Raw genomic sequence first — 288,358 nt, forward strand, 5'->3', positions numbered from 1 at the left:
CCCCCCCCCCCGCCCTGCAGAAAAAGATTCATAGAGGTGTATAATGGCAAATATTGCTGAAATGGCAAGTATGACTAAGAAGGTAGATAGCTTTGAATGTCAGGCTAAAGAGGATGAGCTTTATCTGATGGGAAATCACTGATGATTTCTGAGTAGGAGACCTACCCTGCCAAACAGATGCTTTAGGAACTGTAATTTGGCAGTGATATGAAGGAATATGGGCTAGAAGTAAGGGAAGGATTATTTGGAGGTCTTGTCAACCATCAAAGGTGGGGTAGATAACAGAGGCTAGGGGGTTGGAAGATATAATTTTGTTGCTGATATTTCAGTTTGTGGAATAAAATATATTGAAACGGAAATGTTAATGTTATGGGATCCTGGTCTGGGAAAAAGGGGGAGCATTCACATTTAAGCTCTAGGTGATATTTATTAGAGCCTTGTCATTTATTTATAAACTAAAAGGGTATATCTAAAAAAACTTTATTCTGGCCTGAAAATGAAAATGGGGTGATCTAACAAACATTAGGCAACATAAACACTTTGCATTAAGAATAGAAAACTGCAACGTACATGTACAACATGCAAGAAAGGTGATAAGGAGCTTCTCCCCTCCCCTATATTTAAACTGCAATTTTTCTCTTAACAAGTGAAATACTGGAAGGGTTGGTGATGGTTTAGTCACCAAGTCGTGTCCAACTTTTGTGACCCCCTTGGACTATAGCCCACCAGCCTCTTGTCCATGGCATTTTCCAGGCAAAAGTACTAGATTGTGTTGCCATTTCCTTCTCCAGGGGACCTTGCCGACCCAGGGATTGAACCCAGGTCTCCTGCACTGCAGGCAGATTCTTTACCGAAATTTTGTCAAATTTGTGACATGTATTTCTTTTGTAAAGAGAAAAATATTTTTTATTTTTGGACATTTAAAAAATTAATACAGCCCTTGTAAACACTTTAGCTCAGTTGAATATACATAGCTCTTTGAAGGAAAGATGCTGGGAATTACAACATTGTTTTGCATGAAGGAACTTTAACTCAGAGGTCCTATGGTAATTTATCCAAAGGCTGCTGGCATTAGAGTAAATGCCCATATCTCTTTCAATGTATTTACTCTGATAAAAATATGTTCCAAGCTGCAATTATTACTAAAGAGTATTCTCTCATACACTCTTACATAGAACATCTGAGTAAATGTAAATGGTTTCCAGAAGAAAAAATCATTTATAATCACATTATAAGGTTTATAATGTTACTATCTATATATCAGGGAATAAAGCTGCTGCATGTGTCCATCACTGAAGGTGAAGCTTGTCGCTCAGAAGATATGTTTCTCCCTCCAGCATGCCCAGCAGTGACAAGCTGCCTGCCGGCCGTGGCATCCTTATGGACCATCATGACGAGCATGATCTCAACATTTTCCCAAGTCTTTCTTCCTTTATTTAGAACTGAATATAATTTTTTTTCCTCCAAGGCTAAAAAGAAATTATTATACTGCTTTTTCCCAGGTGGACCTATATCATACAACAGTTTCTAGAAATATCAACCACAGTTATTTTTCCTGTTGTAACCGTGCCAAAAATTAACCATGAAAAATTGTCACATTAGGAAAAATATTTTTGCACATCCTGAGGATGGATGTGGTCTGTATGACAGTTGAAATATAACACTGGAGTGATTTTTGAATGTTTCTTGATTCTTAATGAGGGATAGTCAAAATGATGGTTATTTTGAAAGTTATGTTGAGTCTTGTGTTTGAGTATAGGAAATGGAGAGGTAGAAGTGGAGAGTTCTGCTGATACAGTTATAATTTGCATTACTGTGGATCTGCTGAGGAATAGATGCCTACATGGGTTTAGATTGCATCCAGGAGATTTATTTACTGGAGGAAGAAACAGGCAAGACACGGAGATCCTTTAGACAGCAATACACATCTAATGGGCTTCCCTCGTGGTTCAGGTGGTAATGAGTCTGCCCGCAATGCAGAGACGCAGGTTTGATCCCTGGGTTGGGAAGATCCGCTGAAGAAGGGAATGGCTACCCACTCCAGTATTCTTGCCTGGAAAATTCGATGGACAGAGGAACCTGTCAGGGTGTAGTCCATGGGATCACAAAGAGTTGAACATGACTGAGTGACTAACACTTTCACTTTCACACATCTAATATTTTGGGAAGTTAAAAAGCAAGGAAGGAGGATTAGGGTGAAAGAATCTTGGACAGTTGCACAATCCCAAGAATGGTTCATCCAGGTCAGTATGGAGTCCTTGAGTCAAAGCAGTAGTCCTACGTGTCAGTAGCTTTGGCTTGCCGTGGCACCTCTGCCAGACTCAGTCATTCACCAGAGCAGTACATGGGAGGCATGACTTCCGTGGACCCAGGACAGCAGCTCAGGTCACCAGTCAACCGTGCTCACAAGCAGCACAGAAGGCCTGAGCAGTGCATGTTCATGGCTGGCCCACAATCATGTTATTCATTCCTCTGAGAGATGTTTCTCTAAAACAGCTTTGGTGTTTAATATCATCAGATGTTCTCAGTTTGATCTGCCATAAGATTCAAGTGACCCTTTGTGAAGTAAAAACTACTGAATGTAATTTAAAGACTGTTTATCCAGAATTATTATATATGTCTTGGTTAAATTTATGTTTTGTTTTGTATATTTATACATGGGTACATAGAGATAGATCTCTATATGAATATAAAATACATTTGTAGCATAATGAATATGTCGTGTATATCTTCTGTTTAAATTTAGACTTACACAAAGAAAGTTATATTGACAAGCCATATTGACATTTCTATAGTAACAGGACTAATTGGTGGCTCTTAGAAGACTCCTGAAGATCAATGGCATAATGATTACTATTTCCTACAGTGTGTGTTAAGAACTTCACAAATGAATCTTAAAAGCAATAGAATATTTTTATTTAATTTTCTACTTGTTTTAACTCTACAGTGGAATTTGTGAGTCTTAATCAAAGAAGGATGCCTGGTCACTTAAAAAAGGACATTAAGTTTTAGGTAAAAGTTGGGCAAGTCAGAAATGTGTGTGTGCTTGTAAATACTTATAGTTACATGAAATTAACACAGTCATTAATAGGTGGGTTTATTGTTAGCAAAAGAATGAAAAAGAACATGTCACAAATATTTAGAAGACCTGAGTTTGGGTGTTCTGGTATGTGCTAACAAGTGGTCTTAGATGAGTGAATTTAACCTTTTTAATCTTCAGTTTTATCATTTAGAAAATAAAGATAATTGCTCATATGCCTTCTTCATGTAGTTTGTAGGAAGGTCAAAATGAGCTGAAATCACACTTGAGTAACTCTGGTTGTTTCTGTGAAAACACTAAAAACTGGAATTGTGGCATGCAAGATAAATTATCTGTAAGAGTTGTTCATAGTTTCGCAGCATTCTTGCTTGCTTCAAAGGCATTGAATAACTTTCCTGATAGTTCCTCTGTAATCCCTTACAGTGAAAAAATACAGAATTCATCCATGTTCATAAACTCTTCTCTGGGAGAAGAGATGACTGTCTTCCCATTCATTTATTTGTTCAATAGAATTAAGCTCCTTTCAGGCCATGTTCTAGACACTGAGGGATGCAGCAGGAAATAAGAGTGAGTCAGACAGACAAAGTCCCTGTTCCCATGGAACTTGCACTTCATGTAAATCCAAGGAGCACAGACTCTGAGGTGGAGATTGGGTACAGGAAGTATATTAGGGATCAACACATGTGGAAGTGAGTGTAGCAAGTTTGGGTGGACAGAAGGACTAAACTGAGACTTAGTTGCAACAAGGGACTCCGGAAAACCCAGAGGCATTTCTGGAGTTGGGATGGCGTTGGCACGGACCACGTACTTGCTGTTTGTTGTTCAGTCGCCAAGCCATGTCCAACTCTGCGATGCCATGGATTGCAGCACACCAGGCCTCCCTGTCCCTCACCATCTCCTGCAGTATTCCCAAGTTCATTTCCATTGAATTGGTGATGCCATCCAGCCATCTCATTCTCTGTCACCCTCTTTTCTTTCTGCCCTCAATCTTTCCCAGCGTCAGAATCTTTTCTAACGAGTCGGCTGATGCATTACCCACATCCTCAGATATGCAGGTGATACCACTCTAATGGCAGAAAGTGAAAAGGAAGTAAAGAGCCTCTTGTTGAGAATAAAAGAGTAGAATGAAAAGCTGCCTTAAAATTCAGCATTAAAAAACTAAGATCACATCCGGTCCCATCACTTCATGACAAATAAAAGAGGAAAAAGTGGAAGAAATGACAGATTTGATTTTCTTGGGCTCCAAAATCATTGTGGATAGTGACTGCAGCCATGAAATGAAAAGATGCTTGCTCCTTGGAAGGAAAATTATGACAAACCTAGACAGGGCATTAAAAAGCAGAGATATCATTTTGCAGACAAATGTCCTTTCTTAGTCAAAGCTATAATTTTTCCAGTAGTCATGTATAGATGTGAGAGTTGGACCATAAAGAAGACTGAGTCCAAAGAATTGATGCCTTTGAATTGTGTTGCTGGAGTTCAAACCTCTCAATTCTAAAGGAAATCAACCCTAAATATTCATTGGAAGGACTAATGCTGAAACTGAAGCTGTAATACTTTGGCTACCTGTTGGGAAGAGCCAACTCATTGAAAAAGACCCTGATGCTGGGAAAGACTGAAAGCAAACGGAGAGGGGGTGACAGAAGATGAGATGGTTAGAGAGCCTCACTGACTCTATGGACGTGAATTTGAGCAAACTCCGGGAAATAATGAAGGACAGGGGAATCTGGCATGCTAAAGTCCATGGGGTCGCACAACAACCCTCTGAGGTTTGTTGGATCTCAGAACCCTGAGAACCCTGAGGCTATGAGGCAGGACACAGTAGTTGATGTACTTTAAGAAGAGCAAAGAAACTATTAGGGCTTTAAGTGGCATGAATAGTGGAGAGATTTGTAAGATGTGAGGTCAGAGAGTTGGTTTAGGGGCATGGGGAATCATATAGAGTCATCAGTTCAATTCAGTTCAGTCGCTCAGTCACGTCCGACTCTTTGTGACCCCGTGAACCACAGCACGCCAGGCCTCCCTGTCCATCACCAACTCCTGGAGTCCACCCAAACCCGTGTCCATGGAGTTGGTGATGCCATCCAACCATCTTATTCTCTGCCATCCCCTTCTCCTCCTGCCCTCAATCTTTCCCAGCATCAGGATCTTTTCAAATGAGTCGCTCTTCACATCAGGTGGCCAAAATATTGCAGTTTCAGCTTCAACATCAGTCCTTCCAGTGAACACCCAGGACTGATCTTTAGGATGTACTGGTTGGATCTCCCTGCAGTGCAAGGAACTCTCAAGAGTCTTCTCCAACATCATAGTTCAAAAGTATCAATTCTTCTGCGCTCAGCTTTCTTTATAGTCCAACTCTCACATCCATACATGACCACTGGAAAAACCATAGCCTTGACCAGATGGACGTTTATTGATGAAGTAATGTCTCTGCTTTTCAATATGCTGTATAGGTTGGTCGTAACTTTCCTTCCAAGGAATAAGCGTCTTTTAATTTCATAGCTACAAGCACCATCTGCAGTGATTTTGGAGGCCAGAAAAATAAAGTCAGCCACTGTTTCCACTGTTTCCCCATCTATTTACCATGAAGTGATGGGACCAGATGCCATGATCTTAGTTTTATGAATGTTGAGCTTTAAGCCAACTTTTTCACTCTCCTCTTTCACTTTCATCAAGAGGCTCTTTAGTTCCTCTTCACTTTCTGCCATAAAGGTGGTGCCATCTGCATATCTGAGGTTATTGATATTTCTCCCGGCAATCTTGATTCCAGCTTGTGCTTCCTCCAGCCCAGCATTTCTCATGATGTACTCTGCATATGTTAGATAAGCAGGGTGAAAATATACAGCCTTGACATACTCCTTTTCCTGTTTGGAACCAGTCTGTTGTTCCATGTCCAGTTCTAACTGTTGCTTCCTGACCTGCATACAGGTTTCTCAAGAGGCAGGTCAGGTGGTCTGGTATTCCCATCTCTTGAAGAATTTTCCACAGTGTATTGTGATCCACCCAGTTAAAGCCTTTGGCATAGTCAATAAAGCAGAAATCGATGTTTTTCTGGAACTCTTGCTTTTTCAATGATGCAGTGGATGTTGTCAATTTGATCTCTGGTTCCTCTGCCCTTTCTAAAACCAGCTTGAACATCTGGAAGTTCACGGTTCACATATTGCTGAAGCCTGGCTTGGAGAATTTTGAGCATTACTTTACTAGCGTGTGAGATGAGTGCAATTGTGCGGTAGTTCGAGCATTCTTTGGCATTGCCTTTCTTTGGGATTGGAATGATAACTGACCTTTTCCAGTCGTGTGGCCACTGCTGAGTTTTCCAAATTTGCTGGCATATTGAGTGCAGCGCTTTCACAGCATCATCTTTCAGGATTTGAAATAGCTCAACTGGAATTCCATCACCTCCACTAGCTTTGTTCATAGTGATGCTTCCTAAGGCCCACTTGACTTCACATTCCATGATGTCTGGCTCTAGGTGAGTGATCACACCATCGTGATTATCTAGGTCATGAAGATCATTTTGTACAGTTCTTCTGTGTATTCTTAGTCACCAAATATTAATTGAGTTTCTACCATAGGCAGGGTTGATGAACAAGATATCAGTGAGTAAGAATGGCTAGGTATGTGCTATTGTGGAGTTTATATTCAGGTAGAGAGTTGGGGAGCATGGATCAGAAGGTGGTAAACAAAAACATAAAATATTATATTCAACAGTGGTCAGCATGAGAAAGATAATTTCTAAAGGATAAAGTGGTAGAAAATGAATGAGATAGAGAGGTATCTTTAAATTGCATGATCAGGAAAGTATCTTTGAAAAAGGTGATGTTAGAGCTGAGACCTGTATCACCTTAAAATGACATCAGAATCAATATGTAAATTAGTGAATAATGTAGAAACTATATACAATTCGTATGCATTCATACTCTTTCCTCTCATTTCATTAGCTTTTGAGAAAATTATATCAGGTGTGATTAATTTTAATTGTGCCAAACTCATTAGCCAGGTACTAGATGCCTCTGGCTTGACTCTTGAGGATAGCTGGGCCACCAAATCCTTGGGTTCTTTGTTTTAGACATGAGACCAGACCATCCCAGATCACTAAAATCACTTCTGAAGTGCAGAGCCAGTGGATGTCCAAGAAACAAAATAGAACTGGTCTAAATAAACCACTGTATGTTAATTGTTTATTACTTTGTTTAGTTAGACCCTGGTAAATGAGACTAAGGCAGTCTTCAGTGTGCATCAGTTAGCCTCAAACAGTTCCATAGTCACTTAGAAAACTTATCTCAACTAACATTTCAGTTCAGTTCACCTAAAAAAATGCTTACTAATAACTTATCATGTACAATGATATCATGTATCAAGCACAACGCTAGATGCAGGATGTATACATAGATAATCAATAAAGGGCCCATGTCCCCAAGAAGGTTACCAGAAAATCGTGCATGCATGCATGCTAAGTTGCTACAGTTGTGCCCGACTCTTTGTGACCCTATAGGATTAGAAAAAGAGATGTTTATGGAAGAATAGAGCACTAAACTGACTGTAATAAGTATTATGGAAGCATAGTGGTTAATCATTAATTATTAAATACTTCTTTTGATCTTGAAACAGATAAGTGAATTTAAAGTAATCCATCAGAACTACTAAAATAAATATTGAAAAGCATGCCTTTGAGCAACATTAACAGCAATAGAAAATATATTGTTTTAATTTATTTATTCAACTGGGGATCTGTTGCTCAGGGGTTATAGCACTGGTCTCATAATTTTTTCATTTTGCTTTGTTATCAAGTGCAATAGATTATATTGTGTCCTTCCAAAATTCATATGTTGAAATCCTCACCGCAGTAACTCAGAATGTGACCTTTTTTAGAAATAGGGTTTTTACAAGTTAAAGTCTTAAGGGTGGACCCTAAATTTGAAGACAGAATTACCAAATTTGGAGAATTCCATTGAACATGAAGACTATGTTTTACAAGCCAAAGAGAGAAGCCTGGAACAGATCCTTTTCTTGAAACTCTCAGAACAAACTAACCCTGCCAACACCTTGATTTCATATTTCTGTCCACCAGAATTTTGAGACAATATTACTTCATTTTTTAAGCCACCATTTGTATTATTTTGTTAAGGTGGTCCTAGCAAACTCACCAGGCTTCTAGCAGTCTAAAAGCAGAAAGTACTAATACTATTAGCTAATGCATTGATTAGAGCATGCATATGTATTTATAGCTCATGTCAAAATAGATTATTTTCAAAATGACTTATTTATTTCTTGTTTAGAAAAGATTTATTTTAAAAATGACTAAAGTTTACTCAATTATTTTCAAAATGGCACGTCAAAATAGATTTATTTTCAAAATGACTAAAGCTTACTCCAAGTGTCATTATTTGTTTTTCTTTATAGAAATTAATCTGCAATGTGTATGAATTTTTCTGTTCTTCTAAGGAGTAGAGTTAACATAATTCAACCTCAAGATCACCAGGATGACTTAAAAGTATTTAGCCAATTTATAATACAGCAAAGGTTATACAGGCAATTGTGGTAAGAAAGGTTGTGTGTTCTTACTCTAGCCCCAAAGAGCTCTATTTCTTGAGATCTCGGAAAGATCTTCTCTTGATTTTCCTGTTTTTTTTTTTCTTTTCACTTTTGCCTGGTTTCTAGTCATTCATTCTTTTTAGTGTCTATATGACCATTCTTTAATTTTTATAATTGGGTGCAATTAACCTTCTATAGATTAAGAAATCAGATAGCAGAGTCTATTAAAGCTCTGTAAGTGTCAGAGAAATTCCCCTACAAACATATACTGTGGTCTTTTTTCAAACATCTATTTTTAAAGCAAAGGAGGTTTCTGTTTGTTTGCTTGGAACATGTAGATATGTTCCAAGTACTGCATCTGATGGGAGTCTGTCTTCTGTCTAAGTGAGTTATTGCTTTATTTCAGTCCTAAAACATAAGGCTACATGGTCTTCTGTTCCCATAGGTATGTTAATCACCTGCATGTCCCTGGGTGCAATCTATGACAGTGGTCGCGTTCTTAGAATGAGTCTGTGATATCTAAACGCTCAACTTTGGAACAACATGTGGGAAAAAGAGCAATAGCAAACTTTGGAAAAGGGAACTGTCCTTCATTCTTGAATTCAGATCATCTAAAGTATGAATTTGTGAAGTAAATCCTCTTACTAAGAACTTATGTGCTGCAACACAAACCTTCTAAAACCTTGATCCCAGACCGTGGTGGAAGGAATCCAGATCTCCTGATATTTGTCCTGATCCAGCTCTCGTTTCAATCCTGCCCCTTCTGCTGCTTCTCTACTTGCTCTGGTAATCTTCCATTAGTGGTGATTGCTTGCCACCCTTTCCCCCCTCTTTCTAAGATCTCTCCCTAGGCATCTCAGCTTGCTCTGGCTTCAATTACCACTTAGGAGCAAATGACTCACAAAGTTATATATCTGGCTTAGACTTTTATTTGAGTTCCAGGTCTGTATTTTCAACTGTCTCTTTATCATCCTGTTTGTCTGAAAAGTTTGTCAAATTTGGTATGTAAACATGAAACCTCCTCAGAGCTTTGTTCTCTTCCTGTGCTTCCGGTTTTAGTCAATGACATCATCATTTAGATTGCAAAGTATCATCTTGAAAACTCCCTCTTCCTCCATCATATTCACTCTTTACCAAATCTCATAAAATTTACCTCGTCAAGACACTTTGAAACTCATCACTTTTCTCTATTCCCATCACAGTGCCCCAATCAACGTTATCATCATCTGTTCATTGATCTTAGGCAACTGCCATATTTACCGATCCACATTTGCTCTTTCTTTCCTCTCATCCATTTTTCCCACTGTGACCTGAATTATTTTTTAAATAATGTTAAATTTTGGTCAATTTTCTTCTTACCCACTTAAATCCTCCAGTGGCTTCCCACTACTTTTATTGTAAAAGCAGTGTTCCCTAACACTACATGCATGGTTTTCTTCCTCCGTGTTTGCCCTACCTGTCTGCTCTCAGGAAATGCATTACACAAGTCTCCTTATTTTACCCATTCTGGATCTTTTTTTTTTTTTTTTTTTTTAGTTTTTTTCTACCTGCAGAGCTCTCTCACCACAAAAGGTTTGAGCTGAAGTTCCCTTTTCCTAGAAAATACTTTCATCCACTCTTCAACTGACTAATTCTTCCTTATCTATAAGATGTAAGCCCAGTCTTCACTTTCTCAGGCAAATCTCTGACCTTCCTGGAAGTTTCAGATCCCCTTATTATGTACTCTCAGAACAATAAGATCTTTATTCCATTGCATTTATCATAGTTGTTATTTTTCATGTAATTTGTGTGATTATGTGCTTAATATTTGTCTCCTCACTACACTGAAAGTTCTATTTTTTTATACTATTTTATCCCAAGTGGTTTGCCCAGAATCTGGCATATTATAGTTTTTTAATAAATATTTATATATAAATAAAAATTAAAAATTATAGCATTGCAGTGACTCAGAGGTTACATGAGTTCCTAAGCATTGCTCCAAGGTTATGAGGAAAATAATGAGAAGAACTTAGGCTAGGGTATAAAGACAGTGGCAAAAGTAGAGACTGCACCTGATTAACATAATTGTACAGATAGGAAAGGTGTTCGGTTCTAAGATATATTTCTAGGTTGGATTTCTAAGAATTAAAGATATTGGTTCAAATATCTACCATTTTTTCAAAATAAATACTAGCATATTAAGAAATAAAATTTATTATGCATGAAGAAAAAAAAAAGCTGGCACTGCCCAGATTTACGACCCATGTCCAAACTTGGTTCAGAGTTGTGCAGCACTTTCTTTAGACTGGCTTGTGCCTACCTCAAAGCCTTTTACACTGGCTACTTCCTCTGTCTGAATGTCAGATTATATTGTGAAGGGAAAGGCAAATATTTGTGGCATAAAAACACAAAGTTTTATTTTACAGCCCACTATATATATATATATATATATATCCACAGTAATTAGTGGAAATCATTCAAGGACCCAGACTATCGGGCTTCTGCCATCTTGAAAACTGCAGTTGCTGTACTAGAGAAAAGGAGAACCCTGGTGGTTCTCACGTTGATAATTAAATGCTCAGCTTTGAGTTGCATCAGTTCCACTCAGATCTTATAACTAGACAGCCAAGTTCCATCTAGTCAAAGCTATGGTTTTCCAAGTAGTAATATATGGATGTGAGACTAGGACTATAAAGAAAGCTGAGTGCTGAAGAATTGATGCTTTTGAACTGTGGTGTTGGAGAAAACTCTTGAGAGTCCCTTGGACTGCAAGAAGATCCAACCAGTCCATCCTAAAGGAGATCAGTCCTGGGTGTTCATTGGAAGGACTGATGCTGAAGCTGAAACTCCAATACTTTGGCCACCTCATGCGAAGAACTGACTCGTTGGAAAAGACCCTGATGCTGGGAAAGATTGAAGATGGTAGGAGAAGGGGATGACAGAGGATGAGATGGTTGGATGACATCACTAACTCGATGGACATCAATTTGAGTAAGCTCCGGGAGTTGGTGATGGACAGGGAAGCCTGGCATGCCTGCAGTCCATGGGGTCGCAAAGAGTTGGACACGAACCGAGCTGAACTGAATCATAGGACCCTGTTCCCCAACCACTGAAGTCTAGACTTGTTTCTATGTGCAGGAAGAACAATAAATATTTGACAAACAACATATAATCTAACCTAGACTTGTCTCTTTACTTGCTTCTGCATTTTATAATGATATTATATCTAGTTATCTGTTTATTGCTTATTCTTACAAGTTACCCATGAAAGTAAAATTTTGTCTTAGTCATCCTATCTCTAGCACATAGAACCATATGTGGCTTATGATAGGCAATAAATAAATACTGTTTATTAAATAAGTGAATGAGTGAATGAATGACACACACTGGATTTTTTTTAACCCATATCATCTTCTATCTAGAAGTGAGCTCAGTTTGCCTGTATTCTAAGGCAAGGGGAATTCTGGACTGTGACGATGGATTATAAACAAGGACTGTGACGTTCAAGTCAGATATTAACATTAGCCCATGGGGTAATGTAGGAAGGAAATTCAGACTGAGAAAGTTCACAGAAACTTCATGTGGTATGCTGCATTGGATCACAGAAAATCTGACATTTTGGCTCCAGTTGGCTTTGCTAAAACTCGGGTGTGGGCATTTGATGATGAGAGGCTGGCACCACAGAATAATCATTTGGGTCTATCTCAATCATCTACTATGAAAGAATGCATCCTGTTCTCTCTCCAAGGTACTGATTCAAAGCTGGTAAAGATGGCTGAACTGTCCTAAGTGCTGAATATTAAGCAGCAATAAAATGCTTCTTCAAAACTTTTGCAGCCCCCACCTCACTCCTACTATGGGAAAGTTATTGTAGCCAGTATATTTGGCTGAGACTTTTGGGCAGAATAGTTGGCACAGATAAATTACCACTAACATAAGAACTCACCTGAAATTTTGGACACCTTAAGTTCATGTTAAGCATACAATACCTTTATCACTTTCCACACAAGTGGAAACTTGGTACAGAGTTTCCCTATGGATGCTGTATCAAAATATCATAAACTTTGTGGCTTGAAACAAACAATGTAAGTTTACTATCTCATAATTCAGTAGTTCAATACAGCTCTCACTGGGTTAAAATCAACATGTCAGCAGGGCTGCATTCCTGTTGGAAACTCTAGGAGACAATCTTTTTTTCTTTTCTTTTTTTTTTTTTTTTCTGTACTTGTTTGTTTGTTTTAATTTTCCAGCTTTTACAGACTGTCTGCATCCCTTGGCTTATGGTTCTTTCCATCTTCAACGTTAGTAATGGCCAGTGAAACTCTTTTCATATCACATTATTCAGATACTGCATCTTCTGTCTTGGTTACCTACTTTTAAGAAGGCTTGTACAATGCTGGACCAAACAGAAAAATTCAGGATATTCTCCCCTTAAAGTCAACTTTATTAGCAGCTTTAATTCCTTTCACCATCTGAATTCTCTCTTTTTTTTGCCATTTATGGTAACATAGTCAGATGTTTCAGAGATTAGAATGTGAACATCTTTGGAAGGGGAGGCATTATTCTGCCTAATAAACTTAGTACATGTTAAAACACTGAAGATTATAAAAATCATCTTAAAATTAGCCAAAGGAGTATTATAAATAACTGGTTTCTCAAAATATAATAAATCTTGAGGTACTAAACTATTTTAAAAATAATCTGGAATTACTTAGGATGAACATACTTCCATTTTGCAGATGAAGACAGTAAATAATGAATGAGATAAATTACGTTTCCAAGGCCATATAATTTGAAAGAGTTGGGATTAGGAATCAGGGCACTTTATACTAAGCCATCACTTTTGCATTACAGTTGGAAGCCAGGTTATATTGAAATACTTTCCAGAACAAATCTATCAAGTAGTTAACATTTGTTTTTAAATTTATGAAGCCTAAAATTAAAAATTTACAATTCAGCAAAGTAGAATGTGTTAATCCTTTGAGTTGGCCACATGATTATTCCTTTATGTGCATGATACATGAGGCTTTCCAGTGCTCAAAGGACCTAGTTATGAGAAGCTGATTGGTGCTCCCAGATGTGGCCATGTGCTTTTTCATCAAATTCATCCCATTGTAATAGGGCAATACCGTGTACAAGGAACATCATATGAGAATGTGAAGCTTGCCATTTGTTGATCTTATGACACAAAAGTGTGCACATAAATAAGTGCTTAACAAATTATTTTTAAGTGAATCAAGATGGTCACTATTAAAGAAAAATGTGAGCATTTGCAATGATGGGAGCAGACTTAGGAGAGTGTGAATGGAGACTTAGGCTTACTCCAAATTAACCACTCATACATCTACAAATTCATGTTCTTTGGAATTGTGTTATGAAGTATTATCTATACTAGACAGTCGCTTTTATTCTTCAGGGCTAAATGAAAGCCAAATAAATGCTCTGCATGTTTATACACACATGGAAACGCTTAGAATGCTGTCTCCCTAGTGCTGCTATGCTTTGTAAAACTGGCGGAGTAGATGCTGTTTATATCTTTAATAAAACATTTAGATTAATTTTTCTGGTTCACAACGGATCTATTTTGAGAAACAGAATGGCAAGCTGGTTTGGGGTACTATGCTCTGACCCTTATCCTTAGCAATTTGATTGCTACATATTCCAAGTTTCTCCTCCACCCTGTCAACACACCTCCAGGCTCTTTTGAGTAAGGTCTCTTTGTCTGCGCCACCAAGTTTTTAAAGCAGTTCACAGAGAAAACTGTCACCACAGAAGGGAGAAAGCAAACAAAAAGAAATAGAAGCTTTTGCAAGACTATTTTTGTTTCTGCTACTTGTTTACCATTAGAGTTCAATGGAATGGATTTTAAGACACATTGGAGGTCCATCTGGTCAAAGCTATTGTTTTTCCAGTAGTCATGTATGGATGTGAGAGTCGGACTATAAAGAAAGCTGAGTGCCGAAGAATTGATGCTTTTGAACTGTGGTGTTGGAGAAAACTCTTGAGAGTCCCTTGGACTGCAAGGAGATCCCACCAGTCCATCCTAAAGGGAATCAGTTCTGAATATGAATATTCATTGGAAGGACTGATGCCGAAGCTGAAACTTGAATACTTTGGCCACCTGATGCAAAGAACCGACTCACTGAAAAAGACCCTGATCTTGGGAAAGATTGAAGGTGGGAGAAGGGAATGACAGAGGATGAGATGGTTGGATGGCATCACTGACTATGGACATGAGTTTGGGAGTTCTGGGAGTTGGTGATGGATAGGGAAGCCTGGCGTGCTGCAGTCTAGGGGATCGCAAAGAGTTGGACACGACTGAGTGGCTAACTGAACTGGAGGAGTTGAGAACTTTCACCTTAGTATAAGAGCCAGGCTGTAGTTTCTAGCAATTTAACAAAGGCGCACAAAACAAGCAATGGCGTGTTGCCTTTTTAGCGCTTGTTTTAGTTTTCCATCTTCCCACGGATGTATTTGGTGTTAGACACCAGTTCTTTCTAGTTGTCTTTTTTAGATCATGAATAATGGCTCCAGTAGGACATCTAATTTTGTTAGCAAACTGAATTCGGTTCTGCTCACTTGCCAACAGCAAAGCCAATGTTTAGAGTGTTAATTTCAGGTTGCCAAGCAAGGAGAATGGGCTGCTGATGCTCAAAAGACCTTTCAGGGAAGGATTTTCAAAGACAACATTCAGGGTGAGGGCTGCAGCTCATGAACTTTCTTCTGATTGGCCGATGGTGAGGTGACAGGGTGATGTTTTAGGAATCTTAATCATCAACCTTCTGGTTCCAACCAGTCTGGGATCTACTGTGTTGGGTCAGCATGCAGACATCTCCACTTGGGTGAGGGTCTCATTTTCTGCAGAACAACTTAAAGATATATGTGTTAGATATATTTGTGATTATATATGTCCCTTGAGGAGGGATGAGGACTGTTTTATTACGGAACTGTTGTTTAAACTGTCATTACTTTTCTTGCTTTGACTGTTTTTCCTTTGTTCTATGTTCTCTCACTTCCGTAATTGGTAACTGCTTGAGTCTGCTTCTTGGGATTTAGTGAAGGCCTAGGAGACTAAAGTCTTTTTTTCTACAAATAAGAAATGAGCGACAGGAAAGGGTTTGTACTTGTGACGGCCACGCAGGGTCCTGCTTAGTTTCAATTCCCCCTTTTCTTTGATATGCCTCAATCCGAGAGGTAACAGGAGCAGGACAAGAAAGGGAATAAAGTTTCAGGTAAAGACTTAACCATTAATTCAGCAAGGAACTCAGATTTATAGGGGCTGGGTTTCAATTTCACTTGGTAAGTGCCTTTTTCACAATGTCTTCCCACATTCCCTCTCCCACCCTAATCTCTTCCCATCTACTGCCATCATTTTTACAATTTATTCCTATTTTTTTGTCTTAATTACTTTGTTAATTCAATGATTTTCTCTTAGTTTACAACTTAACTTCACCAGGAATGTCTCCAGAATAGAAACAGTTACAACAATTAGAAGTTCTGGAAAGGAGAGAAAATAAAATAAGAAACTCTGCCAATCCTAACATTGCAGAATAAGTCGTCACTAAGCAGTCACAGTAAAAATTGTCTAATGTATCAGGATTGTTTTTAATGATACAGAAATAATGTATTTATATTATCAGCATATTAACGTTCTGGCTAAAGGTAATAAGCCAGTGCCAAAGATAACTCATATTTTAATACAAGTTTTAAAATTTTTCCATGAGAATTATCATCATGCTCATATAAAATCATATAATAGTATACTGAGAAATGTTCCCTTTAGGTGTTCAAGTTCTGAGAAATTAACCACTTCAAAATAAATTTGAGATTGAATATACTTAAAGAAAACTGACTTGGTGATTGGGGGAAGATCTACCATGCTTACCGCCCAGCTGCAGTGAGTATATCCTGACTCGTAAGAGATGTTCTTAGATTTAAAAGAGACAGCAGAAACGTGGTTCACACTAGTTTTTTGTTTTTTGTTTTTAAGAACAAAGAGTTCAAATCTAAACTTACACAGAATCTCTAGGAATTAGAGAGTTGGGGTTAAAATTATCTGGTGAATCCCAAGCCAATCAGTAGGATGCATAAGAACAGGGTAGCAACTGAGAAAATGTTCAAGGGCAAAAAGATATAAGAGAACCTTTGTGAATTTAGGTGGTCAGAAAAAAGCCCTTGAACAAAACCTTAGATTTAAAAGGAGTTGTTATTTAGTCTCTAGATTGTGGCTGACTCTTTTGTGACCCCATGGACCATAGCCCACCAGATTCCTTTACCCACGGGATTTCCCAGGCAAGATTGCTGGAGCGAGTTTCCATTTCCTTCTCCAGGGGATCTTCCCAATCCAGGAATTGAACGTGAGTCTCCTGCAATGTCTGGCAGATTCTCTACCACTGAGCCACCAGGGAAGCCCCATAAAGAGTTAGTTTACAATCTTTTGGCTGTCAGAAGGTACTTATGGTCCAAAGAATTAGAAACTAGTTCCTATAGCCAACAGATATGACTACTCATGGTTTTAGAAGCTAGAGCAAAGCAACCGTGGGAAGTTCTGTGTTTGACACAGGGCAGACAGGCAGCTTTGTTTTGAAGCAGAAATTTTGTTTCTTCGTTAGGATATATATAAGGACAGGGGTTCCTTGATTTGACATTCCATACCAGGAGTTGATAAGTGATATCAGTAATATCAGTAAATAAGGGAAAGGAGAAACCAGTGATTGCTTCACCTTTCTAGTAAGGTTACACATGGATTCTTTCTTCACATAACATGAATGAATAACACCCTGCCCCAAATCTCCCCTGCCCCCCAGCCACATAATAGGTAATATTCTCCTAAGTGGACATTATTTTTAATTAAGAAGGAAACACCTGCCTGGGAGAACTTAGAATGGGCAAGGAGAAAAGAAAGCAGTCACTCACATCACAATTTAGTTACATGTGTGTGCTCAGCTGCTTCAGTCGTTTCTGACTCTTTGTGACCCTATGGACTGTAGCCCACCAGGCTCCTCTGTCCATGGGATTCTCATCCCAACCCAGGAATCGAACCCACATCTCTTACATCTCCTGCATTGACAGGCAGATTCTTTACCACTGGCACCACCATAGTCAATAATAGTTCACATTTTACAAAATACTTTTCACAAATACAATTTCATTTAATCAACATGACGACTCTGGGGAAGATTCTACACGTTGCTTACATGTGAGGGAACTGAGGTATGTTGAAAAATAATCAGTATTGAGATTACAAGGGACAAAGAACTTTATTTGAGAGTCTTAAAAACTGCAATTCGGGAAACACAGATTTGAGTAAAACCAGAGAAGAAATGTATCAGGGGCTTATAAAGACAAAAGCCGTTAGGTTCATAAGTTGTCTGGTGGGAGTTGGGATTGACTCAGATGCAGGAAAGCAAATACTTGTCTTTGAAGAATAGGCTGTCATGAGTTATATTAGGGTAAGGGTTTGATAAGTGGATAGACTATCATGAGTTATTTTAGGGTAAGGGTCTGATAACTATCTTGCGTTTCTGGTAGACGTTCTAGATGCCTGCTAAGACAATAAGCAGTCAAAAGGTCAGGTTCTATCTGGGTTGAGACATGCACGAGTCACACTTTCTCAGTGGCCTTCTGGCTCCTTTTTAGAGAGCTCTCTTCATGTTATCAGCTCCACTTTGACTTTCTTTCACAGGTGTAAAGGATTTGAGCATTTTGTCCAAGGTCACATCTAATAAGTAAAGAAGTTTAAACCTGAGCCCCGCTTTGTTCTGTGGAGAGTTTTGGATGCCATCTTTCCCATGTTTTGGCCTTAAAAGCAAGTCTACTGTTTATAATTTAGCAATTTTTCATCTTCTTCATTTTCCTAGTATTGTTCAGGTAATCCCTACTTCTGAGATGATGAAAAAAAAATTTCTACATACCATTGCTCTTCTTAGATTGTTGTTGTTTAGTCGCTAAGTTGTGTCCAACTCTTTTGTGACCACATGGACTATAGCCCACCAGGCTTCTCAGTCCATGGGATTTCCAGGCAGGAACACTGGAGTAGGTTGTCATTTACTTCTCCAGGGGAGCTTTCCATCCCAGAGATCAAACCTGTGTCTCCTGCATTGGCAGGTGGATGCTTTACCACTGAGCCTCCAGGGAAGCCCCACTCTTCTTAGACACTGGGTGGCATATTCCCACTTTCACCTTGAAAGTTTATCTTTGTGCCTCATTTTAATTCTCTCCTTCATTCCTGCCCCAACACTAGGGCAAGACATACAGAAACCGAAGAGAACATTCCCAGGGATAAGCCTAGTATTATTCTGCAAACTGAAAGTATAAACTATGACTCAAAAATATTTCCATTGCTTTAAGTTTATTCCATAAACAAGGACTGCATTCCAGCTCTTAGTAACATTACCCTCATCCCCAATGCCATTATATAATTAGAATAAGCTTAACAGCCGTGCCCAAGAGTTTTCTTCTCAAGAAATTACACAAATGTCCATGTGCCAGAGACACTCACTGCTAAGTAACTTCACAATCACCTTATTACTTCCAAAACACAGAACAAGACAGAATTAGCATAATGAAAGATACAGTGAACTTCGACCCTCAAGCATAGTGCCCTGGACAAAAAGTATGTAGGGGTGCCCCTGTCTTTCTCCATTAACTTACGCTGCAAATTAAATGTTAGTTACATTTGTCTTCCCTGGATACGAGAAAAGCATAAGCCCAAGTTTTGGTAGGTGGCGTTGGGGAGGAAAAATAATTTCCCCTCTGTCCTTCTAGGTTTTGAGCTGAGATCCCTCTAAAATAAAAGATTAATATGAGAATAACAAAATTTTAATAACATGTATGTGTTGTGTGTGTGTTCAGTCACTCAGTTGTTTCTGACTCTTTGTGACCCTGTGGACTGTGGCCCACCAAGCTCCTCTGTCCATGGGATTTTTCAGGTAAGAATACTGGAGAGGGCTGCCATTTACTTCTCCAGGACATCTTCCTGACCCAGGGATTGAACCTAGGTCTCCGGTGTCTCCTGCACTGCAGGTGAATTCTTTACTGCTGAGCCACTGGTACATTCAGTACACAGAAGAGAGACCCAGGAAAACTGGGTAACTCTCTGAACTGGCCTAAGCCGCCATCTTAAATAACATCTGCAGGTAAAGGCAAAAGAAGGTGTTGGGTGTGGTGAGAGGCCAGTTGTGGGAGGTTACCAGAAAAAAAAGCACAGTAAATAATGATAAAGTTGTTATACCAATTTAAGCTTTCACCTTCACCTTTGATGGGCTTCCCTGGTGGATCAGTTGGTAAAGAATCCGCTTGCAATGCAAGAGACTGCCTGCAATACAGGAGACCTGAGTTTGATCCCCTGGGTCAGGAAGCTCCCCTGGAGAAAGAAATAGCAACCCACTCCAATATTCTTGCCTAGGAAATCCCATGGACTAAGGAGCCTGGTGGGCTACAGTGCATGGGTTGCAAAAAGCTGGACATGACTGAGTACAACATTCTTCTTCTGTCTTTCACCTTGAAGTGAAGTTGCTCAGTCATGTCGGACTCTTTGCGACCCCATGGACTGTGGCCTACCAGGATCCTCAGTCCATGGGATTTTCTAGGCAAGAATACTGGAATGGGTTGCCATTTCCTTCTCCAGGGGAGCTTCCTGACCCAGGGATCAAACCTGGATGTCCCGAATGGTAGGCAGACGCTTTACAGTCTGAGCTACCAGGGAAGCGTCTTTCACCTTAGATAAGACTTATTTCTAGAGCTTTAGAGTCATCCTTCTCTTGGAGAGGGAGTGTTAAATCACTCAGTCCTGTCTTGAGATACCCTTACAAATGGAGATTTCCCTTACAAATGTAAAAAGGTCTCTTACAAAAGAGTAACTTCTACTCAGTTTTCAGAACTTCTCCCATGTCTGCCTTTTCTCAAAAATAACCAGCTCAAAATAATCAAAAGAGGCATATTTTGGGGTGGAATATAAATAGCAACCACTCCAGTATTCTTGCCTGGAAAATCCCATGGACAGAGGAGCCTGGTGGGCTACAGTTCACAGGGTCACAAAGAATCAGACACGACTGAGCGACTGAACAAAAATTCTGTTTATTAATAATGGTCATTAATATACATCTTCAGTTTTAACAGCATCTTCCTGGTAATGGTTTTAAGTATATTAAGTATTGTTCCATCATCCATCATCTCTCCCAAGATCCATCTTGTCATAGCTTCCCAATCCCAGGTAGAGTATACCTTATGTAAAGTCCACCTCTGAAATCAGCTCTCTGATAGGAAAGTGTCAGGCCCTTTCCCAATCCCCGATGGATTATGACATCAAAAGTTTTATCACAAGTGTCTAAGAGCACTATTTCTGTTTCTCTTGTTCTTTCCAAAGGTTAGCTTTCAGAAGGGCAGGAATCTTTTCTTATTTATTTTTGTTGTCCTAATATTTAAGAGAATATTGCATGATATACTAATTTTGTTGAGCCAATTTCAATACCTCATGTTTAGTTTATGATAGGCTTCTGAGAAACACTCGACTCTCAGAAGTGTCTCGTGCGATTCACAATGCTGTAGAAGGAAGGAAAGCAATGGCAGCTTGTTTACAGGAGACTTGCTCAAGAAATATTTCCATGGGATTACAGTCATGCAAGGGAATCTGTCTGCTCCATATCCTGGCATCAACAACAGGAGAGCACATTGTGTCAGCTGTGGAGCTTTACGGGTAGGTTTTGAGTGGTGGTTATTGAAAATGTTCAGTGATTACCAGTGCATGTTTATTGGGCATCCTTTTAAAATGAGCTTGCTTTCTAAGAAAATGTTTGTCAATAAAAGCTTTGTAGGAATGTAGCATATACATTGACTTTGTCTGAGGCCTTGCCTCATTGCTTTTTGCAGGGATGTATAGAATACAGCTCATGAGATTTTCTAAATGAGGCCCTTAAACTGGAAGCCAGTGACCTTGGTGAGTAAATGAGGAAGAAAGGATGAAAGGTTCAGGGTCTGTCTTATTAGGCACGGTAAATCAGGGAATGCTTTAGGGAACTCTTCTTTGGGAACACTAGTAGGAGAAGGCTTGTTTTTAAAGTGAAAAGGTCTATATCAGGGGATATTATCAGATACATTCAGCTGAGTCTTGCTTGGTACAAGGCAACTTTGTGCATCACAACTATCTCAGTCACTCTCAAGAAAGAGAGTAAGTCAAATAGTGAGGATGCTGTCCTCTGTGATGCTGCCTCCAGGATATCTTTGAAAGGTTTTCAATTCCACCTGTCCCTCGAAGGACCGTTTTATTTAGCTTAAGAACCAAGTGACTATGTAACCTGAGGAATTATGTGAATTCCCATGAGTATGTGATTTTTGTTGTTGTTCAGTCACTGAGTTGTGTCTGACTCTTTGCGACCCTATGGACCTCAGCACACCAGGCTTCCCGTCCTTCACCATCTCCCAGAGTTTGCTCAAACTCATGTCCATTGAGTCCATGATGCTGTCCAACCATCTCATCCTCTGTCACCCCCTTCTCCTTTGTCACCTCCTTCTCTTCTTGCCCTGAATCTTTCCCAGCATCAGGGTCTTTTCCAGCGAGTTGGCTCTTCACATCAGGTGGCCAAAGTATTGGAGCTTCAGCATCAGTCCTTCCAATGAATATTCAGGGCTGATTTCCTTTAGGATTGAATGGTTTGATCTCCTTGCTCTCCAAGGGATTCTCGAGAGTCTTCTCCAGTCCCACAATTCCAAAGTATTAGTCCTTTGGTGCTTAGCCTTCTTTATGGTCCAACTCTTACATAGGTACATTACTACTGAAAAAATCATAGCTTTGACAATACAGACCTTTGTCTCTGCTATTTAATATGCTGTGTCGGTTTGTCATAGATTTTCTTCCAAGTAGCAAGCATCTTTTAATTTCGTGGCTGCAGTCACTGTCCACAGTGATGTGATTGGTTGATTCTAAACTTTAAGAAATTAAGTTTCCCTACAGACTAAAAAGATTTTGAGAATTCCTAGCCTACTCTTTGGACTTCCCTTGTGGCTCAGCTGGTCAAGAATCCGCCTGCAGTGTGGGAGACCTGGGTTCGATCCCTGGGTTGGAAAGATCCCCTGGAGAAGGGAAAGGCTACCCACTCCAGTATTCTTCCCTAGAGAATTCCATGGACTGTATAGACCATGGGGTTGCAAAGAGTCAGACACGACTGAGCGACTTTCACATACACACAGCCTACTCTCTACCATGCAGTCATTGATTCAAATAACTCAGGACTCCCCACACAGAGAAGAGTCTGATAAGACTTTCACTTTGAACGTGCTAGAATCTTATCTCCATCTGAGATTCTGGCATCTCACTCAGGCTGTGAAAAGGGGAAATTTAAGCTATTTGTCACAGTCTCCCATGAGGTTGATGTGGTTGAAATGTTTCAGTTCTCCATCTTAGAGGTTTACCTCCAAAGAGGAAGTGGGCACTATGTCTTGGAAGGAGGAACGCCCAGACACTAATAGCTTCTCTAGGAAACACATGTCCCATGTGGCCTTTTCCTCCTGCATTCTTAACACTGATTTATTGCCATTGCGACTGCTTAACATCTTGCAAGGTAGTATTTCATTTTGTCCCCCTTGTTCATATTCCCTGTTTGAAAATGAGCTCTGTATTTTAAATATTTTAGACTCAGCAGCAGTAAATGTTTTCAGGCTTTGGATAACACCAACACTGCTAGGAAAGGAAGAGTTTAAAACAGCTGTGACGCCAAACTTCAAGAAAAAGAAGAAGAAGAAAATAGCAAAGCATTGTTTGTTAAACTGTCACCAAGCATCGTCACTCAGAATCAGTCTCGTTTGTATATGGAAGCTCCTATTGCAGGGACTGAAAAAGAAAAGCTTAGGATTTTCTAGGAGAGAAAGAGATAATCTTTTCTAGCTAAAGAATAGGAGCATTTAAAATTACTCTCTGGAAGATTTGTAGGGAAAATAACTACAAATAACAAATAACTCTAAGAAGAATAGTGTGTCTATTATCAGACTGTTATTAAGATTTCACAACAATGAGGGCAATTGTAGCACCCGTTTTAAGTGATGATTGTCATCTAGTGGAGGTTCACTTTTAATCCAGGATTGTTATATTTCAAACTGAGGTCAAGGAAAACATAGGTTTCTTTGGCAAACATCAGAAAAATCAGCCTACCTTTCCCAAACCGCCTGCTGATAAATGCTGTACTTTCCTAGTTCAAATCCTGAACAGTTTATGTGAGTGGGAGATGAAGACATGGCAAAGTCTCCTTGCCCTCCACTCATTTTCCCTATATAGTCAAAGCTCTCACCTTCCTTTTCTTGGTTCTTTGAAAGCAGAGAATCAAGAAAATGTTATGGCCACTATACCTGGTAGGAAACCACTTGAGCTGAACTCGTCACCCTCTTAATGTACTTATGATGACAGAGTGCTGATTTGTGCATCTAATTACTGAAGCCTAATTATTGCCACATTGAAATCAGCACAGCACAATAAAATATGCACCACATTTCCAGGCCTGAGATTCTTCATCCCCCTTTTCCTCATGTTGGTGGTAATCTTATTTACAGTCATATTCAAAAAGGAGCTTTGTCAAATATTCTAAGTCATCTCTTTTGAGCACATGCTTGAAAATAAGTTTTTGAGGTCACAGTAATAAGGTTGCCCTCACAAGTGGAAATTACTAATTTATTAGTGTTCGTTGAGGTGGAAAATAGGCATGTAGATAAGGGAAACCCATAGATATGTGTTCTATAGTCTTTAGAAAGCACTTTTGAAAGTGTCCCACACTGTGGGTTACTAATAAATGTAAAAGCTGTATTCCTGGGAGGGGAGAGTACTCTTTTATTTCAGAATGTGAACTGGCTTATGAAATAAAAATAAAATGCTCTGAGTATACTTAATCTTTTCTTTTATAGAAAGAGAAACTAGAAGGGAGGAGCCAAGATGGCGGAGGAGTAGGACGGGGAGACCACTTTCTCTCCTACAAATTCATCAAAAGAATAACTGAACGCAGAGCAAACTCCGCAAAACAACTTCGGATCGCTAGCTGAGGTCATCAGGTGCCCAGAAAAGCAGCCCATTGTCTTTGAAAGGAGGTAGGACAAAATATAAAAGATAAAAAGTGAGACAAAAGAGCTAAGGACGGAGATCCGTCCCGGGAGCTCTTAGGCGGCATTGCTTGGGGTAGGGTCCGGGCCGAGTGCCCTGAGGACAATCGGAGGGAACTTCTGTGAGTTTCCAACTTGAACTGTGGGAGACCAAAAGAGAGAGAGTAAATTAACCGGCCCGAACACACTGCCGGCCGTTCGCAGAACAAAGAGACCGAGAGGGTCCAGAGACGAGCTCGCAGGCTGCGGACCGGCCCAGCCCCGCCGGAGGCAGGGGGGAGGGGAAGGTCGCGGCGAGACACAGGCCGCAGGCACCCGACCTGCGCGGGCGGGGACTGGGGCTGGGGACGCGGAGGGCGGAAGGCGCGCACTGCCGACTGGCGCCAGCGGAAACTGAGTCTGGGTCCGCGGAAGGGAGGGGGCGCGCCACACCTGGGTAGAGTGCGCCCACCAAGCCCCTGGCTGCCTGGACCGCTCTGACGGGGAAGGCACAGAGAGGGGGCGCAGCTTTTCCTTCCGCGCTTTTGTGGAACACCCGAGGGCTGGAACCTCGCGCAGCGCGGGGTGCGCTCCATATAGACCGGCCGGGAGCCTGAGCAGCACAGACGGAGAAAGCAGCGTCAGCCCCTCCCGGCAGCCCCAGCCCATCCCCGCGGCGCAAGCCTGTCCCCACAGCGCAAGGCCCTCCCTGCCCCGCAGAGCGACGGAACTAGCTACCTGAGTAAGAGTCCACTTCCGCCCGCCTGTGTCAGGGCGGAAATGAGGCTCTGAAGAGACCGGCAAACAGAAGCCAAATAAACAAAGGGAACCGCTTCAGAAGGGACTGGTGCAACAGATTAAAATCCCTCTAGGAAACGCTGAGTACACCGGAGGGGCCTGTAGATATCGAGAAGCGTAAGCTGGAACGAGGAGCTATCTGAAACTGAGCCGAACCCACACTGACCGCAACAGCTCCAGAGAAACTCCTAGATATAATTTTACTTTTTTCTCTTTTTTTAAATTTTTTTTATTTTTTTTATTTTTTTCTTTTTTTTCTTTTTTCTTTCTTCTCTTTTATTTTCCTTTAAAATCCCCTATTACTCCCCCATTACTCCTTAACTTTCATTTCCACAGACTTTTATGATTTTTTAATTAGGGGGAAAAAAAAAATTTTTTTTTTCTTTTTTTTTTTCTTTTTCTTTCTTTTTTTTTCCTTTTTTTCTTTCCTTTTTCTCTTCTATTTTCTATTTTTCTTTTTCTCTTATTTCTTTTAAAGTCCTCTAGTACTCCTCTACTACTCCTTAATTTTCCTTTTCAATACACTATAACCTTACAAAAAAAAAAAAAAAAGAAGAGAAGCCCTATTTTTAAACCGAAGATAATTCTCTCCCAATCTTGACTCTCTGTTTTCTACCTCAGAACACCTCTATTTCCTCCTTTCCCCTTCTCTTCCCAATCCAATTCTGTGAATCCTTGTAGGTGACTGGGCTACGGAGAACACTCTGGGAACAGACAGCTGCGTAGATCTGTCTCTAGCTGGAAGGTCCCCCTTTTTCTCCTCCTGTTCATCTCTATCTCCCTCCTCCCTCTCCTCTTCTTCATGTAACTCTGTGAACCTCTCTGGGTGTCCCTAACGGGGGAGAATCTTTTAGCCATTAACCTAGAAGTTTTCTTATCAGGGCTGTATAGTTGGAGAAGTCCTGAGACTACAGGAAGAAGAAAACTGAAATCCAGAGGCAGGAGACTTAAGCCCAAAACCTGAGAACACCAGAAAACTCCTGACTACATGGAACTTTAAGTAATAAGTGACCGTCCAAAAGCCTCCATACCTACACTGAAACCAACCACCACCCAAGAGCCAATAAGTTTTAGAGCAAGACATACCATGCAAATTCTCCAGCAACGCAGGAACATAGCCCTGAACATCAACATACAGGCTGCCCAAGGACACACCTAACACATAGACCCATCTCAAAACTCATTACTGGGCACTCCATTGCTCTCCAAAGAGAAGAAATCAAGTTCCACGCACCAGAACACTGACACAAGCTCCCCTAACCAGGAAATCTTGACAAGCCAATCATCTAACCTCACCCACTGGGTTAATCCTCCACAATAAAAAGGAACCACAGACCTCCAGAATACAGAAAGCCCACTCCAGATACAGCAATCTAAACAAGATGAAAAGGCAAAGAAATACCCAACAGGTAAAGGAACATGAAAAATGCCCACCAAGTCAAACAAAAGAGGAGGAGATAGGGAATCTACCTGAAAAAGAATTTAGAATAATGATAATAAAAATGATCCAAAATCTTGAAAACAAAATGGAGTTACAGATAAATAGCCTGGAAACAAAGATTGAAAAGATTCAAGAACTGTTTAATAAAGACCTAGAAGAAATAAAAAAGAGTCAATTAAAAATGAACAATGCAATGAATGAGATCAAAAAGACTTTGGAGGGAACCAAGAGTAGAATAACGGAGGCAGAAGATAGGATAAGTGAGGTAGAAGATAAAATGGTGGAAATAAATGAAGCAGAGAGGAAAAAAGAAAAAAGGATCAAAAGAAATGAGGACAACCTCAGGGACCTCTGGGACACTGTGAAACGCCCCAACATTCGAATCATAGGAGTTCCAGAAGAAGAAGACAAAAAGAAAGGCCATGAGAAAATACTCGAGGCGATAATAGCTGAAAACTTCCCTAAAATGGGGAAGGAAATAGCCACCCAAGTCCAAGAAACCCAGAGAGTCCCAAACAGGATAAACCCAAGGCGAAACACCCCAAGACACATATTAATCAAATTCACAAAGATCAAACACAAAGAACAAATATTAAAAGCAGCAAGGGAAAAACAACAAATAACACACAAAGGGATTCCCATAAGGATAACAGCTGATCTATCAATAGAAACCCTCCAGGCCAGAAGGGAATGGCAGGACGTACTGAAAGTAATGAAAGAGAATAACCTACAACCTAGATTACTGTACCCAGCAAGGATCTCATTCAGATATGAAGGAGAATTCAAAAGCTTTACAGATAAGCAAAAGCTGAGAGAATTCAGCACCACCAAACCAGCTCTTCAACAAATGCTAAAGGATCTTCTCTAGACAGGAAATACAGAAAGGTTGTATAAACGTGAACCCAAAACAACAAAGTAAATGGCAACGGGACCACACCTATCAATAATTACCCTAAATGTAAATGGGTTGAATGCCCCAACCAAAAGACAAAGATTGGCTGAATGGATACAAAAACAAGACCCCTATATATGCTGTCTACAAGAGACCCACCTCAAAACAAGAGACACATACAGACTAAAAGTGAAGGGCTGGAAAAAAATATTTCATGCAAACGGAGACCAAAAGAAAGCAGGAGTCGCAATACTCATATCAGATAAAATAGACTTTCAAATAAAGGATGTGAAAAGAGACAAAGAAGGACACTACATAAGGATCAAAGGATCAATCAAAGAAGAAGATATAACAATTATAAATATATATGCACCCAACATAGGAGCACCGCAATATGTACGGCAAACGCTAACGAGTATGAAAGAGGAAATTAATAGTAACACAATAATAGTGGGAGACTTTAATACCCCACTCACAACTATGGATAGATCAACCAAACAGAAAATTAACAAGGAAACACAAACCTTAAATGACACAATGGACCAGCTAGACCTAATTGATATCTATAGGACATTTCACCCCAAAACAATCAACTTCACCTTTTTCTCAAGTGCACACGGAACATTCTCCAGAATAGATCACATCCTGGGCCATAAATCTAGTCTTGGAAAATTCAAAAAAATTGAAATCATTCCAGTCATCTTTTCTGACCACAGTGCAGTAAGATTAGATCTCAATTACAGGAAAAAAATTGTTAAAACTTCAAACATATGGAGGCTAAATAACACGCTTCTGAATAACCAACAAATCATAGAAGAAATCAAAAAAGAAATCAAAATATGTATAGAAATGAATGAAAATGAAAACACAACAACCCAAAACCTATGGGACACTGTAAAAGCAGTGCTAAGGGGAAGGTTCATAGCATTACAGGCTCACATCAAGAAACAAGAAAAAAACCAAATAAATAACCTAACTCTACACCTAAAGCAATTAGAGAAGGAAGAAATGAAGAACCCCAGAGTTAGCAGAAGGAAAGAAATCTTAAAAATCAGGGCAGAAATAAATGCAAAAGAAACTAAAGAGACCATAGCAAAAATCAACAAAGCTAAAAGCTGGTTTTTTGAAAAAATAAACAAAATTGACAAACCATTAGCAAGACTCATTAAGAAACAAAGAGAGAAAAACCAAATTAACAAAATTAGAAATGAAAATGGAGAGATCACAACAGACAACACTGAAATACAAAGGATCATGAGACTACTACCAGCAGCTCTATGCCAATAAAATGGACAACTTGGATGAAATGGACAAATTCTTAGAAAAGTATAACTTTCCAAAACTGAACCAGGAAGAAATAGAAGATCTTAACAGACCCATCACAAGCAAGGAAATCGAAACTGTCATCAAAAATCTTCCAGCAAACAAAAGCCCAGGACCAGATGGCTTCACAGCTGAATTCTACCAAAAATTTAGAGAGGAGCTAACACCTATCTTACTCAAACTCTTCCAGAAAATTGCAGATGAAGGTAAGCTTCCAAACTCATTCTATGAGGCCACCATCACCCTAATTCCAAAACCCGACAAAGATGCCACAAAAAAAGAAAACTACAGGCCAATATCACTGATGAACATAGATGCAAAAATCCTTAACAAAATTCTAGCAAACAGAATCCAACAACATATTAAAAAAATCATACACCACGACCAAGTGGGCTTTATCCCAGGAATGCAAGGATTCTTTAATATCCGCAAATCAATCAATGTAATACACCACATTAACAAATTGAAAGATAAAAACCATATGATTATCTCAATAGATGCAGAGAAAGCCTTTGACAAAATTCAACACTCATTTATGATTAAAACTCTCCAAAAAGCAGGAATAGAAGGAACATACCTCAACATAATAAAAGCTATATATGACAAACCCACAGCAAGCATCACCCTCAATGGTGAAAAATTGAAGGCATTTCCCCTGAAATCAGGAACAAGACAAGGGTGCCCACTCTCACCACTATTATTCAACATAGTGTTGGAAGTTCTGGCCACAGCAATCAGAGCAGAAAAAGAAGTAAAAGGAATCCAGATAGGAAAAGAAGAAGTAAAACTCTCACTGTTTGCAGATGACATGATCCTCTATATAGAAAACCCTAAAGACTCTACCAGAAAATTACTAGAGCTAATCAACGAATATAGTAAAGTTGCAGGATATAAAATTAACACACAGAAATCCCTTGCATTCCTATATACTAACAATGAAAAAACAGAAAGAGAAATTAAGGAAACAATACCATTCACCATTGCAACAAAAAGAATAAAATACTTAGGAGTATATCTACCTAAAGAAACAAAGGACCTATACATAGAAAACTATAAAACACTGATGAAAGAAATCAAAGAGGACACAAACAGATGGAGAAACATACCGTGTTCATGGATTGGAAGAATCAATATTGTCAAAATGGCTATTCTACCCAAAGCAGTCTATAGATTCAATGCAATCCCTATCAAGCTACCAACGGTATTTTTCACAGAACTAGACCAAAGAATTTCACAATTTGTATGGAAATACAAAAAACCTCGAATAGCCAAAATAATCTTGAGAAAGAAGAATGGAACTGGAGGAATCAACCTGCCTGACTTCAGACTCTACTACAAAGCCACAGTCATCAAGACAGTATGGTACTGGCACAAAGACAGAAATATAGATCAATGGAACAGAATAGAAAGCCCAGAGATAAATCCACGCACCTATGGACACCTTATCTTTGACAAAGGAGGCAAGGATATACAATGGAAAAAAGACAACCTCTTTAACAAGTGGTGCTGGGAAAACTGGTCAACCACTTGTAAAAGAATGAAACTAGAACACTTTCTAACACCATACACAAAAATAAACTCAAAATGGATTAAGGATCTAAATGTAAGACCAGAAACTATAAAACTCCTAGAGGAGAACATAGGAAAAACACTCTCCGACATAAATCACAGCAAGATCCTCTATGACCCACCTCCTAGAATATTGGAAATAAAAGCAAAACTAAACAAATGGGACCTAATGAAACTTAAAAGCTTTTGCACTACAAAGGAAACTATAAGCAAGGTGAAAAGACAGCCCTCAGATTGGGAGAAAATAATAGCAAATGAAGAAACAGACAAAGGATTAATCTCAAAAATATACAAGCAACTCCTGCAGCTCAATTCCAGAAAAATAAATGACCCAATCAAAAAATGGGCCAAAGAACTAAACAGACATTTCTCCAAAGAAGACATACAGATGGCTAACAAACACATGAAAAGATGCTCAACATCACTCATTATTAGAGAAATGCAAATCAAAACCACAATGAGGTACCATTACACGCCAGTCAGGATGGCTGCTATCCAAAAGTCTACAAGCAATAAATGCTGGAGAGGGTGTGGAGAAAAGGGAACCCTCTTACACTGTTGGTGGGAATGCAAACTAGTACAACCGCTATGGAAAACAGTGTGGAGATTTCTTAAAAAACTGGAAATAGAACTGCCATATGACCCAGCAATCCCACTTCTGGGCATACACACTGAGGAAACCAGATCTGAAAGAGACACATGCACCCCAATGTTCATCGCAGCACTGTTTATAATAGCCAGGACATGGAAGCAACCTAGATGCCCATCAGCAGATGAATGGATAAGGAAGCTGTGGTACATATACACCATGGAATATTACTCAGCCATTAAAAAGAATTCATTTGAACCAGTCCTAATGAGATGGATGAAGCTGGAGCCCATTATACAGAGTGAAGTAAGCCAGAAAGATAAAGAACATTACAGCATACTAACACATATATATGGAATTTAGAAAGGTGATAACGATAACCCTATATGCAAAACAGAAAAAGAGACACAGAAGTACAGAACAGACTTTTGAACTTTGTGGGAGAATGTGAGGGTGGGATATTTCAAAAGAACAGCATGTATACTATCTATGGTGAAACAGATCACCAGCCCAGGTGGGATGCATGAGACAAGTGCTCCGGCCTGGTGCACTGGGAAGACCCAGAGGAATCGGGTGGAGAGGGAGGTGGGAGGGGGGATCGGGATTGGGAATACGTGTAAATCCATGGCTGATTCATATCAATGTATGACAAAACCCACTGGAAAAAAAAATAAAAAAAATAATAATAAAATTAAAAAAAAAAAAAAGAAAGAGAAACTAAAAAGGGGAAAATGGTGTTTCTTCTGGTCCGTGTTTTGATGGATTATGTTTAACATGCTTGTTGCATGAAATTGAGGAGCAGTATGGTTTCCAATGGCAAGACTCACTCTTAAATAGTCTGATTTAGTAGGTCAGAGACATGACCCAAGAATCTGTTTTTAAATCCTTACTGACAGTCTTATAACTAATTTGCTGTATGTCAGACCTTCTTTCGAAAACTTCACCTGAATGACTCATTATTCCATATAAAAACTCATTATTCCTTATAAAAATAGGAATGTTACTATTACTATATCCCTGTTACAGATTAAGAAAATGAGGCACATAACAGTTAAATAATTTTTCAGAAGCACACAATAACTGGCACAGATACAAGTATATGTTTTTAAAAAGTGTTTTCAGTTATGACCTAGAAGAAAAAAATGGACATTTTTGTTGATTGTTTGATAAAAATACTGTTTCCATTTGCAGCTCTTCTCGGAAAGGCCATAACTATCAGGACTTCTATTAAACATGATTGTTCAGTGATTCATGGGCTCTGTTTTATTCAAGTCTAAGAAAATATTCATTAGATTTCATTGGCTTTTTGCTTTATTGCTCTGTTTGGAATGTGTAGTCCCAATTGTGGGCCTCTCTGGTAGCTCAACAGTAAAGAATCTGCCTGCCATTGCAGAAGATGTGGGTTCAATCCTTTGTTGGGAAGATCCCCTGGAGAAGAAAATAGCGACCTATTCCAGTACTCTTGCCTGTGAAATCCTGTGGACAGAGGAGCCTGGTGGGCTACAGTCCATAGGATCACAAGAGGCATGACTTAGTGACTAAACAGCAACAAAACCCCATTTGTAAGAAAACATTAATGATTTGAAAGAACAGAATAACAACAGATCACTGGGTCTTCTTCTTTTCTTTTGCTGGCTAGGAATTATTTCCCCTTTACTTCTCTGCTTTGGGATGTGTAAGTGGTTTTGTTTTGTTTTAAACATCCAAGCCAACTCCCTGGGCTCATAGAGGCTTAATAGTCAGAAATAATGAAGAGAGAAAGGAAAAGGTGAATTCATTTTCAAAAGATAACCTAAGAGAGAAGAAATGACAAAATCAGGTGTTTAATGTAGTGGGTCAAATGCTGGGGGAAGCTGAGGTCAAGACTGGACAGAACTGTCTTGATTTTCTAACAAGTATCTTATACTGTCCCAGTGATGGTGGGATGTGAGGGTATGGAGGCTGAAGGTAGAGCCACGGTATGTAATGCATTATTTCAGGATGACTTACATCAAACCACATAGTTTGTGCCATGTCCTACTTGGTGATGGGTATGAGTTAACAGAAAGGCAGACCTTTTCATATACACAATTTGTATTTATTGATGAATTTATATTGCTGTGTATTTATTCATCTTGATTGTCATCTGAATGTCTTTCCCTGCCAATAAGATGCATGCATGCATGCTAAGTCGCTTTAGTCCTGTCTGACTCTTTGCGACACCATGGACTGTAACCCACCAGGCTCATCTGTCCATGGGATTCTCCAGACAAGAATACTGGAGTGGGTTGCCATTTCCTCCTCAGGGGATCTTCCCAACCCAGAAATCGAACCTGCATCTCCTGTGGCTCCTGCATTGCAAGCAAATTCTTTACCACTGAGCCACCAGGGAAGTCAATAAAATGGGGAGCTTATAAAAGACAGGGGCAACGACTTTTGCTATTCTGTATTCCTTTTGACAACTAGCAAAGGCCTAGGCATCAAGATTTGAACTGAACTTAATTGGATACATCAATTAAGGTTTCAAGCTGTTTCCATTTGATTGCCAAAGGTAGATGAAAGAAAATGCAGCCTTATAGCATATCATACACTGATGCTATGTTTATATACACATAGTTTCACAAAAGCAAGTCTTGTCCTCAGCTATACTTTAGAATCATATTGTTTATATCATTTTATCTTTATCAATTGGGACTACAGCCTAAAAATAATGAATATTCTTCTTGGAATGGATTTCTCATTAAAATGAAAAAATAAAAAGCTAAGATTGATTTAACAGAGAAAAGTTATATACTGATTTTTTCACGGAGATCCCAAATTTCATAAAGGACCATAAATACTTTGTAATCTAACCTCTTCCTCTTAAACATTTGCCAGTGTCCCAAAGAAATAAACAATCTGTGAATAGTTCAGCACGATTATATGTTTACAAAGCATAGAGGATTTTTCTAATATTTTCCCACCTGGAAAAACTGGGCTTAAGCGTCTTCGGCAATCAGAAAGCAACACCGAGTTCTTCCCAATATGTCATGTCACTTTTATAGCAATCATACTTGCAGGAATGGGACTGGGCAATGGTGGTAACTGTAAACGTTCTGATGTAGAAATTGCAGATGGAGAGCTTGGCTCTGGGGATGGACTTGGAAGGGAGCAGAAAGGAGGCTGGAGAAAAGGCTGTCATATTTCCTCAGAAGAACCGCCAAATCAGAGAGCAGAGAAGATTTCATTGGAGGAGCGCCTTCAACAGCAACTAATCCCGTCATATTGAAAGAAAATTGTAAATGTTTTCTCCAGAAATTGTCTGCACATCGCAGCTAATCGAACACACAGTGACGAATACATACACACTCTCTTTTCATACCAAAGGTGCCCGGACGCAGAGACCCGCTCCAGCGAGTGCGCGTGACACACAGGGGCACGCACACACACACGAACGCACACGCGCCAGCCTGCGGGTTGGCCAGAGCCTTGAAACTGCAGATTCCACTCGGAGATCGCCAGAGCCACGGAACTAATTAGTAATTAGTTGCCCCTACACTAATAACTACTTCCCCAGTCACTTTAGTGAAGAAATGAATCCCGCCCAGCTCGTCAGTCCAGCCAGGTCTCCGTTCGGTCTTGCTCTCCAGACTCATCTTCGTGAAAGCCAGGTTTGAAAGTCCTTTTTGCTTCTTCGCCTTTGGTGTTTGATGTGGCGGGCGGGGGCAGTGTCACTTTAACTCCAGTCTACACCGCCAAGGGCCTCCAGACTCGTAAAGTGCCTGGGACGCGTGTGGGGTGCGCGACTCTGCTAGCGCGCGCCCGAGCCCCACGGCTCCTGCCCGAGCCTTTGGGTCCGCTCTCTCCCCGCCTCCCCCCGCCCCACCCCTCTGAGTGTCGCGGCACCAACTAATCTTTTTCTTTTCGTTTGCAAGATCAAGGGAGAGAGCGAGCCGGCGCCCGGCCTCGGACTCTGAGCCGCGCGCGGGTAGCTCCGCGGCGGGTCAGCCCCGAACCCGCGAAGGGCTCCACGCTCCTGCCAGCCAGCCCACGCCAGGGATACTGCAGCCCGAGGAGGCCACTGGAGCTAATCCGGCGGCAGGTAAGGACAGCCAGCTGCTCAGCCCTACGCTGGCCAGCGCCAGGGACCCTGGCACCTCCCGATTCTCCGGAACGGGCGCGGAGGGGCCTGGGGTGAGGGAATTGGCGAATTCTTCCACAAGTCCAGCTTCTCAAACGGAAACTTTGGTTTCTGGGGCTTGGAGAACTGAGGGCAGCGATGGCGGGTCTGGAAAGCAGGGGCGGAAGAGGCAGAGCGCGGGAAGAGGTGCCATTCCGCGGGCCGCCGAGTCCGGAGGAATGTGGCAAGGCGGCCGGGGGGCCCGAGCCGGCCGGGGCTCGCTCCCTCCTCCAGCCCGCCGCCCCCGCCACTGTCACCAACTCCCCCTCCTTGCGGTGGCCGCAAGACTGGGGAGCTTCGCCCTCTCCTGCCCCTCACGTTTCTTCCAGCCTGGGGTCTGGCCACATCTCCCAGGCGTTTGGGGTGGAGGCCCGGTTCCCCCGGCCCAGCACGATCCCCGGGTTCAACGTTCCTAACAGCTCTTTGGGTGCCCGCGCCAGGTTGCCAGAGGGAGGCTTCGCGCTGTGGTCCAAGGAGCGTGGCCAAGGGCGGGGGGTGGGGGATACGAATGGGGAGAGGGTCCCAGGACAGAGGAGGAGGAAGCCTTCTGCAACCTCGTCCCGTGTCGGCCCGACCACGAGGTCGGCGGTCCGCCTCGGCTAGAGGACAGGGTCTCAGCCCCAAGCCCGCGGGGTCCCGGACCATGCCAGGGCTGCGCCGACAGCCACCTCACAACGAGCTCTGAGCCACGCCGGCGGGCTTCGGGGTTGTAGATTGGGAACAACTGCACCCACAATATCCCCTTGCCGTCCGCACCTGCGGACTCGGGCGATCGCAGATAACTTGTAGCTCTCGGAACCTGCGAGGTTCGGAAGGTCCAAGCCGGCGCAGGGGAGGTCGCGCAGCAATTCCACCTGTGCGCTCTGCCCCCCGCCCCTGGGGCGCCCCCAGCGGGGCCGGACGCTGCTTGCCTGGGAGAGCTCTTAAGAGGTCGAGACCTAAGGTTCCCCGGAATCACTGACTCAGAAAGCAGCGCACACCCACTGCCTCAGCCTCCTGCCAGCGTCCCCATCTTCCTCTAGCCTCCGGCTCGTCGCCGTCCTCCAGGCTGCTCTGAGCCACAAAATCGTAAAAGGGAGGGTCCACTGGGCTCGCCAGACCCACGCCTTGAGACCAGGGTTGCCAGCAAGGAAATATCTCTGGGGAGTCACTCGGGACGGAGGGGAGGGAGGAGAGCGGAGAAACGGAGGTAAACGCCTGAGGCAAGCAGAGCTGTCGACCGACATCTCACCGGAGCCGCCCTCCGGTGTCCTTACTTGGTTCGCGGCCACGGCCCATGCGTGGCTGAGGCCCCCACGGGCTCCAGGTCGGCCCGCCCAGGCGCGGGAGCCGGCAAGAGCACAGAGCCTTCAAGTCCTCGAGCTCCGGGATCCCCCGCATCGACTTTCTATTTCCCTTTCATCTTTCCCTTTTCTGGTTTGTGTTGCTTTTCTTGCTCTTTTTTCTTAGCGCTGGGTGGCAGTGGGTTCGTGTAGTTTGCGCATCCCCTAGTACACACAGCACGCGACACCACACGCATCTCCCTGCTGCAACGCACGCAGCCCCCGCCCCCCCGTTCCACAACCCCGAGGGCCTGCAGCAGGGACCACCTCCTTGGCCAGGATCACCGTCACAGCGGCAATGGCCTTGGCCCGGCGGAGGGCTGGACCAATGCGGAGGGGACCCGGCCCAGATTCCAGAGAGAAACAGTGGGGCAATGGGAAAGGCCTGGGAAAAACTTGAATTTGGGTTGAGGGTGGGGTGGGGGGAGACTCTGAGGGCAAAGGCCCCCAGCACTGGAGCTCGGCTGCAACTGCTCCGAGGGGACCCTGAGGCTCTGGCCCCCTCGGCGCCTGCGTGGAGGAGAGCCCACTCGGGGGAGCAACCTCTCTCTGGAGAAGTTCAGATAGCCAGGTCCTGGAGTGGACCAGCAGCTCTCTTTGCTCCAGGCCTTTCCCGTTTACCTGCCTTGAGAGGGCTCTGGAATGTGGTACCTCCTACACTATAGCTGTTCACCCAGCCTTGGGCCACAGGGTCCCCCTGCTGTATTTTGTTGGCAATCTGTATATATACATTATATATATACAGATTATATATATATATATATATATATATATATATATATATATTATATATAAAATATATAGAAGGATGTATAGAGAGAGTACATTTTCATTGATAAGCAAATAATAAGGATGATGACACAGTTAAGAAACTGCAATTAGGTGTGTGTATGTAGGGTCTTTGGGGGTGATAACCACAAGGGCATAATCATAGAATTAAACCAGTGGATCACACTAAGAACTATATTAGGCTACAATTCAGAAAGTGGACTTTTGAGACTCTTGGCAAATGGATGGAAGAATTTTGTCCCAACAGTGTAGCAGCTTTGCAGGATTTGATGGCTAAGGATTCAAGAAGTAATAAGTTATTATCAGATGAATTTTTATTATTACTATTATTAGTAAATGTGTCTAGCTGTGGCAGTACTATAAGCAACTTCTATTGACTCTACATGCTTTACTAGGCTAAACAATTATGCCAATTAAAGCTGAAAAGTAAAACTTGACCCTAAAAAGGCATGGAAATACCAACCAACTCAGCTTACTGTTTTAAAACTCTGTGAATGAGATGGGGCAGGAGTGGGGTAAAGTTCTTGGATCCAAAAATTCAGGGTGGGCTTCCTGAAAGATGCTTGGTCTTCCTATAAAAGAAAAATGTGACCTATAAAAGAAAAATGTGTTTGCTTATGTAAGGTGTTTGAGGTTGTCTGGGGGGATTGTAGGGAGAAATTAGGTCGATTTGATTATCCCTATCCTAGTTTAAGTTCAAGAGAAGCCACAGAATGTGTCTGTAACTCAGCTGACTTCAGGGCTAAGTGTAGGAGAGTGTGCTTGCGTGCTCAGTCCGTCAGTCGTGTCCGACTCTTTGCGACCACACATTCTGTCGCCTGCCAGGCTCCTCTGTTCGTGGGATTTCCTGGCAAGAATACTGGATGGATTGCCATTTCCTACTCCAGAGGATTTTTCCAACCCAGGGATCGAACCCATGTCTCCCGAGTCTCTTGCATCGGCGGGTGGATTCTTTCTCACTGAGCCACCTGGGAAGCCAGATGCAGGAAAGCCAGCAGGCGAATGTAGGTAAAAGTCTCTTTGGAATGAGCCCCCACAATCTGTCAATCTGTCACATTTAAAAACCGACATTGCTCCAAACACGATCCTATCCCCTTCTTTGCCCAGATAACCCCTAACATCAGGCACTTGTATGTATGTTCAGTGGCAGTGTTACAATTCTAATTTCAGAGTAGCCAACCCTCTGAGCACAGGAGGAGGGAAGGGAAGTCTCAGAGTTTTGGGGAAAACAGCAGACCACAGTCTGCTGGCTCACAGAGAAGGGCGGGGAGGGCAAGGAACCCGCTTTACTGAAGAAGGACGGACAGGAGACACATGTCACTAACCCACAGCAATGAACAAAGGTAAAGCCAGTGCCAGAGAGGAAGAGGAGGCAATTTATTCTAATAAAGGAATTGAAGAGAGAATGGGAGGGAAAAAATGGGGACAAGAATCTGTGAGCATGCCATTAAGAGCCCCATAATAATCTCCATCACTGATGTCAGTCCTTGGGGCATGCCTGTGAGAGAATGCCCATGAGTAACTGCCTAAATATGACCACTCAAACCCCACTCTTATTCTTATCTTAATCTTTCTTCAGTTTACTCAGTAGGATCAAGAAAGACTGACAGAAACATTCTGTCACACAGCTTCCTTGAGGGACCTGGTTTTCTTCTTTTAACTTTGTATTGGAGGTGAGTTGGCATTTTCCTACGTGGGCCTGTATTGTGCCCCTCAGTGAACTTCTCTATATCAAAACCGCCAACATTCTCCTGGTGACTGTTACCACCTGCTTCATTCCCTGTCTCCTGTCCCCATTTTGTCTGCCTTTGGTTCACTCAGCAGACGTGGGGACTGCTTTCCTTACAAGGTGTCGGAGGAAGGGTACTGACCGCGTCCCCCAGAGCTCAGCAGGGCCACTTGGTTGATCATGGTGATAGTAGTCTGTGTTTTGTGTGGAACAAAGGAAGCAGGTCATTTTTCCTTGGAAATGCATTTTCATGTAGTGTGTTCTAAGTCTCTGAAACTGTCCTAAGCACGTCACATCTTTTTCTGTCAGGGGTTTATCCCATGTTTAAAATAGTGTCTGTCACCTTCTAGGACTTTATTAACTATTTGTTGAATGAGTGAATTAATGAATCAGTTTCTTATTGTATCATGGCCACAACCCTATGAAGTAGATGCTATTGTCCCCATTTTACAAATGAGGAAACTGGCTTTCAGAGGGGTCAGGTAATGACCCAAGGTCATATAGCTAGTAAGTCGCGGTCCCTGGATTCAAACAACGGCTGTCTTTGGACTCCTGTTGGACACCAGGCTTTGTCTTACACTGTGGAGATACAGTGCACGTTTTCCCCTATGTCTGGGGAAATCACAACTCTGGTGTTTTGAGTCCAACAGTATTCTCCCCACTCCTTTAGTTAAACTATGTATTCTGGTTGTATTCCCTAAAACCTAAGCAAGAAAGATTCATCGCCAACTAGATTCTTCTGTTGGCATAACCTGCTTGACCCAGTGATTGCCTCTGGCAGAGGAAAGTAAGGGCACAGAAATTACCTGGTATTTTGGCAGACTCTATTTTCACCTATAGTGACACCAAGATTTTCTTTTGCCTGGTGCAGGAGGATGAAAGAGTTTTTGATACTACCCAGTTTAACTCACCTTAAGTGTTGAAGTGGGTAAAGAGGTTTTCCATTGTGATGCAATTAACCAAGAACTGCCTCAGAGTATACACATTCCAACTTCCCTCTAGTTGTCTCTCCACTTGAGTTCCTCTTTCTTTATATTAAGATTGTTGGTGATTAAAGTTCCGAGTTTGAATGGCAGGTTCTGATTTTAGTTAAAACTGATCATCCATCTTTGCTTTGAAAAGCATGGTGTGACTTTGTGAATGTACGATTAGCAAAGTATGTGAGGCTTGTTCTGACTGGTTTGCCTCCTTCTACACTTGATATATTCTTGTCTTTATTTCATTTCCCTTTTTCTGCACACATGTTCAAGCTCCTTCTTTTATACTGTGACCTAAATATACAGTCATCTTAACTGGTGCTGTTACCATGGTAATGTTTCATGGTAGATAAGGGTACACACTAAAAAATCAGTCTCTCATTAGCAATGGAATTCCTTCTTTGTTTTTCGTCCCCCTCTCCCCAATCCAAGCTTTCACTGAATGGCGCCCTCTGGTGTCCAGTAACAGGAAGCACACTACTGTGGATTGGGCAAGAACATTTTTTTAAATTGAGAGAATTTTAGTTTCAATGTTAGTTTGAGGTGGACAGAAGCAAGAAAGACTCTTAATTAGTATGTTTTTAAGTAAATAGATTAGTAGAAAACATTGCCTGCACATATTAAGTACTGTTTGCTGCGTAGAATTCTACAAAGTTATGGGAAATGGATATTTATGACCCTTATGTGTTTAGCATTATTGTGAAAATTTTTCTGTGTGATTTACAAAGAGAGTTTTGTTATAGGAGATACTGAGATATCTCTGGATGAGATATCTAAGCTAGTGGATTGTTTTGTATGTTTAAGTCTTTAAAATTTCAAAATGGAAGTGTTCTGTCTTTAGAATGGGAACACTGTTCTTGCTGGATAGGATATATAATAGTGATGATGATGATAAATAATAATTTGCATGTATAATTTGTTGTTTTGTTATATGAGAAACTTGAAAGTTTGCTCTATATTATTGTGTGAATATCAATATGCATATTATTATTACTCACAAATTACATGACAAATTAGAAGTAAGGTTGATATGCTAGAAATATCTTCTTTCTTCCTCACTCCAATTCTACTGTCACCATCTAACTGAGTCATCAAATCAAACATCTCTTAGATTTGTCTGGACTTCATCGTCTCTTCTCCATCCACACATCTCTTTTAGATCTTTAGCATCTCTTACTTGAACTATCACCAGAGCCTTGTGTTTTTATGGCCTCCCACCTTCAGTCTTTCTCTAGTACAATCTATGCCTCACATTGCCAGAATAACCTTTCTAAAATGCAAATCTGAACATGTCATCCTCTTGTTAAAAATTCTTCACTGTCTCAACTGTCTAGGATAAAATAAAAATCAAATCCACATGAGATTTTCCATAGATGATCAAAGCCTTTATTCCAAGCTCTGTTAGCCATTTCTTCATTCCCCCTCTACACAAGGAAATAATATATATATATATATATATATATATATATATATATATATATATATATATATAGCTTAGTATAATGACTGACAGAGAGTAAATGCAAAGTAAATATTGGTCAAATTTGTTTTCTCTTTATTCTTCTCTTTTTCCTCCTCCTCTTCATTTAATTTACTATTAGTATAAAACTAATAAGCAGTGATAAATATAATACTTATACTAGTCATTCCCCAAACTAATAGGTAAGAAAAGCTATGGTGTGGCAGGTATTTTGCCAAATATTTAGCATCCTATAATTTCATTTAATTTCTCACAATCAGGTACATTGCTCTATGGGGTTGGCAGAATTGTTTTCTTGGATATTAAAATGAGCTGTTTACAAAATGGTTAGCCTGCAAGAGTTCTAGGCAAGTTGAATGATTTTTACCTGGTACTGGTAATGGGGCACTAACCGGAATTTGTTAGTGATGCTGTATTGAGTAATGTCTGTATTGAGAACAGAGAACAGAGGTCATGTTTGCGTACATGACAGGGATATACATTTCAAATGTGTTAGAATCAGAGCTTTACAGAGCTTTATTTTTCCCCAATGTTTTGAGTAAATAATAGGTAACTATTAATATGCCTAGTCCCCCATTCCGTTTTATTGTATCAAGGAAATTATAGGCATATCCATAGGTCAAATAACTAGTTTAAAGTCAAATTTTCAACCCATGGCTTATGTGCAGCAAAAACAAAACTGAAGATCTGTGTTTTTAAGATCAGTGAAAATGAATAGCAAATGTGGTAGCAGAGTATTAGTTTGAAGTTATCTAGATTTACAGGGTTCAGTAGAGCAGGACTTCTTCGTTCTGAAATTGAGGCTCCTAGATCCCCTTGAATGTTGATCTTATGGAAGAAATGGATCTACTTTTTCAGCCATCAACATTCATCATCAACCAGATTCTGAATTATTTGAATCAAATCACCTCTCTCTGCTAGGAAGTCTTTCAAAGAGGTTCATTCACTGGTTGAGTCCTTGAAATACTGTATTCTTCTTACAGAGATTCTGGGTCAGCAGATTTGGGGCCAGACCCAAGAATCTGTGTGTTTAGCACCTCATGTGATACTGAGGTGGGTAAACACAGGACTACATTTTAAAATAAGATCAGATTGAAGAACTGGCATCTAAAGGGCAATGGAGAGGAACAAAGATTGGATAATCAACCCAAATGCTGCTACCAGTATCATCAGGAGTCTTCCTTGTGTGAGCCATTGAGACTGAGAGTTTGGTTGTGGTCAGAGACTATTGGATCTTTCAGTTACATGTGATGAGTAACAATTCAGGAGAATATCCAAAGATAAAGATGCTTCTCTTCTATGTCATATGTCTCTGATACTTATTTGTCTAGATGAAGTATAGTACATACGTATACCTTATGTCCTTAGAATTAAATCAGTCCTGGTTATTGAAGAAATAAGCACTTGATTTCTTTCCATTTTTTCTGTTCAAAATTACTCATTCTCTGCAATACTTCCTTGGGAAGATGTCTTTGTGGTTCCAGAGCTCCTCTGTGCACTCTCCTATCTGGAGTTCTGTCTGGATTTCCACTACTAATCTAGCCAGACCAAGCACCTGGCTCTCTTCCCCTTCCTCTCCCAGCTCTAATGGAGGAGTTCTAGTATGGGAGAGTGGAGAAATTGTCACAAATGTTAATGGGGATACATTTCACTGTTACTGTTGCAAAATGTTGGTGCAGTGATGAAACCAAGTAGCAGACTATAAAACCTCCTCCAGGAAAGGAATGTTATGGTGGTCTTTCCTGATGTTATTGCTCACCCTTGGTCCTGAAGCTGTCTTCCACTTTAATAAAGCAAAGAAGCGCCTTCCCCTACCTCATCAACTATGCCAAGTCAGTAAACAAGATGAAATAATATAGGAAGAAAAGCCTATAATTTCTTGATTATTTAATTAACTACTAAGGAACTCTTTAGGAGTGAGGTGGGAAGCTAAAGAATTACCTAAAGGCTAATTTTTCCTACTCTCTATAAAAGCTAAGCATGGAATAATTTGATTGGCAAGGGAAGAACATAAATTTCATACAATTTCATATTGTTGAATATGATGAAGATTTTCTAATACTCTGTTCTGCTACCATATAGCCAGCATAAAAATAGGAAATGATAGGGAAACTCTACTTAATTGTATTTTTTTGAGAGCGTCAGGACATTTGGTTTCATTTTAGGGAGAAAATAAAGAGCAGCCCCAAAGGCAAAGTGTTTCCCAAATCTGCCTGCTGTTTTCTTGCTTCATCCTCAAAATTACTTTGCTACCAGATTTTATCAGTGGTGTGGGCCGTTTTGTCTTCACATGTAAGCCTAAATATTATAGACTTTTTTCTCCCTTTGTATTGTATCCTGGGAGTACTGAAGGCAGGGAGAACAGTGGATGATGTAGGTTTAACATCTGTTGTCTCTGGCTGATGGGTGTCATTCAAGGGGTCACATTTTTGCATTTACTTTAAAGTGAGCATGACTGGATATTTTTCATGACTGAATGTTTCCATGTTAGGGAAATTTTCAGAATTTTGAATGAGATACTCTTCTGTGACAATAAAGACAATAAAAACAGTGAAATCATAGCCACTCTTTCTTACGTGTCTACCACAGTTTAGACCCTGTGCTTATTTTCTTTATGTATACTATTTCTATAGCTTACACCAATCCGATGTGATAGATGGTTGTTTTTTCTAAGTAAGTGTAGAAATTTTTGCCAGTGGACACAAAATAACTTAAGACCTAAGAGTAAATTCACTGCTTTGGGCATCAGTCTCACATCTAAAGTCAAAGATAAGTATTAATTTTTTTGTTGTTTATTTTGTTTTACTACCATAGGGAGTTTCTTTTAAAAGAATATCCCATTGTATTATTTGCCATCTAATTCTGATAAAGTCAAGGGAGAAGAGGGAAGAAAAGAAATAGGGGCACATCACACTGAGTTAAGAATATGGAAACATGAAAACAGAGTTTATATTTGAGGAATCACTCTCAGGTATATTTAGAATCTACCTTGGCCACTCACCTCCTGGTTTAGTCTGATAGTAGGCTTCCTGTTTGAAGATGCTTTTTCCTTCTTAGCCCCCTGGGAGCTCTCTCTAGGTACAGAGGGGACAAGAGTCTTAAGATAGCTTCTAGGTATGGAATTGCCAAGGCATAAAATATGACTCCGTGAGTATTTATAAAACATATATATGTATATGTAGGAACATTTTTGTTGACTATGAAAACACTATGTGTTGTTAAAATATTATTTGATCTTCTGTTTCCTATTGTGCTACCTATTCCTATTCTCTGCAAGACAATTGCTATGACTTAATGTTAACCTCCACATTGCATATGTAAAAGGCCTAAGGAGCTAATTATTCTGAGGGATGAAGCATCAGTAGATTAATTCTATTCCTGTTTACATGCCCACTGTCAACTCTTAACTATTTGTTTGTATGTCCTAAGTCTCCAAGAATCATTAGTGTCTATTGGTAAATGATAATACCAGCTAATTTTTTTTACAATTAATTGAAATTTCACACTCCTACATTTCAATATCAGTCAATATTTTTACATACTGACACTTTTAATCAAGGAGTATCTTTCACAAGGGAGCAACAGCAAGGCCCTCATTAATTAGAGTAATAATTATTCTTCTCCCTTGCAGTTAGTTAGTTACATAACACATACTTCAAGAAATTCACATCCTTAGCATTCCTCTTTAAACCTCTTCCATTTAAAAGATTCCCTGGCTTCTATCTCTGTAAGAATTTACTAAAAATTCACATTACTTTTATTTTCAAGAAGTGATATAGAAATGAGGTCATATTTATTTTCCAGCGTTTCCATATTCAAACAAAATAAAATGATATCTTTTCTATCATTTAAGTGTTCAGATTGAATCTCAGGAGTTATTTTCAAGGGAGAAAGATGTTGTCAAATGTCTCCCCTTTGATGTTCACTGGTTTATTTTAGCTTCTTTATGGCCATGCAAGTTCCCATGATTCATTTCTCTGGAATCATTCTTTGGTTTCTCAATCCTCAGCTACTTAATTGCTCCTGCCTCTCTTCAGCTTTTTCAGTACACAAAGTTTGTTACATTTCCCCCTCTGATTTAGTCCTATTATTTTAGAAGATATTGAATATAGAGTGTAGGCTCTAATTGGCAGCCTGCTCTCTTCTGCTTTATTAGATATTGCTCCAGTTCTTATATTTTGGCACCTTGTGATGTGAGACGCACTTTTAGAAATATTCGATGGTGACTGTTAGCTGATTTCCCTAATACTTAGGAACTGCGGATCATTGAAATCACTGTGACATATACTGGTCAGAGTTTCTAAAGGTCATTTTCTGCATTTGCTTCCTTTAATTAAATTAGAGTGGGTTATTCATCCCAGTCGCTGCAAATATTTGACTACTTTTAAAAATTATTTTTTCTACCAAACTCCATGTGCTCTTATTTTAACTTCCCAATATAATTGAATATGAAATGATATCAAAAGATCAGTTATCTAAAATTCAAAATGATTTTTCATTACTCTGTATAATTACTGAAAGATAACTTCCTTGCTGCTCATCTTTGTGTGTGTGTGTGTGTGTTTTAAAGAAGTTTTAAGTTCACAGCAAAACTGACTAGAAAGTACAATGAATTCTCATATGCTCCCTGCCCCCATACACAGACGGCTGCTTCCACAGCTCACATCAGCCACTAGAGACGGGCACTGGTTACAATGGATGAACTTACGGTTCCTAGTTTACAGTGGGGTTCACTCTTGGTGGTGTATTTTCCAAGAGTTTTGACAGATGTAAAGATAATAACATGTGTCCACCATTATAGGATCATAAAGGGTAATTTCATTGCCCCACAAAATCCTCTGTGGTTCCCCCTATGTACACCTCTTTCCCTCTTAACCACACTGATCCTTTTACTGTCTCCAGAGTTTTGCATTTTCCAGAATGTTATATAGTTGGAATCATATAGTATGTAGACTCTTCAGATTGGCTTCTTTTACTTAGTAATATGCATTTATGTTTCCTTCATGTTTTTTCTTAGCTTGATGACTCTTTCAATACTTGCCATCTTGTGGTTTTTATTTAACTATTTTTATTTCTCATTATTATATTTTTCACTGTATATATTGCAATCTCACTATATATATAGATAGATAGATAGATATCTATATCTATCTATCTATATATATATAGTAATGCAGACAAAAATATTTAAAATATTTCGCCTCTCTGCAGAGACTTAGTGTGTTTATCCAGTGTAGGCAACTCTTCAGCTCCTTTGAGTCTGTAATTATGAGAAGAGGAAGAATGGACATCGCAAATCTGTTTTTGTTTTTTTTTCTGTTTCTTTTTTCCAAGATCTTCCAAGTCTCAGCAGATCACTTATAATGAAGCTAAGAAGAAAACCTGAGAACTTACCCAAGATACTTTTACTGACCTTTAAATGGAGCGTAAACTTGACTTGTTTTACCAGTAGCAGACAGAGTATTCTTAATTTATTTGAAAAGTAAGACAAATCCTTAGAGGCTTTTCAGTTCAGTTCAGTTCAGTCACTCAGTCGTGTCCGATTCTTTGAGACCCCATGAATCGCAGCACGTCAGGCCTCCCTGTCCATCACCAACTCCCAGAGATTACTCAAACTCATGTCCATCGAGTTGGTGATGCCATCCAGCCATCTCATCCTCTGTCATCCCCTTCTCCTGCTGCCCCAAATCTGTCCCAGCATCAGGGTCTTTTCCAGTGAGTCAACTCTTTGCATGAGGTGGCCATAGTACTGGAGCTTCAGCTTCAGCATCAGTCCTTCCAATGAACACCCAGGACTGATCTCCTTTAGGATGGACTGGTTGGATCTCCTTGCAGTCCAAGGGACTCTCAAGAGTCTTCTCCCAACACCACAGTTGAAAAGCATCAATTTTTTGGCACTCAGCTTTCTTCACAGTCCAACTCTCACATCCATACATGACCACTGGAAAAAGGCTTTTAAAGTTTGACTTTTAGTATCTCTGCTTGGGCTCACTCTTTGGCTTAAACATGTACCTTCTATTCAAGTCCTTTACACAATGAATGAAGTTGTTGCTATTCTCTGGTCTCATAAAAAGAGACACGGTCCATAAAGGGAAGATTTACATTTTGTGGTTTTTAAAGTTTTTCTCAGCATCTTATGCCTGGCTCTATGCTTGGCACGTAGCAGAAGTCAATAAATATTTTTAATGATGATTTTATGCCTTTAGTCTGCTTGCTGTTGTTCACTCACTAAGTTGTGTCCAACTCTTTGCAACCCCATGGACTGTAGCACACTAGGCTTCCCTGTCCTTCACTATCTCCTGGAGTTTGCTCAAACATCATTGAGTCAATGATGCTATCCAACCATCTTTTCCTCTGTTGCCTCTGCTGAACATCCAAAATTTCTTACTACCCTAATCTTCTTCTGTTGGTTTCATAACAAGAAGTCACCATTTTCTGAAATAGCTCAAAGAAATTCTCTTTCTAGGTAAAATTTTCCTTTCAAAATAACCCTTTTGTTCTGACAAGTTTTCCCACTTTTGAAACCAACACTTCATCTAAGCTTGAGCAAAATTTTCTATGGGGTACCTATGTAGGTATATGGTATATGGTACTATAATTACTTTATTTAAGCTGAATGTAATTAATAACTATCACATGAACTTTTAAAGTAACTCACCTTGATTGTTATTATATGTAGGGTATGTTGAAACAAATTTTAGTTAGCACAGATCACATAGGATTTAAATATACACTTTTTTTTCATACTAGGATGGACTTTCAATACATCAAAAAGAATGGACTCCCTTTGTTTCATTCCACCTACAAGATAATATGGAGAATTATCTTAAAAGGTGGAGAATGATTTACATCATGAAATGGAGTGCCATTCTGCATACCTTGCCATACTATGTAGCCTTAGTCTTATGCATAGAATTGGAATAAGAATTTATTTGTTCTTTTATTCATTAATTCAACAAATATTTACTTAGCACTTACTTTATGCAAATCACATTGCTTTGCTATCCCTAGCTATCCCTCCTACTTGACCCCTCTCTCGTCCCACAGAAATATTGCTGGGGAAGTGGAGATACTGTACTCACATGCCCAATTTCACCCCCTTCTTTACTCAGGCTTAGCATTCTGTCATAATAGCACTCTGCAGCCTTGGTGGTTATAGTGGAGCTGTGCTCTTTGGCAGCCAGAAACTTCCACTGGCCTTCACTATTGACTAGAGAGCTTAGAAAGAAAGGGTTTTAAAAAAAAAAAAAAAGAAAGGGTTTTAACATTTCCCCAGACTTGAGGTTCCAGTACCTCACAAAAGGTACACTCCGCTGTCAGGCAGTATAAAATAGTGGTCAAGAATTTGCATTTTGGTTACCATCGTACTCTTGCCAGTTTGTCTCTAGTTCCTTCGACTTCACAGAGTCAAGTCTTTAGTGAAGTGTTCAAAATTATTTAGTCTTGTGCATTTATTTTACAGTTAAGGAAACTGAGCAAGAAATGGAAGTGAGTTGCCTTGTAGGTGACAAGGATTTAAGGTGACAGAGCCAGGATTTGGGGCCTGAACTTCTTGATACCCAATTCAATTTCCATTTGCATTACCCTGTCATGTCTACCCCTATGAAATGCTCTATATGATTATTTTTAATTCCTCAGTTTCTTTCTAAAAAAAAAAAAACCTGAGTTATACAACCCCCTTGCTAGTCTTTTTCACTTCTGTGTGACTTTGGATTCTTTTTTCCATCTCCCCTCTTCTGTTTCCCATCTCCCCTCTTCTGTTTCCCTGATGTTTTCAAAGGGGAGCTTCCCTGGTGGCTCAGATGAAAAGAGCCTGCCTGCAGTGCAGGAGACATGGGTTTAATCCCTGGGTAGGGAAGATCTCCTGGAGAAGGGAAGGGCTATCCACACCAGCATTCTTGCCTAGAGAATTCCACGGACAGAGGATCCTGGCAGGCTACAGTCCATGGGGTCACGAAGAGTTGGACATAACTTTGTGACTAACACTTTCTCATGATTTAGTGGTACCATTTTGTTGGACATGCTGAGGTTTAAGTAAGAGTGAAAATCAAAACTTTAACAACAGGTATGACACAGGGGTCAACCTGTCATAATACAGATTGATCATTATGTCATTCTTCTGGATTCTTGCTGCGGATCAACCCTGATTCAGTGAGATACTACAATCTTGCAAGAATCAACTATTCTGCTTTCCAGAAGCTTTGGAAATTGCATCTATTCATTTTTGCTACTGAAATAGCATATAACTAGAGTTTTCATTAATCCTTTCAGTTATCTATTTGGACCAGTATTGTTTTTTAAATAATGTTTAATGCTCATCAAAAGATATCAACTCAACCTTTTAACTTGACATAGTAAAAGATAATTGAAAACAAGTTCTGCAGTGTTTTTGTTCCCTGGATATATATGACAAATGCTAAAAGCAGAGCAAAATATGATGGATGAAGCCTTTTATAAATATCACCAATTGTGGTAGTTTAGTCACTAAGTTGTGTCCAACTCTTGTGACCCCATGGGCTAAAGCCTGCCAGGCTCCTCTGTCCATGGGATTCTCCAGGCAAGAATACTGGAGTGGGTTGCCATTTCCTTCTCCAAAATGACACCAAAATCTACCTCTTTATTCTGTTTCTCCACTTCATGAGGTCATTAGGAAACTTTGTTGTCATATCTACTGCCAAATTGGCAAAAATTGTCCATCTTTAGCATAAGAAAAGAGACAAATTGGAAAGCTGTAGTTTGATGTCATCTCTCCTAATTCTGTCCATGTACTTTTCTTCCAAATAGCAGATTACTTCATCCTGAAGTCTTGATAACCATAAATGTAATCAACTTGGCCACAAATATTTTCAAAATGAAATGCCCATTTTTTGGTTGTCTTTTTGCTTTGTTTTATATCGAGTAAAATGGAGAGAAGCAGTTGGCGATAAGTTGAAAGTTGGTGTTGTCTGGGACACTGGGTATTTCATGGTCCAGAGAAATTCACAATGAGGTGACAGAATGCTCTCTCAGACCACTGTCACTTACACCGGAACGTGATGTGCTCCTGGGGAATATTGGGAAGGCACTTGCAAAGCTATTTTAAGAGGCGTTTGAAGCTGTGAAAGGACAAGAAAGTTACAGGAGAACATGTCAGAGCCTTGTTTGTAAATACTGTATTCTCTTTATGGGTTACTGAATGGCAAAAATCAAAGGAGTGTTTTTGCCAAGAAATAAAGCTGCTTGTCTTGCCTCACTAGCAGAGAATTCCACATAAATGATGACCTTAAATTAAATGGAACATCTTAACAAAAACCTCAGGAAGTCATTTTGTGTTTTTTTTTTTTTTTCATTTTGTGTTTTATCAATATGTTTCTCCAATGTGAACTCCCAAGTAGTTGGTACTAGTGAGATTAATCACATCAGAAGACAGAGGAGACTTTGTTTTCAGAGAAATTGTATTTGAGGAGACTGAAAGCTAATTTGCCTCCAATTTTAGAAAATGTTTCATTCGTCTTCATAAAGATTCAAAGAAAAAGATTTAGATAGGGATGACAATCCTTCTTTTGGCAGATTGCACCTCTTTAATGATGGAGGAAAGGGAGATTCAGATTGGATTCCAGTGTTTTCTACCTTTGTCTGTGGAACTCCTGTGGATTTCAGAGAGGGCCGGAATACAGCTTGTTCAAAAAGATGAACATGACTGGGAATTCCCTTTGACTCCATCCTTCTCAGGAAAAAAAAGCCCAAATCCAAAGATTTTATGCTTAGTCACTCAGTTGTGTCCAGCTCTTTGTGACCCCAGGAACTGTATTCCACCAGGTTTCTCTGTCCATGGGGATTCTCCAGGCAAGAATACTGCAGTGGGTTGTCATGCCCTCCACCAGAGGATCTTCCCAAACCAGGGATTGAACCTAGGTCTTCCACAGTGCAGGTGGATTCTTTACGGTCTGAGCCACCAGGGAAGCCCGTGTGTGTGTGTGTGTGTGTGTGCATGTGTGTGTGTGTGTCTGTGTGTATATATTTACGTATGTATGTACTCATATAAAGAGAACATTATTCATATTTAAAACTGAGAAGAAAAAAATCCGTTACTCATGTCAGTTTCACTTTCATTCTATATTTAGAGCTTACTTTTCTATCTTCCTTCCATACTATCAGTGATTGCATGGGAAGTACATGTACGTGCTGTGTGAGGGACAGACACTGAAGCAGTGGTGAGCACTGTGTACTTAGTCATGTCCAACGTTTTGCAACCAGTGCTCCTCTCAAAAATGCTGGAGTGGGTTGCCATTTCCTCCTCCAAGGGATCTTCCCAATGCAGTGATCGAACTCATGTCTCTTGCATTGCCTGTATTGGCAGGCAGATTCTTTTACCACTGCACCACCTGGGAAGCCGCTGATACAGTGGTAATACGTGTTTATTCATTTATTCTTCAACATTACTGTGAAATTAGGTACAACCAGGTACTCTGCTGGCCATCTAGGATACAAAGATAAATAACCATAATCCCAGCCCTGACAAATTTTCCTTGGAGATGTGGTGAAGAACACATGATATATGGGTGCTATAATAGGGGTGTTAAGACTCCTGCAACAATAGAGGAGAAGGGTGGGACTAACTCAACTAAAGCTTGGGCTAATAGGGCATTTTAAAAGTAAGAGGTTTTTTCTGGATTGATGAGGCTTGTCTTTGCCAGCTCGGACTCCTGGAACAAACATATGTCATAGACTAGATGGCTTCAACAACAAACATTATTAAAATTGAGCACTTATTGTATATAAAGTATATTGAATATATACATTTATATAAAATGATTCTAAATATGTGTATGTAAGGTATGAAGAGAATATACTTTAGCTTATCAAGCAATGACTATCACAATAGAATAAAGAAAAAGTATCAAAATATATGAAGTACATATTGGGAGGTCAGAAAAAAATAGTGTGGATTTGAGCAAATGATCCCTTTTATTTGCGTGTTGCTTTAGCGTTCCCAAAGCTCGTCATTGCATTGTTTTAGAGCAGGGGTTTGGCGCCAAGTATAGCCTCTATCTGTTTCTGCATGGCCTCTAGCCAAGAATGATTTTTGAATTGTTAAAGCATTGTTTAAAGAAGCAGAAACATGAGCAACAGAAACCAAATGTGGCTTTCCATGTCTATAATACTTAGTGTCTGGCATTTTACAGAAAAGTCCCTTCACAGAAAAGTCCCTTCTTTTAGAAGAAGCTTCACAGACACTTGTATTGCTTCTCAAAGTGTAACTACTATGCTTCCACTTAGTTGGAACTAAGGCATAATGGCTGAAGCATAAGAACCTAATATCATGTAGTTTGCATTAAGGGAACTTGATTTGTGGCAGTGGTTCTAACTGATAAATTCTGTATTCCATTGTCCCATGTATATACACCTAGTGGATCAGATTTCTCAGCTTGTCTTTCAGAACTCATTCCATCTCTTCATCTTTGTGCTTGACTCCTACTCTCTTGAAGTCATATTTGTGGGTTATTTAATGATCATCTAAAATAAACAATACTATGTTTAAAAAAACACTTTTCAATTCACAATGAATTAAATCCTTCACCTCATTCATTTTCCTAAAAACACTAAAAGGGGGATAATTACAATTTGAGAAACTTCAAAATTAGCAATCTCAGATGATTTGTCCAGGGTGATACAGCTTGGATGAGAGTTCAGAAAGCCCAGCTGTTTTCGGGTTGTGTTTTCCATCCTTCCTCACAGAAAACCCACTACATCATTGCCTGAAGTGCCCTTGAGTGTACAAAAGTCAACTGGGAACTGGTTGTGTATAATCCTTTAGATGGATTATGTGATAAATCTTATAGAAATATAAATTAAGAATCATGGGTCCATCCTTTTCTCTTGAATTACCTCACCCTCAAAAAACAGAGAATTTGTTACAGAATTCAGAACCCCTCTAACCCTGCCTCACAGCAAGAATTCTGTCTCCCTCCTGAGGAAACCAAGTATCCACTCAGGGAAGATGAGGAAGAAGTCTCTGATGCTTGATCTCTGTGAAGCTCCTCTTTGTGAGATACTTTGGAATATACCTTTTAGATTTTACCGGGAAACATCTCACTATGACTGTCTCTATGATACATTAGAAGAAATAGATGTAGAGAAAAGTTCTGTGTCCTGAGAGGCACTTGGATGGCCTTTCTTGATTCACAGAGACAATCTTAGCCTGAGTGTCTATGGAAAGGCAATTTGAGGTAAAGATATCTATAGGATTTTTTAATCCTCTGGGGGGAACATAAGGTTTTCCCTGGGAGTCCTAAGGAGCACTCTCCAGGGCTCGTGGATATACTAGTTACCTCAGGGACAGATTAAGAAGACGAACAGTTCTAGCTCTCTTTTTCTTCCTTGGGCTTTCCAGGTGGTGCTAGTGGTAAAGAACCCTCCTGCCAGTGCAGGAGATGCAATAGACTTGGGTTCGATCCCTGGGTCAGGAAGATCCCTGGAGTGGGGAGTGGCAACCCACTCCAGCATTCTTGCCTGGAAAATCCCATGGACAAAGGAGCCTGGCAGGCTACAGTCCAAGGGATCACAAAAGAATCAGAGGAGACTGAGCACTCACTCTTCTTCCTTACCCTGGCTCTGCTGGGTGTGTTGCTTTGCCTTGCTGTATTTAAACCCCCTTCCCATGATGTCTGATAAATGTACACATTCATGCACTGGGGAGAGGAGAGATGTGAGAACCTCTGAGAACCTTCCTGGTTTAATCCTTGCTTCAGCCTAAAGCGAACAGTGGACCTCTGGTGTTGGAAGCTATGGGAATTCAGTGAGAAATATTTTAGCAGGTTTTCAGAAAGAAATTACATAGATGAGTAAGAATAACATTTTTCAAGTCACACCAATCATCGGCCCTCAATCCTCAGGGCAAAAGCTTTCTCTACTAGGGAATGAATTTTGAGAAATGAGGGATTAACTTTTCCTGCTCAGACTGTTTGTTGATGAGCCGCTTGCCTCACAGTTTTCCTTAGTTTAACTTGGGGCTAGGATCTGTTTTATTTCCTCCAATGGGAAAATCATAAGAATAGTTATTCTTGCTAATAAAGTGACTTGGGAGCTTCAAAGAAATGTTGGTGTGATTATTCCAATTTAAAGTGATGACCTATTCAAAAAAGAACTTTTTTGTCTCATGGCCCAATTTGTCTGTCCTCATTTCCCTCAGAAGTATTGATCTTGAATACTGTTAGAATATTCAATGTTAGTGGATGGATGTGTTCTGAGGAGACTAGCTAAGGGTGTGAGGTTGAATGCCCAGCCATCATCGAGTGCTGGTCCTTTGCAGGTAACTTTGAGTGCACAGGGGAACCACTCCTTTTTATGCAGAGATGATGACTTTGGAGCATTTCTAGCTCTTCTAGAGCTAAGGAAGAGAATAAGCATTACATGCCCGTTTAACATGTACTGCCTTCACATTTATTTTTGCTTCTATTGTTACATTTATAATCCTGTGTGTATGCTATGTGCTCAGTCACTCAGTCATATCCTATCTTTGTGACCCCATGTATTGTAGCCCTCAGGGCCCCTCTGTCCTTGGGATTTTCCAGGCAAGAATACTGGAGTGGGTTGCCGTTTCCTCCTCCAGGGGTTCTTTCCAACCCAAGGATCAAACCCGAATCTCCTGGATTGGTAGGCAGATAACCACTGAGCCGCTTGATCCTGTGAGGTAGTGTTATTATTGCTTTCCAGGTGAGGAATATGAGTATTTAAGAGTTTGCTCAATCTCAACTTTAGGTAATGGCGGAATTGGGAAACAAAACAGTTTTTCCAACTCAAGTACAATTTATCTTTTTTTTCCAAAATGTGACTCTCAGGACATCATCCAATTCTGCAGCTTCTTCATTTCTGTAATGGATATTACTAATATCCATACTTCTGACTTCATAATGTTATTCAAGAATCAAAATAAATACATTTGAAAGCCTTTTATGACCACTTAAAATGCTATGCAACTAAAGTGTACTAAAAGTATTATTGTTATCTCCAACTGTATTTATTTTGTTTATCTCTATAGTGCTGTTTCCAGGATGCTATTTTTTCTATGTTGAACATATTTTTAAATTATGTGTTTGTATTGTTAGACTGACTCACTCCTTTTGGACCCAGAGATATTTCACAAACATAAGGCAGACATGAGACCTTTGATATCTTCTCAATTGACTAGGACTACCCAGTGAAGCAAAATGGCCACCCACTCCAGTATTCTTGCCTGGAAAATCCCATGGACAGAGGAGCCTGGTAGGCTACAGTCCATGGGTCGCAAAGAGTCGGACACGACTGAGTGACTTCACTCACTTACCCGGTGTAGAATATGGAAAGTATATAAAGAATTCTCTCTGCCCTAACATACCTTATACATAATCAGCTGTTCCACATTGTTTTCCATCAAAGTTCAGCATGAACCTCACAATTAATTGTCCTGTAGGCCTTTTTTTTTTTTTCAACTGGAAGTCATAGGTTAAACCTGCTAAATTGTTAAAGAAATTCCCTCCAAACTAAAATAATATATTTCTAACCTTGAGGAGAGTTATGAAGTGTCTGTTTTGCACTTAAGAAAAATTTCTGCAAGTGCTGACTTGTATCCTGCTAAGATAGATTGGGAAGGAAGTAAATGAATTGTAATCTAAGGAAAGGTGTGGTCACATGTAATCAGAACCACGATATCAGCTCAATGGCCTTTATGTCACTGCCTCTAGTACAAGGAAGTGAACTGCTGGGACTGCATAGCTAAGAATAGCCAATGATATTGATCATATATTCTGAGAAAAAATAAAGGTTCTGAACTGAGTATTTTTTATGATCATTGGCTTCCTTTCAAATTCAATAATTTTTTTTTTTTTTTGCAGAATCCCAAAAGAATGTCAGTACTCAGTAGAAGATTGCCATGTTCTGCAGTAGTGAGAACTTGTGACTCAGAGGCAGAAAGATCATGAATAGAAACAGTCTGTTTATCGGGGTTGTTCTAGGGAGAAGCCTCAGAAGACTTGCCTTCATCCTGATAGCCAGAAACCATGGGCTCTCCTCTAGTTAGTAATCTTTCCAGCCTGAAGAGAGTGCGGGGTTTGCCATTCTGGCTGTGTCCACTCGAAGTAGACTACAACAGATGTCTCTCTTCAGTTATGCTGTCTGTGTTAAAGCTGTCCTTTGTTGAGTACATCTCAAGATCCAATTGTGTGTGTGTGTGTGTGTGTTTATCATTGCTGTAGTTGTTTAGTTGCTAAGCTGTTTCTGACTCTTTTGAGACCCCCCTGGACTGTAGTCTCCCAGGTTCCTCTGTTCATGGAATTTCCCAGGCAAGAATACTGGAGAGGGTTGCCATTGCCTCCTCCTGGGGATCTTTCCTGGCCCAGGAATTGAACCCTGTATTTATATGTGTGTATATATATACACACACACACTCAGTCTCCACCAAACTTCAGATAAATTTTATCTCCATTTTACAGATAAGGAAAAAGAGGTTTAGAAAAGTTGAATAACACGAACAAGGCCATAACGCCAGTAGGAGCTGGAGCTAGGATTCAAATGCGAACCCGTATCTTTGTCTCTAGGTCACACTATCATCCTAAAGGGGCAATAGTATTTAAAGAAAGGAGGTTCTTGAAAGGACACATAGAAAAAGATGAAGTGACTGAAAGTTATCACTTCAGAGACACTTTCCTTGAACTTCTACCTAGAAAAGATTTTCCTCTCAAAATTCATCCTTCTTTAGAGCACTTTTAGTGTGTAGTTTGGTGTTCTTTATTAAATTTGTAACGTAGAAAGGGATAATGAAATAAGTCCTTATGTTCCTGCCACCCAGAGTAATTTTATTTTTTTAATTGTGACAAAGTATACATTATAAGACTTACCATTTTAATCATTTTAAAGTGTACAGTTCAGTAGCATAAAGTATATTCTCATTGTTATACAATCATTACCATTATCCATCTCTAGAGATTTTTTTGCCATCCCGGACTGAAACTCTGTACCCATTTTTCTATACCTTCAACAAGCTCCTGGAAACCACTATTCTGCTTTCTCTCTTTTTTTTTTTAGGTATCATCTATATACCCATTCTCACCTGCCAACATCTCTCTTTGGATGTTTCACTAACACCTCCAAAATAAAATGTTGCTACCTCCTAAAATGTATTTTCCCTTTCCCCTGTATTTATCCACTTGTCTCCTTGTCTTTTTTACTTCAGGAAATGGCACTGCATCGACTAACTTGATAAATCTAGAAACTCAGTACTCATTGTTTTTAAAATAAACTTCTAAAAATTTAGTATAGTTTCAGAGCTAATAGAAAAGTTACAAAAATTGTACACAGAGTTCTCATATATTACCACCCCCCCCCCACACCCAGTTTTCCCTGTTGTTAAGATTTTAATTGTTGTTCAATCACTAAGTCATGTAAAAGTGGACTCTTTACCACTAAACCGTCTGGGAAGCCCATCCTAGTTGTAAGGCCACCTCTAATCCCACCAGTTATGTTTGAGTAATCTATGTTGGTAATCTGTGTTATAGAGCAATATTTCTCAAACTTTAGTATAATTATAAATCACCTGAGGGAACTTGTTAAAATGGAGGTTATGCTTCAGTAAGTAAGTTTCAGATTTCATCTTTCAAGCAAGCTCCCAGGTAATGCCAAGGCTGGTGGTCTATGCACTAAACTCTGAGCAACAAGATCACAAAAGGCCAAGGGTATCTGCTATCAACATGACTTATTATTGATATTATTAAGACTTCTCATCTGCATGAGGGAATGTCTGTGATACCTCATTTTTTTCTTCCCTCCCTCCCCTCTTTATACTCCTATTACGATCTTCAGTGGATGATCTAGAACTTCACCATCAGCTATTGGCCACACTGGTTTGTCTTTCAGTTTCTTGAACACGATATGCCCATTTCAGCTTGAAAGTTTCTGTTTAGAGATACACCATTTACTGTTTTCTTCATGTAGGACTTGCTCATAAGCATGGGAAGCATCTTCTCATTATTCAGTCTGATTGTCTGCTACTCCTTAGAAAGCCTTTCCCTGTGAATCAGTCTAAAGTAATGGCTTGATTTATAAGCAGTCTTAGTACTCTATTTTCTTCCTAGAGTTTGATGCAGTTGTTTATGTAATTTTATGTCCTTAATATCTTACTAGAAGGCAGGAGCAAGAACACTCTAGTTTACCACTGAATCATCAGGGCCTAAAACGTTATCTGCTATATAGTAGATATTAATGTTTGTTAGACAAATGCCAAGCTTGACTTTGAAAGATGAGAGGAAAGGCACATACATTGGATAATTCTTTTTTATTGCTTATTCCTTTGGGAGAATTTATTATAATTTCTGTTGGGTTTTTTTTTTTATGATTGCTAGTTATGTCATCTTTTCATTCCTGTATCTTTGGACGTTCCAGAATCGTATAGGTTCAGGGGGAAACTTGTTCATCCAGGTTTTTCTGAGGAAGGAATTCTTCATGGAGAAAAGCTTGCTGGGCCAACACACAAGTGTTGAGAGTTGTTGGAAAGGTCCTTAGCACCTCAGCCTTAGGCTTAGGTGGGAGCCTACAGTTAGGCGAGTAACAGCAGTTCTTAGTCTGATGTGTGTTTAAGACACATAATGTAAGTTAAAAAAGAGACTCACAGACTTAGGGAAGGAACTTATGGTTGCTAGGGGGAAGGGATAGTAAGGAGTTTGGGATGTGCATGTACACACTGCTGTATTTGAAATGGATAACCAACAAGGACCTACTGTATAGCACGTGGAACTCCGCTCAATGTTATGTGGCAGCCTAGATGGGAGGGGAGTTTGGGGGAGAATGGATACATGTATATGTATGGCTGAGTCTCTTAGTGCCCCTGAATCTATCACGATATTGTTAATCGGTTATACCCTGATATCAAATAAAAAGGTTCAGATTCAGACTCACCAAACTCAGATTGGGCCGTGACACATATCATTAATAGAAGACGCCAATTAATAAGATGTAATAATATTCTAATGGCAAAACACTGCCTTTAGTGTGCCACATGTTTTTTTTTAATTAATTTATTTTAATTGGAGGATAATTACTTTACAACATTATGATGGTTTTGCCAGACATCAATTGCATTGGGTAATTCTGATGATAATTTATATTTAAAGTTTTAAATTACTGTTTTCTTAAATTACTGATAGTTGGTACATTGTGCTTCATTAAATTTATCTAATGTCAGTTATCTTTCTTGCTTTGATACACGAATTGAGAATATACTTTAAGAAGATTGGACGAACAAGATTTACTTTCTGTGCCAAATAAAGGAAAATTACTGTCTAGCTCTTCAGTGATAAGATATTGATGTTGTAAGACCCCAGCTGCATTCTCATGCTTAGTGGTCCCTGAATATTAAGAATGTGCAAACCAGTAGGGAAAGATCAAGGGCAGGGGGAAGATTCATGGCATGAGCAGAATGGAGAATTAAGGGCTACACTTAAAAACAAATAAGAAAACAGACAAATCAGTGTCAGTGAGTTCATTTGTGTGTAAATCTAATAAGGCTTAAGCACCAAGATGGAGAAAAGTTGTACATATTTGAAGATATCTAAGAGTGATGCCAAGGAAGGAAAAATAATAAGGAATTTTTACCAAAGTTTTTTTTTTTTTTTTTAACATTGGAATTAGATTAGGGGTTTCTATTTCTTCTATCTTCCATCCTATGAAACAAATAAAAATCCATCGTTTGCTCTTCTCTCTTTTTAAAGATGCCAGTCCATTAACTTCCTTGAAAATTATCATTAGACTTCTGGGAAAGGTCTGCTCACCACCATGTTATAATCTTCCCTCTTATCCTCCTCCACTTTACTGACAGTTGCACCCACATTTTCCTTAACCCTGTCATCTTTCTAGCACTGATCCTTTTAGACTGGGGAGAGGTATTGCAAAGAATTGCCCCAAAGACTTTTCTGAGAATAGAGGAAGAAAAATTCCATTATGCCCCAGGGCTTCTGAAACAATCAATTATCTTAATTAAAACAATACTGTTGGTTGATTATAATGGCATTGAGTCAAGATAATGGCACAATTCTCTCTTTCCTTCTACCAGTGGGGTACCATTTAAGGCCCTGGACTTACCTTTAGGGCCCTGGACTTACCTTTAGGGCCCTGGTCTCACCAGTCAGGACAAGCTTACCAGGGTTAACTTCCCCCCTCCAGGTTCCTCCCTGATATGGTTTTAGCTTCTTCAAGAGGTTGTGCCTCACAGTCAAGCTCGTTGAAACCACTGAAGGTCGTAGCTTCTACAGCCAACCTTGAAGCCAAGCGGGTGGATCTCTCCTATCATGCAGTTTTTCATAGAATGAAGTATGGGCATTTCAAAGAAGCCTTTTACTTGCCAATAGGACCACCTCGGCTTAATTTCCAAACTCTGCTCATGCAAATAGACTACATTTTTCCCTAAGAGAAATAGGGAATGGGCTGAGGGGTAGTGTTGACCTGGAAGCTCCATCCTTCCTAAAATGAAGAAAGATGGTAGATAGGGAGGAAAGGAACTCTTGGTAGTACAATGAAGGGATTGTAATTAATGACTGATCTGGAGCACTCTTCTCCATAGATATTCCTATTTTATTCTTCACTTCTGTTGTATTTCTAGTTGTCCGCTAGTATTTTTTTCTGGCTGTGTGCTCTCTGTTCTTGAGTCTTAATTCATTCTATCTTTTCTCTTAGCCTAAAGCTATAGTCTTCCCCATGAAAAAGCCCTCTTGGTCCTTCTTGGTTCTATCATCATTGAACTCTGCTCAGCTTGGGGGTGACATTCCTTCTTGTGAATCCTTATACATAACCATAGGAGATTGCAAATTACTTTTTAATGATAAAAACAAAAGTATCTGATCTCAAAATACCCTCTCTGTTTACTCTTTATATAGGATACTAATGATAACATCATGATCATCATAATAGATATATAACAGTCCCAAAGAGTATACAGAAAATATAATGTTGGTTATCTCTCAGAAAAAAACATAGTGGACTTTCACTTTATATATTTTTGGAATTCTATTTTAATTTGTACAGTGTGTATGCATTTATTTATCAACTGGAAAAATGTTCTTAATGTTTTTAGATTATAAACAATGTGTAAGCTATTATATATTCCATAGTCGTGCAACACTTAGCTGTGACCTTCAACCAACCCCCAAGAATTCTTCAGAAAGGACAAGTATTTCTTCACTAGGGCCCGATGGTCATTGTTGTAGGGACAGAACGAAACTAACAAACTGAAGGCTGTTGAATGGGCTTTACATTTACACTTCAGCTTATTTTAAATGTTTTTTCTCCTGAGTCAGTATTCCATAACTCACAGTGCTTTGGAATATCTAGGTATCTCTCCTTATCCTAGATTGGTAAATTTTTTCTAGGCTAAGCCAAGAAAATTAGGGCAGAATATTTTACTATTATGGATTCAAATATTCCTGGGAACAATATTTTCACAATGTTAAAAAATTATACCAAATATTTTCACAATGGTGTTCTCATTTGATCTTCACAATGTGCCTGTGAGTAGAAATATAAAACTGTGTGCTTCAGATAGCATTTTTTCCAGTTTGATATAGTTTGTATATGTCCTGTAATGCATACTTACGAATATGTATAACAAAAATCTAAGCCCTAACAACTTTGCAGAACCGTCTTAAAATAAAATACAATCTGACAGCTTTCATTTTTTAGCAATTCAGCCCCCCAGTTTTTCTTCCTGGTATACACTTGGAACTACAGCCTTTTGCCTTTCATTCCATTCCCATCTCTCCCATTAGTCAAGAGTTATATGTAAAATGCAGCATTGATGGGTAAGTTCCATGAACATTTTCTGATGTTTCTGCTCTTCTAGCTATACTGTTTCTATCTATGATTCAGTTTGCATTTCTTAGTATGTATTCTCTGAAATTAAAATTAATAACTCTTAGCAAACAATTGGAGTTTTGGTCTTAATTTGCTGATTCCCCGCTGTCTCTCTCCGCTGCAATAGCAAGAGTCACCCAGTTTAAACTTCCCAACTACAATATCCTCCTCAGTCTGCCCCGGCCCCCAAAATAGCATTCCTTAGGTAAATCATTTTTTCCTTTTTTATGACACAGGACTCAAATGCCAAACAGTGTATGATGGATTAATATTCCCTTTCATTAATGCATACTATTACTGCAGTGATTCTGTCTTTGTGTTTAATGAAACACACTTGTAAACCTCATTCACACCTTTAGAAAGGAAAGAACCCAGTGAGATATTCAAGCACCTATACACAATTTATGCAGTATATTTGATGTTCAAATAAAGAATTTAATGGGAAGAAAAACATAGTTGCTATCATATAAAACATGGTTGGGTTCTAGTTGTCTTAGGAACATAAAACTCTGCTTCTGACCATGCAAATCATGAGGCGGTAGACCATCAGTGAGATCAGTTAATTTGATACACATGTCAGGGAGTTGCGGCGCAATATGTGATTTGTGACTAGTTGGAGGGACTTAGGTAGACGGTCTTGAATACAAAATTTCTGTTACTTGTTCCATTTTTCATATAGTCTAGGGCTTCAACAGTATAATAAAGACTCATCTTTCTGTTTCTTCACAGAGAATGCAGGAGGGAAATGAAAATGTATGAGCAGTGGGAAAATTACCTCTAAATCTTTCTAAAAGAAAAAAATCAACAGTAATAGTGTAACTTTTGAGAGAGAGGGTCACAGTCATCTGGGCTTCAGTCTTTTCATTTGAAAGCAAGAGGGCTGGCTGAACTAGGTGACCTTGGAAGACCTGAGATAATATTCACCAGAAAATCAGCTTCAGTTGTCTGTGGTGAAGAAAAGCCCGGCCCCACGATTCTCTGAGACACGGACATGGCTTCTCAGCGGCTATGAGAGGCTAACGCAAGTGCTGCTTTTCTCAAGTCTCATGGCTTCTCTGAATCCCCTAATCTTGCCTAGCGTCGTAATGAAATCTTCCAGTGTATCTAAAGCAACATTAATGTTCTCACTAGGAGGGATTATTTTTCCAATCAGTAGAGTGGCAGAGTGGTACTCTCAGTGAATATTATTCACTCAGTTGTAAGCCCACATAACCCAGAGAGATATAAGGCTCCAGTGCTTTTAGAGATTGTAATTCTGCCTTGCATGTGTGTGTGTTCATGTGTACACTCATATCTGTGTATCCATGGTGGTTCTAGCTAAAAATAAAAAGTACACAAGAACATCTTTAGGGTTGTGGAACCTTAAATGAAGTGGAAGAATCACCAGAGGACAGAAGATGATGCATTTAGTAAAGCAGTCCAGAACAGCTAGACTAAAGAGTGATGGAGAGTGAGTGGTGGAAATGTGGCTGTAAACACTGGTAATGACACACCGCCAAGAGCCTTTAAAATTCCCTTACCAAGGCTGAGTCCAGGGAAGTGAGGCATTATTAAATGACTAACCAAGGAAGAGAAATGATTGATATTTAAGAAAAATGACTGTGATGAAAGTATGCAAAGTGATTTAAACAGAAGAAAGATTGAAAATTTGGAGGACAGGTAAATAACCAAGGTTAAAAAGGGTGATGACACCCAAATCAATACAAAGAGGTGATGGATTGGAAAAATGCTGAAGAGAAAGGGTAGGTTGGACTCAGTGATTGGGTAAGTGGTGGTGGTGGTGGTGGTAGATTGGACAAAAAAAAAAAAAATAAAGCTTGAAGAGCAGTTATGTAAGGTAGGCAATGAGACTGATAGAACTGGGGCCAGTTTCAGTAAGAAGAATGATTTTTTAGTTTGTGGAAAGCAATACATAGAGGAGTGTTAGGATAAGCTATTGGATATACAAGTTGTAGTAGAGAGATCTGAAAACCAAAGGTACATATTTAGGATTTACTGGCATATTCATGGCAAACTGCTATTATATATATGCACCCATATATACAGTTTATTTTTAGCTTATGTTTGTTCCCAAACTCAAAATTTCTCACCCTATATCTCTTTAGGAAGTCAACTTGCCAAGTAGTGATGAACAGAAGCAGATTTATAATAAATGAGCTCCTGAACTGGAAGGCTGTTTTAGGTCATTTTTCTTAATTGAAAGCAGTTTATCTTTTATTCGTTTCTGTCTTTTTGTTTTCTTTGTTTGCCTTTGATATCTAAGTGTAACTCAGAGTATAATTAAAGGATCACGGCCACACAACTGTTAGAGCAATTTATAGCAAACATTAATAGTTGTCATAAAAAGTGAAAACAGACATGGCTTTTGTGGCATTTCACAGGGAAAAGCTCATATTTGTATATCTGCCTGTCTCATTTTTATTTTCATGTAAATGTAATCACTATCTCCCCACTTTATCCTTCATTTTTATCTCCCCTCAATGTGTTTTGTCTAAGTTTTCTTTTCTAATAAGAATGCTGACCAAAAGAAAATAAAATTCTAAATGTCATCTCTAAAATCGACATCCTAATTTTTGTGCCCATTTATGTAGTGGAATCACAAAATGTGGCTTATGCTAGGATATACATTCCTTTCTTAAATACTTCTGGATGCTACTGATGTCAGCAACGGCCACATTGCAAAGACTATTTGAAAATTCTATGTGATCTTATTTCTGGTCATTAGATACTTCACCTGAAGACTTGAAAATGAATTTAATAGAAGAACAGAATGAATTAACATTGAATTAATTTAGAAGATTATGAAATATATTTTCAAAGATTATGTATTTCTCATAGTCCAAACAAATGCTTTTTGGAATACTTGTCTGATAAGCTCATGTTAGCATCATGTACTTGTAGAAATAAAAACAAAAATTTATCAGTTAAATGTTTTCAGTGCAGTGTTAAATCTAGAAAATAATCTTAACTTTAATGACAAGCTATCTCCAATGACAAACATTAAACACAACTAGTAGACGAGATTGTTAGGTCATAAGTGAAGTGAATGTCACTCAGTTGTATCCAACTCTTTGTGACCCCATGGACCATACAGTCCATGGAATTCTCCAGGCCAGAATACTGGAGTGGGTAGCCATTCTCATCTCCAGCAGATCTTCCCGAACCAGGAATCAAACTGGGGTCTCTTGCATTGCAGGCCAATTCTTTACCAGCTGAGCTACCAGGGAAGTCCTGTTAGGTCACATCAATAACCAAGTCTTTGGTACATTGATTTTATCATTCATGCAGCTAATTCTTTCACATTGTTAAATCTGTAAAGCTATTATTGAGTATTCAGTTGTGTGTTAATTATTAGAGATTAATAGATTATGTAGAGGCTTTCCTGTGACCCAGTTAGAGAAAGGATAAGACTGTTCCAGTGACTAATTCACTCTCAAGGTTAGAGAAAGAAGTAGTTGATCAGAAAGGATGAAACATATTTTGACATATATAAATCAAAAGGAGGTTAAGGATTTATTCAATATTTATTGAGTGAAGTAGACCCAAAGGTAGAGAAATTGATGCTGTGACATGTCTATACAGAGTGGTAAATTAAAAGGCTAAAATGAGCACTGTTTTTATTTGTTAAAGAAAGCTAATACTATTAATTACAAGGGCTTCTCTGGTGGCTCAGCTGGTAAAGAATCCACCTGCAATGCCAGAGACCTGGGTTTGATCCCTGGGTTGGGAAGATCCCTTGGAGAAGGGAACAGCTACCCACTCCAGTATTCTGGCCTGGAGAATTCCATGGACTGTATAGTCCATGGGGTCACAAAGAGTCGGGCACGATTGAGCATCATAATTATAAAGATGGACGAAGTAGTAAAATATTTCAAAGAACTTCAAATCTATTTGCTAATATGAGAAGAGAAATAAAATATTTATGGAAGAATAGAAAATTCTAAAAGATTAGTAATCAAGTGATAATTTATATGTTGAGCATACCTTATGCGCTAAAGTGGAGTTGGCTGATTTATGGTTCATGGTAAGTTTGTGCGCTATTTCAAAATATTACAATTTTTATTCTCAGGAAGCTTACCACCAGGGAATAGTATGCAATTCTGAATTTCAATATCTTGAATATATTTCTAGTAATTTCTCAAATTTTATAATCTGTGTAATTTTAACATTAGGCTAGTGGGCGTAGACTATTGCTCTCAAAAATGAACAATTTTATTTTAGGGAGTTCTTATGCACATGTTGCTCTTATTCATTATTTAAAAAGAAAAGCTGCTTCTGTATTGAAATTTCATCATTTAGCAAACTGAAATGACCCCACAATTGGGCATCTGAGAGAACATTTTGTTACAGCATAGACCACAAATGACTACTCATTAACGTTTTTATGCCAACAATTGGCTTCACCCCAAAAGAACCTAAGCTACTGATTTTAAATGCAGTGGGTTTTTGTAGTGAGTTAATCAGTTATTAACCTGCCTGACCTCCATCTACTACCCAATAAGATAAACAATAGGAACACTTTTTCTAAGATATGTCACATCTTGCGTATCTGTTGGTTAAGAAATGTGACATTTAAGCATCTAATTCATGTCACTGAAAGCCAGAATACATGTCCCTCAATCAAATTAAGAAATTAAGGCAGCATTAATATAAGAAGCTTGTGAAATATTCCACTACTCCCTTTAGAAACAAAGCAGCAATTGTATGTCAGTTCAGTTCAGTTCATTCGCTCGTTCGTGTCCAACACTTTGCAACCCCATGGACTGCAGCACACCAGGCTTCCCTGTCCATCACCAACTCCCAGAGCTTACTCAGACTCATGCCCATTGAGTCGATGATGCCATCCAACCATCTCATCCTCTGTCATCCCCTTCTCCTCCCACCTTCGATCTTTTCCAGTAAGTCAGTTCTTTGCATCAGGTGGCCAAAGTATTGGAATTTCAGCTTTGGCATCAGTCCTTCCAATGAATATTCAGGACTGATCTCCTTTAGGATTGACTGGTTGGATCTCCTTGCAGTCCAAGGGACTCTCAAGAGTCTTCTCCAACACCACAGTCTTTGCAGAAGATTGAATTCTGCAAACTCCTCTCTAATGTGCTTATGTGCATTGTAAAATAGAAAATGTAGTAATCCACTCTTGTTTTACAATTCCTTGAACTCAAAGAGCTGTTTTTGAGAACCTCAAAATCTCCAAAGTTAAAATTTGGAAGGAAAGATGCAAAGAGAGTATTATGGATGAGGTAAGAAACAGTAGATATGGGTGCAATTCATAGCCTACTAAAGAGTATTTTCATGCAAATATCTAGCAAACTCCTGAGGGAAGATAAGTACTGAGACGTATTTGATCAAGAAGAATAACCTTTAAACAGGAGTGGTTAGTTTTCATTATTGTCATTATTTTTCCTTTTGTTTTCCAGGAGGTATTAAAAACTGTTTAAATAAATAAAAACAAATACAGAAAGCTAATGATCCATGATTTCATTTGCATGAATTAATAGGGAAAAAGTAATCCCACCAAAATAAAAGCAAGGTTATTTCTGTCATTGTCATTGCCCAAGTGTGGTATCTTCTCTGTCCTTCCACTGAGAACCTGAGAGCAGCCTAGTGTGGACATTAGAGATACCAGTGAAAGGAAAGAGGGGCCCTTAAACAAAGCTGAAGACTACCTAAATGTTTTGAAGCTCCCCCCACCCTTTTTTGGTATTATACCACATTGCAGCTATACCACACCATAGAGAGAAGTAAAACAGAACAGATTTTTGCTCTGTCTGTGATTGTGAGCAAGTTGCCTTGAAAATGGGGCCGTGGTTTGGAGCACTAGCATCTGAATGATTCTGAACAAAGACGGGCTTTAGTTTTGAGTTCTCCCAGAAACGAGACCCTACTTCCGGTTGTGAAGTAAGTGCAAGGAGCTATGGAGGGAAGAGGGAACATGAAACAGGGGAGAAGAAGCAACCAACAAAAAGTTTTCCATTATATTGAGCACTCCAGAGGGTGACTGGAGCTTGAACACATGGAAAATTATATGAAATGGTGCATAATCACTAGCTTTATACTTATCTTGCCTGAGGATTGAGGGAACTGATATATTTACATACCAATGGATGACATAATCATTAGTTGAAGTCTATACCTAGAAGGGATGAATTCCTGGGGCATTTTCAGCTCAGCACAAGGGTTGGGTAAAACAGATTTCCTAGGCTCCTGAAAGAGCTGTTGGACACAGAGAAGCAGACACAGGTATATGGAAGTCAGCAGGAGGACACTGAAAGTCGTGATGACTTTTTATTTATGAATTATAGATAAAGATGGGCTATCATTTGCTTATGTATGTCTCCATGTGTGTGTTAGTCGCTCAGTCATGTCCAACTCTTTGTGACTCCATGGACTGTAGCCCGCCAGGCTCCTCTGTCCATGGAATTCTCCAGGCAAGAATACTGGAGTGGGTTGTCATTCCCTTCTCCAGGGGATCTTCCCAACCAAGGAATCAAACCTGGGTCTCCTGCATTGCAGGCAGATTCTTTACCATCTGAGCCACAGGAGAAGCCCCTGTGTATTATTGTATACATGCACAGTTTTTTAAAAGGCTGAAATAAAAATAAATTCTTCCTGCAAGCCAGTGGATTACCTTGTACAACTCCTGAAGTGTAGGCACCCCTATATGGAGACCACTGCACTGAGAGAGAAAAACATCCTTTCAGGATCCAAACACCTGTGAATCACACAAAATTAAGGACACATAGTGATAACTCCTGGTTCTTGGAAAAGTATAAAGGTACAGTGGATTTGCATCTATAGTTAAGATGGAAATAAATTTGGGCAATTCAGACATATGGGCACTTGAGAGACAAGTTTCGTGTCACTGTGGTTTTACCATCTAGGTAGATTTGAAAACAGACACACTAAATATGACCAAAAGGGGAAAAACAAAAAGTCATGTATTTCTTCAACAGGTATTTATGTAGTATTTGTTAGGCACTAGGCTAAATGGTGGTAGAGTGAATCAAACAGACCAGCAACTGTTCATAGGAGCCTGTAATATAGTAACACAAATATCAGTGCTCTTTGGATCATGATGGTCATTCTCCTCTGTCATTTTCCTCCTTCTTTCCATTATGCTTATTAGAAACATACAGATGGTGTTTGATCCCATTTGTTGGTTGATCCCAAGCCTTTTACCTTCTTGATCAGTTGCAGTTAGTAAAATACCAATATTAAATATTTCTTAAATGTGCAAGCTTTACAACTTACAAAGAACTTGCACACATATTATCTTATTCACATCTCACAAAAACTCATGTTCAAATTTCCAAATTCCACAGAGAGCATGGAATCAAGATTAAGTGGCTTGCTAAGATGCTGCTGGTTACAAATTGTTAGAATCCTGAGATGAGACTGAAATTCAGGTTTTATGACATAAGAGTGTGTATATATGTCTGGTTTTATTAATCCATTACATACCCAGATAGGAAGAATTGTCAGTAGGCTAGATCATTCTCTCATCCTGTAATGAAATGATATTCTTAGTTAAACTTGATTAGATAAATGAAGAACTGTCTATAATACATCAGCCTCCCCTTACCAGATGATGGCTCTTTTCATGGCTTTCAACAAGCTTTATATCATCAAAGGCTGCTGCTGCTGCTGCTAAGTCACTTCAGTCGTGTCCAACTCTGTGCAACCCCATAGACGGCAGCCCACCAGACTCCGCCGTCCCTGGGAGTCTCCAGGCAAGAACACTGGAGTGGGTTGCCATTTCCTTCTCCAATGCATGAAAGTGAAAAGTGAAAGTGAAGTCACTCAGTTGTGTCTGACTCTTCATGACTCCATGGACTGCAGCCTACCAGGCTCCTCCATTCATGGGATTTTCCAGGCAAGAGTACTGGAGTGGGGTGCCATTGCCTTCTCCCATCAAAGGCTGCTCTTAGTTCAAAATATGAAAATCATTTACTACTGACATTTGTACTGTGATCTTTCTTTTCAGTTCAGTTCAGTCACTCAGTCATGTCTGACTCTTTGTGACCCCATGGACTGCAGCATGCCAGAACCCCTGTCCATCACCAACTCCCAGGGCTTACTCAAACTCATGTCAATCGAGACAGTGATGCCATCCAACCATCTCTTCCTCTGTCGTCCCCTTCTCCTCCTGCCTTTGATCTTCCCCAGCATCAGGATCTTTTCTAATGAGTCAGTTCTTCAGCTCAGGTGGCCAAAATATTGGAGCTTCAGCTTCAGCTTCAGCATCAGTCCTTCCAATGAATTTTCAGGATTGATTTCTTTTAGAATTGACTGGTTTGATCTCTTTGCAGTCCAAGGGACTCTCAGGAGTCTTCTCCAACACCACAGTTCAAAAGCATCAATTCTTCAGTGCTCAGCTTTCTTTATGGTCCAACTCTCACATCCATATGTGACTACTGGAAACAACATAGCTTTGACTATGCGAAACTTTGTCAGTAATGTCTCTGCTTTTTAATATGCTGTCTAGGTTGGTCATAGCTTTTCTTCCAAGGAGTAAGTGTCTCTTAATTTCATTGCTGCAGTCACCATCTGCAGTCATTTTGGAGCCCAAGAAAATAAAGTCTGTCACCGTTTCCATTGTTTCCCCATCTATTTGCCATGAAGTGATGGGACCGGATGCCATGATCTTCGTTTACTGAATGTTGAGTTTTAATCCAGCTTTTTCCACTCTCCTCTTTTTCACTTTCATCAAGAGGCTCTTTAGTTCCTCTTTGCTTTCTGCCATAAGGGTGGTGCCATCTGTACATCCGAGGTTATTGATATTTCTCCCAGCAATCTTGATTCCAGCTTGTGCTTTGTTCAGCCCAGCAGTTCACATGATATACTCTGCATACAAATTAAATAAGCAGGGTGACAATATACAGCCTTGATGTACTCCTTTCCTAATTTGGAATCAGTCCATTTTTCCATGTCTGGTTCTAACTGTTGCTTCTTGACCTACATACAGATTTCTCAAGAGGCAGGTCAGTTGGTCTGGTATTCCCATCTCTTGAAGAATTTTCCACAGTTTGTTGTGATCCACACAGTGTCTTTTAACCTCAGCTATCTATCTATCCACCTATCTTTCAATCTATCTATTTTGCAATCAATTGCCGGTAGTTAGAATCATTTTCAGAATTAATAATGCTGATAAATTTCAGAAGAGTTTGGATTTATGTACAACTTCATAAGAAGTTAGAGGTTAACCTATAGTGTCTTCAAAGGATATGAGTGTTTTAATTTTTAACTCCCTATTTGAAATATAAAGGACATAACCTCAATTAAATACTTTTGATTATTGGAAGCAGATGGCATACATGTATTTAAACACAATCCTTCCCTGGTCTAATGAACTCACATCACACATACAGGCACTTTCTTTTCCTACACCTTACTCCAGCCTAGTGAGAAGTAAAAGTGAAAATATTAGTTGCTCAGTCATGTCCGACTCTTTCTGACCCCATGGACTATAGCCAGCCAGGCTCCTCTGTTCATGGAATTCTCCAGGCGAGAATGCTGGAGTGGGTAGCTATTCCCTTCTCCAGGGTATCTTCTCAACCCAGGGATTTCCAGTCCAGCCTAGGGAGAGTGGCAATGTTTGCAGAAGACGCTTGTGGCTATGTTTGGAGATGGGCTTCGGAGCATCTGGTATGCCCATCTGTGAGGAGCTGAGGAGCACAGAAGTAAGCAAGGCAGAAAAGAAAAACATCAAGGCTCCTGTGAAATGCAGCTCCAGGTGCACTTGAAGCAGATTACAGGGAGAGTGGAGCGTCTTAGATTGAGGGGGATGTAGGACAGCACTGCGTGTGAAATAGCACATCATAGACAACCAGGCTCTTAAAAGCCATTTGCAGCTCCAACCCTGTGTCAGACTATAGACATGACTGTTAACTGGACACCCTTCTCCACCGTATTATGCGCTGAGTGTAGATGACAGCTGCAGTCAGAAACACAGCATGGAACTTGGAAATTCCACAGCAAGATGTATGTATATATTTTGCCACCAAATACACTAATATATTTGTTACATGGAAACCACTATTTGGTATTCTCCAGACCTTTTTGATAAGGTAGATACATTTCCTTATTTTTATTGATTAAAGGCAAATGTCCAAGCCCAGGATTAATTTGGAGTCTGGAAGGTATACATCATGGCCAGGAGCTTTAAAATGGGGCCAAAAATGGAACATGGATGGAGCAAATTCTGATATATAAGACAAAGGACAGAAACTAAACTGGGCTAGTGTAGGTGTAGTTCTGTGCTCTGCAACCAACGGTGGTGAAGAGGAGCTCCCCTCACTCTTTGGAGACCTTGCTGCTTTGGAAAGTTCATTGTTCGACACCATGGATCTCCAGGTGGGTCACGTTTAGAGATACACCAACCTGGAGGACTCCATGCTGTTGAGCTGTTCACAAGCAGCGGACACTTCTAAACCCATCTTCCCAGGAGTTAAGTTGGTGTCTTCTGTAACGTACATGCGTATCTTCTTTGAGAAGAAATCTCACTCTTCCCCTTTTCACAGATGGGAACAGGTCTCCCGTCTTTGCATAAAAAAATATGTTACTCTTGTGGATATTATGAAAGCTATGGTGTCAGAATGTACTCTCTTAAGATAGAAATAAGAATAAAAGATACATTTTTATAAAAGCTAGTTAAAAATAACTGGGATATAATGCATTTTTTCTAAAGTTTGCATTTGTTGAACTTAATTGATATTTAAATATGTCACTCATAAATAATGAAAAGTGTTCCTTGCTTTGCAATAAGTACATATCTTCTTTTTATTTTGAATTGGGGAGATATTTTATATTAATGTTATAAAACTGCCAGTATATCTATACTATTGTTACAACACAATATCAATATTGAAATATTCATTCTTGTCTTATTTTAATAAGAATTCTGTTAGTCTTTTACCAGTGACATGATATTGGGGTTTGATTTAAACAATATATTAAAGATTAAGAAATTAACTTTATCAAATGTTTTGTTTTTATGCATTGGTATTATTATTATATATTTATATAAATATACTCTTATTGGGACTACTATATGATGTATCAAATTTTAGTTTTCCTAGTATTAATGCATTTCTAAATTCAGTGGCTTTGTCATGATATGTTGCTCTTTTAATGTACTGTTGAATTACACTTGCTAATATTTTACTAAAGATTTATGCATTTACTTTTAGAAATGAGATTGATTAAGTTTTAAAAACCCTTTTTTAGTTATTTTGACTCATATTTATATTGAAGTCACACTGATTATTGAAATTCATTAGTGTAACATGAAGATTATAAATTCTTCATATGTTCAAATGGCCCACTTGTAAACTTTTAGTAAAAAGTTCAAATTATTTTTTACAAAATTTAAAGTATTAATTATAACATTTTCAAAGATATTTGCCTATTTAAATTTTATATATCTTATTTCATTAATTTTTATAAATTATAGATTCACTATTGAATATATTTAATGAAAATACATATAATTTTAATCAAATAATTGTACATATGATTCTGTTAAACTTTGCCACTCTAAAATCTGTTAGGAGTTTTCATTTTCTTTTCATAACTTTAGTTATATTTTACTCAGCTTTTTTGTTATGGTTTTCTAGAGATTTGTGAATTTTAATTTTCTTAATTCTATTGATTTTGATTTTATGATTTATTTATTTAGTTCTAATTCCATAAGGATTTTTATTTCCTTTCTTTTTATAACTTTTTGACTTTGAACACTTAGGTTCTTTCTTTTAAAATATCCTTCTCAAAAAATAAATAAATAAATAAAATATCATTCTCATTTAGCATAGAGATCGTTTATAATTCATGGATTTGTCTCTAATAATTGCTTTGGTCTCATCTAAAATTTAAAATATAGTCTAGTTAATAAGAACATAATCCTGGAAGGAGACAGGCTTGGGTTTTATTTATGCACATATTGTGAAAGGAATAGTGAAAATACAGCAAGATTAAACAAGATAATACACTTGTATAGTAAAGTGACAGCAAAATTAAATGTTCAATACTACAGGTAGTAGTATGTGTTGAAAACTGTACTTTGTTTTTTCTTTTAACTCAATAATCACTTTAATTTTTAACATCTAAAGGGTTGACTATTTTTGCTTTTGTTGTTCTTAATTAAAACTTTCTTACACATTTCTAATTTTAATGAATTTTGGTCAGAAATGTGGCCTTATAACATCTATTTTATGAAATTTTTCTTGGTTTTTCAGTTTTCAATTATTTGAAATTATTTGAATAATAATTGAAAAGAAGATTGTATTCTTTATAGACAAGGGCCAGTTACACACAACCACATACTCACATGTTTTATATTCTTCCCCACATTCATCATATTTTCATTTTCTTTTGTTTTTGCTTAGAAATTTTTTACCTGATCTATATTTGTATTTGCATTTCTAATACCTACTTTATTTAGACTAAATTCCAATAGATTTTGTTTTATTTTTATATATTTTGAACTTTAATCATAATTATTATTATTTTCTGTTCTGTTTAAAACATTTTTGCTTATAATTCTAATTTATATGAAACCAATATTGCCACCCATTTTTTCTACTTTGTCTGAGACAGACTTATCATAATTTATCTTTGAATTCTCTGTACCATTTTGTTCAGGTCAGTTTTTTATGTGGCATATAATTAGATTTTATTTATTTTTTGATACTTGAGTATTTGCTTTTAAATTGGTAGTTTAATTCTCTCATATTTTCTCTTCTCTCATTTTTTTCTGCTTTCATTTTATACTACCTTTATGTTTCATTTCTTCTCTGTCTTTGGTTTTCTGAACTCTCTCACTCAACATAGTGATTTGGAGAATATGTATCTGTTCAAATTTTAATTTGTTCTTAGTTTTACTTTGAAAAACTATATTTTATTATTATATTTGAGGTAATTATACAAGCTAAAGGTTAAATGTAATACATTTTGAAATAACAGATTTATCTCACTCTTAGTTTCATATCTTTTGTGATATAATGTGAAGATTTAGAATGGAATTATTGCATTAAAATTTGGTATTTTTATTATTTATGCATATACATCTATTTGTTTTCTCTTATTCTAGTATTTTCCATCATTTGCCTTGTACTGTATAACCACTACTTTACTACTCCTTGTTTCACTGGTTTCTGTGATTATTAGTCCTTGTATAGCAGGATCTCTCTATTTCTGAGTTCTTTGTTCAGATTCAGTCTCTTGAAAAATGTTAAATACTTGGTTTTGTATTAATGAACTTACTATTTCTTGAGGCTGTGCATCTCTATTTATATATTCTCTGTTGCTTTCACACATGGATATCTTAGCTGAGTATAAAAATCTGAAATCCAAAACTTTCTATTCTTCAAGATTGAAAGTGCTTCTTAACCAGTCCATAATGTGAAGTCAGGACCAAAAGCCAGTTCACTCCTCTGGGAAAGACCTAGAATGCTGTGTCTTCATAGATCTGAGGAACCTATCACTATCACTTGACTAGAGGGTGTTTGTGTGAAATCTTCTAAGGTCTTCATTTGTTTGATATTCAAATTATTAAGAAACACAAAATCAGTGATGTTCTATCATATTCTAGTTATATTCATATTCCTACTTTTCACCGTAGATCTCCTTTCTTTTGTATCCAGAAGAGTACATTTTTGGACTGTTTTCCATTATGATTTATTATCGAATGTTGAATATAGTTCTGTGATATACAATAGGACCTTGTTGTTTATCTATTTTATGTATAGTAGTATATTTTTGCTAATCCCAAACTCCTAATTTATCCCTCCCCACCTACTTTTTCTTTTAGTAACTATAAGTTTGCTTTCTATGTCCATGAGTCGGTTTCTGTTTTGTAAATAAGTTCATTTGAATCGTTTTTTAAAATTCCACTTATAAATGATATCATATGATATTTGTCTTTCACTGTTTGAGTTAGTATGATAATCTCTATTTTCACCCATGTTGCTGAAAATGGCATTATTTCATTCTTTTTTGTGGCTGAGTAGCATTTCATTGTATATGTACTATGTCTTCTTTATCTTTTCAACTGTTGATGGACATTTAGGTTCCCTCCGTGTTTTGGCTATTGTAAATAGTGCTGCTACGAACATTGGGGAGCATGTATCTTTTGGAATTAGAGTTTTCTCTGGATATAAGCCAAGGAGTGAATTGCTGGATTATATGACAAAGGAGTATATTTTAAAAATGAAATTCAAAGTGCCCTGTTTGACCTCTTTCTTGAGTCTCCAGGACAATCTTGCCACACGCTTGTGTTCTGTACTCTGTTTCATCCAAAAGTACCTATGAAATAGGCATTACCAGGAAAAAAATAAGAGAGGAGACAATCCAAAATTTCCAACAAAAATATCTCAATCCTACATTTTTTTTTAAAGTTTTGTTAACTTCTAGCTTTCCATTTCAAAAATTTCATCTCCTGAGACTATGAAGGTGCTATCAGAGATTCAGGAAAGACAAAAAAAGAGTTCACTAGGCAAGACAGAGTCCCTCCCTTACCCAGTTTTTCTTGTTTCTTCTACTGATACCATTCTGCCTTTCCTTAGTGATGCTTCTGTATTTCTCCACAAGGAGAAATCTGCTTGACTTCCTTGGAGGTGTCACAAAGGGTTTACAAAGGAATAACTTGTGTTTACCTTTGAACATGAATATCAGTTTCTACTTGGGAAATAGGAAAAGAGCATCTTAGACATAGAGAATAGGAAAAATAACATCTACTAAATGCTTGAGGACTTAATGTATGCCTGAAACTCTAAACTCATTATCTCATTTAATTCTCTGAACAACTGTGTGAGATTACAGTTTTAATCATCATCCTTCTTTTAGGGGACAAGATAATTGAGCCTTTAGTAATCTGCTCATGATCAAACATCTAGGAGACGGAAGTGCACAGTTACATGGTGCTGATTCTTAAATATGGTAAAATACTTCTTCAATGCTTTAGCAGTTTTGGATGAAAGGCAAAGGAGCATAGAGCATAAGAAATTGTGTTTATTCATAAATAATTTTCAGATTGCATTGTGATAGCCTTTGTAAATTGGTTTTTTTTTTTTTTAAACAACTGGTGGTAAAGATTTTACAGACCTGTAAATTGGAATACTGAAGCAGTTGGATAACAAAGGTGAAACCCTTTACCCTGATATATTAGGTAGAATCGACTATTCTGACTAATTAATAGTTATTGAAGAATTTTTATCTCATCACTTTGATCATAGCAATATGCTTACGTGTAGTGACTAAATTTTGAATGATCATTATTTTTCCAGAAGGACAAAACTGATCCTGATTTTCAAAGTGAAATTTTTGACAGGATCAATGTTTATCTGCAAATCTAAGTTGCTTGGTTGATGTATATCCTGCAAAGCACAAGCAGGAAATCTATTTTTACTATCTAAAAATCTGCATATGTCAGTGAAAGGAAGAAGCGAAATAAATATGAGTAGACTTGGAGGATAAAAGATAAGCCTGTACCTCTAATATGTAGGTGAGAATGCCTTAATATGCACAGAATTTGAAATGCTAGAACAACTTATACTGGCATTGAACAACAAGGAAGTTTTAAAAGTATTTTGAATTGTGGGTTTTTCGGTTTGTTTTGTCAAAGAGTTGACAAGTCTTTGCCTAGATTTTCCACTTTATTTTTGTAAGTGCTGACTATGTTAATACATTTACTATGCTTATCAGCTGGGATCTGGCTGTGGTGCTAGTAAAGAGCCCACCTGCCAATGCAGGAGACGTAAGAGACATGGGTTTGATCCCTGGTTCAGGAAGATACCCTGGAGAAGGGCATGGCAACCCACTCCAGGATACTTGCCTGGAGAATCCCATGGACAGAGGAGCCTGGCGGGCTATAGTCCGTAGGGTTGTACAGTGTGGGACATGACTGAGGCAACTTAGCACACACCACATGCTTATCAGCCAGGGGCATATGTGATCCTCACTGAACTTTGATTTCATTGACTCGGTGATTACTCTGGGCTCGATAATTGCTTTCAACCATTCTTATTACTACTTATTCTAACGATGAGGAAGGTGTTAACATAAGGTGAGGAAAAGGAGAAAATAATAAATGCACACATAGACAGTGTTGTTCTCCGAGACATACCTGGGAAGCACATTTATATTTATCAGAGCATGTGTCCTTTTTGGGAGGAGAAGAGAGAATAAAAGACAATAATATTTACTGATTACTATGTGTCAGGACTTTGACTTTTAAAAGATACTTTATTTAATCCTCGTTACAACTCCAGGAGGTAGGTAAAATTTTATGCCCACTTTGTAGATGAGAAACTAAGGCAAAGAGAATTCAAATAAAGTAGTCAGGGTTACACAGCATATAAGTATTGGTTCTGAGATTTGAATGCAAAAGATTTAGCTACAGAGTTCAGATTGATAAGTATGCTAAATTGCATTTCAAGATCTTCTCCATGTATATATATGCATGCCCAGCACATATGTAAACATCTACATAGACATGCAGAATAAGCACATTCTTGAAACTCACATTCTTGAAGCATGTCTACCAAAAGTTTTATACACAAACCTACTTGAGTGTGCACCTTTAGATACGCTTTCTTCTTTAATTCACATGCACATTTATACCTATTTCTCATGTAAATGACACACATCTACACAAATATGCATGGATAAACAACCATTTTTGTTAGGAAAGGCTAACTTTAAGATACTGAAATCATCATGTTCTAGATCATTTGCAGAGTATAACCAACAACAGGTGAAAGAAGTGTTATTGGATGAATAAGTTTTACCTTCAAAATAAAAATCACACATACTCCAAGAGTAGTTGGGTAAGTAATGGCATGTGCCAAGTTGAGGAGTTGAGTTGGGACTAGGGCTAGGGGAGCTTGTAAGTAGGAAAAAACAAATTGAACCTTGCATTCCAAATATCTAGGCAATTCAAGCAAAGAGTCCCCCTTCTATTCATTTGTTCTTCGTATTTGAAGTATTGCCCAGTTCTGCATATAGTGTCATAGCTCAATAAATGCTCAGTAAATATTAATTAGCTATGATTTTGACTAGCATAGTAAACATATACGTATTCATTCTTTCAGTAACATTCTAGGTCCACATGACCTACTGCTTCCTTATTTCTTGAGAGTTTGAATTGAAGCCAAGTAATTATATCAAAATAAGACAGGATTTTAATCATCTTTCAGAACTTTAAGGTCCTTATATGAAAGCACCAAATTCTTTATTGGCTTAGTTTACTACACCTGTCAACTCTGTAAGACGTGAAGATGGCAAATTCCTTTTCATCACAGATTCCCAGAATAAAGTCTTTTGTGTTTACTAAAGGAGGACATAGAAAGAAACATGATTGGAGGTGTGTGGGTACTTATGCACAGCTAAACCTGCCTACCTTCAGTCTTTCCTCGCACCTTTCAACAGCATGTTGCCATCTTTGAAAACTTGAACCTGGCTCTTTATTATTGTTTCTGTTTTTCTGTGCTACTGTTGTTTTGTAGTAATGAGTCATTTCTAACTTCTGACTGACTTAGGTTTTGGTGTGGTTAATTAAAGTAAGGGTGTGTGTGTGGGTGTGTGGGTGTGTGTGTGTGTGAATGAGATGGAAAATGCCAAATGAAATCATTCAAATTATAGTCACTTGGTTGTCGATCAGATTGATGTATTTTTAATTTAGATTTTCTTAATAATTTAGTTGTTGCAGTATACAAATTCTATTCCTGAGTAATGGAGCTGACATTTCAAGATTTCTGTCACTTTCAGAGAAAACATCACCTATTTTGATCACTCCCCTCTAAATAGCCTTAGTTTAAGGGTAAGTAACAGAATCAACCACCTTACTGCACAATGATGCTAAATTATTCATTTGGGAAGTGAATTGTTTTTATTCAACAAATGAAATGTTGGATTTTCACAGTGGTATGAATTAAAAATTAATGTTTTGTCACGTCACATAACTAACATCATACTTGAACATATAAAACCTAATAATATATCTTATATAGTATGTTAGATTGATAGTTTATTAAATATAACAGCAGCAAAATCAACGACAAAAATACATAGGTAATATTTGCTACATAAAAATATGTAGTCTTATGATTCAGGTGAATTTAACTTGTTTTTTCTTTTTCTCCTCTATACAGATTATAGTATCTTAGTCAACATAGATTAGAAAAAGTCTTAAGGCAGCTTTTTAGATATTCTGTGGACAAAGGCATCTGCTTTTTCAATAGCTCCCCCTGAATTTTCAAATGGTTACCCATAAAATGCTTCCATTTTGTTCTAATAGTATATATCTATCCCTTTAGACAGTGCTTTCAAAAAATAAAATAAGAATGGGCTAGTGGTGATTTCCCCTTTTATTTAGAATAATTTCTTTGTCTTTGCAATAAAAATGTGATTAAAGCATAAACTTTAATTCTTATTCCTTTGTGTGAAAGGTTCTTTATAGGAAAACACTTTTTTTAATATCAGAAAAGATAATTAAATGTTTCTGACCCCATTCTCCCTTAACATAGTGGGGTTTTTTTATGGTTCAAATATTTTCTCCTTTAATATTGGATGCTATCAAAGAATAAACTAGTTATTGTTTGACTTATTCCCTCCTTCTAAATATATTCAGCTCAATAAATACTTATTGAGCACATTCTACAAGTAGCTTAGACTCCCTGTTGTGCTTCTATCAATTTTTCAGGGGTCCCCAGCCCTTAGGATGTAGACCAGTACTGCCTGTCAGATCAGCAGCAGCATTAGACCAGAAATCAAGTGCACAATAAATGTGATGTGCTTGAATCATCCTGAAACCATCCCTCCCTCACCCCAGCCCATGGAAAATTGCCTTCCGTGAAATAAGCCCCTGGTGCCAAAAAGGTTGGGGAACCACTGAATTTTTGACACGTTTTACAAATATTTTATGGACAATAATTAAAGGATGAAAATCTGTGAATGGTTTCCTGATTTAATAAATGAGAGTAGATCTGTTTTTAATCTTAGACACTTGCAAATTACTCAATTGAGTGCAAAAGATAAGTGAAATTATATTTATAGTTTTCACTTGTTATTTTCTAAATGTGCTCAGGGACATGACCCTTCACTGACCCATGTACACCACAGCAAGGAGAAAATATTGCTTTGAGAGATATAAAGGAAATAAATCCTGCTCCCTATCCTGGAGGAACTCAGACCCACACCCTCTTCCTGTCCTTTCAGTGCAGTCTCTTCGTCACACTTAACAGGACCGTCACTCCACATCGATGGGAACAACTGCCAAGTTCATGCAGGTCTCCTCTTTCTCACCAACAGGTAGCAAAGCTTTTATTTAGCTCATTACTATTAGGTAGAAATAAAAAAGAAAAAACATAGAATGCAAGTGGAAAATTGATTTTATATATTAATTTATAATAAATAAATTTGTAATTTATGTATTTTAATACATTTAACTCCTTATAAAATATCTAACTTAATGAGTATTCAATACCTATCCTAGTACTTTCATAATATTAAAAAAACTATTCTATTAATTTACATGATAAATGTTTTTGAGAACTTTCTTTGTGACTGGCATATTTCTGATTGAAAGATTCAGAATAAAAATAAATTATGGATTAGCCCATTTATTATTTAAGGTGGCAAAATATCAGTTTTCTATTTATGCAAGAAGGAGTTGTTTAAAGGAATCCTTTTCCAAAGCAAAAAAATAAGTAAATAAATCTTTGGAAATCTTGCTGAAGTCATCGCTCAGTTTCTGGAGGAGGTCTCTGGAACACAGTTATCTATTTTTGAAGAGATATTCCTTCTCAGCTTAAAGCTGAGCTGTCTCCACCTTCCAAGACTGGAGACCTATACTGTAACTTTGCTGAAGACTTGGTAACCAACTATTTCCATGTGTGTATTAAGTGCTTTCAGTTTAGTGACATTTAATTTTCAAAACAGTGCTGTGAAGTAGGTGTTACTTTTTAAAGATAATGAAGCTGAAGAGAAATGACAAAACATGTGGATAGCAGATCTGGGAATCAGATTGCATATGCCTTTCTTTTTGAAATATAGCATACTACCCACTTTAGGCTTATTTCCCAAAACTCATGTCAAAATACAGGAACTATTTCTCTCTGGATTGGTAGCGCAGTGTACCAAGAACAAGGCCCTGCTGTCCATTCATTACCTGGTCTTTGGTTCAGTGCCATTTTGATGTATTGAATGAAAAAATGGTGACATTGTGGCAGATCACACAAACAAGTGAAACATGACTTGAACTTCTTTCCTCTTATGCCTAGCTCAATCCCTTATCTGGCACCAGGATTCCAAAAATACACTTGCAATTGCTTACCTCTGCTTCCTTTTATTTCATTTCATTATTGTACCAATTGTTAGTCTCATTCCTGGTTCATGCAATTTTTCTCAACTGATTATGCAATCACTGAAGTGGCAACCTCAGACTCATCTACCTTCCAGCTGATTGCAAAGGATTCGTAAAACAGCATCTAAGAAAAGGTTATATTCGGGGGAAAAACAATTACAGCTTTTATTTGTTACTGGATATTATAGTGGTTAGTAAAAGAATAAACACTGTCAGTCTGCTTGTTTCAGAAAGGCAAAGCAGGGCTCTTTGAAGGGTGCTAGTAGGCTTTTACATTGTGTCCCCACCTGGTAATGACTTCACTTCTTCCATGTCTGAAAGTAAAATCATGTAGGAGCATCATGACCTGCACCTGGAGCAGCTCATGAAAGGAATCAGAATAAACGCCAGTAACATACAGAAAGAAGAGGCAGAGTTATACAGGAGCAGGAACACGGTGTTTGCTGATTCAAGCATTCCCTTGATAATGTGTTAGATGGCTTTAATAAGCAGTGGGCTTTTGAGCCTCAATTTCCTTATTTGTAAAATAGGAATATTAAAACTTACCTTATTTCCTATACAGCACTGTTGTAGGGTAACAGAAGAGATAATGCAAATAACAGGTTTTGAGTAAACTGTAAGTTACAGTTAAACATTTGTTATTGTAATGAAGTAGACTCTGCTGAGTGGAAGATTAAGTCCACGGGTACTTTTAGTTCTTTTTAGAGAACCATCTATTTCTTTTCAGAACAGAAAAAATTAAGCTCCTATGTGATATCTTAGTGGACTAGAGGGAGGGATTGGTTGATACATCCACCAAAATATCCATGGAAAATCCATAGCATGACTTACAGATCTTTTGTGTTAGCAAGATCATTAATTAACTTACAGACTTCTACTACAATGCTCACATCATTCCTCTAAGAAATCCACTTGGAGAGAAAAGAGTCATATTTGGGAAAAGAGATGCGTAGCTATTGCAAGGCTCCTTTTTATAGTTTAGGGAAAGCAGAATACAAGGAGAAATGCCTTCGAAAAGTTACATTACTTGCTTAAAGTCACAAAGTACATCCATGCATTATGAATCTTAGGTTCAATGGGATTACTTAATTAAGGCTATGCATGCACACCGTAAGATTAATTTACTGAATAATTCACTGAGAAAAGTCTGTTCAATTTTCAAGCGCTGAGACTATAATGAATCTTTGACATGACTAATTTACCTTCCCTGAATTGAATGATAGATTTTAAATTGAAGTGATCAGTAATTTGGGTATATTGATTGCATTTGGTGTCACATATGTATATTTTTAAGAAACTCAAAGACTTTTGAAGGACTGGAATATATTTGTTTGTTTGTTTGTTTTTAGTAGGGAGATTGGGAATCTCATAACTGTTAACTGGAATTTCTTCTTTAGATCCACATATGTCAACAAGTTCCAAATGCTGGTCACAATTGACAAATTGAGAGAGAAAATTATGCAAAATTCTCAGGAGCTCAGGGAAGTAGGCCGACAGAGAAATGCCTACTATTATTCTTTGTGACAGAATTCTTGTCCACACTGCCAATGACTAGCCTCAGTGAATTCAGTACAGCATGATACCAAATAATAGAAAATGCAGCAAGCACAATTATGATTTCCAAATCAGGAGATATTTTGGAAAGAAGAAATACCCTTTCTTTTTCAGTCCCATGAGATAATCTGAAACATGTATTGGAAAATCACATTTGCTTACTTAGAAGCTAGGAAGAATTAGCTATATTCTAATGACTATGTCATATTCATCTTTGTATGAGTTCTGTCCATCCTCCAAACCTTCTGTTGTAGGTTCTTTTGCATAGTTGTTGAATTAATTGAATAATGATCTTAAAAAAAATAGGGTAGTGGATGATGTAATCAATGAGGTATAGGCCTTATTTAAGGAAACATTGCTGTATTATTTTCACTATTTAATCTGCAATAGGTGCCTCTAATTAGGAGGAATGTTGTTCTGATTTTCCTCTTAGACCATCTCTATAATTGCCGTCTTAGTTTTCATATCAGAATTATTATTATTGGGAGTGGCGTAAACACATAAATTAAATCTGATTTGCCTTCTTTAGCACTGCAATTGGAGAAACAGCTGCATCACTTTGAAATGAAATTTTAGCTTAGAATAATAAACAAAAATAAGAACACATTTTGTTAGTCTTTTGCTTATGTTTCTTCATCTGTTTTCTAATCCTCATTTTAGACATTCTACAATTCTTTATAGATAAGCATTCATTCATTCTATAGTGGATCTCTCCTGGACTTCATTGAAAGAAGCTTCTTTTCAAATGTTTAAAGAGTATTATCTAAAGATTTGATTTATAGTTATTTCCGTTCTGTCCTTTTCTTTAAGTAGGTATTGTAACATTTTGAGTTCTCATAATATTTTCTTTTATTTTTCTATTTATCCTGTCTCCACACTTTCCACTTTAATTTTTTTCTTTTCCTCACTTTTCCCCCTTGTTGTTTACCTGCTTTTTCCTTAGATGTTCATTTTTTAAAGATTTTCCTCACTTTTAACATTACAGCGTATAATGTGTCTGTGTTTTTGTAAACAACCACTGACGATACCATTTACTTTATTATATTTATTTCATTATGTAAGGATCTTTATATAAAGACATAAAATCTGGATTCCTATTGCAGTTGAGGATTAAGGAAAACTGGAATTTCACTGTATTGTCCCCCTCCACTGCAGTAAATGTGTGCATACTTGTGTGTAGTTCCTTTAGCTCTCATAAACTCAATTTGAGAGATTTCCATTTTAGAAATTTTCTTTATCACAGATTTCCTGGGTATCATTTCTACCTCTGTTTTTATGACCCCTATTCTTTTGATCCTTGTATGGATGGTTCTGTAATATGTCTTTAATTTATTATAAAACCTCACCAAGGCCTTCTCAGAAAGAAGTACATTGTGAATTTTAAAAGAATACTTGATAACTTCTACATACAACTGTATCACACTCACTATTTTTAACTTTTCCTGTTTTCTTTGCTTTCCTTTGTACATTTTATGTGTTTGTCCATTCACCATCAGCTTGTCCCCCTCTTTTCTTGCATCCCTTTTCTCCTCTTTTCCTGCCTTGAGTGTTCAGATCTTTTCTCTATTCAGCATCAGTCACCATATTACTAATTTCCTTATCTTATCCTGTGACCTGGTATGGAAAAATAATTTGTAAATAATCAACTTTATGCATCTCTTTGCCTCCTATAGGTTCATAATAATGTGAGAACATATTAAGTTGGTGCAAACCTAAGTGCAGTTTCAGACTGTGAATTTTAAATCATTATAACTAGGCTCACACACATCTTTACTGATCAAAATAGGAACCCTTACAATCAACACATTTGTGCCAACGAGAAATAAGTTTGTTTATTCCTGTAGTGTAAAATTCCATGCTTCAGGATTTGACAAACTCTTGGGAAGCATTTTCTGCCTCCTGCTGGTTGTGGAAGCATTTACCCTGCAATCAGTTGTTGAGATGCTTGAAGAAGTGGTAGTCAGTTGGCAAGGGGTCAGGTAAATACAGCAGATGAGGCAAATCTTCATAGCCCAATTCATTCAACTTTTGAAGTTTTGGTTGTGTGGTCAGGTGGTGTTGTGGAAAAGAGTTGGGCCCTTTCTGTTGACCAATGCAAGCTGCAAGCATTGCAGTGTTTGGTGCATCTCATCAATTGCTGAGCACACTTCTCAGATATAATGTTTTCACCAGGATTCAGAAAGCTGTAGTGGAACAGGCCAGCAGCAGACCACCGAACAGTGACCATGACCTTTTTTTGGTGCAAGTTTAGCTTTGGAAAATACTTTGGAGCATCTTCTCAGCCCAACCACTGAGCTGTTTGTTGCTAGTTGTTGTATAAAATCCACTTTTTGTCGCATGTCACAATCTGACCGAGAAGTGGTTCACTGTTGTTGCATAGAATAAGAGATGGCACTTCAAAATGATGATTTTTTTAAAAAATTTAGTCAGCTCATGAGCTCTTTCACCTTTCCAGTTGGCTTTAAATGCCAAATGACCATAGAGTGGTCAACGTTGACTTCTTGGGCAACTTCTCATGTAGTTGTAAGAGGATCAGCTTTGATGATCCTCTGAATTGGTCATTGTCAACTTTCAATGGCCAGCCACTGCACTCCTCTTCTTCAAGGCTCTCAGTTCCTTTGCAAAACTTCTTGAACCATCACTGCACTGTACCTCCATTAGCAGTTCCTAGGCCAGTTGTCTCCATTGCTTTATGACCCATTTGGAACTTGAATAAGAAAATTGCTCAGATTTGCTTTTTGTCTAACATCATCTCCCTAGTTTAAAATAAATATAAAATAAACAACAAATAATAAGTCATTTGCAAAACAAAATAAAATCAAATGAGAAACGTGCATTAAAATGATGTTTAACATAACCACATTTAAGAATGTATTTTAATATCAAACAGCAAAGTTCAACAGTGCAAAACTGCAGTTACACTTGCACCAACCTAATATTGCTGCTTGCCCCATTAAAGGAGAGACTGGCTTCTGGCTGTCCACAGGCTCAGACCCATAAAGGATCTTTGGAGATTAGTTGGTTATATCCTCTCTGGTTCTACTCTGCATTATCAAATCCTCAGAGCTTTTTTTGCACAATTTACTACCTTTCACAAGGAGCGTACATGCATGCTAAGTTGCTTCAGTCACGTCTGACTCTGTGTGACCCTACAGACTATACCTGCCAGGCTCCTCTGTCTGTGGGATTCTCCAGGCAAGCACATTGGAGTGGATTGCCATGCCCTCCTCCAAGGGTTCTTCCCAACCCAGAGACTGAACTCATGTCTCTTACATCTTCTGCATTGGCAGGCAGGTTCTTTACCACTAGTGCGACTTGGGAAGCTCTTCACGAGGAGAGTGAGGTAAAGAAGCTTGGGCAGTGAATTGCTGATAGCCTTCACCAGAACCAATGTAAAATCTTAATCATAAATACCAATTGTGAATCAGTGTTACTGTCTTCCTAGAAAATACACAGAGAGCCTAGGAAAAGCTGCAGTATGGGATTAAAATTTGTTTTTCCATCCCATTTTCCCATTTAGAACCTCTCTCCCCTCATAATAGGGCTTCCCGCATAGCTCAGTTAGTAAAAAAGCTGCCTGCAGTGCAGGAGACCCCGGTTCAATTCCTGGGTTGGAAAGATCCCTTGGAGAAGGGATAGGCTACCCACTTCCTATATTCTTGGGCTTCCCTTGTGGCTCAGCTGATACAGAATCCGCCTTCAATGTTGGAGACCTGGGTTTGATCCCTGGGTTGAGAAGATCGTCTGGAGAAGGGAAAGGCTACCCACTCCAGTATCCTGGCCCGGAGAATTCCATGGAGTACAGTCCATGGGGTTGCAAAGAGTCGGACACGACTGAGCAACTTTCACTCACTCACTCCCCTCATAATAACTAAATTAGCCAATAAGATCAGGGTTATTATTCTCAGGGAGTAGGTGAGATCCAGCCGAAAAGAGGCAAGTGGAGTCATTGGATGTGGACATCCTGGATTCTTCTCCTGGAGTCTTCTCCTGGAGTCCTGAATATGTGCATCATCTACCTAGTGCATAACACATCACAGATCAACTTGAAAATTCACTAGAAGTGGACATATAACGTATGAAGTCTTTGTTTTAGAATACCTGTGATTTATACTGAGAAAGTATCAGAACAAGCTTTTGAGAAATGGGGAAAGTGATTGAAGAAAACAGGAAACAGAAAGACCCAACATGTACTTGGGGAATAAAACGCCTTGTCTTCCAGTCTAATTATAAACCACTGAAGCTGGGCACTGTTCACCTTAAAGCTTTATGTCCTTCAGTGTCTTGGAAGGCTTTATGAGCAAATGAATTAAATGATAATTGCTAACACCACAGGAGAGACAGAAAGTTGAAATTCACTACTTCAGCTCATGCATTATGCTCTCTGTGTAATATAGATATTTGATACAATTTTGACCTAAAAACTGCTTCTGACTATGTTTTGTTTCATTTTTTTAAATAATAAAAAGCAATAAAATGTTGTTATTAAGTTTTAAGATTCTACTGAAATTCCAAAATGTATATACTACCTTTTAGAATTTATACTCCCACAGTCATCAATCTCACTGTTGTTGTCTTTAAATTTTCATGCTTATAAAGCTGGGTTTATAATCATGTGATGCATTTCTTCCCCTGAACTGAGTTTTTATTAAAGGTGCTTACTTAAATTGATTTTTTGACTGTGCCACACAGCATCCAAGGAAACTAAGATCCCCAACCAGGGATTGAGCCCACGACCCCTGCAACAGAAGGCAGGAATTCTTAGCCACTGGACCTCCAAGGAAGTCCGTGAGCTGAGTTTTGGCCTTGTCAGTGAGAGGGCTGATTCTCAAGGCTGGTGTTTTAAATTTCCAGCAATCCAGTGATTTACCTTTCTGTGGGAACTTCATGACCCTGTGCTTCACTCCTGTCAGGGGGAAACTCACTACTTAAAGCTGATACCATGGGAAACGCATCTTAGCAACACTCACAGCCCCCTTCATTGCCGCTGCTTCTTCTGTGATGGATAGTGTTTCATTGGTGGTGGTTCCTCTCAGGGAGAGCCACACACTGAGGTCACCTGATGTCATTGCATAATTATATATGAATATGAGAAAATCATGCTGAATGGCTTCTTATGAAGTGGGAATCTGGGTGTATCTGGAGAAATAGCTATTACTGATGGCTCAGATACTTTTCCCATGCAATGAACATTTATAATTTATGTGCAGCTAGCTATTTCTAAAGTGCAATGTGGCATAAAGCAGTTGGCCATTTCCTCCATATTATGTTGAATGGACAACCTTTGAAGACCCCTACGATATGTCGTAACACTTTAGCTTGCCTGTCCTCAGTTCAAAGCACCATATGAAAAGAGTCATTTGTCCAGCATTACTGAGCTAAACAGATGTTTCTGTAAACTGAATTTCCAAACAATGGGAGCATATGCCTTTAGATTTAAAACTTTGAGACAGGATTATTATAGATTCAAGATACTTTGTCTCTTCTTACCACTTCAGTTTGTTCTCTCTCCTTACCCTTAATTTCTGTAACCCTGTGAAACAATACACAGTTCCTTCAATGACCCGTAGAGTTGCCATTGACACTCCACTTTTCCAGAAAGCCCTCTCTGTTTCTAGCCAGTAATCACTCAGCTTTCATGATCCTGTTTTGTTTCATCTCATGTACTAAACTTATCCTGACCCTTTGTCTTCTTCCACTCATTACTTTAGCCCTTTCAGCCGTGTGGTGTCCTGTGTATACTTCAGTCATGGAAGTCATCAATCTTTGAGTTACTTATTGTCTGGATATTAGACTCCTGGTGACTTACTTGTCTTTTTTGTATTCCTCAGTTCCTCAATACCTGGGTTTCCTACTACTTTATATATGCTTATAGGATCAGTAAAATCAATGCAGTGAAGCTTCCAGGGGATTCAGAGATGCAGGGCACTTTGCCCCTAAGTAAATAACCCCAATTATTCTGAGAGCTGTGTATCTTGCGACTGATTTTTTTCATCTTTTCCCATTTTATCCAGCCCTTGTCAGTTCTTGGAAGAGGGTGTTTGTATGACCAGTGCAATCTCTTGGCAAAACTCTGTTAGCCTTTGCCCTGCTTCATTCTGTACTCCAAGGCCAAATTTACCTGTTACTACAGGTGTTTCTTGACTTCCTACTTTTGCATTCCAGTCCCCTATAATGAAAAGGACATCTTTTGGGGATGTTAATTCTAGAAGGTCTTGTAGGTCTTCATAGAACCATTCAGCTTCAGCTTCTTCAGTGTTACTGGTCAGGGCATAGACTTGGATTACTGTGGTATTGAATGGTTTGCCTTGGAAACAATCAGAGATCATTCTGTCATTTTTGAGATTGCATCCAAGTACTGCATTTCAGACTCTTTTGTTGACTATGATGGCTACTGCATTTCTTCTAAGGGCTTCTTGCCCACAGTAGTAGATATAATGGTCATCTGAGTTAAATTCACCCATTCCAGTCCATTTTAGTTAGCTGATTCCTAAAATATCAACATTCACTCTTGCCATCTATCTCCTGTTTGACCACTTCCAATTTGCCTTGATTCATGGACCTAACATTCCAGGTTCCTATGCAATATTGCTCTTTACAGCCTTGGACTTTACTTTCATCACCATTCATATCCACAACTGGGTGTTGTTTTTGCTTTGGCTCCGTCTCTTCATTCTTTCTGGAGTTATTTCTCCACTGATCTCCAGTAGCATATTGGGCACCTAGAGACCTGGAGGGTTCAACTTTCAGAGTCCTATCTTTTTGCCTTTTCATACTGTTCATGGGGTTCTCAAGGCAAGACTACTGAAGTGGTTTGCCATTCCCTTCTCCAGTGGACCACATTTTGTCAGAACTCTCCTCCATGACCTGAACGTCTTGTGTGGCCCTACACAGCATGGCTCACAGTTTCATTGAGTTAGACAAGGCTGTGGTCCATGTGATCAGATTGGTTCATTTTCTGTGATTGTGGTTTTCAGTCTGTCTGCCCTCTGATGGAGAAGGATAAGAGGCTTATGGAAGCTTCCAGATGGGAGAGACTGACTGAGGGGGCAACTGGGTCTTCTTCTGATAGGCGAAGCATGCTCAGTAAATCTTTAATCCAGTTTTCTGTTGATGGGTGGGGCTGTGTTCCCTCCTTGCTATTTACCTGGGGCCAAACTGTGGTGGAGGTAATGAAGATAATGGCGACCTCCTCCAGAAGGTCCCAGGCAGGCACTGCTGCACTCTGTGCCCCCAACCCTGCAGCAGGCCGCCACGACCCACACCTCTGCTGGAGACTCCTGGACGCTCACGGGCAGGTCTGGTCAGTCTCTGTGGGGTCCCTGCTCCTTTCTCCTGGGTCCTGGTGCACAAGGTTCTGTTTGTGCCCTCCAGGGGTCTATTTCCCAGTCCTGTGCAAGTTCTGGCAGCTCTGTGGTGGGGTTAATGGCGACCTCCTCCAAGAGGGCTTGTGCCATGCCCAGGTCTGCTGCACCCAGAGCCCCTGTGCCGTGGCAGTCCACTGCTGACCCGTCCCTCCACAGGAGACGCTCAAACACAGTTCTCTCTCAGTCTCTGTGGGGTCCCTGGGTCCTGGTGTACACAAGGTTTGCTTGAGCCCTCCGAGCGTCTCTGGCGGGAATGGGGTTTGATTCTAAACATGAATTCGCCCCTCCTACCATCTTGCTGGGGCTTCTCCTTTGCCCCTGGAAATGGGATATCTCTTCACAGCTGCTTCAGCACTGTGAAGTTGCCACTCAGGTTTGGTCATAGCAAACACCTTCTTCCAACAACACAAGAGAAGACTACATATAGACATCACCAAATGGTCAATACCGAAATCAGATTGATTATATTCTTTGCAGCCAAAGATGGAGAAACTCTATACAGTCAGAAAAAACAAGACTGGGAGGCGCTGACTGTGGCTCAGATCATGAACTCCTTATTGCCAAATTCAGACTTAAATTGAAGAATCTAGGGAAAACCACTAGACCATTCAGGTATGACCTAAATCAAATCCCTTACGGTTATACAGTGGAAGTGAGAAATAGATTCAAGGGATTACATCTGATAGTCAGAGTGCCTGAAGAACTATGGATGAGGTTCATGACATTGTACAGGAGACAGGGATCAAGACCATCCCCAAGAGAAAGAAATGCAAAAAAGCAAAATGGCTGTCTGAGGAGGCCTTACAAATAGCTGAGTAAAGAAGAGAAGTGAAAAGCAAAGGAGAAAAGGGAAGATGTGCCCATTTGAATGCAAAGTTTCAAAGAATAGCAAGGAGAGATAAGAAAGCTTTCCTCAGTGATCAGTGCAAAGAAATAGAAGAAAACAATAGAATGGGAAAGACTAGGGATCTCTTCAAGAAAATTAGAGATACCAAGGGAACATCTCATGCAAAGATGGGCTCAATAAAGGACAGAAATGGTATGGATATAACAAAAGCAGAAGATATTAAGAAGAAGTGGCAAGAATACACAGAAGAACTGTACAAAAAAGATCTTCACGACCCAAATAATCACAATGGTATGATCACTCACTTAGAGTCAGACATCCTGGAATGCGAAGTCAAGTGGGCCTTAGGAACCATCACTACGAACAAACCTAGTGGAGGTGATGGAATTCCAGTTGAGTTATTTCAGTCCTAAAAGATGATGCTGTGAAAGTGCTGCACTCAATACACCAGCAAATTTGGAAAACTCAGCAGTGGCCACAGGACTGGAAAAGGTCAGTTATCATTCCAATCCCAAAGAAAGGCAATGCCAAAGAATGCTCAAGCTACTACACAATTGCACTCATCTCTCACAAGTGAAGTAATGCTCAAAATTCTCCAAGCCAGGCTTTAGCAGTATATGAACTGTGGACTTCCAGATCTTCAAGCTGGATTTAGAAAAGGCAGAGGAACCAGAGATCAAATTGTCAATATCCATTGGATCATTGAAAAAGTAAGAGAGTTCCAGAAAAACATCGATTTCTGCTTTATTGACTATGCCAAAGCCTTAGACTGTGTAAATCACAACAAACTGGAAAATTCTGAAAGAGATGGGAATACCAGACCACCTGACCTGCCTTTTGAGAAATCTGTATGCAGGTCAGGAAGTGACAGTTATAACTGGACATGGAACAACAGATTGGTTCCAAATCGGGAAAGGAGTACGTCAAGGCTGTATATTGTCACCTTGCTTATTTAACTTATATGCAGAGTATATTCAAGATGCTTTTGAACTTTGGTATTGGAGAAGACTCTTGAGAGTCCCTTGAACAGCAGGGAGATCCAACTGGTCCATCCTAAAGGAAATCAGTCCTGAATATTCATTGGAAGGAGTGATGCTGAAGCTGAAACTCCAATACTTTGGCCCCCTGATGTGAAGAACTGACTCCTTTGAAAAGACTCTGATGGTGGGAAGGATTGAGGACAAGAAGAGAAGGGAACGAAAGGGGTTGAGTTTGTTGGATGGCATCACTGACTCAATGGACATGAATTTGAGTAGACTCTGGGAGTTGGTGATGGACAGGGAAGCCTGGTGTGCTGCAGTCCATGGGGTCACAAAGAGTCAGACGTGACTGAACTGAACTGATCTGTCAGTTCTTGCTGCCATCAATATATACTTTAAGCTAAGTAATTGTGTACCCTTATGTAAGATACTGAAACCTTCTGTGCCTCAGTTTCTTCTTTTTATGTGAGTGCATGCTAAGTCACTTCAGCCATGGAGTCAAACTCTGTGCGACATTATGGGCTGTAGCCTACCAGGCTCCTCTGCCCATGGGAATTCTCCAGGCAAGAATACTGGAGTGGGTTGCCATGCCTTCCTCCAGGGGGTCTTCCCAACCCAGGGATTGAAGCTACATCTCTTAACATCTCCTGCGTTAACAGGCAGTTTCTTTACCACTGGCACCACCTGCAAAGCCCCTTCTTCTTTTTGTAGTTATTAGTAAAATAAATTGGGGGAGAAAGCAAGGTGATTAAATGGTTGACCACCAGTGCTTGCAGGTGACAAAGACTTTGGACTTAAATGAGATTTCACATCCATTTGTAGAACTTGAAGATATAGTGCATTCATAATCACTGTGGTAAGTGGAGCTCATCCTCTCCATATTGTAAATCCATACTGACCACATCTGTAAAGCTCTCCACAGCATTTCAGAACTTCAGCTTAGAACATTTCTGGGGTACACACTGCTCTCCAGAACCTGCTGCCCTCTTGCCTTTTGCCCTCAAATAGACTAGATCACATTCCCATCATACCCTAAACTCTGAACATGCATAAGGTGTATTTGTGTATTAATCATTTGGGAAAAAAAAATACAGTCCCCTTAAATCCACCACACTGTCATTGCTTCTCAAAGCCCAAGCTGGAATACTCCTTCCTGACTGAACTTTGCTTGTGCCCTCAAACTCATGGCATTGGTGCTTCCTCTTCCCACACACAAACCTCTCGTCTGCCCACTTCTGACAAAACTTTCCACCATCTCCTCCACACTTCTCTTTTTTTTTTTCATGAACAAATTTCTTTCCACACAGCTCCTTCCCTGAAAACCTCCTGATCTTAACTAACATCTTAACTCCAACCCTGGGGCATCCTGTCTTCCTTTAAGGATGCTTTTACACCTGGTTCACAGTCTTTACCTCCACCTCAAGTCTTCCTGACATCCTGGATGACTTTCATGTCCATCCACAACAGTCTATCAGTCCCTTCTCATCATCTCTAATGAAGTTTGCCTTCATCCATACAGTTACCCAGAAGACTGTCATCATCTGAAACTGACCCATGACTTCTTTAAATTCTGAATTCAAACACTCAACTCACTTTCTACAACTTCTTATCCCTAGAGCTCTTATTTCAGTTACACGCACTCCTCAAAATTGTAAAGGCCTTCAACAATGTTGCCCCTCTAACTTAACCATATTGTCAGCTCTCTTCACTCTTTTGTGGTTTAAATTCCACAACCCATTCCTTCAATACTTTATTATTACTTCAAATAACTTTCCCCACTGCGTCCTCGTCACCCATTCAGAAAATTCCTTTTTCTAGTAAAAGCAAGTCTGCCTTCTCCAATGCTATATTCTGACCTCCAAGTTGTGTTTTGGAAATGTCCCCTCCATGAAGTTTGGGGTCACTAGAATCCACTCCAGCCTCCACCAGGCCCTTGGAGATCCTCAAGGGTCTTGTTTCCAGACCAGCGCTACTTGTTCTATACATTCCTAAACCTCTTCGGCTTAGGCAGCAACTTTGATGTCTGCTTTCTTTCCTGCAGCATGTCTCATCAGAAAGATACCCTGAATTCTACCTCACAAACAATTGTCTCAAGTATGTCTGCATGTGGCAAGGCCACTACCTTAGTTCAGTGCCACATCGTATTACATCTAGATTATTATAGACGTATTTAAAAAAAAAAAAAAAACTAAGCTACCTCTCTGGTCCTGCTATTCTTCACATACTAACTAGTGTGACTACTTGACAATGCAAATCTGTCCACTGATTTAAAGATGTTCTTCTTATATGTCTTAGCAAAAAAGTCAAAACTCCTTTGTGTAACACTTAGCATCCTGTGGGATCTTCTCCATGACGATTTATTCCAGTTTAGGTCTTTCCACCCTCTCTCCATCTGCCAACACTCTCCATCTACAATTCCTTCGCATTCCTGCCCTTGATGAACTCTATGGCCATCATGATCTGGCCTTTCTCGGTATCCTGCCTACTCCCTGTTATTCCCTCTGACAGGCTTCAGTTCAGTTCAGTTGCTCAATTGTGTCCGACTCTTTGCGACCTCATGAACCACAGCATGCCAGGCCTCCCTATCCATCACCAACTCCCGGAGTCCACCCAAACACATGTCCATTGAGCTGGTGATGCCATCCAACCATCTCATCCATACATGACCACTGGAAAAACCATATCCTTAACTAGACAGACCTTTGTTGGCAAAATAATGTCTCTGCTTTTTAATATGCTATCTAGGTTGGTCATAACTTTCCTTCCAAGGAGTAAGCGTCTTTTAATTTCATGGCTGCAATCACCATCTGCAGTGATTTTGGAGCCCAGAAAAATAAAGTCAGCCACTGTTTCCACTGTTTCCCCATCTACTTGCCATGAAGTGATGGGACCAGATGCCATGATCTTAGTTTTCTGAATGTTGAGCTTTAAGCCAACTTTTTCACTCTCCCCTTTCACTTTCATCAAGAGCCTCTTTAGTTCTTCTTCACTTTCTGCCATAAGGGCGATGTCATCTGCACATCTGAGGTTACTGATATTTCTCCCGGCAATCTTGATTCCAGCTTGTGCTTCCTCCAGCCCAGCGTTTCTCATAATGTACTCTGCATATAAGTTGTACTTATATGTACTCTGCAGGGTGACAATATACAGCCTTGACGTACTCCTTTTCCTATTTGGAACCAGTCTGTTGTTCCATGTCCAGTTCTAACTGTTGCTTCCTGACCTGCGTACATGTTTCTCAAGAGACAGGTCAGGTGGTCTGGTATTACCATCTCTTTCAGAATTTTCCACAGTTTGTGATCCACACAGTCAAACAGTTTTGGATAATAGCAATTCATCTTTCAACTGTTGGTTTTGACGTCATTCCTCTGGTATGCAAAGCTTGACTCCCTCCCTCTTCAAAAATTAGAGTTTTACTGTCATCTCATTCTTATTACCAAAGACAGACCCTGTATGTTGAATTGCTGTTTCTTCTTTGCTTGTATTTTATGTTGAGGTATATAGCTTGACAGAAGGCCGTTTGGGGATTGTTTGTTTGTTTGACATTTTAGAAAAAATACCCTTTACAAAAGGATGAGAAACAGTGACTCTCAAACACTTGCCAAATCCTCTGAGCCTCAACTTAGGTATTTGTTGAATGGAGATTATAATATGATATGCATAGAAGGAGTAATGTATGATTAAGTGATTAAATGAAATGCCATATATTAAATGCATGGAAAATATTAACCTTTAAATAAATTATAATCACAATAGCATTTTGTAAATTTAGTAGAGCAGAGGGTTTTAAGGTCATTATTGCAAAGATGATGCTAGATTTTATCTAAGATGTTTCCTTTCAGAGATCTACCCACACATCTGGCAACCACAGGGAAAGTAACTAATGCTTCTAACAAAAACAGAGGTCACAAATGATTAAAAGAACAGTCAAGAAGGTTACCATTTTCTTTCTTCTGTGATCAGTAAAGGTGTGAAATTTCAAAGACATATTTCGAGTTATTGTGATCACTGTGGTTGTGACATAGACTGTAAACTCTTCAACCTGTCTCAAGCATGTGTCCCTTGCTGTGTCTGCCCAAACTGATTGGATGAGTCAGGGGTGAAAATACCTTGTCAGTCAAGCAACTGGTGAGTTGTTTCAATCTAATCTGCTGTTTACCCTCTTTCAGCCGAAGTTAGGCTCTGAGAGATAAGTGGCTTCTTAGAAAGCCACTCATGAATACAGATTCAACACAAAGAGACTTGCATTGCATTAAGGAACCCCCAAAGCTACATGATATGACCTATGTGCCGATATCTCAATGAGCATGTGTGTATACCATGCATCCTAGTGATATTTTCACTAGTGTTGCAAGCAACTCTCTATTGTTGGTTTTTGTTTGTTTGTTTTTTACTAAAAAAAGGCTTTCATCATTTAAGAAACAAAATAAAAGGAATTGCATTTTTTTTTTAATTTTCATCTCCTACAAATAAATAGGTAGGTTAAAAATAATTTCCCATCTGTTAACCTGAATACAAGGTTCCTAAGGGAAAATGGTGTTGGTGTGTGGTGTGTACACATATATTTCTAAGATCTTTTGGAATTGTGCCCCAGTGATACTCTAGCAAGAGGCTCTAGGTTGGCAATTACTTTTACATGTTGGGATCAGTTATCATAACATCATAGAGTGATTGATGGAATTAACCCATCAGTTGTATCAGCAGACTCCCACATGATGTGGAAATCCCTTCAGCCAACTCCAACTTGGTCATTCACACTGTGCTTGACACTTCCAATGCAGTTTCACTTCTGCCCATGTCATGGTGCAAACAACTCTAATTGTTATGAAACTTCATTTTGCAGAAAGCCAATTTTGTTTTCCATAGATTCCATCTATCTTTTATGATTCTACTTTCTGGAGTAACAGAGTATTTGAGGAAAAGTATTAAAATTTCAATTATTCTTCTCTAAAACAAGCTTCTGTAATTGTACCTACTCTATCATGGTTTCATGATCACTTGCTCACTCATCCATCTGGCCATCATTGATCAAGCTTTTGTTAAATATAAAGTATTGTGTGTGAAACTATAAAGGATAGAAAGATACTTAAGACATGATCCCTTCCTTCAGGTAACTAATACACAGGTATTTGTTAATGTTCATCTTAAAATGTGACAGGCTGTATGCAACATAACTCTCCAGAAGTGTTCTAAGAAATGAAGACTACAGTAAGTCTACTATTTCTCATGATCTGAACTCCATGCTTTTATTCATGAAGTCCATGTTTATGTAGGCCTTTTCATAGCTGCATCATATTGGGTTTCTGATCAAATAAAAATTCAGGTCTTTATCTCAGCTGAACTATGTGCTATTTATAAATTATGTCTAACTCCTCATTTGTTATTAGCTCCATGTTACTTAGAGGAGTTTAAGATTTGATATGGTTTTGTAATAATGCTCAAGGTCACAGAAAAATTAAGTGATAAGTAAAACAAGATTTAACTTTTCAGTGAGTATATTAATTGATGATTTTTATTTTTTTCCCAAAGTGGAATAATCTGAAAGCATAAACAGCTTCAAAAAAAGGTTTATTGTTAGTATAGATCCATGATAGGAAATAGGGGTGTTTTGAGATGTAGCCTTTTATGATTCTCTAGCATCTCCTAAGTATGGCAGGATTCCTCCATTGACTGGATGTTAGGAAGCAAGTCATTGGCCTTTCCTGTAGCTGCAAAAATATGCAAGAATGTTTAGAAAAAAAGATAAGGCAGCTCTTGCTTCACTCGCAGGTGTCCTTGTCTTTGGCTTGTTGCATCTCCTTTTCCTCTCTTGATTACGTGCCGGACATTGAATATTTCCTTATCGTGACTTAAAACCTTTTCTGACTTCCTCCATACTGCTACTTGCTGCCAGATAGAATTACACTTTCTATTTGCCTTTTGGGAGGAGGTTGTCTGCTGTTTTAAAATTCTGATTCTGGGCTTTGATCTGGTTGTTCTAACCCCTACTTACAACCCAACTTTAATTTATTCATGTATGTTTTTGAGCACAACTAAGTGTCAGGCAGGAGTGGACCTCTGTTCACGGACAGGTAAAGTCATACACACTTTGGTGCCAGTGTCTGGCGTGCGTTGCTGTGCAGTATCTGTCCCAATGTGAGAATTCATGCTTTCTATCCCATCACATAAGTAAGTGTCAGTCACTCAGTCGTGTCAGACTCTTTGTGACCCATGGACTGTAACCCACCAGTCTCCTCTGTTCGTAGAATTCTCCAGGCCAGAATACTAGAGTGGGTAGCTCTTCCCCTCTCCAGGGGATCTTCCCCACCCAAGGATAAAAACTTCGTCTCTTGCATTGCAAGCAGATTCTTTACTATCTGAACCATCAGGGAAGCCCCTATCCCATCACATAAACCTGGCTTTATAGCTGTCAGACATTGGACTTGTCACATTTGAGTTTTTCTAACTAGCTGTGAAGGTAAATAAGTTAAAGAAAGAGCCCCATTATCCCATGTCTCCTAACTGAGACCGTGGGGTTCAAATTGCTTATGAAAGTTTTCGCATGAAAGTTTCCAAAGGAGGTAGTGGGAATAGATGGTATGAAAAAGCTTAGCTATTTGTGGAGAAGAATTAAGTCCCAGGAGTCTGTTGTATCTGCCTCCATTCCTCTGCAGACTTTGGTCTGTACTCTGCTGAGAGCATCCAGGAACAAGGCGGTTATAGCTTTTGCCATCCCTCCTGATGGTGTTCCTGCTGCAGCTGTCAGATGTATGGAGACATAATTGATGAAATTCTATTTATACCCAGGGATAAACTTAGAAAACCAAGCCATGCCTCCTAAGCTAGCAAATTCAGTGGATCCCCTTGCCGCTGCAGTCTCTTCCTTCCAAGTGACAGCAATACACATTTGCTGTTTGCCTTAAAGTCACTAATTGGTTCATACCTTTGAATATGCTAGTAGTTTAACAGTAGGGCAGTTTCTGATGTTAGAAAGTGTGAGTTCAAATTTTGGCTCTTTTCAGGAATATAATGTTCAATCTTAAGGAAGTTTATCAACTACTTCATCTGCAAAATGAGAATAATAATTGGGACAGATACTGCACAGCCCATTTTATGGTGTTGGTAGTGAGGATTAAATAACTGCATTGTGTAAAGCTCTTAAATAGTGACTACATACACTGTAAGCACATAATTAGTTGCTATTTTTATTCTTATTGTTTTTATTTTACCTGTAACTCAGACAGAGGAACAAGTGGTGTGCCAGAAAGTGCTTTGCACCAGGAGCCAAAACACCTGGGTTACAATCTCAGGTGTGCTATGTGACTGTATAGGACCTTGGACAAGTCGTTGAACTTCTCCAAACCTCAGTTTCTTCATGTGCATGGGTGCATGTTGTGGGCAGTGGAGGGGGGAATGTGCTAAGGTTTTTTAGCACCAAAAGTGATCATCACCACTATTTGTTGATAATACAGCTTAAAAAATGAAGATAAATATTATTGAGGAAATTATATTCTTAAAGACTCCTCAAAGGAGCATTAAGGCCTATAGGAAATAGCTATATCAGAATATACAAATTATAGAATAAGTAACCCTGTAATGCCTCAGCTATAGACAGCATTTCCAAAACAATGTTTTCACTGAAGTGACAAGCTATTTGAAGTCAGCATGGAAACAGGATCAGTAGAGTTGTGTTTCTCAGAGGACTCGGGTACACCCTCATTGTCATTCTCATCACTAGTAGAACATTTAAATACAAGAAATAGAGTGGAAATTCTTAAATTCTGTGCAAAGAATTTCACAATGTCACAGGAACTTACTTTAAGGTGGTTAATCCTAGAAGTTAGGCTCATGATATAGACTCTGAAAACAGAAACATAAATGTTGTGAGATTTCTCTGATATGCTCCAGTGTCTGTGGTACAAAGAATTTCTATTCGTCTAAGTAGAAATCAGAGTTTATGTTTTGTGTTGCAGATCTTTACCCAAAAACAAAACTTTCCTGTTCTATGGTGTCAGTAGGCAGAACCTTATACCACAGAACAGATCAGGAAGGGAGAAACAAATGTGTAAGTACAAGAAAACCTTAGCCAAGGAAGAAAAAGGAGGAGGAGAAAGAAAAAGTTCCTTTCAGTTGCTCTGTGTGTGTGTGTGTGTGTGTGTGTGTGTGTATGTGTGTGTTAGTTGCTCAGTCCTGTCCAACTCTTTGCGACGCCGTGGGCTGTGTAGACTGCCAGTCTCCTCTGTGCATGGAATTCTCTAGGAAAGCCTACTGGAGTGGGTAGCCACTGTCTTTTGGGATCTTCCCAACCCTGGGATTGAATCAGGGTCTCCTGCATTGCAGGCAGGTTCTTTTTTTTACCATCTGAGCCACCAGGGAAGCCCCTCAGTTGCTCTAATTGTTAATAAACCTGGGGTCAAATCCCAGTTTGCTGTCTGTGTGATCTTGGGCAGTCTATTTACTCTAAGCTTTATGGTTCCAAAGAGTAGGTTGAGGAGAGTAATATCTTTGCTGGATTTTAAAGTAAAGAAAATATGTAAAATATCTAGCTTAGGGACTGGAAAGCAGTAGATATTCAATAGCTGGTAGTGATTATTTTCTAAATGTTGAGGGTGACTTGCATATCCCATACTATGTTGATCCTGGAGCATGATCACATGCTTCATAATTCTTCAAAACATCAGAGAAAACAATGTTCCTAATATTCACCCACTTTACTTGTATTCATTGCAAATAATGAAAATGATTGACTGAGTTAGCTGTGCAGCTATTCCAGCTGCTATTTCTTTCTAAATGAGATTATTTAGTAAATATTCTTCAGAGAAAAATTCACTCATGGTTTCAAGACTGTATAGCAAATAGCTATACTATTGTTGACAATGTTATACATTGGAAAGAGCCCATGACTTTGAATCAGATATTTAGTTTGAATGCCAGCTAAACCATTTATTGACTTCTTTTTCAGGGGTAAAGCATTTAACCTCTAAGAATAAGATTATGTAACTTGAGATGGGGATGGAAATAAAAATAGCACCTATCTCAAAGGGCTGCTATGAGGATGAAATACAGATGTATGCGGATGTATTTCTTAAGGGAGTAGAGCACTGTAAACATTTATGTTGGTTCGTAGCTATGTCTGATCCAGGACCACAAGGAAAGGAGCTCCTCTTCCCCTTGGATTCTGTTGTTTACCTGGTATACAGGGTGAGGTGAAGCATATCTTTTTCTTTCTTGTGAACTGATTTTACTCCTAACACTTGTAACACTAAATGTTAAATTGCCACACCAACCAATTCTCCAACTCTCCAGATACCAAATGAGTGTCCTACAAGTCAAGTCAAACCTGATACTAACTACCCAGAGTTAGTGTAGACCCCACAGGTTAAGGGCTTAGTGTCACAAGATTTCCTTTCCCTTAAGAAGCCAGTCTCAAGTCCCTGACCTGCTGTACTTCTGAGCTGGCTATAAACCAGAGTTCCCATGACCCTTTCCACAGGTTCAATAATTTGCTATAGTAACACAGAACTCAGATGTTTACCTACCATCACTGTCTTATTATGAAGTATATAATAAAGAATACAATGAACAGCCAGATGAAGAGGTACATAGGATGAGGTACAGAAGAATCCCAAGCACAGAAGCTTCTGTTCCCATAGAGTTGAAGTATGCTACCCTCCTGGCGTGCGCTCATCAACCCAGAAGCTTCTTTTACTCTGCCTTTTAGAGTTGTTAATGGTGGTTTCATCACATAGGCATGATCAAATACTAACTCAATTTCTGGTCCCTCTCTTTTCTCTGGAATTTGGGGAATGGGGCTTCTACTCATTGATCTTTCTGGGTACCAACCTCCAGCCTGAAGGTATCTAGGGACCCACCAAGCATTCCCTCTTTAGAACAAAAGATGCTTCTATCACCTATACCACTTAGAAAATTCCAAGGTTTTTAGAATTCTTGTGCTGGGGGCCAGAAAAAGAACAAAACTATGCTTACTATATCACAGAGTAGTGTTTTCCAGGATCAACTAGAGGCATAGTGCTGTGTGCTCAGTCGTTTCCAACTCTTTGCAACTCCATGGACCACTACCCACCAGGCTCCTCTGTCCATGGAATTCTCCAGATAAGAATACTGGAGTGGGTTGCCGTTTCCTTCTCCAATAGAGGTAAAGTCTTTAGTAATTTTACCATTTTTCCACTACCAACTTGTTCTGTGGAAACAGCTTCAAATTTGCTAATTGAATTAAGCCCAGCTTGCTAATTTTTTGAGCTTTATTGAGATGAAAATAAATCACACTGAGATATCACCTCATACCTTTTAGGATGGTTACTATCAAAAAGACAAGAGCATATAACAAGTATTGGTGAGGATGTGGAGGAAAGAAAACACCGATGCACTCTATTGGTAGAAATGTAAATTGGTGCAGGCGCTGTGGAAAAGAGTACGAAGGCTGGAAACTTCTTAATTTGGAACCAAATTAAAACCATAGGAACTCTCTCTGTGCTTCCAGAGACACAATAGTTTTTCTGAATAGAGCCTGGGGAAATGTATATTTTGCCTCTTAATTTTTGACCCAGCTGTTTACCTGAGAAGGAATTTATTTGTCCTGCCTTATCCCACCCATGTTTTCACTGCTAGCACAGAGCTGGAAGAAACAACGACAGATGAACAGCCGCCTCCTCACCTCTGCCAGGCTCCAGGGGTCTCACCTCTCTCAGGTTCCAGGTTCCTTCAGGAAATTCAGGCCCTGGGAAGAGGAAGGAGTCCCACTTTTGACCACTCTTGTATTTCCTCTCTCCTTTTGGCCATTTTGAGACTTAATATCTCTCAGACCAGAGCTTCCAAGTGGATGGGAGATAACTGAACAAGGAATCCCTGCATCATAAAGGAAAGAAAGGTACCCATGGAGAAGGTAAATAATTGTGGAACGGAAGAACAGAGTAAGTTGAAGAGGAGTGGAATATTTAGTATTTTGCTTTCAAAGAGTAGAAATATATGTGTCTGTTTACTGAGATAAAAAGACTCCTGGGGCTCCCCTGGTGGTCCAGTGGTTAAGAATCCATCTTGCAATACAGAGGACACCGGTTCAGTCTCTGGTCTGGGAAGATCCCACATGAGGCAGAGCAGCTAAGCCAGTGTGCCGCAACTACTGACCCACGCCCTAGAGCCCTCGAGCCCCTGCCGCTGAAGCTTGCATGCCTAGAGCCTGTGTGTCCACAGTAAGAGAAGCCACCACATTGGGAAGACTGTGCACTGCAATTAGAGAGTAGCCCCCACTCACAGAAACTAGAGAAAGCCCATGTGCAGCAACAAAGACCCACCACAGCCAAAAAAATAAATAGATGGATGCATCTTAAAAAAAGATTGCTCGCTAGACAGAGGTAATGAACCTCCAAGTTAACAAAGACAAATACAGAATAATGAAATACTCATTAAGTAAGTAGTGAAAAGAAAGAGGATAAAGAAGAAACCACAAACAAGAATAAATAATAATCATATTACATGGGAAAATTAATAGCAAATCTCTTAGTCATTGCATTAAGTGTAAATGGACTGAATGTTCCACTAAATGACAGAGACTGTCAAATTGTATTTTAGGAGAAAGCTCAGTATTTGCTACATATGAGAAACAGAACAAAGAAACAAAGGTTTATGATAGCAAGTGGGCACCTGTGGGAGTGAGAATCTAGCCAAATTTTAATTTCTTAAAAGTTATTTCTGCTCTTATACCACAGATTTAAAGGAATATAACTGTAGACTACCCGGTTTATAGGTTTTCTGAACTATCTGTTTCATATTTTGCATTAATTTATTTGGTAGGAGTCGCTATTTATTTGTCACTTTATTCAGCAAATAAACAGTAACTCCCAACATTCAGTGACAGAACTGAATGTTGCGGCTAATCAAAGAACTTTATTTGATCAATCTGGAAGATTCTTGGGATTAGTCAGGTTCTCAAATCACTGCACCTTTCCTCCTTGTCTACTACTCTGGCTGCAACCTGTTTGTTTGAGCTGATGTGAATTTTTATGTAATATTCCTGTTTCCTATTCTTTTTTGCACTAGCCATACTTGAAAATTGTATATTAAATGTATGTTAAGAGTCTGAAATGCATTTTAAGTGAGAAGAGGCATTATTAATTCAGTAATTAAAATTCTAGATTATTTGCTAGTTGCTTTCTTTATATCACCTTTAACTTTAGGACTGTAATTTCCAGTAAAATTTCCAAAAGGATCTTACTGTGTTTCACCTTTGGCTAGGATCTAGTTAGAAATTAAGAGGCTTAGGCCCCAGAACTTCTGAATCATAATCTGCATTTTAATAGGCTCTAGGCTGGTTTGTTCACGTACTAAATTTGAGAAACACTTTTCTAGGAGAAACACTTTTTTTTTTTTGGCTAATATATTAGTTCTTCAACTAAAATTATTGGTTACACAATTAAAAAAATAGTGTCCAGAAAGGCCTTTATTCAATATTTCAACTTTATTTTATCTGCAAAAGTCTTGAGATTTAACAGAATATTCAGTCACAAGAATTGCCTTATCATAAACTTTCTGGTACAATTATGTCTTTATTTACATTACTTAAGTTATTTTAATTTTTTCTTGGTTTCAATGGCTTAGATATGTGCACAGTTAATGTTTATAAACATCCTCAGAACCCTTTTGGAAGTTGGTATAAATAACAAATAGGAAATTCAAAAATGTGTCTTTTCTGATAAGAGAATTTAAGTATGTTAGGAAGTGACAATACTTTAGCTTTCAATTCAGTTGAACTACTTTGGGCACAAAGACAGAAAGGAATTTTTGTTCCAGCAAATGCACAGCAGGAACAGCTGAAACCCAGGGAGAGATAATGCACTAAGTATAGCAGTTAAGTGATAAAGATTTTGATTCCTAAAGTGGCAAGCTCTAAGCATCAAAGCTGCGGGAGAAGCTTAAGGCAGCAAATAGAAATGGCATGAATCTCCTGGAGTTATGATGGTGCCTTTGGGTACCATCAGAGAGGAGGCTGAGTGAGGTACATCCTGAAGGGACAGATAATTACGATTGGTGACAGTTGATTGTAGATCATTCAAAGCACCATGTTGTACTAAGATCCTAAATCCAAAGATCTTTTTGAAATTACTTCCTACTTCCCTATAATGTTGTACACTCCTGGATACTCCTGTTTTTTTTTCCCCCTTTTGCTTTGCAGACCTGTCTTACCTCCTTAACCTGATCCTTTGAAGACTGGGTTTTTTTTTTTTTTTTTGGCTTAACTACTTAAATGTCTTGCTTCAATTTTCACTTCCAGAGAAGTGACTGAAAAATACATTTCAAGTCCAGACATTCAGATCCCTAAACAAGAGTATACTGGATACACCTAAAATTCAATAAATCGATCAGAAGCGAACAAAAAATATAATGCTTAGCCCTACATACAAAACTTCCAAATTGTTTTCTGTGGTATCATCAGGTTCTTTCAGGGTTGCCTCAGAAGCTCCCACAGAGGACGAGGGGATCAAGCTGCTGAAATTTTAGGGGATCTCTCTCCTTATCAATTTTATATGTTGGTGTTCTATGTAGGTTTCATTCAGTAAAATAATAATAATAATAACCATAAAAATGATAGGCTACTTTAAAGTTTACATTTTGATATTGCAGAAGTAAAAAAGACTATAAAAGAATACACTGAACAATTGTATGTTAACAAGTTATAATAGTTAACATAGATAAAAAGGACAAAATCCTAGAAACACTAACGAAAATGACTCTAAAAGAAGTAGAAGTAAAGAGATTGATTAGTAGATGTAAAACTCCCCACAGAGAAAATCGGGCCCAGATGGTCTCACTGGTGAATTCCACCAATGTTTAAAAGGAAGGACAATTCACACCAATTCTGTGCCAACTTTGAGGAAAACAGAAGTAGAGAGAATACTGTCCAACCTTTTCTATGAGATCAGTATTATCCTGACACCAAAACCAGGCAGGGACATCATAAGAAAACTATGGACTAATATCTATTATGAATATAGATGTAATAATTATCCAAGTATACTAGCAACTGAATCTAACCACATATAAAAATGGTCACACATCATGACTGAATGAGATTTGTTTCAGATTAGCAAGACTTGATTAACATCTAAAAAGTCAGCTTGATAATGTGTATTGATAGTACACCTTATAAAATCAGTGAAATACACAAAACACACATGATCATCCGAGAAAACACAGAAAAAGCATTTGACTAAGTCCAACATCCCTTCACGATAAACACTTAACAAAGAAAGAATACAAGGGAATGCCCTCAAGCTGATAAAAACACATCATGTTTGTATTTATGGAAAACCATGTGTAGACTTAATGGTGAAAAACTGAATGTTTTCTCCCTAAGATCAGCAACAACACAAGGTTTCCCCTTCTATTCAATATTGTATGAGAAGTTCTGACATGGAAAAAAAAAGATGTCCAGATGTAAAAGGAGAAGTAAAACTGTCTGTTTAGAGGTGACATGATCTATATATAGAAAATCCTGAGAAAAACGATTATATCTAATAAATGAGTTAAGCAAGGTTGCAGGACACAAAGCCAATACATATCAAAAATTGTATTTCGACACTAGCAATGAAAAATCTGAGATAAAGTTAAGAAAATAATCCATTACAATAAGATCAAAACTATCAAAACACTCAGAAATAAATTTAACCAAAGTGCAAAATTTGTACTACGAAAACTGTAAAACATAGTTGAGATAAATGAAGACCTTAGTAATTGGGAAGATAGCCCATAGTCATGGATCAGAAGACTTAATATTGTTAAGATAGCAAAACTCTCCAAACTGACCTACTGCTTCAAAATAATCTCTATCAAAATTCCACATGTCGTTTTATAAAAACTTCTTTTGGCAGAAGTTGACAAGGTAATTTTAAAATTCCTGTGGAATTTCAAGAGGGTTAGAATAGCCAAAACAATATTAGAAAATGAAGCACATTTGAAAAATTTATTCTTTACAATTTCAAAATGTGCTAGTAAACTAAAGTAGTCAACACAATAAAAAAAATGAAAATAGAGTACATTTTTGTGACCTTGGGTTAGGCAAGAGTGTCTTAGATATGACACACACAAATCAACTCCTACTATTTTCTCAAGATGTGAGTCTTTATTTCTTATCTCTATCATCCTGCTGGCATGATGATAAATTGTATAGTCTAGAGTTGGGAGATGTCTAAGGTTTATATGCCAGACTCCTTAACTCATTGGTTCTCATCCTTGCTTGAACATTGGAATCACAGAGAAGCTAAAAATAATTACTCCTTGGTCTCACACTTTTGAGCTTCTGATTTCATTGGTATGGGATACACACTGGGAATCAACATATCCCAGAAGTTCTCCAAGTGATTTTCATATGCAATCAAGTCTGAGAAACTGATCCTAAGTAAATAGTAAAATCCATATGCCTAAGACTTGCTTTATAATTCATCACATCCCCAGCACTTAGTACAATACCTAAAATGAAAAAGATGCTTAGTTAATGCTGAGTAAGCATTCTTTTATTGCAATTCTTTATCCTATGTTATTCCTACATTTATTTCTCAAAGAAATAAAAATGATTAAACTTTTGAAAAAAAATTATGTTGATAAAAAATAAGATCAGCACCAGCCCAGGTTGGATGCATGAGGCAAGTGCTCAGGCCTGGTGCACTGGGAAGACCCAGAGGGATCGGGTAGAGAGGGAGGTGGGAGGGGGGATCGGGATGGGAAATACATGTAAATCCATGGCTAATTCATGTCAATGTATGACAAAAACCACTACAATATTGTAAAGTAATTAGCCTCCAACTAATAAAAATAAATGAAAAAAAAATTAATAAGATCAGATATTTTGGCCTTCTATCACTTCCCCAAATCTGTTAATAGGAAGAACTGAACAGCCATGGTCCTGTCCACACTGGAAGCACCACTGGATTTTGGTTACATGATCCAGGTTGGAGACATCATCATTGCTACTGGACATCACTGGCCTAGAGGTCATGCCTGATCCTATAAACTTTCCCTGTCCCATGCTATGCAGTGTAATAGGAACACACAGAAATAGCACTTCTCTTTGAAGAATCTGCAGTCTAGTAAAACAGATAGAAGTCAATGGTGCCATTCTATTTCAGAAATGATATCTTAATAATAGAAGCATTTTTAAATATCAGGAATGAAAACAAATACCCATTCATATCACAGTAGTTTTGACAATGTATGGAGGTTGTGAGCAGCACATTGAACAAGAAAACAGAAATTAGAAGAATAAAGTTTGGAGAGGAGTAATTAAAATTGTCATTATTACACAAAATTTGACTTTCTTATGTAGAAAACCAAGACAATATCCATGGTCAGTTCAGTTCAGTTCAGTCACTCAGTCATGTCCGACTCTTTGTGACCCCATGAACCACAGCACGCCTCCCTGTCCATCACCAACTCCTGGAGTCCACCCAAATCCATGTCCATTGAATCAGTGATGCCATCCAACCATCTCATCCTCTGTCGTCCCCTCCTCCTCCTGCCCTCAATCTTTCCCAGCATCAGGGTCTTTTCAAATGAGTCAGCTCTTCTCATCAATATCCATATAAATTATTAGAAATAATAAGCTAGTTTATAGTGAGGTGGATGAGCAAAAGATTAATATGCAAAAAAGAAATTGCTTTTCTATGCCTTAGTCACAAATCATCAGAAAATATAATTGCACAAAGAACATTATTTTCTATAGTATCAGAAATTATCAGTACTCTTGAAATAAATATAAAAATAATTACAAGGCTTAAATGGGAAAATCACTAAAACTATAAGAAGTATTAATGATCTAAATAAATAGAGATAGATTTATATTCACTGTTAGAGACAGAATTTTATTAAAGATATCACTTCTCCCTTAATTGTGTTTTAGATTCAGTGAAATTCTAATTAAAATCTCCAATAGGAATTTTTATGGAACTTTATAAACAAATTCTAAATTTTCCATAAAGAAATAGAGAATCAGGGAAACTGAAGATTTTTGTTCTGTCAAATATTAAGACATGAATCTATATTGATTAAGGCCTTGTACCTCTATGCAAGGATAAGCAAATTGGCCCAAAGAATAAAATAGAGACCTGAGAATCAGACCTATATATAAGGTGTTATGTATAAGGTGTTATATATAAGACCTATATGTAAGCTGTTCTCTTACATATAATGTATAGCATCAATTACAGAATGAGGGGTTAAACGAGGTACTCAATTGGATGACTTCATAGTAGCACTGATATGAAACAGTAGATTGGATAACTTGAAATCAAATGGGATTTGATTAAAATAGTAGATAGTATCATGCAACTGAAACTTTAATGTTGAGGTTTAAACAAACATAAAGAAAAAACTCAGCTACAGGGGCTGAGCTTTACACATTGACTTCGTATTAGACTCTGAGTTGTCCTTTCAGAGAGCAGCTGTTCCCATTGAGTCTCAAGTGCTTTGGGTGGCTGTTCCAGAGTGCACTGTTTACTTAGGTGATGACACTCTGCAATTCTGTTTTACTTTTTATCAGGTTAAGTCAAATAGAAGGCAGGGAGCCATCTTCAAGCTCATAACATCTATTGTTATTTTTATCAAAAAGAAGCACTGTTACTCTAAGATTGGCTCAGCTGTCCATGGAAGTGTTCATATCCTCAGAGAATATGATGGATTTAGCTGGATTAGGTCAGGGAACAGCTCATTTCCCCTTTACCTAAGCATCAGTCTGAAAGCTTTGTCTTTCTGGAGAAAGAAGAATGGATCTAACTCGAGCCTCAATCATTAACCCTCAGTGATATTTCGTTTAAAAGTATTTACCCTACAATTATCTCTGCTTTAGCACCCCTCTTCTGCTAGGAGGATGGGGTTTAATGTATGTTGCATCTTCATACTGGCTCTCTTATTTGTTGTTGTTGTTGTTCAGTTGCCAAGTTGTGTCTGACTCTGCAATCCCATGGACTGCAGTGTGTCAGGCTCCCCCTGTCTGTCACCATCTCCCAGAGTTTGCCCAAGTTCACGTCCATTGAATCAGTGATGCCATCCAACCATCTCATCCTCTGTCACCCTCTTCTCCTTCTGCCTTCAATCTTTCCCAGCATCAGGGTCTTTTTTCTAAGGAGTCAGTTCTTCATATAAGGTGGCCCAAGTATTGCAGTTTCAGCTTCAGCATCAGTCTTTCCAATGAATATTCAGGGTTGATTTCCTCTATGATTGACTGGTTTGATCTCCTTACAGTCCAAGGTACTCTTGAGTCTTCTCCAGCACCACAGTTCAAAAGCATCAATTCTTCAGCACTCTGCCTTCTTTTATGGTCCAACTCACATCTATACATGAATCCTGGAAAGGCCATAGCCTTGGCTATACAGATCTTTGTTGGCAAAGTGATGTGTTTTCTTTTTAATACACTGTTTAGGTTTATCATAGCTTTCCTTTCAAAAATCAATCATCTTCTAATTGCATGGATGCAGTCACCGCAGTGATTTTAGAGCCCAAGAAGAGGAAATCTGTCACTACGTTCACCTTTTCCCCTTCTATTTGCCATGAAGTGATGGGGCCAGATGCCATGATCTTAGATTTTTTTTTTTTTAATATTGAATTTTAAGCCAGCATTTCCACTCTCCTTCTATTTGTAACTCAACAAAAAAAGAAAAACAACTTGTTTTCAAGATTTAAATCCATGTTTGGATAGGTTGGGATAGGGTGAGGATTTTCCATCATCAGTCTAGCCCATGAAACAAATGACTGCCTAATACATCAGCATATGTAAAATATCCCTTTCCAAGGCCATGTACTCCCCTAATATCAAGTAAGTAGTTTATTATTGCTGATGATCTGAATAGTGTCTTTGCCTATGACATATTTTAGATTAAGATATGTATGTACTCAAATGGAGATAGCTAGAGAAAAGGGAATATTTTAAATGTCACTTAGCTTCTAAATTTCCCATAATTAGGAACAAAGGTGGAAACTACAAATGTCACAATGCATTGTAATTTTATTGATTATAATAAGTGATTAATACGTACTTACTGATCATTTTGTTGAATGTTAATGTACCAATTGCCTTTAAATGAACAACATAATTCAAAATTCATAAATTAGTCAACACAGATACAAATCGATCATAGCTAAATGCTTTAAGAACCTTATGTATGTGTATATGTGTGTGTCTGCATTTTGTGTACACATAAAAATGAAGAATGGAGTTATACAGGCCTTAAGTACAATTATCATTTTGATTTGCTTCTCTGCATTTTCTAATTTTTTGATAATTACTTTGTATTACCTTGCAGTCAGAGACCAAATCGATTATAATTTTCAAATATCTGTAACGTTTTTATAGAGGTTCTAATAGTACATTTGGCATTTTCTTCCATATTACCTCTGTATGTCTCTACTTGCTTCTAAGTTGAAAAGGCTCTAAATCGAGGTATCTAGGTATAGCTGGAGACTTTGTGTTATGCTCTCCTATAATCTGCTCTATTTCAAACAGATCAAGGTCATACATGCCTTCAAGTTCCAAAATCAAACCATTTCTATCAAGCCAGTCAACATGAATAGAGTTTCTTACAAGCCAGTGATTTAAACTAGTACATTGCACTTCATTACATTCTGAATACTAATATACTTATGCTTTTCTTATTGTCTCTTGGCCCAAAGACAGAGGTTTTGACTAGAGTGAAAATAGGTAGATTTTATAATTTCTTTCCGATTTATTCAGTGATTTATACAGATAGTGCTTATAGTTTTAAATGGCTACATAAATGAAGTTTCCATCCTCATTAACTCAAATATAAAGGCTCAAGATAGGATAATAACTTTAGTGTTAGGGAGAATTTTGGATATTTAAAAGATTTCCTTCCTCACTTTAATTCTGTTTATGAGCAAGAAGCCAAATTGAATGTAAGAATTAATTTCGGAATTTAGTGCAGCTATTTTCTTTTTCAGTTTTTTTTTTTTTTTTGGACGTTAGTGATTTTATTATGGTCTATTCAATAAAGTAGATTCACTTTATTACAGTACATTCACCACTTGGTCACTCTTTTTTTCATTTAGCAAGCTAAAAATAAGAGATGAGGCAATGATTGTGATTGCACTGGATTCCAGCTCCCTGGGTAGAGTCTAAGCAGTTTGAATTGACATTGGTGTCACTGTCAAAAGCCAACTGCTTGCCACATCCACTGGTGTTAAGCACAACATCTGGTTCAGTATAATTAGGTTTTCAAGTAAGCTGATGAGAAAATGAGCCATATGCACTTATCCAAATAGAGAAGCTCGAAAAATTTTCTTTTGATTGACATAAATACATGATATGAGGTTGAAAAGACAGCATTTCAGGTCTTGAAGTCACACTTGATGTCAAACATGACTGTTGTGTATCGCTTTGGAAAGGGGATAGATCCCATTTTCTTTCATTACCAAACACATTGTCCATGATGACATTTCTTTTACCTAGTTCAGTGGGAGGAAATCTCCTATGGTTGTTCTCTAGTTGAGAGTTTGTCCCAGAAATAAGAAGAATGGAGCCCAATGGCTTCGTGATGGTGAGTATAGAAGCATCAACATTGTCATGGGCCAGGCTATAGATGTAACTGGATCACTGGGTTTCACTCTATGAGAGTGGAAGGCATTTCTGGAATTAGGAGATTTTGCCAGCTGGGTGGAATGGAATTAGGTGACCTGGCCCTTGCTTCTGGTTCTTGTCAGGATCTGAGTACTATTAACATCTCTACATACTATACTGGAAAATTCTGTTGCTGGGAAGGTTGCTTGTCCCTCAGGATAACTGTGTTATTTGGCCTTTGGCTAATGGCTTCAGAAGTTTTTAAAGAAGAACACTTGTGAAGAAGCTTAATGTTTAAATAATTCCAATTTTAAGAGCGGGATCACTAGTTGTGTTTTGTTCTGTACCTGGCTCTTATGCTTTGTAATGCATTTATTTGTAGTTCAGATAAAGTCCAGAAAAAAACTTGAAATGTGGAGGATAAAGGCTGAACAGAATAGTTTTAAGACTTAGAATCAGAAATCTAAGCATCATTAGTAGGTTTAATGAACCAAAACTAATTAGATGATATTTAAGAGAATAAGTGCACTATTACACATTTGAAAAATAAGCCAAATAGAAGATAGAACAGTTTTTTTTTTCCTTATGAAAGAGTCACTTAATTTAATAGCAAAATCAATGTATTGGTGGTATGATTCAGATGCTATAAATCTTTGAATACAATCTGAGGTTATGTCTGAATAGGAACAGTTAACAGCACCACCCCCTTTGGCAGACTCCTCCAGAAGAAGAAACCTTACTTAGTGGTTAGGGACATAGACTCTGGAACCAGACAGCCTGGCTAAATCCTGGCTTTGTGACTGTCTTCTAGTTGTGTGACTTTGGGAAAGTTACTTGTCTTGTGTGTTAGTTTCACCAATTATAAGGTGGAGTTAATGGCTTAGAGGAATACATAGCTTAGAGGGTTTTTATGAGATTTAATAGCCCATGTGCTCAAAGTACAGCCTGGCACAAAGTCAGTTAATCATTATGATTATCCCTGTTAATTTTGAATCATGAGCTAAGAGAGACACTCACCATCTGGAATATTTCCAGAGGAGAAAAGTAGGTGATGGTGTTTATTGAACATTTATTAAACTTTTGATCTGAGCTAAAACATTCCTATTTAATTTTTTCAAAAACTCTAGGAATTAAGTACTATTATTTTTGTAGTGCATGTTCAAAAACTGAGTTAGAAAGATTATGTAATACAACTGACATGTGATAAATGTTTGCTTGACTGAAATATCTTTACCCATGAAGCAATGCTCATTTGAGGATCAGCTAATACAACTGAGGAAGTTTGACCTGGACCAGCAGGGACTAAGTAGAAGCGTATTGTCCCCTAACATTTGAAGGACTGTCAAGTAGAACAGGGGTTTGACCCTGCTCAGTTAATAATATAGTCCTACGTAAGGATTCCAGGGCTGGGCTCTAGTATGCCTCCTTATCTGCTCAGGCCTGGGTTTACTGCATTAACCTCTTATCTGAACTTCATACCACTAAGCTTTTCTTAGTACAATTCATCCTGCATCGTGTTATGAGATTAATCTTCCAAAAATACTACCACTCTTATATCAGCCTCCAAATGAAAACCCTTCTGTGCTTCCTCCATGGTAGGCAGGATAAAGTCCAGATACCTTAAGTTAGCATTCAAAAGATTTTATGACCTGGTTGCAACCAATATCTAGAATCATTAGCTTGTAGGACCAAAATAGGCCTCAGGCATAATGTCATTTTGTCCCTTCATCATCAGTGAGGAAAATTAAACTCTAAACAGACACATGTGAATATCCAGGTCTCTGTACTACGATTTCAAAAAAGACATTCAAAGCAAACCACCTTGTCCTGGACAGAATGGTAGGTTTTCCACATACATTTCTTCCACGCAACTGAGAGAGGTTTTTCTTCATCCTCCATCCCCTCCCCACAGCCAATTTAAAGCTTTATTTTTTATAGCAGTTTTAGGTTCACAGTATGTTTCCTACCCGCTCACATGTGTAGTTTCTCGTATTGTCAACATCTCTCTCAGGAGTGTTACATTAATTAGAAATGATGTACCCGCACTGATTCATCATAATCACTGAAAGTCCATAGTTTGTATTAGAATACTAGGGTTCACACTTGTATATTTTATAGGCCTGGGAAAGAAAATAATGTCGTGGATGTATCATTATAATATCTTAGAGAGTATTTTCACTGCTCAAAATATCCTCTGGACCCTTCCTAACTATCCATCCCTGCACTCCCACCCCTGGAAACCACTGATCTTTTTACTGTCTCCATAGTTTTGCCTTTTCTAGAATGTCATATGGTTGGAACCATATAGCATATAGACTTTTCAGATTAGCTTCTTTCACTGAATAATAGGCATTTAAGTTTCCTATGTGTTTTTTCAGGCTTCCCTGGTGGTTCAGGCAGTAAAGAATCTGTGTTTTTTCATGGCTTGAAAATGTTTGTCTTTTTACAACCTGACATTAGTGTCTTCCTTTAGTTTTGTTTGACTGGTTTGCTGAAAATGTATAATGTAACTCTAGGCAAAGTCAGGTGAAACACCACGCTATCGTCTGTGAGAGGATACCATGGCAGTGTATGAGCCTGGTGTAAGGATGAACCCAGTGTAAGGGTGAGTAGGTGTCCTAGGAGCAGTGAATGCTTCTGCATAGTTACCAAAATATATTCCTGCAGGTTCTAGAGTCAAATAATCCAGGCTCAACAGTTTGGCTTAGTCCATTTCTAGCTATGTGACTTTAGGCTAATAAATATACCTCACTGAGCCTCCATTTGCTAGGCCTGAGACCAGTTTATCTTATTTTTTGATACTTGTAGTTTTTCTGAGAAAATGAATTGAAAATACTTGTTCAGCCTTCAGGGGCTGAGCAGAGCCTCTGGAGGATGTGGGGGTATAAGGAGTACAATTATTCTGAGTAGCAATCTTTCAAACACCTAGTGTAGCTCTTCACACATTAACCTAGTAGGACAGAGACAGTGGGCTTCCCTGATAGCTCAGTTGGTAAAGAATCCACCTGTGACGCAGGAGACCCCGGTTTGATTCCTGGGTTGGGAAGATCCCCTGGAGAAGGGAGAGGCTACCCACTCCAGTATTCTTTGACTTCCCTTGTGGCTCAGCTGGTAAAGAATCTGCCTGCAATGCAGGAGACCTGAGTTCAATTCCTGGCTGGGAAGATCCCCTGGAGAAGGGAAAGGCTTCCCACTACAGTATTCTGGCCTGGAGATTCACTATACAGTCCATGGGGTCACAAAGAGGCAGACATGACTGAGCAACTATTAAAAAAAAAAAAAAAACAAAGACATTAAAAATACAATATATAAGATCTGCTGTATTTCACTCATTTGGGTTGAGTGTCATTTCACTAATGGTTCCCAACTTCTGATGGAGCTGGACATTTTTCCCATCCAAGAAAACCACAGCCAGTAGTTTCTACACTTTGTGCAATAGGAAAAGCGGGGTTTTGTGTCCTGGCAGCTTCCAGAAGCTCATGCTTCTCCATCCCTGAGGAGGTGCACCTGGCCGCTGTCCTGAAGGATCAGCATCAGTCCTATTACTCACACCCAAAAGACAGACAGGGCCCCCCTGCAGGACTCAGTTTTCAAGGTTCCTATTTTGAAAGATAAAACACATTTTTTTTTCTGGGAAGCCCAAAGTGCTGCTCTCTCATCCTCTCAGAACTCGCCTCCTTTCTCTGTGATGTCTGGCATTTTTAGTTCTTGTCCCTTTACCCTTTCATTTAACACATCACTCCTTGACAGAGGCTCACCTTCACTGTCGGGGAAGAATAACCCCAGGGCAGGCCTTTGCTTGTCATCCTCTATGGTGAAGAGGAATGCAGAGAAATAATTTAGATTTTCCCAAATCTCTTTATCCTGTTTGATTTTTCTCATGCTTTGCTGACACGCAGGCATTCACTAGGGCGGCCACAGACAATGCACCAGAGAATTTTTTTCATTTGGCTCTTTTCTCCTCCTTTTTTACTCTTTGTCCTTCACATCATTGTCTAACCTCTTACTGTCAGAATCTTCATTCCATACTAGGAGATGCAGAGTATTCACATTTCCATTTTAATCACGGCTTCTGAGGTTTGGAAGGGAACTTGGAGGTCACCAATCTCAGCTCACATAGGAGCTCTGTCCTCAGATCCTGTAAAGACAGCCGTTCAGTCTTGCTGTGGACACTTGAAGTGGAGGGAACTGCCCTGTTTTGCAATGCAGCCCATTCCATTACACAAGCACACCTGACATCAGGGATCTTTCTTATTTTTAACTGTCATCTGTCTCCTGGCGACATCCAGCCCTTACTGAGGTTGTCTGTAATGCTGTGCAGAATAAATCTATCACCTGTTAGATGTGTTATCTCTTCTTTTGTGCTCTTTTTATTCTATCTATGCCTTTAACTATTCCTGAAACAGTGTTTTCTTCCTCATTTGTTTCTTTAGTTTTTGGTGGAAACAATTTAGCTTACAACTGCTGTTTGCTCCTCAAAACTGGAAGCAAAAAGCACATTAGGAATATAACTTGCTGTCACTGGAATAGTTCCTTTTATATATATATATATATATATATATATTGCCTTTGCATAATTCTCTAATTATGCTAATTTATGCATCTCTGATGAGTACTGTTCCTATTAGGCTGGTAACAGATGCCAAGCTAATATTGCATTGACCAAAAACCTGTCCCTGAATTGGTGTTTTCTTAACTTGGTATAATCTGGGAATCATTTAGCGAAAGATAAAAAGAGGTTCTTGCAAACACACACACACTCACAAAACAGAAACAAAAGCCAAAAAACTTTTCAAGGTAGAATCATGTTTTATATGGTGTAGTGTCAGGTGTTCTTATAGACGCTCAACAGGAGAACAGAACAGAGATTAAGATGGTCTGTCAGCCTGCATGTGAACAATACAAAGTATCTCAAACCAAGCGTCATAAAAGGAGAATAATGTGCATACCTATAAGTACAAAGAAACACACAGGCTAACAGACACCACTCTCCTATATATACAGAAGGGGATATCTGCAGACACACTCAGGCATTAGGACAGAACCAAACTGAAAATCGTGCACAGCTCTGAGGCAGGTAGAAGTACTCTCATATCTGGGAATATACACTTGCCAGCCACAGCCACAGTAATGGATTGACATGACTCTTCAAATTGGTTTTCTGCCTGGAAACAAGTGCCTCTGACAGCACAGAATGAAAAAAACCAAGAGAGGAGCAGCCTCATCCGCCAGGCCCCTGGGAGTTACCTATAGGCCTGGATATACAGGTGCAGAAAAGCACAAAGAGAAAACCTCTAAGATAAAGATGCATAGGGTGGAAAGTGCCAGAAATGGTGTGTGAGTGATTATGGAGGGCTTGGTGAGAAACAGGCCAACTAGAAACAAGAGAAACGATAGTAAGGAAAAAAAAAATCAAACCTTGATTTGTCATCAATGTCATGTATAGCTTGGAAAATCTTCCTGAAGACTTTCTCATCTCGATCTTATATTTACTAACTATTATATCTCGGCAATCATTTATTGGGCACTTATTATGTGCTGGCTAATTGCTAAGCATTTCATATAGTATCTCAGCTAATTCTTCACAACTTGATAAGGTAGATATTATTACTCACTTGTTAGTGAAAAAAAAAGGCAAAGATCAAAAGGGTTAAATAATTGTTCAAGATTACATTTCTAGTAATGCAAGACTCAGATAGATATAAGATCAAAGAATTCAAGCACCATGGCATGATGGTATGTGGTTATTTTTCCATTACATGTTGATCCAAATGACCTCCAAGAGTCATCTCAATGATTCCCGTCTTGCATACATTGTATTATGTAGAATGAAAAAAAAAAGCAGTATTTCAGAATGAAAAGAGAACCAGAATGGGAACTTCAAGGGAGATATTCTTGTCCCAGCTTGGCTCCTAGCTAAATCTACATCATGCAAGTCATTCAACTCTTAGAATCAGTTATCTCAGTCAGCAGCTGGGAATAATAACCTATTTCAAGGGTTATTCTGTAAATCAGTTATATACTGCTTGTGAAAACATTCTGAAAATTAGAAGTATTATATGAATGTAGACTATTTGGATAATATAATCAGGTGATCTTCAGGGACTTTGATATTGGAAGCAATATAAAAATCCAATATGAATTAATCATATTATATTAAGTCATTTGTGTGTAAATTTGCATAACATTTGTGGAGTGCCTACAGAACATTGTGCAGAGTGTTAGGAGATATAGGGATGTGTAAAACAGCTCTTTCTGCAAATGGTTTATAACCTAAAATGTTTTTAATGGTTTTAGTTGCTGTATTTCAGAAAAAAATAATAATTTTATTTTCAGCATATGTTTATTTATGTGACAATAAACTGTATTAATGTCCTTGGATTTGCTTTCGTGACTAAAAGCAAAAAAATTGAGATCTTTATTTTGTTTTGTTTTATATTTATAAATTCCCAGTATGAGTTGTGCATTTTAGCTTGGTACCTCTATTTTCCATGCTATGATATGTTCAAACTTACCTCAAGTAATGATGATACTCATTTGTAAATATAGTTATAAATCACTTGAATCAGGAGAGATATCAAAATTTTAGGATACTCACATAACAATCTCTATCCAAATTGAAGTCAGAAAGGTATGGAAATATTTCTGGAGGAAGCATTTTCCTCTAAGAAAAAAGAGCTCAAAGACCACTTCTTAACTCTGTAGGACACCTCTGGTTCACTCTGTCAGGTTCTAGATTCTCAGATATAGACGCAGAGTATGGTGATCAGTAAACTATTACAGTTATTTTCCAAGGTGGACCATACGCCCAGGATAGCAGAAAGTTTACTCATTGGATTCATTCTATTGAAATTTCTGCCCAAATGAAATCCTCCATTTTATGTCAACCAAATTGTTTTAGTTTCTCATCCCCAGTGATAAACTGGATCAAACCATCATGGTCTCAGAGACTGAGGAAGGATTTGACCAATCTTATGTATAAGGACTACCAAACACTTGAAGCACCATGAAATTTTCAACTATAACAACAGTTTAGATTGATTTTTTCAGATATAGAGGTGGCTAAGGAAGAAATAAATAGAGAGATATTAAATCTAGGGGGAAATTTGTCTCTTTTCCTTAATTTTTTCCATTTTCTTAATATCTAGGGATGAAGGATATAAGTATTAGAAGGATAGAAATAATATTACAAAGAGAACATGAAGTTGAGGAATAAACAACACAGTAATTCAGGTATTTGGCTTTTTTATCTACTTTGATAATCACAAAGGTCAGTGTAGACATGTGGTAAAGTGATTATTATGAACTTTTATCAACTTAAGTAACAACACAGTCTTCTCCATGGAAAATTTATTACAGCTGTTTCATCATTGCTGGTTTGGCCATCTGCCCAGGAGGCTTCTTCACTTTTGTCATGTACCTCTGAACCTGATAGGGATTCTTACTGTCTGGGATTGCTGCTAAGAAACTCTTCTTCTTTCATGAAAATGATTTCCCCCAATAATATTATCATCATTTATAATTTAAAGATCAAGAAACAGAGAGATTAAGGACCTTAAGGAGGCTGGAGTTGATGGGATCTGGCAGTGGGGTTAAGTGCAGCTAAAGGAGATTGCCCTCCAGAGAGACAGGAGAAAAGATTGGAAACAACTAGAGAGAAGTCAGCATGTGGCAAGGGTGGACGATTAGTGCTTTCTCTCTAGATAGCTGCAAGTCCTGATAATGTAGGAGACGAGAGACAGTAGTGAGTTGGGAAAACTTGAGAAGAGGAGTGAAGATTTGAAATAGTTGTTGAGGGAGTTTGGGTGGAGAGATGACTAGAGAGGACACTGGTGAGGTTGAGAACTTATCCTATTCATGGTTCCAGTCCTCGTGGCTGGTTGAGTTTTCACAGCAGAAGGCAATAGTTAACTCCGCCACTGGAGCAACTGGAATAACACAGTTCACAAGAGGGATTCTATAGAACAACAAGGAGCAGTTGATCCAGGTACAACAACGGGTGAAACAGTGGACTATGGAATGTTGTCTCGGTTGGAAATAAGATGAGGTTAGGATTAAAATTATTAACTGGAAGAAAAGTATAGGGCCTAATAGGAGGTCTTTCTACAGTTAAGAAGATAGTATGTTGGAAGTGAAAAAAAGTAGTGGGCAAGAATACTAAGTTGTAGCCAGAGAGTAAAAATATTTGAGATTTCAGAGATGGGATAATTCTATAACAAAGTCAAACTTTTGCCAATGGGAGTGGATCACTAAAATGGAGTGGAAGTGAGGACAAACAGAGTTGAAGATGTCAAGGAAATGTTAGTTTAAGACAGTCAGTGGGTTAATGGTGTAGACATTTAAGTCACCCAAGCGGTTGGTGGAATCAGAAATGCAGAATAACATCATGAAAGAGCCAAAGTCTCCTGAAAAAGTGATTGGATGAGCATGGATTTGACTAAGTGGCAGAGAAGGCAGAGGAAGAGTGTGTGTGTGTGTGTGTGTGTGTGTGTGTGTAAAGTTTTATATATTTATTTCAGACTGTTTCTACAGTCAAGAATGTCTTGTTTTTATTTGGTGAAGAGAAAGTGGGTTTGAACAATAAAATGAAATGAGAAGGTTCTCCTTCCACAAGCCTTGTAGTACCCAGAGAGTGGGAAAATGAGTAGCTTGCAATGGATAATCTAGGGAGGAGGCATCCTTGGGGATGGAAAGTAAATTCACATCAGTTCACAGTCAGTTCACAGAGGTTCAGAGCAGGAAGGGAAGGCAGGGCAGCCATGGAGGCAACCAAGATGGAACGAAAGGAGGCAGTAACTTGAGGGGCTAAGATCTGGGACAGTGATGAAGGACATCAAGAACAAGTGACAGGATAGCATTAGTCAACTGAAGCAATGATTTAAAGATGTGTCTCTGCTCAGTCACACAGAGGCACTGGGTGCAGCAAGATGGCACTTGCTGTCTGTGGCTCGTTGCAAAGTAGCCTGTGAATATTTATTGCACTATAGATAAATTATCTTATTTAGTCTTCATAAAAACTTCAGAATGTAGGCATAATTATCATCTTTTTTAAGAGATGAAGACATAGAAACTTAAAGAGGTAAAATATTTCTTCTACAATTACTATTGTCAGCAAGGACTTAATCCAAAACCCAAACTCAGGCTTGTCTGAACTTTCATTCTCTTGTACCAATTTAGAGCTGATGTCTATCTCTGAATAAACACTTTCTCTAGTGAGTCAGTTAATTTCTGAGTCTGATTCTTTATCTCAAAATATAGCAGTAATGTCAACTTCACTATCACTGACTTTTTACATAAACAATTTAGATGTTGTAGAAACAGTCTGAAATAAAACCTTACACACACACACACACACACATATCACTCCTTTTTTTTGTACCTTTAAATCCAGGTAAATACACAGGTAAAACTACAGGTCAATCAATTACTCATTCAGACTATCCTAAGAGAAATGGCTAGATGCAGAAAGTAGAAATATTTAAGATAAGACTGAACTGTTTTCTAGAAGAGAAACTTTCTCCAACAATGTAGAAGGGATTGTGTTTATTCATGTTCTTTTTGCCACTTAGTGTGAAAGTCTCTCAGCCATATCTGACTCTTTGTGACCCCATGGACTGTAGCCTACCAGGCTCCTCCATCCATGGGGATTCTTCAGACAAGAGTACTGGAGTATTTGCCATGCTCTCTTGCAGGGTACCTTCCCAGCCCAGGGATTGAACCCAGGTCCCCCGCATTACAGGCAGATTCTTTACCATCTGAGCCAGCACGGAAGCCCTGGTACTTGGTAATGTAATACTTCTTTGTTGTTTCCCATGCCTACTGGGAGTAAGATGGTATCTCATGTTGATTTTCACTTGCATTTCTTTGATTACTGATGAGGCTGAGCATTGCTTTGTCTGCTGGTCATGAATGTTTCCTATTCTGTGAAATGTCTGTCAATATTGTTCATTTTTCTATTGTGGTTATTCCCCTTTCTATTTAGACACTCCCACTTTAGAAATGCTGAGTTTGCATCAATAAGAAGGATGTAAGGTGTACAAAACCACACAACAAATTGGTAGAAGAGCCTAAGCTAGGACTGAACTAATCCAGTACTTTTGTACTATGTCATGGCCTCTTTTCCACTGAGATTCCTCCTTGTCAGACAGGGGCCACCTGAGTGAGGGTGTTTGCACAGGATTGTGTGGGATATCCAGCTAGGATGGCTTTTGTTACTTCAGCTTTATTTTTCCAACAGAAATGTAACAAAATGTGCCAGACACATACATCAATTACAAGAGAACCCTGTCAATTTTGATGATACATGGAGTTTGTTGTAAAGCAACCACTAGCACAGAAGTCCCAGTCTGGGGAAAGATGGGGGTCATTGTAGGTATGATTTGAAACCTTGTATAAGATATATGATAGGCATTAGAGGAATGACAGTTGGAGCAGAAAATAATAAAATGTGACTTGCTAGAGAGTCTGGCTGGCTGATCAGATTTAAGTTTTATCACTGCAGCTTCCTTCTTTGTTTCATGGTATTTATAATGCACTTGATAATTTGTCATTTGTCCCTCTTTGATTGCATATGAGAAAAGAGGGAGTAGGGGATTGGCATGTGAGAAGACAGGGGGAAGTGATTTTCTGTCATTTCCTAATAATATCATCAAATAATAACTTGATATCTGGAAAGGAAGAATACTGAACAAGGGCAGTATTACAGTGAATTTACTCATTCATTGATTCATTCATTCCCTCCCTCCTTCCCACCCCCATTATTCATCATTTTAAGCACTGAATCATTTTCCTTGAACTAGAGTTCAACTAGACGAAAATCATATTTTCTACTGAGAGGTATCCTGTGTTCTTATGCATTCTTTCTTTACCTGCTGTCAGTTTTCTGGATTCTGTCACCCTGTCTTGCTTTCTTCCTCTTTTCTCTCTCCTTATTCTTCAGTGGCTCTCAGATTGAGGAGAAAATAATGTTTATGAAGCAACTCAGATGGGTCCCCCATCAGATGCACAGGATCTAGCTTCCTAACCCCTTAAATATTGCATTGAAACCACAGATCTTCAGGGTTCGTAGGAGCAGAATGTGGTCCATTAGTCAGTCCCACTGTGTTCTGTGAGATGAACACCATGGCGAGCGGGCTGCTTGTCATAAGTACATACGTAGGTGGATGGGTTTATGGGGATGTGAAAAGTGAAAAGACCTTTGAAGACATCCAGTGTCTCTTTCCAATATTTGGTACAGGACAAATAGTTCTTTTTTCTAATAGGATAGTATAAAATACAATATTGGTAATTACACTATGTTCCGTCATTACAGAGTGCAAAACATTCTTTTCAAAACAATGTTTTAAATTAATTTCTCTCTTACCTCCTTTGTTTTCTTTCCACCTTCTTTCTACTGTTATTACCATATTCACTTTATTTTTTTTTAATTTTATTTTTTTATTTAATTTATTTTTTTTTTGTCATACATTGATATGAATCAGCCATAGATTTACACGTATTCCCCATCCCGATCCCCCCTCCCACCTCCCTCTCCACCCAATTCCTCTGGGTCTTCCCAGTGCACCAGGCCCGAGCACTTGTCTCATGCATCCCACCTGGGCTGGTGATCTGTTTCACCATAGATAGTATACATGCTGTTCTTTTGAAATATCCCACCCTCACCTTCTCCCACAGAGTTCAAAAGTCTGTTCTGTATTTCTGTGTCTCTTTTTCTGTTTTGCATATAGGGTTATCGTTACCATCTTTCTAAATTCCATATATATGTGTTAGTATGCTGTAATGTTCTTTTTTTTTTTTTTTAATTTTTTATTAGTTGGAGGCTAATTACTTCACAACATTTCAGTGGGTTTTGTCATACATTGATATGAATCAGCCATAGATCTACACGTATTCCCCATCCCGATTCCCCCTCCCACCTCCCTCTCCACCCGACTCCTCTGGGTCCTCCCAGTGCACCAGGCCCGAGCACTTGTCTCATGCATCCCACCTGGGCTGGGGGTCTGTTTCACCATAGATAGTATACATGCTGTTCTTTTGAAATATCCCACCCTGTAATGTTCTTTATCTTTCTGGCTTACTTCACTCTGTATAAGGGGCTCCAGTTTCATCCATCTCATTAGGACTGATTCAAATGAATTCTTTTTAATGGCTGAGTAATATTCCATGGTGTATATGTACCACAGCTTCCTTATCCATTCATCTGCTGATGGGCATCTAGGTTGCTTCCATGTCCTGGCTATTATAAACAGTGCTGCAATGAACATTGGGGTGCATGTGTCTCTTTCAGATCTGGTTTCCTCAGTGTGTATGCCCAGAAGTGGGATTGCTGGGTCATATGGCAGTTCTATTTCCAGTTTCTTAAGAAATCTCCACACTGTTTTCCATAGCGGCTGTACTAGTTTGCATTCCCACCAACAGTGTAAGAGGGTTCCCTTTTCTCCACACCCTCTCCAGCATTTATTGCTTGTAGACTTTTGGATAGCAGCCATCCTGACTGGCGTGTAATGGTACCTCATTGTGGTTTTGATTTGCATTTCTCTAATAATGAGTGATGTTGAGCATCTTTTCATGTGTTTGTTAGCCATCTGTATGTCTTCTTTGGAGAAATGTCTGTTTAGTTCTTTGGCCCATTTTTTGATTGGGTCATTTATTTTTCTGGAATTGAGCTTCAGGAGTTGCTTGTATATTTTTGAGATTAATCCTTTGTCTGTTTCTTCATTTGCTATTATTTTCTCCCAATCTGAGGGCTGTCTTTTCACCTTACTTATAGTTTCCTTTGTAGTGCAAAAGCTTTTAAGTTTCATTAGGTCCCATTTGTTTAGTTTTGCTTTTATTTCCAGTATTCTGGGAGGTGGGTCATAGAGGATCTTGCTGTGATTTATGTCGGAGAGTGTTTTTCCTATGTTCTCCTCTGGAGTTTTATAGTTTCTGGTCTTACATTTAGATCCTTAATCCATTTTGAGTTTATTTTTGTGTATGGTGTTAGAAAGTGTTCTAGTTTCATTCTTTTACAAGTGGTTGACCAGTTATCCCAGCACCACTTGTTAAAGAGGTTGTCTTTTTTCCATTGTATATCCTTGCCTCCTTTGTCAAAGATAAGGTGTCCTTAGGTCCGTGGATTTATCTCTGGGCTTTCTATTCTGTTCCATTGATCTATATTTCTGTCTTTGTGCCAGTACCATACTGTCTTGATGACTGTGGCTTTGTAGTAGAGTCTGAAGTCAGGCAGGTTGATTCCTCCAGTTCCATTCTTCTTTCTCAAGATTACTTTGGCTATTCGAGGTTTTTTGTATTTCCATACAAATTGTGAAATTATTTGTTCTAGTTCTGTGAAAAATACCGTTGGTAACTTGATAGGGATTGCATTGAATCTTTAGATTGCTTTAGGTAGAATAGCCATTTTGACAATATTGATTCTTCCAATCCATGAACACAGTATGTTTCTCCATCTGTTTGTGTCCTCTTTGATTTCTTTCATCAGTGTTTTATAGTTTTCTATGTATAGGTCTTAACACACAGAAATCCCTTGCATTCCTATATACTAACAATGAAAAAACAGAAAGAGAAATTAAAGAAACAATACCATTCACCATTGCAACAAAAAGAGTAAAATACTTAGGAGTATATCTACCTAAAGAAACAAAAGACCTATACATAGAAAACTATAAATCACTTTATTGATTTATAGAATTAATTAAGCTATTATTGAAGATCTTATAATCCAACCATGCTATTTTACAGAAGAGGAATTGAAGAGCAGGGGCATAATTCAGCCTTAATGCTTAAATTCTTAAATCCTTAAACTCTCATCTTCTGACTTCACAACTAGTATCCTCTACTCATTATGACTAGAATTTATACTCTAGGAGACTCCCTCTCAGACATCTTCTGACAGCCTTGTGCACTCTCTTCTTTTCTTCCTTTAAATAAATATTCAGTGACTGAATATCTAGGTGTTTCACATTCCCCTAGGTTAGTTGTCAGTATCAACACCACCGACTTCCTGGTACTGACAAATAAACTTTTCAAATGACTTTTGGGGTCATTATCCTCTATTTCAAGTTACCAAATGCAATCAAGTATAGAAATAGCTTTTCTGGTGCACTTGTTTTCTCTGATTCTCCAAGACCACAAAGATCTTGGTTTTAAGAGTGGTTTAATTTATTTTACCTATCCTTCAGTCAGTTCAGTTCAGTCGCTCAGTTGTGTCCGACTCTTTGCGACCCTGTGAATCGCAGCATGCCAAGCCTCCCTGTCCATCACAAACTCCCAGAGTTTACTCAAACTTAGGCCCATCGAGTCGGTGATGGCCATCCAGCCATCTCATCCTTTGTCGTCCCCTTCTCCTTCCACCCCCAATCCCTCCCAGCATCAGGGTCTTTCCCAATGAGTCAACTCTTCGCATGAGGTGGCCAAAATATTGGAGTTTCAGCTTCAGCATCAGTCCTTCCGATGAACACCCAGGACTTATCTCCTTTAGGATGGACTGGTTGGATCTCCTTGCAGTCCAAGGGACTCTCAAGAGTCTTCTCCAACACCACAGTTCAAAAGCATCAATTCCTCAGCACTCAGCTTTCTTCACAGTCCAACTCTTACATCCATACATGACCACTGGAAAAACCAGAGCATTGACTAGACAGACTTTTGTTGGCAAAGTAATGTCTCTGCTTTTTAATATGCTATCTAGGTTGGTCATAACTTTCCTTCCAAGGAGTAAGCATCTTTTAATTTCATGGCTGCAGTCACCATCTGCAGTGATTTTGGAGCCCAAAAAATAAAGTCTGACACTGTTTCCACTGTTTCCCCATCTATTTCCCATGAGGTGATGGGACCAGATGCCATGATCTTAGTTTTCTGAATGTTAAGCTTTAAGCCAACTTTTTCACTCTCCTCTTTCACTTTCATCAAGAGGCTTTTTAGTTCCTCTTCACTTTCTGCCATAAGGGTGGTGTCATCTGCATATCTGAGGTTATTGATATTTCTCCTGGCGATCTTAATTCCAGCTTGTGCTTCTTCCAGCCCAGCGTTTCTCATGATGTACTCTGCATAGAAGTTAAATAAGCAGGGTGACAATATACAGCCTTGATGTACTCCTTTTCCTATTTGGAACCAGTCTGTTGTTCCATGCCCAGTTCTAACTGTTGCTTCCTGACCTGCATACAGGTTTCTCAAGAGGCAGGTCAGATGGTCTGGTATTCCCATCTCTTTCAGAATTTTCCACAGTTTATTGTGATCCACACATCGAAGGCTTTGGCATAGTCAGTAAAGCAGAAATATATGTTTTTCTGGAACTCTCTTACTTTTTGGATGATCCAACGGATGTTGGCAATTTGATCTCTGGTTCCTCTGCCTTTTCTAAATCCAGCTGGAGCATCTGGAATTCACAGTTCATGTACTGTGTAGCCTGGCTTGGAGAATTTTGAGCATTACTTTACTAGCATGTGAGATGAGTGCAATTGTGCGGTAGTTTGAGCATTCTTTGGGATTGCCTTTCTTAGGGATTGGAATGATAACTGACCTTTTCCAGTCCTGTGGCCACTGCTGAGTTTTCCAAATTTGCTGGCATATTGAGTGCAGCATTTTCACAGCATCATCTTTCAGGATGTGAAATAGCTCAACTGGAATTCCATCACCTCCACTAGCTTTGTTCGTAGTGAGGCTTTCTAAGGCCCACATGACTTCACGTTCCAGGATGTCTGGCTCTAGGTGAGTGATCACACGATCGTGATTTTCTGAGTCGTGAAGATCTTTTTTGTACAGTTCTTCTGTGTATTCTTGCCACCTCTTCTTAATATCTTCTGTTTCTGTTAGGTCCATACCATTTCTGTCCTTTATTGAGCCCATTTTTGCATGAAATGTTCCCTTGGTATCTCTAATTTTCTTGAAGAGATCTCTAGTCTTTCCCATTCTGTTGTTTTCCTCTATTTCTTTGCATTGATCGCTGAGGAAGGCTTTCTTTTCTTTTTTTTTTTTTTTGCAAGCAGATTTTTTTTTTCATTTATTTTTATTAGTTGGAGGCTAATTACTTTACAATATTGTAGTGGCTTTTGTCATACATTGACATGAATCAGCCATGGATTTACATGTGTTCCCCATCCCAATCCCCATCCCACCTCCGTCTCCACCCGATTCCTTTGGGTCTTCCCAGTGCACCAGGCCCGAGCACTTGTCTCATGCATCCAGCCTGGGCTGGTGATCTGTTTCACCCTAGATAATATACATGTTTCGATGCTGTTCTCTCGAAACATCCCACCCTTGCTTTCTCCCACAGAGTCCAAAATTCTGTTCTGTTCATCTGTGTCTCTTTTTCTGTTTTGCATGTAGGGTTATCATCACCATCTTTTAAAATTCCATATATTGCCTTAGTATACTGTATTGGTCTTTATCTTTCTGGCTTACTTCACTCTGTATAATGGGCTCCAGTTTCATCCATCTCATTAGAACTGATTCAAATGAATTCTTTTTAACGGCTGAGTAATATTCCATGGTGTATATGTACCACAGCTTCCTTATCCATTTGTCTGCTGATGGGCATCTAGGTTGCTTCCATGTCCTGGCTATTATAAATAGTGCTGCGATGAATTTGGGGTGCACGTGTCTCTTTCAGATCTGGTTTTGAGGAAGGCTTTCTTATCTCTCCTGGCTATTCTTTGGAACTCTGCATTCAAATGGGAATATCTTTCCTTTTCTCCTTTGCTTTTAGCTTCTCTTCGTTTCACAGCTATTTGTAAGGCCTCCTCAGAACCCATAGAAAGAAATCGCACATAAAATGGGGCATTTAATTATACCATGTGCATGTTAATTCATTTGACAAATGTTTATTGAGTACCTGGTATGTGCATTCACCTGACAGGTAGTGAAAATATAGAGGATAGACGTGATTCCAGCCTTAAGAGAGGTCATAGGCAGTGGCAGAAACAGACGTGGGAACCAAAATTTTTAATTCTATGCTAGAGCAGGTGTTGTGTGCCCTGAAAATAAGTAGTCATTATTTTTTCATGCAGACGATGCAAGCCAGGGGAAAGCATGGCAGTATCAGTAAGGTGGTGTCTGTGGGCTCACGGTTGCACCCTTCCATCAACATTGCAGCCTGCAGTGGAGGCAGAAAGACTTATTTTAGAAGCAGGTTATTGCCTCAAAGAGGCACCTGCATTCTGCTGTTTTCCTATCCACTGTACCACTCTCCTCTGACTATGATGATGAGAGGGGAACTTGGGCCAAAGCTGAACTAGTCAAATATGTAATGAGGAATGAGTCTTGGTGGAGAAATGGCTTTTTAAACATGACAGAGCCTTCAGAGCTCAGCTACTTACACCAGTCAAAATTTTGTGTTCTTCCTATGTATTGACAGATTGAGTGGCATCTATATAAGCTACCAAAATCGAAGCAGACATGATCCAAGGTCAACCAATTTGTCTCTCCTGTTCTTTACTTTATTGCACACACATATGTATATTTCCTCCCCCCCCAAATGTCGTTATTCAAAGTTAGTGACTGTTTGAGCAAGTAAACCAGGTACACATGTTCAGCTTTGTGTGCAATCTCAAATTTTCACTGTTCTTTCTTTTGCTTGTTGCTCATCTTTTAGAATCAAAAGAATGTAAATCATTCCATAATTCTGCCAGCTTCTTCCTCCATTACCTGTCATTCCATAAGGTCCCGTGGACTTACATCTTATTGTCTGTGTTTACTGGACATATGTTTACTATGTTTATTTGATTTCTTTTGGCTAACCCTCCTGTGTTTTCCTCTGCACATTCAGTGGATTCTCTATCTCAGTCTCCTTTCTGATTATTTCTCCCTTGGGGACAATGAGTTCATGGAACTCCAAGCAACATAGGAAGAGTAGAATATAGGAAAAACATGAAAAACTTTTTGAAAGGTAGCTATGCTGGGCATATTTCATTCTCCACTCTTTCATCATGCTTCATGTCCCAGGAAGCTGACCCATATAAGACTTCATTGCATGAGTCCTCTTGCTCTTTAGCTGCCAGTTGAGTTCAACAAATGGAAGGCACCAGAAGGTCATAACGCAATAGGATAGTTAGATTAATGGTATTTATTACCTTATCTCTCCTTCTGCTAGGTCAGTGTAGATTGCTATTAATATATCCCTCTACTGAAGACTAAAGTAGCTGTCAGGCAGCCCTCACTATGGAGTTTCACCCTAATTTCAGGAATCCCTCCTCTCTTCCCTCTTCAGGCCTAAAGATATTAATGAGCCCTCCTGGTGCTGCACTTTGCTTTCTTGGTTTTTTAGGCTCTTTGGTGTAGGTGGTAGGATATATGAGCCTGAGGCTCAGAATAGAAGTTCTGGGATAAAAGTATAGATTGCTAGCTGATATTGGGCATGGTTTGCAGAACAAGAAAGGAAAATGGCCAAGAAAAGCTTAGCAAGTGCTCATAGATACCCTAGAGGGGCTTTCCCTTGATGTTCTTGTCATATTATCCTCTTCCTTTCTCTTTATCCATTGAGTATTGCCTCCATTCAAAAATATACAGCCATGAAAATAGAGTGATACTTTAATGGGCAGAAACATAAGCAAAAAATTTTAATTCTAATATATAAACAGTAAGTCATGATATATTTGGATCTGAATAATAAGCTTTATTATAAATTCCTTGACATGTTTTATGTGTTACAGAAAGAAATGCTTTAGTTAGATTCCCTTTTCACTAATAGCATTTCTCACTGACTGCTTCAATTGTTTTCTCCTCTTCACGGCACATTAATTTAAAAGGAGCAGGTCTTGATCTCTATGATAATTTTCATTTAGCTGGATGTTAATTATTTTCATAGGTAGAGGAACTGCAGGATAAACCATTTTCCACAATTTCCCTTATTGCTCCAGTAGTCCCAATTTTCATTTAGCAATAAAAGAGTTTTAAACATTTGTGTTTTCCTTTAATACCAGGTAACTTATTTTTTGAGCGAAGCTTCCACCTTTCCTGTCTGTTTATAATTTCATGACCAAATTCTAAAATGTGTCCTGACTGTCTTTTACTAGCTAAGATATTTTATACTCCATTCGTATCAATGCATTAATTCAGTTCTTATAAATTATGTTGTTGATCCAAATAATAATAATAATGTGAGTGGAAATGGCAGTTGTAGTAACTATTCCTTTGATGTTTCAACTTGGTACATGTTTACTTATTTGGAATATTCCCCCCTCAGTCTTCCCTACTTAACTGTTCATTATTTCCACAATGGCAAAGTCTCAATTTCAATATCAAAATAGAATGAGATACATTCTACTATATGCATTATCAGCATATTATTCATCAGATGCCAACCATGAGTTGTATATCCACAACCATGATGGAGCATAACTTAGTTTACCATTTGATTCCCACGAGGGGTGCTTTGGCCTTTTTATTTTCATATTCTTTTCTTAAAGAGACACATTTAGTCCTGTCAATCTGTTGGAGTCCTAGAAAGTAGTGGTTTGAGCAGTTGGTTTTGCATAATTTTCGATTAATTACTCTCACACACTAAAGTGTGAGGAGTTCTTTATGCCCTTTGGTGCCTGTTCTTATTTACTTACTTTTGGCCACACTGCATAGTTTGGGGGATCTCAGTTCCACAACCGGGGATTGAACCCACACCCTCAGCAGTGAAAGTGCAAAGCCCTAACCATTTGACTTCCAAGGAATTCCCTGTGATAGTTCTTTTTTAAAAATACTACCATAAAACTAAGTTTATAACAATGAGGACTTAATGAGGACTTGTTCCCTTGATGCTTGAATTTCAACGTGGCATATTCAACATATGTTATCTTTGCCAAGTGTTATAAATCACCATATGAACATTAACTATACTTGTTGTCTGCATGTATAATGACTTTTAATTTTAATTTCTTTGTTATATATTTTATTTTACTTGAATAAGTGGGGATAATGCATCAGCTGATACTTAGTGAATATCTTTTCTCATCCTATACCATTCTTGGTGTTAGAAATAACTCAAAAGGAAAAATGTTTAGATTCTCAGTCACCCTGATGTAGATTTTTGGTGGGAAAATAAGAGATACTATAATTGTCATCATAGAGAGTAGAATTTTAAGGGTTTTGAACAAGGAGGGTGATCTTGTGAAAGGATAGAGTCTATTTCAAGATTCTGGAATGGCATAGAATGTAGCATATGGCCTCTATGAGAGAGAAAAAGAGAAAGAATTGTTAGTCAGTGGCTTTTTGTTTTAATTCTTCCTTGGTTTTTATGTATTCTTTCTTATGTACTATTTCTTTTCCGTTTGAACTGTTTTCAGATGATCCTTAATATAAATGTACTGTTTAAGTGGAAACGCCAACTCTTAGTCATCTAGAAAAGCTGCTTCACTCTGACCTAAGATTAATGGGTATAGATAGTAACAGGAAGCCCAGATTGGAAATATATCTGCCTTCAAAATTCTCCATTACAGAATACCAATATATATAAAAAAGATATAAGTGGAGCTTATTAGTTGCAAAATGACAGGAAGCCTCTACCCACATTCCCACTCCCCCTCTGCCCACAGGGTTTGAAAATTACTAGCATACTTCTTTTCTGTTGTTAGGTCATATTATCTTTTGTTATTATATTGATGAGGACTGCTGACACAGGAGCCTCAACTCCAATGCCTTTGCCTGTGGCTATATATTCAGTTGCTAAGAGGCTGTTTAATGTAAACTAAAGTAGCAATCAATATAGACAGGGAACAGAGACAAGGAATGGGACCAGAGCAAGTTGTTTGTTTTTTGCTTTTATTTTTATTGTTATTCTACCCCTTATACCATAGGATATGTGCAAACAGTAGGATGATGACCCCTCTTCCCACTGACCCCCTCAGTAAACACTGGCCACATGCTGATTGAAGGCTACATTTGAGGTGATGTGAGGTTAGCCCTGGAACCCACTGCTCAGGAAAACTGGGGAGATTCTTCCACCTCCAATTCTCCTCCAGAGCGCCTAATGGAAAAAGTAGGTATTTTGGCCTGGGTTGTCAACCATCTTGGCTAGCTCTGTAGACCAAGTGCCAAAACTCCACTCCAATTTGTTCTGGGTAGGCAGCAAAATAATTCAGGAGCTCACCCCGGGCAGGAAGCCAGTTCTTTGAATGGCTGTTTCTTCTCTGCCTTATTGAGCACATCTTTTGGAGGCAGCCCACTTCTATCAATACAAAAGCTGTCATTGGTATTGTTTTCTCTAAAATAGCTCTGTTAAGTAAAGAACCAGGTGGTTTCATTATTGACAAAGTATTCAGTGGGTTCTGATTTCAAGGTTGTTGACTTACTACTGGTCTAGTTGAGTTCATTTGCTCCTACAAATGAACCAGAATTATTCAACAAAATGATAAACACTAGAGTCAGAGAAATATTATATTATAGTATCCTTAATATTATAAAAATATCAGATTGTGTTTTGGACTAATGTTTAGTGACAACAGAAAAGAGTTATGATCTATGACAAGTGACGAATATATATGGGAAGGTATACACATCTGAGAAACCAGGCATGCACCAGGGCTGTGTGTCTCTATATTGTGTTAAACTTCTAACATCCAGTCACTTCTGAGTCAGTTGGAAAGTTTTCTTTATTGAATATGAGATGTTTTATAGAATTCTGAAACCAGTTTTAAAATATTATGACCTCTCAGTGACTTTGGTTACTGCATAAGAAATTTTCATATCTTTACTGCTTCACAATCAAATACAAAGATTTTATTGAAGCTACATCTTGTAACATTTTATCAATTCAGGAAAAAATTATAAATTCACTAAAAAAATCAAATTAATTTTTGATGCTTTCTAAACCAAACTCATTTAATAACTAAATCTTTGCAATTTCATCACCTGATTTGGAAAAGTAGCAGTCACTCACTGTGGTTGCTTGATATTGTGCAGTCTGTACAGTTTGGAGACAATTTTGGACCTGGTTACACTGGTATCATTTTGAATAATTCTACTAATTTTCTAACACAAATTTGGTAATCATTAATTAGGACATATTTGTATGAGGATGGAAGGGCTTCCCTGGTGGCTTAGTGGTAAAGAATCTGTCTGCAGTGCAGGAGATGTGAGTCTGATCCTTGGGTTGGAAAGATCCCCTGGAGTAGGAAGTGGCAACCCACTCCAGTATTCTCACCAGGAAAATCCCATGGACAGAGGAGCTTGGCAGGCTGCAGTCCGTGGGGGCATCGAGTCAGACACGACTGAGCACGAGCGCCTGACTTGACTTGAGAACAGCGCGGTGAGAGCAGAGCAGAGCGAGTGGAGAGACATCTTGGAGTAGATGAGAGAAAATGACGCCTATTGAACGAGGCAGATGTCCCTAGCTGGAATGCAGAAACTTCATGCCTGGCGGCAGCTGACCACACAAAGTACATGACCTTGGTGCTAGTAAATGTGTCAATGGCACAGTGGGAACAGGTGGGTGTTTTCTTTAATTCACTTCTGATTTTTTACTGAAAGAAGAAGGAACAAGGTGATCTGCTGAGATTAGAAGGGTAAGGAAGTGCAAGGGTTTGGAAAGAGACATAAGCATTTACATGAAGCAGCCCTACAATGTAAATTGGAAAGCAACGGGACACCAGCTCTGTCCTTAACACCTCTTAATTTTACAGTAAATTATTATTCCAGAGTTTTAAGAATTTGTCTGTATGCCTCCAACTATAGTCTGTCTGAGGCTCACCATTCATTCACTTGCCTTTGAAAATGTCTGGAAAAAGAGGCTGAGAAACTGTTTTTTTCATCTGTGCCCTGGAGACCCTGAGCCACCTCTGATGTCATGTGAACAACAGTGGACCTGAGTCATCCTTCTCACCTATTTACCTTTCATCTCTCTCCTCTCCTTTCCCTTTTTCTCCATGTATGCTGATTGGTTCTTCTCTCCCTTGAGGTTCTTTCCTTTTCCTCCTCTTCATATTCTCTTCCTTCTACCTTCCTCTTACCATCCTTTCCCATACTCCTTTCCTTGCTTCTTAACTCTAACACCGTTCTCTGTAGGCATTTTCGGGGAATTCCTGGTGGCTCAGCATTAAAGAGTCCTCCTGCCAATTCAGGAGACCTGAGTTCGATCCCTGGATTGGGAAGATCCCCTGGAGAAGGAAATGGCACCCCACTCCAGTATTCTTGCCTGGAAAATCCCATGGACAGAGGACCCTGGCGGACTATGGTCCATGGGGTTGCAAGAGTTGGTTTGACTTAGTGACTAAATCACCATAGGCATCTTTTCACTTTAATAAGAAGCTGAGAATTTATCCATCAGTCAATTTGCATAACATAAATAAATAAAGTGTAAATAAAACTGAACTAATTTTTACATTAAAATATATCACAGTGTATACCTTTTAAAGGGAGCTGTGCTCTTTTGCCCAAGATAAGTGACTCAGGTGAGAAAGTAACAAGGAATTTGTCTAGTAAGATAAGGATGCCTGAGACATATGGATACTGAGGTCCAGTTCTGAGATTGCCAACCCAGCAGGCCCACACTGAGCTCCGTCAGAGTGGAGAGTGGATGCTGGTGAGAGAGCTGTTAAGAAGCTTCACAGTGTCCCCAGAATGTGGAAGATGTGCTTGGACAGAAAGCAGCTCTCCACATCTTTCTGTTCTAGAGATTTTTGAAGTGTGTGATAAAGGGCTAGAGCATACATTGAAGATAAAATAAGGGTGGCGGACTATCCCACCCCAATTTCTGGGAGCCTCATATGGTACAGATGCTACCCCTCTTTGTTCCTGAGGCTCCAGGTGAAGGAGAACAGACAGTAGAAGAAGGCAGGAACTCAGTGGCTCTCCCAGAACCAGGTGACCAAGAAACTGTGCTCCAACCTGGAGGGGATTGAAGGAGTAAGCTTTTGCCAGTGGCTGAAAATGGACAAAACTGCTTCTCTGTGACTGGGTGTTAGGAGATAGAAAGGGCTGGAATAAGGCTGCTCACTGACCTAGAAAACTGCCTCTGTCATCCTTGTGGAGACTGCCGTATTGGCAGTTTTCAGAAGCCCAGAATGAGCCAGAACTTAGGGCTACCTCTGCATGGTGCAGGTGTAAAAAACTGTGCAAGAGGAGCTCCTCCTTCTCTCTTCCCTCCTCATGATCCAAACACCACCAGAGGAGCTAGGTCCTGGACACAGAGGAAACCATGTTCTAGGGCCGAAACACCCCTCTCACTCGTTCTTAAGTGCTCAAGTAGGGGGAGCAGTCAAATAGATCAGGGGCCAACCCAACTGGGAACCAGAGAATTGGTCCCTGCTGACAGAGGAGCTCTTAAAGTGGAATGGACTAAATTGTAGTTACCAAAAACAGCTGGGATATCCTTCAAATAACCTTAAAGAGTGATTTTCACCAAGCATGGTTGAGCCGATGCTTAATAAAATATTTACAATTTCATGTTTATAGCTCACTGTGTTAGACTCAATAAACCAGTCTCATAAGTATAGAAATAAACTAAGCTTTAAACCTTTAAATTACTGTATTCTAAAATTTACCCTAAGATAATTTTACGATGATATGTCTTCAACCGAATTGCTCCCCCTGAAAATATTTCTAATTGTACCTTTTTAATGAAACTTCCCATTCAAATAACAAACTAAAAAGTAAGATTTTAAAATATCATTTCTTTTAGTTTTTCCTCATTCTTTAAAATTTATACTTTGGAGTATATTTTAACGTAAATATTAAGACAGGAGTAAATTTACCTTTACTCATTTATTTATAAATTATGTGGATTTATTGATGAGTAAATTCTCAAAATTTTCTTTTTAACTGAAAGAGCTATCTAGATAAATTTTGTTAGAGGAAAGAGGGAGGGAAAGGGGTCCAGAAATGGAAAGCTGAGAGGAAGGAAGAAGGGGAGGAATATGAAGAGAAGGAAGGGGAAAGGAGCTCACAGGAGAAGAGCAGGCCATTTGTATGTGGAGAAAAGAGGGAGGGGGTGAGTGGAAGACAGGCACGAAGCCTTGGTCACCATTGAGCACCAGGCATCAGCGCCAGTCCCAGGAAGGGTTCAGGGTCCAGCTACTAAGCCACCCTTCCCAAACATCTGTAAAAGGTAATGAAACAGCTGGAGGTCCTCGGATGGACTACACTGAGGAGCATATGGACAAATTTTTAAAACTCTAGAGTCATAATATTATTGTTAACTGAATGTGTGGTCGCAGGTAGAGTGGTCGTAGAGAGGGGAGGGGAGGAAAAAATTAGGTAAACTAAATAAGAACAGAAAGCCTTGCCCTGGTCCCTGTTAACAGACCATCTGTTAGACTTTTCATATTCAAATGTGAAAACATCCTTTTGATTCAAAGTTAATGGACAAATAAAATTTTTGAAAAGAGTAGGAATTTCATTTACTTGGAATCAGTTTGGGGAAAAAAAGTACTCACGTAAAAGATAACGCTTCACATACTAGAGAATGGCATTGTGTTAAGAATAAACAACAGCATCTCTGTTACAAAAGTCAGTAGAGGTCTAATGAAAATATACATTTATGCAGAGTACCTTGTGAAGTGAAACTGGCTCAGTCATTCCCAACTCTTTGCGAGCCCATGGACTATACAGTCCATGGAATTCTCCAGGCCAGAATACTGGAGTGGGTAGCCATTCCCTTCTCCAGGGGTTCATCCTTAGCTCTTCCACATTGCAGGCAGATTCTTTACCAGCTGAGCCGCCAGGGAAGCCCATGCAGATTTCCTTATATAGTTATGATTAACTTACATGATTAACTTAGATGTTTAACTTATATGTATGTGTACTTAGTCACTCAGTCGTGTCCAACTCTTTGTAACCCCATGAACTGTAGCCTGTGAGCCTCCTGTGTCCATGGGGATTCTCCAGGCAAGAATACTGCAGTGGGTTGCCGTGCCCTCCTTCAGGGGATCTTCTCAACCCAGGGATCAAATCCAGGTCTCCCGCATTGCAGGCAGATTCTTTACCGTCTGCACCACCAGAGTTAACTTATAACTTATGTTCAGTTCAGTTCAGTTCAGTTGCTCAGTCATGTCTGACTCTTTGCAACCCCGTGGACTGCAGCACGCCAGGCTTCCCTGTCCATCACCAACTCCCGGAGCTTACTCAAACTCATGTCCATTGAGTCGATGATGCCATCCAACCATCTCATCCTCTGTCATCCCCTTCTCTTCCTACCTTCAATCTTTCCCAGCATCAGGGTCTTTTCAAATAAGTCAGTTCTTCACATCAGGTGACCAAAGTATTGGAGTTTCAGCTTTAGCACCAGTCCTTCCAATGAATATTCAGGACTGATTTCCTTTAGGATGGACTGGTTGGATCTCCTCACTGTACGAGGGATTCTCAAGAGTCTTCTTCAACACCACAGTTCAAAAGCATCATTTCTTCGGCACTCAGCTTTCTTTATAGTCCAACTCTCACATTCTTACATGACTACTGGAAAAACCATAGCTTTGACTAGACAGACCTTTGTTAGTATTTGTTACTAACTTAGTTAGTATACAAAGAACAAATGCTAGCCAAACTTAGTAGAACTGGATTTGTGGTATTACCTGGGAGAGTGGGAGTAGGGAGCAAAAGTGTATATCAGAGGGGAGAATTACTTTTGAGTAAAAATATTGTCCAAGAGTTCAAGAAGAGCAAAACAAAAGAAACAGAAGGGAAGAGTTCAGAAGGTTTCGACCAGAGGAAAAGAAGATAAAGATGAAATGAGGATAGCCAAACTGACAGTGACGCCAGTGCCAGAATGCCTGCCCTTCTCTCTCTGTTTTCCATCAACGAATACATTTATTGAACAATCATTTATTTCACAAGCACCATGCATGGTGATGAGCAATGAAGAAACAGAATTAAAGAACACATAGGCCCTATCCTGGAAAAACTTGTGATTCTGGGAAAACATTAGTTACATTGCAGTGGGGGTGATAGATGCTTCTCCAGAAAAAGGTGTTCATGGAAGCTCAAGAGGAACTTAATTTACTGCATGCCCCAGAATCTAAGAAATCTTGTTTTTAAGGATGAAAATAGAAGGAAAAATATGCTGAAATTAATGTATGGTGTTGATTTTTCTTTGTCTAAGACATACTTCCCCAATAATCTCGTTCAGATGTGTCAGCTGTGGTTCATCTCATCTGTTCCCATCTAGAGGCATGGTTTTACTTACCAGGGATCTTAGCCTCGATTTCACACTAGGATTACCTAATACTAATGCCTGGGATCCCATACTGGAACGATTAAATCAAAACCACTTGGGTGGAAACTGGGCAAGAGCATTAATTTTAAAACTTCTCCAAATCATTCTAATGTGCTTCTGGAATTGAGAACAGCCTATCTACCTATCTCTATCTCTAGACTTGGATAGACTCTTGCTATAGCAGAAGTTTATCAAAGATTTCTGATTGGTTCCAAGTGTTGTCAACATAAACAGCCTCTTCCTGTGGTGATACTTATGTCTTTTCATTGTACTTCCCATTTGAACACTGTACTGTTTGGTTGACTTCGTTTGACATTTGGTCATTGAAGTAGATTTCATTTGTGAGACAGTCTTATTTTGAAACTTTGGCTGTCTGCTGCTGGGCCAGACATTTTGACCAAATCGTAGCTAACCAAATAATTCTTCCCCAGGTATATCTAGTGAACAAAAGTAAACTCTGACAGTATCATATTTTCATGAGACTATAATTTTCAAATAATTTATAAGTATCAGTTAATTGCAACATCTAAGAAATGTAAAATTATATTTATATATAATTTATATTTTAAAAAAAATAGAAACAAATTATTGCTGTTCTTTCAGTCACTAAGTCATGTTTGAATCCTCTGTCCGTGGGATTTCCCAGACAAGAATACTGAAGGGGGTTGCCATTTCCTTCTCCAGAGGATCTTCCCAATTCAGGAGATCAAACCCACATCTCCTGCATTGGCAGGCAGATTCATTACCACTGAGCTACCAGGGAAGCCCACATTAAAGGATAGAAATATATAAATTAATACAGAGAAACATTGTAATAAGCTTTTAAATTATGGCAAATTAATAGAGAAACAGAAGCAATGGTGTTAAGGGTGATTTATACAGACTGCCTTGTCAAAATGCATTCTTAATTTAGGTATCCAAATACAGAAACAACATATATTAAGGGTGAGGGAATTTAAATATCTATATATTAGTTAGGAGTCAATGTTTTCTAAATAGAAACAATCTCAAAGGGAATGTCATGTTTCACTGTCAGTTCCATAACTCAAAATTGAAGTAATAAATGGAATTGCTACTATGGATTTACTTCTCATTGACAAAAGCAAATTGATGGATGAAATAAAACAAAAAGAAATTGTCAGAGAGAATGGCCATGCCATTTAATTATAATTAGTTAGTTAGTCACTCCCATCATGTCTGACTATTTGTGACCCCATGGACTGTAGCCCACCAGATTCCTCTGTCTGTGGATATCTCCAGTCAAGAATACTGGAGTGGATAGCCATTCTCTTCTCCAGGTGACTCAGCCATTTTATTACACATAATAGTAATTATATTTTGCAAAGGAAACTTCAAAAGAGAGGGGGAGGCATTAGTAAAAATTTTATGTCCAGATACCATATAGTCTGAAAGAAAAAAATAGCTCAAAAATAAATAGAAGGGTCCAGGAAATAAAAAGAGAATAATACATATAATTAAAACATCATGATAAAGAAAAATAGAAGCTCCTGTAAACACAAAATTAATTAAAACTGAGATTTTTTCTGAGTCTAAATCACAGTTCGATAAACCAGGCTCACAGTGGTCAGCTACAGAAGCCATTATTATGATCAGTTCATATATTAAAGGAGTACATATACAAATTGAGATGTGAAGGATATAGACAAAAATAAATACGAAAAAAATGACATGTTGGAATGTAGAAATAGTATTTAGAGGTAAAATACATAAAAATCTAAGACATGTTTTTAAAAATAAAAGAGAGAGAGAAAGACTAAAGTACATGGCAAAAATAACCACAAAATTTTATTTAGAGAAAGAGCAATAGGAAAAACCTGGGTCCCCTGCTTTGTGGAATACAGTATAATTTTAATAGACTGCTAAAGGGAAATGGAACACAAAGTATTGCTCTGCTTCTACATTTTTCTCTGAAGAAGAATATACTGTAAACTTGAAAGGGAAGAATAATAATCGATGCCAAAAAAGGAAAAGTTAGCATGAAAGAGTCTTGGTGGTTTAAATCACTGACTCCCAAGTGTTTGTCTTCTGCAAAGTAAAACATAATAATATTAATAATAAAAACAATTTAGATGAATTTTTAATAAAACTCTAATTTAAAAGACACCCTTTATTCTGATATTTTTCCTCATTTGTTTTTTGCAGATTTCACATATTTTGTTTTTATTTTGATGAAATGATGGTTGTGGTAGATGTGAGTTGTAATGTCTTTATATAATGAAATAAAAAGCAATGTATATGTAGTTATTATGTCTGATAATGTTGTGCTTTCCTGGTAGTTCAGGTGGTAAAAAATCTGCCTGCAATGCAGGAGACCTAGGTTCTATCCCTGAGTAAAGGAATAGCAACCCACTCTAGTATTTTTGCCAGGAGAATTCCATGAACAGATGAACCTGGTGGGCTAAGTTCATTGGGTTGCACAGAGTCAGACACGACTGAGCACGCAAGTATGCATACACATACACATGTCGTATAAAGTTAGTTGTAATGTTTCTATACAATGAAGTTAACATTAGTGATGTTATGTTAGTTCCTATTTTTAAGTCGTATTGGTTCTTAAAATCCAACTTGGGAGTTGCTAGATGTTTTTTCAATTTTTAAAATTCTGTTCAGTGAAAAATAGATGCACATGATAAATATCGACATGATACATATAGTCACATACTATTTTTCCTGCTCTTGGCCTCCAGGTTCTAGTCCTGTCAGTTTCCTCCCAGAAAGCCAATGAATGGAATGAATTCTGTGCATAATTCCTCACAGGTTCTTGAATTTGTGTAAAAATTACCCTTTTTATACAAATGGCAGTATACACAACTGATCTGTGCCTTGCTTTTTTCACATAGACCATAAACATTCCAGGGCATGGTAACCACTTTTAATTGTATTTTGAGTAGAAACTAAATTTAGATATTAAAAAGGATATATTGATGTACTTGTGAAATCAGTGTCAAAAGTTCTTAGAATTGCTATAGGATGAAAGAAGTGTCATAACACAGGAAGGATGAAATGTTGACTTGATATTTCACAATGCAGAAAAAGAATAATTAAAGAACCTACATACTGGTGAACTTGACCTCAGTTATGAGCAAACTGTATGTTTAGGTTGATGGCTTAGGCACACATTGAAAATTAGGATCTGGTGATGACAGAGAACAATCTTGAATTCATAACACTGTGTAAATAAAAAAGTTTTTGAACTGATAAAACTGAAGAATGTCATATGTCTTGTACATTTTGATTATAAATAGCCAGTTGAAAATATTTTTCAGCATCTGTGTTTGGGCTGGAATATAGCAAGAGGATAAAGTACAGCTCAAAAGTGATTCAAATATTTTGTCCAGAGGAGATTAATTATTTCTTGAAAGGACCATAGCCTAACAAGCCCAGTGAGAGTGTTGCAAGGTTTTCCCTATTAGAATTTTGTCAATGCATAGATGACAGTTCAGTTCAGTCACACAGTTGTGTCCAACTCTTTGCGACCCCATGGTCTGCAGCACGCCAGGCCTCCCTGTCCATCACCAACTCCCGGAGCTTGCTCAAACTCATGTCCATCGAGTCGGTGATGCCATCCAACCATCTCATCCTCTGTCATCCTCTTCTCATCCTGCTTTCAATCTTTCCCTGCATCAGGGTTTTTTCAAATGAGTGAGTTCTTCACATCAGGTGGCCAAAGTATTGGAGTTTCAGCTTCAGCATCAGTCCTTCCAATGAATATTCAGCACTGATTTCCTTTAGGATGGACTGGTTGGATCTCCTTGCAGTCCAAGGGACTCTCAAGAGTCTTCTCCAACACCACAGTTCAAAAACATCATTTCTTCAGCACTCAGCTTTTTTTATAGTCCAACACTCGCACCCATAAATGACAACTAGAAAAACCATAGCTTTGACTAGACAGACCTCTGTTGGCAAAGTAATGTCTTTGCTTTTTATTATGCTGTCTAGGTGGGTCAAAGCTTTTGTTCCAAAGAACAGACATTTTTAATTTCATGGCTGCAGTCACCATCTGCAGTGATTTTGGAGGAACAAATAATAATGTGCCAAAAAAATAAATAAACACTGTGTCCATTGTTTCCCCATCTATTTGCCATGAAGTGATGGGACCAGATGCCATGATCTTCGTTTTCTGAATGTTGAGTTTTAAGCCAGTTTGTTCACTCTCCTCTTTCACTTTCATCAAGAGGCTCTTTAGTTCTTCTTCACTTTCTGCCATAAGGGTGCTGCCATCTGCATATATGATGTTATTGATATTTTTCCTGACAGTCTTGATTCCAGCTTGTGCTTCATCCAGCCTGGCATTTTGCATGATGTACTCTGCATATAAGTTAAATAAGCAGGGTGACAATATACAGCCTTCACATACTCCTTTTCCTATTTGAAACCAGTCTGTTGTTTCATGTCCAGTTCTAACTGTTGCTTCCTGACCTACATACAGATTTCTCAGGAGGCAGCTAAGGTGGTCTGGTATTCCCATCTCTTTCAGAATTTTCCACAGTTTATTGTGATCCACACAGTCAAAGGCTTTGGCATAGTCAATAAAGCAGAAGTAAATGTTTTTCTGGAACTCTCTTGCTTTTTCGATGATCCAACGGATGTTGGCAATTTGATCTCTGGTTCCTCTGCCTTGTCTAAATCCAGCTGGAGCATCTGGAATTCATGGTTCATGTACTGTGAAGCCTGGCTTGGAGAATTTTGAGCATTACTTTACTAGCATGTGAGATGAGTGCAATTGTGTGGTAGTTTGATCATTCTTTGGCATTGCCTTTCTTTGGGATCAGAATGAAAACTGACCTTTTCCAGTCCTGTGGCCACTGCTGAGTTTTCCAAATTTGCTGGCATGTTGAGTGCAGCACTTTCACAGCATCATCTTTTAGGATTTGAAATAGCTCAACTGGAATTCCACCACTCCACTAGCTTTGTTCGTAGTCATGCTTCCTAAGGCCCACTTGACTTCACATTCCAGAATGTCTGGCTCTAGGTGAGTGATCACACCATCATGGTTATCTGGGTCATGAAGATCTTTTTGTATAGTTCTTCTGTGTATTCTTGCCACCTCTTCTTAATATCTTCGGCTTCTATTAGTTCCGTACCATTTCTGTCCTTTATTGTGCCCATCTTTGCATGAAATGGTCACTTGGTATCACGAATTTTCTTGAAGCAATCTCTAGTCTTTCCCATTCTATTGTTTTCCTCTATTTCTTTGCATTGATCACTGAAGAAGGCTTTCAAGACTGACCCAGACTTGCCTGTGATTGTCCAAGAGTTCTGGCACAGGCATATGTCGGCAGTGGCCTGCTGCAGGTCCGGGGGCACTGAGTGCAGCAGTGTGTGCCTGGGGCCTTTTAAAGGAGGTCGCCATTATCTTCATTACCTCCTCCATTGTTTGGCCTAAGGTCAAAGAACAAGGAGGGAACACAGCCCTGCCCATCAACAGAAAATTGAATTAAAGATTTGCTGATGACCCCGCCCATAAGAACAAGACCCAGTTTACCCCTTATTCAGTCTCTTCCATGAGGAAGCTTCCAAAAGCCTCTTATCCTTATCCATCAGAGGGCTGACAGAGTGAACACCACAATCACAGAAAAGTGACCAAACTGATCACATGGACCACAGCCTTGTCTAACTCAATGAAACTATGAGCCATGCCGTGTAGGGTCACCCAAGATGGATGGGTCATGGTGAAGAGTTCTGACAAAACATGGTCCACTGGAGAAGGGAAGTGAAGTGAAAGTCACTCAGTCATGTCTGACTCTTTGTGACCCAATGGACTATACAGTCCATGGGATTCTCCAGGCCAGAATACTAGAGTGGGTAGCCTTTCCCTTCTCCAGGTGATCTTCCCAACCCAGGGATCAAACCCAGGTCTCCCGCATTGCAGGCGGATTCTTTAGCAACTGAGCCACAAGGGAAGCCCAAGAATACTAGAGTGAGTAGTCTATCCCTTCCCCAGTGGATCTTCCCAACCCAGGAATTGTACCAGGATCTCCTGCATTGCAGGCAGATTCTTTATCAACTGAGCTATCAGGGTCCACTGGAGAAGGGAATGGCAAACCACTTCAGTATTCTTGCCTTGAGAACCCCATGAACAGTATGAAAAGGCAAAAAGATAGGACACTGAAAGATGAAATCCCCAGGTCTCTAGGTGCCCAATATACTACTGGAGATCAGTGGGGAAATAATTCCAGAAAGAATGAAGAGACCGAGCCAAAGCAAAAGCAACACCCAGTTGTGGGTGTGACTGGTGATGGAAGTAAAGTCTGATGCTGTAAAGAGCAATACTGCGTAGGAACCTGGAATTTTAGGTCCATAAATCAAGGCAAATTGGAACTGGTCAAACAGGAGACGGCAAGGGTGAACATCGACATTTTAGGATTCAGTGAACTAAAATGGACTGGAATGGGTGATATTAACTCAGATGACCATTATATCTACTACTGTGGGCAAGAATCCCTTAGAAGAAATGGAGTAGCCATCACAGTCAACAAAAGAGTCTGAAATGCAGTACTTCGATGCAATCACAAGAATGACAGAATGATCTCTGTTCATTTCCAAGGCAAACCATTCAATATCACAGTAATCCACGTCTATACCCTGACCAGTAATGCTGAAGAAGCCGAAGTTGAATGGTTCTATGAAGACCTCAAGACCTCCTAGAACTAACAGCCCCAAAAATATGTCCTTTTCATGATAGGGGACTGGAATGCAAAAGTAGGAGGTCAAGAGATACCTGGAGTAACAGTCAAATTTGCCCTTGGAGTACAAAATGAAGCATGGCAAAGGCTAACAGAGTTTTTCCAAGAGAATGCCCTGGTCATAGAAAACACCATCTTCCAACAACTCAAGAGAAGACTCTACATATAGACATCACCAGATGGTCAATACCAAAATCAAATTGATTATATTCTTTGCAGCCAAAGATGGAGAAGCTCTATACAGTCAGCAAAAACAAGACCGGGAGCTGACTGTGGCTTAGATCATAAACTCCTTATTGCCAAATTCAGACTTAACTTGAAGAAAGTAGAGAAAACCACTAGACCATTCAGGTATGACCTAAATCAAATCCTTTATGGTTATACAGTGGAAGTGGCAAATAGATTCAAGGGATTAGATCTGATAGACAGAGTGCCTGAAGGACTATAGATGGAGGTTTGTGACATTGTACAGGAGGCAGTGATCAAACCATCCTCAAGAAAAACAAATGCAAAAAGGCAAAATGGTTGTCTGAGGAGGCCTTACAAATAGCTGAGAAAAGAAGAGAGGCAAAAGACAAAGGAGAAAAAGAAAAATATACCCATTTGAATGCATTGATGACAAAGTGGATGTAATTAGCAAATTTATGAACAATGCAAATATGGGAGGAAAAAGAAATAGGTATCATATTGGAGTCAGAATTTAGAAAGATTTTGATCTTGTGGAACAAAATCGAAGTTAAATTTTAAAGGGTTTCAAAATGTCAACTTAAGTACAAGGAAGTAGATCTGGTTAATAACTCACATAAAGAGTATCTGGACATTTTAGAAGTTATACACTTATGTTCTGAATAGTGATACCCTGTGATTTTCTTTCTTTCATAATATGATGCCAAATGTTTCTATCTTTTAAGAACTGTGTAAATTGCTTAAACTACTCATAGCTTTCTAGCTGGGTTGTGAATTTGGTTCCTACACACATACATACACATAATGTCACATGGGAATTTGGGGAGGTAAGAAGGGTAAGCCTTATGTTCAGTGCTCTGTCTTGATCCAATATTTATTAACATAAACTGAGAAGAATTAATGTTTTCAAATTGTGGTGCTGGAGAAGACTCTTGAGAGACTCTTGGACTGCAAGGAGACCAAACCAGTCTATCCTAAAGGAAATCAACCCTAAATATTCATTGGAAGGACTGACACTGAAGCTCTAATACTTTGGCCACCTGATGCAAAGAGATGACTCATTGACAAAGACCCTGATGCTGGGAAAGACTGAAGGCAAAAGGATAAGGAGGCAGCAAAGGATTAGATGGTTAAATAGCATCATCAACCCAATGGATATGAATTTGAGCAAAATCATGGAGATAGTGAAAGACAGAGTAGCTTGGCATGCTGCAGTCCATGGGGTCACAAAGAGTCAAGCACAACTTAGTGACTGAACAAACACCAAATGTGTTCTGTGATCATATGGACATTATAGAAATTCCATGCTCGAGGAAAGAGCAGGAATAATTTTATTCACCAGAGCCTATTTGAATATTATATTCAGTTCTATATGATAGCATTTAAACGAAGTTACATGAGGAATGTTTGAAGAAAGTAGATATATTTTGCTTAGAAAGGCAGGGTTAGTCAGCTTCAGTTATTTGAGGGGATGTTATATAAAAATTAAGCATATTTTAAATATCTGCAGAAAACAGACATAGAATCAGGGTTTTTTTTTAAGGACTTCATTTTAGAATAAAGAATATCTTCTTAATAATTAGATCTGTACAAAAGTAGAATGAACTACTTTCATAGTTGGAAGTTTCCCAGCATTTGAAATGTTTTAACAAAGGCTGAGTGATGAATTATTATAAATATTTTGAAGAATAAAACATTTATTGACCTAATAGAAGTGTTAGTCCCTCAGTCATGTCAGACTCTTTGTGATCCCATGGACTTCTCCAGGCAAGAATACTCGAAGGGGTAGCCATTCCCTTCTCCAGAGGATCTTCCCAACCCAGGGATCAAACCTTGGTCTCCCACATTCCAAGTAGACTCTTTACTGTCTGAGCTACCAGGAAAGCCCTTATTGACCTAATGCCTGCCTGCTCAGTCGCTTCAGCCGTGTCCAACTATTTGCAACCCCATGGACTGTCGTCCACCAGGCTCTTCTGTCCATGGGATTCTCCAGGCAAGGATACTGGAGTGAGTTGCCATGCTCTGTTCCAGGGAATCCTCCTGACCCAGGAATCAAATTCATGTCTCCTGTATTGCAGGCAGATTCTTTACCCACTGAGCCACCTGGAAAGCACCTATTGACTTCTAAGTACCTCCTAAATTTCAAATCCCAAGTCATCTACTTTTTTTTTCTGTTCCATATATTCTATCTAGCCTTAGATTAAGATTTGTTTCTATCTGGATTCATCTGATTCTAATTATCTACATGGTTACTACCTTACCTTGCACTCTGATTTCCATGTGCTTCCAAATTCTTGACCCACTGCCTTGCTCACCTCCAGACTCTAAACATATCCTACTTCACATTTTTTACTTGATTCCAAACACTTCATCCCCAAATCATCTACCAGATTTTATGTATTGCTTTGAGTAGGCCTTTCTCCAAGGCTTATCCTCTGCCCTGTGTTGTATTTCATGTCCTGACTCCCACAAGTATTACTTCCTCACATTTCATATTATAAGGGCCTTCTCATTGAGCACTGCCACCAATCTGTCTTCTTTCTGTTTGGGGGCCTCCTGATCTCCCATATACTAATACACACCCTTTCAACACATTAATCTTTAAAAATGCTACTTTAACTATTGCTTACCTTCCCTAACTTCTGTCTCAAAACCAGATGTTTTCCAGTAGCTTGTTAGTGGCTTAGTCATGTCCGAGTCTTTGCAATCCCATGGACTGTAGCCTGCCAGCCTCCTCTGTTCATGGAATTCTCCAGGAAAGAATACTGGAGTAGGTTGCCATTTCCTCCTCCAGAGGATCTTCCCTGACCTAAGAACTGAACCCAGATCTCCTGCATAGCAGGTGGATTCTTTACCACTGAGCCACCAGGAAAGCCAGCTATTTGATAAAGTGTACATTATTTAACTTCCCCAGTGGCTCAGTGGTCCTGTAATGCAGGAGACCTGGGTTTGATCACTGGGTTGGGAAGATTCCATGGGGGAGGGCAATGCAAGACTCCAGCATTCTTGCCTAGAGAATCCCATGGACAGAGGAGCCTAGTGGGCTACAGTCCAAAGGACTGCAGAGTCAGAGACAACTGAACATGCACGCACCATAACAAAACGCCGTTGACTGGGTCAGTCAGTCAGTTCAGTCACTCAGTCATGTCCGACACTGTGAACCCATGGACTACAGTATGCCAGGCCTCCCTGTCCATCACCAACTCCTGGACTTTACTCAAACTCATATCCATTGAGTCGGTGATACCATCCAACCATCTCATCCTCTGTCATTCCCTTCTCCTCCCATCTTCAATCTTTCCCAGCATCAGGGTCTTTTCAAATGAGTCAGTTCTTCGCATCAGGTGGTCAAAGTATTGGAGTTTCAGCTTCAGCATCAGTCCTTCCAATGAATATTCAGCACTGATCTCCTTTAGGATGGACTGGATGGATCTCCTTACAGTCCAATGGACTCTCAAGAGTTATCTCCAACACCACAGTTCAAAAGCATCAATTTTTAAGCACTCAGCTTTCTTTAAAATCCAACTCTCATATCCATTGGAGAAGGAAATGGCAACCCACTCCAGTATTCTTGCCTAGAGAATCCTGTGGAAGAGGAGCCTTGTGGGCTACCGTCTATGGGGTTGCGCAGAGTCAGACATGACTGAAGCAACTTGGCAGCAGCAGCAGCAGCAGCTCACATCCATACATAACTACAGGGAAAACCATAGCATTGATTAGACGGACCTTTGTTGGCAAAGGAATGTCTCTGCTTTTTATTATCCTGTCCAGGTTGGTCATAGCTTTTCTTCCAAAGAGCAAGCATCTTTTAATTTCATGGCTGCAGTCACCATCTGCAGTGATTTTAGAGCCCCCAGAAATAAAGTCAGCCACTGTTTCCACTGTTTCCCCATGTATTTGCCATTAAGTGTGATGGGACCAGATGCCATGATCTTCGTTTTCTGAATGTTGAGTTTTAAGCCAGTTTGTTCACTCGCCTCTTTCACTTTCATCAAGAGGCTCTTTAGTTCTTCTTCACTTTCTGCCATAAGAGTGCTGTCATCTGCATATATGAGGTTATTGATATTTTTCCTGGCAATCTTGATTCCAGCTTGTGCTTCATCCAGCCCAGCATTTCTCATGATGTACTCTGCATATAAGTTTAATAAGCAGGGTGACAATATACAGCTTTGACGTACTCCTTTCCTGATTTGGAACCAGTCTGTTGTTCCATGTCCAGTTCTAACTGTTGCTTCCTGACCTACATACAGATTTCTCAGGAGGCAGCTAAGGTAGTCTGGTATTCCCATCTCTTTCAGAATTTTCCACAGTTTATTGTGATCCACACAGTCAAAGGCTTTGGCATAGTCAATAAAGCAGAAATGGATGTTTTTCTGGAACTCTCTTGCTTTTTCGATGATCCAACGGATGTTGGCAATTTGATCTCTGGTTCCTCTGCCTTGTCTAAATCCAGCTGGAGCATCTGGAAGTTCACAGTTCACGTACTGTGAAGCCTGGCTTGGAGAAGTTTGAGCATTACTTTGCAGGCATGTGAGATGAGTACAACTGTGTGGTAGTTTGAACATTCTCTGACATTGTCTTTCTTTGGGATCGGAATGAAAACTGACCTTTTCCAGTCCTGTGGCCACTACTGAGTTTTCCAAATTTGCTGGCATATTGAGTGCAGCATTTTCACAGCATTATCTTTTAGGGTTTGAAATAGCTCAACTGGAATTCCATCACCTCCACAAGCTTTGTCCGTAATGATGCTTCCTAAGGCCCACTTGACTTCACATTCCAGAATGTCTGGCTCTAGGTGAGTGATCACACCATCATGGTTATCTGGGTCATGAAGATCTTTTTGTATAGTTCTTCTGTGTATTCTTGCCACCTCTTCTTAATATCTTCTGTTTCTATTAGTTCCGTACCATTTCTGTCCTTTATTGTGCCCATCTTTACATGAAATGTTCCCTTGGTATCTCGATTTTTTTTTTTAAGAGATCTCTAGTCTTTCCCATTCTATTGTTTTCCTCTATTTCTTTGCATTGATCACTGAGGAAGGTTTTCTTATCTCTCCTTGCTATTCTTTGGAACTCTGCATTCAAATGGGTATATCTTTGCTTTCCTCCTTTGCTTTTTGCTTCTCTTCTTTTCACAGCTATTTGTAAGACCTCCTCAGACAACCATTGACTGGGTAGCTTAAACAATGTAAGCTTTTTCTCACAATTCTGGAGCCTGGGAAGTCCACAATCAAGGTGTTGGCCCATTTCTCACTGTATCCTCACATGGTAGAGAGGTGGAGGAATGTCTGCCATCTCTTCTCCCAAGAGCACTAATCCCATCATGTGGGTCTCTCTCTAAGTGTTAGTCGCTCAGTCGTGCCCGACTCTTTGTGACCGCATAGACTGCAGCCCACCGGGCTCCTCTGTCCATGAGATTTTCCAGGCAAGGATACTGGAGTGGGTTGCCATTTCCTTCTCCAGGGAATCTTCCCAACCCAGGGATCGAACCCGGGTCTCCTGCACTGCGGGCAGATTCTTTACTGACTGAGCCCAAACCCTTATTACTCCCAAAGGTCCCATCATAAGTACCACCTCTCTGGGGCAGGACTTCAATGTATAAATCTGGGGAGGCACACAGACCTTCAGTCCATAACAGTGTATTTATGGTTTGGTTCCAAACCGTATTTCTATCTTTATTTCCTTATAATTCTTTTACATACTTCATCTTCAACTAAATCTGTTTATTCATGCTTTCTTCATGATGCTTGCTGCTTTCATGACTCCCTTACAAATTATATCCCTCCACTCTTCTTCAAACCTACCCATCTTTAGCTTAGTATATTTCTTCTATTATTCTTATAAATGGTTTCAATTCTGTATTTTACTTAACTTGCACAGGTCTACACAGGGCAGGGAGCACATAATTCTTCCAAACTACATTGTAGTTCTACCTTGATACAGAGACCGTTTCATAGACTTCTTGCACTGAATACCTAGGTTCCAGAAAGTAATTTTTGGCTTGATTTGCCTTCAAGTTCCTCATTCATCCAGCAGCATTTAATGACAAACCTACATTTTGCTAGCAGGCAAAATATAATTTTCCACCATGGGGTCTGGTTCTCAAAACATTTTACCCCTCCAAAAATGCCCATGTCAATATATTGGAGGAAAAACAAAAGTATTTCTCTTTTCACTTTTTTCTTTATGATTTGACACAAACTGTTTCACTCATTGCCTCACTGGTGACTTTCGGAGATTTTGCAGGTGACATAAGCCTAAGATCACCATTTTTTCCCTCATTGTGAACAGAGAAGGTGAATAAATGTCCTTTTTTATTTCCTCAAATTTCAAAACATCTGAGGAAAATACTGGAAAAATTAGGCAAAATAAATTAATTCTTCCTTTCCATCTTCTTGATTAATATTAAATTTAGTTCAGTGTCTGGCAATTATAAGCACTGAAAAATAGATTGAATGTTGATGGAAATAATTCTCACGACAATTGCTGAAATTTACCAGCCTAAAAACCAGAAACATTAGAATTAAGACCAAATCTCAGAAATCATTTAGATCAAATTGTTCATTTTCTTGATGATGGACCAGAAGTCCACAGAAGCTAAAATGTTTGACTGTAAGCTTCCGTGGTGGCTCAGTGGTAAAGAATCTGCCTGCAATGCAGGAGACCCGGGTTCAGTACCTTGTTCGGGATTATCCCCTGGAGGAGGGCATAGCAACCCACTGCAGTATTCTTGTCCAGAGAATTCCATGGACGGAGGAGCCTGGCGCACTGCAGTCCATGAGGTCACCAACAGTCCGACACAACTGAGTGACTAACACTTTCACTTTCACACCGAGGGAAGCCAGCATAGATTGGGACTCAGATTCGCTCTACCCTTCCCACACTCTGGTCACTACATCCCATTTTTTAGACCACACTACTTCCGTAAGTATAGACTGATAGGTTACAGATACACTGAAGAAGTTTGGGGAAAACATGACAGAAAACTATAGTTATAAAAAGAACCGGGAAGAAAACCTATGAAAAGAAAGAAGATAGATTTACTTTTAAAAAAAAAAGAAAAAGGAATTGGTGATTGCTTTCTTTATGAATTTGCTGAAGTTCTACATTAGAAACAAACTAAATGAATCTTGTGTTCCTTACAAGCTACAAGATCTTTTCTATTTTTTGTTTTTGAATCCACTACTATCTATTTTTGGTGTTAATCTCTAAAGGGAGGAAAGAGTAATTAAAAACTCTGAACTGCATGTTTAACTGTTTGAAAAATGCTGCTTTGTTTACATGATTCTAAAAAGGGCAAAACGCTTCGACTATCTTGTGCCTGATTGATCTGATATTTGGACATTACGCATAGTAAGCCTTAGAGGAATAGAAATAAAGTTGTCTGGGGGATGTCTGCATGACTCTTTTTTACCCTGGCTTTTCTCCTAAAGTTCAATAAAGGCCATCTTTCAAAAGCACATAAATCCACTTACAGTTAAAAGAAAACCAAAAGATTTTTTTTTTATGTGAGAGTAAAATCCTTATTTATTTCTTAAATGCCTCTTCTACCTTCTGCCTTGGGGGATGTTTCTGGTATCTATGTTCATTTTAAGCCTGTCTCATCTGTCCTCCTTTGAATCTCTGCCTTGTTTTGTCCAACCTGGAGGATAACAGCATCTAATACTTTATATATCTTGTTTCCAGAAACAATAGCCTGTGGCGCTTCCATTATTTATTCTCTCTCCTTCTGTCAGTGACATGATGGCCTGCTGCTTGCCAAGAACTCTGCTTTTCCAGGCCAGTGATTCCATTCCCCCTAGCATTTTCTCAGATTTAATTTCTTGAGAAAGAAAAAAGAAAAAAAAAGTTATGGCTGATAGTTTTGCCAAATGGAACTCAGCTTTGAATGATTAGATTGGAATTTAATATATATTGTGACCAATATATGTTATTGCTGATGAAGGTATAGCAGTGGCTGTAATGGTAATAGGTAATGATGGTGGTGGTTATGATGGTGCAAGTGGTGTGATAACAGTGGTGGTGACGGAGGTGTTAATGATGGTGGTAACAGTGATGATTTAGGTAAGATGGTGGTGTTGGCAGCATTAATAATGGTTGTGACGATGATGCTCATGATGATCTATTTGTTGGTCTGTCTTGCTTTCTAAAGTGAAAGTCACTCAGTTGTGTCCCACTCTTTGCGACCCCATGAGTCCATGAAATTCTCCAGGCCAGAATACAGCCTACCCCTTCTCCAGGGGATCTTCCCTACCCAGAGATTGAACACAAGTCTCCCACATTGCAGGTGGATTCTTTACCAGCTGAGCTACAAGGGAAGCCCAGGAATACTGGAGTGGGTAGCCTATCCCCTCTCCAGTGGATCTTCCTAACCCAGGAATCGAACCAGGGTCTCCTGCATTGCAGGCAGATTCTTTACCAATTGAGCTATCATGGAAGCCCTTTGTTTCTAAAGAGTCAGTGAATTCTTGGGATGATTTGATCCCATTATGGCATAATAGAGGAACAAATATATATAACGATAGTCTAATAGTCCAACATGTCAGCAAATAATTTATAATCAATATGCTATTTGATTCTCAAAAAAGTAAAATAGTTAAATTACCTTCCTTGAAAACATTTTTTATGTCATCTGCTGCAGTCTCATGTTTTTGTTAATTTTTATGGGTGTTCCATTATAAACGTAAGAAATAAAATTGGAGAGTGGCTTATGTTTATGTCATTTGAGTAAATCAATCTAAGCTTCTCCTAAACACACAATGCTGACTTTGTCACTAAGAAGATTATCTTGATCCTTGTTTTAGGTCAATATATTTTAAGTCTAGAGATATAATATTCATTTATTCTATAAACACACACTGAATGGGCTTCCCTGGTGGCTCAGTGAGAAAGAATCCGCCTACAATGCAGGAGCTGCAGGAAATATGGGTTCAATCCCTGGGTTGGGAAGATCCCTTGGAAGAAGGCATGCAACCCACTCCAGTATTTTTGCCTGGAGAATCCAATGTACAGAGGAGCCTGCTGGAAGACAGTCCATAGGGTTGCAAAGAGTCGGACACGACTGAAGTAACTTAGCAGCACGCATGCATATATTGAATACTTTCTAGGTCCTAGACACTGTGCTAAGAAGAGGAGATTCAGTGCTTATCCCCAAGCCCTGAGTACATAGAATTGCAAACATCATTGCATAACAAGAAATTTGTTAGAATGAAAATACATAAATTGTACTAGAAATCATAAGGGAAAAAAATCTAAGTTTTACTGGAGTGGTGAAAAAAGACTTTATTTGAGGGGAGAATACTTTAGCTAAGACTTGGAAGGAAAATTTAAGCAGTGAGGCATTCAACTAGAAGAAAACAGGATGCATGAAAACACACTGGCTTGGGGACATCTGCCTTATTGCAATCACTGTAGTTAACTTAATGTTGCCATTGTATATTACTCAGGTAACAGTGTGGTGTGGGAGAATATAGTGCTGGCTTGAGACCGGGCTTGGCAGTCAGGCGGAAGCCATTGCATGGTTGCCTGAATAGCCTTGAAGGCCATTCTATGTTGGGATTTCATTCTCTGTCGAGTAATTTTCAGCAGCAGATTGGCACAGTTAAGTTTGTAAGTTAGAAAGATCTTTGAGAGGTCAGAGTCGAGGATATATTTGAATGAGTAAGCCTGAAAGGAAGAGATCAGCTGGGTGGCCTTTGAGGGTGAGATCTGGTGAGACGCTGAATACAATGACGGTAACAATACAAAAGTGGTGACTAATGCCCAGAATATAAAGCAGATAGCATGTTAAGGAGTTGAAAAACTTAAATGTGGGGAAATTTAAGGATGATTTCCAGATTTCTGGCTTGTTCACAGACTGAACAATGCAAGACAGTGTATAATTAGTTGCTAAACTATGCGGTTTCAAAAATAAGTACTTTAAAGCTTATAGGAGTGAGTAATAATTGAAGAAGACTCCTTGCAGAATGTGTCAGGATGTAAGATGATATAAGAGCAGTGGTACACACAGCACTCTGCTGGAAAAGTAATTTTACTAAGTGACTTGGGACACACTTTCTTATTTCCTGCTTATGGTTTGGAGAGTCACTTGACTCTCACAGAAGAAATTCTCCCCACTCTCCTTACCCTGAAAAAGTAGGGAAAATGGATGTAGACATGGAGCACAGCCCTTTCCCAAACAAAATTATATTTCTAATTAGAGAAATATATACTTTCTGTATCACAGATTCCAGTAGAATAGGACAGGAGGAAAGGAAAGAGAAAGGAGCTGTGTTTCATCACTCAGTAGTGTCTGACTCTTTGCTATCCTTTAGACTGTAACCTGCCAGGCTCCTCCGTCCATGGGATTTTTCAGGCAAGCATACTGGAGTAGGTTGGCATTTCTGCCTTCAAGGGATCTTCCTGACCCAGGGATCGAATTCGTGTCTCCTGCATTGCAGGAAGATTCTTGACCTCTGTGCCATCTGGGAAGCCCCAATTTGGGGATTAGGTTGGAAAAAAAACTAATCTATAACGTCCCCAATAAAAGAAGGTAAAATTCAACAATAAAATAATCACATTGGCATTCTCAAATATTGAACTGTTTTCTTTTACTACCTTTAAAATCTATAATATCAAGGAACAAATATTTGCTGCTTTATCATAAATGCTATAATATTTTTCTTTATTTAATCTCTTCCTATTGACTTCATTTTTGCAAGTTGTTGCAGTGTGTGGAAAAAATATGATTAATGCTCTTAATACAAGAGCCAGTTGACAGAAATAAAACAAAAAAATAGAGTAGGGCAATTTAATACCTTCTCTACTCACACTGTAGGTAGATCAGGAAATTTCAATACTCTCTAGGATAATGGTGTTCTTGTTTGTATTGATATTTTCAAGGTGAGTGTATTGAGATATGTCTATGTGAAAAATACATTAGTACCTGTGTGTGACACAATGTTGTTTTATTTGGTTTGGAAGATAAAGTATCATGATTATAGAGATGAGAGAATAATCTTTCCAGTGAAGTTCCATTGGAACTAGATCCTGAAGAATGGTTAGATATTAACCAGTCAGAGAGAAAAAAGGATTATATTATGGAAAAAAGAGGCATATGTGCAAAACCTGAAGGTTGGGCTAAGCCTAAGCATGTTTGAAGTATACTCAGGAAACTTCCAGGCCGAGCTTTAGACTGAATGGCAAGGAATAGTGGGATTTATAAAGTACTATATAAGATAGACGGAGAAGGCAATGGCACCCCACTCCAGTACTCTTGCCTGGACAACCCCGTGGATAAAGGAGCCTGGTAGGCTGCAGTCCATGGGGTCGCCAAGAGTCAGACATGACTGAGCGACTTCACTTTCACTTTTCACTTTTATGCATTGGAGAAGGAAATGGCAACCCACTCCAGTGTTCTTGCCTGGAGAATCCCAGGGATGGGGTCGCACAGAGTCGGACACGACTGAAGTGACTTAGCAGCAGCAGCATATAAGATAGAATATTTTCAAAGTTAGGAGTTTAGATTTGGAAATATCTTAGAAGATTTTGAATAAGAAAGAGGGTGAGTGACATTAACACTTTACGAATGATAAACATTAGCATTATAAGTTACAAATGAAATTTATAATAGATAACACTTAGTGGGGGCTTACTATTATAAATGCCAGACACCTAATAACTAATTTAATCTTGCTCATGCCTAATAATGTAGGTGATACTGCTATCATCCCTACTTTCCAATTTGTAGACTGAGAAAGTGACCAGAGGGTTTGCACAAGTAACACAGACAATATATGGGAGAGCAGGTGTGTGAATTGGGCACAAACTGGCCTCTTAACCTCTGCGTCAAGTTTATTATTTGTAAAATAAAATAAAAGGAAAAGTCTATTGTCTGAGATTCTGAGGTACTTAACATTACTGACTATAGAGGAGGTCCCTCCATGAGCCATTGGCTTTACTTTTGTTCAGAGCGCAATATTCAAATTTAAGCTTACTGAAAGAAAGAGATTTATTTCCTGTTGCAGAGATTGCTCTCACCCAGGCCCCAATTAACTTGGTCCCTAGAACATGCCTCTAATTCTCTGTGTCCACCAGCAATGGTTTATTTCCCTCAAGAACAGTCATTTTCTGAATTCCATTCATAGAGTTTTGTTTCTGGAACTGATTCAGTCTATTGACTATGTAAATAGTGTAGTTGCTTTTCCATGAAAATGCATAAAATTCCTATTGTACTATGTGTGCTACTGTTGGCTCTTAAGGAAAGAAACATAAGTAGCTCGGCATCATTGCAGGAGACAGAACATCTGTTTGCTTTGGAATCCAAGAGAGGCTCTCCACATGGCTTCCTCCTAAAGCAGATTGGTAAGCAACTTTGGAATAAATCTTCCTAAGGGCTTTCTTGTCCACATGACTAAGAGTTTAACATCTCCTAGAACTGATTCCATCATTTTAATGGTTGTGTGGTATCCATTCCTCTGGGACAAGTTTCTAATGTGAAAGGGAAGCTGTGGTTTCCTCTGATTCCCTGAAGCTCTCTCCTTAAAATCTTATTACGTCTCTTCCTGATCTACAAAGCCTGTCAAGAAATGCCTCCCTGATTTTTCCCCCACTCATCTATTTATCAAATGTTTGTTCATCATTTCCCACATACAGGGTCTTATGAGAGACACAAAGTTTATGATAAAGAATAAGCTATAGCCAATCCCTTCAAATAAAAGAAGTAAAAACAGTTGTAAATACTAATCCAGAGCTAGTTCACAGTATTAGGAAAGATATGAGAAGGGACACCCCATGTAGCCTTGAGGTATTAGGAAAAGCTTTCCACAGGAAATTATTTTTAAGCTGGAACTTGAAAGGTCTCATCCAACATATAGACAGGGCAGGGGAGGGGGTGGATTACTGATGACAGACAGTCATTGTAAGGAGAAGGAACAGTATATAAAAATGCAAAGAGATAAAACATTTATTGGAATATCAAGGAAATTTCAACTATGTCAATTCAGATGTCCCATCAGTCAGTTTATTGATTCATTTGGCATAGTGCTCCTAAACTGTGTTCTATGGAATATGGGTTCGATTCCTGGGTTGGGAAGATCCCTTGCAGAAGGAAATGGCAACCCACTCCAGTATTATTGCCTGGAGAATCCCATGAACAGAGGAACCTGGCGGGCTACAGTCCATGGGATCACAAGAGTCGGACATGACTTAGCGACTAAACCACCACCACCACAATGAATATGTGTGTGTATATATGGTGCGTGTGTAGGCATGGTGTATGTACATATATGTGCCTGCTTGCCCAGGTGCTTCTGTCGTGTCCAGATCTTTGCAATGCTATGGACTGTAGCCCACCAGGCTCCTCTGTCCAAGGGGTTTCTCCAGGCAAGAGTACTGGAGTGGGTTGCCATGCCCTCCTCCAGGGGATCTTCCCAATCCAGGGATTGAATCAGCTGTCTCTTTATGTCTCTTTCATTGGCAGGCAAGTTCTTTACCACTAGTGTTAACTGGGAAACCCCATAAACATATATACGTGTGTCTGTGTGTATATGTATATATATTTATATAAATTATATGTATCTTATAAGAATGTTTGTTCTCTGGTTAATTAATTTTGAGAAATATTGAAATAAGCTAAGTTAATGTTTTCTTGACTGCAACATTTTTAATAAAGCAGTGTAAACAGTGACTCACCAAAAGAATTGAGGGTGCAACTTTTCCCAAACTTATTTTATGATGAAATAAATGGTCATTCTAAAGAATATCTGTTAACAGTTCCTGAAACTAGTGTTCCATACTTTGTAAATGCTGGTCTAGCATCATGGAAGATATTGGAAACCCTGATTCCAAATTTTCAACTCACAATATTGGGATGATATCTGCAGGTGAACATGTGCATTTCAACCACATTGTTTTTGACCAGCTACTAGGATTTTAGAGATTGCTAGAACTCAGTTTGAAAGCCACCTCTAATATCTTCAATATCCTGAGTCATAATATTTAAGAAACCAATGAAGTTACATTTCTGTCTCCCGAGAATGTCTCTAAGAGAAACTAAATCAACAACTTAGAGATTTTCCAGTGTAGCCTAACTTGTTTATCTTGTATTCAGGAAATATTTTAATGTGAGCATTTCTATAAGTTCCTTATGCAGTATTTCACTAGAGGTCCCTATATCAAAGTAAATGTGCTGATTTATATGGGACTCAATTACTCTACTAACCTTTTTGGATGAAGAGCATGTAAGATTACATCAATATTTTCCTTATTCATTTGGCAAAGACCAGCTTCCCATTGAGGTAAATTTTTTAACCAGTGAGTGAGGCAAACAAAATCTAATAGCTTTTCCATAGCACAGAGGATTAGAGGGGAAGGGATCTTGAGTATGGATGGTGCCTCTTATTTCATCTCTTTGATATAAAGAATCTTCAATAACCACCTCAAGTGGCCCATCCTTCCACCACTCTAAAAACAGATACAATCAGCTGATTTATGACTCATTTAGGCTGTGATGGAAATGGAGTGATCATCCTTCTCATCAGCCTCTGAACCCACTCCATAAGTATTTCTTAAGTGGAACCAATGTCTGTGGAAGTACCAAACATATCCTTATCTAGGCAGTTTTTTTAAAGGAGTAAGTATAAAGTATCCTACTCTATTTCTCCAAGTAATCCATTTTTTATTTATATTAATATAAATAAATATTTATTAATAAATATAATAAATATTTATAAATAGAAATACATATTTATAGATAAATATAATAAATATATATTTCCTACTGTGTCATTCATTCTCCAAAAAGTCTAAGCAATGTGCATATGGACTCTATCCTAGTATCTATCAATAGAACCTAAGTTACAAGCTCTTATGCAATAAGAGCAGAGTATATACACTGGTTCTGAAAGGTCCTGAAAATGGGTTAGTTCGATTCATTGTAAACCATGCAACTGTCTGCCGGACATGGACTTCCTTCCTTCTCACGTGTCTGGTTCATCCGTTAAGATGTATGGGGCCAGTTTAGATCAGCTATGTTTTCCCTTCCATGATTTGCTTCATCATAATTTTTGACACTGTTTATCTCATTTAAAATTTATGTGAATATCCAAAAACTTACAGCTAATAAAATGCCAAATAATGCTTCCCTCGATCTCTAGGGCAGCTCCAGAGATTCTTGATCAGGTTCAGTCAGCACCACCTGCATAACATACTCCTTATCTGAGCTTCCTTTATCTAAAGGGACCTTTTCCAACTGTAGCAAAGTGGCAGTTTTATGTTGTTCAAAATCACTCTGATTGTATATGAGATACAAACATCCTATATTGGATTTAATTTTTTCTTAGTATTTATTCTTTCATTTATTAACTTAAATTCTATCTGTAAACCAAAATGTCCCATACCCTGTATTGAGTTAAACCAAAGCTAAGGAGGTAAACCAGAACAAACCAAACAAAAACGGTTTGCTGTTCTACTTGAGTAAGTATATCTCCTATGTCCTTGACACAGTTTCTTGCTGCTTTCAGGTATTCTTTTTTTATTTCTCTTTCTTTTTAGTTGTGTCCTTTCTCCTTTTCTCCTCTCCCTGAAGTCCAGATTCACATCCGCCTTCTCTCAGTGGCCCTCCTCCAGAGCAGCATCGGGGGACTGTTAGAACGGCAGCGGTCCACATTCAGAACGTCTTTCTTTTGCTGCAGACAGCCACTCAGAGGGTTCCCTCTTTTGCTTCAGACTCACCCTCAGCCCCATCCTCTCTAGGATTCTGCTTCTTTCTTCCCCTGATGGAGGCTGTCTCATAGCTTACTCATTGTGTCCTGCATTTGGGCATTCTGAAACCAGAGACTCCTCCTTGCCATGCAGAATTAGAGGTCAGAAGATGGGTCTGGAGAAAATTTCTCTCAAAGCTACACCCAGGTTTTCTTCTAGCTATTAGGTTAACTGAACACCATTTATTGCATGCCCAGAATATACTTAGCATGCTCCTAGCAGTACAGACCTCAAGGCCGCTCAAGTGTGTGCGTTTGCCCCTGCTCTGCACAGAGACCACAGCTGTGCCAATGCGCTGAGGTCGGGCAGATGTATAAACTGCACACAGGTAAGGGTGAATCAGTTACAGGGGCCAATGCCCATTTCCAGGAGCTCAACCTCTAAATTTGCATCCCTCCAGTCATAACCAATCAATCCTGATTATCCATTGGAAGGACTGATGCTAAAGCTGAAGCTCCAATACTTTGGCCACCTGATGCCAAGAACTAACTCATTAGAAAGACCTCAAGGGTGGGAAATATTGAAGGCAGGAGGAGAAACAGACGACAGAGGGTGAGATGAGATAACTGTATGGCATCATCTACTCGATGGACATGAGTTTGAGCAAGCTCTGGGAGTTGGTGATGGACAGGGTAGCCTGGTGTATTGCAGTCCATGGGGATACAAACAGTGGGACACAACTGAGCGACTCAGCTGAACTGAAGTCATAACCAAATTGTCCTCTCTGGGAACACTTAAATATTCTCTTAAACACATTCAGGCTTCAGTTATGTCCTTCTTTCTTTCAGGGTCTGTGTGTAACTTGCTTTACTGATCCCACGAGTTCCAACATTTTTATTTTATTACATTTTTTATGAACAGTTAGGTAGGAAACAAAGGCATATAGATTAGTTTTGTATTAGTATTTTTTCCTTCCTGTGTAAGAAGAAATATGTGTATGGATATCATACTTAAATTCACAGACATCTCATCCCCCTAAAAATTAAAATATATATTAAAAATCAATGCATTTTCTTCCAGGACAGTTTGTTTTATAGACAGATATATCCAGAGAAATTCAGATGTAGTTGATCACAGTGGTTTCTCATTGAAAAGGAAAGGAAGTTAAAGGGAAGAAGAGAGAAGAGGAGGAACTGAGGTCATGGAAGGAACCCCCGGGGCACGGGAAGAAATAAGTTGCATGACAGAAACAATTAATGTACTCATCTATTGAAAATGGAATTGCAGTGAATAATTAATAATTTGTGTAGTAATAGCCAACATATTTTCTCACTCTATTGGCTTATATGCTATACACTCTACATAATTATCTCAGTTAATGCTCATGGCAATATTATAACTTATTCATTTTGTAGAGGAGGTAACCGAGGCTTAGAGAGGTTAAGTAACTTGATCGAGTTATATATGTCTGAGTTAGAATCCAGTGGTACAGTCTGCCTCAGCCTGGATTCTTTACTGCTTTTCTAACTGTGGTAACAGAGTAAGCAACCATAATTTAGAGGTCAGTTAATTCAACTCTGTCCTGAAGCCATTGCTTGCCTGAGAAGATGAGCAAGAAAAGAAACAAAGTAACTAAATATATATATATGTATATATATATATATGATTGAATATTATATATATGTGATTAAACTACAAGCCATTGCCATTTTTGTCTTTCAAAATGATTTAATATTAGCAATTTCCTATGGGACAGCCAAATTAATGTCTACATATGTAAATGTATATTTTATATATATATATACACATACATGTATATTATGTATATTATATAAAGACAGAAATCTCCATATTCATCATAATACATAACACTTATTTGGTGCATTTAAACAAATATTCAAAATGCTTTATATTTATCATTTCCCATAGTCTTTCTGTCAAACCAATTGGCTGGATACCATTTTCCCCATTTTATAAAGGAGGACTTTTAATACTTGGAGATGCTCTGTAGCTTTGAAAATCACATGATTAAGAAATGATAGAGCCAGGACCTAGTCCTCATTAGTCTGATTTTAGGAATCATTTCTCTTGATCACAGTGCTACACTGACTCTGTATTTTGCATATTTATTTCTATACATGTTACTGGAAGATCTGTGAAGGACTCGATATTTACTTACGTGTTTTTTCTTTTTGCATCTTGCCTTCATATATCTCCTCACATTTAATAGATCTTCTTTATTTTTATTTAATATTTAAAGACATGAAGGTTAAGGTAGTTACTTAACTTTATTCAAGGTCACACAATGATTAATGACTGAAGTAGAATTCAAACTTAGGTCATTAGGATCTAAAGACTTTTTCTATCTCAGTGTGATACATGGTAAATGTAAACCTATGCAAAGCCAGATGCTTAATTGAGAAGCATTTTATATAATGAGAATAAAATCTACCTTGTCCTGCAAGCTCACTGCTAAAGATACACATCAGTGATCTCCACAGTAGTCTCATTAGCCTTTTGTAAGGAGATTAAGTCCCTCTGCTAATTCAAGTTCACACTAATGATAGAAATGCGTATATTATCTTTGACTCCTTCTCCTTTGTCCTCTACATTGTCACACACTTTAAAACCTACCATCTCTTCTCCTTTCCCATCATTTCTGCCCTATCTCTGTTCTTTATCATGGATTGTTGCTGTGACCTAGGTACTGTCCTCCCTACTAGCAATGTCTCTTCAAATCCATCCCCTCAGGATGGTCTCATAGATCTACTTAAAATGTAAATCTATTCATTGCTTAGAACCTCTTGCCAGGTCTCCATCTTCTACAACATAAAGTCTGAGTTTCTTTAGCAGGACACCAGAGTGCTCCATAATTTAATTTCTTTCTGACTCTTGGCCACCTCCTTTCACCCTTCCCAGACTCAATTTTGCACTTCCTCACTGCTGAACCTATGTACTGTAATTTCTTGTCACTTTAAATATTCTCAATCTGCTCCCTAACACATTATCATGGTCATATTTAGTTTTTATAGCAAATTGTTGAGTTGGGTTCCGTAATTATTCCATTTCAGAGCATTGCCAGGCTTGGGTTAGCTTTCTATAGCTACCATCTAGAGGTCTGGAGGGAATATTTATGCAGATTAATAGCCTTCTCCTGGTTTTCTTTTTGTCTGATGAAAACTCTTCTACATGTATGCCTGATAGAAGTATATGCATAATCAATTTTGAATGATGCTATCTGAGGGGAACTTGGTGAATACACTTCATCATGAAAGCAGACCTCAGTTGCTAAAATGAACACATTTCATAGACACAACTTTAAGCTGCATTAAGTCACAATAATCCTTGGAAAGACAGATATGTCAGGTCAAATTGCACATCAGATACTATTATGATTTTAAAAATAACAACTAATTTAGGTTGCCATGTTAGCATATTTTATTAACTGCAGCCTAAAGTGACTAAGCACACACCAGAGACAAGCTATTCATTAAGATGTGTCTGCTATTCCAAATCAAGCTGATTCAACTTATCAGAAAGAGAGTCCATACACTGTTTTAAGCACATTGCTTAATATATCATAATTTTCTGAATTTGGATATTTGTCTTGATATCAACAAACAAGACCTCCATTCTGATCAGTGCATAGGCTCTTGACCTTTATCTGTTAACTACTAAAGAGGGAAACTTCATTTCAGTACCAAAGAAAAGAGAATTGTGAGGGAAGAGGAAGCCAGAAAAACATGCAGCAGAGACTCTCTTGTTCATAAAGAGGAGGGAATAAAGAGGGTGAGACTGACACTGAGGAAATATCATTTTCAAAATTCTATTGTTGGTTACAAAAGGTGTAGATCACAAACATAGAACAACATGCATATGTTTAGGTTGTAATCTATGTATAATAATATTGCAAACACACATATAAAGCACACACACACACAAAATATCCTTCCAGTCAGTAAATACTTATATCACATGTGATGCTAATATCTAACAACAGAACTAAGAGGAATGAAAGAAGCTATGCAGATCAGTTTATCAGTACATATAGTGTCCATAGGCTCTAGCTAGTGTAAGTGGATTCAGTATACTCAGTGATGAAAGGCAGCCTAACAACCGAGGTTTTGAATTTGCACCTAACAAATAATTTGAGATGTTTTTCCCATATGAAGGTTGAAATATAATAAACACAAGCTTAATCTTTCTTTTTTTTTCCTTGATTCAGATGCACATTTGCAAATTATCAAATTAGTTCTGCTGTTAACTTGGGCATAATATTAACATTTTTCACAAGACTTTAGTTTCATTTTCTATGTTCAGTTATTCATAATTATTAAATATTTCACTTTATTTGTGGTCGCTTTGGTATCATCACTGTATCAGTCAGGATTCTCCAAAGAAGCAGAAGCAAGAGATTATACACACACACGCACATATAGTTGATATTCATTATGAATGGATTCTGTATTTGTGAATTCACCTACTTGTTAAATTTCTTTGTAACCTTCAATTCAACACTTGTGGTGATTTCATGGTGATTTCCAGACACACACAGAGCAGTGAAAATCTGAGTCAATTTGACACATATGTTCTCAGCTGAAGTCAAAGAAATTGATACTGTGTCTTCTTATATCCTTTTCTTGGTTCATTTATTGTCTCATTTTTGTGTTTTTTGGTTATCTTCCTCCTTAAAATGATCCTCGAGCATAGTGCTGCAGTGCTAATATTCCTAGGCACCAGAAAGCTGTGATGTACCTTATGGAGAAAATACATATGTTAGATAAGCATCATTCAGACATAAATTCTAGTGCTGTTAGCTGTGAGTTTATAGTTAATGAATCAACAATTATATTAAATAAGATGTCTTTAGATATTTCCCAGGTGGCACTAGTGGTAAAGAACCTGCCTGCTGGTGTAGGAGATACAACAGACCCAGGTTCAATCCCTGGATTGGGAAGATCCCCTGGAGGAGGGCATGGCAACCCACTGCAGTGTTCTTGCCTGGAGAATCCCACAGACAGAGGAGCCTGGCGGGCTATATAGTCCATAGGGTGACAAGGAGTCAGACACAACTGAAGCGACTTAGCATGCATGCGGCATACAATGCAAGATGTCTTTAAACAGTAACACATACACACATAAAACAAGATTATGTATTGATTAAGTGACAAAATGTTGTGACCGGAGGCTTGCAGAAACCTAATCCTGTATTTCCCCGAGGAGCAAGGGTTCAGGATTCACTGATTTAGTATTCAAGTTAATTTTATAGACTTTAGGTACCAAGAATAACAAAGATGTACTATATCTATCTACCTATATAGATTGGTTTTAAAGAACTGGAGGTACAGTTAATAGGGACCAGAAGGTCTGAAATCTGTAGAGCAGGCCAGAAGGTTGAAAGCTCAGACAGGAGTTGATGCTGCAGTTTTGAGGCAGAATTTCTTCTTTTCCAACCCTGTTATTGCTGCTTGCATCATAGAGGACAGTCTCCTTTACTTCAGCTCAACTGACTGTAGATGCTAATCACATCTACAAAATACTTTTAGAGCAGCAGCTCCCAAAATTTGTATTTGGTGAAATAACATACTATGGCCTAGTCAAGTTGACACATAAAATTAATCATCATAGATTTGATACTGATGCACTTATAATGAGCCCAGTTCACTGAGTGGTGTTTATATTTAAAGATGAGTTATAACTATCTTCTCACAAACACACACACACACACAGACAGAGCAAAAGAGAAATAACATGTTTCTGCTCTGACAAGTGGGAAGTTTACTTGATCAGGAGCAAAAAGTTTTTCTTACTAGAGCCCCTTGGTTTCTAGTCAGCACCACTACTAGTGGGCATTGGAAAATTTACTTACCTATATGTTCTTTGGTTTTCTTAAATCTAAAAAGATAATAATATTATTACCCTCGACATAGGGCCTATTTTAGATATTCCAAAAATATGTCAGCTTTTCTCAGTACTAGCTCCCTGGGGAATGTGGAGAGACAGAAGGCCATGCACATGCACACACTTCCTTGAAGGTTAAGCCGCAGCCCCTTGGCAGGTGTGTGAAGAGCTAAGGATGGCAACTGATAGGAAAGCAACCAGTTCTAGTCCTGTGACTTCCCACTTATCGCCCAAATAAGCTCAGGCTAAGAAGAGCATGGAGATGGGGTAGGTGTAAGATTTTGACCGTATTTCACTATTTAGTAGTGAAAAACTTTCACATACATTAGCCATCAAATTCTTATTCCAAAGTTCTGTGATCAAGGACATAGAACCCAAAAGCAGAGGACATAGTAAGATGAGGAGAAATACAGACCCCAGATACTTTCTATAGTTGTGGGGTTTTTTCCAGAAAAAGGAAGAGCTCACAAAATCAGTCCACATAGAAGTCACAGTCACCCACTGAAAAGCAAAAAATTCAGTCAGCCAGCTCATAAACATCATGCTAAAAAAACGGTGTGATCATGTTTCCACTCTGTTGTTCAGACTGTTTGTTCCTGTGGTTGTGGTGGTGCCATGTAAATGCAGACGACTCAGTGACGAAAGGTGAAACCGGGGCCTTGCCGTTCCAGATGCCCTCTCTGCCTCTCTGAATCTTTGAGTGTACCTGCTGCCAGGCACGAGCCCCTTCCCTGACCTCCCCATCACGATATGACACACCTTGGGGGAAATGAGGGGACGTTCTAAAACAAAAACAATCCTGTCACTTTTATAGTCAAAAGTGTCAGAACTCAGACATCAGTGGTAATTCAGAAGAGTCAGTAAGGTATTTTGTGTCTGCATTTACTGACATATGGTTATTCCATATGAAAGTTATTTCAAGGTACTATTGTATTACAGTTTAATCACTATTATATCATTAGCTTGAAAATACTATTACAAACTTGCTGGGCCACACTAAGTCAGTCATATCAATTCCTTATTTAATATAGAGGTATTTATGTCATTAGACAATAGTCACTTTCATTGTGCAACTAAGAATAAGTTCATTCTTAATAAGATATATATAAATATGATTTGTGTTAAATATATATGAAGAAAACTGCAAGACACCATAGAAAGACAAAAGCAAAAACTTAAATGAATAGGAAAACATTACTGGATGAAAAGACTTAATACTAGACAGTCACTAATTTTTTTCCAAATTAATTTATAATAGTACACTGAAAATTCCAAAAGGAAAATTTCACAAAATACTCTGAGGTTTATATTTAAAAGCATGCAAATATAGTAAACAATTAAAACCAGTTCACTAATAAATGACTTATAATTAGAGCGCCTAAATATATTATAAAATTAAAATAGGAAAATTAATATTATTGGTACAAAGATAAATTGGATAAAATAATGGGATAGAATGGAAAGCCTGGAAATAGATCTGAATTTATGGAACTATTTAGTAGATTGCAGAATTAACTTTTCAAATCTGCAGAGAAAGTGTAAGTTTGTTTTGTTTTGTTTTTTAAAGTGTAAGTTATTTAATAAATGTTCCTAGAGTGATTTTTTTAACTCTTTGGGGAAAATATCAATATTACATATCTTCATACCTTATTCTAAAGTATAGGCCATGTATATATTCCATATAGTCCATACAGCTAAAACTTCAAACTAATAGAATATTTTATTACCTGGTTTGCAAAGTTATTTTAATGATAATTCTTATTTTTGTAAACAACTGTAGGAAAGTAACATAGTCATCAATTGCTGGTGGGATTTTACTATCAAAAACAGCAAGTGTAGATCATTTTGACCAATGATCCAACTTTTAGGAGTTTATCCTAAGTAAGCAATTAGCAATCTATAAAAGAAAAAAAATGTACATGAAACCTCATTTCACCATTGTATACTAGAGTGTAAAATTGAAAAGGACCTAAATGTCACAAATAAAAGATTGTTCAATTAAATCATAATATCACCACAAAACTAAATATTATGTACCCACTAGAATGCTGCATTAAAAAGCTGCCTAAAGTCCATTATTATCTATATTTGAAAATTTTATCAACAAGTCAATGTCAAAGGTCATAGAGTAGGGGCCTAGAAGCCAAATCTGTCCACACAACAGACTTGTTTTGCTTGCTTCTCAGTATTTTATAACATTGAGTCAAGATTTGTAAATTAGGAGAACACACATAAGAATCCAGATTTCCAGTGTATCTTTGCAATTCTGAACACCTAACAATATTGTGACCACATTTCAACCTCAACTGGGACTGGACAGTAGAAGTTCTCCTCTCTTTCCCCGCAAGGCCCACCAGCCAGGAACATGCTTTTCTCACTCTTCCAGTTCCCTACCTTGCCCCGCTGAGATAGTGAACTGACCTCTGCCATGTGATCTGAAACTTTTAAAATTAAGTGTGTGTATGGGTGAATATATTCATTGCACATTCATGTGTGTGCATATAGGAAGATATACAACAAAATTTCAATAGATTTCTAAAACTTCACAGGCACTTTTGTGTAAGGTCTTTGGCAACAAGAAACAAGTCAACGTTATTCACTATTTTATCCCTTGAATTTAGGCAGAAGAAAATTATTGTTGAATGGTCAGGTAAGGAAGATAATAGCTCTTATTTGTCATGTATGAATAATTCAAAATCTTTTTTTCTTTTGCTTTACATTTCTAATGTACTAATTTTAAAATCTGAAAGAAAATTCATAATAATTTTTACATTTTTAATATCCAAGGGCAGAGGGAAGTCTGTAAGCAAAGGAAAATATATCTTAAATAAATCTCATGTATTTGTAAAGTAAAAAAGAAAACCACACCATTAGTTGAGATGATGCAGAAATCGTTGGCACTGAATTCTGCTGTATATAATACAAAACACAATAAAAGAGCCAATTGATTCTTGTCTGATTTCATGCTTTTGTTTAGATTTCTCCAATGGAAATTGTCAAAATACCCTTCCTTACCCTCTGCAAAGTGCTACATATCTCAAAGAGACCCTTTCTAAGAGCCATCCTCTCACTTCCCTTCTTTGTTGCTGGGATATTTAGACAATAATTATAATGATACTATAAAAGCAGCATGTAAGTCACTGAGTGATAGTTTCTAGTCTGTCCACTAAGTCAGTCCAGGATGAAATCCCCAGCACAGAGGTGTCAGTTACTTGAGGAATCAGACAGCTAGAGAGACCAGACTATGGGAGAAAATACCCTTATCCCAAGGACAAACCTTTGCTCTGACATTGGAGAGAATACACAAATAAACTTGCCAAGTAAATTGCTTTCCTTCCCTAATACATGATCTCTTGCTCTAGTGCTAAAGCCACTTTTTTTTTTTTAATGAGTTAGTAGGTAAATATGGAGCTAGATCGAGAGAATTAGCTCATGCTTATATTTTTTCAATATTGAGAGTGAAATGAAGATACAGATAGCAATTTGAATCTAATTTTCAAGCTTGCATGGATGAAAAGTCACAGAGGGAAGCTGAGATGTACCAGGATGTTGGGGGTGGAAGGCATGGTGATAGAGACAAAACCAGCTGACGCAGAGCAGAGGCCTCTTCAATAAGTACAGCAAAAACAAAATATTATAAACTCAAGACAAATCAGTTTTCTCTCTATAGTTACATGCAGTACAATAGTAAGGAAAATATAGATCTAAGGCCAAAGCCACTGACGATCCTTTCTGACCTCCCAGTCATCACCATATGGATCCTAAGAAAATTAAAATAAAGTTAGAGTCCTACAGTGCATTTAAGCTGAAAGAGACATTGGAGTTGAACATTCTCACTGCACAGAGGACAAAAATCAAATTCAGGGAGGCAAGTACTATCTCCTAAAGGAGCCTGCAGATAATTTAACATCCTAGACCCCTGCTCTTTGCGTGAGTTTAGACCAACACTGCTGTTTAAAGACAAAGAGATCAATATGTGAAATGGCATGAGTGGAGTGGTTATGTGTCTACAGTTGGTTGGCTTGGATTCCTGAAATAGATGTCATCATACATAACTGAAAATTTTTCTTTTGAGATGAAGCAGATTCAAAACAGAAACCCCTCCCAGAGAGTGTCCCCCAAGTTCCTAAACTAAGATAAGAAAGCACACACATAGTGACTCAGGAGAGTACAACAGGACCAGCCGACGGACAGCTAAAAGGGAGTAAAACAGGGGGTTTTGGGGTGAAAGTGAGGGCTGCAAGGGCGTTTCCTCAGTCAGCTGCCAATATCAGACAGTAGCAAATCTTAAAGTTAGAGGAGACCCTCACTCAGATAAATTGATAATTTTGAGCCAAGGCTGATGTCACATGTTAGGTTTGTTTAATTTGGTCATTAAACTATACAGTTCACACTATTTTTTATTTATATCCGTCTTTTCTTTGTCATGTATTTATTTTTCATCATATAGCATAAAATGGAAAACATTTGAGTCATTATTAATAAAGCCACTTACTGCTTATTATTCTTCCAAAACGCATGAATAGTAAATGGTGGATTTACAGGTGGCTCAGAGGTAAAGACTCCACCTGCAATGTAGGAGACATGGGATACATGGGTTTTATCCCTGGGTTGGGAAGCTCCCCTGGAGAAGAGCATGGCAGCCCACTCCAGTATTCTTGCCCGGAGAATCCCACGGACGGAGGAGCCTGGCAGGTTACAGTCCATAGGGCTGCAAAGAGTCAGACACAACTGGAGCAAGTGAGCACACACACACAGTCATACATAACACATGGCACATTTTTGCTCTGTGTATTCATAGCTGGTGCCATTTGCTCTATATAACAGGATATGTAAAGAGAATACATAGCACAGACTGCCTTTCTAATATGTACACTGCTACTATCTGACAACTTAAGATCATTTTCTGGTTCATGTTAGTGAACAAGAAACAATTATTAGCAAATTTACTTATTACAGATTTGTAGAATTCAGTAATCAATGGTGATTATTTGAGAGAGGTTGTGATTTCATGAAAATTGTCCTCATATGGATAAGTAGAGGAAAGAAAGTGAAAATGAAAGCCGCTCAGTCGTGTCCAACTTTTTGCGACCCCATGGACTACATGTAATTCTCAAGGCCAGAATACTGGAGTGGGTAGCCTTTCCCTTCTCCAGGGGATCTTCCCAATCCAGGGGTCAAACACAGGTCTCCCACATTGCAGGCGGATTCTTTACCAGCTGAGCACAAGAGAAACTATGCAATTCATGTGAGCTTAGAAAGTTCAAGAATATACTTTCTAAATAACAGAAAGTAGTTAATCAACAGTTCCAACAGACCTATTGTACTTTTGGTAATTTTGCAAACTATGAAAGTAATTATCTTTTCACCTTTGCTCCCAACCTAATCAAAGCTGACTTTAAGCTTTTAATTATTGTTTTCATTGTTTAATAGCTAAATTCTGTCTGACTCTTTTGTGACCCCTTGAACTGTAGCCCACCAGGCTTCTCTGTCCATGGGATTTCCCAGGCAAGGATATTTGAATGGGTTGCCATTTCCTTCTCCAGGGAATCTTCCTGACCCAGGGATCAAACACATATCTCCTGCATTACAAATGGATTCTTTACCACTGAGCCACCAGGGAGGATTTTATTTATGCCTGTAGATGAATGTTGAGGATCCTTGGCTAGTATGCTTGGTTTAAATTCCTTTGTGTTATTTAATTCTTGAAATAGATCTGCTGAGAGGGTATTTTCACTACATAAGCATTGAGAAAACTTACTCTTGTAGAATTTAGAAGCTTACTAAAACTTTAGAATGGGCTTATGTGTCCAGATTGGAATTTTGGATTGTCAAAGGGAAGATATTCAAATTATGATTGGAAGGCTAGGCTCAGCCAGGGCTGAAGTCGGAGACAGAGGCAATGAGAAAAATCAACTTGAAATTGAAATCCAGTTATATATCCTAGTCAATGACATTTCATGATACCAGCTTGATCAACATTATCAATAGTTTATTATAATATCTAACATAAGTGGTCTTCACTGTTATGGAGTCTTCATTTATCAGTCTGGGTACTCCTCAGGTCCTCTGCCATACCCCACCTTTCTCATACTCCATAGATAGCTTTTTGAAAGTTTCTCAAATGCCCAATTCCTCGACATCCCCAAAACTGATGGAATCTATTCTGTTCCTTAACCCTTCTCTCCTTTTTGCAGTACTAAGTCTGGGGCCGTTCTCTCTTCATATTGCCCATATACCATTCTTTTCTGCTTTCTTAAGCTCTTGCTTCACCAATGGAATTGGTTGTTCTTAATTGTTTAGACCCTCAATCACCAAGATTTTCTTCTTTTCAACTTGTCATCCTTTTTTTAAGCATCTAAACAAAATATTTTCGAAGACTTCCCTAATCTCTTTCTTTGAAATCATCTTCTTTTTTTTCCCTTTGCTTTACCCCTGAGATACCAAATAGGAGTCTGTTTTGTTGCTCTTATCTATCCAAACCCTGGCCATGTACAATACTACACTGAATGATTTCTCATTCTCTGGCTTTTATACTCAGCTTCCACTTTATTACCATTTTCTTGAACATGATTCTTATTTTTCTTACTTAACCTCAACATGTGAGAATTTTATTTGGGTTCTGTAAATCCACTGAGTCTTTTAAAGTGGCCTTTTCAAGGTTTGTTTTCAGTTGAGTAAGAATATGTAGTTTATAGTAAGAAAAAAGCTAGCAATAGTCGGCTCTTAAAAACTTGGTTATCAAACTTGGAATTATATGTAAACAGAAATTAAGCTTTATTCAAGTGGCCCCCAATCTTTCTTTTAAAACACAGTTTGGAAATCTGAGGGTGTACTAGTTATTGTGCCAAAACTATTGAAAATTCACCCCATTCCATTTCACAGTCCCTGTCCCCCAACATGCCTCTTTTGAGTATTTCTGTAGTCTGGATACTTTGTCTTCCCTCCCTTTTCCCTTAGAGAGGGCCACGCCAGTGTGACTTTCTGCTTTGTGCACTGTCATTTGTTATTTTAATAACAATACTAAAAAGAGAAAGAAAACACAACTCGTAGCAAATTGAGTCAAGCGATCACCTTTCCGCTTTCTAGTGGGCTCTGAAAGAACCAAACAAGGGAAGACGCAGCTGCAGGCTGCTCGCAAGTTACATTCCTGAATGCAGACACAGGGCTGGGGATGTTTTATTGTGGAGAGCAGACTCTGAGAGGCTGCCTGCAAATGAGTCTTTCCATGGAACACTTGGACACAATGTTTCCATTCCGACAGCCAACCATGAACCAGAGTGGAGACGGATTGAGAGACACATAGACGTCACACCCAGAGTAAGGATGGGATGGGACAGAGTAAGGATGGGATGGGACGTACACCCGGCAGACTGGGGGGGGGGTGCTTCTCGGCAGGTTGCGGTGAGCCGTCTCACTCCCCAAAGACTGTCAGTGCAGTAGGTCCCAAGCTCTCATCTTGCTATGGGAGGTCAGCTCTTACCTATTCATGACCTCTGGATTTCAAGATGATGAGGCTGTGTCTGTCTGTCAAAACATTTCTAAATAAATGTTTTGTATATAGTAATCATAACGTAAATAAAGTTTCTTATTTCTAGCAAGGCCCTGGTGGCTCAGATATTATAGCGTCTGCCTGCAATTCCTGGGTTGGGAAGATCCCCTGGAGAAGGAAATGGCAACCCACTCCAGTACTCTTGCCTGGAAAATTCCATAGACAGAGGAGCCTGGTAGGCTACAGTCCAAGGGGTTGCAAAGAGTCGGACACTTCACTTTATTTCTGGCTAGTCATGGGAGAGGAATAGCATGCACTAGAGATTGAGAAATTGGCCCCTCGGGATCATCCCTCAGACAACCTGTGCTGTCTCTTACTTGGGATCCTCACTGGAGAAAAGATGGATGAGGGACAGAGTGAATCAACATGGAACACATAAGTGATTTCATAAAGATTTTGAAGAATTCACAAGAAATAGCATGGGTAAACAATAAAAGGCCTAGAAAAACTCAAGAAAACTAGCATTTGGCAGAATGAATACTCTATTTTTGTTTTGTTGTTAGAAAGTATTCTCATTCAATTAGCAGAACTGCTGAGTTAAATTTTAAAAATAGTGTTTTTTTTAAACAGCATTTAGAGAATGTGGTAAATGTAAGTCACAGGTTCATTTTATACATGTTCACAAAGCATGTGACCATGTCGCTCTACACATTTAAATTCAGACAGCTAGAAACTAGCAGAGATAGTTTTCAGTCTCCGGTTTATCTCCTGCATCCAGAAGCCCATCATGGTTATCTGAGTATAAAAGCCACAGAAAGAAAGCTAGACCACCCTGAGGGAGCAAGGAGGCCAGCCCTTTGCCAGCACATCTCCTAGAAGGATATCTAGGCCCAGTGGGTCTTTGCTGCTCTCTCCCTCAAGAGGAAGTGACACATTATGAGAAAATTTTCTTAGACTAGTAGCATTTTCAGAGCAGAGACATTCTTTCACTTGTTCTTCAAGGGATCAGTATCCATTCTTCTTCAGCTAATGCACTGACAACTGGCACATACTTGGTTAAAGGAAGGAATCGAGGGCAGCTTCTCATAGCTTCCTATTTCCATTGATTTGACAATGTTTCAGAAATGAGTTAATTACCTAAGGAACCCTCTTCTAACATGTTCTCTTAGAGGTCCAACTATGCGTAATCCTATCTCATCAGACAGCGCAAGCTAAACCTGCTTTGCCGATGGTACAATTGTGCTTGAAGGACAGAGCATGCTGCCTAGCAGACTTATGCATGAGTCTCAATTCATTTGCAGTTTATTTGACAGTCTTCCCTTCTCATGCATTATTTAGGTCCAGACATTGTATGTAAATACCACTATAACATATACTGCTCAAAGTTAACTACCTTTTTACTAACATAGTAGGGATAAAGGCATATAAATTGTGTTGAGGGTAATGATTAGCCAAGATGGTATAGTTTGAGAAAATAGGTGTTATTTTTGTCATAGCCTTCGTACTGGGTTTGGTCAACATGGAAATTGCTTCTTGGGGGAAAGGAATGGTTAGGCCCTATAATTCTAGCTCCCTCTGAATAAGACTTCTGATTTTTCAGTGTTTGGAGAGTCTGAAGGTGAGGAGTTCAGTTCAGTTACTCAGTCTGGCTCTTTGCGACCCCATGGACTGCAGCACGCCTATGCATCACCGACTCCTGGAGCTTGATCGAACTCATGTCCATCGAGTCAGTGATGCCATCCAACCATCTCATCCTCCATCATTCCCTTCTCCTGCCTTCAATCTTTCCCAGCATCAGGGTCTTTTTCAATGAGTCAGTTCTTTGCAACATTTTTGGCCAAAGTATTGGAGCTTCAGCTTCAGCATCAGTCCTTCCAATGAATATTCAGGATTGATTTCCTTTAGGATTGACTAGTTTGATCTCCTTTCTATCCAAGGGACTCTCAACAGTCTTCTCCAACACCACAGTTCAAAAGCATCAATTCTTTGGCATTCAGCTTTCTATATGGCCCAACTCTCATAGCCATACAGGACTACTGCAAAAACCATAGCTTTGACTATATGGACATTTGTCGGCAAAGTAATGTCTGTGCTTTTTAATATGCTGTCTAGGTTTGCCATAGCTTTTCTTCCAAGGAGCAAGCATCTTTTAATTTTAAGGCTGAGGTCACCATCTGCAGTGATTTTGAGCCCAAGAAAATACAGTCTCTCACTTTTTCCATTGTCTCGCCATCTATTTGCCATGAAGGGTTGGAACCAGATGTCGTGATCTCCGTTTTTTGAATGTTGAGTTTTAAGCCAACTTTTCACTCTCCTCATTTACTTTCATCAACAGGCTCTTTAGTTTCTCTTTGCTTTCTGCCATAAGGGTGGTGTCACCTGCATATGTGAGGTTATTGATATTTTTCCCAGGAATCTTGATTCTAGCTTATGCTTCATCCAGCCTGGCATTTTACATGATGTACTCTGCATAGAAGTTAAATAAGCAGGGTGACAATATACAGTCTTGGCATCCTCCTTTCCCAGTTTGGAACCAGTTGGTTGGTCCATGTCCGGTTCTAACTGTTAACCTCTTGACCTGAATTCAGATTTCTCAGGAGGCAGTAAGGTGGTCTGGTATTCCCATCTCTTTAAGAATTTTCCACGGTTTGTTGTGATCCACACAATCAAAGACTTTAGTGTAATCAGTGAAGTGGAGGTAGATGTTTTTCTGAAACTATCTGGCTTTTCCTATGATCCAACAGATGTTGGCAATTGATTTCTGGTTCCTCTGCGTTTTCTAAATCCAGCTTGAACATTTGAAAGTTCTTAGTTCACATAGTGTTGAAGCCTATCTTGAAGAATTGGGAGTTAGGAAATTTAAATATATAGTTGGGCTTGAATTTATGGTGTTGGGAGAAGAAGAGGGGTGGGATTGGGGGAATAGAGATTTAAGACAGCATGTGTTGACCTGTGTGACACATGTATCATGTATAGTAAATTATGTCATGATTCCGCCTATAGTTATCACCAAGAAAGTGGTTTCATTTTAATCAGGTAGGAGAATTGACTGTCCTGATTTACCACATAAAGTTCTTCATTCTCTCTGGCCAATTTGCTTTATTTTAACTCTAAATTAGTGCTTTGGATACAAAAAATCCTTGCTGAGTTGATGTAGCTTTTTATGTTTCCTCATCTCAATTGGCATTAGATCATTTAGTAAAGATTTTAATCTGCTTCATGCTCTCATTTTTCACATTTTAGTGGGATAATACTGTGGTCATTTTGATCCGTTCTAGAAATAGGCTGCAATCAGACTCTGAGGAAACAATCATTTTATATTTCGATTGCAAACAATAAAAATAGTTGCTGCCCATTACTCTCTACACTTCGTTACTACTTTATTTTTATAGCTTTATTGAATCTGGTATGAATCATCAGTATATGAGGCCTGTGTCATTTCTGTCATTGAAAAGTTAGAAAACCCAAGAGTCAACCTTTTGGAGTCCTTTGTTCTCTTGGACTCTGTATCTGTTCTAGGTTTTAGTACCAGAGGAATGATGATGTCAGTTAAGCTTACACTGTGGGTGCATTTGTTTTCAGAGGTTATAGCCAAGAAAATTTTGTCTGTAAAATATAATCCACTTACCTTTACTTTTCATATGTGTATTTTTATGAAAAGAGCAATGCATGCAGTAACTGTTTTTTTCTTTCCATAAGCAGTGCAACCTTAAGTAGAGATATGCTTAAAATAAATACTAGATTCCTAAATACAACTAAGTGTCCTTTTCTCCACTTACCTTTCATAAGTGTCTTATCTAAATTTGCATTTTATTTATAGTCAGAAGAAATTTCACTTCTTCCTGTACCTCCTAATCCTCTCTAATCCCATTTATTCTTAACAATTTCAGTTTTTCTTCAGAGGAAACTGTTAACTCACTTTTTAACTTCTCCCTGAGACTGACTAATTGTCATTCCTCTCTTCAAAGCTGTCCTTGAGTTCTGTCCAAAGTTCCGTGTTGCCTTGAGCTTGTGCTCAGTCTCAGCTTTCAATAGAAGGCACGTGCACCATTGAAAAGAATCTCTAAAGGGATGCATTGTTTGAAATTGCTCAGCTTCTCTAGAACAACAGCTTTCAATCTAGAATTTTCTATCAGAGTCATAACAAGCCTCAATCCCTCTGAAAATCTGATTCACATGTTTAATTCAAGCAATGAATTAACTAATTTAGAGTTATTAAACCAGCAGCCTGCCGACTAGGAAAAGACAAAACAAAATACAGAAAGCCGACTATACAAATTTCCAACTTCTCAAGATGGTAAGAAAGACACAGGCATCAATTCAAATACAGCTGCCTAATCATGTACAACTTTCAGTAGCTCTTCACGAATTGCTTCCATTTTTCCTTTTACTTCTTGTCCTTGTGAGGACATAGCAGCCTTTAGAGAGAGGGCTTTCTCCACTTTCGCTGAAGTTTGGTTTAGAACACACTATTTTGTGCGCCCTGTTTACTGAATGATGTTGATCATCAATGTTGGAGTTCAGTCAAATTCCTGGTACAGAAAAGGAAGGGGGCTGGAGTACTTATTCAGATGGAATTTCATTTAAAAAAGTCAAAAGGATGATCTATTCCAAATTGTACTTTGTTTATAATTATCCAGACTGCTTTTTCCTTTTGGCAGGAGGTGTGTTGTGTTAAAAAAAAAAAAGATAACTAAAAGGAGCCACAGACGTGGAAACAAGGACAAGAGTACTAGTTAAATCATTGTTAGCTCTCTTTCCCTCTTAGTCATGACATTTTTCTAGAGTAAGTGCTGTTTAGAATGTGTTTTGAAGAAGACAGGAGATAGCTTGGCAAACAGGGAATGGAAGTTTGTTCCAGCATCACTAAGAATAGTATTATTTTTGACAGGCAGCCAAAACTGCAAACATGTTTACATTGTAATAAGGACTTAGAAATTCTTTAAGATTTTCACACTGAAAAAATTCATGAATTCTTTAGTATTTGTACTAATGTGGGGATCAAATTGCTGTTTCAGCCACTTTCATGCTTATTTACCATTTGCTTTTACGTTTTTTTTTTCCTTTTTTTAAATGAAAGTTCACCTTACATCCAATGAAGTACACGAAACTTAAGGCTTGATAAATGCAATGTTTTAAGTGAGACTTTCTTTTTAAAAATATTTTACATAATGCATATCCGGTAAAGTCTGCAATACTGTGCTGCAGTTTTCTAAATGAGAAAAACTCTACACATTGCTTTCAGAATACTTTCAACACGTCTTTTCAGATATAATTAAAAGCTCAGTGTAGGTGAGTCAATGGCTAAGTTTTATTTTGTGTTTCTGAACCTGCAGGTGGTCAGGCCTGATGCACTGGGGTGGATATCCACCAAAACACATTGTACTTTGCTGAGAAATATCATGCACAATCTTGAGAACACAATTAAAAAAAAAAAAAATGTCACACAAAGCAAATGGTGAAGGAAAGGAAAAAAAAAAGAGAGAAGTAAAAGGGAGATAGAAATATTAGGAGAGGTTTCCAGGAAGCCTTCTATAATTTTCTACATGGATTCTTAGCCCTGTCACTTGTCATTGTTTTAATCCAGGGATGTTTTAGGTAACTGGATATTTCATCAGCATTTTGTGTGTCCTCTAGGTTATAAACTCTTTGTGGAAAAGAATGTGTTCTATTTTTTTGTTTGGTCACGCATTACTCCTTCACTTCGATCCTCCACAGCCCTTGAAGGCAAATGAAGATCTCTTCGTAACAGAAATTCAGTAAGATGTTTTAGAGTCAAGAAAGAAGCAGAGAAAGCTCTGGTTTCCTACAGGGCTGCCACCACTCCCACTACAGCTGCTCATGTAGTGATTCAGGAGCTCCTAAAAATCTCTCAATATGTGTATTGATGGCTATGTGTCACTTGAAAGAAAACCTGATTAAAGGGAAAGAAGTGGAAATTTACTCTCCTTCTCCCTGATGCCAGCAAAGTACCAGAGTGTGGAATGTCAACATTATCAGCTAGCAGAGCCACACTGTCTCTGGAAAGAACTCTTCTTTTCCTTTAAGTAAAATTGAAAGACTTTCAGGATTTGTAAGCATCATCACAGTATCTGCAAATTTTATCATCTGCTGCATCAGTATCAAAGCCCTGTACGTTGAAACCTTTCTTTAGAGAAAAGGGACTTTGTTTCCCAAGACTTCCTTAAAAAGTTTCTCCCCAATTCTCTTTTCATTATTTTTCTCTCTAACACTATGTTTAGCCAGAGTGATTGTTCATTGATGTATGAATAATTTCAGGCCTATTAAATTGCTGTCCCAAAGGTTTTAAACTTTAGTGGAACTAGTGGAAAGTGTGGAAGATCTAAAACAGAGTATATACTATATATTCAGCGGTCATTCTTTATGTCAGGGAAATTGCAGTTGAAATTAAATTCATCAGATTATTATACAATATAAGATATTCATTTAGAAATATATACTAATATAAAATTAAAAATAAACAAGCTTCATTTTCTTTTTAATTGGTTATACAGTTGAGTTCAGTCGCTCAGCTGTGTCTAACTCTGCAACCCCATGGACTGCAGCATGACAGGCTTCCCTGTCTATCATCAACTCCTGGAGCTTGCTCAAACTCACATCCTTTGAGTGATGCCATCCAACCATCTTATTCTCTGTCAGCCCCTTCTCCCACCTTCTATCCTTCCCAGCATCAGGGTCTTCTCCAATGAGTCAGTTCTTCCCATCAGAGGGTCAAAGGTTTGGAGTTTCAGCTTCAGCATCAGTCCTTCCAGTGAGTATTCAAGACTGATTTCCTTTAGGATGGACTGGTTGGATCTCCTTGCAGTCCAAGGGACTCTCAAGAGTCTTCTCCAACACCACAGTTCAAAAACATCATTTCTTCGGCACTCAGCTTTCTTTCTAGTCCAACTCTCACATCCATATATGACTACTGGAAAAACCATAGCTTTTACTAGATGGACGTTTGTTGGCAAAGTAATGTCTCTGTTTTTTAATGTTCTGTGTAGGTTGGTAATAGCTTTTCTTCCAAGGAGCAAGCATCTTTTAATTTCATAGCTGCAGTCACCATCTGCAGTGATTTTGGAGCCCAAAAAAATAGTCTCTCACTGTTTCCATTGCATCCCTATCTATTTGCCATGAAGTGATAGGATTGGATGCCATGATCTTCGTTTTCTGAATGTTGAGTTTTAAGCCAGCTTTTTCACTCTCCTCTTTCACTTTCATCAAGAGGTTCTTTAGTTCTTCTTCACTTTCTGCTATAAGGGTGGTGTCGTCTGTGTATCTGTGGTTATTGATACTTCTCCCGGTAATCTTGATTCCAGCTTGTGCTTCATCCAGTCTGGCATTTCACATGATATACTCTGCATAGAAGTTAAATAAGCCAGGTGAGAATATACAGCCTTAAGGTACTCCTTTCCTGATTTGGAACCAATCTGTTGTCCCGTATCCAGTTCTAACTGCTGCTTCTTGACCTGCATACGGGTTTCTCAGGAGGCAGGTAAGGTGGTCTGGTATTCCCATCTCTTGAAGAATTTTCCACAGTTTGTTGTGATCCACAGAGTCAAATGCTTCAGTGTAGTCAATAAAGCAGAAGTAGGTGTTTTTCTGGAACTTTCTTGCTTTTTCAATGATCCAGTGGATGTTGGCAATTTGATCTCTGGTTCCTCTGCCTTTTCTAAATCCTTTTCTAAATCTAATTGGTGATAACATGGTATTATATTAGCATTTCATTCTTAAGACAGTGAAGAGATAATCAGTTTAAATAGTTTAAGTAGTCTCCTAGAATCCCTGGTGGCTTAGAGTAAAGAACTTGCTTGCCAATGTAGGAGACACAGGTTTGATCCCTGGGTCAGGAAGACCCTGGAGAAGGAAATTGCAACATATTCCTGTTCTAGCCTGGAAAATCCCATGGGCAGGGGAGCCTGGCAGGCTACAGTCCATGGGGTCATAAGAGTCAGAAATGACTTACTAAACAAAAACAACTCCTAGACTATCTATTAGTTCCTTGTTCCTAGTATAGTCTTGTTTCTAATAACAGTCTGATATTTTATTTTATCATCCTTATATTTTTTCATGTTTTTTTAAATAATTGTGGTTATTTTCTATTGACAGCTAGATATCTAGGCATAATATTGTCAAGTGAAATGAAAGTCACTCAAATTGTGTCCAGCTTTTTGTGAGCCCATGAACTATACAGTCCATGGAATTCTCCAGGCCAGAATACTGGAGTGGGTAGCCATTCCCTTCTCCAGGAGATCTTCTCAACTCAGGGACTGAACCCAGGTCTCCCACATCGCAGGCATATTCTTTACTAGCTGAGCCACCAGGAAAGCCCGATATTGTCAAAGTCAACTTTTAATTATCTCAGGACGGATTGTGGGCTTCTCGAGCGGCAGCATCAGCAGCCCGATTGCCCCGTGCCCTAGGGTCTTCTCCTTTCTGGTGACCGGGGACATGTACAATTGCTATTGCCCGGGGCAGTTGAACAGTTTTCAGGAGCCTGCGGATCTCGGGCAAATTCTTGACTTCTTTTCCTTTCGCTGTTCTAAATCCCCTTTCCTGGTATATCGGACCTTGAATATGGACAGTGCTAAAAGCATATCGGCTGTCCGGAAAAATGGTGACTCTCTTCCCTTTTGCTTGTTCCAGAGCCTGTATTAGGGCAATCAATTCTGCTTTTTGCACAGACGTGTTTGGGGAAAGTGTCTCAGCCCATATTATCTCAGTCCAAGTCCAGTTTGGGGTCGCTTTACTTCCCTCATACAAGGGCTGGGCCTTCTCAGCAAACCCCATGATCCACAGTCTACAATATCCAACAGTCCCCAGAAACTCTCTCACCTGGCGGGGGGTCTTGGGCTCTGGTATCTGCAATATTGTTTCCTTCATGGCCTGAGTTAGCCACCTTTGCCCCTGCCTGATCTTATACCCCAAATAGGTGACCTCTTGCTGGGATATTTGCGCCTTCTTTGCACTAGCACTATACCCCAAGGTGCCTAGAGTCTGTAAGACCGGTGGCACGGCTGCATGCCTCCTCTGTGGTTCCAGCCAACATAAGGTCATCCACATATTGCAGCAGGATGACCTCTGGGTGGCGAGTCCGATATTCATAGAGGTCTTCACTCAGAGCCTCATTAAACAAGGTAGGGGAGTTTTTGAACCCTTGTGGGAGGCGGGTCCAAGTTAGTTGTACTACCGGTTGGCCTTCCCCCTCAGTCCACTCAAAGGCAAATATCTCCTGGCTCTGGGCAGCCAGGGTTCGGCTGAAAAAAGCATCTTTCAAGTCCAACACAGTGTACCAAGTGTACTCAGGCAGCAGACTGCTCAGGAGGGTATATGGGTTGGGGACAGTAGGGTGTATGTCATTCACCCGCTTGTTGACTTCTCGTAGGTCTTGGACAGGTCTGTAATCTGTACTCCCTAGCTTCTTCACCGGTAGTAAGGGGGTGTTCCAAGGGGATTGGCACCGCTTGAGAATTCCGGCATCCATGAGCCATCGAATGTGGGGAGTGATCCCACGCCGAGCCTCCTGGCTCATAGGGTATTGCCTCACCCTCACAGGAGTCGCCTCGGCTTTTAGTTCGATGACGACCAGATGTCTCTGTTTAGCCAGTCCCATTCCTGCTGCTTCTGCCCATGCCAACGGGTATTTGTGGACCCACGGTTGTGTATCTGGTGCTATAACCTCTGAGGGCTTAGGCACAAAAAGTCTGTATTCATCTCTTAAAGCTAGAGACAAGACATGTATCGGCTGTCCAAGTCCATCCGTGACTGACATTCCCCCAGAGTCAAAATGGATCTGAGCATTAACTTTAGTCAACAAGTCCCGTCCAAGTAGAGGGGCTGGGCATTCTGGTATCACCAAAAACGAATGGGACTCCTGGTGGGTCCCCAGATTTACTTTCCGTTCCATGGTCCAACAATATCTTTTTGTCCCCATGGCTCCCTGCACCAAGCTGGTTTTCTTAGACATTGGTCCCAGTTTTTGATTTAAAACAGAGTGTTGGGTGCCAGTGTCCACCATGAAGCCAACGGGTTTCCCCTCCACATGTATGGTTACCCAGGACTCGGGGAGGGGTGTCGAGTCTTGACTCCCCTAGTCACTGTCTTCCCCCGCATATAGAACTCGAGTTCCAGGGGAAATTCTCTCTCTCTGGGTTGTTCCTCTCTTCAGGTCCCTCTTAGGGCACTCATTTTTCCAGTGCCCCCGTTCTTTGCAGTAAGCGCACTGATCTTTCTTTAGGGCCTGCCTTTTTGGTCTCTCTGTTTCTCCCATCTGGGGGCCTCGAGGCTCCCTCAATTCTGTTCCGGCCTTCATCCCCGCAAAAAGAATCTTGGCTAGCTCTCTCTGGTTCTTCCGGTTTTCCTTCGCCCTATGTTCCCTATCTTCTTTCCTGATCTTCTCAGCTAGTTCCCTTTCCTCCCGACGAAGTCGTTCCTCCCTTTCTTCTGGGGTCTCCCTATTATTAAATACCTTTTCATCTGCTTTCAGTAAGTCTTGTATTGTCTGTTCTCCTAACCCCTCTATCTTTTGTAATTTCCTCCTAATATCTGGGGCTGCCTGATTCACAAACACTAGTAGAACTGCAGCGCGTGATTCCTCAGCCTGGGGGTCCATGGGTGTGTATTGCCTAAAGGCTTCCATTAGCCTCTCTAGGAAGGCTGACGGGCTCTCAGTGGGCTCTTGCCTTACTAAATTTACCTTAGCCAAATTTGTCGGCTTCCTAGCTGCGGCCCACAGGCCAGCCATTAGAGTCTGGCGGTACACTCAGAGACGCTCCCTACCTTCCACTCTCTCAAAATCTCAGTTGGGCCGCAACAGAGGAAACCCCTTGTCCACGAGATGAGGCTGGGCGGTTGGTCTCCCGTCGACCCCCAGGACCCGTTTCCGCGCCTCTGCCAGGATTCGCTCCCGTTCTTCCGTGGTGAAGAGCACCTGCAACAGCTGCTGGCAATCATCCCAGGTGGGGTTATGAGTGAACAAAATGGAATCTAAGAGGTCAATGAGGCCTCGGGGTTTCTCCGAAAAAGGAGGATTTTGGGTTTTCCAATTATACAGATCACTCGTGGAAAAGGGCCAGTACTGATAGGTTCGCTCTCCGTCCGGGTTAGCTGGTCCCACCCAGACAGGGAGTGCCTGTACAGTAGATGAAGGTAACTCTGGGTCCCCATGATCCTGCTCACCCCTATTTCCTCTATTTCTTCTCCGGGGTCGGGGTTCCCTTATCCCTTCTGATTCATTGAGGGGGGGGGCTCCTCCCCCCAGGGGAACCTGCAACGGAGGAGGGGCATATGGCAGGGGCCTAATTTCCATCTCCAAGTCAATCAGGTTCGGGTACGAGGATTCCTGCAAGACCGGTTTTGGGCCCTTGTTCTTCTCGGCTTACTCTAGGGGAGTGGGGGTTTCCATAACCAGGGCTTGTACATTAGGAGAATCAGGGAGTTTGTGAACAAAAGGTTTTAACCATTTGGGCAGATCTTCTACTAGATCTTGCCAGACCATAACATATGGGACTTGGCCCGGGTGGCCCCAGGGATCAGGAGCCATAATTTTCCCTTTCACCGCCCGAATAATAGAAGGTTGAAAAGTTCCCTCTGGAGGCCATCCAACTTGGAAGGCGGGCCACTTTGCAGAGCAAAAGGTTATTAATTTACTCTTTGTAACCAGTAGCGACAGATCATACGCTCTAGCCCTGACATCCGAGAAATGATTGGTCATGCAAGAGAGTGGGGTGGATTCTCCTTGCCCCATAGCGAGAGTCAGAAGAAGGTCACCGAGAATTACCACCAAAAAATCCTATCGGGAGTGGTGGCGGCCCGGAGACTGGGCTTGTGGTATGCTTCGTGGAATATTTTGAGTGCCTTAGTCGTTGCACGGAAGTTTTCTTGTTGGGGGCGGGCACCCTAAGGGTTTCTAGCCCATTCCGTGACCCCCTTATCCTTTCACGGGAGTCTTCCAGTGGCAGGCGCCCTATCGGCTCTTAAGTGCCTGTCCCGTGCCCACACAGATGGGTTTTTATTTGGCCAGATTCTCGGTTTAGAATATGAGAAAAAGAAAAGAGTTTCACCCTCTCCAGCTCCCGTTACTGGGGCTGACTTGTTGGGAGGCCTTCAGAATCCGCCAGGGAGTAGCCCTGGCCGGGACTCATCAGTTGCCCCGACAACTGTCTGCCTGTTCACTGAAACTCTCACAAACAGAAATGAGGCTCCAAGACTTTATAGGAGGAAGTAGACAACGACACACCAGAGAACAACGAGACAGGAGACAATGCCGGCAGTTATACAGACGCGAAAGGGCATAGAAAAGCACATAGACAGACACACATAGGCCGACAACACAGAACTGGGGGGCGGAACCCCCTGAGTCTCCCTATCTTCTGGAACAAGGGTCACCTTACCGAATGGCATCCACCATTCCCCAGATTCGGGCTTAGGAGAGGAGGTCTCCTTCCCACAGAGCCGGCTGCCTTCCAGCATGCTCGCTGGCCTCGGCCTTACGCCGGCCAGAACAGCCAATCCGTTCCCTCATGGAAAGCTTTCCCTCACGCCAGACACCTTCCTGCCTTCTAGCAGGGCCTCAGATTTACACTGGACTTTCCAGACCTGCCTGAGCACCGGTGCTATTACCTGTCTTTTTTCCCCTTTGTTCCAAAGAGCATTCTTCCCCGGTCAAGGGATCCCAGACGAGCCCCTAAATGTTCTGCCCATAGTCCGAATCCCCGATCGGGAAAGAAGACTCCCTGAGACAATGCAACTTGCAATAGGGAAATTTATTACTGACTCGAGCCAGGGCCTCCCGCCCTCACCAAGGGTGTGCGGACGAAAAAGGCCCCGAGCCCCAGTTCTCTAGGGTATTTATTGGGTACAATTATTCAAAAAGCAGTGGGTAGTTGGCGCAAGCAGATTGGTTACACAGTTGCAAGGCAATTTTTGTTGGCCCAGTCCTTTGTGGGCTTTCAGCTTTCCCCTGATAGGTTCCCTTTTTCTTGCTAGGCACATGTTGATTGGCTGGCTCCAGGTGGCCTGATAATTATGTTACCCCGGGAAACCAGGCCTACTCCTAATCTAGGCTGCCTGTCATGGCGTTAGCCATGACAGCCTCACAGTTCGGCCCTCATGTATGCAATTTAAAGGGCTTCCCTGGTGGCACAGCAGTAAAGAATCTACCTGAACTGTAGGAGCTGCAGGAGATGGGGGTTTGATTTCTGGGTCGGGAAGGTCCCCTGGAGGAGGGCATGGCCACCTGCTTCAGTATTCTTGCCTGGAGAATCCCAAGGACAGAGGAGTCTGGTAGGCTACAGTCCATGGGATCTCAGAGTCAGACATGACTAAAGCAATTTAGCAAGCACGCATGCACACATGCAATTTAAAAAAATAAAATGGGCCTTATTACACACTGACTTGAGGGAATTTCAGGCCGCACTAACTACTGAACCTGATGTATTTATCCCTAGTGTTTGCTCAGTGATTAGGCTGCTTCTTAGAGATCAATGTCTGAAAGAAAGGGACAGTGAAAACCTAGAAAGCTTTGTCATTTTTGGTAATGTGTTTAAATAGCAGAAGAAATTAGAAATCTATGAAAAGTATATACGTTAAGATTACATTTTAAAAGTAAGAGTTAAATAAGTATTTGAGTAAAGTCACTCAATCGTGTCTGACTCTTTGCGAACCCTTGAACTGTAGCCCACCAGGCTCCTCCGTCCATGGGATTCTCCAGGCAAGAATAGTGGAGTGGGTTACCATTTCCTTCTCCAGGGGATCTTCCCAACCCAGGGATCAAACCCAGGTCTCCCACATTGTAGGCAGATGCTCTAACCTCTGAGCCATCAGGGAAGCCCTAAATAAGTAAAAACAATTGTAAATTCAAGTTTATGTGAATTCTTGCTCTGAAATTTTTATGCAACTACATATTTTCTTTACCTGAATTCCACTTGTTGTCAATCACAGGCTCCATTTTTTCCAACTTTTTGAATTCTTCTAGGAGGCTTTTTAAATAAATCAGCCTCACTTTCCAGGTATGACACAGTAGAAAGAATGTGACCGTAGGAGATACCAAAATTTGAACCGTGGCCCTAGTACTTACCAGCTCTGATCATTGTCATATGTAAAACTGGAAAAGATGAATATTGTTTTCAGAGTATTGTGAGAATTAAAATAATGTGCAGAAAATTTTAGCATTTATATTACTCATATATTAATAAGTTTATTATTAACTTATTACATTGTGGATGCCTCTATGGACGTAATCATTACATATCAGGCATCTTGCCTGACGAGCACAGTGTGGGAAAAACCCCATTTATTTCATAAGATTTCCACTACGTATCCAAATATACATTAGGAATTTTTAAAAAATCATTTAAATTAGCATTTTTTCTGTAAGAGTTCCAAAAGATTGTCAGTATTAGAACTTCTATGTAATTGCCGTGAAAACTTTTGTGAGTAGATATGTTTTTGTGATGATGCATTTAAAGAGTGTTCTAAACCTTAAATGTCACATAGTTTCATGTGCAGAATCTCGCTTAATAACTCTATTTTATTGTGAACATCTCCTATCCAAAGTCACAGTATTGGCCTGGACATGATGATCCTCTGTTGTCTAAGCCAACGACCCAACTTAAACTTGGATCAGTTATGGCAGGTCAAAGTGATAAATTTGGGGGCTCACACTGGTCCCTCATAGCTCAGTTGATAAAGAATCTGCCTGCAATGCAGGAGACCCCTGTTCGATTCCTGGGTGGGCAAGACCCGCTGGAGAAGGGATAGGCTACCCACTCCAGTATTCTTGAGCTTCCTTTTTGGCTCAGCTGGTAAAGAATCCACCTGCAATGCGGGAGACCTGGGTTTGATCGCTGGGTTGGGAAGATTCCCTGGAGAAGGGAAAGGTTATTACCCACTCCAGTATTCTGGCCTGGAGAATTCTGTGGACTGTCGGACACACTGAGCTACTTTCACTTTCACTTTCACACTGGCCAAAGGTAAAACTGTTCCCAGACAAGCAAGGAATATTTGTAGCTGAGTCTACGGCCAGGTACTCTGGGTTTGAATGTCAGTTTTTTTCTTAATTATTTGATCTTTAGTTCAATATTTATGAAAAGATTTATAGTGAAAATAATAATCATCTCAGGAGTTGCTGTGAAGAGTAATCATGCTGAATTCAATATGATTAATAACGTAATATCATTGATAATGATAATTTAGTATTACCAGTACAACTATAACCCACATCTCCTCTCTCTTAATCTATTCCCCCCAACACACACAATTTTCTGTTAAGAAATGTGTTTAATTTAAACTCATTTAACAATTGTAAATATTAATAGTGTTTATTTAATGTTTAACATTTATAGATCAGGGTTCAGAGACATTGTCCAAGTCTAGAAGAAAAATAGGATTGCTCTTATTCTTGTTTGAGGAAAAAAAAAAAACACAAAAAACACATAGCTAATAAGAACAGAGATTAGCACCCACAACTTTGCCAAGATAATATTAAACCATGCTACATTCCTCACTGCTACATATGAGGACTCAAGTAGTGAAGCAGCTAAGGACAGAAATTTTCTTCTCCTAAGTTTTGTAGTACTTTCAGAACTTCGTCATAAACTAACATAGTAAAATACAAATGGATTACTATATGTTTGCCATAGTAAGATATTGAGCCCTTTAAAGGTCATCTCCATTGTTTAGTCTGTTGTGATAATGTTATTTCATCAATGATATAAAAACTGTTGCTTTAATAAAATCTTATGAAGCCCCGTCAGAGGTAAAAACTTTCACAGAAATGTAAATAACAGAAATGCCTAGAGCTTTACAAAAAAAGAAAGCTGTTTTCTCTAATAGAAAAGGAACAGTACTTGCTAGCTTGTGTGTTATGTGGGGAGAAAGGAATGCCGTTCTTCCAATACTTGTGCTTGCTTCTGAGTGAAGTGTTTTCCATTTTTACATATAGCGTTAGTGCATGCTCAGTCACTCAGTCATGTCCAGCTTTTTGCACCCCCCATGGACTACAGCCCACCAGGCTCCTCTGTCCATGGAATTTTCCCGGCAAGAATACTGGAGTGGGTCATAAACAAGCAAATAACTCTAAAAGTTTAGAGGATATGATAGCAACTAAGTATGTTAATACTGTATAAATTTACTATGTTCTACGTGGGTAAGCATTTCAGGACACAAGTGGAATTTGTCTTAGCATCCTCTATTGGATGAAGGATAGTTCTCAAGATGGGACAGAAACAGTATCCAACCAAAGGGTAAAGACATTGAATTGAGTTGCAAACATTTACTCACTGGCCTTGAAAATGAGACAATTTGCTAATCTCTTCTTATAGCCTGAGTTTACTTCTAAAGATAAAGGGGAGGATAAGACCTGTCCTATAATTTTATATGCTTATATGTTAATACTAAGTGAGATAACATATGTTTAGAACCCTAGCATTATTTTTTTTATCAAGGTTATATTTTTTTTAGTTGAAAATGTAAAGCATGCTCATGGTAAACAATACAAAGGGAAAGGAAGAGGGGCGAGAACAAATGACCTGATAAATAATATGAAAAAGGTAAAGTGAGAATCTTGCAGCTTTATGTTATTATAAAGCTTTAGAATGATAATAGTTATTGTTATTAGCACAAGTTATGGCAAGAAAGAAATCCCTTATTCATTCTTATAGTTCCTTATTTCCATAAAATAAGAGATCAAGCTAGTTTATTTTTAAGTATTTTTGCATCTATATAAAATTCTCCAGAGGAAGCCACCAAAAATATTTTAAATAACATAAATATTGCTCTATGTTTTATTAGAATGAATGTGAAGAATAAATTAAAGTGTCAAAAAAGATATTGGGACAATAAATATTTGTTACGTTTCAATCAGAGTATTAAAAAATGAACATTTTGAAATGTACATGTAACTCATTTCCAAAATTGTCCATGAATTTATCTAATGAATAGACAAAAGTAAGTTTATAAATAAGTCAGAATTCTGATCTTACTGTTATATTATCTAATAAGGACTCGTTAGAATAATGATTGGATTAGTGAAATTATTTTGTTCAAGTAAATTGCATGAATAAACAACTGTATAAATAATGACCAAAAGCAGTGCTATTGAAATAATTCCACTGATTAGGTAAACAGGGGTTGAATTAACAATAACGATTGTTGATCCTATATTAGTTCAACGAACATTTTGAGCACCAGTTATGTTTGAGGCAGTGAGTTGGATGGTAGAGCTACAAAGACTCAGAAGTCAGAATTCAGTGTTTTGTTAGTGACGAAGAAAAATACATAGATGGTGTATCAATCAGTGCCTTAAGAGTCAAAGGTATATACAGGGATCTATAAAAATTGTGACCTGAAAGGCTACTGGCTGTATGAAGCCAAGTACTCAGCCTTTCTAGGAATCAGAGAAATAGAAATTAAGAGAAAAACAAGCAAACAAACAAACTGCATGTTGGCTTTCTGGGATTGGCAAATATTAGGATGCTGCATAATAGCAATTGCTTAAAGCGTATTAAGAAACGGAACTTACCTGGTCAGAGTAGATTCCTCTGCAGCTATCCAAGAGAATAATATGAGTGGTCAGAAGAAAGCTTATACCCATTCCTTTGTCCAGTGCCTTGGTCCCTATCTTAGGCTTATATGATAGGGAAATTTGTAACTCAAGTCCATGACACAATAGGAAAATTTTAATTTCAGCACTATTTCAAGCAGTTGGAGGTTACAACCTGCGTGCCCATCACTAGAGAAATGTAGAAGAAAAGATGCTATGATTTACTTACTTTGGAATTAGGAGCAATACATTTGAAATATCTGGAGCAACATTAAAACATGATATTGAGTGAAAAATAAAAAGAAACAAAACAACATCTAGAACACAGTATCATTTAGTAAATTAAGATAATAAGGGGGGAAAATGTATGTTTTCTAGAGTTGCATATCTAGCCAAAGAAATAGTACAAGCAACTTGAACAATTTTGAACAAGTTCTAAAGGAGAAAAGGAGGAATGGGATGTGAGAAATAGAAACGAAAAGAAGGAAAACATTGATAAAATTAAAATGAGGACCTTGCAGAGACTAATGAGGATATTGGGTGAAGGCTAAGGAGTATAATCAACTCAGCTTTCCACTTGACATTCAAATAGCTCTAGATAAATAGGCGAATAAGAGTAACAGAACAGAATAAAATGATATGAAGCATGATATGGAAGCAGAGATGGGGAAAAACACAACTATTAATAGTCCAAGAGCAATCAAAAGGGTTTCATAGAGTTGATGATGTCTGAAGGCTGAATAGGAGGCAGACAAGTGAAAAATGTGAGGCAGTAAAGATAAGGGGATGTGGGGAAGATGCTTTCAAAATAGGAGACCAGGATGGAAAATGACATGAAGACGTTACATACAATGTTGTGTTTAGATAACTTCTTGCGCAATTGCCTTTAATGTGGGATATTTAGGGCTTCTAAGGTGGCGCTAGTGGTAAAAATAAACTGCCTGCCAACACAGGAGACATAAAAGACATGGGTTTGATTCCTGGGTGAGGAGGATCCCCTGGAGGAGGGCATGGAAACCCACTCCAGTATTTTTGCCTGGAGAATCCCGTGGACAGAGGAGCCTGGCGGGCTACAGTCCATAAGGTCGCAAAGAGTCAGACACGACTGAAGTGACTTAGCACTCACACACACGTGGGATATTTAAGGGGATTCTGAGATACTTCTGGAAAGATGCAGAGGGAAAGATTATAAATTTTATTTTATTTTAAGGATACAAGTAAGTAGGACCTAATATAAGGAAATGGGGCTGAAAATGGGAACAAGGTACAATTGCAAAAGATACTTAAGAGGTAGAGTTGACAGCTCATGGCTGCAAGAAGTGTGGGAGAGGCAGGAGGCCAGGAGATGGCTCAGAATTTTAACTCGATGGTAATAGGATTCACTAGAAATGAGTAAAGCAAAATATGGAGAATTTTGGAATAAAATGGACTAAAATAAATAAAATTTTTATTCCAAAATTTTGGAATTTTGAAATAAAATTAAGTTCCATCCCATCAAAACTATTTTCCTTGTTAAACTTTTCCTCCAAGGAAATTACCCCAATAGTCCAACCAGTAACATCCAATAATTTTAACAATGGCAGATGAAGAAATGGTTTCCAATGTTTGTGTTTGCATTTTTTCTTAGTCTATATTAATTTGTCTTTGGGTGACTGATTTGGGTGTCTTTGACTTTGAAGGAGCCTTAGAATGATGACTTAGCGTCAGCATGGTTGGTCAAGGAATAACTAAACCAACTTCTAATGATAACATGCTTGCATTTTTAAATTGTGAGGTTGAATATCTTTTCATATGATTAAATATTAGCATTTAATTTATCTTTGATCTAAATGTATGTTAATGTTTTAGATTGTTAGTCTTTTCATCTTTCCTTATTTCATTTCACAACTTTTTATGAAAAGGAGATCAGGTAACTTTGTAATCATGTGCTTTTACAAATATTGGTTCCCAATTTTTATTTTTACTCTTTTATGCAAAAATTCCAAATAATTTATATAATGTTTACATATATTTTCCTTATGGCCTCTGAGTTTTGGGTCTTATTTATTGAAGACAAACTCCTCCTAAGTTTCTGTTTTTTTAAAAACATACTTGAAGATAACTTGCTTTCTAAGAATAATCTAATTGTTTAGTTGCTATTTGTACTATGAAGGTGCTTAGCTGTTGATTTTCTACATGAGTTTCAGGGAACACCACTGTCCCATCCATATTTATTTTTAAGTAGTGGGACCTGAGTGGAGATTTCTGAATCTCAAAAAGACAACAAATAATTTCTCAATAATGCTTACTTTCTGATCCACACAACTGGTTGATTTTGTCAACATGAGCTACTTTTTCCTTCAGATGTTGTGTCTCCAGAAACATGTCATAGCTCATTTGATAAACTCAGCTTTCTTTCCTATGTCCCTTACGAAAGATTGCTCAATTGTCCCCAGACTTCAGTGGTATTATCTGAAAATGGTGAACGTGTGTTTATTTAAACACAATAGGGTTGGGCAACAGAAAGTGCACTCGAGTTTAATAATTGCTTCTTTACCAACCCACCGTGCCACCAGAGCATATGCCTCTCAGAGGCAAGGATCTTGTCTTAATCATCAGGGAAGACCCAGAGTATAGCACAGTGCTTAATCCAGAGTTGCTTAATAGGAATGTGAGGACAGAGTAAATGAGTGAATGGTTGAACAAACTAAGGTTCATAGTCTTATCTCTATCACTGACCTAATATGTGACCTTGTATAAATTACTCAGTCTTTCCAGGCTTCAGTTTCCTGTTCTGCCAAACAAATATGAATTCTAGCCTGACTGTATCAGAGATTTGCCTGAAAGAACATAAGGTGATAGACTTGGCACTGATTTGAAAAAAATTCAAAAAATTGATATAATCATATCAACATACATTTAATAAATAACTTCTTTTTTAGGATATGGAATATTGCTAACTACAAAGAATATACTAACTATGGGACACTAACTACAATTGTAAAATGAAGATCAGAAAAAATAATACTTATTGGGGGAATGCATTGGCTAATAAAGTATCATGATTATCTTTCCTATATTATTATCATTATCAGTATTATTATGAAAAAGAGCAACCAGGTGGAAAAAGTCACACACTCAATATTGACTATAAAAATCACACACTCAATACCTGTTTTATGCTTCCTCCACAGTTTTGTCCTCCCATTGGTTTATTAGTCTTTATGTCTATACCAGAAAGCTCTTGGTGCTTTGGAAAGTTTTATGTACAGTTTTGGCCTATTTAATTCAATTCATCAATATTATGCTCAGTTAAATTGACTTATGATAGACATTCAGTTTTAGATATGAACACATTCAAAATGTTATCATACTTCAAATACTTTGCCAGCCTGAAAGGATCTTTTGAATCTTTCATTGAAAGCTTTGCTTTTTATGTGGGGGACTGAGGTAGGTAGTCACAATAAACATGTAGGAGCAATAAGGAAGATTTTGGAGCAAAAAATATGATTCAAAAGGGAGAAAATTGATGTATTTTAAAGCAGTGTTTATATTATGTGTTTGTTAATTTTATTCTATTTCCCTACAGGTTTAAATGTTTTTTGACTACTTGGCTACTGATTAGAGAACACAAAATGAATAACTCAACAAACTCCTCTAACAATGTGGCTCTGACCAGTCCTTATAAGACATTTGAAGTGGTTTTTATTGTCCTTGTGGCTGGGTCCCTCAGTTTGGTGACCATTATTGGGAACATCCTGGTCATGGTCTCCATTAAAGTCAATCGCCACCTCCAGACCGTCAACAATTACTTTTTGTTCAGCTTGGCCTGTGCTGACCTCATCATTGGTGTTTTCTCCATGAACTTGTATACCCTTTACACTGTGATTGGCTACTGGCCTTTGGGACCTGTGGTGTGTGACCTTTGGCTTGCCCTGGACTACGTGGTCAGCAATGCCTCGGTAATGAATCTGCTCATCATCAGCTTCGACAGATACTTCTGCGTCACGAAACCACTCACTTATCCCGTCAAGCGGACCACGAAAATGGCAGGTATGATGATCGCAGCTGCCTGGGTCCTCTCCTTTATCCTCTGGGCTCCAGCCATTCTCTTCTGGCAGTTCATCGTAGGGGTGAGAACTGTGGAGGATGGGGAATGCTACATTCAGTTTTTTTCCAACGCGGCTGTCACCTTTGGCACGGCCATTGCAGCCTTCTATTTGCCTGTGATCATCATGACTGTGTTATACTGGCACATATCCCGGGCCAGTAAGAGCAGGATCAAGAAGGACAAGAAGGAGCCTGTGGCCAACCAAGATCCAGTTTCTCCAAGTCTGGTTCAAGGAAGGATAGTGAAGCCAAACAACAACAACATGCCTGGAAGTGATGATGGCCTGGAGCACAACAAAATCCAGAATGGTAAAACTCCTAGAGATGCTGCAACTGAAAACTGTGTCCAGGGGGAGGAGAAAGAGAGCTCCAATGATTCCACCTCAGTCAGTGCTGTTGCCTCTAATATGAGAGATGATGAAATAACCCAGGACGAAAACACAGTTTCCACTTCTGTGGGCCATTCCAAAGATGAGAACTCAAAGCAAACATGCATCAAAATTGTCACCAAGACCCCAAAAGGTGACTCATGTACCCCAACTAATACCACCGTGGAGCTAGTTGGTTCTTCAGGTCAGAATGGAGATGAAAAACAGAACATCGTTGCTCGCAAGATTGTGAAGATGACTAAGCAGCCTGCCAAAAAGAAGCCTCCTCCTTCCCGGGAAAAGAAGGTGACCAGGACAATCTTGGCTATTCTGTTGGCTTTCATCATCACTTGGGCCCCATACAATGTCATGGTGCTCATTAACACCTTTTGTGCACCCTGCATCCCCAACACAGTGTGGACAATTGGTTATTGGCTCTGTTACATCAATAGCACTATCAACCCTGCCTGCTATGCACTTTGTAATGCCACCTTCAAGAAGACCTTTAAACACCTTCTCATGTGTCATTATAAGAACATAGGCGCTACAAGGTAAATCATCTTTGTAGAGAAGAAAGGTAGTCAAGGGGAGCCTCGTGAAAGGAAACAGAATAAAAGAGCTCCTAGTTTTCAAATCTCTGCCATTGCACTTTATAGTCTTATCATGGAATGTGCAATTAAGGAGCCCAACAGTGACACTCTTTGGTGCCTATGCTCCAGTTTGAGAAACTTGTACCTTATAAACCCTGTCAGTTGAGGAACAATGAGACCATAAAGGAGACATGTTGGAATTGTGGATTTAAGAAGTGACCTATGCTTTCTTGTACTCTCTTGAAGAAGGGCTTCTGAATCTATAATTTTATCTCTGCACAAAAAGAATAATAACCTCGCTGTGTTTTTTCATTTTTGTGTTCCCAAGTGAAAGGCCACAGTTACAAACTAACGTGGAGACTTAAACATAAAGAAAGCCATTATACAATGGGGAAGTGAAGAAACAAGATCAAAAAAGGATATAGAAATGGCCTCCAGAGTGTTAAACATATATTATTCTTTTGTTATGATTTTATGTGGAGAATTGCAACATAATAAATGCTTACCTTTTTTATCTTTCCCCTTTCCCATCATAAAAAGAGAGCAAACAAGCAAAAACTTAGCTAGATTGCATCATTATTTTTGTCATATGGCATTGGATTTTTTATTGCCATGTTTTACACTGTGTAAGTGAAAAATCTGCAGGACTTTCACTAAGTGCAGAGACAGTCACGAGAAAGGGTATTTCAGCCCTGCCCACTGTGTCTTTTGCATTCTTTTGGGGTATAACACTGTGAGGATTTAGTTCACTTATGATTGTTTATGTGAAATATCTTTGCCAATCTGGTTTTATACTAAACAAGCCCCTTATTTTAATAGAATAGCCTACCTAATATATAAACGTGCTTAAGAAGCCAAAGTCAATTTTTTAAAATGAGGTTTCATCAAATTCAACAATGGTCATTTTTTTCTTTTCTTTTCTTTTTTTTTTTTTTGGAGAAAGTTTACTGAGGCCAGGTGAATTTTGAGATAAGAAAATAGAAGGTTGAAAGGGCATCCTGTTTCAACCTGATCTGCCTGACCTATGTATGATGTGCTAACTTGTAAAACATGAACTCCTGGCCTTTGCAAGCAGGAATAAGATGCTGCTTTATTCATCTGGAATCTTAAATAGGATTAAGTTATTCACATGACACCAATGACTTTGGGGTCAATCCCAAGAGAATAAGACTTTCTCTTCAATGCTTGCTAAAAGATGATATTAAATTTATAGTCAAGTGAGATTTATTACTGTCTTATGACCTGTGGAGGGAAAAAAAAATAGAGAACATTTACTGAAACCACATGTTTTGTATTCCTCAAATTGTCAATTCCCCTTAAAGTTTTTTAACTTCAAAATTCTGTTGATAGAAGTAGTGATCTTTATGGAAGAAATGTCATGGATAACTAAACAGGCCAAGCAAGCACAAGAGAACCTGAGAGAGAGTAGGTGGCTGCACCTGTGCCCCTTCTCACCATTTTTCAGTTCTAGACCACAGAAAAATCAGATCAGGAACAGTTAACCTGTCTGTGTATGATTTTTTATTGTACCTATACCACTTCTCACCATTTTTAAATTCTAGACTGTAGAAAAGTCATATCAGGAACAATTACCCTTGTCTATCTAAGATAGACATTTTTATTGGGATCCCAAATAAATATACAATTATATTGATTCAAGCTTAGTTATTTTTACCCCTCAACTTTTTTTCTTACAGTATTTCCTATGGTCTTCCAATCAGATTTTATAAAGATGGTCCAATCAATAGAAATCAAATTTATAAAACCCTTTCAAATTTCATATTTTGCATTTTAGGTTTATGGACTCTATGATATCTTGATCAGTAGTATCCATGTGAGTTGCATGATGAATTTGTCAGTATTAGACTTTAGCACTTTAATTAGAACTATTTTGTGTGACTTGCCTCACTGATGGCATCTCAACAATTTTGAGAGCTGAAAAAAAATAAGCACAAAACAAATAACAACGAAAAAGAACAATTAGTAAGAAGCAAAGTGCCAATAATTTTTGTACATAAGTTATCCTTTATAAAAATAACTTTCTGTTTCAATAACTTCAGTCATCCCTCCCAACCAAATCTTCTAGTTATAAACATACAGCATCAGTTAATACTGGTGTCTTTATTCTACCTTAATATAAACTTCTACATTTTAAATCCATATTTATTTTTATTTTGTTTCTTCAAGTAAATACATCAATTGAGGGGAAAGTACATCAAGCAATTGGGCTGTTTGGTTTCTTGTATACAAAACAATTGACTGGCTGAATATTTCACTTATTAACTTGTGCTGTTACGATGTAGATTCAGCTTTAGTTGGGTTGAACTCTTTGGATTCAAGGATTGAGGATTCTGGATTTGGGTCTTTTTTTGTCTGCTCTAACAATCCAACTCATCATGAATCAAACTGCCTCTAACTCTCCATTGCCATTGCATCTTTTCCTTTCTTCTGTTCTTGATCTTCACCGTATCTACCACAACCTCATTGAAAAAGAAATCACCAAAAATTAAAGAAAGGAATTGAACATAGACTGATACATCATGGATGCTTTGTCAACTGGAATCAGAAAAAGTGAAAAGAATACTGAAAATAGTAGATGATTAGAAAGATGTGGAGACTGTATCCAGAGGCTTGCATTAACTATTTACTGGATTTGTTTATTTCAGTGGCTCCCAGCCAGGGACCATTTTGCCTCCCAGGGGACATTTAACAATGTGTGGAAACGTTTTTGGTCGTCACAACTCAAGGGAGGGCTATTGGCATCTAGTCACTAGGCTCTGGGGATGTTACTGAGCAGCTTACAGTGCACAGGATAGACCCCGCAACTAAGGATTGTTTGGTTCAAAATGTCAGCAGAGTCAAAGTTGAGAGATCCTGTTTTAAGGGATTCTAGAGCTTGCTTTATATAAGTGGGAAAATAATCCTGTATCACTATTAGGACATCAATGCAAATTGTTCATCTGTTTGAAAAAGGTAATTTCACCAACCACGTACCAGACACACTGTCATCCACTGAGTCTGGTGTATTTGTAATTTACAGATTGGAAGCACAGGACACATCTGCATATCCCAAATCACCATACCATGCACACAACACATTGTTTCCAACATTTTAATGTCCAGTTAGGATTGCACAGAGTCCAGTTAATTGAAGTAGCTGGCTATTAAAATGGTTGCAATTGATATGGTCACTTTCTATTGGAGCTGCTGTTTTTCCTCTCAAAAACATTAAGAGTCTCTTTCAAAAACAACAAGATTCATCTCCTTTGTCTTCACTGGAAAGGTAAATATCTGTCAAGAATTTCTTCTTTCCTCATAGCAATAATGTAAATACCCAAGAGTGGTCTTATAAGAAGAGTTTAAGAATGTGAAAAAGCCAGTTCATTTCTTGAAAAAAGAAATGATTGCCTTTTTACCAGTTCATCATTAATTTAGTGCCACCTCCCCAAGTGGTGGGACAAAGTCATCAATATAATAAGTCACGTAGGATATGCTTTCTGGTGAATGTCAAAGCTGGAGTTTCCACATACTCCTGGCTCTTTGTCCATTCACTGCTTTTTGGCCCTAAAGATATGACATTGGGGGAGATGGGAATTCAAAATGATGGCAACATATACTTAGAAATGCAATCTACTTTTATTTTCTCCTACTAGTTCACAGGTAGTTGCCTTTTCCCCAGTTTGATAGTATCCCTTTCAACAACCACAGCACTGGTGTTGCAAATAGATTAGGGAAGCACCCAAAGCTGGATGAATTGTGCAAAGTGTATTTTCAGCATGTATATACAATACCTTGCCTCTCAAATATGCTTCTCTTAAAAGGGTGCACGCTACAGCATGAACTGTGTGCATATTTAATGTATCTTCCTGGAATATGCTGTACACTTAATATATATATTCTATAAATAAAGTAATAAAATGTATAATAGAAATACATATTTCTGTATGCAAATAAATATATTATACACAAAATTTGAGTATGTAATATGGTGTTCGTGGCTTCAGAGTGACAAAGGTAGATTTTATACACCTAATTTTAAAAGAAAGTAGTATTTGCTTTTGAAGGGAGACATTAAAGAACAGCTCAAACTCTACCCATATTACTATTATACTGTTTCATAATCTTTGAAAACATAGCATTTATTTTAAATATCTCTTGGAGGAATATATTAATAAATCGTTGCTGGTGTCACCCCACATGACAACAATGCTTTTTGCCTCTGTGTTCCTGATGGTCCTCCAGCTATAATCTTCCTGGCTGTTTCGGTTCCAACAGCTGTGTTGATCTCACGTCTGATTGCCTGATGAGATTGCAACCAGTTCATTGACATACAGCTTTGCTCTCCTCCAAATTAACTGATTTTTGTGAAATAAAAAATAATCATCCTGGGAGGGAAGGATGACCTTCAGAAAGTTTTACACTCTGAAAAACAAGGAAAAATTGTACAAGCACTGTTTGTTATAAACCACTCTTTTCAGTCTGGGGGTAATAGAGCATCCCATACATTAATGCCAAAAAGTTGTGACGTAGTATGATGTTGAAAGTGTCTCTAAGAAATTAAAATCATATGGTTTGTTTCTAAGTGTCCTGCATCTTCTCCATAGCAATTCTCATCCTTCCCTTGGCGCCCATTCAACTACCTACCCACATTCCTCAGAACGTTTTCTTTGGTCCATACTTAGCAAATTTTATGACATTAAGTGATAGTGGACACGAAGTCTCAAGAGGCACTTGCGTTTTAATACAAAAAGCATAAACACTGAATATTTGAAAGATTCGTATTAGTCTTTATATACCAACGCATGAAATGAGAAATGCGTTTTCCAGTGAACTCTAGTTTTGTTTGAAATTCGTGGCATTATTGGATGGCTACCCACTGCTGAAATTTTACCTTCTGTCTCGCAGTGTCCACCCTTGTGAATTACTATTTCTTATGGAAACCAAAATTCCTAGAAAAAAAGAAAAATGATGTTTTCTATCAATTCTCATTAGCTTCTTCTTGTTCCAGTGAAACGTTCACATTTAATTTTCTAGAATTTGAATTGAAAACTGTATTGATGAATTGTCAAATGCTATTCCTGACTAGGTGGTTGGAAATACTGAGAGGAGAAAAGCATCTTGCCATCATAATGAAGAAACTTCCACTTTATAGCATGTGTGTCTTTTTCAACCAAAAATGGAAGAAGCATAATGTGGTAAGTTGTAGAAAATGGATATTTAAGTAGTGACGTTCTAGAGTGTCTATTCTTTGACTTCTTAAACAGACACGCGCACAGTAAGTCATGGGAAACCATGAAGACAAATGGGTACTTGCACCATTTACCCAGAAGTTCATCTGAATACTTCAATTATGCTTTTACTGATAATGCAGATATGTTTAAAAGTCATCTAGAAGGATTTTTTTTTTAATGAGTATTGTTTTCAAGTTAGTACTATAAGATAAGTGATGATGTTACTGAATAGCTCATCCACTTTTTTTGGGCCATGCTATTTAGTATACAGGATCTTAGTTCCCTGACTAAGGATCGAACCTATGCCCTCTGCATTGATTGGGAGCATGGAGTCTTAATCCCTGAACTGCCAGGGATGTCTGGTGTTAGTGAACAGATTGTGTCTGTGTCCAGAAAGAATTATTATGGATTGCTAAGGTGGATGATTTAAACCTGGATAATAGTTGGATGCTTTATATATTAAAAAGTTATAATTCACTTTATCCTTAATCATCTTCAGCACAGTGAGTCTTGCTTTTCTTACTGCTCTTGTATGTAGAGCGCGTACTTAAAATTTGTGATGGTATGAGTATCTTTACTAGGGCTGTATTATATTACAGCCTTACGTCAGCTGTTCTCAAACTTTAGCCTGCAATAGAATCACCTGCAGATTGTTGAGCCCTGTTAGTAGATCTGAGGTGTGATATGAGAATCTGGGTTTCTCATAAATTCCCAACTGATCCTGATGAGGAGTGCACTTTTAAAACAACTGACTTTTGAGTCTAATGCAAAGTTTTACCAAAGCCTTATGATAACTAGCAAAGCATCTATTATTTAAGGCAATAATTTACATTTAAAACATTATCCACAGGGGAGGAAAGTTTTTATTGGACATAAAGTCTATTGCCTACTTATAAATAGATTCTTCATATTTTTTATCTCTTGAGAAACTTTGCCATGATCTTAACATCAGAGTTTTAAAATAATAATATTGATATATTCACATAAACTAACATATCAAATCTTTAAAGATAAAAACAGCAAATGTTTGAATTCTGTGATATCTCCAATAAAAGATACTTTAGACATACACTTTATATGATGCCCTACATCATGTATTTTTGCATAGATATGTATGCAGACACATTCTCCTCATAAGTGTATTCAGAATAAATCATTCCATTATTACATCATTTAGAATTAATGGTAATTAATTGGCAATTTAAAAGGAATTCTTCAACCTCTGAGCTTCCCTGGTGTCTCGGCTGGTCAAGAATCTGCCTGCAATGGGGGAGACCTGGGTTCAATCCCTGGGTTGGGAAGATCCCCTGGAGAAGGGAAAGGCTAACCACTCTAGTATTCTGGCCTGGAGAATTCCATGAACTGTATAGTCCACAGGGTCACAAAGAGTCGGACACAACTGAGCGGCTTTCACTTTTTCTTTCTTCAATCTCTTCTTAATATACATACACAGTCACACATACTCAGGCACATATACACACATACAATGGTACACAGGTATATATACAAAAATACACACGCATACAAACACACATTTTACCTTGTACTATATATCTTGATGGTGCCCAAAGGCATAAACTTTCTACTACTTCCAAAAGCATTTGAAACTCTGCTAGAGAAGATACCGAACCCTCAGGTCAGCCAAATGATATTGAAGGAAAAAATCTGTCTCCTCGTGCTATGGCCAGTAAACTGAAGAATTTTCTCATAGCCTTTAGGATCTTATGAGCCTTAGCTTTGTGTCTGCCACCAATATATTCTAGACACCCGAAAGCCATCTCTTCAGTGCATGCGGTGATTACATGGGGTCATGGTGAAAAAAGGTGCCCAAAATACACTATAGCACCTAGAAGACACATCTACAAATACACATCTTCGTGATGGGTGCCTCCAAACAGTCTATAGCTGTACAACATGATGCTTTTAATACCAATGTGACTATCTAGAGAGCTGAGTATGAGAAAAAAAAGTGACAATTTCTCAGCACATTCCTTCCAAAATCCCTCTCAGACATTCTTTTTTAGGTTTATAGCTCTTTATACCTCTGAATGGTATAAAAAGTTAGGGGTGATAATTACTTTGAATATGCAACAGATGGTCAAATATTCGAAATGTCTGCTATCCTGAAAAACAAACAAGACTGGAATGCAAGTCTCATCTTCCAGAAAAAGGAAAACTATCAACCAGATTATTTTTGCTTTTCTCAGTATTATCATTATTCTGCTTATGAATAAAGAAGTACAAGAGGTCATTTAAAGGCCAGACAGTAAATGGCTGAATAAAACCATTTTACTTTTTCTAGCCCTACATAGAAGTAATAATATAAAACAATGTTTTTACTTAAGCAGAAAAAATAACCAAAAGGAATAAAATTAAGACTGAACCAGGAGCAATAAAATAAGAAATTCCAGTGAGATTTAAAAAAAAAAAATCTTACTTCTAAGCTCTCTTGAAGAATAGCAATACCTATTTAATAGAAATTCTTTTCTTTTTCCAAATTTTCTGTAATTTTAAAAAAATTTTTACTTTCTTCATCTCTTTTTGATATTTTTGGTAAAGTCTTCACTAACATTGCTTTAAAAGCAATTTTTATAAATATTTTCAGAGGGAAGCACAAAAATTATTGTTTCCCTGGCACTTGTTTTGATTTTTGCTGTGGTTGACATTGCTACACCAGAAAGCAAAAAGAATTTTTGAAAACTGCTGTTAATGGTACATATGCTTTAAATATCAAAACAAAACAGCAGAACAAAAATATGGACAATGGGCAAAAGAATAGCTGCAAATTTTTTTTAAAAATGCTTTGTAGAAGATGGTTTTCATTTGTAATTATTACTGAAAAGCATGGTATTGATTACCTCTGTGGTCTTGTGGGCCCTCTCATAGCCGTTCACAAGGGGGTAGACCTGTGAAGAGGTCTGGACATACCTGTCTACCTAGTTTTAACCCAGGTCCTGTGGGGATGAGCGGACACTGCCATTAGCTGGGCACTTGTCATGATTAAGTATTGGACATAAATCTGGAAGCCTGCCAAGACTTTTGTTGAAGACAGTGTGTGAGAAGTTCTGTAAGATCACAAGCTTTGGAGGACTGAGGAAGAACAAAAGTCTGATTTTAAGACATGATGAAAAAAGGCTTATGTTCAATGTGCATGTATCTATGAGGAAGCAAATTCTAACAGACAAATAGTCTTCCTTAACCAGGTACAGGTTAGTTTATATAACAGGCAAACTAGGATGATATGGTTACATCAGCTTTAATGATTCCTGAAAACCTGTCATGACAAGGGAACCTGGTATCTTTCTTGCATCCACTGCTTTGCTTTTTTATTTAAGAGTAAGAAATATAATATTCTTTAGAGAGAGATATACACATGGTGTAGAGTCTTAGCATTTTAAAAAAGCTTATATTAAAAGACACTTAGATGTTCTGCCCATTTTTTGAGTGGGTGATTTGTTTTGATGCTGTTAAGTATCATAAGCTGTTTGTAAATTTTGGAGACTAATTCCTTATTGGCCACATCATTTGCAAATATTTTCTCCCAGTGTGAGGGTTGTCTTTTCATTTTGTTTATTGTTTCCTTTGCTGTGTGAAAGCTCTTGAGTATAAGTGAAAATGAAGTGAAAGTGAAAGTGAAAGTCACTCAGTCATGTCTGACTGTTTGCAACCCCATGGACTATACAGTTCATGGAATTTTCCAGGCCAGAATACTAGAGTGGGTAGCCTTTCCCTTCTCCAGGGGATCTTCCCAACCCAGGGATTGAACCCAGGTCTCCCACATTGCAGGCAGATTCTTTACCAGCTGGGACAGAAAGGTCCCATTTTGTTTATTTTTGTTTTTATTTCCATGATTCTGGGAGATGGGTCAAAAAAGATATTGCTATAATTTACATCAGAGAGCATTCTGGCTATGTCTTCCTCTAGGAGTTTTATAATGTCTGCTCTCACACTTAGGTCTTTAATCCATTTTGAGCTTATTTTTGTGTATGTAGTTAAGGAATGATCTAATTTAATTTTTTACTTGTGTCTGTCCCATTTTCCCAGAACCATTTGTTGAAGGGACTGTCTTTCCAACATTGTGTAGGCTTGTCTCTTTTGTCATAGATTAATTGACTATAGGTGCATGGGCTTATTTTGGGGTTTTCCATCCTGTTCCATTGATCTGTATGTCTACTTTTGTGCCAGTACCATATTGTTTTGATGACTGTAGCTTTGTAGTATAGCCTGAAGTTAGGGAGCCTGATTCCTCCAGTTCTGATTTTCTTTGTTCTGTATTGCTTTGGCTACTTAGGGTCTTTTGTGTCTCCAAACAAACTCTGAGATTTTTTTTGTTCTAGTTCTGTGAATAATGCCATTGGTTATTTGATAGCGATTGCATTGAATCTGTAAATTGCCTTAGGTCATATAGTCATTTTGACAATATAGTCATTTCTTTCAATCCATGAACATGATGTATCTTTCCACCTGTTTATGTCTTCTTTGATTTCCTTCATCAGCATCTTATAGTTTTTGGAGAGCAAATCTTTTGTCTCCTTAGATAGGTTTATTCCTAAGTATTTTATTCTTTTTGATGTGATGGTAAATTTAATTGTTTCTTGAATTTCTCTTTTTGATCTTTTGTTGTTAGTATATAGAAATGCAGCAAATTTCTGTGTATTGATTTGTAACATGCAATTTTGCCAAATTCATTGAAGATCGAAATAGACATTTCTCCAAAGACATACAGATGGCCAATAGCACATGAAAAGATGTTCAACATCACTAATTATTAGAGAAATACAAATCAAAATACAATGAGATACCACATCAGATGTTATCTCATTGATGAGATACTATGAGATGATAGCTAGAATGGCTATCATCAGAACATCCACAAACAATAAGTGCTGGAGAGAGTTTGGAGAGATGGGAACCCTCCTACACTGTTGATGGGAATGTAAATTAATACAGCCACTATAAAGAATAGTATGGAGCTTCATTAAAAAACTAAAAATAGAGCTACCATATGACCTGCAATCCCACTCCTAAACATATATCTGGAGAAAAACATGATCCAAAAGGATGCATGCACCCCAGTATTCATTTCAGCACTATTTACAATAGCCAAGACATGGAAGCAACCTAAATGTCCATTGACAGAAAAATAGATGAAGATGTGGTCCACGTATACAATGGAATATTACTCAGCCATTAACAAAAATGAATAATGCCATTTGCAGCAACATGGATGGACCTAGAAAATGTCATGCTGGGTGAAGTAAGTCAGACAGAAAAGGAGAAATATCATATGACATCCCTTATGTGTAGGATATAAAAAGAAATGATACAAATGAACTTACAAAATAGAAAGAGGTGCACAGACTTATAGAATAAACTTATGGTTGCCAAGGTAAAGGACTAGTTAGGGAGTCTGGGGTAGTCATGTGCACACTGCTGTATTTAAAATGGATAACTAACAAGGACCTATTGGATAGCACATGGAGCTCTGCTCAGTGCTGTGTGGCAGCCTGGATGGGAGGGAGTCTGGGGGAGCGTGGATACATGCATACGTGTGGCTGCGTTCCTTTGCCATTCAACTGAAACTGTCACAGTAGTGTTCATTGGCTATACCCCAATACCAAATAAAAAATTCAAAAGAAGAAAAAAAGACATTTAGATTTATGAGAATTCCAAATCCCATAATGAGAATGTTTAATAATGGTGATGCACACACTAAAATAGCTGAAGACTGTGTATTCTCCAAGAAAACATAAAGAGCATGTTTTATTCTATAAATTGAATAATTGCAGTTTTGATAGGATTTTAACATAATAGTATATAATATTGCTATAAATTATATATATATTTATTTAGGTCTATATTGCACATTTTATTTATAAGAGGAAAAAAACACGTTTAAAGAGATGGTAGTAGGAATTTAATGGAAGGTTATTAAAAGGAGTGACATGAACCAATGGAAAATATTCAACATACTAAAGGAGTGTTGACTTAGATGTCGATGAGGCATGTGTGCAAAGACATTCCAACTTCCAAATTCAGCACTGAGCAGTGATGCCAAATCCCAGAAATACTTGGAAGATGATAACAATTACATGCCATGTCCTTGGATGTGTTTTGACCAAGTTTTATTCCTAAACAGAGCATTATACCAGTCAGAAAATGCAACAATATACTATTTTTCCATATGATTCATCATGTTTAGAATATGAACATTTTGTAAGTCAGATTCTAGGTACTCCTTGGCATTCTTTAAGAATACCAACTCAGGCAAATCCCCTACTTGATAAAGTGTTAATTTTGATACAAATTAGTGTGAGTTCTAGGCTTCCCTCATAGCTGTTGGTTAAGAATCTGCCTGCAAGGCGGGAGACCTGGGTTCAATTCCTGGGTCAGGAAGATCACCTGGAGAAGGGAAAGGCTACCCACTCCAGTATTCTGGCCTGGAGAATTCCGTGGACTGTATAGTCCATGGGGTCGCAAAGAGTAGGACACGACTGAGCGACCTTCACTTTCACTTTCACTTAGCTCTACCCTCGAGAATTTTCATTTCACTTTCTCAGTCACATGAAAATTGTCCCAGAGCCCTTTTGTTATCCTCTGCTTTTCCATTTCTCAAGTATCTAAAGTACTGGGTAGAGGGACTCCACATGTGCTCAGGTTTCTAGAAGTACTTGGTGGGCTAAGTGTGTAGGAGAAATTTCCCTTTCTGTGCACTTTCCCCAAATGATTGACTTTGAGACCCTGATCTGGAATTCCTTTCCTCTTTCCAAATACAGAGAAGCAAGTCAAATTCCACACAAACTCATGCAGATTATTGTCAGGTATATACAAAAAGTATCGTAGTGAATGGGCTCAAAGATGACTATGTCCCTTGCCAAAGAGTTTTACTCAATCCGGCCCTAGGAAAGGATCCATTTAGACATTCGCCTACTCAAGCTTAGGGTTAACTTAGATGCTTTAATTTTCGAGGTTGGCCAAAATGTCTTTTGCCACCTATTCTCACCTCCATCTAAGAGCAGAAATTCTCAATAGCCTCCGTGATGGTCATTAAGAATTAGATTCAGCTTTCCCAGCAAAGGGCAGTTCAGATTCCTCAAGGCTTCATACAGACTTGGCCCTCTCTTATCTCAGTATTCTCTCCAAACATAATCTCATCCATAACTCCAGCTTTTATTATCACCTCAGATGTGACAAGACGTAAATATTATCTCCATCTGATTCATCTCCAGGGAACACCAAACCTGCATATCCTATTTTCTGTCTACTTCAGAACCCCTCTTGAATATGTCAAGCATACCTCAAACTTGCCACACCCAAACTTGTATTCATAGGTTCACCCACAAAATCAGCACTGTTTCTTAACCCATTGTCTACTCAGTGCACAAAATGGAAACTCAGCCGTCTTCCTTGACTTTCACATAATCATGCTTCAAATTCTCCCACTTTTATCTCATAAATATCAGATCTATCAAATTATCTGTTTCTCCCATTTCCGTCAATGCTATTATACAACCAAAGCAGCCTAACTGATTTTGCCATATCAACTCTGATTCCATCTCATCTGTCTTCTGCCTGCAGCCAGAGTGATCTGTTCAAAAGGCAGATCTGAATTCCTCTGCTTGAAACTCGTTATGGTTCAGTCGCCCAGTCATGTCTGACTATGTAATCACATTGAATGCAGTACGCCAGGCTTCTCTGTCCTTCACCATCTCCCAGAGTTTGCTCAGACTCGTGTCCATTGAGTCAGTGATGCCATCCAACCATCTCATCCTCTGTCGTCCCCTTCTTCTCTTGTCCTCAGTTTTCCCCAGCATCAGGGTCTTTTAAAGTGAGCTGGCTCCTCGCATCAGGTGGCCAAAGTAAGGAGCTTCAGCTTCAACATTAGTCCTTCCAATGAATTTTCAGGACTGATTTCCTTTAGGATTGACTGGTTTGACCTCCTTGCTGTCCAAGACACTCTCAAGAGCCTTCTCCACAACCACAATTCAAAAGCATTAGTGCTCAGCTCTCTATATGGTCCAACTCTCATCCATACGTGACTACCGGATCATCATTGAAAAATCAAAGTTTGACTAATACAGACATTTGTTGGCAAAGTGATGTCTCTGCTTTTTAATATGCTGTCTAGGTTTGTCACAGCTTTTCTTCCAAGGAGCAAGAGTCTTTTAATTTCATGGCGGCAGTCACTCTCCACAATGATTTTAGAGCCCAAGAAAATAAATCTGTCACTATTTCCATTTTTCCCCATCTATTTGCCATGAAGTGGTGGGACCAGATGCCATGATCTTTGTTTTGAATGTTGTTTTAAGCCAGCTTTTTCACTCTCCTGTTTCACATAATCAAGAGGTTCTTCAGTTCCTCTTTGCTTTATGTTATTAGGGTGGGTGTCATCTGAATAAAAGAGGTTATTGATATTTCCCCTGGAAATCTTAATTCCAGCTTGCACTTCATCCAGCCCAGCATTTCACATGATATACTCTGCATAGAAGTTAAATAAGCAGGGTGACAATATACAGCCTTGACATACTCCTCTCCCAATTTGGAACCAGTTCATTGTTCCATGTCCAGTTCTAACTGTTGCTTCTTGACCTGCATACAGGTTTCTCAGGAGGCAGGTCAGGTGGTCTGGTATTCCCACCTCTTTAATAATTTTCCAGTTTGTTGTGGTCCACACATTCAAAGGCTTTAGCCTAGTCAATGAAGCAAAATTAGATGTTTTTTTCTGGAACTTCCTTGCTTTTTCTATGATTGAACGCATGTTGACATTTTTTTCTGTTCTGTGGTTCCTCTGCCTTTTCTAAATCCAACTTGTATATCTGAAAGTTCTTGGTTCATGTACTGTTGAAGTCTAACTTGATGGATTTTGAGCGTTACCTTGCTACATGTGAAATGAGTGCAACTGTGTGGTAGTTTGAACATCCTTTGTCATTGCCCTTCTTTGGGCTTGGAATGAAAACTGACCTTTTCCAGTTCTGTGGCCACTGCTAAGTTTTCCAAATTTGCTGGCATGTTGAATGTAGCACTTTAACAGCATCATCTTTTAGGATTTGAAATAGCTCAACTGAAATCCCATTACCTCCACTAGCTTGGTTTGTAGTAATGCTTTCTAAGGCCCACTTGACTTCACACTTCTGGATGTCTGGCTCTAGGTAAGTGATTGCACCATCATGGTTATCCAAATCATGAAGACCTTTTTTGTATAGTTCTTCTGCATATTCCCACCACCTCTATTTAACATCTTTAGCTTCTTTTAGGTCCATACAGTTTCTATCCTTTATTGTGCCACCTGGGAAGCCCTAAAACCCTAGAGTGAGTTCTTCTTTTGACAATGGCCAGATTCCTTTATCGAAGCCCTTCATAGGCTGAGCTGCCCCCTCCTCTCCATCCTCATCTTTTACCCCATTCCCACGTGACTTCCTTGCTCCTGCCACATGTCACAATTGCCTTCATCATGTCCTCTCCTGCCAAAGCACCTTTGCACAGGCACTTTGTAGGACTTTCTGGAAAGCTCTCCTCACCCTTCATTGCCTAGTTAACTCACAGTAATCCTTTAAATCTCAGGTCAAGTATGACATTTTCAGAAATGTCTTTCCTGATTTTCTAACTCCATTAAATCCTCCCTTATAGCTCCCGTAACATTTTTCACAATTGCAATATTATTTATGCTTATAGAATATGAAACAAATTCTTGTTTCTGGCTGTAGACTTTACAATACAAAGAGAATGCTTGCATTTGTCTACTTGACTCATGGTTACTGCTCTCTCTCTCCCCTCCTCTAGTTACTAGTTATTTGACCTTGAGAGAGGCATTTTAATTCCTTCATATAGAAAGATTATCCATATTCATATGTATGCAGTAACACTATAAATTACATATTTTGTATAAGCAATATTTTGAGGTTTAGAAGTGACTATGTAGAGTTTGAAAATTCTTAGCAGAGTGCCCAACAAGGATGGACACTCAATAAAAGCTGTATATTTATAACACTTATTAAACTAGAAATCTGTAATAGGGACTAAAGATTTGAGGACTTTTCAGACTATTGCAGAGCACTCAATATATCATCAATCCAGCAGATCCTTTTCTAAAACAAGTGAGACCACTGAACCCTCAGGATCACTTTTTCAGAACAAAGAATTAACTTTGAAACTCTCAGAATGCAATTATTCTTTCCTTCTGGATATGGTCAAATTCTTTAATTTAGGATTTTGCTTGAATAACCATACATATCACAGTAATAAACTTATCAGTATCTTATACATATATGACTCATTTTATATGCCAGGCATTTTATTACTTAGATCTGGCCATAATCAAGTGAGAAGTTATTATTATACCCATGTTATAGATGGGGAATTGGAGGCTGTGTGAGACCATGTAATTGCCCAAGGTCACAGCTGGTATGTGGTACAACCAGAACTCAAATCCTACAACTGGTTTGTCATAAGCTTGAAGCACATGAAACCACTTGGCCTGGTTTCCTGTGTGCAGATCTGGTTTCCATCAGCTGGCATGGTGTAATTAATTATTTCTTTTGTACCTTCACCCTCAAAGTGCTGGTTTGGATAGTATGTTATATGGTCATTCTTTATTTTGGTGGAGTGAGAGGAGCAGTAGGGCAACTGTAGGAGAATGACTTCAGGCTCCGATGATACCATCCTGCTTGCACTACCTCAGGAAATCTCATTTGTTTGGTTTAGTCAAAATATTTCTTTATTCTCAGCACTTTAAAGATCAAACAAATTACCATCAGAAATATTTTGCAGAAGATTAGAATTGATGCTATGGGTTGAAAGTTGATATGCTCAGTTTATGATGCTTTAAGCAGCTGCCAAGAGCTCCTGTGATTTGAGGATTGAGACTGATCTGTAGGTGCCTGAGATTAGAGTGGGCACACCTCTCTGTAGGCGTTACAGAGAGTTCATGCTGTGCAGAGTTTTATCTTGTGTATGAAGTTGAAAGATACATTTAGGAGATTAAATGGAATGCCCCTCAGAGTAAATTCATTCATCTATCTTTTCTGCCTAAAAATACGAGCGAAAAACTAAATAATCTCAAAAAATATCAAGAAAAGCATGAGTGTTTCAACTAAATGAACTAAAGAGGATGCTGCTGCTGCTAAGTCACTTCAGTCATGTCCAACTCTGTGCGACCCCATAGACGGCAGCCCACCAGGCTCCCCCGTCCCTGAGATTCTCCAGGCAAGAACACTGGAGTTGGTTGCCATTTCCTTCTCCAATGCATGAAAGTGAAAAGTGAAAGTGAAGTCGCTCAGTCATGTCTGACTGTTAGCGACCCCAAGGACTGCAGCCTACCAGGCTCCTCTGTCCATGGGATTTTCCAGGCAAGAGTACTGGAGTGGGTTGCCATTGCCTTCTCCAAAGAGGATGAGGAAGGGATATAAACTTGTTTTACACTAAGGAAAATAAAAGCAGTGCACCATCTTCTATTTTAACCAAGAAGTGACTTCCATATCCTAGTTGTACTTAGCGGTGGGAGATAAGCCTATTTTTCAGAGTAAATCTGTTTTTAAGAGTCTTATGTTTCAATACTAAAATTAAAAAATATGGAGAAATTCTACAGGAAAGAAAAAAGAAAAAATCATAGTATTTCTACATTGGACTCCCCTATTCCTTTCCAGTGGAGAAGGCAATGGCAACCCACTCCAGTACTCTTGCCTGGAAAACCCCATGGATGGAGGAGCCTGGTAGGCTACAGTCCACGGGGTCACGAAGAGTCAGACACGACTGAGCGACTTCACTTTCACTTCTCACTTTCATGCATTGGAGAAGGAAATGGCAACCCACTCCAGTGTTCTTGCCTGGAGAATCCCAGGGATGGAGGAGCCTGGTGGGCTGCCGTCTATGGGGTCACACAGAGTCAGACATGACTGAAGCAACTTAGCAGCAGCAGCAGCATTCCTTTCCAGGGAATATATATAAATAGATACATTATATGCACACACAGACACATATATATATATGCACGCATACCTTCATTTCTCTTTTTTTACATTCATTTCTGCATTGACACCCCACTAGTGTTTTGGTATTAGGTGACAGCAGTGCAGCTCTTAGGAGTTCGAAGCTTTTGATAAGGCAGAACAACCTTTTTTCCCCTTAAACTCTTCCAAGATTTTTATAGTAAATGAAATTTTTAGACGTTTGTTAAGATTGTCAGATACTCTGACATTAGTTTTCAAACAGAACAGTTCCTGCCAACCTCAAACAAAACAAAACAGTGAAACCATAATTAGTGGAACAAACGCCCTTTCATAAAAAGCCTAGTGACATTTTCAGTGAACTGTATTTTGCCCAAGTTACTCGTTACACCTAACTCTTAGCAGGAGGCATAATAATCCCCCTTTTCAAATGAAGAACGTGTGATTTATGAAGATAAATGATTTCAGTTCAGTTCAGTCACTCAGTCGTGTCTGTCTCTTTGTGACCCCATGGACTGCAGCACACCAGACTTCCTTGTCCGTCACCAACACCCGGAGCATGCTCTAACTCATGTCCACTGAGTGGGTGATGCTATCCAACCATCTCAGACTCTGTCATCCCCTTCTCCTCCTGCCTTCAATCTTTCCCAGCATCAGGGTCTTTTCAAATGAGTCAGTTCTTTGCATCAGGTGGCCGAAGTATTGGAGTTTCACCTTCAGCATCAGTCCTTCCATGAATATTCAGGACTGATTTTCTTTAGGATTGACTGGTTGGATCTCCTTGCAGTCCAAGGGGCTCTCAAGAGTCTCTCCAACACCACAGTTCAAAAGCATCAGTTCTTCAGTGCTCAGCTTTCTTTATAGTCCAACTCTCACATCCATACATGACTACTGGAAAAACCATAGCTTTGACTAAACAGACCTTTGTTGGCAAAGTAATGTCTGTGCTTTTTAATATGCTGTCTATGTTGGTCATAACTTTTCTTCCAAGGAGAAAAATTAATTTCATGGCTGCAGTTACCATCTGCAGTGATTTTGGAGCCCAAGAAAACAAAGTCTGTCACTGTTTCTGTTAATTCCCCATCTATTTGCCATGAAGTGATGGGACGGATGCCTTGATCTTAGTTTTTGGAATGTTGAGTTTTAAGCCAACTTTTTCACTCTCTTCTTTCACTTTCATCAAGAGGCTCTTCAGTTCCTCTTTGCTTTCTGTCATAAAGGTAGTGTCATCTGCATATCTGAGGTTATTGATATTTCTCCTGGCAATCTTGATTCCAGCTTGTGCTTCATCCAGCCCAGCATTTCACATGATGTACTCTGCATATAAGTTAAATAATCAGGGTGACAATATACAGCCTTGACATACTCCTTTCCCAGTTCGGAACTAGCTGTTGTTCCTTGTCTGGTTCTATCTATTGCTTCTTAACCTGCATACAGATTTCTCAGGAGGCAGGTAAGGTGGTCTGATATTCTGATCTCTTAAACAATTTTCCACAGTTTGTTGTGATCCACACAGGTGAAGGCTTCAGTGTAGTCAATGAAGCAGAAGTAGATGTTTTTCTGAAATTCTCTTGCTTTTTCTAATCCCTTGAATCTGTGTGTCACTTCCACTGTATAACCATAAAGGATTTGATTTAGGTCATATCCGAATGGTCTAGTGGTTTTCCCTATTTTCTTCAATTTAAGTCTGAATTTTGCAATAAGGAGTTCATTGTCTGATCTACACCAATGTGATCACCTTTAAATAAGGAAACAGATTGCTCTTTAACATTTAAAAAAAGTACTCTCAGGCAGTAGAAAATTAATAGGCAATAGACTTCATTTGTGTTCACAGTAGAAGTTATTGTGTTCCCTAACAAATTCATGTTTATATGGGAATTCTTTTAAGGGTTATTTCCAGGTATGAGAGCTTCCAGGGTAGCTCAGGGGTAAAGAATCTGCCTGCAATGCAGGAGCTGTGGGGTTTGATCCCTGGATTGGGAAGATTTCCTGGAGGAAGAAATGGCAACCCACTCCAGCATTCTTCCCTGGAGAATCCCATGGACAGAGGAGCCTGGCAGGCTATAGTCCACAGGGTCTCAAAGAGTTGGACATGACTGAAGTGAGTTAGCATGCAGGCACACTCAGGTACGAATCAGGAATTTCAGAATATTTTCACAAGATAAGCAACTGCTATTTGAGGTTTTTGTCATTGCAGACCAGTCCACAAGTGGTGTTGGTGGGACCAGCTATAGATTCCAGTGAGTAAATTTTAAAAAAATAATAATTCAAAATAATGTACCCATTCAAATGATTACTATATCTGCTTTTCAAGGTAGTTCAAGAATCACCAAGATTGGGGCCTTCTGGTGGTCTAGTGGTTGAGACTTTGCCTTCCAGTGCAGGGGGTGCAGGTTCAATCCTGGTCAGCAAATTAAGATCCCACATGCTTTGCAGCTAAAAAAATCAAAACCTAAAACAGAAACAATACTGTAACAAATTCAGTAATGACTTTGAAAATGGTCCATAGAAAAAATAAAAACCTAAAACAAAAAAAGAATAACCAATATCTGTTATGTGGTTTCCTAACTAGACTCCAGCTTGCTAAAATTAAAGTCTTCCCTTTTTAATTTTTTTTTTCTTTTTTGGGTGAGAAGAGGATAGAAAAATCAACGCCATATTTAGAAATATTCTGGATGAAATCTTAAGAAGCTCTTTGAGGTTTTCAAGTTAGATTATTGAGTATGAAAACTGAGACATTTGTTTTCTATTTCCCTTATTCATTCCCAAGAGTTCTAATCATGTTTCTTACACCAGTTGCCTCAAGAGTCAGAAACAGTTTTTCAACTCAAAGTAGTCATAGCTGCAAAGAACAGTCAGATTGAAGAGGTGGACTGTTATCAAGATATCCAGAAAGAGCCAATTAAATGAATGACATACAGCTAGAGCAGACAGGTAAGGGAGCAACAGGTGGCCATCCATCAAGGAAGAGATTGGCCACTAGAGGAAGCACAATAAGAAGGGACCTTAACATTGGTCATTAGAGAGCGTCCTAACATCTGGAAATTTGACCTAACAACATGTAGCAGGGCATGCCCAATATTTTTCTTTAGCCCCTCCTGATCTGCTACCTTCTCCATCCCACTCTGGATTCTGGGAAGCTGATCTGTATGCACTGCATCAGCATGCTCTTTGCCCTCTGGTTTCTAGTTGAAGTCATCCAAGGGACCTTACAGGCATCCCTCATAGGTCAGTCAGTAAAGAATCTGTCTGCAATACGGGAGACTCAATTTCGATTCCTGGGTTGGAAAGATCCCTTGGAGAAGGAAATGGCAGCACTTTCCAGTAATCTTGCCTGGAGAATCCCATGGAAAGGGGAGCCTAGCAGGCTATAGCCCATGGGGTCACAAGAGTCTGACAGGACTTAGCGACTAAACCACCAGCACCACAAGGGACCTCTCAAGGTGTCAGAGGACAAGAGGAGAATGAGACTATAATATTTATTTCCTCCCTTCCTTTTGGCCCACCATAATTTGACTGTGTCCTTCTATAAGAAACCTGTTTGGGTCGTCTCTCTGGCTTCAATAATTTATCCCTTCCTTGGAATTCAGGGCTAGAGGTGGAGTAGTGATACTTTACCATTACTAGCCCCAGGGTATTACACTTCTCTTTCTTGGGTTTCTTAAACACTGCCATCCCATTTGTACATAATTATAATATATAATTATGTATATATTCCATAGTATTCTTGTTAAACTTTCCTCAAAGTACCTATTTTCAGTGGGCCGTCTGTTACCTACTGTATACCTCAGTGATAAGCAAGGATAGTCATTAAAATAGAAGTTGAATGATTTTCATTGAATCCTTAAAAAGTAATTTAAGACTCAATTTCAAACACATGTAAATCCAGGGCTGATTCATGTCAATGTATGGCAAAAACCACTACAATATTGTAAAGTAATTAGCCTCCAACTAATAAAAATAAATGAAAAAAATAAAATAAAATTAAAAAGATGAATTTAAAAAGCAGAATATCAGGACAAGGACTAGGAATAAGAGAATCATTTGGCATTTGATGTTTTTTTTTAGAACTATGACCTAAATTGATGGACTGGCCAAACAAATCAAGAGTCAATTATTATTTATTTTTCCATCTGTTCATAAAATCAGTTATTCAGCAAATATTTGTTGAATGGAAATTCTATGCCTGACTCTGCACTAGGTGCAGTGCTAGACAGGGAAGAGACAAATAGGTTTCTCCATGGAATCGGTGTGGGTGAAGATGAGTAAATGAAATTCTGGGAAATGGTCTATGGAGCCACTAGTCTATGGAGACATTGGTCAGATTGTATTGAAGATGTTATATATAATATCTATGAGAGAAAAGGATAGGTACACTTCCCAACTCATTCTTTGAAGTTGGTATTACAAAAACTAGACAAAGATAGCACAGAAAAGAAGACTAAAGACCAACACCCATCACGAATATAGGTGCATCATGATCAGTTGTGCTTTATTCCAGGAATGCAAGATACTTATTCAACATTTGAAAATCACTCAATGTAATCCACCATATCGACAAGCTGAAGAGTAAAAATCACATAACTATATGATGCAGAAAAGCATCTGACAAAATTCAACATCCATTCATATTAAAGTCCTCTCAGAAAAATAGAATTAGAGGGGAATTTCTCAACTTGATAAGTGAGATCTTTGAAAACCTATCTGTTAGCATTATACTTAACAACAAAAGACTGAATGCTGGCCATATAAGCTCAAGAAGAACACAAGAACATTCCATCTTACCATTCATATTACATAATTCAGGAAGTACTATCCAGTGCAGTAAGGCAAGAAAAGGAAAGAAAAAGCATACAAATCCTAAAAGAAGAAAAAAGATCCCTATTTGCAGATAACTATCTATGTAGAAAGTCCCGGGGAATATACCAAAAAACTCTTAATAATAACAAATGATTTCAGTAAGGTCACAGGATATAAAATAAACATACAAAATTAATAATATTTCTGCATAATAACAATGAACATGAAGACCATAAATTTGTTAAAATATACAGTGCCTTGTACAACCACTCAAAAAATTTTATACTTAGGTATAAATCTAAAAAAATGTGTACCAGATATAAGATGAAAGATAAACAAGGCTAATGAAAGAATATATTTATAAAGATCTGATTTAATACAGATGCACACTGTATTCATGGATTAGAAAACTAATCATAGTAAAGATATAAATTCTCCCCAAGTTACTATAGATTTAACATAATTCCTATCAAAATCTAAGCGAGATTTTATTTTAGATATACATGAGATTATTCTAACAGTATTAGGAATGGTAAAGAAACTAGAATAGCTAAAATAGTTTTTCAAAAGGAAAATAAATTGGAAGGAATCAGTCTGCTTGATTCCAGGGCTTACATAGCCACAGTTATCCAGTGTGTGGCATCAGCAGAAGGACAGACACATACATCAAAGGAATGAAATTGAGAACCCAGAAATATGCCCACACAAATAAACATGATTCTGATAAAAGTGCAAAAACAATTCAAAGAAGAAAAATACCCTTTTTACAAAATAGTGCTAGAACAACTGGACATCTACAAGCAAAATAAACAAAGCCTCAAGCTAAATCTTATATCTTATATAAAATTTAATTGAATTGCATTACGAACTTAAATGTCAAATATAAAATTTCAAAACTTAAACATACACACACAGAAGAAATACCCTTGGTTCCAGAGCTTGGCAAAATATTCTATGATTTGACACAAAAGCATGAGACACAAAAAGGGAAATTTGATAAATTAGACTTCATCAAGATTAAAAAGTTTTGCTCCTTGGAGAACTCTGTGAAACTGAAAAGACAAGCTACAGAGCAGGAGAAAATATCTGCAAGTCACATATCTAAGAAAGGAATAATATGTAGACTATATGAAGAGTTTTCAAAGTTCAGTTCAGTTCAGTCACTCAGTCATGTCCGACTCTCTGTGATCCCATGAACCGCAGCACGCAAGGCCTCCCTGTCCATCACCAACACCAGGAATTTACCCAAACTCACGTCCATTGAGTTGGTGATGCCATCCAGCCATCTCATTCTCTGTCGCCCCCTTCTCCTCCTGCCCCCAATCCCTCCCAGCATCAGGGTCTTTTCCAATGAGTCAACTCTTCGCATCAGGTGGCCAAAGTATTGGAGTTTCAGCTTCAACATCAGTCCTTCCAATGAACACCCAGGGCTGATCTCCTTTAGGATGGACTGGTTAGATCTCCTTGCAGACCAAGGGTCTCTCAAGAGTCTTCTACAACACCACAGTTAAAAAGCATCAATTTTTCAGCACTCAGCTTTCTTCACAGTCCAACTCTCACATCCATACATGACCACTGGAAAAACCATAGCCTTGACTAGACGGACCTTTGTTGACAAAGTAATGTCTCTGCTTTTTAATATGCTGTCTAGGTTGGTCATAACTTTCCTTCCAGGAGTTTTCAAAACTCAGTGTTAAAAATTGAACAATTCAATTAGAAAATTATCACAGTACATGTACAGATATTTCAGTGAAGAGGATATACAGATTTCAAATAAGCACATGAAAAGTGTTGACATCATTCGCTATTCAGTTCCGTTCAGTTCAGTCGCTCAGTCATGTCTGACTTTTTGCGACCCCATGAACCGCAGCACGCCAGGCCTCCCTGTCCATCACCAACTCCCAAAGTCCACCCAAACCCATGTCCATCAAGTCAGTGATGCCATCCAGCCATATCATCCTCTGTTGTCCTCTTCTCCTCCTGCCCTCAATCTTTTCCTGCATCAGGGTCTTTTCAAATGAGTCAGTTCCTCGCATCAGTTGGCCAAAGTATTGGAGTTTCACTTTCAGCATCAGTCCTTCCAATGAACACCCAGGACTGATTTCCTTTAGGATGGACTGGTTGGAGCTCCTAGCTGTCCAAGGGACCCTCCAGAGTCTTCTCCAACACCACAGTTCAAAAACATCAATCCTTCAGTGCTCAGTTTTGTTTATAGTCCAACTCTCACATCCATACATGACTACTGGAAAAACCATAGCCTTGACTAGATGAACCTTTCTTGGCAAAGTAATCTCTCTGCTTTTTAATATGCTGTCTAGGTTGGTCATAACTTTTCTTCCAAGGAGCAAGCGTCTTTTAATTTCATGGCTGCAGTCACCACCTGCAGTGATTTTGGAGCCCCCAAAATAAAGTCTGTCTCTCTTTCCATTGTTTCCCCATCTATTTGCCATGAAGTGATGGGACCAGATGCCATGATCTTAGTTTTCTGAATGTCGAGTTTTAAGCCAACTTTTTCACTCTCCTCTTTCAGAAACTTTCATCAAGAGGCTCTTTAATTCGTCTTTGCTTTCTTCCATAAGGGTGATGTTATCTGCATATCTGAGGTTACTGATATTTCTCCCAGCAATCTTGATTCCAGCCCAGCATTTCGCATGATGTACTCTGCATGTAAGTTAAATAAGCAGGGTAACAAAATACAGCCTTGAGGTACTCCTTTCCCAATCTGGGGCCAGTCTGTTGTTCCATGTTCAGTTCTAACTGTTGCTTCTTGCTGCCACACACACCACATGGGTAATGTTAGAATAGGGACAAGAAGAAAATATTTTCCTACTAAGAGTGGAAGAGGATGGGAGGCTCACAGTATTACTGGTTCACAGAAAGGCTGCAGTCCTCTTGGGCAGCATAAAGCCTGCTTATTCTGGGAGAGAGGGGAGTGCCTAGGTTCTGTGCTAAGGGAAAAATTCTGCTGTGTGTTGTTTTACAAGGCTATTGATTCCATCATCAGAGATGATCCTTGTCTATTATTTGCTTGGCCTCATGTAAAAAACGGATCAACATGTCTCCTGTCAATATAAGGAGTTTATATTCTTGTGTGTGTGCTTGTTTGTATATTTAACACTGAACAAAGAATTTTTGGTGAAAATTGTTAAAATCTAAGTAATAAGAATGAAGGCAAAATTAACTAAGTGTGAAATGCTTTTCAAGTCTAAAGAAATGAACTAGATAAATATATGTGAAAAAAGCATTGTAAAGCAGTTTTCCTCCAATTTAAAAAGAAAAAGAAAAAACAAATTGTAACATTATAAGCACAGAAAATAAGTCTGCTATTTGCAAGTATAAGTTAACACAGACACAGAGATAAAATATTTTACAGTTTTCAAGAGTACATGTATATGTATGTAAATATATGGGAAACATTTTGGAAGATTACACAACAAACTAAAAATCACCTCATTCCAATAACTAAAAAATCAGAATTGATAGTGTTTGTCACAGAAAATTATCATTCCTGGTAATGTTTTAATTTTTAAACAGAGAAAAATATTACTTGAGGGATTTGAAAACAGTAACAACTGGAGTGAAATACACCAACATGTTAGTAGCAATGGACACAAGTGATTGAACTGTGATTGCATTTTCTTTGCTCCACTTAGCATTTCTCTTGTGTTTCTTAGGAACATATCTTTCTATTTAAAATTTTAAATCATCCAAAGCATTGTAATGAAAATCAATTATGATGCATGCATAAATGCAGATACTATCCCATTAAAACCTAGATGGGTTTTCTTGTCATGAAAAGTTGTTCACACTGTTTGGTTAACTAAGGACAGTTTGCAGAGTAGAATATCATCTTTAAAGTTGTAGATTGCTGTCAGTAATAATCAGTCTATAGTAAGAAGAGAGTTTTATTCTAACTAAACTGAGGACAATAGCCCAGGAGACTGTCTCTCAAATAGCTCTGGGGAAGTGCTTCAAAGAGGCATAATTTTCAGCACAATTTTTATCTTGTCCTACCGAAGAAAGGGTAGATGTTTTTAAAATTTCAGTAAAAAGACAGATCAGCACGTGCACAGTGAGTCAGTGTGACCTTGGATCCTGAGTAGGGCGCTTTATCATCAAAGGAGTGCTAGCACGAACATCCTAGGAAGGGAGGCAGTTACCTCTACCTTCAAGATGGACATTCTTCACCCCAGAGTGTACTATCTGCTTCAGTGGTTAAAGCAGATGGACAATGTATGCATGATAGGCCCTAAACCAATCTGTTCTAGTTAGCATAAAGTTTAAGTTACATTATGTATAAGCCAGAATGACTTCCCTAAACTTCAATATATGAAAATTTCTTCCATCAGGAATACCATTTATTTTCAAGAAACAGAAATCCCCACAAGCTAGGTTATGGAGAAATTTTTTTTTTAATAAAGAATCATATATCACAGAAACATGCAAGAAGAGGCAAGCCTTATGCAGACAGAGGTGAGAAACATAGTGTTTACCAAGAAGCTATAAGTGAAAGATCAACGCTGCCATTTCCTGGGATATAGAGTTTTCCTTCAAAGCATTTACCACATGAACTACTCCACAGAAATGGCAGCCTAGAACTTAACTTCTGAGTCAAGGTATTGTCCTAGTTCCCTTCTTCCTTATTTCTTTATTTTCTGGCCAGAAGTGTGGGTGGTCAGTATGCCATACCATGGACATTTAGGGGACATCATCTGGATGTGTCTCACTGCCCAGAAATACTCAACTGCACTTTGAGTATTTTTGAGTATTAGAAGACAGATACTATCATCTATTTTACTACTTCATGACTCTCAAGGTTGTTGTCCCATCAATTAATTTGATCAGTTCAGCTAGTTATAACCAACCGTTTTTGATGTTGCTGAGTTTGACAACTGGAAAAATACACAATTCATGTCAGAATCTTCTCTACCACTTTTGTGAAGAATACAGCAGTGCACGCATGCTCAGTCGTGTCTGACTCATTTCGACCCCATGGACAGAGGAGCCTGCCAGGCTCCTCTGTCCATGGGATTTCCCAGGCAAGAATACTGGAGTGGATAGCCATTTCCTGCTCCAGGGGATGTTCCCAACCAAGTCTCTTGTGCCTCCTGAGTTGGCAGGTGGATTCTTTACCATTGGGCCACCCGGGAAGCCCATACAACATATAATTTTACCCAAATAACCTCAAACACTCAGTCTTCAGTGATAATTCAGAAGCAAAATCTCCTGAAAAGATAATTCCATAATTAAACATAAAGACTTCGATTATATTTGGATTTAATTATAAACAAGTCTCCACACCTTTTGAGCAGATTTGCTCCTCAAAGCTACATGTCTTTAATTTAAAGAAGTTTACTTCAAACAGAAAAGTAGCAAGTACTGTTAAATGCCTCCTTCAAATTTTTACTATGAAATGTGGAAATAATACAAAATATCTAATTCCTTCATAGTCTAAATATATCGTCTAAAAGTGGAGCTGAGTCTGCATAATCTGTAAAGGAAAGCTTTTTCCACAGATTTCAGTGTTCTGTGAATGAAAATTCAACTCGTGTTGCAAATAGATGCCCTCTGCTATAATGGAATAACCCTGAATTTTAAGCATTTTATTTAGAATCTGATAGAAAACTCTTCAACTATAATTAAAAATTAATTTTAAATGGCTGCACTTTTTAAGGAACAAAACCAAGACAACGATGCTGTAATTTGAAATTAGGCTAAATGTCTGCTTCCCTCTACTTCTCCATGAAAGGCCAAAGACACTATTCCTTACCTTTAAATTCTGGAAAAAAACAGTCATTTAAATGATAACTTCTTTTAGCAAGAGCTTTTCATATTTCCTTTCTGAACATACGTGTAAGAAATGTTACTTTCAACCCTGACTTTTCAATGAAATGTCAGGAAAAAATAACAATGCCAACAGTAAATAAAACATACCATAATATTCAAAATATAAAACTATAAATAATTTCTTTTAAATTCCTACTGAAACAACCTTAATGGTTTCTATCATTCACAGAATTTGGGAGAATTGTCGGAGGGGTATTTGGAGTTACTGCTGCAGAAAAAATTATATAATTGGAGGAAAATACAAGTGCCCATGAGGGAGGTATGATAACAACAACAAAAAAACCCAAACAAGTAAGGATTAAAAGCAAACAAAAACCAATTAGCAAGGCAAGAAACCCTAACAGCTGAAACAGATCAGAAGCCTATCTTAATATTTGTTAACCCAGTATATAGCAAACATTCAATCTTTTTATTCAGCATCTCACAATATATGGGGCATTGTGACAAATACTGGATAGGAAGAAAACTGTGGCATACATAAAACGTTCATTCCTCTGGTAGAAGCTACAGGAATAGTTGATGAACACAAGTCATCCAGGAAGGAAGGAAGGAATCAATGAGTGAGTAAATTGATGAATATTCCTCCATGAGAAAAGCTTAATACAGAAAGAGATCATTTAAACAAGTCATCTTTCAATAAAAATTTAGACAGTGCCTATAAAATTATTGATAACCATTGTATGAATTGAATGTTTCAGTTTGACTTGATTATAAGCATAAACATCTACTGGTTATCAGAACCTGCTGTTAACAATTTGTCTGTTCAACATATTGCTGAACCCACAGACTTAGAATAGGGTTTCACATGTAGCTAGAGATCAAGAGACATTTGCTGGATAGCTGTAACATGCACTTAACACAATAAATCAAAATACATTTTAAAAACACCTCAGGATCATCAAGCTCTAGGATCAAGTCATTGAGTCAATGGTAGAATCAAATGTACTTTTTGAGCCGTGAAGATTCCCAATCCCTGTTAAGCCAATAAATAAATTCTGAATGTTAATATACAAGGAAAGCAAAGTTGCATTCATATTTAAAAATTCAATAAAGCTCACTTATATGAGTTCAGGAATAGAGAATGTTGCATATGAGATTTATGTTCCACTCAACATCGCCCACCCCCTCCCCCACGAAAAAGCAAAACATTTTCTCTCTCTCTCTCAACCTCTACCTCCCGCCCTTGTCCTTGATATTCAGAGGCATCATGAAGTCAGCTGGAAATGGTAAAAACTCAAGTGCAAATTACTCCTCACATCACCACTTTTCCATCATGCTAAATTAGTATGCACAGTAGCTAATACGCTATGAAAGTCACTTACGAATAACAATGCGATCTCTGAATACTAATCTGAATGGGCAGCAACCAAAAAGAGAAGGCCATTACTGTGATTGGATGAAGCTAATAAGGGAGCCTTGGGCAAAATAAGTGACAGCTCCTCATTTTCATGCATCTCCTCTACCCAGTATTGACTCACCTCTCCCCTTTATCTTTATATTCCACTCAAAGTAGAAATATCAGCATCAATTTACAAAAACAGTTTGGCATCCATTCCTGATATTGCTGCTAGTTCCCATATCTACCCTGCAATTGTGATATATGAATACTTAAGTCTATTCGTAGAACAATCACATTTGGCGGTTTTTTTTTTTTTTCCTTGAAATTAACCAGTGGGATTTTTTTAGGGGGTTAAGATAACATTCATTCATCTTTCTGGAAAAACCAATTCCTATATGCCTCAATAGATAACATACAGTGGGTCTCAAAACTGACTGCATACTAAAGTCCCCTATAAAGATTTTAAAATAACACCAACACATTGGAGTCACCTTGGGACAATGGAATCTAAACTACTGAGAATAGAACCCCAACCTCTGTATTCTTTAAAGCACTCTAGGTCCTTGACGAACAGGAAGAGTTGAGCACCATTAGCTGTGTTTATTGGTTCACCTCTGCAGAACCAAGGTTACATTTGTGAGCCCTTTTAAGATCATAAACATCAAGGTTGTTCTTGGAATATCTGTCTTCCAGAAAGTGAGGAGACCAGGAATAAAAGTTACTGGATGGAGCAAGTACTTCCCCACTTTATAAGGAAATTACGTATTCTAATATAGGCATCAAAAATGTAACCTGTATAAGGATACTATCTTAAGTACTGAGTTTGCTTATTTTTGCTTTGCTTTGTTTTACCTTTTGTTTTGGAATAATTTTAGCTAAACAGAAAGTTCCGAATCCCTATATAGCCTTCCTCCAGCTTTCCCTACTGTTAGCATATTACTTACCCATAACGTAGTTGTCAAACTCAGCTCTTCACATTGCTCAAATGCTATCACTTAAATTATAGACTTAATTTGGACTTTTCCACTTATTTCCCTCTTCCGTTCCAGAATAGAGTCCTGGATGCCCATTTGCATTTAGTCAGCACATCTGCTTAGCCTCTCTGTGAGTTTCTGTCTTTTCTTGTTTTGTATGACTTTGATACTTTCAAAGAGTATTTGTAAAATGTTCACTGGGATATCCCCAATTTTGACTTGCTTAGTGCTCCCTCAGTGATTAGAGTAGGGTTATGGATTTAGGGGGGAAAAAACTACAGAGTTGAGATGTCCTCTTATTGCATCGAATTAGAAAGTGTATGATATTATGACTGGTTACTGACTATCTTAACTTGGTTGCTCTGTTAAGGTGGTGTCTGCCAAGGTTCTCCACTAGAAAAATACTTTTTTTTTTCCTTTAAATATTTTTAGAAGTGAGTCGCTAAGTCTAGTCCTTGCTGAAGAGGAGGGAATTAACTATTATTATTTGAAATTCTTTTGTAAGGATCATTTGTTCCTTCTCCACAATTTATATATTTGTTCAATTGTTTATTTTTATCAGTATGGACTCATGAGTATTTAGTTTTATTCTTTGGGGTACAATGCAATACTATTACTATTTATTTATTTTATTGCTCAGAGTGTTTCAGTTTGGAACATTGGAACATTTTGCAAACATTTTGCAGCTGGCTCCTGTGTCAGTTTGATAAGCCCTATTTTTGTTTGTTTGACTTGAGTTTTTGTTTGTTTGTTTGTTTGTTTTTGTGGGTTTTTTTCTGGCATTAACAACAATCTCTAAGCTCATCTTATGTTTTCCATGCCCTAGTCTTAGCTTCATCCATTTCTGCAAGGAGCTCTGCTTTCTTCTGTTGGAATTTGGTCTTTAGAAGCTTAGATCTGAATACTAGATATGCTCTTTATTACTGGAGTGTCACTGTGGTGAGTTTCTAAAAGCTGTTTTCTTTTTGACTCAGCATTCATGTTCAAATCTTGCCTTTTGGATAACTATAAAATTCTTAGAATCTACACATTGAGGTGAAAATATGACCCACTATAATTTTGAGACATAAATTCTGTCTCTTAAACTGGTGCTAGGGTAGCTAGACATTTTTATTATCTTGCCTTTCTTTTTCTAGACATTCTTATTATTGATTTAGTATATATTATATTCTGTGGTTTCTGCCAGATGCATAATAGTTCTGCCAACTATCTTTGCTTGAAAATGATACTCAATCATATCCCCCAGGAAAACGTTGTGCACATGCGTGAGCTTCTTGGGCCGCTTCAGTGTTCTGTGTTGATATGTGCGTGCACACTCAGCCGCTCAGTCATGTCCAACTCTTTGCAACCCCATGGACTGTAGCCCACCAGGCTCCTCTGTCTATGGGATTTTCTAGGCAAGAATACTGAAGCGGGTTGCCATTTCCCTCTCCAGGGGATCTTCCCAACCCAGGGACTGAACCCATGTCTCTTGCATCTCCTGCATTGACAGACAGGTGCTTTACCACCAGGCCACCTGGGAAACCCTGTCAAAGTTGACGGATGTGATCAAATTTCTGGAGCAACTAACAGCTGGCAGCTGAGTTATTTACCTGCCTTCTTACATCAACTGTCAAGAACACCACATGCTAGTGATTAGGTTTTTTTTTTTAATCTCTTTTTTATCCTTTTTCTGTTTGTTTGTAACCTAAAGTGCTCTACAAACAGCTGCTTCTAGGTGAGGCTTTCACTGAGTTATGGCAGATTAGGGTATGGGTTAGGTTTAGTCATAGCAACATTTGTAACTTATACTCCAACAACTAGTAGAATTCAATATCAGAAATTGATATTAAATCCTGATTATAACATTGTAATTATAGAATCACTTCAGAGAAAACAAAATAAGGGTGAGCCTTATGAAGGATTCGTGTCCAGTACAATTGTGCATCAGGAAAACTCAGTAAATATCCATAGCAATTTTAAAGGTAAGAATCACACAAAGTAGGAGTGATTTTTCCTTGCTCTAGAGCTACTGTGCCTACATTCCCCTCTTTCCAATAACATCAATGGAAAATAGATTGAATAGGAATGTGATATACAAGCTCTTAGGGAATACAAGATGTCCATGTCCAAAGATAAAGTGCCATTTTCTTGGTGTGTGACAAATAGCAACTATGATGAACAGTTTGTTATTCACTGATCTTTTTCAGTTGTTTCAGTTGTTCAGAGAAGCCAAATGGCTACAATATGATGAGAAATGTTCTGTTGAAAGCATTTACACAGATCTGTGTAACTGTGAGATGGAGGTGCATAAAAGGTCCACCCAGAAAAGTCAAAGAAAGCTGCACGCAACAAAACTGAGTCTTCAAGAGTGAATGGATGTGCAAAAAATGTAAACAAAATAAATAGGATGGAAGATGAATGCTTAATCATTGCCCACAGGTAACTTGGACATATAAAAATGAAAGGAAAGAAGCATTTTTTTTTTTTTTTTTTTTTAGTATCAGATGGTTTCATTCAACTTAGTCTACAGTGATCTCTAGGTGTTCTAGAAATCCTTGTTTCCTGAAGGGCAAACACAAACACTTTCTAATTATTTAGTGGAATTGCCTCCAGGACCTTATCTATAGTTTTAAAGTATTTACTGTGGTATAACAAATAGGAAAACACACACACACTCTCTTATGAAAGTGATTCATCTTCCCATGCTGAGAAGTCAATTAGTGTCATGAAAATCCTTTAGTCCAAAATCAGAATGCCCTCACTAAAACCAGAACAAAGAGAAAATCGTTTATCTCGTTATGCTATTACCAGAAAGAACAATCCATTTCTAGTCCCTCTTTAGTTTTTCTTTCTGTTTATTTCCTTTCTGTTACACTGAAAAGATAATCTTTGCTTTAACAAAATTTGGAGAAGTGAGAGTACAAAATAAAATAAAGCAGAGGGGGTTGATTACTTTTCATAAGAATTTTCCAGGAACCACTCTTATCCAGTTGAATTTCTTAGTGACCTCGAAATAGAATTTGATGTTCCAAATTAATTGGCAGCAATATTTTCATCTAAAAAATAATTTTCTTGAATCTTAAACCTTTCTAGTCCTTTGGTTTTGGACTAGAAAACTGTCTGACTGTTTTTCTTTTAATGAAATCACTTATAATACTAGTAATTGTAATACTTCAACAGCTAATCAATATTGCTCTTAAGTTTCTACTTTGTGCCCTGAAAGAATTAAAGAAGTGGAAGGTATAATTCTGTATTCAAGAATGCCCCAGATCAATTGGGTATACTAAGCACTTTGCAGGGTTTCCCAGGTGTCTCAGTGGTAAAGAATCCGCCTACCAATGCAGGAGACACAGGAGACGTGGGTTCAATCCCTGGGTTGGGAAGATCCCCTAAAGGAGGAAATGGCAACCCACTCTAGTATTCGTGTCTGGAGAATTCCATGGACAGAGGAGCCTGGCGGGCTACAGTTCATAAGGTTGCGAACAGTCGGACGTGACTGAAGCTACTGAGCCCACTCCCAGAAGACATCACAAGGAGGATGGCAAGGAAACCCACAATTATTCAAGCTAGGAGAAAATACTGAAAGACATATCTTAGAATCATATTATTTTAGAAAGTGTGTTTCCAAATACTGGATATGATAGAACAGAAGGGGACTTCTGAAATTAGATCAAGTTGCACTAAACATTATCAATGTTTCCCTTCAAACGCCTAAGGTCCTTCCCAAAGAGGTACAGAAGTCTACATTTTATAAAGACTTCTCAAGATGATTCTATTGACCCATTACCTAGGGTGGGGTTCCCTGGTGGCTCAGATGGTAAAGAATCTGCTTGCAATGCGGAAGAACTGCGTCGATCCCTGGGATAGGAAGATCCCCTGGAGAAAGGAACGGCTACTCACTCCAGTATTCTTGGCCTGGAGAATCTCATGGACAGAGGAGGCTACCAGGCTACTCTCCGTGGGGGTTGCAAAGAATCGGACACGACTGGGCAACTTTCACATTCACATTCATTACCTAGGGTGAAGCAGGAGACCTTAGGACCCTGGGAGCTTGGAATCATTCCAGCACAACTTTGATTACTTTTAAATGTTAGAATTTTAAGTAGGATTATTTTTGAAAATAATTGTTTTGCTACTTAAAAATAAGTGCAAACATCAATGGAAATTCTGATTTTAGTTCTATTTTCAACTCTACAGACTCTCTTCTCATACTAAGACTAGAATTGCCAGAATCTGCACTAACAAGAATTTCTTCCAATACCGTATATAGCACTAGAGCACTTAGCATTTTCTTATTTTTATAGTTTTTTAGGCATGTTTATCAAAACACATTTTAACAAAAAAAATCTATGATTTATGAAACAGCAACATTTTAGATATTTTGATAGCAAAATATTTATCTCCTAAAGAAATAAAGGTCATTTTGCTTATATATTTTGGCAAGACATTGTTTTGTTTTGAGGATTTTCAGATACTACTTAAATAGTTTCATTTTTTTCAATGATGGGAATAAGGGCCTGGGTTGTTAAGGGTCTGAGTACAAAAACTCTGGCTCAAACTTTTGATAATCCTTTCCAACATGAATTGACTTGAACAGCATAAATTCTGAAAACTTGTTTGATGAAAATGTACTATAATTAATAACTGTACTTTCGTTCACATTTCCACACATTTCTAGTTTACCACCACAGAACATGAACTTAAGATGAGAATTTCCCCAAATATTTTCTATTCACTGCTAGGGTTCTAAAACATATTCAGGGGTTTTAACGTGAAAGTGGTTATCATGGCAAAGCATTTGGAAAGGAGTTTAAAGGTCATCCAGGTTTGTTTACTGCTGACTTCTTAGACTGTGTTTGTATGCACTGTGAGTCCCTGGAGGAAAACAAAGTAAATTGCTTAGGGAACTCTTTCTTTCAATCCTTTCCCAGGATTGTCTCCTGGGATTGCTACTCTGCAAAACACATTTAGAAAATCACTCACTTAGATATTTTCTCCATTTTAAAAGTTTCGCTGTATTAAACTCACATGCATACACTGCAGGAAGTGCCGATGGGCTCCGTTCAGAAAGCTCATTGGTCAATTTACTGGAAAGGTGGTTCTTTTCAAGACTGGTAAATTATTCGTTACCTAAAGACCTTCTACTGTTTTAGTTTGGCCATTTAAAAATAAAATCTTTTGCAGGCAAAATCCATTTATTCCTATAATTCTTAAATTGAATATCTTTCAAAAAGAGATGGGACTTTTATCTTCTTAAAATGGTGTAAGTATGGATCTGCCAAAATGTTGTATTGTGTCCAAATGGTGGAAGAGGGAAGGGAGCTTTCTTGGGCCTCTTCTTTAAGGGTATTAATCCTGTTTATGATAACTCTGCCTTCATGATCTAATCACCTCCCAAAGGCCCCACTTACTAGTATCATCACCTTGGGCAACAAGATTCCATTATGTGAATTTGAGAGGAGGACCATGAACATTCAGACCATAGCCCTATTTTCATTTTGAGGCTGAAATCAAGAAAGACTCTTATGGGCCAATAAATATAGCTTAGAAGATGGTGGGGTAGAATGGAGAGAACAGTATCTCCATTGGAGAGCCCATGATCAGTGTTTCATGGCCTCATTCTTGAACATGAATGGGTGATCAAGGAATGCTGGATGTTAAAGTAGAGCCAGGAACATGGAATAGAAAGACTAAGTGAAATAAATAAGGTAAAAATACTTGGAGGAGTCAGAAATAGTTTAGGGAACAAAGGAAAACCAGAAAACACTTGTCTAATTTCTTTCTTCCAAGAAATTCAAGATATTACTTCTCTATGTTATGAAGAATGCTATGTCTTCAAATCTAATGTATGGGTTACAAATCTCGGTTTCTTTGCATGTCTTTTATTTGAAAGTGAGTTAATTGTATACAATATGCTGTTTTGTTTTTCTGAGGGTTATTTTTTTTTGTCCTAGACTAACAGGAAAGTAACTTAATTCAATCTGTGAGATTTGACTCATGTGCAGTGTGCAGGCATCTGTCTATCTCTCTTTTACAATTTTAAATTTGATTCCTGTGATCTTGTCGATCAAATATTTGAAGCTATTAAAATATCCATTTCTGTTGTTTGGATAAGGATTGATTTCAAGACATAGAAAATTTGTACAATTCCCTAGACTTTCAGAGCTTTGTTCAGGCTCCATGGAGTCTCCTACATGAGCACGTGGTTTATCAGTCAGCAGGAAATATGGAGTATCTGTTATGTTACAACATTTCTTCTCTTACATTAACAGCTCCATTGCTGTCTGTCTGAACTAAGTCTGCCACTTTCAGCGCAAGCTCAGGGTGAAGAGAATACCCCCAAGTCAAAGAAGTAATTAGTCGCTTTTTTTTTTTTTTTTTTACCTAGTACAAAGTAGTCTGTTGACTTTTTTAAGTGAGCAGACTTTTCTCACACTTTTGCCTGTCATTGACCATTTTCCAGCATTCTTCAGTTAATTTTAGTAATATTTTTTGGTGTAGGCTTTTCTCTGCAGAAAAGTATCTCACAACTTTATCAAGGTGTCAGAAGTAGGCCATTTCTTATCTTTTTATTTCCCTTACTATTATAGATTTGATCATCTCATTTTCATATTGACCTTGTATCTTTGACCTGTGTGTGTGTGTGTGTGTTAGTTGGTCAGTCATGTCTGACTCTGCAAACCCATGGACTATAGCCCACAAGGCTCCTCTGTCCATGGCATTCTCTAAACAAGAATACTGGAGTGGGTTGCCATTCCCTTCCTCAGGGGATCTTCCCAACCCAGGGATCAAACCCGGGTCTTCTGCACTGCAGGCTGATTCTTTACCATCTGAGCTACCAGGGAAGCCTATACACACTTTTAAAATTTTCCACAAAAGCAAATCAAACAAGTAAAAATGGCACACCTAAAAAATATAGACATAATACTACTTCTAAAAATATTAAATGTAAAAGACCTAAACATTCTATCAAAAGATTGTTCAACTGAATAAAAATTCAAGAACCAACTATGCACAGTCTATAAGAGATGTAGATAAAATCAAAGACAATACAGGTTGAAAGTAAAAGGGTGAAATTATAATAAGAACAGTAAACATAAGAGACCCAGTTGGATATAGTAATATAAAAAATAGACTTTTTTTTATTACTAGTTACTGGATTCTTTACCAGCTGAGCCACAAGGGAAGCCCAAGAATACCGGAGTGGGCAGCCTATCCCTTCAGCAGATCTTCCCGAACCAGGAATTGAACCAGGGTCTCCTGCATTGCAGGTGGATTCTTTACCAACTGAGCTATTAGGGATGCCCCATAATAACTAAAAGTATAGGCCAAATGCTATCCTAGAAAAGACATCTTAATAAATTAAGAGGGATTAAAATCATGTGGAATATATTCTTGAAATCAACAGAATTAAATTAGAAATCAATAACAAAAGAAATCTGGAAAATCTACAAATGTGTAGAATTTTTAAAATATCAAGCACATTTTCTAAATAGCTCAAAAGGTTAAATAAGAATTCACACAGGAAGTTAAAAAATATCTTGAACTAAATAAAAATTAGAATTCAGCATATTAAATTTGTGAAATGCAGCTAAGAAAGTGTTTATATGGACATTTAAAACTATAAATGATTATGTCAGAAGGCAAAAATAAAAAGCAAAGATCTAAGTGTCTATATTGAGCTATGAAAAATTAAAGCTAAAGTAGTTTAGTGGAAGAAGGTAGAAGAAATCTTAAATATCATAAATCAATGCAATGGAAAATGGACAAACAGTAGGACAAATGAATAAAATTGAAAGCCAGACACAAAAGACTATACTATAAGTTTCCATTTTTATGAAATTCTAGAAAAGGCAAAACTACAAGGACAAAAAGTAGAAGTATGGTTGCCTGGTGTCAAGGATTAGTTGAAAGGGAATAAGGGATGTTTTAGGAGTGATGGAGCAGGGCCAGTTCATGTGTGACATGTGCGGTCTCAGGGGACCGCACACTCAGAAGGACTCTGCTGCTGCTGCTGCTAAGTCGCTTCAGTCGTGTCCAACTCGGTGCGACCCCATAGACGGTAGCCCACCAGGCTGGGATTCTCCAGGCAAGAACACTGGAGTGGGTTGCCATTTCCTTCTCCCAGAAAGACTCTACCTCCAATTTAATGCTCAGTTGTCACTATTTAACTTTTAAATAACATTTGAACAAACATACCCACATTTTTGTCTTACACTGGAACCTACAAGTTACAGAGTCAGTTCCAGATGGAACTTATTTTGTGATTACTCTATACATTTACCAAACTCATCAAACTGTACTTTAAAAAAACAGAAAAACCTTTATTTTGGACTGGGATATGATCTAACACTGTTTGCTAGTTTCAGGTGAGCAGCAAAAGGACTCAGCCATACTTATGCACGTATCCATTCTCCCCTCAAACTCGCTTCCCATCCAGGCTGCCACATAATATTGGGCAGAGTTCTTAAGTGAGTGGTTTTATTGTTTTAAATTATAAAACATGACAGAATGAAGCTTTAAATTATGAAAAGAAGTAGGAGGAACAATAAGATTTTACTTTGCACATCATACTAGCAAAACAGCTGAATACACATCTACAAGACGTATTTCCAGGAAGTATGTGTATATGTGATTTGATTAGTTAATAAAAGAAATAAGAAGTCTGCTGCTTGTTGGAAGACTACCTGGAAACATCTATTAACTCAGTAACACCTAGATATTTTAATACAACAAGTCTACTCTTGTCAATCTGCTGCTGCTGCTGCTAAGTCGCTTCAGTCATGTCCGACCCCGTGCGACCCCATAGACGGCAGCCCACAAGGCTCCCCCCGTCCCTGGGATTCTCCAGGCAAGAACACTGGAGTGGGTTGCCATTTCCTTCTCCGTTGCATGAAACTGAAAAGTGAAAGTGAAGTTGCTTAGTCGGTCCGACTCTTCGCAACCCCATGGACTGCAGCCTACCAGCCTCCTCCGTCCATGGGATTTTCCAGGCAAGAGTACTGGAGTGGGGTGCCATTGCCTTCTCCACTTGTGAATCTACTAATAAAATAAATAATAATTTCCAAATATGTATATTTGATGACAATTATAACAGCATTGTTCATAGTAGTCAAGAACTGATAAAAAGTAAATACCCATCAATAGAGGACTGGTTTGACATATGTTGGCACATTTATGTATGAAATACTTTGTAGCAATTGAAAGTGACAGACATATTACATAATTGGGAAATGACTTCTATATGTTTTGTTGAGAAAGGCAAGATACATAAAATAACCTGTAATATCTTTCCATTTTAGTAAAACAAGCAATCACACAACAGATATCTGTATATCTATCTTTATATCTGTACAGGGTTAAATTAATACAAAGAAAAATATGGAAGGACTCTAAGGAATTGGAAAGTGGTATAGACATGGGTAAGAAAAGGTGAACGTGGATTTTTAAAAAGGTCTTCTGAACAATTAATTTTATTTACCATTGCATCCTGTATTGTATATTTTTATAAATCAGAAATTTTAGTAATCATCAAAATGTCTCACTTTGAAGACAAACAGGCTTAAATTTATATCTAATCTTTACCATGTTATAGTTCACTTCAGTTCAGTTCAGTCGCTCAATCGTGTCCGACTCTTTGTGGCCCCAGTGACTGCAGCTCACCAGGCTTCGCTGTTCCTGAAGCTTGCTCAAACTCATGTCCATCGAGTTGGTGATGCCATCCAATCATCTCATCCTCTGTCATCCCCTTATTCTCCTGCCTTCAATCTTTCCCTGCATCAGGGTCTTTTCAAATGAGTCAGCTCTTCACATCAGGTGGCCAAAGTATTGGAGTTTCACTTTCAACATCAGTCCTTCCAGTGAATTTTCAGGACTGATTTCCTTTAGGATGGAATGGTTGGATCTCCTTGCAGTCCAAAGGACTCTCAAGAGTCTTCTCCAACACCACAGTTCAAAAGCATCAATTCTTTGGTGCTCAGCTTTCTTTATAGTCCAACTCTCACATCCATACATGACTACTGGAAGAACAATAGCTTTGACTAGATGGACCTTTGTTGGCAAAGTAATGTCTCTGCTTTTTAATATGTTGTCTGGGTTGGTCATAGCTTTTCTTCCAAGGAGCAAGCATCTTTTAATTTCATGGCTGCAGTGCAGTGAACCCAAAAAAATAGTCTCTCACTATTTCCACTGTTTCCCCATCTATTTGCCATGAAGTGATGGGACTTAATGCCATGATCTTCGTTTCTGAATGTTGAGCTTTAAGCCAACTTTTTCACTCTCATATTTCACTTTCATCAAGAGTCTCTTCAGTTCTTCACTTTCTGCCTTAAGGATGGTGTCATCTGCATATCTGAGGTTATTTATATTTTTCCTGGGAATCTTATTTTAGATGTTATAGATGTATTTATTTTTAAGTTGCTTAACCTCTTTTTAAATTCACCACTTATTGCTTTTTGAGTTACAGCAGAATTTTGATGAAAACGTGAGCTGCACTAATTTTGTGTTGCAGGATGGGGGTACTGGGGAAATGGACACAGTTTCAATAGGTTTCCCATATTTTTGTACATTTGCTTCTTTTTGTCCCCCTTCTCTACAAGGATGGTGTTTTAAAAAATTAATGCACACTAAATTTTCTTAAAAGTTTGTTTGTTGGGCATTAGAATAATGTCTGTAAGGTTTTTGACACCTGGAAAGATAATAAGTGCAACGAGCATTTAGTTTATCATGATAAGTACTTGGTAATACTTCCATACTAATGCTTCCATGTCAGTCTTATAGAACATTTCAGTACCCAGTAACATGCTTTGAACATATAAGGATTGTAAATAAGTGTTGAAAGAAGCATTAAGCCTTTAATAATACATTAACTATTAATCACAATGATTAATTACCCAAAATCCTCCAGACTGGATAATAAAGGCAGATCCCAGCTTCTGATTTATTCTGATCATGAACTGTCTCTATTCTTGAAGCAGAGCAAGACTAGTCATTCATCAGCATCACAATTCAGTAGTCAAAGATAAAGCCTGTGAATGTTTCAGTTTCAGTCAAAGACAAAGTTTTTGGATGTTTACATGGAGGAATAAAAATAAAGCTCTGTATCAAAAGTGATCATATCATTCATCATCCAAACCATTTATCACATTTGGAGACTGAGGGTAAATGGGCAAGATAGGAGAGGGGAGTATGGTTAACCCACAAGATGTTGAGAAGATAGGTGTTTGGTCTAGGTGAACTAGGACCATGCACTCCTGATCTGACTTAGCCCTGCATAAGGACAAGTTGTGAGGAAACTTAATTAAGTTGAGGACTCAAAAACCTACAGAGTGCTTCTGCAATAGCTTCAACTTGTGGCCTGAATCCTACTCCAAATTTAAGAGATACTAGATATAGACTATAAAGACCATCTTCTAAGAACTGAATGATTTAAAAACCTATGATCAAAAGAAGTCCAAGTGAAATAAGAATTGCTCCATATTTTTTCCACTTAGGAAAGAGATGCTTACTTTGTCTTTTCTGAATTTATTTATTAGGATTTACATGAAATGCATGACAAGAACCAAGTCTCTAGACATGAGTTGTTGGCAGAGAATGTTGTCACTTTTAACAGTGATTCAGTAATCAAGACAGCTCTAGGATTACATTCAGAGAAGACAACTAAAAGAGAGTAACAGGTAGATAGATGGAATAAACGTGAGACTTCCAGAGTATAAAAAAAAAATGGTAGCCTTGAATGGAAATCACAGTAGCAGAATAGGAACTAAAAGATTAGAAAACTCACAGAAAATTTGGGGCAAGAAATAGTCAGGTTCTAGTTAAGAGGCTTCAGCAGAAAGTACAGGGAATCGGTATAAAAAATGGAAATTGATGCTAAGCTAAAAAGTCTGTGAGTTGGAACTGTCTCCCTCATTTGATATTAGATCATCTGAAAGTGGACATCTAGAAGGACATCTGACCTTAACTCTGAAGGACCATACAGTAAAAAGCAAAGTGAGTCTTGACACAGTTCTATACATTCTAGGTTCCCGGCTTTCAAAAGCCCAGTTTCTTGGCACCTTTTCCTTTTGGAAATGTACAGTTCATTAAGTGTCATATCATTACCAGATTTTAATGTAGACTTCAAATAATGAAATCCAGCAGTAAATTCTTGAAGCTGCAGTTCCTATCTGCCTGTCTCTTCTCAGGAGAGAAGGCAAGTGAAAATGACCTTGCAGTCTCCTGGGACTGGCCTCCTGTTGGCAGACAAGCAGACAGCAGAACTAGGTGCCATGTGCCATCAAGTGCTCTGAAAACTTTGAAATGAAGGGCTCAAGATTTCCTCTTTCCTTCCAAGTGTGTTCCTGAATTCATTATGGATGGAGATATATTCAAAGTCAGATTTATCTATGCCTGATGGACTTGAGCTGACATGGCTTTCATCTCATCGCCTGGCAGCCATAGCTGGGAAGCTCTAGTTTGAATAAGACAAAAAGCTCATTGCCACAAAAGGGACAGTGAGCTTGCCGTCCGAGTAAGACTAGACCTTCAGACTGTTGTTACAGTGGGGATGGCAGTTCATTCTTAGAACGGAGTTATGGAGAATTTTTAGTTCTCTTTTGCATCCATACCATACCTTCCTCTGCAAGGAAGGGACTTATCATTCAGTAATAGTATACTAATAATTAAAGTTTGGAACATTATTTGAAATTATATGAATTTTATTTCATATTCTTAGTAAGTTTTTTTTTTTTTTTAAATTCTGGCATTCTGGTTATCTAATAGGAAATCAATTAAAAGTGTGGGTTATTTGCTGTTTTTTATGATGTAAGTTTTACACATGGTTTTCATTTTAAAAAAATAATTAGTCATTATAATTCATATAGCAATAGAAACAAGAGAAATAAAATAAATACCTGAAATCCTACATCAGCAATTTTTATCAGTATAATTTTGATATATGTCATTTCAATACTCTTTTTACTTTTAAATAAGTTAATCTTATCAAGTTGGGATCATTGAATACTAGCTTTTAATATGTTGTTTTTCAAAATGACATATATTCAATGCTTTTATTTATTTTAAGTATATTCTTAGAAAAGTTGATTACAAGTGATGGGTTATATACACATATATTCCCTTGCTTATTCCTATCTTATTTCACTAAGATGAAAATAAGGGATTTTTTTTTTTAAAAAGCCATCAGGAATCTACAAGCACAAAAATAGCTCAAAAAGAGGCAAATGCAGCCAACTTTTGAAAGTTGAAACAGATGGGTGGGTGGTAACTGATTTAGCAAATACAAGAAAGCAGAATCCTACATTGGCAGTGGGGAATCCCAGACAGGCATAAGAATTGACAACGCCAACTACCTCTAAATAGAAGTGGAGGTGAAATTAAAGTGAGAAGCTGTGTCAAAGTTGGCTATACCCCCTCAGCTGTTTCTTGCTATACTTAAGCAGATTTTGGACTCTTCCTTACTTGAGATTTATGCTTGAAGAGGATAATTGAAGGGTCTTGGCACTTGAGAAATAGGGAGACAGGTATGGTTGGGGTACATGCCAAAGTGGAAATGGAGAAATAACTGTAGATTTAGATAAAGAATGATGAGGTTCCTGGCTTCTGTGTGTGTTCCAACCAGCACGCAGGTGCCCAGGCTAAGCACTCTGGAAGGGAGATTGAGAAATTCTTTCCTAGAGAATCTGAGAAGCCATGAGGAAATATATAACAATATTTATAGAAGAGTTATCCACACACACACACACACACATACAAAAAAAAAAAAACAGTTCAGACAGATAACACAACAGTGAAACCATAGTAAACAAACCCCAACTACATTCATAGTTTAGATCAGTATTTTAATCTCCTAATCTTAGATGTGAGCAGACAACCAAGGATTACCTGCCATCTAATGAAATCCTCCAAACATGAAAGATGGAAAGCAAACAGAAAGGAAAAAAATACAGTTTAAAATAAACAGACTCTGCAGGAAAAGAACACCTTTCTTCAACTTTTATCTTGAAAAGTGTCAAACCTAAAGAAAAGCAAAATAAATAGTGCAGTGAATATTTTACCACATCTGTGCTTGACCTCTCTCTCTCCTCACCCTTTTCAAGTACTGAATTTCACTCCTAAATAATTCTAAATAAATAAATTATTTAGGATATATTTCCTAAAAGTAAAAGCTTTCTCTACATTATGTCCTTTCACATTTAAAAATTGATAATGATTCTATATTATTAATCTTCCATATTACCCCACAAGTGATTTTTATTGGTGCTTCATTTTTATTCCATTTCATGAATTGCATTTTATGTGTGTGTCTCTTAAACTCTACTATAGAATGATTCCTATGTCTTTTGTTTTTCACGACATTTAATATTTTTTCCCATTTATTTTTATTAGTTGGAGGCTAATTACTTTACAATATTGTAGTGGTTTTTGCCATACATTGACATGAATCAGCCACGGATTTACATGTATTCCCCATCCCGATCCCCCCTCCTACCACCCTCTCCAACCGATCCTTCTGGGTCTTCCCAGTGCACCAGCCCCAAGCACTTGTCTCATGCATCCAACCTGGGCTGGTGATCTGTTTCACCCTTGATAATATACATGTTTCGATGCTGTTCTCTAGAAACATCCCACCCTTGCCTTCTCCCACAGAGTCCAAAAGTCTGTTCTGTACATCTGTGTCTCTTTTTCTGTTTTGCACATAGGGTTATCATTACCATCTTTCTAAATTCCATATATATGCGTTAGTATACTGTATTGGTCTTTATCTTTCTGGCTTACTTCACTCTGTATAAGGTGAAAGGACAGCCCTCAGATTGGGAGAAAATAATAACAAATGAAGCAACAGACAAAGGATTAATCTCAAAAATAAACAAGCAACTCCTGCAGCTCAATTCCAGAAAAATAAATGACCCAATCAAAAAATGGGCCAAAGAACTAAACAGACATTTCTCCAAAGAAGACATACAGATGGCTAACAAACACATGAAAAGATGCTCAACATCACTCATTATCAGAGAAATGCAAATCAAAACCACAATGAGGTACCATTACATGCCAGTCAGGATGGCTGCTATCCAAAAGTCTACAAGCAATAAATGCTGGAGAGGGTGTGGAGAAAAGGGAACCCTCTTACACTGTTGGTGGGAATGCAAGCTAGTACAGCCGCTATGGAAAACAGTGCGGAGATTTCTTAAAAAACTGGAAATAGAACTGCCATATGACCCAGCAATCCCACTTCTGGGCATACACACTGAGGAAACCAGATCTGAAAGAGACACGTGCACCCCAATGTTCATCGCAGCACTGTTTATAATAGCCAGGACATGGAAACAACCTAGATGTCCATTAGCAGATGAATGGATAAGGAAGTTGTGGTACATATACACTATGGAATATTACTCAGCCATTAAAAAGAATTCATTTGAATCAGTTCTAATGAGATGGATGAAACTGGAGCCCATTATACAGAGTGAAGTAAGACACTTAATATTTTGACGAGTTCAGATCAGTTGCCTTGCAGACAGAACATCCTACATTCTAGATTTGATTTTTTTCATCATGATCTCATTTTACTTATTTCTCTGTTTCTTCTATTTCCTGAAAATAAGTCTACTTTATAAATGATGTTATTTTATATTCTTATTATATCATATTAAAAGAACGTATAAATTTATATTGGTCCACCAATAAGAGTAATTAATGAGGCTAACTGTGACCACTTAGTGAAAGTGGTTAACCAGATCTAAGAAGAGAAATCTGAAGGAAAGAAGCTGTAATTGACATCCTAAAAAAGACAAAGTAAGATTTCACAATTATGAACTAAGAAGATAAGGCTTTTAGAAGTATCAAAGAATACTTAAAAAATCTTTAGAAATAAATGCATAATGGTAAATATGCAAAAGTCAGTTGAACATGTGGAAAATAAAGTTGAGGTAATCACCTAGAAAGGGGCTTCCCCAGTGGTTCAGCAATGAGGAATCTGCCTGCAGTTCAGGAGATGCAGGAGACATGGGTTCAATCCCTGGGTTGAGAAGATCCCCTGGAGAAGGAAATGGCAACCCACTCCAGTATTCTTGCCTGGGAAAGCCCATGGACTTGGAGGAGCCTGGTGGGCCACAGTCCATGGGGTCGCAAAGAGTCAGACACGACTGAGCATGCAATCACCTAGAAAGTGAGGCAAAGCTGGAGAGAGACTTAGTAGAAAATAGAGATAATATAAGAAAGTTAGAAGAGTCTAGGAGATCCAGGATATCCAAATATGACTAACAGTACTTTCAATCTGAGTAAAAAAAAAGTGAAGGTGATAAAATTATTAACAAGATAAATTCAAAAAATTCTCCTGAGTTGAAAGATGTGCTTCTAGATGGACAGTGTCACTAAGGAAGTACCCAGCATAATGCCTGATGCTATTTTTTCTCTATATTTGTTCCATTAACCTGTCTTATCTTACATACGTGATTTTGTTTATTGTAACAAATATGTCAGTGCTTGGTAGAGTATGTCCCTCTTTAATATTTTTGTTCAAAAATTTTTATTATTTTTATTCATGTCAATTTCATCATGTTTTGATTAAGTTGCATAAATGTGTATGGATAACTGAGTTTGTTTTATCTTTACAATGGTAAGTTTTCCTATTCAAAGTTATTCATTACATATAATCAAGTAATCTTTTTTGCTATTTTTGGCTGAGTGATTTGTCAATAAACTCTAAGTTTTTTGCTAGTTTAATTCCTAGGCACTTTTAAACTTTTTATTTTTATTTTTATAAATGGTATTTGTTTGTAATTGCATTTTCTGTATATATACCTTCAGTTCAGTTCAGTCGCTCAGTCATGTCCAACTCTTTGCAACTCATGGACTTCAGCACACCAGGCTTCCCTGTCCATCACCAATTCCCGCTTGCTCAAACTCATGTCCATCGAGTTGGTGATGCCATCCAACCATCTCATCCTCTGTCAGCCCCTTCTCCTCCCGCCTTCAATCTTTTCCAGCATCAGGGTCTTTTCAAATGAGTCAATTCTTCATATCAGGTGGCTAAAGTATTGGAGTTTCAGCTTCAGCATCAGTCCTTCCAATGAATATTTAGGGTTGATTTCCTTTAGGATGGACTGGTTGGATCTCCTTGCAGTCCAAGGGACTCTCAAGAGTCTTTTCCAGTGCCACAGTTCAAAAGCATCAATTCTTCGGCACTCAACTTTCTTTATAGTCCAACTCTCACTATACTCTCACAACTATAAGGTATATAATTGATACCTTAGACATATATTTAAAAGCAAAGCAGAGGAGGCCAGCAGGTGGAAAGCTGTAAGCAGCCCTGGTGGATGGATGCTTTCTGAGCAAACTAGCATTAAATTTGCACATCCCAAACTAGAGCCCAGGCTTCCCTGATGATGCAGACAGTAAAAATCAGCCTGTAATGAGGGAGAGCCAGGTTCGATCCCTGGGTTGGGAAAGATCTCCTAGAGAAAGGAGTGGCTATCCACTTCAGTATTCTTTCCTGGAGAATTCCAGGGACAGAAGAGTCTGGTGGGCTATAGTCCCTGGGTTTGCAAAGTGTCAGACATGACTGAGCAACTAATGCTTTCACTTTCAAACTAGAGCCCAGATCTCTTCTGGACTGGTATTAAAGTCCCAGATGGTTCCAGTCTATGAGCGTGTGGATGATTTAGTAGCCTGGTTGTGATAATTTCAAGCATTTCATGATTGGCTTAGAGGTTGAATTGCAAAAGTAGCAACTGATATAAGACCTTTCTCCTATTAAAGGACAATTGAAGGATGTCCAGGGCTCTTCCATCATGTGACTTCACTTAGCTTAACATGGAAAATTATTGTTCTACAAATCCAAGTCTTGTTTTGATATCCTTCTGTGCAACCCTTTGAAACAAAGTGGTGTAGTATGTCCAAAGGAAACTGCTAATTTGGGGAATGTGCAAAATCATCTTAAAAATGTCTTTCTTAATATTTATTTTTAAAATTGAATTTAGTATTACTTAGCTGAAAAAACAAAAATAGATAGAAAAAGCTCCTAGAAAAGCCAACACCAAGTAACAATTTCTTACTAATTCCAAGCTGTAAACACTCCTAGCCTTTTCTTTTTCCTTGAAAATTCCAGAAAGGGAATGCTTAGCTTATTTTCTTCCTTTTTTTTAACTTAAACTACAGGATTAAAAGACTCTTAATTTTGGTTATCTCAATTGCTTTCTTTATTCGAATATCTCTATAGCTAATGCACACAGAGGGATATCAGGTTTCTGAAGTCCTAGGTGTTCCATTTCAAAGAGCCTCATTGTACATAAGCATTGAGCTTTATTGTAGCATGATTCTGTGTAAATTTCCACTTTCTATGAGCAGGATATAGTCCTGGCAGGGAGTCTATTTGGTGTGGATATTCTAAATTTAATCTCCTTTCCAGTCTCTTCTATGAAATTCATCTATTTAAGCTTCCTGTTTCTTTCTACCAGGGTCAGTTTTGCTAAACAACAATTTCCTAGGAAAATATTTCCTTTAAGTTTCCATATATGTTGCACTAAAACTGTCTATAATATTTTTATGTACATCTAAATTTATATCTTCTGTCTCTGTGGCTGTGTCTCCTTTCTTAGCTAATAGTCAATATTCTGTGTCTTCTCCCTTTATTGTTTATTAGATTTGTTAGCATCTAAACAGAGAAGGGCTCTTAAAGGAGGAGTTACACAACAGAGTGCTGATAAGAATCAGACACTCCTTCCATAGCAGTAGGTGTCAGAGAACAGTGAGGTGGATTCTACTTCTCTACACTGCCAAGTTGTTATTCATATGGCAAAGCCCAGGAGGAGATACACCCTTCTCCTATATGCTGATGTGTGGGAAATGAGGCAGTGAGAAGCAGGGCCACAGCCTATCAAACACTGAATGAAAATCAATAATAATGGGATGAGGAGTTCACTGTGTATAAAGATAGGCTGTGACTATTCAAATATAAAATTGAATCAACATTTTTTATTAGAGAAAATGCTTTATGCTCATATGTTCTTGAAAATTAAGTAAAATAAAATCAATGTGAAGTAATGTTGGGCTAAAGAGACCTAACTATGTCCATAATTCTGAGCATGTGCCCTAAGTTCATAAGCATGGAAAACTAATGTATTCAACTGCACATGATTCTAAATGCTTCTAGGCTTTATCCCTTTGATTGCCTGATAGACAAGTGCCAGGAGGAGGAAGAACAGATTCTCAGGCTCCTTGAAACCCAGATAGATTTCTTTCTAAATCACTGTTATTATCCAGGTCCAGAAAATCTGAATATGGTGATAAGAGGAGGAGCTGAGGAAAGAGAGAGAGAAAGGACAAAAATATTCAAAATTATATGTATGAGAATGGAGGCTAACATGAAGAATGAAAAAAAAAAGACAGTTGCAGAAGAGTACACGTATAACTTGTTGGAACACCAGTAGTATTCCTTGAAAGGCTAGGGGAATTCCAGATCAAAAAAAGTCTTTGCCTGGCTTCTGAGAATACAGAAAAGGAGACTGAAGGGGATAGAGCTGCCCTGAATCTACCAAGAAGCATGAGATATAAAGAGCGTAAGATGACTTACCTTAGGACCGCTCCTTTGATTTCCCCAAAACCAGTATGAGGTTGAGAGTGTAAAAAATAATCCTTATATTTTGAGTTCTGGGACCCATCCAAAACAATGAAATCATTAAAAATTTACATTTCTTAAAAAAAATGCAATGAGACATTCTTATGATCACCTTGAATTGAATCACAAAACCAGGAAGATTTGGCTGGTTTCTATTTCCCTGAGATTAGCAAGAAGAATTAACTGATGATGGTGGAGAGATGTTTATCTTACAGGCAATGACCATGTGTCAGAGTTACATCAAGGGGACTTTCTGCCCCAGGTGAGAAGAGGCAGTAAATAATCCCCAAGTGTCCTTTCAGCTCTAAACTCTATGTTTCTAATTTGGTCATATACTGTGGCCTCACTTCATTTTTATCTTCCACAAATATGAAAATAAATCTTTTTGAAAAGAGATAGAATTTTTCCTAAATTAAAACAAAAAGTGAAACTAGAACACAGAATACATCAAGGCTGTTTATTGTCACTCTGCTTATTTAACTTATGTGCAGAGTACATCATGTGAAATGCTGGGCTGAATCACAAGCTGGAATCAAGATTGCAGGAGAAATATCAACAACCTCAAATATGCAGATGATACCACTGTAATGACATAAAGTGAACAGCAACTGAAGACCCACTTGATGAGCGTGAAAGAGGAGAGTGAAAAAGTTGGCTTAAAACTCAACAGTCAAAAAACTAGGATCATGGCATCCTGTCCCATCACTTCATGACAAATAGATGGGGAAAAAGTGGAAACAGTGACAGACTTTATTTTCCTGAGCTCCAAAATCACTGTGAATATTGACTGCAGCCACGAAATTAAAAGATGCTTGTTCCTTAGAAGACAAGCTATGACAAATCTAGACAGCCTATTCAAAAGCAGAGACATCACTTTGCCAACAAAGATCCATATAGTCAAAGCTATGGTTTTTCCAGTAGTCATGTAAGAATGTGAGAGTTGGACCATAAAGAAAGCTGAGCATCAAAGAATTCATGCTTTTGAATTGTAGTGTTGGAGAAGACGCTTGAGAGTCCCTGGACAACAAAGAGATCAAACCAGTCAATCCTGAAGGAAATCAACCCTGAATATTCACTGGAAGGACTGATGCAGAAGCTGAAGCTCCAAACATTTGGCCACCTGATGTGAAGAGCCAACTCATTGGGAAAGACTCTGATGCTGGGAAAGATTGAGGGCAGGAGGAGAAGGAGGTGACAGAGGATAAGATGGTTGGACGGCATCACCAACTCAATGGACATGATTCTGAGCAAACTCTGAGAGATAGTGAAGGATTGGTGTGCTGCAGCCCATGGACTCGCAAAGAGTGGGACACAACTTAGAGACTGAACAACAACAGGAACACAGAATAATTTTTATGATCCAATCTATGACGTCATTGTTAATATGGTGGTTCAGACTCCTGTACAGACTTTTCTCCTCCCTTTCTTTCTTATGAAGGAGAAGAAAACTGACCTGGAAATTTTTAGACTTCTATAATTATTATACATTCACAGAGACCACATTTTATTATACTGCAAAATAGTATCACTATCTATCTTTGTACACAAATATTTGGAGCAGAATTAGTAGAATAGCATGCTTTGCCTTTTAGTGGTTTTATATTTAGTTGTGTATGTATGTATCTGCTCCTAAGGACAGGTCTTGACCACTTTCCAAGCCTAGAATCTAGAATTCCTCAGTGCAATAAGTTTAGTTGAATAAACTTCAATCAGCTTTATAAACGTATGTTTCTTCTATTTAGTAAGTAAAATTCTACAGATGCCTCAAAACATTTCATTCATGCCTAAATTGGCAAGAATGTTCTCCTTCCTTTTGGCAAATATCCTTCTCACTGAGGTTTGTGCAGAACTAATGCCAAACTTACTTACTGTGGTTAGCTTGTGTTTGTGAAACAAGCTTATCATCCACAATGAACACATGGCTTTTAGACATAGGAATTAATCAGTGCTGGAGAGACAGGCTCCTGGCTTAGATTCTGGGCTTCCTGCTTGCATAAGCTTGCTTTTGGGATCTATTACACAAAGCAGAATCCAGGGTTGCAGAGCACAGAATCCCACGCACAGTTCTCTGTCAGCCTTAAACTTTGCAGAAAAATGTCTGTTTTGGGTGGAAAACAGTGAGAAACACGGATGGATAGATAAAACTGAACTAGGAATATAGCTATTTCACAGGGCTAATATAAAAAGCAAATAGAATATTAAATGTGAAAATACTTTAATAATGTGTGTTCTACCTTATTTAAAAAGAAGTTAAAAATGTTTATAGTGACACATAAAATATGGCAAGATATCCTACATTTGAAATTGATGAGAAAAAAAAGTACATAGAAACATGTAAGGTATCCAAGAAAGAAGTTAATATAAGCTTTGTGTCCTTGCTACTGGTTTTCAACAAAATCAGATTTTATCATTTTATCTGTTAACACATAGAAGAATATCTGATTGATACTGCAGTGCCCAATGTCCATATAATTAAATTGCTTAAGAGAAGCACAGTTATTGCCTAGGTTATGGTAGTAAGAAATTTCTTCCCTGGGTCTTCCAAAATAGAACAATCTTGACTACAGTGAGCAAAACACCCTCCTTAACAACTTACCAACATTTTCTTAGCCTAACTGTGCCACGTTGTGATACATCCAAGCTATTCTGGAAGGGCCAATGGCATGCACAAGGTTTGCAGGTCTGTGCTGGTTTGTTTCTATCCACACTGCAATGCCAGGAGAAAATGAACGGATTGTTGTTAAAACACTCTGCAAAGTAGAAAGCAAAGTAGTATGTAAATGCAAGATACAATAATTTTCACTATCATTATGACTTTGCAAGCCAGGTGGTAAATTTGAGACTCAATCCAATCAGCAATAGGAAATCTACAATATTGTTAACAAGGAAGGCTATAGTAAATCTTGTTTTCCTTTTGTTTCCCTTTTGCTGGGAAGCAATTTTCCTCCTGAATAGGTATCAGTCTTCCATAGAAGTATCCAAACGAGGACAGTAATCATTGATTTTACATACAAGCGCTAAGGTAATGACTCAGAACTTCTGGATTTCTTCCCTATCAGGGACAGGCAGATTTTCACAGTAAGGACAGATAATTTATTTGTGCAACAAAAGCAGAAAATAGAAAATTAAAAATACTGAATACTTGAGAATGTTATCTGCATATTTAAATGTAGCTATATGTGACATTTTAGAAAACACTAGTAATGCAAACCAAATATAGATATTGTGTTGTAATGACATCTGTCACCAAGGTTCCTTGTTTCAATATTTTATAAGAATAGTCTCTATAGTATTGACATTAATGCAAGATACATCTTTTGAAATTACATGTCTTCTCTCTCTAAAGATACTACCCATTTTACTCTTACATTTACTAGGACTAGAAAGGAAGAGTTTCATTTGTTTGTTTGCTCTTCTAAAATTTTAAATGGCTTTTTCTTGGTTACTGAATAGGAAGAGACAAAACAAAATGTTTCTTATGTATTTACTAAATATATTTTAGGCCTTTACTATGAACCAGGCACTAGGTCTAAAACTGTCATCATTTAAAATAATGGTAATAGCAAAAATAATCATCCAACTACTGTACTAAGTTCTTTACGTGCATTATCTCATTTTAGCATCATGGAAAGCCTATGAACAGTTACTGTTATCGTTTCCATTTAAGAGATGAAAAAATGATGCACAGAGAGGTTAACTAACTTTTCAAAAGTCACAGAGCTAGTTAGCTACAAAAATGACTATGCAGTTTTATTTTGACTCTGTAGTTTAAGCTTTTAACTATGATGATAAAGAGGCATATGACTTCCTGATATAAACTCAGAAATAGAAAGAACAAGTGGTAGGATATGAAGAAACTTGGGGAATATAGCATTTTGAGGGAGGACAATTCCAGTATCATAAAAAGACTCTGTGGAGAAGATTAAAGCTGACTCCCAAAGAACATGCACGATTAAGTCTGGTGAAGGAGCAGTGGGGAAGGAGGACAGGGTATTCCAGATAAAGCAAATGACATATCTCTGCCATAGCTGAGAACTAGATCTAAATTTAGGATAACATACAGTGGAGAAAGCAGTAATGTAAAAAAAGAAATAAGCTAAACAATCCAGTGTCTATAAAGAAATGTAGTGCATTGTCAAGGCAATCTTTGAAAACAAAACAGTAGTCCATTAGTGAGAAAAATAATATGACATTTCATTATATTGAGATCTAAAGATATAAATTATGTTTAATTTTTCCTCTCCTCTATGATGTACATTACACATTTATTCATTCCCAATAGAGCTTAAAGTGCCTTGAAGGGCTTTCTCACCTCCAACAGCTTATCCTTCTGCTTTATTTAGTAGTCTTATCCACTGACACTTGAAATATTGTTCTAATTAAAGTGCTGGCACTTTAGGGGTGCTGTGAAATTTCTCCTAGAAAAGCGCCCTCTTGTCTTTCTCATTATGAAACCAGGAAAAAGGTTTAGGGACTCATCAAATTTCAAATCTTTTTAAAGCCTCTAGCAATTCATCCTGTAATCATTCCTATGAATGACTGTCAGATCTGGGGTTAGAAATCACCATGCTCGATCTAAAGGTTAGCGTTTTCAGCATTTTTATGCTTTTCAAAATTTCCATAAGACGATAAATGCTGAAGGATCAGTAAGCTCAACAGCTTGGACACCCACTGCTGCCACACAGGCGTGTGAAATTCCTCCATCTGACTCAGAATTAGAGATGTAAAATTGTCATCTAGCTCAGGATTAGAGCTTGGCATTAAATGTATTTATAATTTGTGTTAGCAGAAACTGTGGGCTTGGAAAATCTTTGCTGGAAAACTGGAATTCTTCAAAGAAATTCCAACAAGCAAAAAGGGTTCTGAGCACAATATGTAAATATGGAGGAAACAGTCCATCTGCTGATTATCTTCAAATTACTTATATATAGATACAGCTATTTTAGTCAAAAGTTAACAATAGAGACATCACTGTGCCAACAAAAATAATAAATAAATAAAATATATTTTAACTGGTAAAAAAAAAAGTCAACAATACCTTGCATCCTTATTTACATAGGGAAGCAATCTTGTGGTTTTATCTCTTTCTACTTCTCACTACTAAAACTCCATCCTTACTTTTTTCTAATCAGTTGTCTAACTTGTATATCAACACAGCACAAATTCATTTATTCATTTAAGAAATATTTGTGATATGCCTATTATAAAAGAGGCAAACTGCTAGAAAAATGAGTATATAATTTTGAACAAAATAAAATGGTTCAAGCAAACAAGGGCACTGTGAAACCCCTGCATTGGGACAGATCCTAGTATATTCAAGAACATGAAAGGATCCCCATTCCCTTGTTGCCTCATGAAGATGGTGAGGATGGACATGAGGTAAGGCTGGTGAAAAGGCAGAGCCAGAGCACAAAAGCTAGATTTCCCTACCTGCCACACCTGCAACTAGTAAGACAAAATACAACTTGGTAATCAAGATAAAACTTTAATAGAAAAGGTGAAGCTAAAAAATGATATCTCCTCCAAATTCCAGTTATTTTATATACCCTTTCTAATTAATTATATTTCAGACTTTGATTTATAGTTGGGATTAATTTGTGTAGTTTTGGAAAGAAATACAATTAGTGCTAAAATGTAATGTACTGGGAGAGATGGCTCTTCCTGTCATGGTGAGGTAGATCAGTTGTCACCGGGGTTTTGAATTCAACATTTGAAAAATGACATATGATGGTTATTTTTCTCTTTTGGTGGTTGGATTTTTATTTGGCCAAATAAGGTAATTTTAAATAAAATAACCTATTGTTTCACAAAATGAAGGAAAATTTTACAACAAAAATTAGGAAAGGTATCATTTCAGAATCTTAAAATTAGATTACTTTTATGGCAAATTAATGAAATGTCTTTATTTTTCTCATTTCCCTTCAAACCCAATATATCCTCTCCATTGACCAAGTAGCCAACATTTAGTAGGTATTAACATACATGGTGTTCCATGAGGAATCAGGCAACAAAATTATGAGTTACATATCCTAAATTCTGATGTGTAACTCTCAGTATAAAATGTTCACATAAAATTCTAGTAATGTGTCAGTTCCTGAAGTAGACATCACATTCTCTGAGAATTGGAAGAGGGATGGTTCACTGGGCATGGTGTTGGAGCTCCAAGTAGCCCTTAGGTGGAGACAAATTGAGAAGTTAGCATGAAAAATACCACTTAATAAGAATGTGCCTCAAGAACACCAGAATCAAAATGAGATGCTTGCTGTAAAATACATGGAATTCAGCAGGTGGCAGGAATACTAAGACATGCTGAAGCTCATGAAGAGCAGTCGGTTCATAAGAATGTAATACTATTTTACCAAGAGCAAAGATTTAGCAGAAACAGTCCTTCTTGGCTTAAACAAGGGACCTTGCATAGCTCTCAGCAGGAGACTTGTCTAGGGTTTTCTCTATTTTGTGTTTAATTGCTGTAGCTCAGTACTATGTGGTTGGAACCACCCATTCTGTGACTGACATTTAAACTGGCTTAGTTATAATTATATCTTTTTTCTTGAAGGGAAATGTCCCTTATAGAAGAGCATGTCTTCTGACCTAATGCAAAGCTGGCAAAAGGTATGACTTTAATGACTTTTATGAGGTTAGATTAATTAGAAATATACATATATATATATATATATACACACACACACATACACATACATATATAATTTCTCAGCTTTCTTATACTCAAAACTCCTTGTCTTTGCAAAGGAATTGAGGCCTTGAACATCAATGCAATCAATTGTTCCTTCTCTCTGCAGACCTGACCAAAAATTTTCTCCTCCTAATTTTCTCTGTTCTCCCTCTTAGGATCCAGTTGTTCAGTTATTTTAGCTTGACCCCAGAGGTATCTTATTTTCTTCTCTCTCATTTTTCTATTCTTTGTTTTATTGGTCCATTCCATTGGAGAATTTTGCATATTATTTATTTATAAATATGTATACATGTATAAATATAATACTGAATTATACAAATCTGCCATCATATTCTTACTTTCTAAAGTTTTTAAAGTAAATCCTATAATTTTTACAATATTATCTTTTATTTCATGGATCCAATCATTTTTTTAAACCTCTGAGTGTCTGTGGTCATTCACTTAATCTAATTTGGAACTGTTTTTCCCAAAATTCCCTTTCCTTTATTGTCCTTGGTTAGAGTTGCCAGCTTACCAAGTGCAGCTCACAAATGTTATCCCTGATCTTCTGGCTACTCTGGGTAGCCAGGCTACAGACACTCTAATTTCTGCCAGATCTCTTTCTTCAAACTCTCGAAGTCCCAGTCTCAGCACAAATGCAGTTCATAGCAAATAGTACCAACTTTTCTCCAGGAAGTGGACCATTGATGCCGAAGGCGATTAGTCAGGTTACACGTTTCCCTTGTGGTTCTAGTTTGCCCTGCTGTCTTCTGCTTCTCATTCAACTTTTCTTCCCAACTGCTAACACTTCTGACCAGAATTTAGCTCCACAAGAGATGCATAGGCAACAGTTTTCCATAGACATTTTCTTCTTTTGTGTTAGTGTAAGAACTAATTTCTGCAACAGAAGGCTTTTCTACATCACTAGTTGTGGTTCTGCTGCCCTGCATGAACTCTCTGTCCTTTTGGAAGATAGAGAGGAAAAATGAAAAAGATCTAAGAATGGAAATTGACCAGAGAAACTGAAAACTATTTATTATTCAAATATAAACAGCAAATATTGATTTAAGCAAGGGATCTGTTAACTAAATTCTGAAGATAGGAAATAGGCTTCAAATTCTCATTTTTCATATTAAGACATTAAGAGATAATATCTAAACCTGAAAATAGGGATATATTAATATAAATGTTGGCTATAATCAGTAAGGTGGTGAAACTGACTGTAAAATGAAGGAGGAGGGAAAGATTTGCCCATACACACAAAGCAAAAACAGTGAAAAAAATAGGACAGTTTAAAACCAACTGGCATGTATAAGACATCACAGAAGATAAATATATGATTCTCTGTATAATTTGCATTGTTGAAGTATAATTTGCCTTACACAAGCTTGGAAGAAAAGTGGTTAGCACACACACACACACAAAAAAAAACTCCAATGAAATTGATACGTCAGTACAAGAAGGGGAATTAATGAATCCCATTTAATCATGAATGTGAATAGGACCATGAGGCCACTCAGGTAGTAGTGAAAGTTAAAGGGGAGTCAGTGTAAGATCTAATGGGAAAAGGAGAGCCTTTTGCTATTGCTGCTGTTGTTTTCAGTAGAGGGAACTGCAAGCATGCAAATGTGATTATTTCTAGCGCGCTCCAGTCTGTTGTTTCCCTAGCTCAGTTCCTTGTGTGTCTAAATAAATCAGTGTAGGCATATTTGTGTTACTTTGCCTCTTCTATTTCTCTATCAGCTAATATCTATGTATAAGCTGTTGTTTTTTTTTTTAATCAGGAGTCATAGATGTTCACTATCTTGCCAAGTCCTAACAGGGTTCCTTCCAGAATGTAGCAGGCTTAACTGCTTTCCCTAGTCTTTGTGTACACAGAAGCAGCCTGGGACCCCAAACCCTCACCCCAGTAGGCAATATTGCTATAAATACCCAAAGAAACAATAAAAGAATTGAAAGTAGTTGACTGTGGAGAAGAAGATCTGGGTAGGTGGGGCAGGAATGTAATAGGGGAGTACTCTTTTATGCCGTTATGGCTGTTAAGTCATGTCCCACTCTTTGCAACCTCATGGACTGTAGCATGCCAGGCTCCTCTGTTCTCTATTGTCTTCCAGAATTTGTTCAAATTGATGTCCATTGATTCAGTGATGCTATCTAACCATTTCATTCTCTGCTGCCCACTTCTCCTTTTGCCTTCAATCTTTTCCAGCATCAGGGTCTTTCTTTTCAATGAGTCGGCTCTTGGCATCAGGTGGCCAGAGTACTGGAGTTTCAACTTGAGCATCACTTTTTCCAATGAATATTCAGTTTGATTTCCTTTAGGATTGACTGGTTTGATCTCCTTACAGCCCAAGGGACTCTCAAGAGTCTTCTCCAGCACCACAGTTTGAAAGCATCAATTCTTATGAGACTCCTAAAAGCATGTATTTGATTATGCACAGATAGTACTTTAGTAAAAATAAAAATGCATTTCAAAGGATAATATAAAAATATAAAATAAACATGCAAAATGGCCTCAGATGACAGCAAATAGTAAGTACATATCTTGAACATTCTGAGAGAAACCTACTTTCAATCTAGATTCCTATACCCATTTAAACTACTAATCAAGCATAAGGACAGAATAAAGTTATTTTTAAACACCTAGGTATTTATAAAGTTATCTTCCCATAAATCTTTCCTTAGGAAGATATTGGAGGATGTATTACCAAACCAAAAGAGGCAGAGAAATGGGGTACAGGACAGAATGAACCCAATTCAGGAGGGTGGTGGAGAGAAGGCTGAAGATGGCAGCGAAACAGTGAGCCTAGAGAAAAACCAGTCTGGACAGAAAAGGGAAAATAGAGGAAAATAATTGTGAATATTGACAAAATGCAGACTCTAGATGCTTTAAATTAAACACTAGAGAAACTCACCCGTAAATTTCCAGCAACAATACACATGGCATATTAAAAGCCCAGACCTGCCCTGGAGAAATTTGGCACCATTTCACAGCATCTACATTATTGATCAGCCTCAGAAATGTCATTTGGAAAGCAAAACAAATTTATCTGGCTGTCTGCCCATGCTGTATCTACACAGTGAAGGGTTTTTATGTGGCCATTAAAAAGAATGAGGTGTATCTATATTTACTGATATGAAATAATAACCTTGATAAACTAGGAATAACAACAATAATAAACAGACCTGGGAAAACTAATTTGGATGTAACTTGATTGGCTATTAGCTGTTGGCTTCCAGCCAGTCCAAAGGTGGGTGGACTAAAGTCCTTATCTTAGAAAGAGAGACCAGAAACTATAAAACTTCTAGAGGAGAACATAGGCAAAACACTCTCCGACATAAATCACAGCAAGATCCTCTATGACCCACCTCCCAGAATATTGGAAATAAAAGCAAAACTAAACAAATGGGACCTAATGAAACTTAAAAGCTTTTGCACTACAAAGGAAACTATAAGTAAGGTGAAAAGACAGCCCTCAGATTGGGAGAAAATAATAGCAAATGAAGAAACAGACAAAGGATTAATCTCAAAAATATACAAGCAACTCCTGCAGCTCAATTCCAGAAAAATAAATGACCCAATCAAAAAATGGGCCAAAGAACTAAACAGACATTTCTCCAAAGAAGACATACAGATGGCTAACAAACACATGAAAAGATGCTCAACATCACTCATTATCAGAGAAATGCAAATCAAAACCACAATGAGGTACCATTACATGCCAGTCAGGATGGCTGCTATCCAAAAGTCTACAAGCAATAAATGCTGGAGAGGCTGTGGAGAAAAGGGAACCCTCTTACACTGTTGGTGGGAATGCAAACTAGTACAACCGCTATGGAAAACAGTGTGGAGATTTCTTAAAAAACTGGAAATAGAACTGCCATATGACCCAGCAATCCCACTTCTGGGCATACACACCGAGGAAACCAGATCTGAAAGAGACACGTGCACCCCAGTGTTCATCGCAGCACTGTTTATAATAGCCAGGACATGGAAGCAACCTAGATGCCCATCAGCAGATGAATGGATAAGGAAGCTGTGGTACATATACACCATGGAATATTACTCAGCCGTTAAAAAGAATTCATATGAATCAGTCCTAATGAGATGGATGAAACTGGAGCCCCTTATACAGAGTGAAGTAAGCCAGAAAGATAAAGAACATTACAGCATACTAACGCATATATATGGAATTTAGAAAGATGGTAACGATAACCCTATATGCAAAACGGAAAAAGAGACACAGAAATACAGAACAGACTTTTGAACTCTGTGGGAGAATGTGAGGGTGGGATATTTCAAGGGAACGGCATGTATGCTATCTATGGTGAAACGGATCACCAGCCCAGGTGGGATGCATGAGACAGGTGCTCGGGCCTGGTGCACTGGGAAGACCCGGAGGGATCGGGTGGAGAGGGAGGTGGGAGGGGGGATCGGGATGGGGAATACGTGTAAATCTATTGCTGATTCATGTCAATGTATGACAAAAGAAATAAATAAATAAAAAAAAAAAGAAAGAGAGATGTGAGAAGAGAGTAAGGCCTAGTATCAAAATGATTGGAAACTCCAGTTTGTTTGGGAAGCAGAGGGCAGGAACCTATGGCTCCTAACTTTGCTTGGTCAAACCCCTCTTGATCAGCTTGGAAAAACAGGAGGCAAATAGATTGCTGGAATTCTTGGCACTTTATTGAATAGTTTAGCCAGCAACAGGGGTCAGAGTTTAAACTGGATATTTAAGTGGAAACAGAAAATGGCCACAGGGCAAGGATGAGTTTAAACTGAGAAAGATTAAGCCCTTGAAGACTCACTGAAGGCTGATTTCTATAGTCTCACCCCAGTCATTTTCTTAAACCTACTGTTCATGCAATCTCGAATTTTACTGACTTGTATTTTGAACTCTATTTACCATGCTGAGGGTTTTCATATATTTTTAAATGAAAAATGCAAGATCCCAAGTGTTATATATAATAGTGTGCAATAATTTGTGTTATAAATAGAATATTTGAATACACATATACTTGCAGGTACATATATGCTCCCAGCTGTTTGGAGGAGGATAAGAAACTAATAACAGCAGGTGGAACTAAAGCACAAAGATGGGAAGGAGACTTATATTTGTTGCACAAATTTTAGTCCTGTTTAAATTTTAATTATTTACCTATAATACTTGTTAAATACAACTTTAGTTTAAAAAGAAAAAAAAAGAAAAATCCAAAGAACAAGTCATAATAGATCAAAATGTTTTAAAAGAGTGTAAAGGGTTGTGAAGGAAAGTTGATTCCAGATGACTATAGACTGCTGCAAAAAGGGAGAATTTCAGAGTAATGATTAAAGAAGGCTGCAGGAGATGAAGGGGATGAAGGGGAGGAAATTCTTAACACAAGAATTAAAACATTGTAAATAATTAAATTTGCATAATAAATATTTGGGATTTTTATTTAAATAACACCTGAAATCAACCTACCTGGGGAAGTTTGGCACCATTACATTATCTGAAAATAATGTAATTATTATAATATGTATTATAATATTATAATAATGTAATTATTTTCAGATATTATATTATTTTACATTATCTGAAAATAATGTATCTGGGGAAAATACAGATTTCACAATAAAATTCAGTGTAAAGAAAACAAAATTTTACTTGGATTAAAAAAAAAACCTTTCCTTTGTCTGGTAAAGAAATTATTTTCTTCAATCCTACCATATTTCTATAGTAAGCCTGCTTTACAATATTGTAAGATTTCTTTTCTTTTCTATCAAATGTTTTCCTACACTCCACTCACAGCATTCACCTCATAACACAATGTTCAGAGGACAACTCTGTCCTATAGTCATTGATTAAACAGAATTTAATAGGAAAACAAAATGGCTGTCATCTTGAAACCCAGCTGGATCTCCACTCATCTCTTCTGTGTTCCAGTGAAACTCTCAAGCCTTTCTAAAGAGTCCACTAAGAACTAAAGTGACTTCCTCTGATGACCCCCATGAGGCTGCTCAAGCACATCCGGGCACGATCAGCCTCTTTGCTAGCTGCCGATATCTGAAAATAAAACTCACTCTTCCCAGAGTTTCCTTCCCCTCTTTCTTCTTTTTCTAATATATCTGTTTTTGCCCTTGTGATTGACAACTGCCTATTTCTCCTTCATATATGTAAGTGAATTATTAGCACGCATGTAACTAACGCAACATCTCTGAGTTGCCCTTTGACAATTTATTTCTCGAGTTTCTAGTGAAGCATTATTGACTTGAATTCTAAAATGTAGCCAGTAAAATTGTGTTCCTTAAGATCTAAATCGTGCCCTTTAACAGGCTCAATTTCTCTCGGCTCCTCTGGTTGAATCTCATACACAGTGATTCAATACTTCAGATCTACTATGCTAAGCACATTTCTTGGTATAGTTTATTTCTGATTATAATTCTGATTGTTTCCATTGTTGACAAAAGTAATGTGGCCTTTGACACTACAGCCTGACCAACTGGAGATTTCTATCAGGTGGCAGATAGCTGATTCTAATACTGTGGACATTTGAAAGCTTATGAGTGAGAAGGCATTAGTATTTTGTTCTTCCATTCATAAGTAAAATCTACATTTGTTTTTGTTGTTTGCGCTGATATGGCTTCCTCTAATTAAAAAAAAATTCCTCCCCAAACTCAAGCCTTTTTAAATATTCTTCCATTATGGCAATAGTAGTTGTCAATATCCATAAACATGGAAGTTCAACATCAAAGATGATATTTCTTTTAGAAACTTTTGATTGTGATAAAGTGTTATAAGTGGGTATTTAGAGTGGAAATGAAAGATAACCTCTGAAATAAAAAGAAATCAACTTTTCTTGATTGGCTAGAAGTCTTTAAACAATGAAATAATTCCAGATTAAGATCCCTTCAGACACCTTTTAATAAGGCTATATTAAGGAGAAAATAAAAATTGATGTTTCTAGACATTTGTCGATTAAGTTGAAAAATTACAACTCTAGTTATATAAATTTTAAAAATTATTAAAATATAATTGACATGTAAGAAACTGCACGTATTTCAAGTTTACAATTTAATGTTTTGATATATATATAAACACCCATGAAACCATTACCACAATCAAGAAAGTGAATATATCCATCATGTCCAAAAGTTCCCTTGTGCCACTTTTTTTTATTTTTGAATTCAGGCTGCAGTGAAGAAGGTGCAATCCCACTACTGACAGCCCTGTGAGTTTTGACATGTTGTGCTTCTGACCTGAACCAGTTTACTCCTCCACAGGCAACCCGGTTGCCTGCACTTCAGACAAGCTACCATATTGATGCCAAAGTTAGTGTGGTCCCTAGTGGGCATAGATCACTCACAAAAGCCAGAATCCTGAGCTCAATGAATCGTTCTGCCCCAGCCACCCAAGTCCAACAATGACAGTCCTCCGCAGATGATCTTGTATCCTGTAACTGGCATGATAATCAGACAGAACATTGAGAACATTAGATTACAATGTCAATCAGACTTCTGAAGCTTTCTATGACAGATGCCATTGTCATCTTTTTGAAATATTAATTTTTTTCAATCATTTGTTCTCCTTTTCTAATCATTCCAAGATTATCTGTACTTCTTAAATTTCTTCCTGAGGTTGATTGATTTTCTCTGCATCTGTCACTGTGCACTTCTGCTGGGCATTGTTGTGGTTGTTCAGTTGCTCAGGTGTGTCCGACTCTGCATCCCCATGGACTGCAGCATGCCAGCTTCCCTGTCCTTCACTATCTCCTGGAGCTTCCTCAAACTCATGTCCATTGAGTTGATGATGGCATCCAACCATCTCATCCTCTGTCATCCCCTTATCCTCTTGCCCTCAACCTTTCCCAGCATCAGAGTCTCTTCCAATTGGTTGGCTTTTCACAAGATTTGGCCAAAGTATTGGAGCTTCTGCTGGGCATAACTCATGCTGTATCAGCCAGAGATTCTGTATGCTTCATGTTCTTGAATTTTTTATTGCTAGAGAATGGGTTCACCAAGCAGACCTTCCAGATCCATGCTTGTCACTTCCAGATCCATGATCTGTTGCTCTAAATGCCATTTTTTCAGTTGAAACTGTGGTGAAAAAGTCCCTCAATAAGCTAGACATTCAACACTTGTCAAAGCTGGATGCCAACTTTGCGAGATCCTCTTATTAGGAAGAGTTTTTCAAATTTTCTGTAACTTAATATACCTATCAATCTCCTACACAAGATTAGGTTCAATCCATTTATAGTCACTAAGGTCATAGATCATATGTTTCCACTGATTGGAAGTCTTTGGGGCTATATAGTCACCCCCAACAACAGATACTAGTATGAGGCATTGAAGTTTTGTCTTGTAGCTGATCTTGCTAATCAAAAATTCCTGCAAGGCTAGCAGTTATATTTAACTAGAGAAAGTTTCAGCTAAGAGACCAAAACTGCTGAAATGATATCCTAAATTGAGGGTAGGATGATGTGGATGGCAAATACTTCGTGGGACCAAATGTAGTTCTTTGTTAGCGCTAAGCCTCCTTTTATTCCAGAGCTATCTTTTCCAAGTCCTGGCAGACTTCATAGGCCAGGGAAGACCTGCATAGTCACCATGCTCCACAGCCCACCAGCCAGCAGGTCACACAGGAGCCACGGCCGCCACACAGGAGCCCAGTGTCCACCCCAGACTGGCTTCTGCTCCAGGAGTGACTCAGGAAGAGACCCTCGGCAATCAAGGGCACAGACCAGCCTCGCGACCCAACCAAGGGTGCAAGGACTGCCAGAGGGGCCTGCCCAGAACCCACACTCAGTCAGTTACACAAACAACCTCCTCATCCTTCCCAGAGGTCTGCACAAATGCTCCAGTCAGAGGATAACTGACGTGAGGGCATGACCTGTTCTTGTGTCATTTTTTAATCTGTATCTCCCATGCCTCCTGTCACCCTACCTGGGCAGCCACTTATTTCTGTCCTTGTCTATTTAATTGCACTTTCTAGATTTTATATAAGTCAGAACAGTATGTATTTATTTTTGCCAAGCTTCTATCACTCTTTATAATTATCTTAATATTCCTCCATCATGTCATGTATATCAGTAGTTCATTTTTATTGCTGAGTACATATTCCACTGAATGGACAAACATTCAGTTTGTTTATGCATTCATGTGTTGATGAATATGTATATTGTTTCCAGTAGCAGCTAGTTCAAAACAAAGCTGCTAGGAACATTCTTGTTAAGTCTTTCCATATGGATGTACATATTTATTTCATTTGTCCAGAGCGGTTGTGCCTCTTATCTTCCATAAGCAGTATGTGAGAGTTCTGGGTTCTCTATTTCCTTTTTTGGCCAACACATTTCATTTTAGCCAACTTTTGGTATGATTGGGTTTTAATCTTAGGCATTTTTATTTATAACATTTCCACTTAGTGTTTCTTTATATCTTCTATTTATTTGCTGAGACTTAAAAAAAAAATTTGTTTCCAACATGTTTATAATTGCATGTTGAAACACGTTTATGATGGCTGCTTTAAAATCCTTATTAGGTAAATCTGGTATCTCTGTTATCTGAGTTTCTTTTCTCATTTAGTTTGAGATCGTTGGTTCTTGATATAAGAAGTGATTTTTCAGTTGATACCTGGACATTTTGTATACTGTGTTAAAAGACGCTGGTGTGTTCTGCAGTCTTCTGTTTTAACACATTCCCTCTAACACTGCTCCTGTGGCTGAAGAGAGGAACCCATCATTACTGGTAGTTGCGGGAGCAAGTCCAGGTTTCCCTTCAGCTTCTGTTTATACCCGACATAGAGGGACTTCTGGTTACTGCTGGGTGGTGATGGGAGTTCAGGCTCTACTGACACCAATCTGCCCAGGACAGTCTGATGCATCACTCTTCCCCACATGACCTCCAGCAACACTGTAGGAGTGTCCTTGTTATTGCCGAGCAGAGATGAAGATCTTGACTCTCCAGGGGGTCTCCTCTGATACCCTGGGACTCCTTGGTGACTCAGAAGGTAGAGTCTGCCTGCAATGAGGGAGACCTGAGTTCAATCCCTGGGTCAGGAGGACCCCCTAGAGAAGGAAATGGCAACCCACTCCAGTATCTTGCCTAGAAAATCCCATGGACAAAAGAGCCTGGTGGGGCTAGAGTAGGACATGACTGAGCAACTTCACCTGATACCCTTCCTTTAGAGAAAGAGTAGGCTACCTCCTTACCAAGGATGGGATGAAAGTATAGCCTCTATGTGTGGTCTCTGTTGACATTTCATAAGGAAGGATGCCTTGTTGCCCTGAGTGGAGAGTAAGCACTTACCCTACACTAGGGCTCCTCTGACACCACACTGTCAAAGACAGGGAGGAAGTAGCTTATTACTATTAAGTACAGGTGTGACTCCCGACATAGTCTCCGCTGACACAATGGGGTTGCATTATTTTAAATTAGGTTCCCCTTTTTAATATCTGAATAATTATTTTGTGTCTTCTGTTATAAATACGGTGATTTAGGCTGTTTTGACCCTGATCATTCTTTGTCAATATTATATGCATTCGTATGTGTTGTTTAACACTTCATAGTAGTATTTATTATTTGTGTATGTTGGTGTACATCAAATTTAAGGTAATCTTCCCGAGTACCTCAGGTTGCACTTTTAGCTTCTGCAATTAATAATTTTTCCAAAAAATTTTTAAGAATATTTTTAACCTGCTTTATCTTTTCATAAAATAAGTTTATATACTAAGTTTTGTGCTCACTATTTCCCCTAAGATTCTTAAACCCATTTACAAATGATTGATCATAAATTCTGTGCCAACATAGACGCTTAAAGAGATCTTAAGGTTAAGTATGTAAATTATAACTCAAATTGCATATATTATATCTCCTAAGATTTTAATACTCAGCTTGTATAAATGATAATACTGAATTCACAGGGAAATAAAAATTAAAATGCTTAAAATGCTAGGGATGGGATATATGTGTACTTATGGCTGATTCATGTTGTTGTAGGGCAGAAACCAACACAACATTGTAAAGCATTATCCTCCAATTAAAATTAAATTTTAAAAATGATTAATATTTAGTATTTGATCAATAAATACTAATTCACTCTCCTTCAAAGCTAGATTTTATAGATTTAAAAATTTCAAAATAGGACAGAGTGCTGAAAATTCATGTTTAGTTTGGAAATATTTGAATTATTGGCTTAAATTTGTATTCAGTTAGCAGGCTCTTTTTATCTTACCAGTTATTCTGTTGAGGAAGCACTTAACGAGCATGTTTTAGATATCACAAAGGTAAAACTAAGACAATAAGCTCTTAATCCAATGCAATTCAACAAATATGCTTTGAGTGCCCATTGAGCCTAAGGCACTGGACTAAGTACCAAGGAGGCTACACATATGAATAAGACCCAGTTTCTGCCCCCTAATACGGCAAAAATGAGTCATTGAAAAGGGCAAAGGATGGAAAAGAACTCTATCACAGAGCTGTTGCAAATCAGTGTAATCTCATGCAAGTGCACTGAGGGAGTGGAGAGAGAGAGGCACAGAGAAAGGGAAAATGTGGCAGGATGCTGGGAACCTTGGACAAGGGGTTTTCTAGGTTTCCATGGAAACGGTTAGACTTGAATGCATGGGTGCATAAGGCAGTCTTACCAGGTGCCTGCTATTGGCTTGGAGGAGGGACGAAATTACATTTCCATGACAGTTACAGATTAGCTGAGCAAGTAGCTTTCCAAAGTGATGTATTTGCAAAAAACAGATAAACACTGTCCAGAGTGAAAATGTTTGTATTCTCCAGTGCCAGCTGGGTAATTAGATCTCCCCTTAGAAAGCACGAGATTGCAGTTTGTACTTTCTGACCATTTTACCCAAGATAGCAAGATCTCCTACACAGAAACGGTTTTCTGGGGGGAGAAGTCTCATAATATATAGGTAGACAGTAGGGAAGAAAATCGAATATGTGAGAAAAATTGCCTCAAAGAGAACCATGCAGACATTTTGGAGGTGACTAAAATAAGGCAAGGAGTAAGAGTGTGTGTCCACATAGCAAGTTATGAAATATTTATAATGGCATTGAGACATTGAGGTGTTTGGCGGTGTAGTGAAGCAATACTTTCCGTTGTGAATTGGGATTTAAGAAAGCAACACTTAACCATCCATCACAGATCAAGAGGTGACAAAGAAAAAATGAAAATTAGACAATGTTGCAAAAAGAATCTAACTATATAGGTATAGTCTGAGTTTAGCAAAATATACAGTTTAATTTCACACATTTCAGGAACACAGAAGACAAAATGTTATACTTGCTTCTTCCAAACAAGATAGATAAATTAGGCAGGTAAGTAGGTAGCAGGTAGACAGTTGCTATGTATTTGATGATTGAATTGCTTATTGAATCTTAATAGTATAAATAATAGTGATGAAAGTCACAACAAACCCTCAAAGAACATAAAAGCAATGGCATCACATGCAATAGTCTGTCAAAAGTTATAACATAGATTAAAGATTACTTCTTAAATCCTGCATCATGCAGAATAGAGTATTCAGGAAGGGCATGTTAATTGGAAAAATATTTTGGAAGGAGTGAGTTTTGAGTCAGATTTCAAAGATGTGGTGGCCTATGGATTGCTAATGTGAAGGTGGAGGTCTTATTAGTGCATAGAAATGTTGTTTGCAACCAAAAATAAAATCTACAAACTTTGAGCAAACTTTAAAAACAAGTGTATAGTAGATGTAAGTGCAAACATGCAAGTCAGTGACAGGAGGAATAATGCTGAGATAGGTGTAACCGGTCCCCAACCTTGTATTACTTTTAGAAACTAATAAATTACAGAAGTAATATAGCAATATTGCTACAAATGTATAAAATATAGAGACATATAAAATATCCAGTGTAAATGCATGTTCATTCACTCAGTCATATCCAACTTTTTGCAACCCCAAGGACTGTGGCCCATACCCTGTCCATGGAATTTTCCAGGCAAGAATACTGGAATGGGTTGCCATTCCTTTCTCCAGGGGATCTTCCCATTACAGGGACTAAACCCACATATCTTGCGTCTCCTGCATTGGCAGGTGGGTGGATTCTTTACCACTGAGGCACTTGGAAAGCCCCAATTTCTTAAGACTCTTACAGTGTTTTCAGACATCTTAGTTTTTGACAACAACTGATTGTACAACAGTATTTTATTGATGTTGTGATTTATATTTCTAAATTACAGAATTTCCAAATAGGACAAGTTATTGGTTATGTTTCTTTGTTATGTTTCTTTTCCTTGTTTTTTATTTGCTCATGTCTATTTTTCGTATTTCTAGTGGTACTTATCTTCATTTTTAGTATGGAGAAGATTAATTATTGTTATTTGTTTATATTACTCCTTCATCAACTTTATATATGAAATAATTGCCCTCAGTTTGTGGCTTTCATATTCACTTTATTTAAGGTGACTCTGATGAATAAAACTGGTTAATTTTAATGTGGTCTAATTTATCGTTTTGTTTCCAGATAATGCTCTATCTTATTTAATACATTTTCCTATTATATTTCATATATATTCTTTCAAATGCTAAATTATTCAATGGTGTTGTACTCTGGGATTGATGTTTTATTCTATTTTATATATTAACTTTTCCCCATGCGGAGGACCACCAGATCCATTTATTAAATGGCCCCTCCCATTTCTCTTTGAGGAAATATACCTCATTTCCAGTCATGCAAGGGCCATGATATTGCATTTACTCTTACATCAGTCAGTTTTCCTATCCATGTTACAATACCCCCACTTCCTTACTTCCTATTGTTTTGTTATAGATCTTTATAGTTATTAGGGAAATTTTCCCTTCTTTATACTTTTTCCGATTGTTCTGGCTATTTAGGTCCTTTATGCACCCATGAATATTTCATAAACAAATGGTCAATTTTTACAAAATATCTTGTGATTTTAATTGCAGTTGTATTCAATACAACACAAAATAGTATTTGCAGGTGCCATGGATTGTAATGTCTGTCATATATAAGTTTACTTCGTAGATAAGGATGAAACTATAGCTTTTAAATAGAAGCTGAATCCATCTTTCCGTCTTCAGATAGCTTCATTTAGAGACATTTTCTCCCTTTTCACACGGTTCTTACCCTTAGAGCATGTCAAAATGTACCCTCTTGCTGTATTCTTTGTAACTAGATATATAACTTCATAGAAAAGTTACGTTCTTCTCTGTAGATAATATTGAGGAGAGCTACCATCATTATGGGGCTTCCCAGGTGGATAAAGAACCTGCCTGCAATTCAGGAGACGCCGGAGATATGGGTACATTTCCTGGGTCGGGAAGATCTCCTGGAGGATGGCACGGCAACCCATTCCAGTATTCTTGCCTGGAGAATTCAGTGAACAGAAGAGCCTGGCGGACTATTGTTCACAGGGTCACAAAGACTCCATAGGTTGCAAACGGTCAGATAGGACTGAAGTGACTGAGCACAGCCCAGCACCATCATTATAATACCAAGTTTTTGTATTCATTAACACATACTATGGGAGATTCCCTGGTGGCTCTGATGGTAAAGAGTCTGCCTGCAATGCGGGAGACCCGGGTTCAATCCCTGGGTCAGGAAGATCCCCTGGAGAAGGAAATGGCAACCCACTCCAGTATTCATGCCTAGAAAATTCCATGGGTGGAGAAGCCTGGTGGGCTACAGTCCATGGGGTCCCAAATAGTCGGACACGACTGAGCGACTTCACTTCACAATACATACTATCTTTCCTTCCATTTGAGTATTTTCAATGTTCTTCAAATTGTGTGTTGCTGTTGGCTAGATCTGAATTCATATTTGAGCATTTTAATCTTGCTTCCAGCTATCATGCTCTAATTCTGTTGATTGTCTCTAGGTGCTTTAAGATTTCCTGTGAAAATAATAACATGTCCAGTAATAAGACATTTATGTATCCCTTTCCAATCATTACATCTTAATTTATTTTCCTTATTTTATTCCAGTTTTGGCCTTCTACTATAGCGTTAAATAAAAGTAGTAAAAATGGGAATCCCTGTCTTGTTCCTAAATCTGTAGGCAACAATTACAATGCTTACCCATTTATGATTGTGCATATTGTAGAGGGTCTTGTTGTCTTGTAGCAAGTTAGTTTCCTTCTATTTTAGCTTATTAAATCAGTCTTGAGTGCTATTAAAAATTTTTTCCTGTATCTCTTGAGGTGAGCATTTTTTTTCTATTATCTTTTAATGCAGTGAATTAAATGTATACATTTTCTATTAAAAGTATCATTGCATTCTTAGAACATAGTGGTGGTGGTTTAGTCACTAAGTTATGCCCGACTCTTTGTGACCCCATGGACTGTAGCCCGCCAGGCTCCTCTGTCCGTGGGATTTTCCAGGCAAGAATTCTGGAGTGGGCTGCCATTTCCTCCTCCAGGGGATCTTCCCAACCCAGGGATCAAACTCCGGTCTCCTGCATTGCAGGTGGATTCTTTATGGACTGAGCCACCAGGGAGCATATGATTTTTTTTTTCTATAATCTATTAAGGCAGTGAATTTTTTATCAAAACATTATTTCATGTTTATGATGTATTTTTGAGAGTACTGGCTTTCATTTGCTAATATTTTATCTAGGACTCTCACAATCATGAGGAAAATGGGCTATAATATTTATTTTAATTTATCTGGTTTGGGGTGGTATCAATCAGAATGAGTTATACTGCACCACAGCAAAAAAGCTTCCAAAATTTTAGTAGCTAAAACATTATAGTTTTATTTATTGGTCATGCTACATGCTCATCTCACATCAGTCACACAGAGATGAGGATGACAGAGCTTTCACCATCTGGAACATCGCCAGTCACCAGGGAGAGAAGGACATAACAAAGCATGCACTGACTTTTAAAGACTTCTTTTTGGAAGTCACACAAATCACAGCTACTCATATTTCCTTAGGCAAAACCAGGTCAAATTGTCATGACTCTCATCAAAGGATTAGGCAATTGTATGTTTGCAGAAGGGAAATAACTAAAAACTTGGTGAATAGCTCTAGTGACTACCATGGTTCACACTTCCGGTAAGAAAACATTTAGTTTTCTCTCCCACACATGTAAAATGTAACCCCCAACTCATGACACTTAATACAAAAGTCTTTTCTAATCATGACATCAATTCCCCAACCCAGAGTATCTGAGGAATATGGTGGTTTGTGCAGTATCTTGGTATTAAGTCTAGATGTGACTCTTCTTTATATGAAGGGCTATCAGTTCAGTTCAGTCACTCAGTCGTGTTCGACTCTTTGCGACCCCATGAACCGCAGCACACCAGGCCTCCCGGTCCATCACCAACTCCCGGAGTCCACCCAAAACCATGGCCATCGAGTCAGTGATGCCATCCAACCATCTCATCCTCTGTCGTCCCCTTCGCCTCCTGCCCTCAGTCTTTCCCAGCATCAGGGTCTTTTCCAATGAGTCAGCTCTTCGCATCAGGTGGCCAAAGTATTGGAGTTTCACCTTCAACATCAGTCCTTCCAATGAACACCCAGGACTGATCTCCTTTAGGATGGACTGGTTGGATCTCCTTGCAGTCCAAGGGACCCTCAAGAGTCTTCTCCAACACCACAGTTCAAAAGCATCAATTCTTCTGTGCTCAGCTTTCTTTATAGTCCAACTCTTACATCAATACACTGGAAAAACCATATCCTTGACTAGACGGACCTTTGTTGGCAAAGTAATGTCTCTGCTTTTTAACATGCTGTCTAGGTTGGTCTTAACTTTCCTTCCAAGGAGTAAGCATCTTTCAATTTCATGGCTGCAATCACCATCTGCAGTGATTTTGGAGCCCAGAAAAATAAAGTCAGCTACTGTTTCCACTGTTTCCCCATCTATTTGCCATGAAGTAATGGGACCGGATGCTATGATCTTAGTTTTCTAATGTTGAGCTTTAAGCCAACTTTTTCACTCTCCTCTTTTCACTTTCATCAAGAGGCTCTTTAGTTCTTCTTCACTTTCTGCCTTAAGGGTGGCATCATATGCATATCTGAGGTTATTGATATTTCTCCCAGCAATCTTGATTCCAGCTTGTGCTTCCTCTAGCCCAGCGTTTTTCATGTTGTACTCTGCATATAAGTTAAATAAGCAGGGTGACTATAAACATCTCCAAAATCCAATATGGTAGTGGAACCAGGACAGATAACTGCTGTAAATATTCTGGCAGAGGATGAATTGTAGTCACAAAGAAAACTTCAATCCCAGAAAACAGAGATTTGTCTGTCTCAACTCTGAAAAATTTCCAAAAAACATATTGATAATACCCACCCCCCTCCAAAATTGGTAGGAAGAGTGATTCTTGAATAGGCACTGGTTCTCTTCCTTAGGTAACTTGTCCAGTTTTCTCCCTGGGTAATTTTTCTTTATCTTCTCCTGCCTCCCCGCTCCCTGCTTTTTTTAAATTACATTGTTCTCCTTGTTTGTATCTGAATTGGACATCATCAAGTTGTTCTTCTTAGAACCTAAGCAACTCTCTCAGTTGTCTTCTTGCCTATAGATGGTAGAGAGCCCCAGGATCTTTTAAGGAATCAAGCAGTCAGGGTCTATTTTAGTCAAAGTTGTTGATTCTTTTGACAGCAGAATTTTCTAAAACATAGTTTTAGCTTCTCCATTTTATTGAAGTCAGTTCATGAGCAATGACCACACTTGAATTCCTTTGGAATCGTAATTCTTACTTTGAATATATCATTACTGCTGTTCCTCTTGCCTCTCTTTCTCCGTTTATCTATGTGTATCTAAAGCCTATATGAATGACTTCGTTATTACAGCTGTTCATTTTACCAAGTATTTAGCCACTATGTAGTAGAGACTCTCATTCTTCTGGTCTATGGTGAAAAAAAAAATAACTGTCCTCACTATCAAGCATGTAAGCCATTAAGCCAATATCACACCGTTAGGGTTGTCTGCTAGCACTCCATATATCAAGGTACCAGTAACTGTCAGCATAATCCTGACTGTGCCACGTGTGATATTATGATTTATAATAAGAAATATATCGAGCCTTCATCCAGTGTTCTTGGCACAGAGCTCCTAAAACCCTTGGAATTCCCTGTGAGGAAAGTAATAAAGGTGTCTCTTGTTACGTGGCTGAACTGATTGTAGACCCACTGGTTATCAGAGCCTTGTGATTAAGGTTCCTGACCTCCACACTCTCTTCCACATACACACCCTGACCTCCAAGGAGGGAAGAAGGGTTGAAGATCAAGTTTAGTTGCCAGTGACCAAAGATTTAATCAATTACACCTATGTATTGGAGGCTCCCCCACTCCACAAAAACAAAAGGAGAGGGGTCAGAGAGCTTCCCACTGGTGAACACGTGGGGGTTTGGAGAGAGTGGCATGCTGGAAGCTCTATGCCCTTTCCCTACACTTTGCTCCATGCACTTCTTCCACCTGGCTCTTCCTGAGTTAAATCCTTTTATAATAAACCAGTGATCTAGTAAGTAAAATGTTTCTCTGAGTTCTGTGAGCCACTCTAGCAAATTAATCAAAACTAAGGAGGGGGTCTTGGGAACCTCCAATCTATAGCCCATTGGTCAGAAGCATGGGTGATAACCTGCGCTTGTGACTGGCATCTTTATTAGGGGAGGGAGGGTCTTGTGGGACTGAGCCCTTAGCCTGTGGATTCTGATGCTATCTCCAGGTAGATAGTGTCAGAATTCTGTTAAAATGTAGGATATTCAGCTGTGTCCAAAGGATTGCTTGTTGGTGTGAGGGGAAACCTCACACACACACAGGCACAGGCACACATTGAAACTGGATCCAGGAACCCAAAATACTATGGTAGCAATCAATACTCAAATTTTAGGAGCTTAAAATAACAAAGCTTTACATCATTTTTATGATTCCGGGTTGGTTGAGACTCCTCCAAGTCATCCTCACTTGGAGGCATAGGATGAGGAAGTCCTCACTCATCACCCTGGCAGGGTAAGGGGAATGTTGCAAACCACTTGCAGGCTCTTAATGGCTTCTAAGCTCAAATAACTGGCCAAAGCCAATCATATGTGCCTGCTTACATTCACCAGAATGGGAAGGTGCATATTAGCACATGCCTGGAAGAAGGAAGGAAAAAAGACAGGAAATTATCATGTTCTATACATATCAAAATAATTATTTTAGTTGAAGAAGTATGGGGGAAAGAAAACTGGATACAAATGTTGGCTGAGATTGTTTCAGCCCTGACTATGAGGGAGCCCTCAGGCTGATATGAACACTGGGTCTTTCTGATAGATGGGATCCTATTGTAAAGATGGAATCATTAAGGCATTAGGCCTGATACCACTAAACATCCTCAACATTGCACTAACTCATTTTATTCCAACTCATGCTCACCACATTATCTTCTAATAACCTACCTTTCTATGTAGCTTGCTCTCAAGCCAAAAAAAAAAAAAAAAAAAAAAAATGCACTTGGGAGATGTGAACAGTGTCTGTTCCTTTACAGTCATAATTCCCAGTGAAATTTAGTAAATCAGCATTATGCTTTTATATCTTGTGTGAGATTTGTAGCATGAGCTGGCATCACCGAATCTGATCAGCTCTACTTCACTGACACAGTCAAACTCAGAAAAGAGGTAAATTCCAAGGAAAATTATTGCTCAAAAATCTGGAGGCAGGGAGAATCAACTTGACTCTTTTCCTTTGCCTGAGGACCACATGAATCTGCATTTATAAAAAATCAAAAACAAAAAAACAAAAAAAAAATCAAAAACAGATGACAACCTGAAAATTTTGCATTTCCTCTTTTCTTCAGAATACATAAAGTAAAAAATATAAGACAAGGAGATGTGGTAGGAAGAGATCTCAAATTGTATATGCCAGACTAGGTTAAAGAATCTGCCTATAAAACGGGAGACCCAGGTTCAGTTTCTGGGTTGGAAAGATCAACTGGAGAAGGGAATAGCGACCCACTCCAGTACTCTTGCCTGGAGAATTTCATGGCCAGAAGAGCCTGGCAACCTACAGTCCATGGGGTTGCAAAGAGTTGGTTGGTCACAACTGAGTGGCTAACACACGCACACACACACGCAGAATCAGAGACACCTGCTTGTTGGGGAAAAACTGAGCACTATGTCAGAGACTACAGCTTAAAACAAGTCAAGCAGAAAACAGACATGAGGATAAAACATGGTAATGAGTTGCTAAGTACAGTGAAAATCAGCCCTGGCTGATGGTAAGAGCCGAGACAGGATTCAGAATGGGCTCAGATCTCCACGTGGTTCAGAACATGCTCCATCAATCCCTGTCCTGCTGACCTTTTTGCAACACAGCGAGCTCAGTGGATTTTATTTGGTTGTTACCTCTGCCTGAAATGAGTTTTCACCATGACTACAAACTTGTGCCAGAGGGTAGGTGGGCGAAAGCATGTTCTGGCTGTGCTGGCACGTTCTTGTGCTCTTTTTGCACAGTAAGAGTTAAAATAAATGCCTAACAAATGCTTATTGAGTAAATATGAGAGCAACAAATGGGTAAATCATGTACTCCTTTCTTAGAAGAGAAGGCCAATTGTCAGACCTTTGTTGACACAGCATATTGACAAAGGAGGCAGGGGGACAGAGAGAAACCTGCAGCGATGACATCTTCACGGGCTATTCCTTAGTAGGACTAATCTTAGTAGGCTGGTACTATGGTAAAACGTAGGACGATAAATGAAAGTCTTGAAGTCCTGATGTTGCCGATCTTGATCAGTAGATGATAAATCAATGCAAAATCACTGCACAGAATACCTATTATATCAATGGCTTCACAAAAAGCCAGAAAGACTTCTTACTAGTCTAGAGCAGGGCGCATATCTCAACATGAGAATGGGAATGAATGTGGGTTCTTTGATGCTCACGTCTCTCTGTTTGCTGCCACTATATTTCTATACCCATCCCTGATAAAGAACAATCTCCATTTAGAGGTGATCAGAAACTGAAGACGGATTATCTTGTGCCCATCAGACTCAGGTTAAAAGGAAAGACTGAAATATGAATTCCCTCCACAACAAAAATTAAACATGTTACTAGGCACTGGAAAAGTGTAGACCAGCAGTTTTCACCTTTCTGCCACTGCATTTCTATACCCATCCCTCATAAAGAACAGTCTCCATTTAGAGGTGATTAAAAACTGAAGACAGATTATCTTGTGTCCATCAGACTCAAGTTAAAGGAAAGACTGAAATGTGAACTCCCTCCACAACAAAAATTAATCATGCTACTAAGCATCAGAAAAGTATAGACCGGCAGTTTTCATGAATTAAAATAATTTGCTTAAAATATGAAATTAAAGAAAAAAATAAAAAATAAGAACTAAAGAAATTATCACTGGAAAAGATAACTCAAATAAAACATGCAAGCTCTCAAATCAGGGGTGAAAAAAAGAGATAAAAATATAGATTTCCAAGCTTCAGGGAAAAAAAGTATCCATCATTAAGAGTATAATTAAATATATTTTAGAATGTTAGAAAGTTGGTGAAGTGCTATAGGAAACACAAAAAGAAGTTCAGAAGATATATAGATATGGATATGAAAAAATTAAATAATATTGAAATAAAATTACCAAACTAAATTAAAAGCTGTCTTATCTTACAAGGGGAAAGTGTGTAATATTCAGATTTATCTTCTTTTCTGGAGAAAATCATTTGCATCTAATTAGCTTCCTACAAATTAACTTCCAAGTTCAAAGAGTTGTAAAATGTCTGCTGCTAATCAGTGGGCATGTGTCTCTCAAGTCAGTAGATACTTAGGCAGGTTTATCCATTCAGCATGACTATGAAGGGCATGCTTCATCCTTCTGCCTTGTATCCATGTAAGATAATCTTTCTTAGCAACCCTTCCTTGTGGTAAAAGTCATCACCAAATAGTACTTAATTTACATAAGTGGTACTAGAATATGAATCTGTGAATTCATTTATTTTTCTTTGTCAGCATTACCTCTTTTTTCATATTATATAGAGTGAGAGTGAGATTTTGTTGCTTTTTTTTTAATTAATGTGTGGTATTCCATTAGTGTGCCTTCACAAGGTGCAGAGCTATAATCAGGTAACAGTAAAGAGTTTGATGTGACTAGAACATAAGGTCCACAGAGAGAAATCTAAAAGATAAGGATGGTGACGTCATCTGAGGACAATTTGTAAAGGTCACATGTTTTATGTAATGGTATTTTATTGTTCTGCTGATGATAATGATTTAATACTAAGTTACTGTTCTTAGAAATTCATCCATTTATTCATTGGTTATCTCATTCACCAAATATTTTTAAAGGGTGATATGTGAAAAAAAATCAGCAATGTAATAGGTACAAGACAACATGTGTCATGAAAGGAGACAGGTTTTATTTTTTATTCATCAAAATGAAAACATTACACAGGTGATTCATTCTTCAAGTATATACTTCCTTCAACTTTTTATTTATAAATACCCCCTTCTCATCCTTAGGACTTAAAATAGATGCTACCTCTTTTGAGATCTCTCTGATTATCCCAAGCTGAGTTAGGCATATAACTACAGCCTTTGGTAGATACTTCCATTATTGCATTATTGAATTATTATCATGTGTTATTATTATTAGTCTATTTATTTGGCTTCCCACTAAATTTTATATTGCATCTATTATACTGATATTTTTGGTACACACATAACCCTTTATAAATGCTGGGTGAACTGAAAAATCATGAATAAATAGATGAATTCTCTAGTACAGTAACCTAGTATAACACCAAAAACAACAAAAAGCCAATATGACTTTTATACCCTGTAAATTATACAAAGGACAAGAAGTCCTGGAAACCAATCTTAAGGAAATTAAGTGACATGAAGATATTTGTTTTAATGTTATATTGTAACAGTGAAAATTTGAAAGACAAGTCAATACAAATATTGGCAGATAACCATGTAAATAATGGTACATTAACTGGTTGATGCATTATTCATTAAAATTACACTATGAACAGTGCAAAAGTATAAAACACTAAGAAAAATCCTTAAAACATAATTATAAATTTAAAAGTCTCGGTTCAGTTGCTCAGTCATGTCCAACTCTTTGTGACCCCATGGACTGCAGCTCACCAGGCTTCCCTGTGCATCACCAACTCCTGGAGCTTGCTCAAACCCATGTCCATTCAGTCGGTGATGCCATCCAACCATCTCATCTTCTGTTGTCCTCTTCTCCTTCTGCCTTCAATCTTTTCCAGCATCAGGATCTTTTCAAATGAGTCAGTTCTTCGCATCAGGTGGCCAAAGTATTGGAGTTTCAGCTTCAGCATCAGTCCTTCCAATGAATATTCAGGACTGATTTCCTTTAGGGTGGACTGGTTGAATCTCCCTGCTGTCCAAAGGGCTTCAAGAGTCTTCTCCAACACCACAATTAAGAAACATCCATTCTTTGGCACTCAGCTTTCTTTACAGTCCAACTCTTAACATCCATACATGACTACTGGAAAAACCATAACTTTGACTAGATGGACCGTTATTGGAAAAGTACTGTCTCTGCTTTTTAATCTACTGTCTAGGTTGGTGATAACTTTCCTTCCAAGGAGCAAGTGTCTTTTAATTTCATGGCTGCAGTCACCATCTGCAGTGATTTTGGAGCCCAGAAAAATAAAGTCAGCCACTGTTTCCACTGTTTCCCCATCTATTTCCCATGAAGTGATGGGACCAGATGCCATGATCTTAGTTTTCTAATGTTGAGCTTTAAGCCAACTTTTTCACTCTCCTCTTTCACTTTCATCAAGAGGCTCTTTAGTTCTTCTTCACTTTCTGCCATAAGGATGGCGTCATCTGCATATCTAGGGTTATTGATATTTCTCCCGGCAATCTTGATTCCAGCTTGTGCTTCCTCCAGACCAGCGTTTCTCATGATGTACTCTGCATATAAGTTAAATAAGCAGGGTTACAATATACAGCCTTGACGTACTCCTTTTCCTACTTGGAACCAATCTGTTGTTCCATGTCCAATTCTAACTGCTGCTTCCTGACCTACATACAAGTTTCTCAAGAGGCAGGTCAGGTGGTCTGGTATTCCCATCTCTTTCAGAAATTTCCACAGTTTAATATGATCCATACACAGGCTTTGGCATAGTCAATAAAGCAGAAAGAGATATTTTTCTGGAACTCTCTTGCTTTTTCCATGATCCAGTGGACATTGGCAATTTGATCTCAGGTTCCTCTGCCTTTTCTAAAACCAGCTTGAACATCTGGAAGTTCACGGTTTACGTATTGCTGAAGCCTGGCTTGGAGAATTTTAAGCATCACTTTACTAGCGTGTGAGATAAGTGCAATTGTGCGGTAGTTTGAGCATCCTTTGGCATTGCCTTTCTTTGGGATTGGAATGAAAACTGACCTTTTCCAGTCCTGTGGCCACTGCTGAGTTTTCCAAATTTGCTGACATATTGAGTGCAGCACTCTCACAGCATCATCTTTCAGGATTTGAAATAGCTCAACTGGAATTCCATCACCTCCACTAGCTTTGTTTGTAGTGATGCTTCTAAGGCCCACTTGACTTCACATTCCAGGATATCTGGCTCTAGGTGAGTTGTCACACCAATGTGATTATCTGTGTCGTGAAGATCTTTTTTGTACAGTTCTTCTGTGTATTCTTGCCACCTCTTCTTAATATCTTCTGCTTCTGTTAGGTCCATACCATTTCTGTCCTTTATTGAGCCCATTTTTGCATGAAATGTCCCCTTGGTATCTCTAATTTTCTTGAAGAAATCTCTAGTCTTTCCCATTCTATTGTTTTCCTCTATTTCTTTGCATTGATCGCTGAGATGAGAAATTTTTTTTCCATATTGAAATTATAAGCCACATTTGTGATTCCTTCTATGTGGGAAATAATGTCAGCAAATGCTTAATTAAAACATTTACACATCAGAAAAACACCTCTGGAGTTTTATTTGTGACAAGATATAACACTAGTTCTCTCTCCATCTTTTGTCCTTGCATTGAGCAAGCAGAACTCAGAGTCTAGGGAGAGTTTGCAGGAAAAAATAGCAGAGAAAAAAGAGATGCACAGACATCTCTGTAGATCTACAGAGGGCCTCCCCTGAGTATTCAACTGAATACTGATCAGCACATCATGGGAGGAAACTGAGGCCAGAGAAAATCACTCAACACCACTTAAAAGGATAAGAGGTAAGACTATTCAGTGCTCATACAGGGCAAGGAACAGTGCTGTGCCCCTGGATTCTGATGATTTATGAGTCGTTGTTTAGAATACACAGAGGCTCTTTTCTCATTAATAAGAATTTAATTAGACTGAGCAGTGCTCTGGTCTCAGCTAACAAATCTTAAAAGCTGAAATCAATAGGATCAAACTAGCTTCAAGTAACCTAACTGCATTCTAGAACAAAGCTAAATACTGTTTATAGAAACATAAAAATAGCTAGCATCCAATAAGGTAAAATTCACAATGTTTTAATCCAATAAAAAAATTACTAGGCATGAAAAGAAGCAGGGAAATAAGATCTATAACAAGGACATAAATCAGTTAATTGAAACCTGCCCAGAACTAAAACAGATGTTAGAATTAGCAGACAAGCACATTATAATGGTTATTATCACTACAAGTAGAGTTGACAAACTACTAGACAGAGATGAAAATACAGTGTATTCAAAAAACTGAAGTAGAGGCATGGAAGATGGCAGCAAGTCTCAAATCAAACTGCCAGTAATGAAAACTATAGTATGTTTGACGAAAACACACTGGATAAAATTAAAAGAAGATTAGGCTTTGTGAAACAAAATATTAGTGAATTTGAAGGCGTAGCAATAGAAGCTATCCAAATAAAATAAAGACATAAAAGACAATGAGGAAAAATGAACAGTTTCAGTGAACGGAGCTATAGTACAACATTAGGAGATCTAACATACCTGCAAATAACGTCCATAAAATCCATGTAAATGGCCTAACTATGCCAATCAATAGGCAGTGATTCTCAGAATGGGTAAAGAAACAAGATCAAATTATTTGCTGCCTACAAGAAATACACTTCAAATAAAAAGTAAGTAAATGAATGGGAAGGCTACACCATGCTACTTTCAAATGAAGTTAGAGTGACCATATAAATATCAGATAAAGTGTATTTCAGATCAAAGAATATTATCAGCAAAATGTTATTGTTGTTTTTGAGTTGCTAAGTCATGTCTGACTCTTTTGCAACCTCATGCACTGTAGTCCACTAGGGTCTTCTGTCCATGGGATTTTCCAGGTAAGAATACTGGAATGTGTTGCCATTTCCCATTCCAGGGGATCTTCTGGACCCAGGGATTGAATCTGCATCTCCTGCATTGGCAGGCGCATTCTTTATCATGGAAACACCAGGGAAACCTCCCAAAAGTTATTACATAATGTTAAAGGGATAGTTTCATCAACTGGATGTAATAGTCATAAACATTTATACCCTGATGTAATGCTTATAGCCTAATATAAAAATATATAATACATGAAAGAGTTCTCCTGCACTGCAAGCGGATTCTTTACCATCTGAGCCACGAGGGAAGACAACACCCTAATAACACAGCTTCAAAATATATGAAGGAAAACATAGAACTACAAGGAGAAGTAGAGAAACCCACAATTATAGTCATAGATTTCAATATCTCTCCCTCTCTATAATTGATAGGAAATGCAAGTAAAATATTAAGGCTATAAAATAGATTTTAACACAATCAACAAACCTAACCTGAGTGTTTTAAAACACACTACCCAGCATTTCTCAAGCACACAAAGGATGTTTATAAAATAGACTATATTTTACTCCAAAAGACATGTCAGAATAAATTTTAAAAGGTTCAATTCATATAATTTATATCCTTTGTAATGAGGAAACTAAATTAGAAATCACAGAAAGCTAACTGTAAAATCTCCATATTTTGAAAACTAAGTCATGGGTAAAAGAACAAATCAAAAGAGAATTGGAAATATTTTTAATAACTAAAATTAAAGCATAGCGTAACACAATTTCTGAGATGCTGCTAAAGCAGTGTTGGTAAGGGGAGGATTTATAGCACTAAATAACCATATTTCAGCAAGACAAAGAGCTATCAACTCAATTAACTCAGGATTCTTTTAAGAAACTAGAAAAAAAAGAGAGCAAATTAAATCCAAAAAGGTAGTAGAAAGGAAATAATAAAGAGAAGAGTGACAATCAATAAAATAAAAAGTAGAAAAACAAGAAAATCAATGAAGCCAAAGGTATTTCTTAGAGTAATAAATTTGATAAATTACTAGCCATGAGAGAAAATATGAACTATGAGACAGATCATTTTGAAACTATGTAAGGTGAAAGATGTTAACTAGACTTATTGTGGTGATTATTTCACAATGTACACAAATATCAACTTACTATGTTCTACATTTGAAGCTAATAAAATATTGTAGGTCAATTATATCTCAATTAAAAATATATAATAAATGAGAAAGGTGACATCACTAAAGATTCTATAGCTATTAAAAGGATGATAAGGAAATTCTATTTCTTTAAACTTAAAAACAATAAATTCAACCACTTAAATGAATGTGCAAATTATTTCAAAGACACAATATATCAATGCTCACTCATAAATAAAAAAAATATGAATATCCGATATCTATTAAGGAACTTAAATTTGTAGTTAAAAACACTCCCACAAGGAAACTCCAGTCCTAGATGGCTTCTCTGGGGATTCAACCAATCATTTCAGGAATAAAAACTGCTCACTCTATACAAACTCTTCCAGAAAGTTGAAATGGACAGTATGTCCTCATAGCTTATGGTGAAAAGATTTGTGATCTCTGAAGAAGAAAATTTAGCTTCAAGGACCAGGGACCAGGCTTGATAATTCAAGAGCTTTTGTGTAGCAGAGTCTTATTAAATTGAGAAGGAACAGAGAAAGCTTCTGACATAGACATCAGAAGGGGAATGGAGAGTGCCCCCACTCACTAGTCTTATCAAGGCCTTATATACTTTTACCAGACCCACTTCCACAAATACATCTTAATTAACAAAATTAGAACTAGCAATAGAAAGGTCTTATTAGACCCACTCCCACGATCAGAAAGCCTTATTAAGGAGAAATATGTCCTTGAGCAAGATACATTGCTATCATAACTAAAACAAAGCAATGTAAAAAAAAGTTTGTCTTTTTCTCCATGAGATTTCCCAGACCCCTTGCTCCTTCTCTAGGGCTCCAGACCCTTTTCTCCTCCTCAGGGATGCTAGGAATTGACTCTCTCAGTCCCCCGTCTTAGTCTGCTGGGCTGCCACAATAAAATAACATGGATTGAATGGCTTTAACAACTGAAATTCATTTCTCACAGTTCTGGAACTGGGAAGTCCAAAATCAAGGTTGCCATCAAGGTAGATTTCAATCTGAGACTTCTTCTCTTGGCTTGTAGATGGCCACCATCTCACTGTGTGCATACAATGTTTTCTGTATGCGTGCGTGAGGGAGGGGAAGGGAAGACAGAGGAAGACAGAGAGAGACAGAGAGGGCATGCTCAAGATCTCTGGAGTCTCTTCTTATAATGGTTCTAATCTCATCATGAGGGCCCCACTCTCCCAATCCAAATTACCTCCTAAAAACCCCATCTTCAAATACAATCACATTGAGGATTTGGGCTTCAACATATGACTTTGGGAGGGACACAAACATTCAGTCCATAATAACCCCCAAGTCATTTTACAAAACCAAAATTACCTTGATACCAAAACTAGACATTTTTCAGTTTCAGTTTAGTTGCTCAGTTGTGTCTGACTCTTTGCAACCCCATGAATCGCAGCACGCCAGGCCTCCCTGTCCATCACCAACTCCCGAAGTTTACTCAGTCTCATGTCCATCGAGTCAGTGATGCCATCCAGCCATCTCATCCTCTGTCGTCCCCTTCTCCTCCTGCCCCCAGTTCTTCCCAGCATCAGGGTCTTTTCCAATGAGTCAACTCTTCGCATGAGGTGGCTGAAGTATTGACAGTAAAAAATATGCTAAAAAATGCAGTAAAAAAAATTGAATCTGATATTGTATTTAAAAAGATAATACATAGTGATCAAGTGGAGTTTTTCCAGGAATGCAAGATTGGTTTATCATTCAAAGGATTCTTCAGTGCAACACAATAGACTAACTAACCAAAAAAGAAGAAAATATCTGACAATCTCAATCCAGTGTAGAAATGTACCCGACGAAATTCAAGTCCCATTTCTAGTAAAAAAAAAAAAAAAGAAGAAGAAGAAGAAGAAAAAAGAAAGAAACTTTTAACAAACCAGGATTAGAAGGAAAATTCTGCAATCTTATAAATGGCTTCTATGAAAAACCTACAACCAATAACTATGTATTATGATTTTGGTCTGACCAAAATTGGTCAGTATTCTGTTAGCAAAATTCATCCAACTGTTCACTTAAAATGGGTAGATTTTATTTTTTTATAAACGGTATCTCAATGAGGCTGGGGAAAAGTTGACTAATAAAATCTCTCCTGCAGAATATTCCTTTACATTGCATGCTTTTAATTACTATCTGGTCAACATATATATTTCCTTTGAAACGAAATTTACAGACACACTAAAGAAAAAACAAAACAAAAACCTATTCAATTTTGCCTGCATGCTAAGTTGCTTCAGTTGTGTCTGACTCTTTGCGACCCTATGGACTGTAGCCTGCCAGGCTCCTCTCTCCATGGGATTCTCCAGAGAAGAATACTGGAGTGGGTTGCCATTGCCTTCTCCAGGGGATCTTCCTGACCCAGGGATCAAACCCATGTCTCCTGAGGCTCCTGCATTGCAGGCAGATTCTTTCAGTTCAGTTCAGTCACTCAGTCATGTCCAACTCTTTGCGACCCCATGGACTGCAGCACGCCAGGCTTCCCTCTTCAACCTAAACTGCCAGAGCTCACTCAAATACATATCCATCCAGTCAGTGCGGCCATCCAACCATCTCATCCCCTGGCATCCCCTTTTCCTCCTGCCTTCAATCCTTCCCCGCATCAGGGTCTTCTCTAGTGAGTCAGTTCTTTGCATCAGTAGCCAAAGTATTGGAGTTTCAGCTTCAGCATCAGTCCTTCCAATGAATATTTAGGACTGATTTCCTCTAGGATGGTCTGGTTGGATCTTCTTGCAGTCCAACGGACTCTCAAGAGTCTTCTTCAACACCACAGTTCAAAAGCATCAATTCTTCAGCACTCAGCTTTCTTTATAGTCCAGCTCTCACATCCATACATGACTACTGGAAAAACCATAGCTTTGACTAGACGGACCTTTGTTTGCAAAGGAATGTCTCTGCTTTTTAATATGCTGCCTAGGTTGGTCATAGTTTTTCTTCCAAGGAGCAAGCATCTTTTAATTTCATGGCTTCAGTCACCATCTGCAGTAATTTTGGAGCCCAAGAAAATAAAGTCTGTCACTATGTCCATTGTTTCCCCATCTATTTGCCATGAAGTGATGGGACCGGAACCCATGATCTTTGTTTTCTGAATGTTGAGTTTTAAGTCAATTTTTTCACTCTCCTCTTTCACTTTCGTCAAGAGGCTCTTTAGTTCTTCCTTGCTTTCTGCCATAAGGGTGATGTCATCTGCATATCTGAGGTTACTGATATTTCTCCCGGAAATCTTGACTCCAGCTTGTGCTTCCTCCAGCCCAGCGTTTCTCATGATGTACTCTGCATATAAGTTAAAAAAGCAGGGTGACAATATACAGCCTAGACGTACTCTTTTCCTGATTTGGAACCAGTCTGTTGTTGAATGTCCAGTTCTAACTGTTGCTTCTTGACCTGCATATAGATTTCTCAGAAGGCGGGTCAGGTGGTCTGGTAGTCCGATCTCTTTAAGAATTTTCTAGTTTGTTGTTATCCACACAGTCAAAGGCTTTGGCGTAGTCAATAAAGCAGAAGTAAGTGTTTTTCTGGAACTCTCTTGCTTTTTCGATGATCCAGTGGATGTTAGCAATTTGATCCATGACCAAAGCTGGCAGAAGCTATTGCTATTTTTACCCAGTTGTAGGTGAGACAACAGAGAGATGTCAATGCGAGGAGCTAACAGAAGGACCAGCTGCTCTGGTTAACGCCACACAGATGAAAAGAATCAAGGGTAGTCATCAGGTACAAAAATAAATAATCGAGTCATAAAAACAAGGAAATTAGAGCAAGACATACAAAAGCCAGGGAGGGAACTACTTGAGCATGGAGGAAGACAGATATGGCCAAACTTAGAATAAGGAAGTGGTGTGTGCAAAAATAGAGGAATTGAGGACTAAGAAGTCAATGAATCTCTGGAATCTTCAGAAACATACTGAAATGGAGAAGATGCATTCACAGGGATTAAGCTTGAGAATGGATTTCCCTGGTGGCTCTGATGGTAAAGAATCTGCCGGCAATGCAGGAGACCCGTGTTCAATCTCTCGGTCAGAAAGATCCCCTGAAGAAGAGAATGGCAACCCACTCCAGTAGTCTTGCCTGGAGAATTCCATGGACAGAGGAAGACCTGGCAGGCTACTTTCCACGGGGTTGCAAAGAATCGGACACAACTGAGCAACTAACACTTTCACAAGCTTGAGAAACTGTGCCTGGATAGACATACTATTTGCAGATAATTTCTCCCAGGAAAACCTTGGACCAGAAAACAGAACACAGGTTTAAAGATTGAGTGGAGGAGAGCCAAGACAAACAAGCTAATTAAAAGGATCCTTCTAGCTGGATTCTCAAGCCACTCATGTCCAAACCAGTTACCTTACTTACTTTCAGTTTTTGCTTCTATCCTATGTTGTAACTTTCCTTGGTGCCACCTTCTAAAACCTTGTTATTGGTTCTTACTTACTCATCCCCTGATTCAGTTCCATGGCTGGTAGACTTAAATCATAGCAGATTTAAAGATGTGACTGCTGCTGCTGCTGCTAAGTCGCATCAGTCCTGTCCGACTCTGTGCGACCTCATAGATGGCAGCCCACCAGGCTCCCCCGTCCCTGGGATTCTCCAGGCAAGAGCACTGGAGTGGATTGCCATTTCCTTCTCCAATGCATGAAAGTGAAAAGTGAAAGTGAAGTCACTCAGTCGTGTCCAACTCAGCGACCCCGTGGACTGCAGCCTACCAGGCTCCTCCATCCATGGGATTTTCCAGGCAAGCGTACTGGAGTGGGGTGCCATTGCCT

General features: G+C 38.5%; 1 protein-coding gene and 1 long non-coding RNA gene across 3 annotated transcripts; one reads left to right on the plus strand and one right to left on the minus strand.

Moving 5' to 3' along the window:
• The first annotated feature begins 33,492 nt into the window (after positions 1 to 33,492).
• Positions 33,493 to 204,021, plus strand: CHRM2 (cholinergic receptor muscarinic 2). Of its 2 annotated transcripts, XM_043873318.1 has the most exons (3): positions 33,493 to 34,854; positions 35,119 to 35,285; positions 198,384 to 204,021. In XM_043873318.1, exon 3 carries the CDS (start codon positions 198,430 to 198,432, stop codon positions 199,825 to 199,827), a length of 1,398 nt encoding a protein of 465 aa, XP_043729253.1. In that variant the 5' UTR covers positions 33,493 to 34,854; positions 35,119 to 35,285; positions 198,384 to 198,429; the 3' UTR covers positions 199,828 to 204,021. The 2 variants fall into 2 exon arrangements, with proteins under 2 accessions (XP_043729253.1, XP_043729254.1); XM_043873319.1 differs by lacking the exons at positions 33,493 to 34,854; positions 35,119 to 35,285 and adding an exon at positions 155,034 to 155,120.
• On the minus strand, positions 46,539 to 49,039 carry LOC122674770. Its single transcript, XR_006335029.1, has 3 exons — positions 49,029 to 49,039; positions 47,934 to 47,937; positions 46,539 to 46,672 (listed from the first exon to the last, which is right to left on the minus strand). It is a non-coding gene; the product is annotated as an uncharacterized LOC122674770 (long non-coding RNA).
• Positions 204,022 to 288,358: the final 84,337 nt, after the last annotated feature.

This window comes from Cervus elaphus, chromosome 18, assembly GCF_910594005.1.
Source record: "Cervus elaphus chromosome 18, mCerEla1.1, whole genome shotgun sequence".
Classification (NCBI taxonomy): domain Eukaryota; kingdom Metazoa; phylum Chordata; class Mammalia; order Artiodactyla; family Cervidae; genus Cervus; species Cervus elaphus.

Excerpts from the sequence above, each read along its gene's own strand:
- CHRM2 (XM_043873318.1), top strand. The coding sequence starts at position 198,430 with ATGAATAACTCAACAAACTCCTCTAACAATGTGGCTCTGACCAGTCCT.